The sequence below is a fragment of the Homo sapiens genome, chromosome 9 (genome assembly GCF_000001405.40).
Source record: "Homo sapiens chromosome 9, GRCh38.p14 Primary Assembly".
Taxonomy (NCBI): Eukaryota; Metazoa; Chordata; class Mammalia; order Primates; family Hominidae; genus Homo; species Homo sapiens.
The window spans coordinates 12,603,960-12,892,317 of NC_000009.12; the positions used below are offsets into that span (position 1 = coordinate 12,603,960).

The 288,358-nt window shown below is 35.7% G+C and overlaps 2 protein-coding genes, 1 long non-coding RNA gene and 1 pseudogene across 5 annotated transcripts, besides 14 other annotated features; 2 read left to right on the plus strand and 2 right to left on the minus strand.

Annotated features, from left to right (window-relative positions):
• Positions 32,233-32,377: an enhancer, noted in NCBI's record as "145 bp 9:12636264 sequence used in MPRA reporter constructs". NCBI's record gives its function as "activates a minimal TATA-containing promoter with rs12376903 allelic activity by MPRAs in C283T melanocytes {active_cell/tissue: C283T}" and the evidence as "EXISTENCE:reporter gene assay evidence [ECO:0000049][PMID:36423637]".
• Position 32,305: a transcriptional cis regulatory region, noted in NCBI's record as "rs12376903 or 9:12636264 MPRA-significant variant associated with a GWAS melanoma risk locus at 9p23". NCBI's record gives its function as "allelic transcriptional activity by MPRAs in C283T melanocytes {active_cell/tissue: C283T}" and the evidence as "EXISTENCE:reporter gene assay evidence [ECO:0000049][PMID:36423637]".
• Positions 47,309-47,453: an enhancer, noted in NCBI's record as "145 bp 9:12651340 sequence used in MPRA reporter constructs". NCBI's record gives its function as "activates a minimal TATA-containing promoter with rs1408794 allelic activity by MPRAs in C283T melanocytes {active_cell/tissue: C283T}" and the evidence as "EXISTENCE:reporter gene assay evidence [ECO:0000049][PMID:36423637]".
• Position 47,381: a transcriptional cis regulatory region, noted in NCBI's record as "rs1408794 or 9:12651340 MPRA-significant variant associated with a GWAS melanoma risk locus at 9p23". NCBI's record gives its function as "allelic transcriptional activity by MPRAs in C283T melanocytes {active_cell/tissue: C283T}" and the evidence as "EXISTENCE:reporter gene assay evidence [ECO:0000049][PMID:36423637]".
• Positions 56,510-56,654: an enhancer, noted in NCBI's record as "145 bp 9:12660541 sequence used in MPRA reporter constructs". NCBI's record gives its function as "activates a minimal TATA-containing promoter with rs1575693 allelic activity by MPRAs in C283T melanocytes {active_cell/tissue: C283T}" and the evidence as "EXISTENCE:reporter gene assay evidence [ECO:0000049][PMID:36423637]".
• Position 56,582: a transcriptional cis regulatory region, noted in NCBI's record as "rs1575693 or 9:12660541 MPRA-significant variant associated with a GWAS melanoma risk locus at 9p23". NCBI's record gives its function as "allelic transcriptional activity by MPRAs in C283T melanocytes {active_cell/tissue: C283T}" and the evidence as "EXISTENCE:reporter gene assay evidence [ECO:0000049][PMID:36423637]".
• Positions 67,535-67,679: an enhancer, noted in NCBI's record as "145 bp 9:12671566 sequence used in MPRA reporter constructs". NCBI's record gives its function as "activates a minimal TATA-containing promoter with rs10960749 allelic activity by MPRAs in C283T melanocytes {active_cell/tissue: C283T}" and the evidence as "EXISTENCE:reporter gene assay evidence [ECO:0000049][PMID:36423637]".
• Position 67,607: a transcriptional cis regulatory region, noted in NCBI's record as "rs10960749 or 9:12671566 MPRA-significant variant associated with a GWAS melanoma risk locus at 9p23". NCBI's record gives its function as "allelic transcriptional activity by MPRAs in C283T melanocytes {active_cell/tissue: C283T}" and the evidence as "EXISTENCE:reporter gene assay evidence [ECO:0000049][PMID:36423637]".
• Positions 71,233-71,377: an enhancer, noted in NCBI's record as "145 bp 9:12675264 sequence used in MPRA reporter constructs". NCBI's record gives its function as "activates a minimal TATA-containing promoter with rs10960751 allelic activity by MPRAs in C283T melanocytes and UACC903 melanoma cells {active_cell/tissue: C283T | UACC903}" and the evidence as "EXISTENCE:reporter gene assay evidence [ECO:0000049][PMID:36423637]".
• Positions 71,233-71,397: a biological region, named in NCBI's record as "melanoma risk locus-associated MPRA allelic enhancers 9:12675264 and 9:12675284".
• Positions 71,253-71,397: an enhancer, noted in NCBI's record as "145 bp 9:12675284 sequence used in MPRA reporter constructs". NCBI's record gives its function as "activates a minimal TATA-containing promoter with rs10960752 allelic activity by MPRAs in C283T melanocytes and UACC903 melanoma cells {active_cell/tissue: C283T | UACC903}" and the evidence as "EXISTENCE:reporter gene assay evidence [ECO:0000049][PMID:36423637]".
• Position 71,305: a transcriptional cis regulatory region, noted in NCBI's record as "rs10960751 or 9:12675264 MPRA-significant variant associated with a GWAS melanoma risk locus at 9p23". NCBI's record gives its function as "allelic transcriptional activity by MPRAs in C283T melanocytes and UACC903 melanoma cells {active_cell/tissue: C283T | UACC903}" and the evidence as "EXISTENCE:reporter gene assay evidence [ECO:0000049][PMID:36423637]".
• Position 71,325: a transcriptional cis regulatory region, noted in NCBI's record as "rs10960752 or 9:12675284 MPRA-significant variant associated with a GWAS melanoma risk locus at 9p23". NCBI's record gives its function as "allelic transcriptional activity by MPRAs in C283T melanocytes and UACC903 melanoma cells {active_cell/tissue: C283T | UACC903}" and the evidence as "EXISTENCE:reporter gene assay evidence [ECO:0000049][PMID:36423637]".
• TYRP1 (tyrosinase related protein 1) lies at positions 89,426-106,326 on the plus strand. 2 transcript variants are annotated; one of them, NM_000550.3, is made up of 8 exons: positions 89,426-89,519; positions 89,953-90,422; positions 91,556-91,878; positions 94,492-94,696; positions 98,312-98,479; positions 100,567-100,746; positions 104,038-104,184; positions 105,018-106,326. In NM_000550.3, exons 2-8 carry the CDS (start codon positions 90,038-90,040, stop codon positions 105,221-105,223), a joined length of 1,614 nt encoding a protein of 537 aa, NP_000541.1. In that variant the 5' UTR covers positions 89,426-89,519; positions 89,953-90,037; the 3' UTR covers positions 105,224-106,326. The 2 variants fall into 2 exon arrangements, with proteins under 2 accessions (NP_000541.1, XP_047279797.1); XM_047423841.1 differs by lacking the exons at positions 94,492-94,696; positions 104,038-104,184; positions 105,018-106,326.
• Positions 96,040-210,430, minus strand: LURAP1L-AS1 (LURAP1L antisense RNA 1). The gene is made up of 4 exons (NR_125775.1): positions 210,334-210,430; positions 186,661-186,806; positions 155,593-155,665; positions 96,040-96,667 (listed from the first exon to the last, which is right to left on the minus strand). It is a non-coding gene; the product is annotated as an LURAP1L antisense RNA 1 (long non-coding RNA).
• RN7SL849P (RNA, 7SL, cytoplasmic 849, pseudogene) lies at positions 160,802-161,096 on the minus strand (annotated as a pseudogene).
• On the plus strand, positions 171,061-219,101 carry LURAP1L (leucine rich adaptor protein 1 like). Of its 2 annotated transcripts, none has more exons than NM_203403.2 (2): positions 171,061-172,068; positions 217,427-219,101. In NM_203403.2, the coding sequence occupies exons 1-2, from the start codon at positions 171,757-171,759 to the stop codon at positions 217,799-217,801; spliced, it is 687 nt and encodes a 228-aa protein (NP_981948.1). In that variant the 5' UTR covers positions 171,061-171,756; the 3' UTR covers positions 217,802-219,101. The 2 variants fall into 2 exon arrangements, with proteins under 2 accessions (NP_981948.1, XP_005251500.1); XM_005251443.4 differs by lacking the exon at positions 217,427-219,101 and adding an exon at positions 173,241-173,619.
• Positions 210,043-211,242: an enhancer, noted in NCBI's record as "P300/CBP strongly-dependent group 1 enhancer chr9:12814001-12815200 (GRCh37/hg19 assembly coordinates)". NCBI's record gives its function as "activates an origin of replication core promoter dependent on BRD2, BRD4, P300/CBP, MED14 and CDK7 cofactors, with strong dependence on P300/CBP, by STARR-seq in HCT116 cells {active_cell/tissue: HCT116}" and the evidence as "EXISTENCE:reporter gene assay evidence [ECO:0000049][PMID:35650434]".
• Positions 219,102-288,358: the final 69,257 nt, after the last annotated feature.

Here is a 288,358-nt window from a genome sequence, read left to right on the forward strand (position 1 = left end):
AACTATTTGCAAGGGAATAGCCCATTGCTGCCTAAAATTGGATTTTTTAAAATTTGGGGCTAAAAACAAGTCAAATGTGGTCCAATTCACCTCTCTCTGTCAAGCTCACCTTTGGCCATCTCCACTGAGAAGCCAAGACTCTCAGGTCATCCATAGCCATTTTTGATTCAATTGCTTATACATCTTTTTCCAGAGTGAGTTGTTATTTTCTTCACTTTCAACTGAGAGATAAACTTCAGAGTATTTGATTGTTACTTTCCTGATATTTCTTCTTGGCTGGCTTTGGCTTTGGGGTTCACCCAGTGCAAGTTCATAGAGGTGGTGAGTCATCAAATGCCTGAGTCATTGCAATGCCAATGCCATTTTTATAGTGATGACAGCTCCACTTGGCTTTTTACAGCCCTCTCTTAATTCCATTTCATTCAGCCTCAGAGCCAGACTGCCTTAGGATTGGCAACAAGATGATCCCATCTCATTGATGACCTTAAAGGCCTTCCATTCTCAATGGATAAAGAAGTGCAGATAATTTTAGCAGTGCCTTTGGTGCCTCTATAGGCACATCCACCCACATTTAAATACACGTTTTTATGTTTACCCGTTTATCCCTCTCTGTGAAATATTGCAGCAGCTTAAACATTAGCATACTAATCCAGGCCTGAGGTCTGGGAAAGATTTATGGTAAACATTTTTGGTGCCATTATTCACACTATGTGTGAAGCTGAGTAAGACTTTCTTCTGAATCAGAGTAATACCAGATTCATATCACACTGGCTGCTCTGCTAAAAATCTAACTATTTTAACTTAAGTTATATTTCAATGCAAAAAAAATAGTTCATGCCAATGATGTCAGCATGGCACTTGGAAATATTAATAGCTATAGAGTCAAAGAGAATGATGTTAAAATCCTGGTTCTGTCATTTTCTAACTGTGTGACCTTGAGAAAGGACTTAACCTCATTTAGCCTCAGTTTCCTTTACTATAAAATAACTAATATTGTGAGGATTACATAAAGAAATAAGAGAACAGAAATTAAATGAAGAAATGAATATAAAGCCTGCTGTGCAGTCCATGCTCAATGAAAGAAAACTATTATGATAATGTTCGGTATTAATGACTAGTGATGCACAATAAGATTTAACCTCTTTCAGCCCAGATTGAACAGGAGAAATGTGGAGACATTGTCAGTGATGGACAAAATGTTTAAGCTCATCTATTCTACCTACTTCATCTTACAAAGTAAGAAAGTAAGACATAGAGAGGTTAAGGAGTTTATTCGAGGTCACTTAGTTATATATCTAATGGAAAAGCTAGGGCAAGATCTATTTCTTCTGGCCTAAATTCTATTCTTCAAGTGTAAAGATTTGAGCTTTATGGCTGAATGCCAAGAAGACAGAGTTAGAGCACTTAATAATAAAATAACAAATCTCCATCTCCTGTGTACAGAGGAAAAGTTCAAGAAGTTACAAGAGCAATGAGGCCATAAAAGAAAATAGCTGCCCTTCTGAATCAAAGAGTTCCTCCTTTATGTATTTTACTCCCATGGAGCAGGGAACCACAGATAAGGTGAACTTGGTTTCAGATGTGCCTCATCTTCACATAATATAAGGAGCACAGACCAGATTAAGATTGCACACAATTCTCATCCTGGACATTCCACTTCAATCTTTCTCCAGCTCTAAGGTTTTTCCCACTCCCTCTAGTATCCCCATCTGCTTTTTCTATCATCTATCACCACGTCTTCTTTCCAGCCTTTCTCTACTCTCCCTATTCTGTATTCCCATATTCCCCATCAGACACTGAGAAAAAACTAAAATGTCTTACTAGCTTTTTTTCTTAACATATTCTGCTCCCCTGACACCCTGGTCAGATTGTGAGATCTATACATGTAAATATATTCTCTTTTGATTTTTCCATCTCCATTGTCAAGAAAAGTCCCTAACAATAATACACACTCAATAAAATCATACCTGCTTTCATATGTGCTGCCACAGAGCAAATGAGTAAACCAGATCGACACTCCACTATTTGACACATATCCATCATTTCACATTGCCTTTAGGACAAGTAGCAACATCCTAACGTCTACTACACATTGGGCAGCACTCTGACCTCTTCCTACCTCTCCAACCCCAATTCCCAATACTCACTCTCAGCTCTACAGCCACTATCTTGCTGCCTTGAATGATTAGCCAGTATTTTTCTCACATTGGAAACTTGGCGATGCGATACCTTTACTGGGACACTTTTCACTCTTCATTACACTGTCTCAGAATCATCTTTTGGGTTTCAGCTTAAATAATTTCTCTGTTTGACTCCTTCCTATACACTGAAGTGTCATTTTTTTTTTTAATCTCAACACTTGTTTTTCACTAGACTTTCAAAATAGCAGCATGGTGTCATGTCTCTTTTCTTCCCACAGTTTTTTTATCCAAATGTCTCAATCCTTATTTATCTGGCCCTAGTGGCTTCTCTGGTTGTCCAGTCACTCCTCAAACTCTCCCTTCCTTGATTTCTGATCTGATGCATGGCCCACATTGGTAGCTGTGTATACTCACTTGAATTCTTCCTGAACTTGTACTTTTCTTTTCTTTGTTTTTTTAAATCTAGTTTGAGAGGCAATTCTCAAATTTGCTCATATCCATGATAATATGCTCCTAATAGGGACAATGCAGTGCTTCATACAGCTCAGTTTATTCAATTTAAGGAATCATTTTGTCACTAGTGCACACTTCCAGTCATTCTGCAAGTATCTGCTGACCACCTATGTGATTGTTGCTAGGATAAGCACTATGGAAATAATGATGAGCAAAGGGAAAGGACCTCTGCCTCTCCTTCAGGTGAGCTCAGGCTATTGAAGAAGACAGATACTACTCATCACACCCTATATTTATACACATGTGCATGTGCATGCACACACACACACATACATCTTGTTTAAGAACTATGAAAAAGATTGCAGCATAATTATTAAACCGACGAAGTCTGGATCCAGACTGAGTGGGTTTGAATCCTTGCTCTTGACACCTGTTAGCTGTGTTACTGTAACTGAGTTTTGTAACTTCACTATGATTCAGTTTCCTCATTTATAAAATGGGGCAGATATCGCCAGTTACTTTAGTGGATTGTTATAAAGACTGAGTCAATTAATGTATATGAAACACTTAAAGCAGTGCCTGGCACCGATCATCCCTTTGCAATTCTGTCCTTCCAAATTTCTTAGAGTTATATTTCCTTTTATTTTCTGAAATTATGTAAATAGAATATGGCATTTTTTGTTTTTTATTGTATAATTCTTTTTAAAAATTTAATTCAATTTTATTTTAAGTTCTGAGATAACATGTGCAGGATGTGCAGGTTTGTTACATAAGTAAACATGTGCCATGGTGGTTTGCTGCACCTTTCAACCCATCACCTAGGTATTAAGCCACACAAGCATTAGCTATTTATGCTGATGCTCTCCCTCCAGCAGTGGTTTTTGAAATGGGCTTGTTTGGCGAAAGATAAATTGAGGAATCCTGTATTCGGAGGAGGGGTGATTTTACTACCATAGACTTGGAAACATTTAGTATCCAAAATGCTTAACCTTGTACCCCAAGCCCTCCATCATATTGCCCTTGCATAATTCTTCCTCATATTCCACTGTTCTTGTTTTTAATTGTTGTGCAACAAACCACCCCAACACTTAATGGCTTGGAGTAGCATCCACTGTATTATAGCTCATGATCATGTAGGGTCAGGGATTCTGCTGGGAGTCAGCAGAGTGACTTTGTATTGCCTGGGGCCACTTGGTTGTATTCACCCAATGGCTGGTCTGGTCTGGAGGGTCCAGGATGGTTTTAGTCACATTTCTGTGACCTTACTGGAAATAGCTAGATGCCAGATTCAGCTGGACTCCACAGCCTCTTCATGTAGTCGCAGGGCCTCTCCACATAATTTTTAAATAAGGCATTTTATACGGCAGCTAGCTTCTTCTACCATGTATGTTCCAAGATTCGGGAAGAGAAGCTGCCAATCTTTTAAGGCCTGGTCCAGAAACTGTTACTGGGGTACTTCCACCATATTCTATCCAACTATTCACAGACACAGAATCCTTGCTGTTGCAACCTGTTAGCTGTGTTGCCTTACAGTCAAATTGAAATAGAAGGAGACACAGAATCCATGTCTAAATAGGAGGAGAGACAAAGACTTTGTGGCCATCATTAACCTATCACACTTACCTGCCCGGAGTGGTGCATAAGTAATACTAAACTTGGCTCAATATCTCACATTCTCCTTAGTGCTCGATGCCTCGATGCTTCACGAGGTCCTGACCTTCTCTATGATACCCCTTTTGCCTTTCTTCTTCTGGCTAACTTTAACTCACACTTCAAATTCTAGCTCAGACATCATCAACTCCTGCCCCAAGCCCCTAAATAGACTCCAATTTAATATCATCCTGATTTCATGCCTATCTCACCTCCTGCCATACTTTACTGGGACAATCTGTTGCCTTCACCACCTTGTCAGCTCTGTGGTGGGAAAAAGTATCATGTTTTATTCATTTTTGTATTTCTAGAGTCTAGCACAATACTTGGTGTACCAATGTACCCAGGATGATCTGAATGACTGTCATCACTTTAAATTTTATTGAAAATGTACCAAGATTATTATATGAAATAAATTAATTTTAGTTCAAATGACCAAGGCACTTCAACAGAAATATTTAGTTTTCAAATATTGTTACCAGATTAAATGGTAAAATATTAATTTTTATAAAGATGTGAACAATCTTTTAAAATATTCAATCATGAGACTTTATATATCTTCATTTAATTACAATATCCATTTTTTTTCCTTTTGAGGGTTGAGTTGGCATAGCTAGACTGAGAAATAATTTTTACAAGTTAGACATCACCTAGAAGTCAATAAAAATGATGAAGAGGCTGTCTTGATGCTGACAGAGAAACAGAATTATATATGATCTTTCAAGTATAGAAAATTAATCTACATCTAGCTATAGATGTATTTGATCACAACCCAAAAATTAAAGTACAGGTAAGCTCCAAGGAATTTTCAGCTATTTCTAGGTATAACAAAACAGCTTGCAGAACTGCTCTACATTCAAAATTCTTCAGCCAATCTCCTCTTATACCTTTGATCTTTCTTCTTATTTTCTCAGTTCTCTCTCATTGGTGACAGAAAATATCTTCATGAATATGTATGGCTAAAATGTGTTAACATTTATTGAGCATTACTATATGCTAAGCACTATACTAAATGCTTCACATGAAATATCTCTTTATTAAGATGACTCTGAAAATTACCTGTTATTTATAGTGAGGAAATTCAACTTCAGAGGGTGACTTCTCCAAGGTCACACTGTTTTTAAGTAACAGAAACAAAATCTCTCTAACTCCAAAAATCCTGCTTTGAATCTCTATAAATTACTTCCTAAAGAAATTAAATCACAACATTTAATGAAATCTACATGGCTGCCCTCTAGACATAAATTTCCCTCTCACACTACTGAATAGTCAGTGAATTGAATAGAATATTCTTCATTTTGCTGAAATGAGGAAGACTATGGCAATATCAATTTAGGAACAGAGAGCCAAGATCAGTGTTTGGTATTGGGCATGTTGTGTTTTTAAATAAATGTGGCCTCTACAGAAATTTTAACACAGACTCTGGGACATCTTTGACGATCAACTGGATTCAGCACCAGAATAGGAAACTATTTACTATGCTTGCAAGTGGCATCATTATGACGGACAGGAATCTTTTGCACATGGGTAAATTAACTCTGTATGTGTCTTTCTTGCCAGGTTTTACATGAGGAGGAGGATGATGTCCTGCCCTCTAGGATCTGTTTCTTTGTTTGGCATGTCCACACCTGCCACCTTCTCCAGCAGGTTGTTATTGGGAGGCTGGCCCCTCTTTCCTACTCAAGAGGCTGGGAACTACACTGAATCCCACCCCACCACCATGGTAGCCTGTACCCAATCACTGACTGCTGTGGAGTCACCTCCACGTCAAGGTGGAATATTTACGCCCAAGACCTTTCCTTAGAATCAAATTCCTTCCCTTTCATTTCCTACTCCATTTCATCATGGATTTCTCCTGAGAGCCCTCTCAAAAAATCCCTTGCTCACATACTGCCTTCTCAGGCTCCACTTCTAGGAAACCCAACCCAAAACAACATGGATGAGGGCCATATTGCTTCCAAACTGGGACGAGGTGAAGCTAATGCTCTATTTTGATAGTGTTGCTGCTCTTATTCATGAATCTATTTCATTCAACAAATGCCTTTAATGAGATAATTTGTGCAAGGCCCTAGGTTTCAGGGAAGATAAGCCTTGAGGTGACTATAATTATTTTAGGCTGATAAGCAACATTTAAATTTAAACAGCAATACCTGAATTAAATAAAAATTTCAGGAGTAACAAGGTGATATATTAATTAATTGACAACGAATGGTACAAGCAATACATAGCATGATGCTGAACTATAATCCACACTCCTGGAATCTTATAAGGGCTGTTTCAATAAAGTCAGAAGTAGTGTCATACAAGCATAAAAAATATTTAGCTCAAAGTAAAGGTGATGGAGGGAGAAAGGTTAGAGATAAAGACCTGAATCTAAATCCCATCCAAACACAAGTCCTGTGACTTTGGAATCGTTTTGTTATTCCTCTCTTAGTGTACATTTCTTAATCTGGAGAAAAAAACAGAAAAAGAAAACAACAATTATTTTACCAGAAAGTTTTGAACATTAAATATAAAGCATTCTGAGCAATGCCTGTCTCAATGAATGTCTTCATAATGTCATTAGCTGAAAGGGAATTTAGGTCTGGCACATCTCCAAAATGAATCAATGAGAAAAATGAACGAAAATTTCAATAAACCCTTGGTCAGAAGATATCTACAAGATCATAAAAAGATGTTAATCATACTCCCAATAACCCACCTCAAAACCTTGCAGTAAATTTTGAAACCTGGGAACTCAAGTCTTCGAAGCTTCTCAAAGTTCTTGCCTCTGTTCCTTCTAGGCTTAACTACCACCATCGCTTAGCTCAGATGCAGAACACCTCACACCTGGAATATTGGAAGAACCAAATCACTTTTTCTAAAATGTCACTTTATTCATATAACTCCTTTGACCTAAATGATCTATATGAATATTCAATGCTCCTGGAATAAATTCTAGACTTCTTAGTCTGGTATTCAAGGTTCTTGATGATCTCATGACAATCTACTTTTCCAGCTTCATCTCCTCCTGGCCCTTGATATTAACCCCAAATCTCAGGCCATCTTGTCTTCTCTCTGTCCCTGCACTTGCTCTGATCTTCTTTCTTTGCTCATAAGGAACAGAATATTCTCTCTCAATTGTCATCTCTCTAATTCTTATCAATGCAGCAGTGCCCAATATAAATGGCATCTCTTCCACAAGCTTTTCCGTATCATCCAAAAAGAAGTGACACTTATTTTTGTCTATGCAGTTCACTAATTCACTACGCAATAGCAGTAATTTGACTCCATTGTCACAGTTATTTCTGAATATAACTTTATTGCATGTTTTTGATTTAATTATTCTTAAGGGATAAACATATATTCCTTACATATTTGTATTCATTACTGCAGCTATCACACTATAAGACACATAAAGTGTGGTTGGTTAATATTTATCAAATAATTACATACATATAAAACCTTAGATTTTATTCTTTAGTAGATTTAATCTGTTAATTTCCACATTTGCACAGAAATCTGAAATTTCAGAAAATTGGGTTTTTCTATTTCATTTATGAATTCTGGATATTGATTTATTAATTTAATTACCGGTACAGTAAGATATATAAAGTGGATAATGGGTATTCAACTAATGTTTGTTAAATGAACAAATAAGTAATTGACTGTAAATTAAGGAATGTCTGCCTTCATAAATACCTGGGAGAAAAATATAATGCCATTTCATTCCAAAGTAGTAACTAATATTATTTTGGTTAATTCTATTTTTCCATGTGAAAATAATGCTTTGCGGTGGAAAAAAATTAATTAAAAAAGGAGAACATTGCAATATTAAAATCCATTGACCAATAAAAAGAAACTAACTCTTTAAATGCATACTTATAGTATATTAGACTTTCAAGTCATCATGGAAGAAAAGGTAGTTGTATAATAAGTTTTGGATCAGTTCAAAGCCTGCTCTTTCTTTGAAACATTTTGTTCTAAATAATAGACCCTCAGAGCCAGTTTTATCCTTCAGTATCAAATTTTAAATGTGACTAAGAACAGACTATAACATGACGTTGTCTGCAGACCCCACCGTGTTCTAAGCTGGCCACTCTCATTAGTGTGAGTGCACATGTTGATAAGCCCCAGGGGGCATTTATGTGACACCAAAGAACGTTTCATGACATGCCTTCAGTCAAGATTTTACTCAGGCATTTTGATTCTCTCTCTAGTGCTATTTCCTCTTTTTCTGTAGCTTTTATTTGCACTTGACCCTATGTTTTAGAAAGTGCACACAAGTCAGTATTCCAGACATCCCAGGGACTTGAAGAGCTGATCTAATGTCTGTGTTGCAAGATAAAAAACAGAGGAATTTTGTTGAACCCATAAAAAGGATGACATTTTGCCTGGCCCTGAGCTGTTCTGTTCAAAATTGAAGCTTTTGCAGCTTGCGGCTCCTTGATTTGTGAGCTAGAGAGCATCATATCTTGGCCATTACTGAATCATAAAAGTTCTCTGCCTCTTCCCAGCCCATTTTATTTAAAAGGACAAAGAGAAACCCTTTATCTTATAAAATGCATTTTCTTTTTATTTTCCTTCATTGCCGGAATGTATTCTGTAAGGGTTCAGTGAAAACATATGTAAATGGTAATTTGAAAAGACCATTGAGCTGATACAAGAAAGGGTTATTTGGGTGGTTAGATTGGAATATGAGTCATGGGAATAGGGTACTTTGCAGTACTTTTTTGTGCCATATAATCTTGTGAAAGGCTAGAACCCTGTACATATTAATTATTTTCATCATCTATAAAATGGTAATATAGAGCCACATAACACACCCAGGTCAGGGTCTGGTTTAACCACAAAAGACTGATTGGTTCAAGGTGGAATGAACTGAGCATGAAGGAGAAGGCTTCATTAAGAATTCCTCTACATTTAATATAACTTGGGTAAGAGACAGAGACCCGTGCAATGTTTCTAAACAGCATCTGAAGTAGTGATTTCCCAGCTTAACTGTATCACCTTATAACTAAACCCATCTCTATAGCATAATTATTCCTTTATGTAACAACATGTGTTCAGTGCATTTGATAATCAGTCACTGTCTTGGCTGCTGGAAATCAATAGCATAGTCATCCTTCTTCAAAGAGCTTTCAGTCTATTTATAAAGATTTTCTTATGTCAAACAGATAAGCATTATTTAAATGCTTATAGTAGGCATAGTCTCATTGTTATATAGATAAAAGATAATACAACATCATTTTATGTGAAAAGAATATCAGAAATTTGCACAAAAAATAAGTGTGCCACACAGTTAATTTCTAAAAGCACCATTTTTTGTGAATTTTGTGATGTTTATTGTTTTGTGAGCTTTTTAAAATCCCTAATCCATCATGGTTTATTTTCTCATTCTAAATAAACATTCACTTCTGTACATAATTTTGTATTCTTGTTCTTAAAGTATTCATTGAAACTCTAGAAACTTGTGACCCCACACAGCCTCAGTCCAGCTCTGGTACAACACTGTTATCTGAGATGATCTACACAAAGTCACAACATAGTACCTTGCATGAAATAGGAGGTTAAAGCATGGCAGGGATGATTATTAGCCTAGTTCTTGACTAGTTCTCTCTTTGTCATTCTCTCTAGCCCTGGAAAAGCATTTTTCTACAGAATCAGGGAAAATCACAACATCCATGATTGTCCTTATTAGTTCGAAGAATTGTTTCAGTGCATGACAAAACAATTTTTTTTCAGGAGTGCTATATGAAAATTAGCCTTCTGTTTAATTTTGTACAGTATTTATTAGTTTGTGTAAGAAAGTATGAATCCTGGCCAGGCACGGTGGCTCACGCCTGTAATCCCAGCACTTTGGGAGGCAGAGGCGGGCGGATCGTGATGTCAGGAGATCAAGACCATCCTGAGTAACACGGTGAAACGACGTCTCTACTAAAAACACAAAAAATTAGCCAGGCGTGGTGGCGGACACCTGTAGTCCCAGCTACTCGGGAGGCTGAGGCAGAAGAATGGAGTGAACCCAGGAGGCGGAGCTTGCAGTGAGCCGAGAGTGCGCCACTGCACTCCAGCCTGGGTGACAGACCGAGACTCCATTTCAAAAAAAAAAAAAAAGTATGAATCCTGTAAGAAAACAAATCTAGAAACTCTGAAGCCCCTTGTAAATTGAAAGCACAGTTATAGGCAGATAGAGGTGGAAACAAATATTCTATATAAATGTTTACTCTTCCTCCATTTTGAAATGTCTGTTGGAATAGTGGAGAAAAAATGAGTGTGAATCGAACAGTTCTTTGGTGAAGAAAACTCACAGGTGGTTAATGTTCTCTATAGCGAGATGTCCTCAATAGTAATTTCTCTTTTTCTCTTCTGAAAAAGATGGAGAAAATATTCAGGGTTTCTCAGTGCTTGGAAAGAAAAATACAGCCATCCTTTTCGTTGGCTTCAAATAGTCTAAATAGTGTCAACAAACCCACTGCAGCTGAGTCAGAAGGAAGATAGCCACCTGTGATAAGCAGCCCTGGGTAGCTTTGAAACTGAGCCAGCCCAGAGATTGAGGACAGGCTTCAAGGAAGGACTTTTGACTTCAAGTTAATCACTTGGTGCTGATTGATAAGGGAAAAGGAAAGATCATTAGGCAAAGTTGACCTGTCTGGAAAGCATTTATTTCTTTAAAATGTGCTTTAGAATTGTCCGTCTGTCAAGATGTTTTTATTCAGGTTAATGTTAATATGGCCTTCTATGTTTAATAATTGTGTGGAAAAATTTGGTGCTCAGTGCATTTGGGAAGAATCGGTTTAAGTGAAGCAGAATACAAGAGTGTCATAATAAAGAGTGCTAACTCCAGAGCTAGACTGTCTGCATTGAAAATCCTGACTTCCTAGCTCCATGACCTTAGACAAGCTCCTGAACCTCTGTAAGACTTGGTTTTCTGAACCAAAGAAATTAAATTAATGATAGAATCTATCTCACAAGATTGCTATGAGGATTAAGGAAGATGATCTCTACAAGGATATTAGCCCAATCCCTGGCAGATAGTAAAGGCTTCCTAAAAGCAAATGCCTCATTAAACTTGAAATCATCCATTCCCAGTACCCCTCTAGTATATTGATCTTAGTTTCAAGAAATGTTTGTGTTCCTCACTGTGGAAGTGGCAGTTAATAGGAATTAAAGAATATTAAGAATTTCTTTGTTGGTTTAAGAGTGTGTTTTACCGAAGAAAATCTCAAACAGTCCCTGTAGAGGATGATAACATGTGGACCTTCCCCAAAACAGTTAAACTGGTTTTGTTGCTGGGGAGCTGACAAGAAACAACTGACACAGCTCCACAAAATCGATCTGGTTCTACCTCAAAGAACAGATATCCAGGCAAATGGATTTACTTTATTTATCACAATTCAGAATAGAAGTTATAAACTTTCAGGCTTTTATGAAGTAGTTCCCTGGGGCTGAAGCTTTTTGTTATCTTTTCTTCATGGTACAATAAGGAAAGATGCAGATGGATGGCATCAACAACCAAGCAAAGATGATGAGTGACTATCTTAGAACCACATAACTTCAGTGTCAAGGCGTGTAGAGAATATGTCATAGAGTTAGATACTAAGGGTAATAGCTTGACCTTGGCAAGCTGTGTAAGAATGTATGACATTTTGTTGAATAAAGAGAAACGCATTACAGATAGCTGGAGTTTCCACATATTTGCAAGGGAAAACAGCCAGAGAATATTTTTCAGTTATTTTGTTGTGTTAGTTATCCTTTACCTCCTAAATTAGTTTTTGTCTATCTATTGTCTATTTGTCTATCTATTATCTATTTGTCTATTTATTGTCGATTGTCTATATATTGCCTTATAAACTATGTTTTCAGGGGGTTGGGTGGTTTTGGTTTTGGTTTTGGTTTTGGCACTATCTTTCCTTACCCCTGTTTCAAGATGACAATTTCTAACTCAGTACGAGAAACAAAATTTGGAGTCATTCTTAACAGAACATCCTATATAAATTTAAACAGCATACTGGGAACTTGTGCCAAGGTATCACCACCATCTGGGGAAAAGAGTTCTAAATATCAACTTTTATTTTATTGATCAACAAATACCCACATTTGAAAAGTCTACTCAAAAACTAACATAAGAGCAACATCAACCTGGTAGAGCATGAAGTGATTACTGTCTTCCTCCTGTACATATATAAACAAGTTCCTTAACACTCATCCTCCCAGTGTTTTTTTTTTTTTAAATCACTTTTGTGATTGCCATATAATCTTTTTTCAGTCTTAGGCTCAAAGCCAATTTTCTTCTTGATAAGATGTCAATAGTTAAACCTTTGTCTGGATCTTTCAAGATGCTGAGGTTTTTAGGACACTCTCCTTCCAGGTATTAATCGTCTCCTATTTCTTTGGGTCCAGTCAACTGCAAGAATATTCTTGGCTGCACTGGCTCTTTGCTATGGCAGCCTCTCACACATAGTCCTCTCGTAGTCCATCCTAGTCTATAGCATAGATAGCAATTCTTTCCCAGAAAATATCAAATTAAACTACCTTTCAAGTTGTTAGCACTCCTTTTTTGGGGAGTTGGGGAGTTAGCCAAAATTTAGCACAGTATGTTAGCAGTAAGTAGTTATTGGCAAGTAGTGTGTGCTTAATAAATATAATATTAGATGATGGTTTTAAAATAGCATTCTGAGAATAGACCTCACACTCTCCCAAATCCCCAGTGGATAATCAAAAAATACATAAAATAGAGAAAATATTCAGTATCACTGGAAACTAGGGGAAAAAATGCCAGTATTCCCCATCCCTGATGCTAAGAAAGAGAAGTGTCATCAAGAAGTAGGAGGAATTGACCATGGCTGAAATTTGCTAATAACACCAAAATCACAGGAACTGGAGTTAAGGAAAGTAGAAAAAGACAAATAAGAATTATATCACAAACTAAAACTTGATGTTTGGGAAAACACACACGCACACTCACTAGAAAAGCCAAGCTTCACAAGACAGCTATTCCAAAGAGAAAACTGGCAAATCAGCAGGTTGTGGATACCTGTGGAGAGAAGAAAATTAACTATAGGTAGGCATGTAGAAATACGGTTCCAAACTGTGAATAGAAAAAAATTGAATCGTGATATCGTCAACAATCACAAAGGAAAACGTTCTATTTCTGATATTCCCCTTGCTTCTCCTTCTTATTTCCCTCAAACTGTTGAATGCTATCCTGGTAATATCAAGTCTGATGAACCCATTATCCCAAAGGGAAGAGTTCAGGTGGGACATTATAATAAGAATTGACATTATATATTGAGACCTTAATATGCCAGCCTGTGTTCCAAGCGCATTTATTATCTCACTTAACTGGAAAATGTACTTGTGTTAACTAAAAGATTGGAAAATATAGAAGAATATATCATAAGAATGATTATTGAGAGAACTGAAATGAGAATAAAATATAAATATATATATTTTATACAGAGTACATAAAAATCATCTTTGAAAGATTAAATACATAATTTACCAATTAATAATTAATAATAAGTCTAGCATAAAATCGAAGATAAGTTTTCAAAAATCATAATTTAGGGAAGTGTGGAAGGAAAACTAAACATGCTCAGTATCTCCTTTTGCATAGTAGGATTCAGTTTACATTGTTTCATTTTTCCATTTTTATTTTATTTTTTAGTTTGCTCACTAAGGAAATTTAGATTGAAATGATTATAAGAACAAAGTTTAAAAGAAAACCCATGAAAAGGTAGAAGATAAAGGTAAGACAAGGTAAACATAAAAGACAAAAATATAAATAAAACACAGAAATGAGACGATTTTAATAACTCTGAAGGAGAAATTTATATTAAAAGACAGAGGCTGTTAGACTGATTGAAAAAATTAAAGCACATTTTATTTACAAAGGAAATATATGAAATAAAAACATTACAAATGTAAAATTTTAAAAATTTTAAAAGAATACCAAGATAATTTCTCATTTAAAAGAAAAGGAGGAAAAGCATAGGTTATAGTTGTAAAAACAGAAAAAAACAAACCTCAAGTTAAAAATTAAGTGAACTTAATGGAGCCATTTTCAATTTCTCAAAATACATTCTTCATAACGATAATATCATTATGATTATCTATATTAAAATAGGCATCTCTCTACATATACACACAACTAACATAAGATAGTTTTTAAAAGATAAAATACTTTCAAAAACTATTTTAAGAATTTAAAATAGTTTTAAGGGCAATACAAATGGAAAGGAAAGCAATAGTTATAACCTCTCATACCTCTTATTATGATACTAATTTATAATGATTTCTAATTTACTAAAAAAATGGAACTGAACTTTTAAGTACCTAAGAAACATTAATGAGAATTCATCAAATCAGCCCATAGGGAAAAAAATCAATATGTTCCCCAAAGAACAACCTATGAAGGCTATATTCTCTGACCAAAATTTATTGATATGTGAAATAAATAACATTTTAATAGATAAATCAAAACACAATTTAATTGAAAAAGTAAAACCAGAAAGTCCACATTTCTAAATTATTTTTTTGAAAAAAGTAGAAGCTGTAATTACAGACTACTGAGACATGTAAAAATATTTATCATACATATCAAAATTTATAGTGTGCTGACAAAACTATATGAAGACAAATTGATGGCCATAGATATATTTATTATTAAATAAGAAAAATTGAAATGTCTCACCCAAGGCCCTCCTATAATTCTATTTTACTTCCCTTTTCCACAATTCATACATATAATTGATTCTGTTATTCATGTTAATTATGTTTTATAAAGTTGTGGTGAACACTGAATTAGCAAATGCCAAACAATTGTCCCTAGGGCAAATACTGGGTTACCTTCTTGGGAGTTTCCAATCACAGTATTTTTGTAAGCTGATAAATACATAACCTTGTTTTATGTGTGTTTCTGTTTAAAGACACCTTATTTAACATATAGTGTTGATTCATTAGCATAGAACTTAATTTCAACGGCACTATAACTCACCCCTAAAGGGAGTTCATGCAACATGCATTTTCTCCATAAGGCACATCACAGCCTTTTGAGCTTAGGAACACTAGACAGTACTTTAGCACTACATTTAGGGGTCATTTTAAACAGCAAAATTACCAACGAAAATGCAAAAAAATGTGGCACTAAATAAACTCCAAAAAGGTCAATGGTTTTTAGTATCACAGCTGAAACAAAAAGGCAGAGCATCATTTTGTTTAACGTTAAGCTGGTAATGTATGCAGTAAGAGACTGAATTTTTTTTGCTGCTCTGAGCATGTCCATGAATGACCATGAAAGAACCATGAATATGGATCTTAAAGTTACAAATAAATTTTAGCTTGTAAGCAGATTCATGAATATGGAATCCATGCATAACAAGGATAGACTGTATTTGCATGTTATCTGAAGAAATTTATATGTATTTGAAACTGTATGCTCCATATGTTTCCAACTTTATAATATAAGATATTTCTTGGAAGGATATACTGATGATTTAAGAAAAATAGTCAATATTAATAATATGATTTCAGGAAAAGATAATCTGAGCTTTCTAGTTATAAATTTTTTCAAAAACGCCTTCTGTTAACTAGAGAGTACCCCAATGTAAGTATTAATGGCCAATACTACCTATTAAGGACTGAAAGTTTATGTTCCCTACAAAATTAATATGTTGAAATGTAATTCCCAATGTGATGGTATTTGGAGGTGGAGCCTTTTGGAGGTAATTAGGTAGGTCATGAGGGTAGAGCCCTCTTGAACCAGATTAATATTTTTATAAGAGACAGAGAGCTTTTTTCCTCTTTCTGTCATATGAGAAGATAAGAAGTTGACAGTCTCCAACTGGGAAAAGGACCTGTACCAGAATCAGACCATGCTGGCACCCTGATCTCAGATTTCCAGCCTCCAGGACTGTGAGAAGTAAATTTCTGTTCTTTCTAAGCTTCCCTGTCCACAGTGCCTTGTTCCAGCAGCCTGAAGTAAGGCACTACCTAAAGTATTTAGAGGCCACCTGCCTCTGAGCACAATCAAAAAATAAAGTTAATGCTTCCCTAAAATTACAAAGCAAATCAGGGTATCAATATAATCTAATTCATAGAAGTTAATTCAGGCTCAAGTTTATGTAGATATGACCTGTTTGACAAGAGTAAAATTTAATTATAAAAATTTCCCAGGATTATCTGTCAAATAATCCATCAGAGTTTGGCATATGGAGTTTTTGGAAAAAAATAGATGGCTAAATATTAGAATAAGCCCCTTTTCCAAACCATAATAAAGTTCTGTCTTCGGGATGGCAGTACCATAAAGAGGAGCCAGTTTCATTGTCAATGTGTCTCTCCTTCTAAGAAGGCTTTACTTTTAGAGAATAAACACAAGGCAAGAAAATTTTCTTCCTTAAATCCCTGTAGTTTCTGACACCCCTACCCTCAGTAGCCACATATATACTATCCCTTTTCTCCCAACCCCACTTTAATGACAGTGTTGTCTTTAATTTGCAAGCTAAACTTAATTCAGCACCTATATACATCCTAATTAAGGCAGGAAATGTAATTCTGTCCTTACAACTATTGGGCTCAGAAACTGATTTGATAGCTTAAACTATAACAACAAGGGTGTCTGGGAGAATGAACCAAGTCACTGCCTTCACCTCAGCCCTGATGAATATGCCTCATTTTTATTTCTGGTTTACTTCCTCAGTTTCTGCATATAACTACAGGTTCATTCCAGGACTAATCCTTTGCTCTGGATCTCAGATGTCTGACATCTACATTGCTCTTGCCAGTCACATCTTCCTGAGGGGTACTCTTTTTAGGTCTAGCCACTCTGTGGAATGCTGCCAGTCAGCTGACACCAACTATCACTGCTACTTGAAGGTACCAAATGCCCATTCTATTGACCCATTTGAAATTACAGGGGAAAACAAAGCTGGCCTGACACAAGCCTTTGAACAATAATAAGCTCCCCTCCTCAGGGCCTAGGCCAACAGGTAATTCAGCTCTCTTTTCACATGTCCACTTCTATAATTCTACCTTATTCTCTTTTCCCACTATTCCAGTGTTATAATCCAACTCAACTTCAATTGGCGTACATATTTTAAGCAAGAGGTTGTGGTAAGATGCTGCTTCAGAGACTGAGCAGAGATCAACTATAAGATAGTAGACCTACCAAGAACATTGTCACCATAAACCTGTAGAGATGTTTAATTCAAACTATCCCAAGCCTATGAAATAACAGCAATTACATTTATCCTCCCACCTGGGATACTTAAAGGTTTTACTTGCTGCTTTAAAAAAATGAGTTATTCCAATAAAAAGTGTTTAGTAAGTTCAAAGGATCAATCTCATTATAAAGAAAATGTCAAGCCAATTTGTTAATCCTTTTAAACTAAAAGTCAAAGATTATTTTATAATGAGTTCTTTATTGAAGCAAAATTCATCTCTTTATATTTTCTATGGTCTGCAAATTTCCTTCAATATTTATTTTATTCTTCTGAACAAAGAACTTATAACACATTTCCCCCCAATGACAAATCATTACATTTAGGAAAAGGAAGTGTTGTCTTTCAATTTTACTATTGATTGTTTCTCTCTCCACTTTAAATATATGAGCATATTAGCAGAATTAGGTAAAAAACATCCTCAATTTAATCCTATGAAATAATAATTTGATTTAACTCATATATTTGGAGGATCTTTATTTTCTCTTTATTTTAAACTAAAAGGAATTGTTTCTAATAAGTATGAAGTGATAGCAGGAGAATTCCAAATGTCAAATCTATTTGGTCTTTATTATGTGAATAGATTTTTCCAATGCTTACATTAAACTTAATTTAATAACATTTTCTGCTTCCACTTATAGCATTTTTCTATACTTCAGGTAAATCAATTTTATTTAATCAGCCAAGATCTAAGCTGTCATTTCAAAGGCAAAATTTTCACAACCAAATATCTCTTTCTCTAGCATGGAAGTATTTCTTTCCCAAAGATTTGCTGTTTCTGTTTGACAATTCTAAGCATTAAGAGTGTTCAGATTTATGTCACCCAGCAGACTTCTACAGGGAGAGCCTGAGTTTTCTTTTTTAAGACAAAAACTGAAGTACAAAGAAGATTAACCACTAAGGAAAATGAGAGCTTTTTAAATAGCAGAACTGTTGGCTGAAACACTTTGGGTAGAAGTGTTTGGGTAAAAAATAACATTTTCCCAAGATGCTGTGATATTTTGTGCTAATATTTCACACCTAAGGTGTTGTTTTCTTCATGCAGAGGCAGCAATCGGTTGGAAAATAGACAAAACACAAACTAACACACTTTTTTTTTTTTACTCTTAAGACTTAAGCTAATTTGCTACATAGTGATTAATGCTTTAATCAGGATTCTTGGGTTTGAAAATTAATCATTTCATCAACAGAATGTAGAATTTATATGGATGGAAAAATGCTATAAATCACAAGAAGAAGCACTGGAACGTTTAGACATTCTGAAATTATTAATTTTTCAAAGAAGCCTCTGTCCACCTTTCCTTTGGAGTCTTCTCTGCTAAAGCTCCAATCCATTAATTAGTAGCTACATTGCTCTGAGTAAATTATTTGACTTCTCTAGCCTTTTTGTCTTTATACCTTAAAATGCAATATTAAAATTCATAAAGTGACTCCTCCTCTTGTTAGCAGGAGCAGCACAGTCCTTTGCAAAGGGTCATGAACACAGGGAGGCTTATTCATTAAGAGCCATTATTATAGCAGTATGCCATATAGCCCCAAAGAATCCAGAATGCAGTGCTAGGTTGGGAAAAAGTTCCACCAGAAAGCAGAAGAAGGTAATGGAAAGGGTGGGGAGGCAATACATATATATGTTCTAATCTCCTCTATATGAATAGAATTCCCAGAGCAGGGAGATAAGTCAAATAGGTTGAATTGAAAGTCAAGAGTGAGAATAGAGCTTGAGGCCGATATACTACCAGAATTTCTGGAAAGAAACTTCCTCATGGAGCATCCACACAGAGATATCTCACAATAGGGCAGCTGCAACAAAGTTAATCCAGCAGGGCAGCACAAGTGTATTTTGCCAGAACATCTTGATTTCCTATATAATCTTGAAGCTGTCCACTGGGTTATATGTGCCCTAGAGAAGGATACAAGTAATTAAGATAGCTGATATTGCTTTGTAGTGAAAATATCCATGGAGAGTTGATGAAGTGTTTGTGTGTTTCGGGAGGAAATGGGGTGCATCAAGGACCTTTAACCAAAGATCAGAAAACTTCAGGCTGAGTTACACACAGCGTCAGCAAGACAAAAATGGGCTCCCATTCAATGGATTGTTATGACTCTCCTAAGAAGTGCCAGCTCTGGGTAAACTACCAGCAGGGCTGCAAGAATCCAAATGAATCTTCAAGAACCTCATGAGCAGGTCCCAAGCCCTCTTCTTTCCAACTACTACTGAGCACATAATGTCCCTGGCTTGCCCCTACAAATAGGCCACCAGAAGAGACTGAGAAAGAGAGAGAAGATCCAAAGTACTTCACATTTTCCCCAGAGACTGGGTTCCTAAATAAACTATTTAAATGTTGGGGTTAAACTGAGATAACTTTCCCAAAGAGACATAAATTTAGTTTCCTCCTGACTCCTTCCCATTTTCTAGTAATATGGAAGTTTTATAAAGAAGGGCAAATCAGTTTTAAGAAAATTAAATACATATTTTTGCACTTCTAAATGTAATATCAAAAATTAAGTTGCCCCTATTATTATAGTTCTCTTCCAGTGTGGTTATAACAATTAAATGAAATTAATTAACAAGTAAATGAAACCTGTGGTGTGTAGCATAGCATCTGTGAGTTACATGTCATTCAATTCATGGTAGCTTCTGTAATTATAAGATGTCTAGAAAGGTAGGCTGTCAGGTCAGGCGGGGTGGCTCACACTTGTAATCCTAGCACTTTGCCAGTCCAAGGTGGGCAGATCACTTGAGGTCAGGAGTTCGAGACCAGCCTGGCCAACATGGTGAAACCCCATTTCTATTAAAAATACAAAAATTAGCCAGGCATGGTGGCGCATGCCTGTAGTCCCGGCTACTCAGGATGCTGAGGCAGGAGAATCGCTTGAACTCAGGAGGCGGAGGTTGCAGTGAGCCGAGATGGTGCCACTATACTCCAGCCTGGATGACGGAGCCAGAAAGGTAGGCTGTAAGACCCCTTTGTTTAGACTTCCTTGTACTTTGTAAGGAGCTCATCTCTCCGACCTGACTGTTACATATTTGCAATGTGACTGCCCATGTGCCATGCCTCATGCTTATAGTCCTGCCTATGGACCACATCATGCAATGGCACCGTGCTGGTACAGGAAGAAGTTATATGTAGGAACCTTGATAAAAGAGCCTGGTGGCTATTAAATGGATTACTAAAAGTTGTTTTTAAATATGTTTTTCATGTTGAACTATGAGGGTGATATGAATGGACGTATAACAAAATTGGTAAACTCTCAGAAATTCTCAGGGCCCTAAAGAAGATCACCCTACATCACCACCATCTCAAGCATATCTTCCGCGAGACACAGAAGAAACTTGAGAAGCCACAATGAGCACATATACTGAGCACTGATACTGATGCACTTGGCATGCATCACAGACAACTGTAATTTTTGGTAGACTGATTGATGTGACAGTGTTCATGTTAAACAATGCAGTTATACTTCACATTAGTCCCAGTAGGCAGGTATGACCCATCAGTATTCTCTACGGCAAAAATAAAATGTACCTCTAACCTGTCTCACAACTGCTTCCTGATTCTTCCGTGTTCCACCATGATTCACGAGGGAATGCTGGTGGACCCACCACCTTGAGGGTCCATGGGTGCATAAGAGATGACTGTAATGCATCTCTGGGGAATGATGTGGGAGGCTTATTAGGCAAACCCATTGTGTAAATGTACTGACAATAATTGTTTTTATATTGCAATATAAAGAGTATAACAGAACATAACAGATTTTGTATCCTTGGTTTGTTTTGGAAACTGAAAAACTGCTGCTTGATTTTGTTATTTTAAGTATGCTTTTTGGAAGAATAATTTAAAAGTAGAAAGGGTTTAGACTGTAAAAATGATTGCTTTCTTCCTGTAGTCTGCTTCCTACAACACTCAAAGAATCTGCAAGAAGAGTCACTGTGGCCACAACAAAGCAGGAAAGCCCCCTTAAGCAGATTATAAATACTTTTCATAATTAAGTTATTCTGAAAAGAAGCACCATACTATCTTACCCCTGTTTACTGGAGCTCAGTAACCACATGAATCTGGCCCGGTGGCTGCAAATGTGGCATGCAAAACCTCCCACTAAAGTTTTAAAGTACGCCCTATGTGCTAATAGTCCTATGATTATTAAGTTGGGTTTTCAAATACCTGAACCCAGGAAGAAGCTGTCTTGGGAAGAGAGAATCAAGTACCTAATTTATGCAAAGGACATCTTCCCTTCTAAATTAATTAATTAATTAATTAATGTGACGTATATTTTGTAGCAGATCTACTGGGGCTAATGTAACCCTGATTAGTTTGAGCCAATCAATGCATGGCATTTCCCTGACAACTGTTATGGGTCTAGGAATGGGCAAAACATTTAAGTAGTTTCAGTCAAGCTAAATAGAAGGATTTGCTTGGAGAAGAGAACTTGCTAGAAATGCAAATTTTCAGGTCCTGCTTCAGACCTACTATGATGGGTAGTTTTATGTGTCAACTTGACTAGGCCATGGTACCCAGACATTTGGTCAAACTCCAGTCTAGATATTGCTGTGAAGGTATTTTTTTAATGATTAACATTTAAACAGAAGACTTTGATGAAAACAGATTGCCCTCCATAATGTAGGTGGGCCTGACCCAATCAGTTGATGGCCTTAAGAGAAAAACACTGAGCTCCCCCAAGGAAGAAAAAGTTATGCCTCCAAACTGCCATCGGACTTCAGCTGAAATATCAGCTCTTCCATGGACTTCCAGCATGCCAGTCTTCCCTACACACTTCAGACTTGCTAGCTTCCACAATCTTATGAGCAAATTCCTTAAAATGAGTCTTTCTCTATATATTTACATATATACGGTATCTATCATGCACACATACATCATATTTGCTCTGTTTCTCTAGGGAAACAACTAATAACACTGTTACTAAATTGGAAACTCTGGAGGTGGGGCCCAGAAATCAGTGTTTTAACAAACCAAGCCTTCTAGGAAATTCAGATACACCTAAAGTTTGAGGTCTACTATATTACTTCATCTTTATTGCATCTCATTGACAATTCAGTGGGAGAAGTTTGAAATTATACCTTGGTACATTTGCTAGTATCAATGTAGCTATGATGAAATTGTTTCCCAGAATTCCCTGCATAGATTCAGATTAGTGTAGGCCACAGAGGCCATTTTCATGTAATTTGGAGGGTGGAAGGGGAACAGCAGAATCCTGTTTCACATGCTTTTAAGTTTAGAACAGGGCACGAGGTATTGTTGCAGCTTACCCACGTTGTGGCCTATCTGTTGGACCACCTGCTTGGCCTGAGCAATAGCCAGGCTCATAGAAATTGCATTATCAGATCCTCCTTCTGGTTTTCCAACATCTGGCCCATGTAGAGAGTGGCCAACATATCCTGCAGAGCACTCCTGTGATTGAAACTAGAGGCATGGAGATATTGAGAAATGGAAGCAGCTTCCAGACAGTGTCATGGGTTCTTGCCCATTCCCATAGGTTCTAGTTTGTCCTTGTTTCTTCAACTTCCTTATCCTTCTTCCTTTTGCATGTGCAAACACAACAGTTCCACAAAAAACTGTTTAACCAGCTCCCATAAAGTCAGGCATCTTTAATACATCCCTTAGATCCTATTATATCTCTTTCCAATGGTCTGTTTCTCTGATCAAATCTGACAGATACATAAACAGAACCAGTTACCATTATAGAGACTGTTTTATGTGCAATAAAATAGAAAGACTTATGTATTTTACTTGTAGTAAATTCACACCCTCCATTACCTCAGCTTATGTAGTGTATGTTCTGCCCTTAAATGTTTACAGCACAGCATCTTTTGTCTTCCTTAAAGTCTCTCTTCTGCCCATTTCCTTTTACATTCAGATTTTTTTTCTTGTAGTGCACTACTTTTCTTTTCCCATGCTTTTGTCCATTGTTCTTTGTCCTATTATCTTCAGAGACTGTGAATAATTCTTTCCCTTTCCCTTTATTATGGTGTTTGTTATCCCAAAGATACGGAATTTCCAGTGACCATGACTCCCCTGAGCACTCTCTTTCCTAATAGCATCAATTTATTTTCCCAAGTTTCTTCTACTCTTACCATCTGATCCTCATTTATTTTTATGCCCTTTCTTCTCAATTATGCCACACTTCTATCCTTGTTAAAAAAGATACATTGAGACCACAGAAAAGACCTCAAATATATACAAAGGGATTTAAACATCAATGATTTTATAATTGGTTTATAGTCATTTTAAATGACTGATTTTAAATATTAGTGGAATTTTGCATTTCACTTAAAGAAATTTTAACATGCGTCTGTGTGTGTGTGTGTGTCTGAGTGAGAGAGCGAGACTTGCTGGGGTGCAGTGGCATGAATCTTGGCTCACTGCAATCCCTGCCTTGTGGTCTCAAGTGATACTCCTGCCTCAGCCTTCTGAGTAGCTGGGACTACAGGCATCCACCACCACACCTGGCTAATGTTTTGTACTTTTTTGTAAAGATGCCGTTTCACCATATTGCCCAGGCTGGTCTGAAACTCCAGAGCTCAAGTGATCCACCCACCTCAGCCTCTGAAAGTGCTGGGATTACAGGCGTGAGCCACCGAGCCCAGCCTAACTTTTTATTTCTAATGCATTATCTGGCTTATAATCTAAAATTATTAGTGAATGCCTTTATATTGTTTTTAAAAGTACCTACAGTGTACCTTCTACACTTAGAAATCACTGTATTAGAAAGAAGTTTGCCTATTTAACATGAGTAAGTCAACTGTGGCACAATTCATTTATAATATTTAGCCATTACGGGTGTCTGTAAATTAAGTTCCCAGAATCGCTTTTGTATCATTTTCATAAGCTCTAGTGTTTTCTACATTTTGTAGCCAGTTTTTACTGGTATTGGTAGATGATCTCTTTTATTACATATTGTTCTGAAATACTATTATTCTATAAATTATAGTATACTCTAGCAAAATGTATTATGCTATATATACTATATTATACTATTGTACACTATACCACAAATTAGTTATGTTATAATATAAGACTATATTATGCTATCGTATACTGTACTAAAAATCAAAGTCAGTTTTTTGGCCGAATGACTTAAGGTAATTCATTCCAGTCATTCAGGAAGGCATTAAACTATGTAAATAAGAACTGTCCAATTTTTAATAGTTAGTGTAACCCAATCAGATCATGTACTCAGTTGTATCACATTCATGGCTTTAATTTTAAACATTTTGACAGAATTTTTTAAAACCCAGGTTTAATGGTCATCTTCAATGATAAGAAAACGGAGAGATTTCAGTTACAATAGTGACTCAGTCACTATGTTTGTATGAAAATTAGTCACAGAGATGCTCAAATAACCTTGGTAAATAGTAGATTCAATACTGATTCATAGACATGAATTACAATTTTGACTTTATTATTAAGAATGTGGTTGATTTAAAAAGATCAATGTAAATTGCCTTAAAAATAATTTCTTTGAATCTAAGAATCCATGATATTGTCCACCCTCCACTACACTTGTCATTTCCATAGTGGAGATACACCTCATATTGTGCACACACACACACACACACACACACACACACACAGTAAGTAGTCCTGCTGGGAAATACCTTCCACCATCATTAAAATTCTTTTCACACTGCCACTTGATTTATTTCAGACCTAATTTAATATCTTTCAGAACCCAGATTTATTGGTTCACGTGAATGAATTACAGATTCTGATTAGTTTACTTTTATCTCCAAAAAGCCTATCTATGTCATTTCCAAAAGACTCTTTTTCATATTGTACACAGTCATGTAGAAATGGTATATGTGGTAAGCCATACTTAAATCCCCAGTCAAATAAGGAGGAAAGAAATGGTGCCTCAAGGTCTTGGAATGTCATTATGCGTGCTCAGTAATTCCAAGGACATGTGCTTTTCAATGAATACAAATTACTATGGATAAGAAAAGGCTTATGTAGACTAATTGCTTAAACAAGCAGCAGTTCTGTATTGTTACAGTAGAAAATTTTAATTACAGTGAGAGAAAAAATTGCATAAAGTATTTTGTTATTTATATTTTGCCTGGAAGGTGCTAATTTATTTAAACATAAATAAGCTTATTGAGCCTTCTACTATTTCTATGTGGCTATTTAGGTGTCTGAAACCGTGCTGTGGGTTAGAGGAATTCAGAAAAATAGAAGAAATAATTACATGATACAAGCAAATTCAAAACAAGGTTTTCCCTATTGTCTTGGAATTTCAGCCTAAATCATCAAATGTGAGAACAATGAGTGACTGACACCTTCACCTTTTAAGAGAAGCACTAAACATACTCCCAAAAGACTTACTAAGGTGCGGCCACTCTGCTCTATCAACAAAACTCCTTCCTCATTCAAAATAACACAAGGCTAGAGATTCATTGAGGGAATTGTCTTTGATGACACTGGGAACGTTTAAGACTGTCTGGCATTCTCCCTTTCTTCCTCAAGTGAGCCACAGACAGAATACAGAGTTCTCTGAAGAAGGCAGATTGGAATCTTATGCCCCAGCAGGATATTTGTAGAGAAATTTGTCAACCTGTTCTTTGCTGCCACAAGAGCACAGTGAAAGAATATTTCTGAAAAAAGCTTTCAATATGTCCTTTGGAATTTGTGGAGCATTGAGACTGGTGCTCATGTTTTCCTTTCTCTTGGAGAAGTCAGAAAGCAAAAGGCAGGCTGAAGCAGCATGAATAGGCAGGATGAGGAGACAGGAAAGGAGTAAGGACAGAGTTTGAAGGGGCAGGTAACTGAGTTTTCCTTTAGACTAAAGAAGCCAGACTCTGGTGGTACTAAAAGCACTCTACTACAAAGGCTACATTGGTGGGTACAGTGTCACCACACTTGTGCCTTCAAAGAGAAGCAGTGGAGGGAGAAATGAAGGAGATTAACCAGAAAATATGACACAGTCATCAGAAAATAAACTGTGGCTAGGTGTGGTGGCTCACACCTGTAATCCTAGCACTTAAGGAGGCCAAAATCGGTGGTGGGGTAGATCCCTGGAGCCCAGGAGTTCGAGACCACCCTGGGCAACATGATGAGACTCTTTCTGTACAAAAAAATACAAAAAGTAGCCAGGCCTGGTGGCACGCACCTGTAGTCCCAGCTACTCCAGAAGACTGAGGTGGGAGAATCACCTGTGCTCAGGAGGTTGAGGCTGCAGTGAGCCCAGATTGTGCCACTTTACTCCAGCTTGAGAGACAGAGTGAGATTCTATCTCAAAAAAAAAAAAAAAAACCCAACAATGAATTGTTAGCAGGAAAGAGAGTGGGAGAGTGTTTGCCTAAGAACCCAATAAATGGCACAAAAGAGTCAGCTTGTTGTTTCTGCTACAAGGAAGGAAGAGAAGGTCTAATTACCATAACACCCATCACATAGAGTTTCCTCTAATCACATGGTCCCTTGACTTACAGGATGATGCTTGATAGGCTAGAACCCACCAAAGAATGGTAGATGAGGAAGAACGCAGAGATAACATCAACAACAAAATCAGACCCAGCCTCCCTTCCCATCCCTGCCTACCTATCTCACACCAGGCCTGCTCTGGGGGAGGGGGGAAGGGAGAGATGTGAATTGGATCTGAGATGGAAGTGTGATTAAGTTGGTCCTGGAACTAGATTGAGAAATAGAAGTAGTCAGAGAAGCTGTGGGGTGTGCCTGAAATGCCACCAATTGGAATAGAAGAAGGATCACTGCTCCTGGAAAAAAAGAATCAACAAGGAGGTTATCTGATGCTGCCCCATCAAGTTCAGTTCGTATAATGTCAATTATACCTAAGTATAACCAAAGTTCCCCAGTGCTCATGAAGATGCTGTATAAAACAATTGGCCTTTCATCTCTCATAGGTATCTACAAATACACAACGCAATTTTGAGCATTTTCCTTCACCATATTTAAGTAATGTATACATGAAAACACACATACACACAACCTTTTGACAAGGAATACAAAATTGTGTAGTTTCCAAATTCTTCCAATTATGTACATTAATTATGTGCAGGGTTTTTTTTTTTTTTGTATACGAATTATACCTCAACAAAGCTGGAAAAATTGTGGAGAAATCAGCATTCACACTTCCTGTTATTGTGGTTCACAATCACCTCTAATTTTCCTGAGAGGATAGACAGTTGGATTGATCTGAAAATTTTTCCTGAGAGGATAGACAGTTGGATTGATCTGAAAGAGAAAAGGAAAAAAAGAAATTGAGGAGCCTAGTACAGACCTTAGGCTTTCTTTATTTAAAAATATAATATGATGTAAGTATCAGGTTTTGATAGAGAAAACAAATTATAGAATTAACACTATTGGCTCTTGAGAGTTCTTAATGTGTTCGAGTACTATATTTTACATTTACACAAAAGAAAGACAACACTCATTACCTTAATAATTGTATAATTTTGAGAAAAAAATGTGTAAACAGCCACCAAGACACACACACACACACGTGCACGTGCCCGTGCACACACACACACACACACACACTTTGAGAAGAGTTAAGTTTTTTTAAAAAAAATACGTGTGGTAGCCTAATGATGCAGAGAATCATTACACTAAATGATGCAGAGTAATACATGACTACGACATAGATAAGTTAATCTTTAAACTGAATCCTGAAAGATTAGTAGAAGTCAGCCAAGCATAAAGGGAGCAGAGGGGTTTAGGAATGTGGAGCTCTTTTGAGGTGAGTGAAGAGCATATTTAAAAACACATATCCCAGTAAAAATGGAAATGTGAGTAGCTTGCCCAGTTTCACTGAAACATGGGGTATGTTCAAAGGTTCAAAGAAGGAACAGCAAATTTAAATGGGAGAAATGATCAAGAAGCATGCTTTTTCAAACGTTCAGGGTATGCTTTGAGACAGTGAAAGAGAAGAGCTCAGAAAGCCCTACACTTCAACCAGAGAACTCTGCTTTTATGTTTTACATATAATGCCACCTTCTACATTACGTTTTAATTGAAGTGATCTGCAACTTAAGAAAAACATTAGGATCTATGAATCTTGAACAATAAGAGAAGGTAAATGAATAGACAAAACAAGTAATAATAGAAACAATACCATAAAAAAAGAAGATAAAATATGGTAAGTCATAACCATAAAGGACTTTTAATACTCTTGATCTTCTATGAAACTCTTTTTCCTTGGTGTTTTCTGATTCCTGTCCTCTTATCCCCAAATTGTCTCTTGATATTCTCTTTCTCTGACAACTTTTCTCTAATCCACAACTTAAATATTTGCTCAGAAATTTGTTCTTTTGTGAGCAAAAATGTTTTACTCTATGGTAAATTATCTAGTCTCCATATTTGTCCTCTTCATTAGAGTGGAGGTTCTTTATGAGCAGAAATGTTCTGGTTCACTTTTTTTCCCATTTTCAGGTTACCCTATCCAAGCTGTCTTTGAGAAATGGCATTCACCACTACTATGGCTTAGACTCTTGCTCAGGTTAAATGCCTCCAAGAATGACAAAATGAGATTTAATATTTCTTTCATTTTCCTTTCTGTTGAACGTGTGTGTGTGTGTGTGTGTGTGTGTGTGTGTATATATTTTTTTTTTTTTTTGAAACGGAGTCTTGCTCCGTTGCCCAGGCTGGAGTGTAGTGGCATGATCTGGGCTCACTGCAACCTCCGTTTCCCGGGTTCAAGCGATTCTCCTGCCTCAGACTCCCAAGTAGCTGGGGTTACAGGCGCGGGCTAATTTATTTGTATTTTTAGTACAAACGGGGTTTCACCATGTTGGCCTGGCTAGTGTCAAACTCCTGACCTCAAATGATCCGCCCACCTCAGCCTCCCAAAGTGCTGGGATTACAGGCATGAGTGAACCTGTCTATCTTAATGTCCTATGGCAACCACCAGCTCAAACCCTTTAAAAGTAAACTCATAATCTTTCTTGGTGTTTGCATTGTTTCTCTTCTTTTTTATATTTTCTTAGAGAATACAGACATTTCAGAGATTCTGCACCAAATTTATCTTCCAATTTGGTTCCACTTCTCCAAATTCGTTCATCTCTTGCCTGAACTTCTGAAATAGTGTCCCAGCTCTTCTACAACCAGAATTTCTTTTATCTAGCAATTGACTAATTATGTTTATTTATTCATTCCACGAAGATTAATTGGGCAACTACAGGATTCTAGGAATTCTTTCATGTGCTGGAAAATCAATAATGAATACCTCCAAGCTACTGAAGCATTTCTTTATATGATCACAGTGTAATCTTTGCAAAGCTAATCATGTCAACTCTGTTAAGAACCTGAATCAACTCTGTATTGCAAACAGGCTATGGCTGTGCATGTTATAGAAACCTATTTATGTTAAGGATCCAGTCTATTTTTTAAAAAACCTCTTCTCCAAATTACTCAATTTCTAGCTAACAAAACTTCTGCCCAATCTCCAAGCAATCCTTGTTTTTTTCTGGCCTTTTGTACATGGTCATTTATACTTCTGCTCTTTCCTTCAACTCTGTCTAGGGAATGGCCCAAATTGTAATAACCAGTTTACCATCTTCTCCATAAAAGTAAAATCGGTCAGTTAACCATTTTCTCTGGGTCTTCTTCTGCTTCAGTGCCATCACCAATCATCAAACCCTCTAGATTTTATTTTCTGACTGCACAGCTCAATGCTTTCTTACTGCTAGTAGAAAACAATTCTCTATATACTCCCAAAAACTTACTTTTTTTTAATCTTCCCCATACCTTTTCCTACCCTGCTAATATTCAAATACTACATGCTTATAACAGAATCAAAACATATAAAGACCTAATTTGAATCTTACATTTGGGAAGATTTCTAGAACTATAGACTATTTTACCTTCCTTCTTTTTCAACATAGAATTTCTGAAAGAAAGCAATCCCATATGTTGAACCTATTCAAATTTTAATTATAAGTTAGAAGTAGAATCAGTATTAAATATACAATAAATAAATAATCATTTAGCTGAGTGTGTGACTATTCAGCTCTGTTGCTAAACACATTCTCCTAATTTCTTTAAATAAAGGAAATTTAATGAATGAAATTAAATTGCCCCCATGTAGTGTATACCAGTATTGAATTCATTTGGTCATTCCACAGGTATTCTTTGGATGATTACTATGTGCAAGGCACATTGCTAAGCCAAGGGTATACAGGATTAAATAATAAAAACTCTTTGCTCCTAATATATTCACAGTCTGGTAGAAAATTTAGAAAATAAAATCAGCAAATATAACATAAATTTGTAAGTTCTATGGAAGTCTATATGGCAAACTGTGTAGTCCAGAAACTGAGCTTATAAGAAGGAGGTAGACATGTAGATGGAGAAAAGAATGTTCCACTGAGTAAGGACGGGTGTCTAGCATGTGAAATTACAGAAAAGAATGTAAGTGTCCAAACAGCCCAAGCTAGGTGTGCATGTGAACTTAAATCTGGAGTCCCTCATGAATCGTATGTCTTGAGCTCATGAGTCCATTTTATTGTTGTTTCTCCCACAGTGCATTGAGTAGTAGGTGCTCAGCAAATATTTCTTCAGTGGATTAATAAATAGTTATAAGAACTAATAAGAAGTGACAGTTCTTAAACTATTTGGAAATTCTAATATGTGATACGGACCTACTGTCTGGGACTAAAAATAACAGTGTTTATAAAAATATGTAGTTTTAAATTTGATATATAAGGTTTGCTTGGACACCACAGATTATGACATAAATTTCACAAATGGTGCTGCAACAGAGAATATCAAGATTATTTTACATTCATTGTGAACCAGGAGTTGTTTTTCCTTTTTTTCCAGACAGCATTAGTTAGACAGAACTGATATGGCACAGATGTACACCAGTGCAGAAAAAAATAATTAGTTGGATAAATAAATATATGTTTGTGTAGTGCTATGTGTGTGTGTGTGTGTGTGTGTGTGTGTGTGTATACACACAGATATCTGTATGTGTGTACATATACAGATATCTTTAAATGTAACAACAATAATGTCATTTATTGTAAACCTGATAGAGCAGTAGAGTGATGATGTTGAAGAGCTTGCCACCTCTACAGTTTAGTCTGGAAGCAGTCTTATACTACCAGGCAAAGCTAGCTACGCTCCATATTTTTGTGGACAACTGTGCTACTTTCATTGCTCCACGGTTCTTTAAAACCAAGAAATTCTAAAGAAGCCCACAGGAAAACAGGAAAATGCTTACTATCCCTAGATTGGTTGCTAAGGACGAAGAGTAGAACAGGGTAGAAAGAATACAGATGTTGGGAATCTGTCAGACCCGAGTTAAAACTCTAGATCTAGACTGAGTGACTTTGGGCAAAGTAAAACTCCATTCCTGCATTTCTCCTCAGAAGCCTGAAGAACTCTTACACATCCATAAGATTCAACTTAAGTGACCTCCCTGAAAATCTTAGTGGTTCTAAAATGAAAGTCTTGGCATTTCTCCCACTCTCCATTGCCCACTGCCTCAAAACTGGCTTTCCCAATCAGCAAAAGAACCTACCTTTCACCCAGTTACTCAGGCAACAATGCTGTACATGGGTGCTGCTTTTTCTCTTTTGTTCAGATACCACATCCAATACACTAAGAAGTCCTGCCAGCAATATCGCTGAAATAAATTCTGAATCTGACCACGTCTCATAACCTACCCCACTACTACGTTAGTTCAAATCCCCATCATCGCCTGGACTTTTATAATAACCTCCTATCTCATCTTTCTGCTTCCACTCTGGTCATCTTGCATTTTGTTCTTCATAGGACAGTTAGAAAGTGTACATCTTTTAAAAGTTACATCTTTTAAAGTGTAAACCAGTGTCTCATACCTGTAATCCCAGTACTCTGGGAGGCAGAGGCAGAAGGATTGCTTGAGGACAGGAGTTCAAGACCCTTGCCTGGCAACATATCAAGACGCTTTTTCTACAAAAAATAGAAAAATTATCTGGATATGATGGTGCACACCTGTAGTCCCAGCTACTTAGGAGACTGAGGCAGGAAGACCACTTGAGCCCAGAAGTTCAAGGCTTCAGTGAGCCGTGACTGCATCACTGTATTCCAGAATGGACAACAGAGTGAGACCCTGTCTCAAAAAAAAAAAAAACAAAAAAACAAACCACAGACACACACACACACACACACACACACACACACACACACACATCAGATGATGTCTCTTGCTTACTCAAAATTCTCCAGAGATTTTTCATCCCAATCAGAAAAAAAAAAAAAATTCCTACCAGATCTTGCATGTCCTGCCCTCTGTAAAACTCTCAAAGTTTCCCATGGATCACATCCTCACTCTATCCTCACTGGCTTTCCTGGTGTAACTTGAGCAATGCCAAGCACACCCTAACTGCAGGGCCTTTCCACCACTGTTTCCTCAGATCTCTCCTCAGATCTCCACATGCGCAACACTCAGGTCATGGTTCACAATCTCTTTCTCAGAGAGTCCTTCCTAGACTACCCCCTCAAAGGCAGTCCTCAGAGTAGTCCTCCTTCCTCAACCCTACATCCTGTTACACTGTTAACTCTTCTTATTCCTCCCTAATATTACAATGTATTTATTTATTTATCATATGTCTCCCCTAATGAACAATAAAATCCATGATAGTAGAATTTATGTCTCTTGTTTACTATCTATCGCCAATGCTACTCATAGTGCTTTGTACATGGTAGGTGTTTTATAAATGTTTATTTAATGAATAAGTATCCTCTGAGTTGTTCCCTCATACCCTCTCCAGACACCCACTTTGGTGCTCTCTGTGATATGTGTCCATTGCACCCAGCGCATCTTCTTTTTTCGAGAACTTACAATGAACTTGTTTACTTTTCTATATCCATCACTAGGTTACGTGGTTTTTGGATTCGAAGACCACATCTTTCTTATTCATTATTGTATGCCCGGTGTCGATGCCCAAATCTATTGTATAATAAATGCTCAGTAATATTGTTGAATCAACTAGTGGTTCATCATAATGCCTGTGGCCAATTCAGTACTGAATAAATGGGAGCTATGATAATAATAACAGGTATTCTTATTTTATGCAACTGGAAACTCCTTAACTAGTGCCCGCCTAAAGAGAGGAAAAAACTAATTAAGAAATAAATATAGGTGTGAAAAACAAGCCATTTGTCATTTCTATTTTAATTGTAGAAGGCACAATCAACTTAGTTTAGATTTATCATCCATAAGGTGGTCACTCAGAGGTGAGGAAGATGCCTGCAGTTTATTTCTAGCATGCTGTGAAGTATTTTCCCAGTCAAGGAAAATAACAGGCATTAGTAGCATTGTATTCATTTCTCTTCTCATACCACTGGGCACCAAAAAGAAACATTCTTTTAGTCTAGGGCTATTACAACACACTTACATTCAACACTGGTTTGAATTTAAGCGTGTGTTTATAGAACGCTCTCGACTAAATAGAAAAAAAAAGACAGGTGAATTTCCTTGTGATTGAAAAGCAGTTGCTAAGCCTTTAGGAAAGCTGTCAAGAGATTACACATGATTTTCAAGAGTAGAGATAAGAGATTATCTTAATCCCTAAAAAAGAGCAGAGTCAAGTGACTGTCAAAGAAATGAAGTAAAATCTGAACCATCGGTTCCTCCAACGCAGTATCATTTTGAATTGCTGTTTTAGGTATTCATTGAAAACAATATACTCCTTGGTAAACTATCTGAATTTTGCATTAGGGTATGAAGAATTTGGGGATTTAATTCTTGTACTCTCATGGAAATTTCTAGTAACATAATTTCCTAGAATCCTAGATTCCTGTGTCTGCCCATGCCTCCTGAACAATATAGGTATTCGTTATTAAAATTTGAGGAGCACGAACATTTGGCAGCCTGTTATGTCATTAGAATGTATGTTCAAAAACCCTTTAAGGGTCAAAACCATTTCAATCCAAACGAGGGTAACAGGAATTATTGTGTGTTTATGGTAACAATGAACAGGTGAATGATTTCAGGTCCAGCACCCTCCATTTGCAATTATGACATTTTCTTTCCTATGTGAACACCATCAGAAATCTTTGATTTCTGGCCTCAGACTTCTGAGAATTCTTAGTCACTATCCAGCTTTAGTCATTCAAGAAATTTTCAGAGTGTTTTTCATTTTGAATACATTGGCACACACTCGAAGACTACAAAACAATGTCTTCATGCTAACACCAAAGGATAATTCCTATGAGACCAGCGAGTAGAAGGCAAGTCTTGAATTTGAGACATTTTCTCTAGATCATTTGATCTTTAACATTTCAACTTGAAAATTTGCTTTCAATCTTATTTAAATGTCATGAATTTGGGTGGAATCTTGAAAATATTTAAGTGGTTGATAATGCATTATTTCAATGCAGGTAACACTTTCCAAATAAAGCATTAACTACACCATATGGCAACAGAAATCCTGTGGAAACCACAAAATGTGTGGTTTAGAAATTCATTGATTTCACTGTTTTATTTCTTTTTAGCACATCTCCTTTTCCTCTCCACCCTTTTTTCCAAAGTCTTACCAGTTCACCACATAATCACATGGTTAGTAACTTCAAGCGGTAGTCCACTTGACAGTAAGGTGACAAATGCTTTCAAAATATAATTTGTTTATGTACCTTTCCAAAATGGGTTATTTTGCACACATTTCCAAGAAATAAGTCCAGAATATAGTAGGAGACATTTGATATCTTCAGTATCTATTATTTGATTATCAACAGGCCTTCCTAAAGAATATACGTAAATCTTAAGAAACACATATATGGAATATTTGATGAAACTGTAGTGCACAAGGAATTTGTTAATTACTTCAGCTATTCAAGGGTTCATTTTTTTAGCTATCTGCAGTGTTCCAGGAAAAGATATTCAGATCTTTTATGTATCAATTCATATTCTTGTGCACAGACATACTTGCATATAAAAACAAATATCAAACCTAATTTAAAAAGAAGAAAAGAAGTCTTTTGAATGGTACAATGGTACAATAATAAGATGTGGAAAGTCAGCATTGGTCAGTGTTGTCACATAATGTTATTGTAAATCATGTAAATAAATATAAAATATCTGTTTTGTTGTTGTTTGCCTGTTTTTATTTTCCGGTTTCTGATATAATTAGAAGAAGCTTATTGAAAAAAAATTCTTGAAAACCCTAAAGAGGATAAGAAGGTTGTAACCTGAACATATCAAATCCACTTTCCCCTAAGTTACTACTTTGGAAAGATATTTCCCAGACTATTATTTTCTGAAAGATAATTCCTAAAGCTGTCATTCTTACCTTGGTTTTCCTTTCTCTCTCTCTCTCTCTCTCTCTCTCTCTGTTTCTATCTCTCTCATTGCTAATGGTACTTGGAAGTTAGTTAAAATTCTCAGGGAATAGAAACAATTATTAAATAACTTTAGATACCTGATATGCCTGACATGACCAAATATGCCCTAAATTTATACTTTCTGGGCTCAGATCGAAGTTCAGATCTAAGTTCAAAGCTCTAAACTAGAAGCTTTAGTATTTTTATAGATTCCAAGGGCAAGGCTATGAATTTTTTACTTTTAGATGTATTTTTTTACTGTTTGTAAAAGTCGGATATCATAAATCTGGTAGTTTCAAAAAAGCTGCAGATTTTTCAATAGTGGCCCTTGTATTTCGATTTAAACCAAATGGGACCAAACTTATTACTTCTACTCTGAAAGGTCATTTTTCATCAAGATTGTATTAGAAAATAAATCATTTAAAGCCATCCTTTGGATGGTTCCTTGCATGAATGTCTTAAGAAGAACACGTAATAAGAGCCTCTTTGCAAAGCCAAGCTTATTTGTTAATTCAAAGTGGTCTAAAGCTGCCACCTTCTGGCACTAAGGTGATATTTCAGTAAATTCAGTATGCTGCTGAAGTGCTATGACATTATTACAACAACCCTCACAGTACCTCCATGAATATCAGAAAGAAGTCTGTAAGCACAACAAAGGCAAACTGCCAACATTCTGCATTTATTTGTGTGAAATATTAAAGCACTATTAATAGAAACAGGTTTCAGAAGTAGAACTCTAGGAACCAAGCAAGAATCACAACTTGGTACTTCATCAATGGCCTTCTTTGAGCCTAGTTAACTTAATTCCTTACTGAAGAAGCATAATTTAAACTTCGAAAATACTTATAAATCTAAATCAAAATATTCAGTTATCTTTGTTTACCAAATATTTGAAAGTATAAATTCATATTATTAAAATATTTTAAATGCATTTATCAATGTTTCTGATTATCAAAGGTAAAATGAAGTCTTTTTAATCCTATTGATAATGCAGGACAGATGATAGCTTTTCATTTTGGAATAATCTCTTAGGATAATTAAGGAACAAAGCCCAGAGCCTGAGTAAATGGGTCAACTGTGAAAATCTACCCAGTTCCATGAATGACCACTTTCTTGTTTTTCTGACAAGGCCATTTTCTTCTTCTAATAGTGAAAATAACAGATTAAGAGCTTTATTGTTTTTCCAATTTCCTATCTTTCATATAATGCTTTTCTCTAAGTGAAGGGCAGTAGGGTTAAATATTTAGAATGAATAAACTAGCTCCAAGAAAAGAAACTGGCAACTTCTGTGATGCTGAGTAATTAAACAGACCTACAGAGCCTGCTGGAATTGTAGAACATAAGCAAAGATTAATGAGGCTTGAAAATGTAGAGTCCCATGGTCTCCAAGCAACGTGCAAGGTGTCTCACCTCAGCTTTGTTCACGTTGAACAGCTGCCCATTTTCAAGGCAAGCAAAATTGTATTTGCTCTTGCTTTGATTCAGAAATAGTTTGGTAAAATCTATGACAAAGTATTTAGCTTTTAAAAGTATCCTAAATTACCTTTTTTGTTCCCATCCGTGGTAGCAGACTTTGCTTTCCGCCCTAGACAGCAGATTTTCCATGAGTAGGTGTGGGTATTCTGAGTTCTTTTCCTAGCTTCCATCTTAATCTGGGTGGTCAATGAACAGAATCTTATACAGAGCCCCATTCACTAGGGTGTAACAGTCAAAATAGAAAACAGGTTATGTCTTCATTCTCTTCTCCCACCACTAGGACCAAAGAGAGGTACACTGCTTCTGGTGGTCAGGGAGTTTTGAAGGTTTACAATATCTTTGGTGAAGAAAACAAAGACTGTCATTTAAAAAAAAAAGTTTCTCTCAAATGAGTTCTAAATTCATGGTTGCTGATAATGCCAAATAGTTATTCCAAGAAGACACAGAAAAATTGGTTTAGTCTTATTTTTAGATTAAGGGGGCACAAAATAACTCCATCTGTATCGTCACAGGGGCTTCATTTATTTAATGTATCTTTTTTTGTCATCGGAAGTGGGGGCCTCTTACAGGGACCTCTGAAATGTTTTAGTCCCTTTATATATATATACATTTAAATTAGGATTTTTGTATGTTCAAACTTAGTCTAGGGTTTTGGAATTATCTGTCTCTTTCCCATAAATATTTACTAAACTCAACCACACAAATGTAAAGTTATACAGGCTTTTAGTGCTTTCCTAACGTGGTTAATACTCATATTGAAAATACCATAAATTCTGATTAATGGCAGATACCAACCTATGGACCACATAGTACAAACTCATGAAGAGTAATTGTTTTCTCATGTTATTTCATCTAATTTTAGTGTGTGTTAAGGGTGCCTTCGGAGAGGACTTCACACCCCTACCCCTCGCCATTGTGTATAGACATTTGAAAATTCCTTAACTACATTATCTCTGTGTGTGTGTGTGTGTGTGTGTGTCTCCCCTCCTCTCTTTCTCTCTGAAATCAAGTACAGATTTACCCAGCCAATAAGATTGTATGTTTCATGAAACTGTTAGCAGTCACATATAGTCTGTTGATTTATTATGTATTATGTACAGTATACACTTAATGATATACAGCATGCTCATTTTAAACGTGATCATTCTATGGACATATAGGGGCAAGAATATTGCTTTTGAACTATAAATAATTTCTTTATCAAACATAAGAAGCTAAGCACTTGAAAATAAATGTCCTCCAAATAAAAAGCCTCTTGAATTACTCGTGTTACGGAATGTTGAGACTTCATTCTATGTGGTATTCTCAATCCACCTTTTTAGAGATTTTTTTTTTCCATTAGGAGAGATGACAAAATTCTCTCTCTATCTTTGTGTGTGTCTGTGTGTGTGTTTGTGTGTGTGTGTGTGTGTGTGTGTATGGTAATTAGTTCAGAAACTAAAAATATATATGTAAATAATCACATGATAAATTTACATAAGATAGGTTAGTAAAGGTCATTTAATTTCTTACATTCTTGCTTTTATTCTCTAGAATACCATTTAGTATGCTATACATTTTCTCAGTTCATGTGTTAAACATGCTACTTCAGTTTGCCCATTTAGGAGCAGACTATATTTTATGTTTAAATGAGTAGAAACATTTTAAACACATTTTCATCTAATTTGGTTATCTGGAAGATGTATCTAAGATAAGGAATCCCTTTGAGTTTTAGAAATTTGCAAACATTTATTGACCAAGTACTTCATTAGAAAAACAAGAAAAGTTTCTGAGCAAGCACTTCTAGTGCATGTAAATGTAGTTGCTCATACATGATGTATACTTAGCATTCTGTAAATATATATTCAAAAATTATACACAGAAATGAGAAATGTATAATAGTTGAGAAAATATTATATAATATTTTAGTTATTTTAATTGTTAAGTGACTATTTCAAAAATACTGATTGAGTAAAGTTTTTTTCATTTCAGTTTTTTAAGTTTTTGTAATAGAATAATTCAAATGTCTGAGTTTAAGAATTTATTCTGGTACATAGTTTGACAACTGTCATAATTAGAAAAAGTTATACAGACATGAACAGACAAAAAGCCATCATTGGCTGTTCTTACTTAATTAAGATAGTCATTTATTATTTTTAGAAATAACCTATTTAAAAATTTGCTGTAATATGGCTAGTAAATGGACATCTTTCTTGATATCAATCAGTTGTTCTGAAAAATTACTTATAATAGTTTTTATTTTATATTTTATACAAATATTTGCAAAGTCAAGAAAAACTTTTCATTTGTTTAAACAGATAATAAATTCTATGTTTAAGTGTTTTAATTGTGCACATATGAAAGATTAGTTATAACTTCACGACATTGAACTTAAAATCACCTAAGATCCAAACATTTCCAAGTATCTCTCCTCAAAACTTTCTTTCTGTGGCATAAGTCTTTCCCAGGAAATCATTATCTTTTCATTCATTGTTAACATTTTACATGTAAGTCTGTTTTTAATTTCTGCTAAGATACCATTTTACCAATTGTCATCAAAGACAAAATCAGAAGTTGTATCACTTATTTTTCTAAGCTGTGTATGGTACAAAAGATTTTTATGAAAGCCTTTTTTGTATTACAAAGTGTTTCAAAAGTCTACTATTTAGCAAAGTATAGTGCACTTACTAGAAAACACTTCAACTGCAACATATTGCAGTATGATGCAAGGAAAGGAAAGCATGAGAGTCAGTTCTTCTTGCCCACTCTTCCTCCAGGATTCTGGATGTACTCAACTATGTTATGTGACCATATGACACACTGGCCAATGGGAAGAAGCCAAGGCAACTCAAACAGTAAATATTAGTAATGTTGAATTATGTTTATTTCACCTAAACATCTAATTACATTTATTTCATGTAAATCTAAAGTCTAATATTTCCTTAAAAATCCCAGTAGAACATTTTGCCCACTGAGGAGGAAATCAGATCCTCATAATCAATAAATATTCTGTCTTGCACTCTAAATTTTGAAAATACAACTAACAAGGACATCATTAATGTGTTTTTTTTTTTTTTTTTTGGTACAAGTCCTATGTCTTTAGAGATCTTCAATGATTTACTTTCTAAGACAAACGCTGTATCCCCTTTATAGATCCTGAATCTTTTATGACAAACACTGTGACCTCTTTTAAATGCATGCTGTTAGTTCCCTTTCAAATAGCCCTTTTAGATTTTGCTAATCTCAGAGTCTCGAGTGCATGGTTTGGTTTTGTTTTTTTCTTTACTAAGTGCCATAATCTCAAACTCCACTGTCATTCACTGTGGCCTGCTAACCACAAGGCACATCTTGGAGGATGTCTTAAGTTCTTAAGTGTAGGTGGAAGAACAGTCTGTAAGTGTGATCTGTTAAAAAATAAAAAATAAATAAAATAAAATAAAATAAAATAAAATAAAATAAAAACTAGGTGTGGCAGTTTCACCTCTGGCTGGTGAGCACTCTCCTGCCATCCTGAGCACAGTTCTTATAAACAGGTAAGTCTTGCATTTAAATGATGGGCCTGTGGTATTTTTTCCCCCATGACAACACTATGGTTGCGGGTGCGTTGGGAGTTTCCTCCCTTACTTTGGGATTCACTTTTCTAGAAACTGGTTTAAATAAAGAAACCTTTAAAAATAATATATCTAATTGTGAGTAAAGATTAGTTAAAATAGTCCTTCATTCTCATTAGCTAGGTTACAAGAAAGCTCTTTTAAAAGAATATAATAAAAATTAAAATGTCAATGAGTGGTTCTAAAATCTCAGCCTTGTTCAGTAATTTTGCTATATGCATTTTCCCAGCATGAATGGTGAAAAGGTCATATGTGATTAAAAAAAATCCATCAGAGTGAATATCAGATTTAACACTATAGTAACATGAAGATAAAGATGTATAATTCAGCTGGCAGCCAAGTTTGGTTATTTGATGCTTGCCAACTCCCAGAAACCTTATTTATATTTGGAAGTCCCTACTAAAAGATTCTTCAATGACTTCTATCATCACAACACAAGCATTATTGTACATTTAATGTGATTTTCTGCTGCCTCTTGGAAAAAAATGGAAAGAATTCAAATCAAGAAGTGAAATTATGAGAAAGGTATATAAAATAAAATGGCCAAGCTTTAAAAACTGTTTTTATTGCCCAATAACACTACTAAGAAGACAAGAAAGGTTTAAGTACAATCTATAAGATAGACACATATCAATTATATAAAATGATTACATATTTCAAACAAAAAGAAAACAGACTGTCCTAGAAATTTTTTGTATTTAAAGAGAAAAAATTAGGATCTTCACTGAATGCATTCCACATGCACAATGGACTCGTTCCCCATCACTCAGAATGTGAAGCAAGATGTAATAAGTCCCTGCTTATTCAATCTGTTTCAGGCAAGCATAAACAAGAAAGCAACAAACAGCTAAGGAATTATGGCCAGACTGTATTTTCAGGCTTCTTGAAAATTATTTCACAAAGGACATTAAACATATCACATCCCATAGGAAAAGGAATGGTAGGAATGAGATCTTTGCCCTGTTAATTTCATTTCAAATCTTGTTAAAATTAAAGAGTTAATAAAAGCCTTGGTTTTCAGAACCAAGAAACATCTTAGGGGACATGATATAGCCAAGTTTTATTTCATGATCCCATAATACCCCTCTTGTTGAGTGATTGCCAAGCTGGGGTCAGGTATTATCTTCAGCAGCCTCCGGTGGTTTGCCAAGGCCACATTCACTCAACTTTCAAGAACATTAGGCCTGGGCATACTCCCTCATCTCCTCGATAACATATTTTGGAAAGATATATAAAGTTCAAGGTAATTAAAATAACAAAGAGTAGATTGGCAAGGTACATTTGTTTACTTGTTTTTGTTTTGATTATATACTTGTTCAACTTATAGTAAATTAATTTTCTGAAAATACAAAAAAACTCAAAAAAACCTATATTTTCATGTGTATTCAGCCATATGATAAACTTGTATTTGCTACCCATTGAGAGACTAAGATGGTGCTAGACACTGAAAGACCTAATGAGCAACACATAGTCCCTAACCCAGAGAGTTTTTATTCTAGAATGAGAAACTGACAAGTAAGCAGGGAATTCATAAACATTATAAAGTGTATAATAAAAGACAACTGGGAAATTTAAAAATTTTTTTCAATCAGTTTAGGTTGGGAATGAGGCTAGTAAGAATAGACTTTCTAGTGTAAGTGAGTCTCAGAAGACTTTGCTGAAGGGAATGGAGCAGATGAGAGAAAGAAAGTGTCCCAAATGATACACATTGTTGCTAATGCATCGAACATAGTGCATTGAAGGAATGGGGATGCCAGAGTATTTCAATTTGGCTGGAGGATAGATATTGAGAGGCAAAAAAATAAAACTGAAGAGGTAAGTAAGCACAGGCCCTGAATTGATGTTGTCAAGTTTGCACTTTATCCTGAGAGCAAAGATAAGCCACAACAACTCTCAGTGATGGATATTATTATGTTCATTATAGAAAAAGGAATTTGAGGGAGGCTGAGGCAGGCAGATCACCTGGGGTCAGGAGTTCAAGACCAGCCTGACCAACATGGTGAAACCCTGTCTCTACTAAAAATATAAAAATTAGCCGGGTGTGGTGGTGCGTGCTTGTAATCCCAGTTACTCTGGAGGCCGAGGCAGGAGAGTCGCTTGAACCTGGGAGGTGGAGGTTGCAGTGAGCCGAGATTGCACCATTGCACTCCAGCCTGGGCGACAAGAGTGAAACTCCGTCTCAAAAAAAAAAAAAAAGAAAGAAAGAAAAAAATAACAAATTTGAGATTCAAAGATCATAAAAGATCATATGTGATTTTTGAAGGTAATTTAATGATGTATAAGTTTGGGTTCTGACAAGAAACAGATAGCACACTTGAAGGGTAACTGAGGAGAGTTGAATAAAGGGACTATTGAGGAAGGGACTATTGTTCAGGGTGTAGGGACATCAACAAGGAGTCAAACCAAGTAGGAAGTCCTTATTATTGCTAGGCTTAAAGGGCCAAGGGGAGAGAATAATTATCAAAATGCAGTAAGAAAAAGATGTGTAGAGAAGGCCATGTGACATTCAGTAAAGGGAAGCCTCTTATCCACTGTGCCCAACAGGAAGGGAGCAGGGGCAATAAAATCCTTGATCCCACGTTGCATTGGTTGAATCTAACAAGAAACTAGATGTATTAGTCCGTTTTCCTACTACTATAAAGATACTACCTGAAAGTGGGTCATTTATAAAGGAAAAAGATGTAATTGACTCACAGTTCCACAAGGCTGTGGAGGCTTCAGGAAACTTACAATTACGGGGAAAGGAGAAGCAGGCACCTATTACATGGTGGCAGGTAAGAGAGGTATTGTGTGTGGGAGGAAATGTCAAACATTTATAAAACCATCAGGTCTCGTGAGAACTTACTTAGTATCATGAGAACAGCATGGGGGAAATTGCCCCCATAATCCAATCACCTTCCACCAGGTCCTGCCCTGGACATATGGGAATTATGGGGATTACAATTGGAGATGAGATTTGGGTGAGGACACACAGCCAAACCGTATCACCAGAGGATAAGAGAGCCTTTTGATGCAGTCTGAGGATACAAATCATGGTGGAGAAAGGTGGGGAGAGGATCTAAAGGGGCAAAGAGGACAAGCAGGAAATCAACAGCAAAGCTCAAATTTAAGCATGATCTTCTGTCTCCCAAATCCCAAATCATTAGACATAGTGTAAAAAAAATAAACAAATTATATATTATTATATGTATTTTATTTATATATTATATATATATATAATCAAGCACAATAGTTACTTTTATAGGCCAGTATTCTTTTTCCATTTCTATATAAGTAAAATATATTGGCAGTATGTTAAAATTAATTATTTATTAAAAGAACAGACTTTTAAAATCTAGAATTGTCTGGATAATTAAGAACTGTGGCATAGAATTTGGGCAGTAGAATTTACCTCTATGTTCCCACAAAGAATGCAGTGGTATTAGTGCTGTATGAAATAATAGAAAAGAATAAATGAAAATTCATTTAAAATGCAAATAATTATTAAAATACCTTGAACTTCACAATAAAATATCTAAAATAATTAGGATTCATGCAATTTCACATTCATTTACTTCACTGGTAAACCAACTTACCAGTGTAAAGTGCCTTAAAGAAGAAAAAAAGTTTTATTATTTTTTGTTTCCTTAAAATACTGAAGTATCTTTTGTACTTTCAGTAAATTATGTATTTAATTTCTCATATTCATCTTTGATAAATTTAGCCAAAGTTCTAATTGCACATTTTATTTTCAAAAAAAAAAAAAATACGTAGCCCAATACAATATACTCTAAGAAAATGGAAAGAGGAGAATCATTCTTCATGAAGCATCCTATAGTTATCTTCCAGGAGGAATAACAAAATTGACATACAGAATGTGCATAGAAGCACTTAATGGGAAATAATTTTATTTCTACTGAGGATAAACTAGATTGTTAACATATTCAATTCACCCAACTTCCCCACACCTCCATTTCTTCCTTCAGAATTTGAAGTAGTCAAATTAGATGACCACTCAGATTTATCCAGCTCTGAAATCCTATGATTTCTAGATAATTAAAACAGCCATGTCTGCAATTAATAATACTATACCAATAATACAGGAATGAAGAGCCCTGAGTTCTTCCACTTAGATGCTATTAACAAAAATCAAAACTCTAAGTGAAAATCTATTTGCATGTAAAATAGGGGCAATAATGTAAAATTTCTCATGGAATTATAGGGAGAATTAGATGAAAAATGAATGCACAGTGATTCCAAAAGATAGCTCTGTATAAGAGAAGTAATAAATACCATTCACTCTCTGTGAATCTGTAAGATTGCAATAAACATTCCCTACCCTATTTCTGTAGCTCCTTGCTGATAACAGTTTTTATCTCGCTGAATGCTGCTGCTAGTCCCTCAGGGACTACATTTGCTGAAAAAATTACATGTTTTATGGTTTCTCTCTGTTTGATCAGCATCTTGTTCACTAGAGCAAGAATGAAAAGTATAAACATGGAAATGCTGCTGAGGATAAAATATCAGACTAAAAGAAGCTGCTGTCTTCCTCCCAACTACCTCACCCTTAACTCATTCCAGTGATGTTTTCAAAATGGAGGAGAGTTTACAAATTAGAACTAGTGAAAACCTGTAATAACTTCCTAGGGAAACAAATGTATTTATATTTGAGTCTCATTGTAAGACAGTAATACCCACAGTGGAAGAGGGGTGAGTAATACTGGGAAGCTTCTCCAGGGGAAAATATTTTCAGTTCCATTTTTTTTTCTTTTACCTGCATTTCCCCTAGAGGATCATCATCTGCCCCTTTGCTATAGAACAGGCTGAAAAAATCTTGCTGTATCTGCACTGGTGTGGGAATGAGAGAGAAACCTCAGGTTATACTAATTCCTGCTGGGGTGGCAAGTGAATAAGGGGTGCAGGTATTTCTGATGGCCCTCAGTGGCTCCTTCCACCACCTCTACTCCAGCACACAAATGCAGGTCTCAGTAAACGGTTAAAAAATGGACATTCATCTAAGAGGCAAGGTCTCTAAAGAGAAAGCAAATCAAGACCAATCTCAGATTATACTTCCAGATATTCGCCACTCTGAAGCTCAATTCTTTCCTACTCTTAACTCTGCAGGGGCAGGCAAAGCTAGAACCTAGGTTTCAGCCTTTTGGGAAGGCAATATTAAGTAACGACTATTTACAGGGAAATGTAAGCTCTCAGGGAAAAGCTATAAGATTTCTTACATCAGCAGAGCACAAATATTACAAAAGAAAATAATCATACCAAAAATCATACAAGGGATAAAGCCAAATTTGAGTTCCAAATAAAACAAGAAATTAAAGATACTGAATATTTTCAAAGAGTAACAGAGAATGGTAACATGACTTATGAATAAATGTTTATAAGAAGACAATTGGAAATATATGGTATAAAAACATGTTAATGTGCATAAAGCATCGAAAAGAAGTGTTGAATAACAAACTGAGCACAATGGAAGAATGTATCAATGAGCTGGAAGATCAAATAGTGAAATTTTCCAGGAAGTATTAGGAAGGCATAAAGAGAATATAACGTCAACTTAGGACATAGCCATTTAGACAGGTAAAATAGAAGTGTCAAAATCTGTATAGAGGCAGTCACCAAAATAAAAATAAAGTATAAAGAAGAAATATCTGAAAAAGTATTAACTCAGAAATTTCCAGAATTAAGAAAAATAAAAAAGTAAAATGCCAGGGAGGAGGGAGAAATCCTAAATACTTGTAAGTTGCCAAATAGAATATTTACAAAGAATAAAACCTGAACAAAAATAGTAAAATTTTAAGAATTTCAAAATAGAGAAACGTCTAAACACTTTCAGAAAGAAAGGTAAGGAAAAATAAACAAATTTTCAATACATTTCCAACAGCAATATGGATTGCAAGAAGAAAATGGTGTAAAATCTGCAAGGTACTAAAGGAAAATAACAACAGAGTCAGGATTTTTTGTCTAATTAATGTAGCATTTAAATGCCAGAATAAAATAGACATTCTCAGTTATAAAAGGCTTCAGAATGTTTTCACCAAAAGAACATGTATGAAAACAACCTTAAAATATTTCGGCAAAATAAAGGAATTAATCCCAAAAGATATACTAACAACAAGGATAAATAAATAACTTAGAAGAAAAATGTACCTCATTCTGCATCTGGATCATAGCCAGCTTATAGTAGCCCAACTTACCCTCTTAGGGTTCATTGATCTCTAGGCTTAACTGCACTGCAGTTACTGCTTTGTCAACTAGCCTGATATTACTATGTAATGGGAGTCAATTTAGATCAATAATACTTGGAAAATTTGAGTTACATAGAAATGAATGAAGGGTGTTTACTACATGGGTGATACTCAACAAATGTATTTAACACTTGCAAATTTCACCTTATAAATTTTGATCTGAAAAAATTAATGAAGTATCATCTCTCTAGCTCAATAATAGACACACAGTAGCCATCAGAAAACATCAAGTTCATTTTTTCCCTTCAAATTACCAGTAATATGGGCCTAAGCAAGTGAGAAGCCCACACTGGAGAGCTGCTGAGTCAGATGAGCATGTGCACATTCTAAGAGTACTGTATTGTGTTGATTTTTATCATAAATTATGGTTAAATGCCCCTTCTAGCTATAAGCTGTACTAGAGGCTCTGCTCTAATACTACTCTAGGGTTTCTGCCTCCTTTCTGGTATCTATAAATTTTTGAAAATCCCAAATTTTCCAGTTTATTTAGCTCAACTTTTAGAGGACATACACAGAAACTTATTATTGATATAAAAATGATGTCTTCTGGATAAAATACAGACTTTTTTTTCACAGAACCAAAACAATACATATCAATGATACATAAACATAAATTTACATATGCCCTACTCATGTCAACATTACAAAAAGTGGCAATCATGAACAACCATGTGAATAATTTAGAACATAAAATTTCATTTCAACTATTGCTATTGCTTGAATGTGTCCCTGAAAATTCATGTGTTGGAAACTTAACCCCCAATGCACCAGTGTTGGGAGGTGGGGCCTAATCTCCTCTACCCTCATGAATAGATTAATGCTGCTATAAGAGGGCTTGCAGGAGTGAATTTGCTCTCCTTCACTCTTCTCCCATGTGAGGACACACATGCATCTTCTCTTGCCCTCTGCCTTCCACTCCATGAGGATGCAATAACAAGACCCACACAGGGTGCCGGCACCTTCATCTTGGACTTCTCAGTCTTCATAACTGTGAGAGACCAAATTTCTGTTTCTTATAAATTGTCCAGTCTCAGGTATTCTGTTATAACAGCCCAAATGGACTAAGGCAATATCATGATGGCATACATCTAGTTTCTATTTTTGTTAGTCAATATTTCTTACCTTCAATTTAAAAAAAAACTTCCTATTTTGCTGAAAAGAATTAGAACACTTGGCTTTGGATTTAATCATTATCCCTAGCAATGTTTTAGAGATAGCCAAGTGTTTCACATTTTACAAGCCATACATTTTATGTTTAATTTAATTTTAACATTGATCTGGATTTTAAAATCAGCATTATTAGTCAGAATAATGGGCTTTAGAGGGTAATAAGAAAGAATCATTAAAAAATTGTGAAGGAAATGCTAAGCCATTATTCCGGATCACTGGATGTTTCTTTGCCACTCCCATTGAGTTTGAAATTTTATAGCCTGGAAAAGAGTAGTGAATATGAATTACTGCTAGAGACAAAGCCTAAAGTAAGTTACTGCCTACCCATCAAAAATGATATGACATCTTAAATTTATAGTCAGAGGAAGTTTTCTTTAATCACTTATAATGCTGGTTTTAAAAGATGATATGTATATTTTTAATCATCTATTTTACCACTAGCTGCTAAAGAGACCTTTTATGTTTGTGAAGTGTGCAACCCTCTCTAGAATTTTCTATAGGAGATCTATTCTTAGAACTTTAAATTGTGTGTGTTTTATTATAAATAAATAAATAATAAAGCTTTGTATTTAGAAATAATTTCAAACTTACAAAGAATTTCCAAAAATAGTACAAAGACCATCCATAATCCTTTACCTCAATTCACCCAATGTTAGCATTTTGCCCTATTTGCTTTATAATTTGATCTCTTTCTGTTATATAAAGGAGATGATAAGTCAAATAAGCAACAAGCATCTGAACATTTGCAAAAGTATTGTTTTCTATCAACTTTATCATAAATGATATAAGTCAATGCATCCTCTGGTTTTGTGACAGGTCAGATGCTTCGCTCCAATATCACTCTAGGAACTGTTCCTTTTTCTGCTTCTTACTTCACTCAGTAATCTCCTTTATACAAGTTTTTCTCGTGTATAGAATCAGGCCTTGGATCAGTTATCATATCTTTATAGCTTCCTTTAATCAGAATAGTTTCTTAGCCTTTCTATGTCTTACATGACATTGAATTTTTTTGCTGACTAATCTTTACCATACCTCCTTTCTAAATAGAATGTTCCTCTTTTTGTCTGTCTGATGTTTTCTTATAATTAGATTCAAGTTATGCTTTCCCATCTGGAATACAACATAAATGATGCTGCATCCTTCTCATGGTATTATATGTAAAGGTGCATTAAGTTCATCTGCCCCTATTTGTGGAATTAGTTTTGATTACCTGCACCAAGTGCTCCCTTATTCTTCCACTGTATAGTATTTTTTTATTGCTACTAATAAGGAATCAGTGGGGAAATACTTTAAGACCAAAGAAATATTCAATTCTTCATCAAAATTTCTATCTCAGATTCAACATTTATTATTGATTCTTACCTGATACAATCTTTACTGTAATGATTACAAAAAGGGGATATTCCACCACTTCTGCCATATTTAACAGTCAATACTTGGCATGTTACTATAAACAAGATATTCAATTCTTCCTTCTTTCAATTTCTTTTTAATCTATTTATTATTGATATGGAGTCATAGATCCCTATTTTTTCCAATCCTTTGTCATCCATTACTCTCCTTATTTTGGCACTCAAATTGTCCTTGATTTGGAAAGTAGAAGCCCCTTTAAGGTGACTCCAACGTCTGTGTGACAGAACCCATCATTGTGTTTAGCACTTTCATTTTTAGCACTTTCTTGCTTTCTGGCGTAACGCAATATTCTAGGCTCATCGTCCCTGCCCCAACCCTGTACTCAGTAATATTTCAAGGAGCCCTGATTTCTTTTATTGGAATGAGGTAGTAGAAACCAAGATCTGGGTCCTACATGTGTTTATCAATACCTGGGTGCCTTGTTTGTAAGCCTTTTCAGTGGACAGTTAGGAAACATGGCCTGTTTATACAGCCATGCGTATGTCAACACACATAAATGCATAAACACACACAAATATATACACATATAACTGAACATACATGTATACGTGAATATTTTAGAAATCAACAGTCCATTCTACTTCCTCCTATTCCAACCCATTCCCATGTGTTAATTCTTGGCATCCCCATTTTACATATTTTTCTCTATTTTATAAATTTATTTGCATAAAGCTCACACATTTCTTATCCCAGGTATCCATTTCCTTTGTTTCCCTTTTCTCCTACTTCAGAACCATGTGCCTTGATAGTCTCTTAGTTCTCTGAGCTTCACTGTACTCATTTGTGAAATAGGCATGAAAATAATTCCCACTTTTAGAGATGTTGTGAAGAGTAAATGACACAGAGACTTTAACACAATATCTGATGCGGAAAGAATTTAATAACTGATTAGTCAGAAAAAAAAGAGAAGCTGTATACTCAAAATTCTTGGTGGTAATAGTCGTGATAGTAGTAGCAATAGAATTAAAACTTTCCTTTATTTAAAAAATCAATCTATTCTACTGATTACGTATATACTTAGGCCTGACTTCATAGCATAACAATCCATTTCAAATGTATTCAATTTTAAGTTTATTCAAAAATCACTCACTAAGCTTAATATTTTCTAGGTGTTGGATTTAAACATATAAATAATACACACCACTTGCCTTTGAGTAGTTTATAATAGAATATGCAGATGCAAACAGACGAAATAGTTATGAAGACAAATTACTATAAAGGAAATATGCTGCACAGAAGGATGGGGATCAGGGAGATTGTGTTAGAACTGAAAATAAAGTATTGATTACTATGAGCAGAATCCAGATTGTTTCTATAATACCTATAAAAATAGTTGCTATGGAAAATTAAAGGGCATTTTATAATACAATATTGTTATTTTCCTAATTCTAAAATTCCTCTGAAATTATTGTGTGGAAATATTCTCTAATAATTTTTTCTCCCTCAAGAAAATGTTTCCCCCTTCGTGGCCTAGAAAATAAAATTCTAAATACATTTCCTGGTATTCAACAATTGTCTGCCATTTAACAATCAACTTAGGGTTTACGACTTCCTTTTACGAAATTTATACTTCACTCAAACTGAAAGTGACTATTCTCTTCACAAACTTAAATTTTTCTTGCATCATTTGTTGCTTATTCTGTTCTCTTTTCCCTTTCCTTCCATGTCTCGTATTATTTAAAGTCACTTAAAGTGACTTAGGAGATGAAAGGACATGAATATGCATATCAAAAATAATTTAGTGGAAAAGGCAGACATGGAATGGAAATGAGCATAAGATATCAACAGTTCCCATGCCATTTATTAAAAACTGAGACCAAGAAATCATTTATTTTTATGCCTTAATTTATCAATTTTATGCTTCTTTATTTTCTTGTCTTTCTTCTTTCCTTCTTTCCTTTCTTTTTCTGTTTATTTTTCATTTTACTTTTTTACTCTTCTAAGTATTAATCCAATAAATATTTATTGATTTTACATTGTATACCAGATACTGTTCCACATAATGTTATAGGCAGGAAAATATTCTGGTAAAGAGGTAAAAAAAATCCTTGTGCATATAACTTTTACTCAGTGGGTTTCGTTAATTTCTAGGCAATTGTTTACATACTGAGAGATATGAATAAATAAATAAACAAAACAGTTATATGATATGATGACAGAATATTGTAAGTCCTCCAGAGAAAAAATAATTCCCAATAGGAATGGAAAAGAGTGAATATCTAGAAAAGGTGTGTAGCCACATTCTTTCTGAAGGATGACAGGTGAGAGACCTGAGAATATCCAGGAAAAGGGCGTTTCAGATATGCCAAGGGCTTAACAAGAAGGTCCATCTGGAGTCACTGAAGAAAAGAATGTAGGCCTTGCTAGGCCAATATTCAAATTTGGATTTTCTTCTAGGTGAAATTAGAAGCTATTGGAGAATTTTAGAGAGCCAATGTAATCAGTTAAGTTTTTAATACATAATTCAGGCCATTATTTGGAGAATAGATTGTAGATAAGCAGCATTTTAATAAGCAGGCTCTTTCTGTCATCTGGCAGAAAAGTGATGGTAACATTGACTAGAGTCGATGGCATGGGCATGAACTAGGTTAGTGGGCTAGGAGGTTGCGAGAAGAAATTGAATTTGAGAATATCTGGGATGGTGGTGAATTACAGGATATTTTGAAGCACTGGATCTGAAATTGAGCAAGAAAAGAGTCAAGTGTTAATTTCAAATCTGTTGGTTTGCACCATTTTCTAAATAGAGTACTCAGTAAGTACGTAGTAACTAAATAACTCATTTTCACTCATTGGTAGGAGTGGTGTTAGATTTATTATTAAAATACCAATATGATTTGCAAATAAGTAATACATTTAATTTTGGTAAATGTTTGGAATGCCTTATAAAGTATCATGTCCTGAGATTTTCTTTGAAGCCTACAGAAATATATATATTCCATAAAATGAAAAAGTAGAGTTGGTAATATTAGGGGAAAGTTAGATAATTTTAGAGTAATACTCACAAAGTTATAATTTTAACTGTTTCTTTGTGGGAAAGGTTTTTACTGCTCCAAGTATAGCAAGAAGAAAAGAAATAAACTCTGCCCCTGACCTTCATCTCTATTGTGTTTGGAAGTTGTGTAATATGCTCTCTGAATTTGAATTGTGACAGCCAGCACATAGCTCCCTAGATACCCCTAAAACCAATTAAGAAAAGATTATGCTTCTATTCCTCCAGTATATGCACTCATTGGGAGAACTGATTTTCCCTTTTGCCCCAGTGACATAAAACTTCTCATAGTCCCCAGCCTTTCCTTCTGCTTTTTTGCCTTTACTTCAACTTAGTTTTCATTCTAAACATTATTATCCTCCAAGATTGGCTTCAGTAAGTTTATTCCATACTTTTATAGCAATCTGTGATTAGCTATATTATTGCACAATAGAAGTAGGGTGGAGTGGAGGGAGTTGACTCTCTTGTTGGGGGTACCTCTATGGTTTGCTTCCCTAGTTCCCTGGGCTTGCCCCTTGCAGCCTCTCCTAATATGGCCACTAGGAGAGTTGAATCAATTCTAAAATGTCGGCAAAGGTCCAGATTACTCTGCAAGGCAAAGAAGGCCTGCACATATGAGACCTCGGTCCATTTGCCCTCACATTTACAGAAAACGTCCCATTACAGAAAAAGTCCAATACTGCAGAATGGTATTGAAATTCATGCTTTCTTCCTGAAGCCATGCTTCTTTTCTGTGCCTCAAGGTTCTTGGCACTAAGTTGGCAACCAAGGAAACGACAAGAGCATTTTCAACACATATTTATATACAGATACCAAGGCACACTTTCCTTTTGTCTGTGCCACTCTTAACCTTCCATTTTATACTTTTGATGACTAAGCCAAATTCTCATTCAACCCAGTAGTATTATCTCTGTGGTTTGCAACAATACCCTTAACAGTGTATATAAAAAAGAGATAGGAATCATTACAGCCACAAAAGAAAGGATGATAGGAACAACTAGGTCCTAGTGATGACATCCTAATGGGTGGTCGAGAACTAAAGTTATTCCAGGGGTCTTTGGATAACACCAAGTTGTAGCCTCAGCCAGATACACTCCCTTGCCCCAGAACTTCCTTCCAACCCCACCCAATGGCTAGATCTCCATGAAGGGAAACTGGATTGGAACAAAGGCAACATTCCCAACACCCAGGGTTGATGGGGGATTCACAGTGTCCTCCCTAGTGACCCCATGCCTTAAGTCTGGCAGCCATGCTAGTCACTTTTAAATGACTGACAGAGGGCTGGCATTTATTTATTTATTTATTCATTTTTTACTACTGTGGAGTTTAGGGGCTCTAAAAAAAAGAACAAAGAGCAAGTCCACTTTTACTCACTCTTTGCAGATCCTGGACGAGCCCTGTGAAATGTTACGGAATCCTTGGAGTGTTGTTTTTCCAGCTAGAAACCACTGTGGGCAGTGGCACCTTTGCCCCCGTTTTGCTCAGGCCCTCTGGGCTCATTTTGCCTACTCGGCTTGGCAGCCTGCACTGGCCTCACTCTCCCAGCCTGGATCCCATGCTTTCCAAGGGCAAGCAGAGTGGTGAGGGGTGTGTGAGCAAGCAAACATGAGTTCTGGCCACTGCTTACAGCCAGGCATGATGGCTGCAATGGGACAGGCAGCTCCAGGCACAGACAGAGGTGCCAGTTCCCTGTGAGTCCTTGCTCTCCTGTTGTCTCTTCAGCTCTCAGCAGAGGGGAGACCCCGGGGTGGGTAGCTACTTTCTGCAGCTTGCTGTCCCGTCATCTCCTCAGCTCTCAGTAGAGAGGAGAGCCTTTGGTGGGTAGGTCTTCTCTGCAGCCTGTCATCCTGTCATCTCCTCAAGTCTGACTGAATCTGGAGCTTATATGGGCCTCAGAGGGGAGGAGGTGTGCGCTGATAGGTCCAGGGCAGGCATAAGCAGGCTTGGAGAAAACACCACAAGTTTCCACTCTGGTCTGTGGGACCAACAACCCAGCTTCCAGGTTTCAGGCCCTCCCCAGCTTAAAGGTGGGGCTCCACCAGGCACCCGCCCTCTTCTGCCAAGGAGCCTGTCTGCTTCCTGATGCCCTTAATGACACCCAGGCCGTTTATGCCAAAGGGTGGGTCAGGCCAGCGCCAAGCTGCCCTCAACACCCCCGCCTTGGCCTCCCTCTCGTGTTTGTTGCCACCCAAATCTGGAGGGGGCTGAGGCAGCAGGGGCTGGAGTGTCAGTGCTGCCCTGAGCATACACCAGCCTGTCCAGGCTGCAACAGCGCCTGGGGTCAGCCCCAATCTTGCTCTGAGATCAGAGCAGGTGCTGGGAGTTGGGAGAGGCCCAACAGCGGGAGCAGGCACTTCCAAGCCTGTAGGGGCAGCCTGGGCCTTCCAGGGCCCCTGATCATGCAGAGGTCCCTGGGTCCACAACCACAGCTGGGTGGCTGCAGTTGTGCCCAGCAGGGTGGGGCTCCTGACTGCTCCGGGCCCCCAAGAGTACTGGGATACCTGACTCTGCAGCTCCAGCTGGGTGGCTGCATCTGTGCCGGGGGAGTGTGAAGTTCCCTCCCTGTCAGCTCTGAAGGGGGCAGGGCTTCCCCCTGTCCCTGGCTCCCGCTGGCTCCATGGAATGCACAACCCCAGCCATGCCTTCCCCACTGCAGCTGGTGTCATGGCAGCTTCTGCTCTAGATGGACCACTGCTGCCATCAGTACTACCTGTGAAGTCCCAGTGGTGGTGGCCACACTAGGATTGCACTAGGTCAGACCTGATGCTAATGCAGCACTGGGCCTTACCCAAGTGGGGTGCAGTGCTTGTGTCACCCCACTGCAAGCCCAAGGTGACTCAGCAAGGAGAGGCAGACTCCATTTGTTGGGAAGAAAGTAAGGGAAGAGAACAAGTCCGTACCTGGCAATTCAGAGAATTCTTCTGGATTTTATCCAAGAACACCAACACACTACCTCTATGACTGCGAGAACCACCGCATTAGTGGCATTGGGGTGCCGCCTAATGTAGATACAGTTTAGGTGGCAGCACCCAAGTTCTTTTAAATACCTGAAATCCTTTCCAAACAAGCCCCGACTGTGAAGACTATAAGAAATACCTAACTACTCAATGCCCAGACACTGATAACATCTACAGGCATCAAGGCCATCCAGGAAAACATGACATCATTAAACGAACTAAATAAGGTGCCAAGGATCAATCCTGGAGAAAGAGAGATATGTGAGCTTTCAGGCAGAGATTTCAAAAGAATTGTTCTGAGAAAACTCAAAGAAATTTGAGCTAACACAGAGAAGAAATTAATAATTCTATCAGATAAATTTAACAGAGATTGGAATAATTTAAAGGATTCAATCAGAAATTCTGGAGCCAAAAATGCAATTGGCATATTGAAGAATGCATCAGAGTCTTACAATAGCAGAATCGATTAAGTGGAAGAAAGAATTAATGAGCTTAAAGACAGATTATTTGAAAATACAAAGTCAGAGCAGACAAAAGAAAAAAAGAGTTTAAAAAATGAAACATGACTACACAATCAAGAAAATTGCCTCAAAAGAACAAATCTAAGAGCTACTGGCCTTGGAGAGGAGGTAGAGAAAAAGACAGGGGAAGAAAATTTATTCAAGGGAATAGTAACAGATAAATTACCAAACCTAGAGGATTACATCAAAATCCAAGTACAAAAAGGTTATAGAATACCAAAGAGATTTAACCCTAACAAGACTACCTCATGGCATTTAATGATCAAACTTGAAAATGTTGAGAGGATCCTAAAGCAGCAAGAGGAAAGAAACAACATACAAAGGAACTCCAATATGTCTGGCAACAGACTTTTCAGTGGAAACCTCATAGTCCAGAAAAGAGTGGTATGACATATTTAATGTACAGAAGGAAAAATAGCCTTTAGCATAAATAGTGTATTTGGTGAAAATGTCTTTCAAACAGGAAGGAGAAATAAAGACCTTCCCAGACAATCAAAAGCTGAGGTATTTCACCAACAGCAGGCCTGCTCTACAAGAAATCCTAAAGGTAGTTCTTCAATCTGAAAGAAAAGGATGTTAAAAAGAAAGAAAAAATCATGTGTAGGTACAAAATTCATTGGTAATAGTAAGCACACAGTAAAACAGGATACTATAACACTGTAACTGTGGTGTGTAAACTACTCTTACCTAAGTAGGAAGACTATAAGATGAACCAATCAAATATAATAACAACTTTTCAAAACATACACAGTAAAATAGAAACAACAAAAAATTAAAAAGAAGAAGAACAAATTTAAAGTGTAAAGTTTTTAATTAGCTTTCTTTTTGCTTGTTATTTTGTTTGGTTATGCAAGTAGTGTTAAGTAGCTACCAGCCTAAAATGATGCCTTGTAAAATGGTATTTGCAAGTCTCATGGTATTCTCAAATCAAAAAACATACAATGGATACACACTCACAAAAACAACAACCAAAAAAAACCCCAAAATCCCAAGTAATTAAATCATTTCACCAGAGAAAATCACCTTCACTGAAAGAAAAAAGGGAAGGCAGGACAGAGAGAAGAGAAGATGAGAAAAACAACCAGAAAACAAAATGGCAGGAGAAAGTCCTTACTTATCAATAATAATATTGAATGGAAATGAACTAAACTCACCAACAAAAATATATAGAGTCGCTGAATAAATTAAAAAAAACAAGACCCAATGATCTGTTGCCTACAAAAATGCATTTCACCTATAAAGTTACACATAGACTGAAAAAGAAATAGAAAAAGATATTCCATGCCAATGGAAACCAAAAAAGAGCAAGGATTTCTATACATATGTCAGAAAAAAATAGATTTCAAGACAAAAACTGTAAGAAGAGACAAGAAAGGTCATTATATAATGATAAAGGGGTCAATTCAGCAAGATGATATAACAATTGTAAATATATGTGCCCAACACCGGAGCACCTAGATATATAAAACAAATATTATTAAAGCTAAAGAAAGAGACAGACCTCAATACAATAATAGCTGGATATTTCAACATCCCACTTTCAGCATTAGGATGATGCCTTAGACAGAAAATCAACATAGAAATATCAGACTTAATCTGTACTGTAGACCAAATGGACTTAATAGATATTTACAGAACATTTCACCCAATGGTTGCATAATACATATTCTTCTCCTCAGTACATGGATTATTCTCAAGGATAGACCATATGTTAGGTAACAAAATAAGACTTAAAATATTCAAAAAATTTGAAATAATATCAAGCATCTTCTCTGATCATGTGGAATAAAACTAGAAACCAATAACAAGAGCAATTTTGGAAATTATGCAAACATTTGGATTTTAACAATATGCTCATGAATGACCAGTAGGTCAATGAAGAAATTAAGAAGGAAACTGAAAATATTATTGAAACAAATTATAATGAAAACACTACAGACCAAAACCTATGGGATATAGTAAAAACAGTACTAAGAGAGAAATATTTAGCTTATAGCTAAAAATATATCAAAAAAGAAGAAATAATTCGAATAAATAACCCAGAGATACAGCTTGAGGAATTAGAAAATCAAGAGCAAACTGAAACTAAAATTAGTAGAAGAAAATAAATAATAAAGATTATTATTATAAAGATAAATGAAATTGAGATGAAGATAGCAATACAAAAGATCAATGAAACAAAAAATTGGTTTCTTTGACAAGATAAATTAAACTGACAAACCATTATCCAGAGTAATTAAGAAAAAAAAAGAGAGAAGACCTGAATAAATAAAATCAGAGATTAAAAAAAGGGAGACATAACAACAAATACCACAGAAATTTAAAGGATCATTAGTGGCTATCATGAGCAACTAAATTGAAATGAATTGTAAAATCTGAAAGAAATGGATAAATTCCTAGACACATTCAATCTATCAATATTGAACCGTGAAAAAACCCAAAACTTGAACAGATTAAAAAAAGGTAATGAGATCAAAGCTATAATGAAAAGTCTCCTACTAAAGAAAAGCCTGAAACCTGATGGCTTTACTGTTGAATTGTATCAAACATTTAAAGAGAAACTAATATGTATTCTACTCAAACTATTCCAAAAAATAGAGAAGAGAATACTTCCAAACTATTTCTATGAGGCCATTGTTACCCTAATACCAAAACCAAAGACACATTACAAAAAACTACAGGGCAATATTACTGATGAATGTTGATGCAAATATTAACAAAATACTAGCAAATTAAATTAAACAACACATTAAAAAGATTATTCATCATGACCATGTGGGGTTTTTCCCAGGGATGCGGGATGATTCGACATATACAATTTAATCAATGTGATACATCATATCAAAAGAATGAAGGACAAAAGTAATATGATCATTTCAATTCACACTGAAAAATCATTCAACAAAATTAAATATCCCTTCATGATAAAAACACTTAAGAAACAGGGTATAGAAGAAACATAACATAATAAAGGCCATCTGACATACTCATAGCTAGTATCATATTGAATAGGTAAAAACTGATGGCCTTCCTTCTAAGATCTAGAATATGGCAAGAACGCCCACTGTCATCACTGTTATTCAACATAGTACTGGATGTCCAAGCTACAGTAATCAGACAAGAGAAAGAAATAAAGAACATCCAAATTGAAAAGAAAAAGTCAAATTATTCTTCTTTGCAAATGATATGATCTTACATTTGAAAAAATCTAAAGTTTTCACCAAAAGACTATCAGAACTGATAAATTCAGTAAAGTTTCAGGATACAAAATAAACCTACAAAAATCAGAAGTATTTCTATATCACAGCAGTCAACAACCTAAAAAGAATTTAAGAAAGTAATCCCATTTACAATATCTACAAATAAAATAAAATGCCTGAAAAGTAACCAAAGAAGTGAAAGCTCACTACAATAAAATCTCTAAAACATTGATGCAATAAATAGAAGAAGACACACACAAAAATTGAAAGGTATCCAATGTCCACAGATTGGAAAAATCAATATTGTTAAAACATCCATGTTACACAGTGCAATCGACATTCAGTGCAATCCCTATCAAAATACTAATAACATTCTTCACAGAAACAAAAAAAAATCTTAAAATTTAGATGGAATCACAAAAGACCCAGAATAGCCAAAGTTATCCTTCCCAAAATGAACAAAACTGGAACACTCATTACTTGAGTGTAAATTATACTACAGAGCTCTAGTAACCAAAAGAGTATGGTGCTGGCACAAAAACAGACAGCAGTGGAACAGAATTGAGATCCCAGAAATAAATCCATGCGTCTACAGTTAGCTGATTTTTGACAAAAGTGCCAAGAATATACATTGAGAAAGGACAGTCTCTTCAATAAATAGTGCTGGGAAAACTAATATCCATATGCAGAAGAATGAAACTAGACCCCTGTCACTCACCACATGCAAAAATCAAATCAAAATGAATTAAAGACTTAAACCTATGACCTCAATCTATGAAACTACTAAAGGAAAACTTTGGAGAAACTCTGTAGGACATTGGAATGCGTAATGATTTCTAATACCTCACAAGCACAGGCAACCAAAGCAAAAATGGACATATGGACACATCAAGTTAAAAACCTTCTGCATAGCAAAGGAAAAACTCAACAAAGTGAAGAGACAGCCCACAGAATGGAGCTCCCCATCTGACAAGGGATTAATAACCAGAATATGTAAGGAACTCAAAAAACTCTACAGCAAAAAAAATCTAATAATCTGATTTTTAAATGGCAAAAGATTTGTATAAACATTTGTCAAAAGAAGACATCCAAATGGCAAACCAGCATATAAAAAGGTGCTCAACATCACTGATCATCAGAGAAAGGCAAATCAAAACTACTATGAGATATCATCTCACTCCTGTTATAATATTTTTTTACCCAAAAGTCAGGCGATAAATGCTGGCAAGGATATGGAGAAAAGGGAATCCTTTTACATTACTGGTGGGACCACTGCTACTTGTATACTTGTACGTTGTTAGTACAACCACTATGGAGAACAGTTTGGAGGGTCCTCAAAAAACTAAAAATTGAGCTACCATATGACCCAGCAATTCCACTGCTAGGTATATGCCCCAAAGGAAGAAAAACAGTATATATTAAGAGATGTCTTCACTCCTATGTTTGTTGCAGCACTGTTTGCAATACCTAAAATTTTGAAGCAATCTAAGTGTTCATCAAAAGATGAATGGATAAAGAAAATGTGGTACATATACACAATGCAGTACTATTTAGCCATTAAAAAGAATGTGATCCAGTTATTTGCAACAACATGGTTAGAACTTGAATCATTATGTGAAGTGAAATAAGCCAGGCACAGAAAGACAAACATCACGTATTCTCATTTATTCGTGGGATCTATAAATCAAAACAATTGAACTCATGAACATAAAGTAGAAGGATGGTTACCAGAGGCTGAGAAGAATAGTGAGAAGCTGGGAATTAGGGGGTGAGAATGGTTAACGGGTACAAAAAATAGTTAGAAATAATGAATAAGACCTAGTATTTGCAAACACAAGGTAATTATAGTCTAAAATAATTTGATTCCACATTTTAAAAAGAGTATAATTGGATTATTTGTAAACAAAGGGTAAATGCTTGAGAAGATGGATACACCATTTACCCTGATGTGATTATTACATATTGCATACCTGTGCCAAAATATCTCATGTAACCCATAAGTATGTACAATTATTATGTACCCACAAAAATTAAAAATTAATAAAAAAGATCCATTTGCACAAGCAAAAAATGCATAATAAATGTAAAGTTCGTTTAGCATTAAAAAGTACATCATTGATTTCATAAATGTAATTACTTATTAGGTAACAATAACAAATAATACAACTTCTGCTAAATAAAACATGGTTGAATTTCAAAAATATATGTTTGTTAGGCAAAAGAGTACAGAACACTCTCTCTCTCTCTCTCTTTTTTTTTTTTTTTTTTTGAGATAGTCTCGCTCTGTTCCCCAGGCTGGAGTGAAGCGGCATGATCTCGGCTCATTGCAACCTCCGCCTCCCAGGTTCAAAGGATCCTTCTGCCTCAGCCTCCCAAGCAGCTGGGATTACAGGCATGCGCCACCACACCCGGCTATTTATTATTATTATTATTATTACTATTATTATTATTATTATTTGTATTTGTATTTTTATAGAGGTGGGGTTTCACCATGTTGGCCAGGCTGGTCTTGAACTCCTGACCTCAAGTAATCCTCCCACCTCGGCCTCCGGAAGTGCTAGGATTACAAGCGTGAGCCACCACGCCTGGTCCAGAATGCTCTCAAGGTGGAAAAGCATTTTAACTAGAAACAGACATGTGGGAACCTTTGGGATGCTGGAAATATTCTGTATATTACTCTCATAGTTGTTACATGAGTGACTAGATATGGAAAAACTCATCAAGTTGTACACTTAACATCTAGGAATTTTACTATTCTAAAATTTTGTATTTCAATTTTAAAAATCCTGTGAATGGGTTGGTAGAAGAAGACAATTCATCCCTTTGAGCCATGACTGTATTACACAGACTGTCTTAATTGCACTTTCATCCTGTATTGCCAATATTAAATCGTATGCATATTTTCAACTCTTTATTATTTATCTTAGAAGAACAGAGCACCAGATCCTAAGATTCTATTATAGTATCCTCAGTATCTAACTCATTGCCTGGCATGAAATCTACATAAACAACAAACGTAAAAGGTGATTGTGAGGAATACATATTATAGATTTGGATAATAATCCAGAAAGATACAATCCCAAATGCCATAATTCCAAATGTTGAAATCCTGAATCATCAAAATTTCTAATGTTAAAAATTCCTAAAGTCTAAAACTCTTTTGTCTGAAATCCCTAACATCTAAATTTCTGAAAATAACACCACAAGGTACTTGCATCATGTTACGCGCAATTATTACTTTGTTATTGCCTTTGTGTAGAAGAAAATTATTTTCAGTTGAATCTCCAAACTAGATAATGACAAATCTGGAATTCGATACAATCAAGGCTTCTAAAAGTGAATTTTAAGGTGTTACCAATAAAGTTCGACTTTGCCATTCAGCCCAAGGCATTTGGCTGAAAATTCAGACGAGTGGATTGGCCACATGATACAGCAACCACAAAAACTTCACCTTGCCAGCATTGGCAATACTTCTAGCTGATGACATTTCAGGAACTTTTAATGAATTGAAGCTGCATATGCCTGAAGCCCCTGCAGCCACTGACCGGTTAGAAAATAATTATGCAAATAGTAAGATAAGAAGAAAATTATGTAAGTGTGTTACTGTTTTATCACCAGTATTGTTTTCACCAAACTTGTGGTCTGTATATGAATGCATGCAGAATGGATTTCCTTGTGCTACAAACAACATAGAAACATGGCACAGAAGATGGGAAAATGCAATAAGGAATGCCCATGTTGGTATGTGGGGGGAATCATGGAATAATTGCTAAAAGAGCAGCGCCACATAGTGTATGAATGTGAAAGTGTTACCGAAAAGAGGTTCCAATTCAGACCCCAAGAGAGGGCCCTTGGATCTCACACAAGAAACAATTCAGAGTGAGTTCAAAGAGTAAAGTGAAAGCAGGTTTATTAAGAAAGTAAAGGAATGAAAGAATGGCTACTTCATAGACAGAGCAGCCCCAAGGGCTGCTGGTTGCCCATTTTTAATGGGTATTTCTTGATGGTATGCTAAACAAGGGGTGGTTTATTCATGCCTCCCCTTTTTAGACCATGTGGGGTAACTTCCTGACGTTGCCATGGCACCTGTAAACTATTATGGCACTGGTGGGAGTGTAGCAATGAGGACGACTAGGGGTCACTCTCGTGGTCATCTTGGTTTTGGTGGGTTTTAGCTGGCTTCTTTACTGCAACCAGTTTTATCAGCAAGATCTTTATGACCTATATTTTATGCTGACCTCCTATCTCATCTTGTGACTTAGAATGCCTTAACCTTCTTGGGAACGCAGCCCAGCAGGTCTTAGCCTTATTTTACCCAGCTCCTATTCAAGATAGGGTTGCTCTGGTTCACATGCCTCTGACAAAAGTATTCTCTAAGCAGAGCGATGTTCTAAAAGAAAAAAAAGCAATTATTCATCTGGATGCAAGACTTCAAAATACAGTTAATGATCATGAAAATTGCCAGCTCGTATGGCCTATCTCCATGCAATTGCCCATAATCTATATACCGTAATACACATTTTCATATGTCAAATTTTTAATTTCTTAGTTTTTCTTTTTTTAGTTTTTTTTTCACTATTTTAAATTGTCAGCATTTTTTTTCCTAATTCTTTATGCTCTATATGTTATCTTCACATAATTTCCAATACTGGAGGTATAAATTGTCTAAAGACTTTTAGAGAATTATAATTAGTTTTATGCATGTTTGGCAAATGTGACAATGAAATTGCATTATCACAACACTGACTTTGTGTGTAAGCATTGTGCACATACGCAAAAACGAAACTCTCTCAGTACATGAAGAGACGTGCTTTTTGTGAAAGACAAAATTCCTTGAGATCTTGGCTCTTAGGGTGACTGGTGCAATTGTGATGCAGTAGTGACCCATTGTGGTTTTTGACTAATCTCATCAAAGGACTTAGGTTGTCCTTCTAGGTACCTCAGATGACTGCAGTTATAAAGCTGGGTGCACACAATTACTAACCACAGTAATATGCATTTATACATTTTGCTTTTTGACCAATTTTTTATTAATATAGTTTATCCACTCATAACTGTTATGTTATCTGTTGTTAGCCTACCTAGATGTTTACGCTTACAAAAATATGTATGTTGTATTGCCTATTTTATTGTATAAAGTGGCCCATGATGTGTTCCATCATGTTTTTATGTTTCTCAAACAAATTTCCTTTTAAAAATGTAAATAAATACATCTTTAAAATTTTTATTTCTTCAGAATTATATTTTTTGAATTTTGATGTGTCAGGATTTTAACATTCAGGATTACGGCATCAGGGTTGTGTCTTTCAGGATTGTGACTGGCTTTTAAACATTAAAATATATGAACATATATAACCTACTACAGTGCCAAGAAACAGTATATTTTTCATAAATACTACTTTCCTTCCCTTTATAGCAATATAACTTAATTTTGTGCTTAATTTGCAGGATTTATGCCAAGCTGCTTTTTATAATTCTGTAGCAAAAATATGTGAAATGCACTGTGGTGTGTATTCTGTCAATAATATGGGTTTCCTTTAAGGTATAGTTGAAAGAATATGACAGAACTACTGGGTCAGTTGCCAAACAGCAAAAGTTTAAACAATATTGAGCTTCCATTAAAGGTGAGCAATGCAATATCTGGGGTAAAACACTAGATTTTCCACCACACGTTTTAAAATATATATGGTTAAAAAAATAGCTAAAATATATAAAAATAAATACTTCCAAACAATTCAGGAATGGTGGAAGTCTAATTCAGTTAGACAATGTTATCATTTTGAGTGAATTTTCTAGTAAAAGACTAATGTTCTCAAGCCAACACTGAGTCTTATCTGTTTCTATTATGATTACTTCTAGGCTATGTAGCATTAAAAAAAAGTCTTCTTCACATGGATCTGGGGCAAGGGAAGGTTGCCTCCAAAAGAGATAGGCAACTGGCATTGAAAGCAGGGGAAACAGAGGAGTACAAGAGGTCTCATATTTTCCAATCAGAAGTAACCGGCATAATTCCAATATGAGCCTTAAACAGTAATTCATAGAGACAGACAAAATTACCAGCATCAATTTCTCATTAAACTGCTGCTCACATGAGCAACTATATAAAGTGTGTTTCTACAGTGAGTAGCAGCAGGAATATATGCATTTTATGATGGGAAATTATTTTTCTCATGAGTGACTGGAGAGGTCAGCTAATCAAACATAAATTAATACAGTTGATGAAAGAGTTGAGGGTCTTACAATTGTTCTGTGAGACAATGGATTATCCCCAATGGCTTAACCATCTACTAACATAATACTATATTATTAGGTTACTTTTTGATACTATACAGTATATTTTATAAGAGTAATCTAGTCTTTTAAAAAAACTAAAAAGGAAACCTTGAAAGATATCGCACAGAAGGATCTTAAAACAACCACAAAACTTACTTAAATTATCCACATAATTCCACTAACTCTCACGTTTACATTGACTAGGATATGTGTGTACATGTATCTTGAAGTCAAAGACAATTTATGTCATGTAAGAATGCAAAGGTGAATCCTGTGTTTAGACACATTTCCACATGGTTCCCCCTACTGCAATAAGTTACAAGTAAATGTTTTGTTTTACAAAAAAACAAGGATAAACGTAACAAAAAAAAATTGTGTAGAAAAGTTATTGCTAGCCCCCTAAAAAATAAAATGGTAAAATATTTTCAAAGATAGCACTAAGTTAAAAAGAAAATTTTTTACATTGACAAACATATGCGTTTCTTCACTTGCAACGATTGGAACACCCTATCTACAGTAGAATCTATGGAGCCTGCAAATACCTTAAGAGAATTTTCAAAGGGTATACCCTCTCTAGCCAACCACAATTCGAAAGGGGAAAAAGTGGGAACCTTCTCAACAGATGGGGTGGCATAATGTGGCGGGGACTGGGGATTTGCATGAATATGAATTACAAATAGCACAGATAACATGGCATTCAAAAGCTGTTAGAAATCTTGAATGTCAAAGTCATTTAGCTGACATTTGGAGGGACATAATTACCTTAAGAACATGGAAATGGGTTGGTCTAAATTGCATGGACAGAGAATCTGAGGACACACAATAGCATTGCTTTGGCAATAATTGTGACAAGTGGGCATGGCCAAGTAAGCCAAGAATGGCACACATTAATGCAGTGACATTTTTTTCAATGTGTGCTGCCCTTTCAGAAATATGCATATAAGGCCTAAAGAACCTCTGACCCATTATAAAATAACAGGAGACAAAATAATAAATAAATAAATAAAACAAGCTACCATAAGCCCTATCACTGGAAGTCTAAAGGAAAGTGTTCATTCACATTTCATACACAGACTTTTACATATTTCAAACATTTAAACTGTGTTTAACAATGCTAGACCTCAAAGTTTCATCATTTGTCACAAGTTTACTTGCAATTTACTGAATGATACCTAGATTATTTGCATTGAAAAGACCAACAGTTTCTGATTTTAGAATGTGATGCTGTTAATTAAATTTTCTATGTATATTAACATAAATTGTCAACCCAAAATTTCATACGTAGTTAAAAATTATAAATTTTTCCATCAATTTCTTATTTATTAAGATGTATTTTAAAAGGCGTTTAAAATGTAAGGTACTGTGAAATTGTTGGGAAATATACCAAACATAGTACACACAATAACAGGTCAGATCACATTTACCTGGAGTAATTCGCCACATGTGGTAGAGACATTTTAAAAAGCATATTTTACTCCCTAATTTTTGTCCTTGCTGTGAGGCCTTCCATATCAAGCCTGCTATTAAAGGACACTGCAAGAAATACTCCACTAATGTTTCTTTAGATAATCACATATCGTTTCTAAAATACTGATTAAAATTCAGCACTAGTGATGGCAATGAACACTTTAATATCTACCCACTGAAAGGAAATTCGTGAACCCTAATTAATATTTCATTTTCAAAAGTGAACGAAGCACTTGATTTCTTTAATAGATCAATATCTCAGGCTATAATAACATTTGGAGCCCCAGCAAGCAGACTTCAATTTATACTTCAAATTTACCTCAACTCTCATGCTAGCCTTGATGAACCCAAGACTGGCTGATCATTATTTCTTCCTATCTGTAAATAGCATCTGTGGTCTATTCCACAGCATTTAACACTTATTCTCTCCAGCACTGTTTCCTACTTTCTTATATGCATCAATCTCTTCTCTTTAGTGGAAATATATAAACTATTTATGAAAAGATTAGTATGATATTAGGAATGGAATAATTAATGATAGAATTTATTGATAGATTAGAAAAACATGGATTACGTGTTATAATGAAAACGAGAAGCATCAATTGCTTATTTTATGTTAGAAACTGTCCTGAAATCTGGAATAAAAAGAAAAATCACATGTAGTCCTTTCTATAAAGGAGATCACAGGATGTGGAGTAGTCAGGATTCTAGATACACGAATATGTAGACAGAAATCATAGTGATTGACAGATACATATGATGATAATTACTATAATAGAAAAACAGTATTTTAGGAAGTAATGTGGAAGACCCAAGGAGCTAATGAAAGGAATAAAACCACTCATCATAGAGAAGCCTATTTATTAATTGTAAACTGTTGCAAGGTCAAGTTTTAAGAATCATTCAAAATCACACAAAATTAAATTTGAAAGAATAAACACACGACATTTGAAAAAAGGATGAGAATAAAAACCAGTGTTAGGTTATTTCTAACTTGATCTAAGTTGAACATAATATTGAATTCATTATAAGATATTTGTAAGGTATTCTGGCCTAAAAAAATTTATTATGAAATACAGTAATCAAAATCAAAACTGGTTCATCCACTTAATGAATGAATATTGACCATGTGCTCCGAGCCAGACAATGTGCTAAGTTGTTGAGAGAGAAAAGTGAACAAGAGAGACATGGTCCTGTCCTCATAGCACTTACAGTATTTCCTTTTGAACAGTGTTGTATTTATTATATTTAGCTCAATATAAATCTAAAATTTTGAACGATTATATTTATACTTTCCTGGCACTAAACATGCATGTGTATTGCAGGAAAATGTATAAAATAGAAACATGGTTTAGGAAACTGTAAAACTATCACTTCAATACTTAATACTTTTATTTTTCTGTACACCTTATTACTTAAATGTAAATAACAGATTTTTAAAACCTGAGATCTCATTCCATATAAAATCTGTATCATGTTTTCATGTAGCTTGATGTTTTAACTATTCTTACATCAATCTTCACAAGCATAATTATTAATATTTTCATATTCTCCCAATTCATTTAACAAATAGTTATTCAAGGCATACTCTGTCCATTCTAGATTCAGCTGATAGAGCTGAGATTAGGGCAGACGAAGTCACTTGCTCTCAGGGAACTTGCAGTGGCTCTTATGGTTTTACCATAATTAATTCACTATTTTTGAAACTATGTTTATTATTTATCACTAGCATGAAAAAATGCAATGGAAGTCTTATATAATTATGTGACATATACTTGATTATGTTATATGTACTTGACAACTGAATATAGTGTCCTTGAAATAAGTCATTTTATGTGCAGTTTAATGTTTTTGATATATACTGCAAAATTACTTTTAAGAAGAATTTTATAAATATTCACATGCCTGTCTGCTCTGTATGAAGGTGGACAGCATTACACACTGAAGGCTTTATTTTTTTAAAGGCTTTACCAATGTTGCAGTCAAAAAGTAACATCTAAAATTATCTTTATTGATTATGAGATTGCATAGATTTTCTTAAATTCATTGGTAAACTCTATTTATTCAACCTGTCTTTGCAAAAATTTTTCCTATTAGTCAATTGATAGTATCTCTCATGGATTTGTAAGTGCAATTTGTGTGCTTTTGTCTGTAATTTTTATAAATAATTTCCCTTTAATAAAAAGGCTTTGTATTGGAAAAGTGTTTGCCTATTTATGTCAAATATTCACCTCTTTTTTAATATTTACATTTTACATGAACTATTTTAATCTACTTTTCTTATCAATATAATAAACAAAATAAATATCTAACTTGATTTTCTTCTATATTGTTACCATCAACGCAGGAGCAGCATCAAAAACTTATCTCTAATGTTACTGTAGATATATATATATTTTTTCTATTTCCTGTCTCATTGCATTAGGTAGAACTTCTAAAACAATGTTCATAGTAGCGGTTATCCATGCTGGCCTCATCTTAATTTTAATAAAAATTACTGAAATGTTTCACTTTTAACTACAGTGGTAGCTGTTGACTTAAATATGCAGTTTTTACTGAAGTTAAAGAAAAATTCTGTTCTAAGCTCGAGTATATTTTTACCAAAAACAGGTATTAGATTTTCCTAAATGTCTTTTTAAGCATTTACTAAGAACTCCACAATACCTCTTACTTTTACTTATTGATAGAATATATTAATCATTTTCCTAAAATTAAATTCCCATTTGCATATACTAAATGAATTATTTATTAAAATTTATGTAGTTCAATATGCTGCTGGAATTTATTTGCTGCTATTTTATTTTGGATGTTTTTGTACCTATATTCCTACATGAGATGGTTCTGTAGTTTTGTTTTTAAGTGCTATCTGTATGTGCTTTTGGGATTAGGGTTTTCAGAGTTTTATGAAATACATTTGGAAGAATTTAGCATTTTCCTGTGATCTACTGCAATTTAAAATGCTAATGGTCTTCATTGATCCTAATTACTGTGTGAACTTAAGTGCATCTTGCCATTTATAGATGGAAAATGTCTGAAACTATTTGTTATAATAGTGAAATTCTATGTGGCCTAGTTCCATGGTAGATAGAAAAGAATTGGGAGTAGGATTAACCTAATTTTTCTTACACATTCCTAAGAATCTTAAAGGCTATCAGAGTACTGAGATTTGTCATCAAATTGAGACGCAAAACATTATTTTGTATGGCACAGAGCTCAGTCTCAGAAAACTACGCTTACTGCAGTCATATATTTACGTAAAATTTTTTATTTACATTGAATAGAAGGTTTATCTGTAATGTATACCCAAACAGACATCAAATAAGACATAATTAACACAGTGTAGATTTTACACCTGCCTTTCCCTGCCAACATAATATTTGTTTTTATTATTTTATGTTTTTTTGTCACTGTCCTCAACATTGTAACACTTCCAGTCTAGAGTTATATACAGTGAATTTATTTTTCAGTTTTAAAAATAATGGTTTTACCATATTCGTTTTAAACAACTAATATGGGTTGTATATCTTATAGTTGTTCCTCAGCATTAATTAATCTCCAGAAGTTAAGGCTGTGAATATATAATTAATGAACAATGTGAAGGTGAGATGTCATTTAAGCAGTTGGCAGATTGTCTTTAAAATTAATAATCTGTTTCTCCAACTGTTTGCACTTATTTCAAGGTGCTACTTTCTTCTTGATGCCTTTTTTTCACTTTTTTCCTGTTTTATTGATATGTAATCTTTTGCACATTTATGAGGTGTACATGAGTGTTTGGTACATGCATAGAATATACAATGATCAAGCCAGGGTATCTAGGGTATCGATCACCTTGAGTGTTTATCATTTTTAAATGTTGGCATCATTTCAAGTCATCTGTTGCAGTTACTTTAAAATACACATAATATTGCTGCTAAGTATAGTACCCTAGTCTGCTGTCAAACATTAAAACGTATTTCTTTTAATTAACTGTATGTTTGTATCCATAACTAATGATCATCCCTAGTCTCTCCCACCCACCCTTCCCAGTCTCTGGTATTTATCATTCTATTCTCTATGTCCATGAGATCAAGTCACATGTGGAGGATAAAAAACTTAGTGACTTTAAGTCTTAAGTAACTATTCATGGGATAGGCTCTGATTGCGTGCCTGGCTATGGCATAAAAAACTTAATTAGAAAAGAGGAGACATGGTGCTCTTAAATTTATGAGAATACATTTTCAAAGTTTAAACTGGTGACTTTCAAACTTCTGAGGAAAGGAAAATACTGCCTTCTTTGTATCGAAAGTCATGGGTTGCTCGTACATATGCGTACGTACATGACTGATGTCACTTGGCTCAATGAACAATGCTAAGTTATCAAGCATCCATGAGAACTGCATTTGTGGAATTCATTCAGTTATTTTCGTTCGTATATATTTCTTTGGCATTTTCTCCAATTCTTAAAAAGTAGAATAGTTTTAATTTTCTTACATTGGAACTTCTCTAACTTGGTCAACATGATTAATTCCTTTTATGTCTTTTGAACCTCAGTTTCTTTATACGTAAAGAGGTTCAGCTGGATTAGATGTTCTCTGAGATCTGACCCCTGTGCAACATACTACAATTTGTAGTTAGAAGATATTGGCACTGCAGATCTCATTAAGGACCTGAATAAGACTTCAAGTTTATGTATTTGCCTGCATTTATATAGATATATATTTTACATAACTAATTCATTTAAAATCTCTATGAGTTTATTCATATGGAAAATAACAATAGTAAAAAAGACTACCTTCATAGAGTTGTGAGGAAATTAAATAACATTTATAAGCACTTTCACAGTACCCAGCCCATGATGAGTGCTCAATAAATGTTGTTATATTAATTTTTATTCTTCCTTGGCATCAGTGGCAATGTTTCTAATCAAGTACTAATATCATTAAGGGCAGTGTATTCTATCTTTTTTTAAAAAAGAAACTACAGTCATAATCTGAATCATTATTTTTTAGTTAAATTGTATTCATCTGTCATACAATTTCTCATGTGCACAATTTTCAGAAACATTTTAATGTTTCTGAACAATTCCTTATTTTAATCTCTACATCTTTATAGTAAAAATGTTAAGCATTGTGTGACCAATTTTGAATAAGTCATTTTGATACTCATGATTTTGTCTCGTAATAGCTAAAATAATGAGTGCTGAATTAGTTAAGTGGTTTTTCAGTGGGTTGATAGATTATTTAATGAGTTGGCATTAAGCAAACAATGTCCATATAGATAAGAAATTCTGTAAAATGCTCTAACTTTAGCTATTAAAATTATGTCAAATTTTCGAATAAAGAGATAGTGGCATGCAAATCAAATTCACAGGTATCACAGAGCTGGATATAAATAGCAGGAAATTAATAGATTAGAATAATAAGGCACCTCATCATGCTATAAAAATTGACAACATTTAGCAACTAAAATATAAAAGGGAATAATCAAACACCAAAATCAGAAATATAAGGTAAAACAAGTTGATACAAGAGATCTCTCTAATCAACTGCATGAGTAAAGAATTAAGGATTAAATTTACCATAATCTCAATGGATGAGGAAGCTGTCAAAAAATACAACACAAGCTTAGGCTTTAGGTTAGTTGAAAAATATGCTATAGAAGAATGATGCTGGAATTCCCATATTATTCTTTGCTGGGAAGAACACATTTGAAGAATGGGATACACTTCTGGGTACTTCAATTTCAATACAACATTAACCAGTGGGAGAATGTTGGATGAATATCAACAGAATAGGAATATATCTGGAAATGGAATGATTTAAAAGCAGTGTGTGTGTGTGTGTGTGTGTGTGTGTGTGTGTGTGTACACATATACATATGTTTGTATATGTATTAATTACAAAATTACCATGGAGAAGAAAAATTAGAGTAACTGGATTGGGAAAGGTGACAGCCACAGTGTTGTCACAGTTGGGGCTGTTCTTATCATTTGTGATGCTATACATGACGTGATGGAGCAGAAGTCACTGAAAGGCTAAATGTGCTTGTATGGCAGAACATTAAAAGCTGCCCATAAAATGAGAAAAAAAAATCCCTGCTTCATTGCCTGGACCTGATGGGCTCAAATATTAGCTGGAGAACTATATAAGTAACTAATTTTTTAAAGAGTGCCTTGGAGATATTGTTGAGGACATTGTGAAATACAGTGTTTTTGTCCCAATATGAAGCCCCTTCAGAGAAATTTCTTTATTATTGTAGACAAGAAAGTTTTGATCTCCCATCAGGGGAACTTTTTGTTTTAATGGACAATAAAAAGTCTATAACATTATATTTCCCTTTTTACTTCTATTGTTTGAAAACAGAATTCACTCAGTCAGCGATTCAGTGAATATTTATCATATTTATTTATTATATTTTCCTATTATATTTCACAGACTATTCTAGGTACTGGCAATGCAATAGTGAAAATGATAGGTAAGGAACTTTCTCTGTGGAACATCCATTCTTGTGGGCATGGAGGGTGGAAAGAAAGATATAAAATAAGTAATGAAACACATGGGCAAAATATTTTCAGTAGAGAGAGATTTACAAAGATAATTAAATAAGTCAACATGATTGAAAGAATATACCATTTAAAGTAGGCATTAGTTGGGCGCGATGGCTCACGTCTGTAATCGCAGCACTTTGGGAGGCCGAGGCGGGTGGATCACCTGAAGTCAGGAGGTTGACTCCAGCCTGACCAATATGATGAAACCTCATCTCTACTAAAATTACAAAAATTAGCCAGGCGTGGTGGCGGGCACCTGTAGTCCCAGCTAGCTACTCGGGAGGCTGAAACAGGAGAATTCCTTGTACCCGGGAGGTGGAGGTTGCAGTGAGCCCAGATTGAGCCATTGCACTCCAGCCTGGGAGACAGAAAGAGACTCCATCTCAAATAAAATAAAATAAAATAAAATAAAATAAAATAAAATAAAATAAAATAAAATAAATAAAATAAAATAAAATAAAATAAAATAAAATAAAAAGTACGTATTAGAGTTGAGTCCTGACTAATTCAGACAACTGCCAAAGCTCAATATCAGAGCTTTAAAGCAAAGGGAACAGCAAGTACAAATGTCCTCAGGAAGGCAAGAACCTTGGCTGTTGGAAAATAGGAGAAGGAGGCTACAAAAGTGATTGGAGCTTGGTGAATAAACAGGGAGATCAGAGAGATGGGCAGGAATCAAGTGTGGGCCCCACTCATTAGGATTTTACTCCATGTGTAAAGGGAAGCCATTAGAGTATCTTTAACAGGGGACAGCATGATCTGTTTCTTAACTTTAAAATGATCAATCATTCTATAATACTGTGAACTCTTTAGAAGCCTATGATTTTCATATATGAGCATATGCATTCTTAGTTTCCCACATCTTAATCTTCTGATTTCTTTACTGTCTAGTCTTGTCAATTTATTATTTAAATATCAACATTTAGTGTTTATCTATATTCTTGAAAGCTGATTCAAATCTTATAAAAGAATGATGGACCATAAATCTTAAATTAAATGAATTATGATTTGTTGACATTTTTGATAAGGATTGACTTAAAAGGCAGAAACTTGGATTTTAAAAACCCTTTGAGCCTGATACTCTAAAGGTCTATTGTATCTAGCTTCATAAGGATACACTGACTTTTCTTTCTTGCCAGTAAATCAAACAGAATCTCTTCAGTTGGCTTCGGCTTTCAGAAACACAGTCTTTTTTAGGTTATTCCTACTGTTAGGGTGAAGATTCCCAAAGCCTGGTTGACTCAAATTAGAGAGAAGAAAGAAACAAAGAAAGAACAAACAAAACTATTATTTCAATAATATGTCAGACATTTAACAAATAATTGCTGTCTAAAAGCATCATCTTCTAAAAATTATCTGAACATTCTGGTAGCAAGTTACTGAGAAATAGCAAACATTGCTTCTCCAGTTTTCTTAATATCAAATTCCTTTTTATAAGAAATGTTATTGAGTTAAGAAGAAAATGTAAAATATGTATATAAAGATTTATATTATGACAAATTAATGGAGAAAGCCAAAAGAATACAGACTGCTTTTACAAGTGAGGAGCAGAAGGAATAAAACTGTCAATAGCTAAGACAATGAATGTAAAATCCTGATGCCCACAAGCTTCAGAGGAAATTAACTGCAATTTTGTGATTTCCACCCTCAGTGTCTGATTATATGACATACCAATATCTGTGGCTCTTTGAATGTTTCTCATTTTGGAATCTTCAAGGGACCTTCTGTAAATGGGCCAACCATGGTTTCCCACTAAAGATTAGAGAGAATTTAATTCTCCACAAACGCAGCTGCAGAAACTGCCTACTGTAACCTTAAGACCAGTTTTACGCAGTAGACACGGATATAACTTGCTGCAACTCTAGGACTAGTTTTACATAATGCCTGCTTCCAAAACCTTATTGGTGCCCATGAACTTTCTTTTAAAACAATATATAACATATTCCTTTCTGATAAAACTTCCAAACTCCTCTTTTTCCTTTGGACGTACTGAAGACCATTTCGTGTGTGTGTATGCTACAAATTGTGATTCTGTGATTTCCAACATAAAATGTTAACTTTAGATATTTATCTCTACATATTATTTTGACCTTGACATTGTGAACTAAGGAAGTTGGGTCAAGGAAAATCAAGTATTGCTTCTTTCTATAGTGGGAATGAAAAAAAAATAAAAAGAAATTAATTATCTGTGTTACAAATGATAGATGAAGGATATAATTTTAAATTCAATGTAAAGGCACACTCTATCATAAACAGATTTTGTAGTAAATTCCACCTCTACGCAAAAACCTTCCTGACCTAGTTAAAAAATAAAGTTTCAATCCCTCTCCTTAGCCTCTGTGTTTCCTTCCATCCCTGTGTTTCCTTCAAATCGCATATCACAACTTGTAATGTTTTTAATGTATATTTCTGTTTATTTAAATGTCAGGGTTTGGGATTTATATTTTTACTTGTTTCTCTCTCTCTCTCTGTGTGTGTGTGTGTGTATGTGTGTGTGTGCATGTATGTGTGTGTCTGCGCGTGTGCACGCGCATGTGTGTTTATCCTGATTCTTCAACTAGAATGCAAGCTTCTTGCAACCAGGGCCACTTTTGCATTGTACATATTTGTATTCCCTTTTTATTGTATTCACGGTGCCTGGCACATAGATGATCAATAATTTGTTACAGAAAATAATGATCCTATATCACTAATCAAAATCAATCATTCCATGCTCTATATTCTCATTGCTTTGGTTGTTTACCTCTCTTTTAGCAATTAATATTATGTGCCACTTTTTAATGATTTGAGCTCCTTGAGAGTAGGGACACATCTCATTCACCTTTGTGTGCTATTACATTAGCCAGTGCCATCCCCACAGATAGAGTTATTAAATGATAGCTGAAATGACAATAGAAGCTGCAGAAAGCTGCTTCCATTGCTTCTCTGCAACAAAGACAGAATTATTTGGCCAGACGTTGAGATGCTTAACTACTGAAAGGCTGGATCTCAATCTCAAAACTTTGGGTTTATTCCAGGATCATATGAGTTACAAAGAAGAAAAAAAAAAGAGAGAAAGGAATGCAAACTATTTCTGCCTGAAGGCATAATCTTACCCTAAAAGTCGTATGAAAATTCCAGCAGCAAGTCACTGACAAATCACAAGCATTGTTGTCTGTTTTCCTAATTATATATTTCAAACACTATGTATTAGGAGACAAAGAAATGGGAAAATAACCTAATTCTGGTGTATGTTTCTAACTTCTGTAAAGTTGGGAAAACAATTAAACTGAGGAGCGTAAAAATAGTTTAAATCCTTTTCCACTTCAAAGAAACAAAAAGGAACCTTGGCTTTCTCCTATAAGGTTTTCGATCTGGGACAGATAAAAATATAATGTTAATTTTTTAACAACTCAACAGAATGCAGCATCCTTAAGAATGAATGCGATGAATTGGTGCAAGTCCTACATGGCAGATAAAGGGGCCCTGTGGTTTGCCTACTGCTATCACATACTGACTTAAACCAATGGTGGCAGCAGCTGGTTCTTTGCACTTCAGTTAAGGAGCAATGAGTATATCAGTTCTTTTCATATCAAATTATCCACATTCTTTGTTTGAGAATAACCTGCAAATGTAATAAGCAATGTCCTTTTTAACTTTCAATGTAAAAAAATTACATTGCTCTTCAACATATAGAATAAACTATGAATATGTCGTCATAGACACAGTGTGTGCCTTAAAACAGGGTTAGCTTTTTTCGAAAATAAAAATGCAGGATTACTGAATAAATTTGACTATCTATAAACAACAAAAAAAGTATGTTTTTCATGCAACATACTTACACTAAAAATTACTTGTTGTTTATCTGAAATTCACATTTACTTAGGAGTCCTGATTATATCTGGCAACCCTATCCTAAGTTTAAATTTCACCTTCACTACCAGCTACGCTTTGTTAGTTATTTAATCTCTCTGAGCCTGGAAAATTAGAGTGAACATATCTATATCTTTCATGGGCTTTTTTTTTCTCTATGCTTTTACTGTGGTAAAACACATGTAATATAAATTGTACTATCTTAAGCATTTTTAGATGTACGGTTCAGTGACATTAAGTAAATTCATACTGTTGTGCAACCATCAATACCATCCATCTCCAGAACTGTTTTCCTTCTTGCAAAACTGAAACTCTATACCCATTAAACAATAAATACCCATTTTCCCTTTATACTCAATCCCTGGCAACTTCCATTCTACTTTATATCATTATTTTTTTGACTACTGTCAGTACCTCACATAAGTGGTATCATACAGTATTTGTCTTTTGTGACTCACTTACTTCACTTAGCATAATGTCTTCAAGCTGCATCCACCATTCATCTGTTAATGGACACTTGGGTTGCTTCTACATTTTAACTATGAGTAATGCTATGAACATGGTTATATAAATACCTCTTCAAGAGCCTTCTTGCAATTCTTTTGGGTATATACTCAGAGGTGGAACTTCTAGATCATGTGGTAATTCTATTTTAAATTTTTTGAGAAACCACCATATATGTTTCCACAGCAGTTGTACCATTTTACCTCCCCGTCAACAATGTACAAGGATTCCAGATTTTCCAGGTCCTTGCCAACCTTTATTATTTTCTGTTATTTTGATAGCGGTCATACTAATGGGTGTGACATAGTATCTCATTGTATTTTTGGTTTACGTTTCCCTAATGATTAGTAATGTTGAGCATTTTTTCATGTACTTATTGATATTGGTAAGTCTTATTTTGGAGAACTAGATATTCAAATCCTTTGCCTATTTTTTAATTGGGTTAATTTTGTTTTTGAGTTTTAGAATTTCTATACATATCTTGACATTAATTCCTTATCAGATATATGATTTGCAAATATTTTCTCCCATTTTGTGTATCAAGGGTAATGCTGGCCTCACAAAATGAGTTCAGCAGTGTTCTCTCCTCTTTAAATTTTTTGGAGAAGCTTGAGAAAGATTTATGTTAGTTCCTCTTTAAATGTTTATTAGAATTCATCTGTGAAGCCATCAAGTCCAGGGCTTTTCTTTGTCAGAAGATTTTTTATTACTGATTCAATCTCTTTACTAATTGCAGGCTTATTCAGATTTTCTATTGGTTCATAGTTTCGCCTTGGTAGGCTTTGTGTTTCTAGGAATTTGTCCTCTTTATGTTATCCAATTTGTTGGCATACAATTGGTTGTCATATTCTCTTACAATTCTTTTTATTTTTGTAGAATGGTAATAATGTCTCACTTTAATTTCTGATTTTAGTAATTGAGTCTTTTTTTTCCTTAGGTCATCTAGCTAATGTTTAGTCAATTTTGTTGATTTTTTTGAGGAACAACTTTTTGTTTCATTGATTTTCTCTGTTATTTTTCTATTCTGTATTTTTTAAATCTGTGCTCTAATCTTTATTTTTTCTTCCTTCAGTCAGCTTTGGGTTTAATTTTGGTTTGGGGGTAATTTTTCCTTTCTTTAATTCTATCAATTTTTGCTTTATATATTTTGGCAATCTGCTTTTAGACATGTAAATATTTACAGTTGTTATATCCCTTTGTGGTATTGAAACTTTTGTTTATATATATTTAATTCTATCCATTTTTGCTTTATAGATTTTGACAGTCTGCTTTTAGGCATGTATTTACACTTGTTATATCCCTTTGTGGTATTGAAACTTTTGTTTTTATTATATATATATGTACAAAACATATATATATATATATATATATATATATATATATATATATATATATATAATGTTTTTTGTCTCGTAACATTTTTGCATTTAAAGTCTATTTTGTCTGATATTAAGATAGGCAGCCCTGATCTCTTTTGGTTACTATTTGCTAATAATTTTATTAAGGATCTGGTGTATGTAATAGTCACTTTACTCTTGCTGCTTTCAAAATTCTTTGTCTTTGTCTTTCAACAGTTTAGCTATAATGTATCTCAGTGTCAGTCTCTTTGAGTTTATTCTACTTACTTTGTTGAGCTCCTTGGATATGGACATTTATGTCTTTAATCAATTTGGGGAAGTTTTTAGTTATTATTTCTTTAAATATTCTCTCTGTTCATTTTTCTCTTCTTCTGGAGCACCAGCAATGTGTATGCTGGTCCACCCAATGGTGTCACACAGGTCACTCAGGCTGTGATAGCTTTTTTCCAATCTTTTGTTCTTTCTGTTTTTCGGACAATAATTCCCACCATCCTATCTTCAAGTTCACTAACTCTTTCTTCTGCCTGCTCAAATTTGTCTTTGAATTCCTGTAGTAAATTTTTTTATGTCAGTTATTGAAATTTCCTGTTTCAGAATTTATTTTTAGTTTATTCTTAGATAGTCCATCTCTTTATTGATATTTCCATTGTGTCTATACATCATTTTCTTTACTTTCTCCATATCTTGTTTAGTTCTTTGAGCATTTTTAAGACAGTTGTTTTAAAGTCTTTGTCTAGGATATCTGTTATCACATTGTTTTCAAGGATTATTTCTGTTGGTTTATTATTATTTTTTCTTTGAATGAAAGAAAATTTCTGTTTGTTTGTATGCCTTGTGATTGTTGTTGTTGAACACTGGGCATTTGAGCTAATAGTGATAGCTCTGAGAATAAAATACTCCCCTTGTTCCAGAGTTTTCTGTTTTTCGTTTTTGTTTTTGGTTTTGTTTTTGGTTTTGTTTTTGGTTTGGTTTGGTTTGGTTTGGTTTGGTTTGGTTTGGTTTGGTTTGGTTTGGTTTTGAGAGAGGTTCTCACTCTGTCACACAGGCTGGAGTGCAGTGACATGATCATGGCTAACTGCAACCTCTACCTCCCAGACTCAAGCAATCCTCCCACCTCAACCTCCTGAGTAACTAGGAACACAGGCACTCGCCACGACACCCGGCTAATTTTTTTGTATTTTTGGTCAAGATGGGGTTTTGTCATGTTGCCCAGGCTGGTCTTGAACTCCTGAGCTCAAGCCATCGACCACCTACGTGTTCCAAACTGCCGGGATAACAGGTGTGAGCCACTGCACCCTGCCTTTTGTTTTTGTTTTTGATTATTGTAGGCTTTCTCTATGCTAAGGATCAACCTGACATAAAAAAGTAAGCTCTTCTTAGATCTTTTCTGAGTTTGTTCCTTCCCCTGAGCATGAGTGATGACTTTCTAGTTTCCTCTATATATGCAGTTGCTCTTGAGTTTCCAATATTCAATGTCTTATTTCCAAAATGGTAAAAAAAGATAAAAATAAAGGGGAAGGAGGTGCTGATGATTTAAATCCCCTGGAAGTCACTTCACCAGGGGGAGAGGGGCAGTAGTCACCACATCTTTGTCTTCACCTCTGTGATCATAAGCAACAATCAGTGATCAGAACACAGATCCCCAATATTTGGAGGATAAGGTCCTCTTTGTCCACCCTGACTCCCACAGGATGCGTGCAAACTGATCTAGGAACGTGTGCATGGCTTCCGCTGTGCTAAGAGCTGTAATTGACCAAAAGTAACTTCAATTCACCTTCCAAGTCCTCCTCCGGAGGATACAAGCCATCAATAGACTCTAGAGTTCTGAAATGTTTATATCAGACAGGCTCTGCCAGTACAGTTGTTACCTAGGAGAGGAGACAGATTTCTGGTATTTCCTACTCCACTATCTATCTTCCCTGAATTGCATTTTTGAGATAATTGAGACATTACTGTGTTTCCTGGCATAGATGTCAGATCTGAAGTAAACCTAAACATACCTTTTAATATAAACACACATTATCAGTCAAGATAAAGTTAAATAGATATTATGCTGACAATGCCCAAATCTAAATCTAATATAAAACCAGTTTATTTTTCATATATGTGGCATTGGTTGGGATTCTATGCAATGGCTCAATAATCCAGATTGCTTGGGTCTTGAAGCCCTAAAATTTCAGCATGGGACATTCTCTGTAATTGTCAGGCACAAGCGAGAAAGGCATAAAAGTTATCTCACTAAATACTTGAGACTCAAAGTGATATACTTCACTTTTCCATACAGCCTGCAGACAAAACCCATCATATAGCTCTGCCTAGCTACAAGGGGATGGCAAAATATAATCCCATATATCTGAAAGGAGAGAAGAACCAGATATGGGTAAGCACTACAAGTTTTTACCACAATATTTATTATGAAAATTAGAAACAATTATAGAGTTAAATAAGTACTCAGTGGTATAACCTCCTTCCTAATGTAGAAATCTCTTCCAAGATGTCACCAGCGCTTTAACTAACTTTTGTTCAAATGCCTCTACTGTCATGGAACTCACAGCCTCATTATTAAATATTTTCTTCTTTGTTGTAATTGTTGAACTAAAATCTTCCTTCTGATAATTCACAAGATTTGCTTTACCCTGTGACTGTCACTTTCAATGTTTGCACTTTATTAAAAAAGAAAAACAACTGTAGAAAATGAGGTGCAAATTAAGACGACATATTTATTTTTAAAATGAAGAAAAACCAAGTACTTGATGAAAGAATAGATCACTTTTAAGAGCTAAGAATGCTTAGGAAAAGTCACAAGATATAATCAGTCAGTTAGAGTTTTCTTTTAATTTTTTTAGACTACAAATTATTCTTCAGAAGATGAGGATGGATGTGCAATAGGGCTTATTGTCTTTTTGCTTTTCATTTTTATTGTTGTGTGTATATAACACCTTCCTTATGAAAAAATAAGTTTTATGCAGCAAATTTCTGAATAAAAACAAAGGAAAGTTTAATACCTTAGGTAAATTTTAAGCTATCTTTTTTAATCTATTAGCCAGATACAAGTATTTTGTGTAAAATATTATATTTCAAAAAATGATAAACTGTGCTGATGGGAGTGACTAATGTTTAAAGGCCAAATTTTTTTATTCAGTGATTAAAATAATAATGGGAATATCTAATATATACCTTCCATGAACAGAGAACATAAAGTATTTTGTAACTGGAAGATTATGCTTCATCTATTCACAATAAGAGTTTGCTTTCCATTTGAACTTTCTTATTGATTAATACCTGGATTTAATTTTCTCTCTCACCAGCTTCCTATTTTGTTTGTTTAAATTTTTCATGCATATTGGCAGACTATCATTGAACAAATCAGAAAGAATATAGTGCTCCATTTTTATTGGCCTACTTATAATTCTGCATACGAAAATAGCTTAATGGTTGAGCTCATTTCAAAAAAGGACCAGATGCAGTGGTTCACACCTGTAATCCTAGCACTTTGGGAGGCCAACGTGGGCAGATCACTTGAGGTCAGGAGTTTGAGACCAGTCTAGTCAACATGGTGAAACCCCGTCTCTACTAAAAATTCAAAAATTAGCCACGCGTGGTGGTGGGTGTTTGTAATCCCAGCTACTCAGGAGTCTGAGGCAGGAGAATCGCTTGAATCTGGGAGATAGAGGTTGCACTGAGCCAAGATAGCACCACTGGACTTCAGCCTGAGTGACAAAGCAAGACTGTGTTTCAAATATATATCAATATGGGAAAAGATTTCATAATGACCACTGACTAAAAGGAGACTCAGTAAGTCCCCAAAATATAACAACATAATTAGACAAGGAGTTTGATATTAAATATCATAGGCTACTTTGTCTATAATTGTTAATACAAGATGTCAACACAGTTCAAAAATGAAATATATATTGTATGAATCAATTTCTCATCTCCTTAGACATGTTTGACTGCTTTTTATAATTATCTCTCTGTCCCTCCACCCTCCTTTAGTCTTCCTGTTTATTTTAAATGATATAATAACACAATCACAGCAGTTGTAACGTTGTGGAAATAGTGCTAGAAATGGGACTAAGACGACCTGTTCAGTCTCAGCTTGCTTATTTAATGGTACACAAATTTGAGCAGATCATTTTAGTTTTTTGAACCTCCATGAATAAAGATACCTACCTCATAGAATTGTATGAGGATTAAATATGAGATGTGTTGAAATTTGCCCCAGTGCTGTCAGTACTTCTTGAGTTCCCATCCCTTTATGATGTCCACAGAGACAAAAGGTCTCAGACAAAAAGCTAGAATTATGAAACAAGTGAAAGTCAAATATAATAATTGAAAAAAATCTATAGGCCTTTGAAAGTTATAAATACAGAATAAATAGTGCTAATGGATCATTTTCTAATTTTTAGAAAAGGCCTTTTTCCCTATAGAGTTTATATCAGTGCATTTTTACAATTGTACTGAAGAATTTTTATAAATATTTTACAAAATAAAGAAATCGCTGTTGACAAAGCATTTGTGGACCTCAAGAGATTCTGGATGCTGTGTGTGATAGATGTGAATAAACAGACATGCCAACACCAACATTTACAATAAAGAGCATGCCAGCCTATGCTATCAGTGGCCTCTCTTTCTCAATATGACCCATGGGAATACAAACACATATTTTTCTGCCGCTTTTCTGAATGGGTATGCATTTCTGCATGAAGACTACTACTTCCTACCCACTCCCTCATACTGGACATTCTAGGTCCCTGGGCTTCCTGTTTAGTGGAGGGTTACTAAGAGATGTTAATTGACAATCAAGTGCAGAAATTCTTTTATATTACTAATAGTATAACCCTGTAACCCTATTCCGTGACTCTGCAATGAAAAGGGAGGATGCTATAGCACCCCCAAATAAAAGCCTTAAGTAATCAAACTCACACAGTTATAGACATAACTTATTTTAATTATCTGCTTAATTTAAATTTAAGTGATATTTGTTAACCATACAGAGTCCATGGGGTAACAGTGATTGGGAGTGCCTCCTCTAGTCCATCATCTTGTGCCTGAGCAAGGTTACTGCACTTGGAACCTCATCCTCCTGGCTTGGCTTCCACAGTCACATTACAGCAATCCTCCACACCGCTCTCACGGTGCTCTCTATCCCTCTTCCAGCACCTCAGTGCTACCAAATTCTTCATTCCCTCCTCTTGTGATGTAACTTCTAACATCCCGTCTCATGGCAGATTATTAGAGTGCGTAAGGAGGAAACAGAGGTAAATTTTGGTTCTGATGAAGAGGTAGAAGGGGTCAGGAGGTTTCCATCATTGTCTGTCTTCTGCAAGGTTATCTAAAAAGTGAAGAGACATCCTTAAAGTGAGTATTGACCAAATGTCAGTTGTCTCTTCAGACTTCCTATGGTTTAAAAATAAATGAAAAGAAAAAAGCTCTGTTTTCTTACCTAAATTTGAGTTATATTACCAAAGGCCCCTTAGGTAATGGGGCCTTTATACGTTCCAGAGTAAGTAGCATATGGTGTGTGCATGCATGTTTCTCTCTCTCTCTCTCTCTCTCATTCTGTGTGTGTGTGTGTGTGTGTGTGTGTGTGTGTGTGTGTGTCAGTGGAGAGAGAGAGAGACGAAGAAAAGGGAGGAGTGATAATCCTTCTAAACGTATACAAGTTGCTTGTGAGAAAAATAGCAGTAATCATAACACACCAAGTCCCTTACTGCTGGTAATGCTTTTCATGTGTCTCTCCAGATTGCCTAATTTTAACTTCTTAAATGTCTCATCTCCTCCTCTATACCCTGGAAAATTATAATATGCTGATTCAATTTAAAAAAGTTATTTGAAATGTAGCCAAACTCATTTGATCTTCCTCAATTCATCACTGCATATGGGTTTCATCCCATTTTATTAGTAAATTTGACACTGATTATGATAAATCCATCCAGTGCCACACATCTCCATCTGCAAATTTCAAGGTTTAATTTTAAACTTTTTAGGGTAAGAGGTTTTTAAAATATTTTCAACCTGTAGGATTTCCAAGACCTTATTTCTAAATGTTTCAATATGACCAATCTTATACATGTGATTTTATATTTCTATATCAGATATAAAAAAGATTTAGATTATTTAGGCTTTCAGTTAGTTCTTTTTATACATGAAGCTACTTTTACGAGCAAGATGAAGGGGAAGTGAGATAGTGGCAGTTGCTGTCTTTTGGATGACAGGCCAATTTACTTCTTGCTTCTAAAGGAAGTAGGCTTTACCCTTTAAACCTCCCCCATCATATGTTCTTGCATGTACTGTTTCCTTTCATCAGTAAGTTCTCCTGATCTTCTCTGTCTCTCCCTCTCTCTCTATCTCTCTCTCTGTTTGACTGTTTCTCTGACATTACCCAAAGATAACTGTTTTTTTTTTCTGGTCTCAGAATTATTCGATGTCCTTTAGTAGTGAGGTCAGCTTCCACAAATGCCTAATTAAAAAAAATTTTCCTTAAAATAGGCAAGAGGAGGAGGAGTTGAATTCCAAACACCTGGAGTCTCCTTTGATTAGCAGTATTTAATTTCTGATAGTACCCAATTTATGGCATTTTAGTGAAGACAATTCTAAAAGTTAACAGAGAAGTCAGGCCAATCTTTCCGATAGGATGACACACTCCTTTGTAAATCTTTAAATGCTTTTCATTGCATTATTTGTGAGTAGGGACCAGCAGTGTTCCTAAATAGGAAGTGTGTTTTTTGCCAACAGTAAGTCCCATAGATCTCTGGTTTTCCTGTTTAGTGGAGGGTTACTAAGAGAGAGTACTTAATTTCTCACAGTTGGAAATTTTCCTGGTTTCTCTAGACCATGTAATTCTTCAAAATGTTATAGGGTAGACCAAGTTCTGAATTTTACCTGTGCTTTTGATTAGGCTTCAGTTTGTTTTACAGATTATTGTATTTCTTGTCTCCTTCTGTGCTTTTTCCACAGTGCAGGCAGTAATCACAATATCCTTCATAGAGTGTACTACCTTGCCCTTAAGGATGTTAGAAACGCATGGTATCGATTCCCATTGTGCATTTAGATAATAGCAATACAAGCACAGAATATTATCTTGGCACCATAGAAGCTCTACAATCCCCAAGTGTCAGTAGTACATTTTCTTCAAACGTTAGCAACCTCAATCCCTGGCAAGAAAAAAAACAGATTATGCAATCTATAATGATCTTACTCTTCAGCAAAATTCTATTTTTTTGTGTTCGTTATTAGAAATTTCCACAGACATATTTTAGCAGTCATATTTCTGCCTGCCCAGCTAGAGTAAGCTCAGTGAGGAAGGGGGTCTGTTGCTACTCTTCTTTAATGATGGAAACACTGAGGAGTATATGAGGAATTTTACCCATTAGATGTGTGAGGCTAAGAGATCTTTGATCATGCCACTGCTCTCCAGCCTGGGCGACAGAGTGAGACCCTGTCCCAAAAAAAAAAAAAAATGATATGTCCACTCATTAAAAACTTCTGTCAGACCACTCTTTTTTATAAATTTTTAAATTTTTTAATGATCTAACAAGCTTTATTTTTATCATTGTTAAAAAAATCCTTCTTTTGAGTAACACAATCACAAAGTAAAGAATGTTATCATTGATTTAACCAGTAAAAAAACAATACTTAACAATAAAATTTTTCAAACATGGCTCCAGGCCATCCAGATGACTTAGTTATCCTCCTTTGATGCCCTTCTCTTCTTCGAATGAATCACAATGAGGCAGAAAAATTTTCATGGGTGCAGAGTAGGTGTATATATTTATGGAGTATGTGAGATATTTTGATACAGGCATACAACATGAAATAAGCACATCATGGAGAATGGGGTATTCATACCCTCAAGCATTTATCCTTTGAGTTACAAACAATCCAATAACACTTTTTAAGTTATTTAAAAATATACAGTTATGATTGACTATAGTCACCCTATTGTGCTATCAAACAGTAGGTCTTATTCATTCTTGCTAATTTTTTTGTACCTATTGACTATCCCTACTTCCCTACTCCCCTCAGACACCCACTACCTTTCCCAGCCTCCATTCTTCTACTCTTTATGTCCATAAGTTCAATTGTTTTGAGGTTTAGATTCCACAAATAAGTGAGAATAAGTGATGTTTGTCTTTCTGTGCCTGGCTTATTTCACTTAACAGAATGTCTAGTTCCATCCATGTTGGTGCAAATGACTGGATCTCATTGTTTTACTGCATTTTGCATATGTACCATATTTTCTTAATCCATTCATCTATTGATGAACACTTAGGTTGCTTCCAAATTTTAGCTTTGTAAACAGTGCTGCAATAAACATAGGAGTGCAGATATCTCTTCAATATATTGATTTCCTTTCTTTTGGGTATATATCTAGCAGTGGGATTGCTGGATCATATAGTAGCTCAATTTTTAGTTTTTTGAGGAAACTCCAAACTTTGCTCCATAGTGGTTGTACTAATTTACATTACTACCAACGCTGTATGAGGGTTTCCTTTTCTCCACATCCTTGTCAACATTTCTTATTGCCTGAATTTTGGACATAAGCCATTTTAATTGGGGTAAGAGGGTATCTCACAATAGTTTTGATTTGTACTTCTCTAATGATCAATAATGTTGAGTATCTTTTCATAAGTCTGTTTGCCATTTGTATGTCTTCTTTTGATAAATGTCTGCTCAAATATTTTGCCCATTTTTTTATTGGATTATTAATTTTTTTCTATAGAATTTTTTGAGCTTCTCATATATTCTGGATATTAATCCCTTGTCAAATGGGTAGTTTACAAATATCTTATCCCATTCTGTGGGTTGTCTCTTCACTTCATTGATTGTACTCTTTGCTGTGCAGAAGATTTTTAACTAGATGTGATCCCATTTGTTCATTTTTGCTTTGGCTACCTGTGCTTGTGTGGTATTGCTCAAGAAATCTTTGTCAAGACCAATGTCCTCAAGATTTTCCTCAATGTTTCTTCATTGTAGTTTCATAGTTTGAGGTCTCAGATTTAAATATTTAATCAAATCATTTTTTATTTGATTTTTGTATATGGAACGAGATAGGGACCTAGTTTCATTCTTTTGCATATGGGTATGTAGTTTGCCAGCACCATTTATTAAAAAGACTGTCTTTTCCCCAGTGTATGTTCTTGGTATCTTGGTGAAAAATGTCTTTACTGTAGGTGTGTGATTTTGTTTTTGGGTTCTCCTGTTCCATTGCTCTATGTGTCTGTTTTTAGGCCAGTACCATGCTGTTTTTGCTACTATCACTCCGTAGTATAATTTGAAGTAAAGTAATATGATTCCTCCAGTTTTGTTATTTTTGCTTAGGATAACTTTGCCTCTTCAAGGTTTGGTGTTCCATATAAATTTTAGGATTTTCTTTCTGTTTCTGTGAAGAATGTCTTTGGTATTTTGATAGGAATTGCATTGAATCTGTAGATTGCTTTAGGTAATACGGACTTTTTAACAATCTTGATTCTCCCAATCCATGAACATATAATATTTTTCCATTATTTGGTGTCTTCTTCAATTTCTTTCATCAATGTTTTGTAGTTATCATTATAGAGACCTTTCATTCATTGGTTAATTCCTAGGTATTTAATTTTATGTGTGGCTATTGTAAATGGGATTACTTTTTTATTTCTTTTTCACATTTTTCACTGTTGGTATATGGAAACTTTGCTGATTTTGGTATGCTGATTTTGTATCCTGCAACTTTACTGAATTTGTTTGTCAGCTCTAATAGTTTTTTAGAGGAGTCTTTAGGTTTTATTCAAATATAAGATCTTATCATCAGCAAACAAGGATAATTTGACTTCTTCATTTCCAATTTGGATGCTCTTTATACCTTCTCTTGCCTGGTTGCTCTAGCAAGGTAATATGTTGAATAACAGTTGAATAACAGAATAAAAAAAAATCTCTGCAAAGTAAACAAATCTCACTAGTTTATCTGACTTGTATTCCAAATTAGTGCTTCTGGCCTTTTCTTAAAACTTTAAGCATCACAAGGAAATCAGTTGGAAGGGAATCATGTGCTGATCAAGTCCTTAAAGGGCAGAAATATTCACTGAAGTGAAAAGGATTAGTAAAGGGTGGAAAAAAAGACCAGCCCCCCGCCTAGTTTGGGTGAGCAGATTTGGGATTAATTATCAGGCAGCAATCCACATGCACTTAACAGTTCTGACGTGAGAGGACAAGAAACACAAGCAAATATAAAACATTCAATTCTAAGAGAAGTTCATCAGAGACATCCTTCAGGATTGTGAGGTACTGGAAAGAAGTCCTATGGGGAGTGGGTGGACACGTGCCAAAACTCCATTAGTGTAAGGGACTTTAAATCACAGAAATTAACTTGCTGGAAATCTGTTCCCAATTCTTCCTTCAGCTCCAAGGTTAAATTAAATGTAATTAATGATGGTGACCTGCTAATTCATGCTTTTGATAACTGATATCTAGTATGTATATATATATAAACAAAATGACGAGGACAGGGAATTTAATTATTTGGGTATCACACATGCAGGTGTTATATATGCCAAATTTTAAAGGTAAAATTTGTGTGAAATGTCACACTTTTATTATTTGTGTGAAATGTCATTTTACATATGGGTTCCATTTTGAAAGTGGTTTGGGAAGGGGGCATACCATTTTAAGTACCAAGAAAAACTTGCATAATCTCATTTTACTTTCTCTTTTTCAGCTGGATTTTCCTCTACGTGCTTCAGTCTTCTCTACACAAAGAGCTGCAAACCAGGTCTTTGTTTTGCACTCTTATTTCAAGCAGAATGAGTGCTCCTAAACTCCTCTCTCTGGGCTGTATCTTCTTCCCCTTGCTACTTTTTCAGCAGGCCCGGGCTCAATTCCCAAGACAGTGTGCCACTGTTGAGGCTTTGAGAAGTGGTATGTGTTGCCCAGACCTGTCCCCTGTGTCTGGGCCTGGGACAGACCGCTGTGGCTCATCATCAGGGAGGGGCAGATGTGAGGCAGTGACTGCAGACTCCCGGCCCCACAGCCCTCAGTATCCCCATGATGGCAGAGATGATCGGGAGGTCTGGCCCTTGCGCTTCTTCAATAGGACATGTCACTGCAACGGCAATTTCTCAGGACACAACTGTGGGACGTGCCGTCCTGGCTGGAGAGGAGCTGCCTGTGACCAGAGGGTTCTCATAGGTAAGTGGAGATATGAATGAGTTCATAAGTCCTGCATGAGACTCAAGGCTCTTAATAAAATCTTAAATCATTTGAGCTGGAGGAATACCTGGAAATCATATAGCTCAACCCTCTCTTTTCATAGTTGAGGAAACTGAGGCTTAGAAAGGTTAAGAAACTTGTTTAATGTAAAGGGTTGGAGTTGAAGCTCAGAACTTCTGATCAATATTTTATTCTGAAACATTTATTGAGCAACCACTATATCCTAGGAACTGTGTTAGGTATTATGACTAGTCAATTCAGTAACTCCTTCAGGTAAACATGTTAATTGTCATAGATGAGGTTCAGAAAGTTCAAATCCACACAGGTGATATTTAGTAAACCTGGAATTCATGCTGAGATCTACCTAGCCCTTATATTTTAGTTCTGCAACTACCCCTGCTGACCCTTAAAGAAGTTTCCCACCATGATGATCAAATTCAGCATTTGAGATGAAGAGTTTGGCCTGCAGACTAAATAGCATTAAATAACAAAGCACTAAACAGTAACAGCCAACAATATTTGATTGTGTTCTATGTGCGAGATAGTAGACTAAGGGTTTAAATGAACATGTATTGAGTCCTTACTATGAGTTAGGCCTTGGGCTAATTGCTTTTTATGTGTGTGGTCTTTGAACTTTCAATTCTGTAAAGCAAGTATTATTTTTATCCACATTTTAATGATTAAAAAAAAACTAAGACTTGGAAAAATGTGCCCAAAGTCATAGAATAATTCTCTGGTCTTAACTACTATGTTATATCACCTAATTTTCAAAGATTTATAATGTTAAAAAGACAGAAAATTCCAACAAAAATGCCAACAGTGGGCAGAAATCAACATGACAAGGTCACAGAAACATAAAATCCATAGGTAAGATTAAAGAAAGGTAATATAAATCATGCAGTAAATTGGAGAGAGAAAAGGGAAGAAAGAGAGAGAAAGCAGGCTTGAAGAAAGGGTTTTAGTTAAGGATATTTTTAAAAGTGTAAAATAATTTAAAACACATTTGAACAGATGGATAAATGGGTCGTGGTGTGTTACAAGATGATTATGCTCTTTCTCTACCCATCCCCGCAAGGCAGATGTTTTCATGCTTGAATTTTGTATCCCTAAAGTCAGGAGAAATCTTCTGGACTTAAGTAAAGAAGAAAAGAACCACTTTGTCCGGGCCCTGGATATGGCAAAGCGCACAACTCACCCTTTATTTGTCATTGCCACCAGGAGATCAGAAGAAATACTGGGGCCAGATGGCAACACGCCACAATTTGAGAACATTTCCATTTATAACTACTTTGTTTGGACACACTATTACTCAGTCAAAAAGACTTTCCTTGGGGTAGGACAGGAAAGCTTTGGTGAAGTGGATTTCTCTCATGAGGGACCAGCTTTTCTCACATGGCACAGGTACCACCTCCTGCGTCTGGAGAAAGACATGCAGGTATGTAAGAAGCATTTCAGTTTGCAGACTCTTTACAGACAAGATGCCTTGTTTGTAAGTGATTTTAATTCACTAGTTTTCAGAATCATCAGAACATTTGATGAAAAAGCAATTTTATGTTACTAACCTGTCTTTGGCATTTCGTTTTCTCCTTATTTTGGTTACTTGTTAATTAATCTTTATCTTGGTGAAGTGAAAATAAAGCAAAATCAATAATGAGCAAAATGAGACATTTGCAGGAATGAATTAAAAGTTTAAAAATATTTTGCAGTTTCATTGAAAACATGACTTTCATAAAGCTTGAAACAGAAGAATCTCATTTGCATGTCTTCCTTCTCTACTAAATATAAGCAGATTCCTCCTCCTGGTCAAGTGATGTGGGTTAGAGACTTCTCAATCTTTCCAGTCCTAAATGTATATCTCATCATTCCAGCGATGATTCCCTCCAACATGGTATAGGGTTTAAATCATGAAAAATAATTCCTTTCAATTTAGACTCTCATATTTTCATTGAACTATATTTTTCCACGTTCCCTACCCTTTGAGTCTTACAGAAGAAACCTATTAAAATATCACATCACTATATAAGAGGACAGATATTTTAATTTGCTTGGCTATAGTAATCACTTTACTATGTATATTTATATCAAAGCACCATGTTGTACACCTAAAATATGTAAAATTTGAAAAAAAGTTGAAAAATATCAAAATAATTATATCAGTCAGGCAATATTTTTAGTGAAAAGACATTGGCTTTTTATTTGGCACAAAGTGAACCTCAACTCAAGCAGTTATTTCATGCTTATTTTCTAAGCAGATAAGCTTCAAACATATTAAAGTATCTAGTTACGTAGATTCTTTACTCTTATTTCTTTTACCAACTGCTCTGTTCCTTGAGAAAAATATGGAAATTTTAAAATAAAAGTTTAAGTTGTTAGATCTCAACTAGGAAATCCACAAAGTAAACCTGTTTTCTATGTGAAATAACAGCAATGAATCTCCCCCTTCAAGTTAAGATATAAAAATTAAGCTAAAAATATCTGAAGAAGGGAAAGGCGTTTAGATTCATTTATTAATTTGCAGAATGCTGTGCCAGCATTATTCCGAGAAAAAATAAATGGTTAGAAGAGAGAGAATTAATGCACTAACATACAGGATAAAATATTCTTTTGAAAGTACACTATCCATTTGCAGTTTGAGAGTGATTAAATGAATTCATCTGATACTCTGAACGTCATATTTTATAGCTCTGATTGCAAGTAAGACATTTAGTAGATTATAGATAAATCTGTCATTTGTAATTGACTGCAGATCTTCATGCCTTCAAGTCATTTTCTCATGGGCACACCAAAATGAAAGGGCAGGTGGAAAGTATCTAAAAGCTTCAATTTTGCCTGTGTAAACTTCAACCTCTATGACTTACATTTTAAAGACCCAACAGCACAAGGGATGCAACAAATTAGAATTTAAATGTAATTCGTGGTTGAAATGCCACATGAATATGCTCTGGCTCCCAAATGTCAGTTGCTGAACCACAAACCGATTCTTAATGATCCCTTGGAAGCTGTCACTAATTTTTGTGAACCACAATGATGGCTTCTAAAGGAGGACTACAAACCCCTGGAGACCAATAACTGGGGATAACTTGGAAAGCTTTTGGCTCTCTAAAACACCCAAGGATAAGAAAATGCTTCCTAGGAAGGGATTTAAAGTGAAAAAGTAGAAATATACTGAGTGCTTGAGAGATAAGATAAAACAATTGCAATCCCTACATTTAAATCCCATACCATAAATAGAACTTCTCAAGGCACCAAAGAAATGAGAAATAACAAGGAAATGTATGTTTTAAAGAACCGAATGAAATAAGCATGTGATCTTGAGGCCAGCATTTTTAAAAATGTGAGATCAGCTTTGAATGGAAACTAGGTCTCTGATCTAAAAAACAATGGGCAGAAAGATTTACTCTGCTTCTGTTTAGCATTTTTATCAGTATAAATTTAGGCAGAAGCCTGAGTCTTAAAAGTTTAGATTCTAAGGCAGGGTTCCCTAAATAAAACACCTTCCGTGCTCAGTGTGAAAGAGTCCATTGGCCTGTTGCCAAACCAGAATCTAAATGCCTAGTCATTCAAATTAAATTTAAAAACAGAAGCAAAACAAAAATTAGCACTCCACAAAACATATTTTAAGGCTGGATCTGGCTCCAGACTAAGAGTTAATGATGCTTGAATTAAAGATAGGAAAATGGAAGAAGGTGGAAATGCCAAGAAGTGGATGTTGTTATTGATAACTTTTTTGTATAACCAATATAAATGTAATTATCTGCCTAAAAAAGAAAAAGAAGACCCTTTATCCCTTTAAATCATTTTCAGAAATGTCTGCATAATGAGTTGAGTTTCATTCCCTCTAATGCCTAAATGACACCTTGTAATAAATTACCAGCTTTGTTAAATAAGGTTTTAACTCCTCTGGGCCCCTCAGACACCGTTGATATACTAACCAGTACCTTATTGTCTGAAGAGAGCTAATAGAAATAGACTGTCAGAGAGTAGACCAAACAGAAATGAATAATTGTAAACAGAAGCAGAGAGTATTAATGTGGTTTCTGTGATCTAGGAAATGTTGCAAGAGCCTTCTTTCTCCCTTCCTTACTGGAATTTTGCAACGGGGAAAAATGTCTGTGATATCTGCACGGATGACTTGATGGGATCCAGAAGCAACTTTGATTCCACTCTAATAAGCCCAAACTCTGTCTTTTCTCAATGGCGAGTGGTCTGTGACTCCTTGGAAGATTATGATACCCTGGGAACACTTTGTAACAGTAAGTTCCAAATGATAGCTTGGAGTCAGAATTTCTTTTTAGATAAAGAGATTAAATATGTTGCCTGAAAGGCCCTTCATTCTACTAGAGAATTCAGACTAAAATCTACTTTTATTATAGAGTAACAGTGTACCAGGCATTCATTAAACACCTAGAATGTTCAAGGTACTCTAGAAGTTGCTCCAGGGGAAACAGAAAGTGCCTACACATTTTTACACTGCCTTTCTTGAGTAGTTTGGTCAATATCTTGCTAACTTTCTTATTTTGGAAATGTCTAGTTGTATAAACTAATCCTCTTAGTTTTCTTAGCACTACTTAGAAGTCATGTGTCTTGTGTTGGAATTTCACAGAAAATGTTTCCTAAGAAAATGTGAAAAATAGGCAAAAAGTTGGAAATGCCCTGGGAAGAAAAAAAAGAAAAGAAGCAAACCAAATGTATGCTTGCAGTTATAAAGTTAGAAAACAAAAGCTGATATGGGGGATAGTTTTCAGAAAAGGAGTATATTGTACTGATGTCTGCCCCCTAGCTGCTTTCCAGCTCTTCCAAAGTGAACACAGTAAGAGTACGCCTAATCAGTTGTCCCAGCATCCTTTCTCCAGTGATCTGAATGCCACCACTGTCACAGGTCAAGTTTCTGCCACATGTAGATCTCTTCCTGAGCTTTCTGTTCTCCTCCTTGGATCATATTATTATTTGTGCCTGTGGTAGTAACACAAGGTTTAATTATTAGACACCCCCTACCTCATCTTATTTTTCTTCTTCAGGCATGTATGGCTCTTTTGATTGTTCTTCCATATAAAAATAAGAGTTATGTGAATTTGTTTTCTTATTATAATCACCACATACTTATTCTACATGTATTATTTTATGCATCAAGTATTATTTTATGAACTTAAATAAGAAATACTCTAAATAAATCAGCAGGAATTAGATACATATTTTCACCATTAGATTATTTAGCAATGTATAGGAATAAGAGAAGTGATAATATATGAAAATTTCCTCTGTAGAAGTTTAAAACTTAGAATAAATTTGTATTTGTTTGGTATGCTGAATGCATGATCCCACCTTGTGGCAGAGAACTGAAATTGAGGATCAGGATGTCTGCAGATGCCAAAATGTTTATACTCTTTGTGACCAGGCCATTGTATTTTGGCCTGAGAGTTTTCTAGACATTTCCCAATCACCCTGATGATTGGATACCAAAATAAAACACAGTTTAAATGAGTGAATGCAATCATAGCACAGGAGGGGGAAGAAAGAGGAAGAGATTTTCTTTTCATCATAATTTTTCTTGTCAATTAATATAACAAGTCTCCTAACTCAGACACATAGTCTCATGACAAATTGAAGAATATTTATTTTAGGTTAAAATATTTTTAAGATTATCCCTTGTCTCACTGCAAGAGATAAATGGCAGACATTTTATTTATAAGGCAAAGGAAAGGGAAAAACTATCATTTTATTGAACATATATTATGTATCTGATATAGTATGAAATGCATTGATATAGTATCCTATTTAGTCTTCATAACAATTCTCTCTTCTATTACTGTTCTTCTTTAATGATCTTGTCCATTTCTGTAGTTCCATTCGTCATCTTTTACTGGAGACCCACACGTTTCCACCTTTAGATAAAACCTTCTTTCTTTAAATATTCCATACCCATGTCTTCACATGCTTGTTGCATAGTATTTCTCCAATATTCAAAATTAATGCGCCAAACTTGGTGGATTGAAAATAGTTAATATTTTATTGCAGCTAACGTTCTTCCAGCCACCAAAATACCATCTTTGAATCAACATAGAAAAACACTGTTCTTTATTCACAGTACTTCTCAAATATATTTTCTTCTTCAGACATGGGCAACTTTCCATTTATTTTTATGTGGAAATTCCACAGGACTTTGGTCCATAGGATGTTAGGTGCAATGGCAGAGTTTGTCCATATGCAAACAAATTTAAGAATCACTGGAATAAAAAACAAACTGGTTTATTTTTTATATAAACTAGTTTCTTTACTGTCAGCATTTTCTACAATGGAACTCTGTGAGGGCAAATTAGAATGTAATGTTTTGAAACTCAAGTAATTAATATTTGTTTCTTGGGATTTATTGATAGCTTCCTGAGCAGTAATCCCCAAAACATCAGCTTGAATTGATAGTCTAGCTAGTGATGGTGAAAGTTTTGGGTGATAATGTACACTCAATAAATAGTTTCCAATCCCACCTGAGGCATATGTTTTAGTTACATATTATTTAAATTTCATTATGCTAACTTAACAGGTTCTGATTATTACGTTAATTATAAAGCATAGAACATGGGAGGCTTTCTGAATGAAGGAAAAGGAATATGAGTTGAAGTTGTAAAATTATCTCTCACCAGCTTAGTGGATTGTTTTGCTTGTCCCTTTACGGTACATATATTCCTTTCTGGAGACCACTGGGACAGAATGATGCAAAATTTTCCTAACCAATCACCTCTCCTCCCACCCATCTAAGGTTTTGACTTCTCTCCACTTCCTAATAAATCACACATAACTTTCTTATCTTGATACTTGATTTTTTTTTCACAATATAGCTCTGGTCTAGCTTCTTTTCTTTCCTACAGTCCACTACTATCCTGGCACATACTCCAGGCAAACTATTTCCCAAACAGGCCCTCCCCCTTTTTTTGTTTATTTTACAGCTAACATGATCTTTTCCATATAATGACAGGCACCAAACAACTCTTCAGCACCTATTCAATGCCAGGTACTGTGCCAAGTCTGTGGGATACAAAGTTTTTTTTTGTTACAGATAGGGGGTGTTATAGACAGAAGAAAGTGTATCATCTCTTGCCATTTCCTCTGCCTAAAATGTTTGTCTTGTAAAATTTATTTCACCTAAGAAAATTTTTCTTAATCCTATGGGGCTTTGTGTAAATCTCTCTTCTTTATAAAGCCTTTCTGGAGATCTGACTGGGCAGGATCTCTCTCTCTCTTTCCCTGCTCCCTCCCACCATCTCTCTTCTTTAAGGCTCCTATCATATTATCTATCCCTAGTATCACAGTTCTTTGTTTGTTACTGCCCTTCACAAAGTTTCATTATTTCTCACATTAATTGCTGAAAAAGTTGAAAAATGTGTGTTGGTTGACATATGTATCACTTTCCAAAGAAATGTAAGGGTTTTTTTTTCCTTATTTCTCTGAAGGTTTAAATAGACAGCATTTGCATACAAAATATCACATATATGTGACATAAAGATTTTAGTGTAGAACTAGATTTATGAGATTATTTTGGCAAAATTCAATTTTCCATGGAATTTTCATTTTAATACATTCTTGTGGAAGAAGCATATATTGATTTAACAAATATCAACACCTGTATCTGTTAGTGTGATTCTTTTTTTTCCTTCAGATACTTTTATGTATCTCATATCTACTTGATTCAAAGAAATGGGACATGGTAACTTAGATTTTCTCATTTTAATGCTACCAAGTATGCATTTTTAAATTTTCTTTTCTACCAAGGAAAACCTATATTTCATATTCATGCTATGTATAAAGTTTTAAAGAGCGACAATAAGAACTCCAAACATTGTGTAAATGTTTCCACATCCCATTTTTTTCTGCAGGCACCGAGGATGGGCCAATTAGGAGAAATCCAGCTGGAAATGTGGCCAGACCAATGGTGCAACGTCTTCCTGAACCACAGGATGTCGCTCAGTGCTTGGAAGTTGGTTTATTTGACACGCCTCCTTTTTATTCCAACTCTACAAACAGTTTCCGAAACACAGTGGAAGGCAAGTAAATGAAATCAGTATTTTTAAAAGATCTAGTTATCAGAGAAAACTGAATTATTCAAAAGCAAGTTTCTTTGAGAAGGCTTTGAATAGTATATTAATCCTGTGTGTTTATGTGAATGAGATTTTCTATTATGATACACCTGCTTGAAAAAGGAACTTTCTTAAAAAGAAGAGTCAACCATGAAGCTCTTTTCATTATAGGTGAAGCCCTTGGAAATCATGCTCTAATTTCTTAAACACCCAAAAACTTTTTAAATTCAAATTTCTGGTAGCTAGCTGGCCAATATGTAACTATATCAAGGTCTCTAGCATTGGCAAACAATATTCAAGACTTTGACAGTGTATTAAATTAGTTTAGTTTTTTTTTTAAATAGAGTAATAAAAAAAATTCCAAACAATTAGTTGACACTGAGTAAAGCCTTGCTTGCGCATATGTTTTATTTAGGTCCGTATTAACCTGTAACTTTTTTCAAAGGTCTGTACAAATTCAAATTAGCATCTACTGATGCTTAACTTGGTTTTCCTTATTTCACACAAAGTATTTTAAAGCTGAGGAAAGTGAGGTATAAACAGGTAAAATTACTATCACAAGATATTCAGCTAGTTACTAACAGAGCGTAGGTTCAAATTCAAGTTTTCAAAATCCAGTGTCTTTGTATAATAAATTTTGATACCTCCAAATGATGCTTGATATATATATATATTTAAAGTCTTCAAAAGAATATAATTACTTTTATCTTATAAACTTGTTATTGTTAAATTTTTACCTTCAATATAGCATTGTCCATGTCTAATGCATCCCATCTCCCCAAAAAATGCAAATACATTTCTCTGCCCTATGATCAGAGATACTTGGTATACAAATCTAATAATTATTTTTAATTCTCTCACCTTTTAGTCTCAAAATTATATGCCATATTAACCTATTTTTGATCATTTTAATAACTACCTGAATGCACTGATTTGAATATGATTCAATAAAAAAAATCACTATATTTTGGCTAATCTGTAAACTAAGGCCATCAGCACTGATGTTTTAAAAAATGTACAGATTGTGTCTTCTTAATGCCCAATCAGAAGACAATTATACTTATTTCCTGACAAAATGTATAAAAAGACGAGTGTCAAGCCACGTTCCATATATATCACAGACAATCTTTAAATGTTTTTGAGTCAAATAACAATGGAATAGATGCTTGAAAAAATGCATAGGTGGCTAAATAAGTGGCTACAACTATACAATTCATCTTAGATGAAGAGAGAACTGGTTAACATATTTTAAATTCTGATTTCATTTTATAATGCACAACAATTCCCTGATCTCAACCCTCTGGTCCTTCAACCCAATTAGACAGCCTACATTATAGACCCTCCATTTTTATTTATGACCTGTCTTATACCAATCCTTGTTTTCTCCCTTATATATGGAATATATATATATATGTGTGTGTGTGTGTGTGTGTGTGTGTATATATGTGTGTGTATATGTATATATGGAATTGAGATATTTATCAAAAGCTGTATAAATGTTTTGACAGTAGGTTTTCCCGATGTTTAAAACTAGCACAAAGATGGAAAGAAAGCCCTGAGGAATTGTAGCTTCCCCACAAAAAATAGTTTTCCAAAAATAAACGTGCTAACAGTCATTCAAAAATAAGGTAGGAGGCTGAAGTAACATCTGGCAACTTAAGTTCCAAGACAACCAGAGCATTCTTCTCCCAATTGTGTCAGCAGTTTTTAGCAGAAACTGGAGATTTTCACTATCTTTATTCCCATGTAGAACAATGTCTGCCTTGTCAAATAGAGTGTCTATATATTTTGACTGGTATCCTTTGCAGGTCATTATTTTTAACCTGGAGGCTACATTTAGAATGTCATGCCACTAGCATAAAACCAGCCTAGCTCTGGGTATAGCAAACAAATGTCATCAACCATAGGTACAGAGAAGCAGTGCTGTTATATTAAGGCAAAAATTGGCCTGACGAGCCTTGAAAAAATTGTTTCCCAATATAATCATTGCTATTACCTGGAAAAGTGAAATATTTGCAATAGTTTTACTATTCTCCTCCTTACCATGTGTCTAGGTTACAGTGACCCCACGGGAAAGTATGACCCTGCTGTTCGAAGTCTTCACAATTTGGCTCATCTATTCCTGAATGGAACAGGGGGACAAACCCATTTGTCTCCAAATGATCCTATTTTTGTCCTCCTGCACACCTTCACAGATGCAGTCTTTGATGAATGGCTGAGGAGATACAATGCTGGTAAGACATTTTCATATGCCTTTTGCATGCTCAGCTGGGCGGATTGTTTAGATGGCATAGTTATCAGTTCAAGCTGAGCACTCAGCGCATAAAAACACTTTCAAAATAAGGATAGCATAGCTGTAATATCAAGTCACTTCCAGACATTCAATTCTACTTTGAAAATGCAGGCAAGAAGTCTCTCCAAATAGTTATTATAGGATGATATTTTTAACCATTTGCTGGGACTAACCAAATCATCTCTCCTAATTTTTGCTACGAAAAAATGGCTACTATGTTTCACAAATTGTTCTTACCCTCATCTTCCAACATAAATTCTCATTACTTTTAAATATAAATGAGGAAAACCTTATAGAGCTCTTCTTTGATATCCCAAAAGACTAAAAATTTTATACCCATAATCCACAGTTCTTATTTTTATTACTTAATGGCCCCTCACAAATAGAAATTGTGTTCCACTTGAAAAGTTAATGTTGGCTTTTATATCACACTATAGGAAATCTCTTTTAAGTTCATTTCAATGCATTCTTTAAAATACTATTTAAAAGGCCTCTTTCTCTGCCTTCCTATGCAGCTGAGAGGCTAGCATTATTTTTCAAACAATAAAAGTGCTTCCACTGGTTAAAACATCGCAAATTTTCATAGGTTGAAAGCATTCTAAATTTTGGCTTTTGTGCCTTTAGCTCATAACGCACATAAACCTGATATTGTAGCTTAACTACCTATTGATTTATGTATCCATTAGGCATGCTTTCATTTCTATGTGTGTATGTGTGCAATAACGTCCTCTAATCCAACCTAATTAGGACCATTAATTGATGAAATTGATGAAAATAGTTTGTTCCATCAAAAATTATTTAAGAAACAACTTACACATAAGCCTGTAATCGCAGCACTTTGGGAAGCCGAGATGTGGGGATCACTTGAGCCCAAGAGTTTGAGACCAGCCTGGTCAACATGGTGAAACCCCGTCTCTACTAAAAATACAAAAATTAGCCAGGCATGGTCATGGGCACCTGTAATCCCACCTACTGGGGAGGCTGAGGCAGGAGAATCACTTGACCCTAGGAGGTAGAGGTTGCAGTTAGCCAAGATCACACCACTGCACTCTAGCCTGGCTGACAGAGACAGAGTTAGTTTTCAATCAGTTATGAATTCAGTTATTGCAGTTTCATCTCATTTTCATGTGTATTTATATACATAATGACAACCATAAATCTATAATTTACACTGTCAGCTTTTTTAAAAGTGAAACAATAAATGAGTGACTTTTGAAATACAATATGAGGGCAAATATTTTAGCCATACACCTTTAACAAATCTTTCCAAAATGTTCAATTTACATACTATAAAAACAACATCCTTCTCTTTGTTTTACAGTCATGATGACCACTTTATGTTTGTTTAACTAGATTACTTTTATTACAGTAATGAGTAAACTCAAATTAATAGGTTTAGGAATTAACAAAACCAGCTTTTGTTAAACATGCACTTCTGGGAACTACATGGCAATGTTCAAGTTGTATTTATTCAGTTATTCACAATGCCGTGGGTGTTAGTAAACTTTTTAGAGGAAATGGAGACTATTCAGTAACCTGGCAAGTCTCTTAAGTGGAGTTTTCTTTCACCTATGAAAGAAAGGAAAGATATTCCTTCACCTTGTGTATCTTGGCTGAAAATATAATTATTTCACATTGATAGCAAGTTGTTAAAGGTTCTCCAGATTTTAACTTAAAGGTCATTGATGAACCAGAAAAATACCTTTTGAACATTTTTTTCTGACATTTTCTTTGTTTGCAATATGTGTAGCATAAGGTTTCTCAGTAACTTGAATTGTAGTGGGAAGAGAAATACCGTAAATAAAAAATAGGAAACTACCCTGCAGCACATTTCTGATAAAATGTGGCCATAAAATTATAGGATAGGTCAATGTAAACACTTGCAAACTGCATGAAAGCTAAGCTGAAACAATTAGCCTCCTTCTTAAATATTCCTTGTACCTGCAAATACGTTTTAGAAATCAGTGTCATAAAACAACTGTGAAGAAGAGAAAGAAAAATTAGAAAGATTAAAAAAATTTATAAAACTGTCTGTAAAGCAAGAGTCTTGTTTAAAATAAGTCTAGGAGTGGAGGGATGGAATTCTTTTTCAAAATGATTGAAAGGTTTTTACAAATATAGAAAGCTCTTTACAAATTGCAGAATAATAGAATTATTAGGCTTGGAAAGGAACAAAAATTACACTTTACAGATAAAGAAAAGTGGAGTCATTCAAATATTAATGTCCATTACAGGTTCCTTTCATTAGACATGAAATAGTACAATTGAGAGCATCCAAACTCTAGTTACTACCATGTTAATTTCTATTTACTAACATTTCTGATCTATATACACATTCAATTCAATTCCTTCTCTTTTATTTCAACTGAGAATTATATGAATTAAGTTTTAAATATAGCAGCCCAGAAGTTCAGTGTATTTTCAGAAGAAGCAGTTTATACGTTTCCAAGAGTGATCACTACTTTACTTTTTGAGCTGTGAGAGAAATGAAGTAATCACACGTACACTTAAGTCTTTTCATATATATTATTTTCAAATCTACTATTTCCTGGTCAGTATTCAAGGTACCAGAAATACGATGCTATACAAAATTCACCAACAAATTTTCTTCCTGAAACTTTTCTTCCTGTTGATAAAATTGACAATAACCATATGTAAATACATATACAGCATGTTAGATGGTGGAAGTCTCTATAGACAAATAAAATCAGGAAATAGGATAGGCAGTACTGTGTAGATATATGGAAGAAGAATGTCCTAAGACAAAGGAACAGGGAGCCAACTGTGGCTGGAGTAGAGTGGGGTCTGGGGAGAGAGTGGTGAGAGATAGTAAGGTCAAAGGGATAACAGGAGGCAGAGCTGTATGCCACAGCAAATTACAGGTTTATGTTTTCTTTGGCTTTGAAAAATACATTTAATGAATTTTATTCAAATTGCTTTATGTAATTTTTAAAAATTATTCAAGATCACCATAGGTGATGAAATACTAAAACTCCCCTGCTTTTAAACTCTCTTTTTTATTAAGTGGTATATTGGTACTGTATTCAAAGCATTTTCTGTTTTATGTAATTTCTCATCCTGCTGTAGTGAAACTTCATATCTTTATTCAGTGTAAAATAAGAATAAAATTTTTTCAGGTTCTCCTTGAATATTGGATGCCTTTAGAACTCAATAATGATAGGAATATTAATTTTATTATGTTTATTAATACGTTGTCTTTGGAATAATTTAGATATATCCACATTTCCATTGGAAAATGCCCCTATTGGACATAATAGACAATACAACATGGTGCCATTCTGGCCCCCAGTCACCAACACAGAAATGTTTGTTACTGCTCCAGACAACCTGGGATACACTTATGAAATTCAATGGCCAAGTGAGTGTTGAAAGTGTATTTTTACTGTGATAATTTCCAAAAGCAAATGTGTTATCTTTCAAGTAGAGTAATCACGGTATTCTGAAGCTATGTTTTCCATTTGGACTTGGAAACTTTCATTTGTACTTTTATTTGAGGATAAGGGAAGGAATTTGATATTTGTTGAGAGTCCACACTAAGCTGATATTGATCTTATTGTACAGCACCCTATCTCATTTAATCCTCACAATGCTTTGGGGTGAGTATGAAAATCTTCATTTCACAAATAAGGAAGCTGAGGCTTAAATAGGTTAACTGTTACAGATTCACATTTCTAATGAGGGAAGAGAATGAGTTTGAGCTTAGGCCCATGGAATATGCCCCAATTTTTCTACTATACCATATTGCCTGCATTTATCTATCTTAAAGGAAAAGGGAGTGAGATACTCTTAGGTATTTTTCTGAGATTTTGAAGTTCAAAAGTTTTTTGTTTAAATCTTTTCCCCAACAAAGGCAGTAGGGCATAGTGGAAAAGTACAAGACTTATATTCTAAAATATCCGGGCTCCAAAGCCAACTTTATTGCTTACCAACCAAGTGACCTGGGTAAGTGACTCAGACTCATTGAGTCATCATTCTCTCACTTTCACAAAATGAAATGGAAATAACAATGACTATCCCAATAGGGTCCACTCATTAAAAGAAATCAGGAAGTGGCTTCAAGGCCATGTGGCCAATGTAAATTAAATATGAGGATTTCTGTTAAAATAGACATTTCTAAATTTCATCTGTCCACTTTTTGGTGATAACTATTTTAATATTTGTCTTTTTATTTTTATCTTCCTTTCCAAATAGGTCGGGAGTTTAGTGTACCTGAGATAATTGCCATAGCAGTAGTTGGCGCTTTGTTACTGGTTGCACTCATTTTTGGGACTGCTTCTTATCTGATTCGTGCCAGACGCAGTATGGATGAAGCTAACCAGCCTCTCCTCACTGATCAGTATCAATGCTATGCTGAAGAATATGAAAAACTCCAGAATCCTAATCAGTCTGTGGTCTAACAAATGCCCTACTCTCTTATGCATTAGTATCACAAAACCACCTGGTTGAATATAATAGATTGAGTTATTAACTGTATTTTCTTTCACTTTATTACCTTCTTTCTAATACAAGCATATGTTAGCATTAAAGTTCTAGGCATACTTTTCAAAGCTGGGAAGACCCTTTCAGAATCTTTTCAATGGGTTTTAATTTTCAGTTCTATTTAAAATGGTGAATGACACTAAACTCCATGATATTTAAGGATAGTGTGAAGATCTTTGGCATGATTTAAAGGTTGAGTATGTGAAGATATAAGTAAGTGAACTACCATGCTTTGTTTACGTGTAAAGGAAAATAATGTTTGATAGTAAATGTCCACTTAAAATACATGAATGGGCATTTCTAAAATGTTAAAACATAAACACATTTCCATTCATGGATATTTGTCAACAGATTTAAAGAAAACCACAGTTATTAATTAAAGAAAATTAATTATGTGTAGTTATAAACCAATGAAATTTTGATTAACCTTTTCAAATTAATGTTCCAGTTTGAAGACCAATCAAATATATTATTTAGTCAACATATACTATTTAGTCTCAGGTTCAAGGCTACAACAAAAATCACCATCTTTGTCAAACTTTGGAGAGGGAAAATCTTCACTTTCTTAAGCAACAATGGATATTGCCTGTGTTTGCCACTGTGTTTCCCTGCCTCTCAATTCGCTGAAAAAGGAACTACCTATCCTTACATTTCACCTACTAATGTCTCTTCTAACATCTTAGAGGTCCATGGAGAAGGCATATGGAGAACATGTTTTATACTGCTCTATAAATAGTATTCCAATCACTGTGCTTAATTTAAATAGCATTATCTTATCATTTATCAGCCTTTTATGTATTTTCCAAGTAAAATATTAACATATTATTTCATTGGTCTTCTTTTTTATCTGGTTCTATATGAATGCTATTTTTTCCCTTCTCTTCTAACATGAAATATATTTTCTCTTTTTGATCTTGTGCTATGAAACAATCTTCCAAAGAACTGTATAAGGTGGTCATAAGTGAATATTTTAATTAAAATTGGTAAAAATAAATAATAACAGTAATAATCATGCACTATAGAAAATGGCTAAACTGAGATTCTAAATTCTACAAACAGAAACAAGTTTAAGTTATGTATCCCTGATTGGTTACTGGGTTTTCCTATATTCAAAAATATTAAGGCTATATATACACAAGATAAACAAATAAAATATATCAAAGAGCATGCATATAACAATAGGATGTTTTACACTAGCATTATTCAATTTATTCTCTTGGAATACATTGCGATTTGTTAAAATACAGTATACTCACAGCTTTTCAAAGAAATTACTGTGTAATGTAAGATGCCTTTTTATATAGAACATCAATGAAACTAAATACTTCACTTTATATTTTTGTAGACTTACTAATTACTCATTTCAGAAACATTTATTAAGCACATACTAGATATCAAGTATTTCAAGGCACTATAGATTTAGAGAGAAGAAAATAAGAATTGTAAAATTGAGAAGGTCATGTTTGACTTGTACTTCAAGGACTGCCAATGGATTTACCAAATATAGAAGCAGAGAAGGGAATTTTATTCAAAAGTGACAGCATGGACAAGGGCACAGAAGTTTAAAAGAGCATGGAACTTTTTAAAATATAAAATAGGTCAGTGTGATTACAGTATAGTTTTTATGGAGGGGAGTAAAAAGATAAATTGGAAATAAAACCAGAGTGTCCTATATGCAATTCTTAATACTTGGAATTAATTCCATGGGAAATAGGAAACAGGGAGAGTCATAATCAAGCTGTATATTTATAAATATAGTAGTGATGGTGCTGTTCACAAATAACGTTGATGAGAAATAATTTGGAATGGTTAAAAGCAAAGAAACTCATTAATATGGAATAGATTGTGGGAGAGAGGAGAAAGCCTTGTTTCAAAGCATTAATTCTAAATAATCATAATTATAAGATAAAGTTGTACACATCTATAAATAAATAAATACAGCTTATATTATAAATACTATATAATATTGAAATTATAAGTATAATATAAATATAGCTTTAAGTAAATCATTACAAAAATGTCAGTTAACAATGGAAGACTGTGAGAGAGAGGATTAAAACAAGAGCAAAACAGAAAACTATTAACAAAATGGCAGTTAGTAAGTCCTCAGCAATCAGTAATTATTTTAATGTAAATGGCTTAATATCCCAAATAAGAATGCTTAAAGTAGCTGAGTGAATCAAAAAACATGATCCAGTGACTTGCTGTCTATAAGAGACTCACTTTAGATTTAAAAATACATATAGGCTGGAAGTAAAGAGATGGAAAAGGATATTATGAAAATGGTAAAAAGAAAAAAAAAAGAAAGCAGGGGAGGCTATCCTATCAGACAAAATAGACAAAGTCAAAAACTTCCTCTAGAGGTGAAGTTCATTATATAATAATAAAAGGGTCAATTTAACAAGATATAACAATTGTAAATATATACATATTCAATATCAGAGCACTTAAATATACAAAGCAAATGTTGATAGATCTGAAAGGAGAAATTGATATCAATACAATACTAGTAGTAGAATCTAATATTCCACTTTCAATAATGTATAAAACATCCAGGTAGGAGATCTATAAAGAAAGAGAGTACTTGAACAACACTGTACACCAGTTGGACTTTAGGGACATATACATTACATACCACTCAACAGCAGCAGAATATTCTTATACTTCAGCAACATGTTCTTCTCAAACACAGGTGGAACATACTCCAGGATAAATTACATCAGACCTCAAAACAAGTCCCCCCAACATTAAAAAGATAAAAGTCATTTCAAAGATCTTTTAAGATCACAATTGAGTAAAATTAGAAATCAATAGTGCAAGAAAGTGGGAAATTCACAATGACGAAAAAACAATACACTCTTAAATAACCATTGGGTCAATTAGGAAATCATAGAGGAATTTAAATTATATCTCAAGGCAAGTGAAAACAAAAACACAACATATCAAAACTTACAAGATCCAGCAAAAGTACTAAAAAGGAATTTTGTAGCAATAAATGCCTACGTTGAAATCTAAGGATCTCAAATGAACAACCTAGCTTATACCTCAAAGAACTAGAAAAAGAACAACAAACTAAGCCCAAAGTTAGCAGAAAGAAATAAATAATGAAAATTAGAGTAGAAATAAGTACAGAATAATAAAACAAGAGAAAATTCAGAAAATTAAGGGTTTTTTTTAAAAAAATAAAAAAATGGACAAACCCTTAGCTAAACTAAGAAGAGGAGAGGACTCAAAATCAGAAATGATAGAGGAAGCATTAAAATGTGTTCCTAAGAAACAAAAGGATCAGAAGAAACTTTTATAAACAATTATATGCCAACAATTGGATAACTTATAAGAAATGGATAAATTCCTAGAAACATACAACATACTAAGACTGATTTCAGAAGAAACAGAAAGCCTGAACATAACAATAACAAACAAGAAAACTGTTGCATAAGCACCCATTTCTTGTTGCATAAGCACCCATTGCATGTGAGTGCTGCAAATTGATCTAAGCTTTATAGTCTAAGTGGAGTCCATTAAAATATCTGACTGTCCTACGCGTGAAAAATAAAAAGCTATTACTTTTTTGGCCCTCAGTTATATCTTGTCTTCATGTCCAGAAGCAGATTTCACACATAGTGCTTACTTACAAGTCCACATAATTTTAAAACATGAGAAGATAAGTTTGGGGCTATTAAAATACTGTTCCAGGGTTCGTTTATAAGACATTTGTTTGGAGCTAAGTCCATGAATATCCAATAATGCTATGTATTTTTCCTTTGCTATAGCCTGCTCAAAATTTTCACAACCAACTGATCAATGGAAGATCAAGTTGAGCAGAGAGCTAATATGAATGTGAAAACATAAATTTAAAAAATGTATCTATAAACCAAGAACAGAGTCTGATATGAAATAGACAAACTTTAATAAGGAAAAATGCAAAATCCGGTAGTTAAAAAGCATGATGGCAAAACTGAAGGGTAGAAGGAGGCAGGAGTTTTTGCAAAATAACCAGGGAATTTTAATTTCAAATTAAATATAAGCCAATAGTGCAATGCAACCGATAAAGGGAAAAATCAAATACAACTGATCAAGTTGGAAAACAGTGAGCTATTGGGCTTCATTAATCCACAAAAGGAAATATGTGGTAAAGTTGGAATCACACCTGGCCTATTTATACAACTTTCAGGCCACACATTAAGGGGAACATTGGCAAACTGATCTTCTGCCTGGATGTTTTATCCATTATTAAAAGGGGAATATTGAAGTCTACCACTATTATTGTATTGCTGTCAATTTCTCCATTCAGATATGTCAATATTTGCTTTATATATTTAAATGCTCTAATATTGAATATGTATATACTTATAATTGTTATATCTTCTTACTGAATTGATCATTTTATCATATAATAACCTTTATCTCTAGAGACAATTTTCAATTTTAAGTCTGTTTTGCCTGACATAAATATAGCCATTTCTGCTTTCTTTTTGTTACCATTTTGGAATATCTTTTTCTATCTTGTCACTTTCAGCCTATGTGTATCTTTACATCTAAAGTGAGTTTCTTGTAGATAGCAAGTCACTGGATCTTGTTTTCTTCATAATTCAGTCTTGACGTATTGTTATATTAGTTCATTTTCACAGTGCTATAAAGAAATACCCAAGACTAGGTAATTTATAAAGGAAAGAAGTTTAATTGACTCACAGTTCCGTATGGCTGTGCTGGGGGAGGTCAAGTAACTTACAATCATGGCAGAAAGCAACGGAGAAGTAAGTACCTTCTTCACAAGGCAGCGGGAAAGATAAAACGAAGGGAGAAGAGCCTCTTATAAAAATCTCCAGATCTCCTGAGAACTCACTCACTATCAAGAGAAAAGCCTGGGGGAAATCACCCTTATGATCTAATCACCTCTTACCTAGTCCCTGCCGTGACAAGTGTGGATTACAGTCAGAGATGAGATTTGGGTGGGGACACAGAGCCAAACCATACTGCTTGTATATTTATAAGAATTCATCAATTTCTTCTATATTATCCAATTTTTGGCACATAATTGTAAATAAAAGTCCCTTATGATCTTTTATATTTCTGAGGCTTCTATTACAGTTATTTTTGTCCCTATTCATCAAGGACTGAGGCCCCTACAAATCCCCTCAATTCTCCTGCATTTAAGTGAGTGTTCTTAAAGAAACCTTTGTTCCCAAAAGATTTTTAAAAACCATATTTACTGTAATATTATCAAGATATTACACTAGGAGCCATACTTTACCCATGTTTTCTTTGGTTTGTTGGTTCCTAATTTATAACTATGGGGTAGTAAATGTGGTATGGAATTTTAGCAAAGTAGAAATTAAGCCAAATTCATTTATCCTTCAGCACAGCATATTTCTCAAAAGTTTCCTATGGAAACTTTCTTATAAAGATGGAATAAATCTGAGTATTGTCCAGTCTGGCTCTTTCATTATTCAGATGAATAAATTGCATTACATGGAGGTGAACAGATTCGTACAAGACAATACAGCTAATAAGAACTTACTTTCATATTCCTCCAGAAATCATTTCATTTGGTAAGAGGGAATACAGGATAATGCAGAAATTATAGGATATGGCAAGGATATAACAGCACAAAACACTAAGAAGATGTGGTTGTCTCATAATCATGAAGATCAGAATAACGAGGCTACTTAACATTGTTTCACCAATTTCTAGTGCAGTGTACAGTAAATTTTTACAAGGGGGAAGAATGAACAGACCCATTTTACTGAAATATTTCATACATATACGAAATTGAAAGATAAATGAGACACAATACAGTTATAAGGAAGATGGGAAGATGAGATTGATAAGTTCCTAGATAAATAAATATTGTTGACTGAACCTATAGAATTAATACAGGATTAATTAAGTATTAATATCTATTAGAAATTTTTGCAGAGATAACTTAAGCCTCAAAAAAGGTTGGAAATATGTAATTATGTACATAAGGTATCACACGACATGCTCTCAAAAAGTAAATAATTTGAATTTTGATTTGAATAAGATATGCATTAATTGTATAATTATTTTCTTAGTACATTTTGAAAGTTTTGGGAAAACAGAGCCAAATCTTTGTATAGTTCCCTATCCTTATCCTAGTGGAATGTCTTGCATGTAATAAGCTTTGGATAAATACTTATTAAAAACACTAATAACGGTTTGAAGAGAAGAATGACGTCAATGCAAATAAAGGATAATAATTATGATCTCAGGGCAAAGAGGAGGATTAGAAAATCAAAATTTTTAAAAAACTGATTATCTAGAGAGCAATATTCTGGGAATGCAAATGTTTCTATTGTTGAAAAAATGTACCCTATAATCAAGAAAAGTAGGTCAATAGTTCCTATGGCCTTAAAGAATTCTACAGTCTTACGATTTTATTCTCTATTATTCCATGCTTAAATAGTCTAATCTATTGATTTGTCTGCTTTTTATAACAGGAAAAGAGAAAAAAAACACATTCACGAATATTCTGCAAAATAAACACACCATTATTCACTAATAAATTGTCTTTCTCTTATACCTGGGGATGCCAGTAATATACACCTTTACTTTAGGACCTATCTTGTAGCCCTGAATGATTTGTCTGTTAAAGGTTCTAAATTTCACCATTGTTAGAGAAGAAAGATTCAAACCTGAGCTAGCTTAAATAATGTCTGCAACTCACCAAAAAAATTCTTATCTATTGGAAATGACCTAACATAAAGTAAGAAATGATCGAACACAAACTACATTTTATGTCAAGTGAAGGAGACAGAAGAATGTAAAAGTTATATCTCCATAGGAGGTGTGTGGAATGTAAAATATCTTGTGTGTGGGCAGTAAATACCTTGGAGGTGTGTGGACAGTAAAATACCTTGTCGAAAGGATATATTCAGTTCTATTAGATTAGAGGAATTCATCCAAAAAGGATTATAAAACACCAAACAAATTAAAAAGTGGGATAATTATTAATTCTAGGGAAACAGCCATTTGTTTCAGAAAAGAAAGTCATTGTAGTGTACTATGTAGTATGCTGTAAACAACAAAATTTCCATCTAAATAGTAAAAGAAATTGATTAAATAATAACAAAAATATGATATAACTAAATTGAAAAATGTAAGCAAGGATGAAGTAAAATATGTTGGTGAGCAAGGCTATGATAAAAGCTGAGTCCTCATCATCCAAGGTAGAATATCAAAACTTACTGTCTCTAAATTTTTTAAAAAGATAAAAATACATTTAAAAACAGAGGCAAAATTAGAAGAAATAATTTGAAGAGCTGAAAAAGTTGTATGAAAAAGTGTCATCTGTGTATAGGAAAGGCTGGGGCAGGAGACCTTGATCATTCTTTATCAGCCTTGACTTTTTTAAATAAAAATTTTTAAAAAGCAGGTGATGCTTCTGGAAACCTCGGTGAAGAATGATTTATTTCAGAATGTATAACACTAAAGCAGAAGTTCATTCTTAATGTGTTCTCCTATTATATAGAAGTATTTAGACTTCTAATCTGGGGAAAAGAGAAAAAAGGACATGGCTTTCAAATAGAAACTTAGCAAAATGAGTAAGAAGAGTCATTAAGCACTTTGATTAAATAAGTAAATTACACATGGAAATACACTCTGGCATTCTTTTTTATTTATGCTCCAAAATATAGGCTTCTGGCATGTTGTAAAATGTATTTCTCCATTGTTATTTCTTTCTGGTCTTCAGATTTACTCAGACTTTTGCCACTATATCTGCTAAAAACTGAATAGAATATTACCACAAGATGGCACCTTTGAACATATTTCAAAATGTTGATTATGAACATCAAATGCCTCCAACTGAAATGAACAGTGAAGACACCTGTTATTCCTTTTCTGGTTTTAAAAAACGTTCATGTGATTCTTGAAAGCAGAAGAAATGAAATTTTCATTTGAGTAGAAATGGGTTTGTGTGATTAATAATCTCCACATGGCTGAAATTTCCAACTAAATAACAATGACAAAAATGTATCTTCTTTATCGACTAAAACTCTCTTGTATACATTATCCCCCTTCATCATGATCACTGATCATAAAGCCCTTCCGGGCCACAAAATGAAGAGTGAGTGGCATATCACCCAAATGGTTCCACGTACAATAGATGATTATGCCAGGACCAAAGACATTGATAATTTCTGACAAGGGTGAAAGGGCTAGCCAGCTCTGGGAATCGTCTGCATTCAGCTGCTGAGAATACAAATACTGAAATCACAGTTAACTGTGTACATGTACACTTAAAGATTTCAAAACTAGCCTGAGAAGCCTAAAAAAATTATTTTAACTTACCTTGAAAAAATTATAATTTAGAGAAAAATTGCAAGAATAAAATAAATTCCCATGGACACTGCACCTAGATTTAACAATTGTCAGTATTTTGCACATTTGCTTTTTTACTCTATCTCCATGCATGCCTATGTGCGTATCATTATTATGAACATTTTTCCTGAACAAAATTGAAAGTAAATAGCAGATATTATGACCTTTTATCCCTGTTTTAGTATGTGCCTCCTAAGAGCAATGGCATTCCCTTACATAATCACAATACAACTGTCAGGAAATTTAAAATGGATGCAATACTATGTTCTAATATATAGCCCATATTCAAATTTTCCAGTTGTTTCAGTAGTATCCTTTGGAGTGATTTTTTAAAATAACAAACTCAACATTTTGAAGAAGAAATTAAAAAATGGCACATAAAAATATAAACAACATAAGGGAAACTTAAAGAGTAGAAGAAAAGGCCAAGAGAGGACATTCTATCAAATTTCCTTTAGGGGAAATAAGTCAACATCTGTTTGTGATAGGCAACATGATAAGACTAATTCTATATTCAAACAGCCCTAGTTTGGCTTCCTGTCTCTTCCATTTATTAGCAATGTGTCCTTGAGCAAGTTGCATTACTTCTCTAAGCCTGTTTTCTTTATCTGTAAAATAAAGGCGGTTCTTACAAAATAGTGATTTTTAGAACATCAGAAGTGATAATGGTAAGTATATCTCCCAATACCTAAAATGTAGTACTTGCTTAACAAATTTTAACTTTTATTCCTAGAATAATGAAAACTTAACTCTTTCCAGCTACCTCCTTAAAAAAATGATTTGGAAAAAAAGAATTTATCTCTTGGTTCCCAAGTTAAATCTCTTGGTTCGTGATACCATGTTGCACACGGGTTTCCATCTGAACACTCTCATCCCACTGCCATTGAAGGGCATGTCACAGCTAATTATCTGTCATCACGCCCTGTTGCATAGGCAGTACCTTGCCTGCTGCTGCTGGGACCTCAGTGCTGTCTGTTGATTCATTTGCATTGCCTCCTGAGTGTCTCTGCTGTGTATGGATCACACAGAATGAAGCTCAGGGGCCAACTGGCAGGCCCATCTGAATTGTGGAACATATCTAAGTCCCCTCCTCATTACTTAGTGAGTAATGTGGGGGATGTTCCCTGGTTCACACACCCTGGCAGTGTAAATGGTCATCTGCTGCCTCATCTGCTTCTCCGCGTCTGGGGTGCAGGACCAGATCGGCTGAGGAACTTTGCTAGCACTTATGCAAATAGCTGTGGGAGCTCCTGGGTTTGGCAACATTCCTTTCAGTAGCCTCATTTGTGGCTGCGCCGTCTGCCTCTTTTGTGCTTTCACAGCTTTGTGAGGCAAGCTCAAAATAGATCTCTCCCATACTCAAGTTGTATTTATGTCCCTTTACCATGGAAAGATTGAAACCCTTCCCAATACGTTTAGTGCTCCCTGTTCGGTGTCTGAGTGACTGTGATGTTTCAATTTAAACTCTAAAAGAACATGTATTTGAGGCAAAATCAGACTATGCATATCTAGTTCTGATTCCCCAAATTAGACTTAAAATATATAAATAAATTCTTACAGCATGTGTAGACATAGAACAAGTCCCAAACTGTTAGGCATATATGTATAATACCATAATTTTGTTCCAATACAAACTTCATTCTTTCAAATAAACTGCATAATATATACTTGTAAAAAAATCTGCCTTCAATTTATTTTAAAAAATTATCTTCAAACTACTGACTTCAGAAAGTAGCTGTGGCCATTCAGAACAGGGCATTACTGAGTGACAAGGATACTGTTTAATCTTGGTATGAATTCTTATTTCATTAAAGGATGAGGTTTCTTAATTTTTCCTTCTCTTTCCTCCATATTACTCTATACCTTTTACTATGAGATACTCCTATAGAAACTAAATTTAAAGTCTACCTAGAAAAGAAAAAAAAAAAAAAAAGCATTGTAAATAAGCCCCAGCCATGAGAGTTTTATCTATCTACAAGCGGCTGTAAGAACCACTGGAAATAAATGATACCTAAAGCTGTTTTCCTCTAGGTGTCAGTATACTCCCAGAACTTTTAAAGCTTAGATTTAATGAAAAAAGTAGGAGCACAGTAAAATAAATGTTTACTGCTAGTCCATACTATTTATACATTTGAAAGATTTTTTTTGAAAACTGAACTAAATTTGCCACTATGAATGTTCATCTGCAGATGACAGAATAGATTTTGTACTAGAAAGAACAAGATATGGCTATGATATATTTCTACAAACACACATTGTTTTTTCCATCTTTTTTTGGCATTGGAAAGCCCTATCATTCATTATTGGCTATCATAAGTTACCTTGTCCTGTGGACAGACATTAACATTCTAAAATTTCAATAAACTTTGTAGATAATTATTGATACCCATTACAATAATTGGGCTCAATTTAAAATGCTCATTGGCAGGAAGTCTTGCATTATACCTTTATCACCAATGGCGTAGATTTGTTTAATTAGACTAACACAGAATTTTTAAAATAACACAAGATACAAATATGTTAATGAGTGTGTGACTGACATTTATCATAACATGTATTCTATTAAAACACTGTCATCCACATTCCTCCAGTCATAGAGAATCCTTCTCTATTTTCTCTCCAAATTAAGTTTCCTGAGGAGGCTGTGTATCAACTGGATGACTCCCAGTGATCAAACCAGGAAAGTAATAGTGACACGCCTGCACCGATAGTTTCAGTGTATTTAAGAAATTCATTACGCCCTATTTTGTAATTTTTCTCCAAGCTTTATTTTGAAAACTGTCAAAGCCCCAGAAATCTGAAAAAGCAAAGCAAAACAATGAAGACTTGTATAGACTATTTATTTCAACAGTTGTGAATATTTTGTGACATCATATTTCTCTAAATAAATACCTTGACATGTAATTTAAGCAAAACATGTTTCTGAGGAGATCATATAAATTATTGTTAATCAAAATCTCAGGTAATGTAAATAGCTCTGTCAGTTTTCCATGAAGCCCTCAATCCAATTCTTATATGACACACAAGGAATGTATGGATAGATGTATGTGTCTAAATTCCTGCTGGTATGATTGTAGTCCTCAAAAAACGCTGGAGATCTGGATCAGGTAGATAATCACATACAGAGCAATCAGGAAGCAAAGCCAAGTTGATAGGATCTTTGAGATCCTTTTCAGAGCTCCTACTTCAAAGCCAGCACAATCCCTACCCTCCGAAGAGCCAATCAGTGCACTTTACGTCTCATATCTCTACCATTACTCTGTTACCTGAGCAAAGTCTGAAAACCACCACTGGAAAATTCAGAAATATAATTCTAATGACCTCACAGATAAACCTCTCCAATTATGGCAAAATCAGGTACCTCTCTGATCACAGACAGGAACTTAGAAATAACTAAAAACTAAAAAAAAAAAAAAAAAAAAAAATTACCATGATGGAAGTGACTCTGCCAACTATAATGGATGAATATTTATTCATTTCTTAGTTTGGATGGGTGACAAATTATTAGCCTTTCTTAGGCACCAACTCTTAGTCTACTCAAGTTTCTTCCATAACCTTATGACTAACCTAACTGATCATGTCACTCTCATAGTTCAAGATTAAATTTCATCTATCAGTGTTCTCCAGAGAATAAGGTTGGGACAGTGTCAACTTTTTTTGAGACTTTATTTTGTACTTTGTCAAAACATTAAATAATTTTAATTCTGCTTAAGTAAATTTTTTTTAAGAATATCTTTGAAGATCTCTAGTGAAATTATTTTATAAGTTCAAAGTACTGTTTTAGTTTTATATTTGCTACTGTAACAAATTACAACAAACCTAGTGGCCTAAAACAAGACAAATTTATTTTTTTCACTTCTGAAAGCTGTTTTTACAAAGTCACCGGGCTGACACCCATGCATGGTCAGGCCTGTACTGTCTCGGGAGGTCTTTTTCTTTGCCTTTTCTAGCTTCTACAGAAAGTGTCATACCTTGCATTCCTTGGTTCATGGCCCTTTCTCTATCTCCAAAGCCAGTAGGATCATATCTTCTCTGACTCTGCTTACATGTCCTTATGTCACATGGCCTTCTTTGCCTCTGTCAAATCTCCCTCCATCTTTACTTTATGCGAAAATTTGTGATTGCATTTAGGACCCACCCACCAAATAATCCAGGATAATCTCTTCCTTTGAAAGTCCCTAATTTAATCACATCTTCGAGGTCCACTTTATCACATAAGGTAACATTCACAGGTTCCAGGTATTAGGACCTGAACATCTTCGGGGGTCATTTTTGAGCTTACCATAAATACTCTCTTTGTGTGCCCATTTTGAGAAATTGGCTCAGTTATTACCAATAGATAAAAATGAGGCCAGTTCCAAATTCTTCATTTTTCTTCATTAAACTGCTGTGAAAAGTTTATTCTTAGACAGTTTTCTGGCAATGATAGAAGACACTGAATCAAGACTGTAAAACTGACTGAAGAATTCTGCTTTTACCTCATAAATCTTCCCCCAAATTTCCTGCTCTCCAATTATTTTTCCTCCTCTTTACATGGAATCTTTTTATGCTATATTTCTACTTAGAATACTTCTATGATAGACATTTTGGTTTCACCAATTAGCAGAGAATTTCAAATTCCTCCTCTAAACCTAGTTTGTTTATTGGTTTGCTTTCCTTTTCTTTACATGTTCATGTAATTAAGATGGCTTTAGTAGTCACAGCTTGCACAAGAAAGGTTGACTCACCTGCCCGTGTGAAAACATCTTTCAGATTTAAGAAGAGTCCCAAGGGAGCATCCCGAGTTTATTGCTCTTTGCAGGCTATAAGCTCTCCTTAAGTGATCTCAACCATTTTCATACTTTTAATTACCTTCCCTAGGCTAATAATTCCTGAATCTCTATATTTAGCCTTAGACACTGCCATGAGCTTCAATTTCACATATTTAATTGCTGGCTAGAGAAATCCATTTGACTAGCTCTCGAGACTTTCAAATTCCAAATACCCAAAATGAAACTATTTCTTTTCCCTATAAAACATGCCTCATCCCTCCTCAGCTAAAAGTGCTACCATCTATGAGACACTTCAGGAGAAACCAGGCAGTCAATTTGGATTCCTCCTTTCTCTTTAATCTGCCAGTTGGCCACCCCACCTTTATAATGAATATACAACATGTCTGCTCATGAATCTTCAACAAATATTTTTCAAGTCTCTTCTCTCTCGAATTTTTCACCACTGCCTAGCTAGACCTCTGCAACCCTTTAAAAAGGCCTACAACATTTTCATTTCCTGAAACTTTCAGTATGTTAACATACTGAAAAAAAATGCTAAGTTAGTTATCACTGTATATATATTAAATACTAAACTGAATGAACTAATGGTTTCAATGCAAGTAAAATGGTGCTATTCATGAGAAAATTATAGGGCTTATAAAAAATTCAGACTGCGTTACGGGAAATATGACTAATATTGAAATACAAGTTTAAAATTGTTTGATAATATGTTCTTTCAAAACTGTCAGTGTTTGTCTGAGATTGAATGCATACTTTCACTTGAAGATAATATTAGATGTCTATATTTGAGAGTCTCTGAATGTGAGTCCAATACCACACGGCCTTTCTGTAACTTCCTCTGTCCTGCCTCTCCTTCACTGATAGAACTGAAGCCTGATCCACCATAGTTTTCTCACTGCCTCCAAACAATGCTCCTCTCTTCCAAGGCTTGATTTACTAAATCTTAACTATCTCCCTGCCTCACTTAACAGAGTAAAGGACAATCTCAACATGGTATTTTATGCCTTCTGGGACCAGTCTGTGATAATTTGGCAAGCTCATCTTCTGTCTCTTCCTCTTCCCAAATTTTAAGTTCTAAGCCTATGAAATGTTTGCTTCTCTGAAAGACCCATACGTCTTCATACTTCCAGGCTATTGTTCATGCTGTTCCCGCTAGTCTACTGTTTATCCACCTAACTACTTCTCAGTAGTCCACCAGGCAAGAGTCATTCACTCCACATAAACTTCCCTCATGACCTTGCTGGGTGCAGTCCTTTGCAATGCAATTTGTCCAAGGCGTATCCTTGACAGTTTCCACACCTTCATGCTTGTGATATTGTGTTCTTGGTGGGCAGAAACCATGTCTTACTTATTTTTGTGACCAGATACCCTGCAGATGATCTAAGACAGGATGGAAGCAAATTGATATTTATCAAATTGAACAAAACTGAGTGAACTTGGAAGGCACTGATTTCACAACTTCTAACTTCCACAAGGTGGCAATATTTTATTCTCAATAGAGAGCAAATCACAAAAATAGGAACTTAATGCAAGGATGGTGTTCAGTATAGATATATAGGTATGTCATTATTTTAGAATATATATATATCGAATATATATATAATAATATATTGAACTCCAGTCACGTGTATGTGCCTGTGTAGAGTGAAGCTGTTCTCCCAGCTACCCATTTATACTAGTGCAAACTGTCAGCGGACAAGTTGATATTTCCTTTACAATCTTTACAAAAACATAGTTGAAAAAATATTAAATTAGTGGGCAGTGGTTAGAGTAGATCTTCCTAAATAAAAGGGACCTTGTACCCTTTTCATCCATAGTGTTATCACCCAAAGATTTTCAAAAGTAGATGTGACACTGAACTTCAATTCTTGGTATTAGTTGGGCGTGGCGGTAGTAGTAGTCCCAGCTCTTGAAAGGCTGAGGTAGGAAGAACAGCCTGGGTCAGAGTGAGATGCTGTCTCTAAAAATTTTTAATTAAAGAAAAATGTGAATTCTGATCGTTGGGATAATTCAAGTATATTCCCAACTAGTGAGACAGGAGGATGGAAAAATTTGGGGGGTTTATGAGCAAGGAGTTCTTGCCCAGTACAATATGAACCCTCTGACATTCACTGCCTACAGTATGAAAACTTGATAATAATGCTTGTCTTTAAACTATGTTGTGAAGGATTGGACATTATGCAATTTATAATACATTTAAAGTATCCAGCACAAAGAAGAAACTGAGAATCTGGTGACAATAATAACTATTAGAGACAGTAGGAGGGGTCAAGAAATGGGAATTTCATCTGGTCTTAAAGTTTAAATATTTTAAGCTGCTTTTTTTTTTACTTCAATAGACTACTTGGGTTTGGATCTGTTTCCCCCACGTTTTGATGTATGTCACCTAAGCCTCATTTTTCTCAGCTATAAAATAAACCTCTAGCAATCCATATTAGGTAGCCATAGATGAAACAAGAAACCTGCGTGTGTGTGTGGTGTGTATGTGTGTGTGCGTGTGTGTGTGTGTGTATTTAAATAAAAACATGACTACGTAGAAAAGTATCCCTTTTTAATATTCCTTAGTATTCACCTTGTCCAGTTGGTTGCTGGCTAGTCTAGCTAGCAGACTGCTTACCACTTCTATGGTTGGAACACAAAAGCATAGGGAATTGAATATCTGAACAAATAAATATCTCCCCCAATAAGTAATTAATTCCTAAAATTCCACAGTTAAAGATTCATTCTTTTGATTTAAAACCTTTGACACCTGGTAAACACATGCTTAGGCAGGTGACTCTTGAAGTCTTATTTGCATCTAAGTATGAGTGATCTTACTAGAATCCGTCCCCTTAAACAGATTTTGAAAAGAGGAGGGTGGAGGAAGTATAAAACCTCCAAAAACCTTGAGGGGGATGGATAGGGGTTTGGGGGTACACTAAGTCCATCTTTTTTTTTTTTTTTTGAGATGGAGTCTCGCTCTGTCACCCAGGCTGGAGTGCAGTGGCGCGATCTCGGCTCACTGCAAGCTCCGCCTCCCGGGTTCACGCCGTTCTCCTGCCTCAGCCTCCCCAGTAGCTGGGACTACAGGCGCCCACCACCATGCCCGGCTAATTTGTTGTATTTTTAGTAGAGACGGGGTTTCACCGTGGTCTCGATCTCTTGATCTCGTGACCCGCCCGCCTTGGCCTCCCAAAGTGCTGGGATTACAGGCGTGAGCCACCGCGCCCGGCCTCCATCATTTTATATATACCTCTCAATCATGCTGAAGTTCATTTCTAAGTACATTTATTCTAATGTTATAGATAAAATGGAGCTCAGAGAGGCCAAGTAACATCAAGTAGCAGAGATTTTATTCAGAGGGAAATATGTATGCCCAAATTATATAAAGTCATGCACCACATAAGAACGTTTTGGTCAATGACAGATGGCATATACCATGATGGCCCCACATGATTATAATAGAACTGAAAAATTCCTATGGCCTAGTGACATCATAGACCTCTTAAGGTCTTAGTACAACACATTATTCACGTGTTTGTGGTGATACTTGTGTAAACAAATCTACTGTGCTGCCAGCCATATAAAAATATAGCACATATAATTATATACAGTATATAATACTTGACGATAATAAACAACTATGTTATTGGTTTATGTATTGATTATACTATACTTTTTGTCATTATTTTGGAAGGTACTCCTACTTATATAAAAAAAAGGTTAACAGCAAAACAGCCTCAGAAGAAGGCAGTGTTATCATAGGAGGTGACTAACAGCTCCATATGTGTTATTGCCCTAAAGAACTTCCAGTGGGACAAGATATGGAGGTAGAAGGCAGTGATATTGATGATCCTGACCCTGTGTGCCTAGGCTAATGTGTGTGTTTGTGTCTTAGGTTTTAACACAAAAGCTTAAAAGTAAAAAAAAAAAAAAACTTAAATATTTTAAAAATAGTAAAAGTTTTATAGAATAAGGATAAAAGGAAAAAAGATGTTTGTGCTTTTATAAAAATATTTGTGTCTTAAGATAAATATTATTACAAAAGTCTAAATAATTTTTAAAAATTGAAAAATTAATTAATTAAAGTTATAGTTAGCTAAGGTTAATTTACTATTGAGAAATAAATTTTTTTTAAATTTCGTGTAGCCTAAGCATACAATATTTAGAAAGTCTACAGTAGCATACAGTAATATACTAAGACTTCACATTCACTTCACATTCACCAGTCACTCACTCAGAGCAACTTTTAGTCCTGTAAGGCTTCATTCATGCTAAGTGCCTTTACAGGTGTACTGTTTTACAAATATTTTATACTGTATTTTTACTGTGCGTTTTCTATGTTTAAATACACAGCTGCCTACAGTATTCAGTAGAGTAACGTGCAATACAGGTCTGTAGCGTAGGAGCACTTGGCTTTATCATATAGCTTAGGTGTATAGTAGACTAGACCCTCTAGATTTGTGTAAGTACAGTCTATGATATTCACTTGATGACAAAATTGCCTAAAGATGCATTTCTCAGAACATATTCTCATCATTAAATGATACATAATGTAGTTCCAAAGTTCATACTATGAGACCAAGGTAATACTGACTTTATCAGCACAGTTCTGTGTTAGATACTCTGCCACTCCCATTTCACATTTCCACAAGGCTGACAGGTTATGGATAATTAAAGGAAAGAAATTGTTTAACTAGGAAATCCTTGTTAAAATGGCAACCCTGGGCTCATACCTGTAATCCAAGCACTTTACAAGGCCGAGGTGGGAGGATCACTTGAGCCCAGCAGTTGACGGCCAGCCTGGGCAACATAGTGAGACCCCATTTCAAAAAAAAAAATGGCAACCCCAACTTTACAGCTCTTATGCATACATCTAGATTTCTCCACCTTATCATTCCACACATATAAATACGTTTAATATATGTAAGAAACGTGAATGTGTTTTAAATTCTAGCCTATCTTTTGGTAGTTATGAGTGTTCATAGAACATACCACAAGTAGTAGTTACTTTCTGAAATTTTCTTCCAACAAAAGTTATTTCACTTGTTATCCCAGCTGTTTTCTTTCCTCACTAACAGCAACTAAAATTTTAGGTAATGTTGTGGAGAAAGCTAAAATGATACTATAGTTTCTTTCTTTACAAAATTAAATATGGAAATTGAAAACGACCTCTGTTAATAGTTTCCAAAATTTCACTGTCCCAGCTTGACATAACTACTAGCATTTTTCAAAAGCGATGGCTCTATCATGAGGTTTTCAGCATTTTTGTCACTGTCTTGACAGATGGTAAAGTGCATTTCTACTAGCAAAAAGGACAGAAGAAAAGACATCAAAATTTTTAGTAAGCAAATAATGTTTCTTAGTGCAATGCCAGGCCAGATCTCATAAATCATCTTTAAAAATCAGCCACTTTGCTGAAATTCTACAATGACGCAGGACCTGTTCAGTCATCATGATCCCTAACACTCTTTTCTTATTTGTCTACAAATATGGTTTTCTAAATTGCTTTCTTTAGTCAACTAATCAAATAGACTATCAAACCCCTTTCTTAAGTAAAGAATTTATAGAATGTGGCAAGGGTTTTATTTATTTGTTTATTGCTTCAATTCGTTCAACAAATAATATATTACAAGCTTACTGGGCATAAGGTACTAGGAGTTTACAAATATATGTAAGGCGTGGGTCTTGGTCCCTAAAAATGTATTATATAGGAAACTTGAATATAAAAAACAACTCATGTTTAATAAACAAGTCCCCAAATAACCTTGTTGTGTTGAGCCCCACCAAGTCATATTAAGAGTCAAATGTCTACAGGGACCAGTAGGTAATAGAAATGAATGAAATGCATCGGGAAACACCCTTTTAAAAGGGCAGCTACCACTCAACCTAAGCTAATTGTTATTATCCAAACATTTGTATGGGAGAAAAAATATATCTTCCTTCTACCCATCTTAGTTTCATTGCCTGGCACTCCTGTAACAAAACAAAACAAAAAGAAAAAAAAACAGATATACAAGATAAAAGGATAATTTACTTAATATAAGTTTTACATGACACAGGAGGCTTCACAAGAAAACAAAGACCTGAGGAAATTATTAAGCCTGTGTGTTTTTATTCTAGATTTGATGAAGAGTGGACAGTAGTGGAGAGATATGGTAGGGTGAACGGTATGAGCTCTATTACGTGAAGGAACTGTGGGAAACTTAGCAAGGCCTGCTTATTTGGATCCTTCTGAGTGTTCCATCCTCTTGAGATAAAGATGTTTTTTTCCCTCCAGGTATAGGAGGGCATCTTTCACATGAGGGTCTTAAGACCTGCTTAAGAAAGACGGGTGGGGAGAAAATCAGAGACCTTCCTGTTTTTGCCATTTTCTCAAACTTCTTCAGGTTAAAATGTTCAATATGTCAAAGTGCCAAATTTTGGGGTAACGTGTCCTGGACCTCGTCACATGCAGGTCCAAGATTGTCAGGTTTTCTTATTTTTCAAAAGAAAATTCATATTTTTATGTGGAAACCTCCCAATATTTTATTAGCATCACCTGAAGATATTTGTAAATACCATGTAAGCTTTAAAAAACATACAAAAACAAAAGAACAAGAACAAAAATATCAGCTTGTAAATCTATATAGTCTCAAAAGAGAAAGAAATCATATCTGACCAGCATGACCTAGAAAGGCTGGATGCAAAACACAATATTTTAGTTGTGTCTTAAAAAGCTGAAAAAGTTTTCAAAGGATGGTGAGAAAACTAAGAACTTTAAAAGGAGACAAAATTTGAAGAAAGAGAAGGCAGCTGGAAAATCTATTTAGAATTCAGAGAGGTGTTTTTATTAAAAAAATACATCTTTAGAAGTCTCTATGTAGAAATACTCTAAGTGTCTGTTGACGGACAAATGGATAAAGAAAATGTGTGTGTACATATACATAATGGAACACTATTCAACCATAAAAAGCAGAGCCTACCACTTGTGACAACATGGATGAACCTGGAGGATGCGAGGTTGAGTGAAGTGAGCCAAACACAGAAGGACAAATACTGTATGATCTCACTTATATGTGGAGTCTAAAAAAGTGAAACTAATGGAAGCAGAGAGCACAAGGCTGACTGTCAAGAGCCCGGAGGGAGGAAGAAATAAGGAGATATTGGTCAAAAGGCACAAACTTTCAGTTATGAGACAAATAAGCTCTGGGAATCTAATGTATAGCACAGTGACTACAGTTAATAGTGTTGTATTGTATACAAAGAGAGCAGTTCTCACCACAACACAAAAATGGTGACTATGCAAGATGAGGAATATGTTAATTAACTTCATTATAGTAATCGTTTCACAATGTATACATATATCAAATATATACACCTAAATATATGCCATTTTATTTGTCAATTAAATCTCCATAAAGCTGGGGAAAAAAGAATTCTTTATGAGGTAATCATAATGATCTATTGATCCTTTAAAAATTAATGATGAAGATACAATAGTGCATTAAGATTTCATCATTTTGAAAGAGATGTTTTTTCTTTTTGTTAAAAAACGAAGTGAGTTTAATCGAGAAAATAAAGCTAAGCCAAGATAAGAAAATGTTATTTGTTATCCCGTCACCTAAATACAACTGCTAAAATTTTGTTAAATAAAAATAATAGCAAAAATGTACTGCATATTTACTATATTCCAGACACTGTACTACTGCTTTTCCAGTCTTCGCATAATTTTTAAGTATAAATATATATTGTGAGTAAAAATAGATTATAGTACATATATTGTTTTTTAAATTACTTTTTACACAAAAATAGTATGAATATAATTCTATGACATTATAGTTTCTTCTACAGTGTCACCCTTATCTCCTTCTTACTATGCCATTGTAGTTGCAATTATATAACCGTTTCTCTTGGTGGGTATCTAGAATGTTTGTAGTATTTCCCTCTGTAAAGTATCAGCTTTGATGGATTCAACCAAAAGAAAAAGAAGAGCCAACTCAAACCACTTAAACAGTATTGAGTGGCTTGTTAAGATTAACATAACTGATTAAAATCCAGAGGTAGGGCACTGGTTAGCTGTGATTCAATTAGAGCTCAGTCTCCACTTCTCTGAAATTCTCTTGGCCCTACTCTTCTCAAAGGGTTTGCTTAGTCCTTTGGCTGGTGAGAAAAAAAAAATGATACCATCAGTTCTGAGCCTCACATTCAAACACAGCAACATTCAGAGGAAGAGACACTGCCTCTTCTAGTGCCCCCAGCAAATGCCCTCTTAATCCTCATATATTCATTTCTGAACCATTTCCTGTGATTGGAGAAAAGCTCTCAATGGGTAAGTGTAGGTCATTGTTTCTCAATAAATGACTGGAGAAAGGGGAATTTCCTAAGGCCAATAAGGCTCAGCTTTAGGACTGGGAGCAGGAAAATGTTAGCCCTGAATCAATATGGGTGACACAAATAAACGAATGTAAATGAAAAATCCTTGGAAAGGAGATAATTGGATAAGCAATCAATGGTTTTCATTACAATAAATAACAATATAACAAACACTATTAGAAAAAGAAAGATGAAGAGACCATGAGGTTGTCTACAGTCATTATTACCTTAGGATTTATTCCTAGAAGAAGAATAAATTGCTGGAGTAAAGGAGATATTTTAAAATGTAAAGTTGTGTGTGTTTTGTTTTATTTTGTTTATGCAGTGCCAAATTGTCAACCAGAATTGCTTCACCAATTTATACTTTTTTCAGCAGTCTGAGTTCCAGGAAAGAAAGGTCTATTTGGCTGACACAAAAGTGTAAGTGGTGTAAGTGGTTGATACTTGATAAGACTAGAAACAATCTTGGACTGAACAGTGGATATCCTTAACTGCCATAATGAAGGATTTTGACTTTAGTAAGAATTTAACTATTTAACTATTTTTTTACTTGAAATGCTACCTTTCCTAAAAGGGATTTTAAAGGGCTTAGAGTGAAAGAAATATATATATAATAAGATTAATTAAATATGAATATAGGCAAATGAGAAGCCAAATTTGAAAAAATATTTGCAAAAGACATATCTGATAAAGAACTGTTATCCAAAATATTTCAAGAACTCCTAAAACTCAACAATAAAAAATGAACAACCGTATTGAAAAATAGTCAATAGACCTGAACAGACACCTCACCAAAGAGGATGTGCAGAAGGCAAGTAATCGTCATTAGGGAAATGGAAATTAAAACAACAATGAGACGCCACTACACACCTATTAGAATGGCCAGATCCAAAACACTGACAACACCAAATGCTAATGGGATGTGGAACAATAGATACAATCATTCATTGCAAAATGGTACAGCCACTTTGGAAGAGAGTCTGCTGGTTTTTTACGAAGTTAAACATAATCTTACCATACAATCCTGCATTTTACTCCTAAGTATTTACCCACTAAAATAAACTGAGGCTTACACAAAACCTACATGTGGATGTGGATGTTTATAGCAGATTTATTCAAAATTGCCAAAACTTGGAAAAAGTCCTTTAGTAGGTGAATGGATAAACTGTGGTACACCCAAACAATGGAATATTATTCAGCAATGAAAAGAAATGAGCTATCAAGCCATAAAAAAGATATGGAGGATGCCAGATACAGTGGCGCATGCTGCACTAGGTTAGCATGAATAGGGTGACCTCCCTACGGGGAGCACAGGACTATCAAGTTGTCTAAGGAGGGGTGATCTGGACAAGCTCAGAGGCAGAACGGTTCAAACCTCCTATGTTGATCAGTAGTGGGATTGCATCTATGAATGACAGCTTCACTCTAGCCTTGGTAACATAGCAAGACCCCAACTCTGAAAAAAAAAATGGTGGAAATTTAAGTGCATATTACTAAGTGAAAGAAGCCAATCTAAAACTACTGTTTTCTGTATTATTCCCACTATATTACATTCAGGAGAACACAAAATTATAAGGACAGTAAAAAGATCAGTGGCTGCAAAGGATATAGGGAACAGAGAGATACACAGACAAAGCACAGAGGATTTTTAGGCAGTGAAACTATTCTGTATGATACTATAATGGTTGATACGTGTCATTACATGTTTGTTGAAACCCATGGAATACACAATGCCAAGAGTTAACCTAATGCAAACTATGAACTTTGGGTGATAATGATGCACCAATGTAGGTTTATTGATTGTAATACATGTACAGTCTGCAGTGGGGAATGTCAGTAGTAGGGAAGTTTGTGCATGTGTGAGGACAGGGAGTATATGGAAGCTCTCTACTTTTCTCTAAATGTTGCTGTAAACCTAAAACTGCTCTAAGAAATAAAGCATATATATATATATATATATATGTGTGTGTGTGTGTGTGTGTGTGTGTGTGTGTGTGCGCGCGCGCGTGTGTGTGTGTGTGTATATATATATACACACATATATATGAGGGTTTTTTTTGAAAAAGGAGTTTATGTGCTTTAGAAAAAGATTAATCCTACATTGTTGTTCAGAAATAACGGAAAGTAAATGAAACTCGCAGAAAGAAATGGGTAGAAAGCTACTGTAATTGTCTAGATAAGGATTCATAACATTTTAAATTAGGATGTCATCAGTAGACTACAATAGAATACCCATGGGAAATAGAAGAAACAATCAGATTTGCCCACTGACTAAATGCTGACCTGTTTGGGGCAAGGTCCCATTGAATGATCATGAAACTTGAGGAAAACCGGATCCAACTCCATAATTCTCGAGTGATGAAGAGTCACTTTAAGCTGATCTTTGTTTACCTTTTCAGTTTCATCTTCTATAACTTCTCAAGCATCTGTTTTTACTCAAGCATCCCTCTAAACAATACCATATTCTTTCATGCCTCTGTACCCTTGCACAATCTTTTCCCTAAGACTGAACAATCTTGCCCTGACAGAGCAGGTTAAAATATCAGCTTGGCCATTTATTGGCTGAATAACCTTGGACAAGTTAATTCCCATTTTGAATTTCACTTTTTTATTTATAAAATCGAAGCAACAACATAAAAATACACACCTCACAGGTTTCCCAAGGCTATTAATAGAGATAAAATGAAATACCAATCAGAGGGCCAGGAACATAGTCAATGCACAACAATATTATTTTTGCTTTTCCACTCACCTCTAGTAACCTCGTTTACTCTCTATCCAGCTCCCCTTAAATCCTGTTCTCATGAAAAGACCTGATAAAGTGATTTCTACAAATGCGTAAATAACTGATAACCCACAAAGTGTTTTTTTTGACTTATTTACCAGGTTGCATAGAATTTAAGTCCCCTAAATTCCATAACTATGGAATTTAAGCGTCAGGTGATGACTGCAGAAGGTACTCTCTCTTGCAGGGATTTCTCGTTCTCCTTGAATTTTCTCTACCCACTGTGTCCTCGTCCTCCAAAACTGACAGAACAAGCAAGCCTCTACTTCCTTACTACCCCCAAGCATCAAGCTCTTGCTGTCCTCATGATCGTACTGCACATTGTGTATACCTCCTTTATAGCAGGAATCAAACTATATTTCTGTTGTATGTATCTTCTTCCCCACCAGCCTGTGAGTTACTTGAAGAAAGGACATAGTTTTCCAAATTTGCAACCTAGGACCTTAAAAGAAACATGGAAAACCATAGATAATAAATAAACATTTATCAAATGAATGATACATAAATTAATGATGGCAAAACAGCAGGTATTTTACTAATTTAATACAAAAGAATTCTGGCCCTTTTTTTCTGGAGGCCATATCTGTGAACATAAATATTTGGGGACTATATTGAGATTGCCACAGATAAGTTCTGAACTATTTCATGGTTTCTTGTCAAGAGAAGGCATGGTCGTTTTTCTCTCCCCACCCATATTAGACCTCCACTGTGACCTTGAAATGCAAGGATTAGAGGGTGGTGCAGCTTGCAAAGAACCAAGTGACACCTAACTTTCCCTTTTTTATTATTTTCACTTCTAAAGAACTACCCTGATACTGTCAAGTCTCCTTCAGAAAAATGAGCTTTGTTGCACTATGTCACATGAATAGTATAGAAGACTGACAATGGCTCCCAAAGATATATTCCCCCTAATCCCAGGCATCTGTGAATTGTACCTTATTTGGTAAAAGGATTTTCCAGAGGTAATTAAGTCAAGGACGTTGAGATGAGAAGAGTATCCTGCATTCTCTGGGTAGGCTCTAACTGACATTACAAGTGTCCTTATAAGCAAAAGGCAGCAGGAGACTAGACACATATATACAGAGGAGAAGGCAATGTGAACACAGAGGTAAAGATCTGAGTGATGTGGCCACAAACCAAGGGATGTCTGCAGCCACCACACGGTGAAAGGCATGGAATGAATTCTGTCCCAGAACCTCCAGAGGGAGCACATCCTGTCAACAGCTTGATTTCTGATGCTGGCCTCCTTAATTGTGAGAGAATAAATTTCTCTTGTTTTAAGCTACCAAGTTTGGGATAATTTGTTATAGCAGCCACAGGAAACTAATCCAAATAGGAATTTATCTGAGTCAGGCAAGCCATCAATGATCTGAGTGACTTCAGAAATTACCAGCTTCCCAGTATTTCTCTTTTCCTACCCTTTCTCTGTTCAGTTATCCTTTTTCTCAATATTTGTTTCTCCTCTACTCCCTATAGTTCTCTATCACATCATTTTCACTTACTCTTAGTTGGTGTTATGTCACACTTTTAGCCTGCCATTATTCCTCACGTAATTGATTCCACAGCATGGAATTGCTCTTTTCATTCTTTCTGTGTTGTGCTGCCTCAAGCTGCCAGCTCATTTTATTATTTCCAGTTCAGAATCCTAAAGAGATGAAAATAATTGGCCCAGCATACAATAGATTACTTTGGATTTGTTTCTCTTGCATCAGATCTACAGCTCCAGTCCAATAAGCTAGAGTTTGAGACTCTTGGTAGCATTATGGCTGCCTATGTCTGGTCCTTTCATAAGAATCCCATGAATGTGTAATTCTCCTTAAATATGACTGTAGGTGTGGCCCTGCGTGACAGCCTCTTTCCATGCTTTTTACATTCAGAAAGTTACAAACAGACTAAGGGGAGAATAAGCCAGCCACTGTCAGCACCATGACTTTACAATACACTGCTGCTAAAGCTAAATGTAAATTTTGTGGACTTATTCTATCATAATGAGGTTTACTTTCCCAGACTTTCGGGCAACAATTTTACATGTGTATCACTGCAGCAATTTTGACTGTAAAATATCATTGCTTCAGCTAATCTGTTCTTAACACATTTGAATGTTCAGGAAAAGAAAACCGACATGTCTAGTCAGTTTACAAATAGACTTAACTGTGTACACATGAAAGGCTCAAAGTTATTGTGAGAGTTGAATGGTTAAACGTCTGTTGCTAGCTACATTCATCATGGCCTTACATTGTTATGACTGCATGAGGTCATTTTATTAGATGGAACAAGCAGCAAACCAATCTGGGTCAGGACAGGATAAGAGATACTAAGGGTTTTTCCTTTCTCAAGATATTCTAGGTAAAATTGCATTCAGGATGCAGGAAGGTACAAAAATACTTCTAGGGGATTTCCTAAATGCGGTTATTGAGAACCAATTTTAATTTAAAAAGCAGCAGCATTTGGCGTAGAAGGAGGGGAACAACAGGATATAATGTTGTGCACAAAAGCACATGCACAATTAGTAGTGGTAAATAAGGGCATGAGACAAAGACCATTGTTCCACCTTCCCAATTCCATCTGCTTGCACTCAGAAGCTTGTATGAAAAGCTTTACATGTGATACCTGTAGGCAAGGAAACAAAGACAATGAAACAAGGATGGAAAATTTAAGATGACTTACAATTTCATTGCCCCAATATCTTGGTCATATTCCCAAACCTGCCCATTTAATCACCAGCTCTTTTGATATTTAGTCACATGTTTTCCTGTGCTGCCTTGTTACTGTTTAAATTTTTAATTAAAAAATCATGTTTTAAAAGGACTGCAAGAACTACAGCAAATTATATTTTTTAATCTTTCAGTGTAAGAATGAATGACAAGAAATTACACCACATGACCAGGTTATTTTGGTGAACTATTCATGGATTGCTTTCAGAAAAGTATTAACTTTTCCCTTCTATATTTATTCTTTTAAACTAAGATAATACATTATTCAAATTCACTTATTTTGTTTTTCCAATGTGAGTATGATCTGCATTAGCCTTAGGTAGATGGTCTCATTCCCAGGTTGAATGTTTTACGTGCTGCAGCATAGCTGCATCTCCACGTATAGAGACAAGCTCTCTGCAGCCCTGGAACCTCAGAACTTACAGCAGCTGATCTGATCTCCCAGCCTCCTCTTTAAGAGAATAAAATTATACACCTACCTCCCAAGGAGCTTTCCTCTAGACAACGTGGCACTTTCAAGGTGAAGACTAAGAATTGGAGATTCCTGTAGAACTTCCATTAAAACTCTCCATCTAACATCTGTTTTCCTGTTTTGTTTTGTTTTCTTTTTTTTTTTATTTGAGGCAGGGTCTCACTCTGTCACCTAGGCTGGAGTGCAGTGGCACAATCACAACTTACTGAAGTCTTGACATCCCAAGGTCTAGCGATCCTCCTGCCTCAGCCTCCAGAATAGCTGAGTCTATAGGTGCCACCACAGCTGGCTAATTTTTGAATTTTTTTGTAGAGAAAGGGTTTCACCATGCTGTCCAGGCTGGTCTTGAACTCCTGGTCTCAAGTGATTCCCTCACTTTGGCCACCCAAAGTGCTGGAATTTCAGACTTGAACCAGGGCACCCAGCCTCAAATCTGTTTTCTTATCTAAAAAAAATCGCTCCTACCTGGTGACTGGTTCAGCAATGCCCTCACTCAGGTGAGTCCTGATACTTTCATGTATCAAATTATGATTCAGGTACCTTATAATTATAGCTTAGATTAGTACACTAATGGTTTCACTCATCTGGGTGACAAGGCACCTAGAAGTCATAGATATTTTAGCAAATATCCCCGGAAGATTTATATATGTTTAAATAACAAACACATTGCTTTATTCTAAATGAGTAGTAATCTCCCACTGGATATGTGGTGACAGACAGAAAAACTTTCAAAAAAAACTTACAGAATAAAAATTCAAAGTTAAGGAAAATCTATCCATTTAATATGTTATTTCCCTGAGAATAAGAAAAGGCTATCATCATGGAATTTTATTTCAGGCATGGAACCCATATATTGCATCCAAACACAGTTTGTGAGTGACTACAAGCCAATAAATATAGCATCTCACAAGGAGTAACAAGGGCAGAAAGTGTGGCGTCTGTGAGATTAACTGAGAAATTACAGAAGAGAGAGTTGTCCTTTGTCTGTAAGGATACTGACTTCAGGAATACGTGCTATCTTATAACACAGTTGTTTCTCAGCCTCAAAGTTAGACCAACAATCTATTATCCACCAGGGAGCCTAGCTCTGTTTAGCTTTAGCAAAATGAGGCTCGCAGCCATTACACAATGGTATCAATGCAGAAAACGTGTAATTTGAAGTTCACAGAAACTTTTATGTCTAAAGACACAAAGTCCCTTCAGTTGAGCTCATCTTCAGCCTTAGAGCTTGACTGGATTTTGAAGGAAACAAATCAGTTTGATAATTCTGATCATGCATTTCTAGAATTGTCTTCATATTCATGTGATGAAGTGCTTTACTCTCCATTAATGAGCTCACTTCTTAATGAGTCTAGCCTCCCTTTCCCTCAGAGCTCCTCTAGGAATCTTAGCCATGTGGTTAAGCAGTAACATCTGCTACCCATTTTTAGATCCTCTTAATGGGACTTTTTCAGCGCTTAACAATAGAATAAGGTCATTTCATATGTAGCCTCAGTCTTCCAAAGATTGTTTAAGGGTATTTTTGAACTATTTATTTGTTTAAAAAAAAAAGCTGTAGTTTTTCCTCAGATTTAGATATGGGATGAATGGGGAATGCTGTGAATCAAATTTGGGATAATTTTATCTTCTTGTCAGGGAATAGCTTCATGTTTTATCTTCTCACAAAATCTATAATGAGAGAGCTGTTTAGTTCAAGTCTGGTATAGGTCATTAATTACTACTATCACAGGGAGGATTTTTTCATCCAAGTCCAACTTGTTGGAAAACTGTTTTTTTCACAGGTCACTGCCCTGACTCTGGCCTCCCTGGACTCATACATGCCTGGATATGGAGAGCCTGTGCTCCACGTGATGTCTGCTACTGGGCTTGCAATGTTTCCTCCAAGTATGGTGTGCAGACATCTGCATCAGAATCACTTGTGAGTGCCTGTTATAAAGTATTGGATTGCAACCCAATTCTACTGAATTACAGTCTTACAGGTAATGCCCAAGAGTCTGCGTTTTACACATTCTCCAAGTAAATCTTGTAAGCATTTCTTTGGAAACAACTGAGGAAGAAGTAGAATAATGATATTACAACCCAGAGATAATATCAGTTATCTAAATGTGGTATCTACCTGTCCTTAGGAAACCAACTTGCTCTGAAAATAAATTAAAAGGGAGAGGGTTTTATATTTCTTTCTGTTGATTTAGAAACCCTCTAACTTAATGAAATCCACTTCTTCATAGTAGATTTAACCATAGCAGATGAATAGTGGTTCATCTGGGTTTTAGGATTTTTATATTCCCACTTAAAATTGACTTCGATTTGACTTTGCAGCAAAAAATCTATGAAAGCATTTAATGTCCAGCTATATCATAAAATCTGTTGTGTAACAGAATAGCCAATAGGAACATCTGGGAACCAAACTTTATTACCAGTCAAGCTTTAAGCTTGTTGCCATTGGCATCAAGGAACCAGTTTTATGCTGCTCCAGGAGACTACAAGAAAAATGTTAAGTAGAAGGGATGCCTTAGTGGTGACATATACATCTGTGCATGTTTTATAGCTCTCAGTACAATTACTTGATTACTTGTGGGGAGTTTCACCACCTTTGCTTAACAATCATTTTTCTTGTGTGGTCATTTTCATGTTAATATGCAGCTGGTTAAATATTTCTTTAAGTACCAGTAAAAAATAAATACTTAATGCAGCCAGATTATAGCCTGGATAAATGCAGAGAGAGAGGGTGGGAGGGAGTGAGAAACAGAATGAATGAACTAGACCACTCACTTGACACTAGTCTTAGGAATCTGGTCTCTGATTCCATTTTCAACAGGATGGTAACTGAGGGAAACAAAAAGTGCACTGGACTGTAAGTTAATTCTGCTCTCCTACTATCTATGTGATTGTATGAATATTTTACATTTCAAACCTCTTCTTTCCTTTTCTATAATATAAAGGAATTAAACTAAAGGGGCCCCCAAATGTATTTAATTTCTTAATACTAGTTTGAAATATAGAAAATGTTATCCAATTTAATTTTAAAGTAAAATATATCATAAGTTAATTAATTTAGTTTAAATTTATTTGCTAAAATATGGATAAGTGGTTCAGACTTTTATGGATGAGAACATATTAAATAAAACATGAATCATGTGATAATATTTTAATTTTTACTATCTATTGATTTTTCCAAAAATCAAAATGTATTAGAAATTCAGAAACACACGAATTTTTATTTTATTAATCATAGCAGTATCTACACTATCTTGAAAAATAGCAACTATGAACATAAAATAGAACTAATTCAATGTAAAAGCAATTCTTAGTTTGTATAAAGATTCTTGGATTCTTTGCAATAACTTCAAAAACAACTCCAAAATATTTGGGAACTACCAAAAATAAAGAATGAAGAGATAAACTTGAGCATCCTCTAAGTGGAAGCTAGATTTTATTCATCTACACAAGATATAAAAAAGTGAGAAACAGTTTAAACCTGACAGTCAAGGAACTCTTTTTGAGGATGTGATATTTTATCCTGAAACCTAAAAGAACAGAAAGAACTTGGTATACAAAGCTGGGGGAAAGAACATTCCAGAGAGACAGTATGTCATGTAAGTCTCTACAGGTAGACTACACTGTCTTTGTAGCTGCAGGAGTGAGAGGGGATGACTTTAGAGAGATAGACAAGAGCTGTAAGGCAAAGTCTTACAATTTGTCACCAAGAGTATGGATTAAAACAAAGCACAAGGAGAAAATTGTGAACGATTTTAAACCAGCCATATAATGCAGCTACATTTTGAGAAAAATCACCTTTGCTGCTGTATAAGTAATGGATTGGGATGGGGAAAGGCAGGGTAAATAAAAAGACCAGTAAAGAGACTCCTGCAGTATTCCAAGTAAAACATGACGATGGTCTGAACTAAAGGTGAAGACAACAGAGATAAAAAAGAAATGGAAGAATGTGATAACTTTTGGATTTAACAAGGCTTGATGATGGTTTGAATTCTTAAACAAATTGGGCAACCAGAAATTACTCTATTTTTCTGGTTTGTTTTCCTGGGTGGGTGATACCTCTTCTGAAATGTGGAAGATTGTGGATGAGGAAACAATTGGGGTGAGGGAAAACCCACTAATTATGATTTTCAGGTTTAAGGCATTCTAAAGATCTGTAAGTTCCTATTAATTTGGGCATGTCAGTCATTTAGTGAAAACCTTATTCCCACAGTTTGTCAGCGAAACCTTCAATCTTAACTATTCATACTTGCCTGATTCTTATCCTTCCACTTGCAGCTTATATTTCCAGTGGGGACTTGTGTCAGCCCTGGCCCTTGAGGCAGTGTGCTGGAATGAGGAGTGGCAAGAGCCTGCTTATTAACTAGTCATGACAATATCCACCCACGCTGTGACTTCATTTCTGCTTCCTTGGAAGGGATGGTGAGTGGGTGGGTATGGCTCTAGGGCTGTCTGCCTAAGAAATGTAAAGCTAAACTATTATTCTAAACCTGAAAAATGCAGCAGGTAGTATTTTTCATATTTTTATTATGAAAATGTTCAATATACAACAAAGTTGAATCATCTTCTTTACACACCACCTAGATGCTATCACTAATATTTTAGCAAAGTTTTTTTTTCTTTATTTCTTCTAAAAAAATCGGAATACATATGCAGAACGTGCAGGTTTGTTACATAGGTATACGTGTGTCATGGCGGTTTGCTGCACCTATTGATGCATCCTCTAAGTTCCTGCCCCTCATCCCCCAACCCTCAACAGGTCCTGGTGTGTGTTGCTCTCCTCGTTGTGTCCATGAGTTAGTTCTCAATGTTCAGCTCCCACTTATGAGTGAGAACATGCAATGTTTGGTTTTCTGTTCCTGTGTTAGTTTGCTGAGGATGATGGCTTCCAGATTCATTGATGTCCCTGCAAAGAGCATGATCTTATTCCTTTTTATGGCTGCATAGTATTCCAGGGTGTATATGTACCACATCTTCTTTACCCAGTCTATCATTGATGGGCATTTGGGTTGGTTCCACGTATATGCTATTTTAAATAGTGTTGCAATAAACATAAATGTGTATATGTCTTTATAGTAGAATGATTTCTATTCCTTTGGGTATATACCCAGTAATGGGATTGCTGGGTCAAATAGTATTTCCAGTTCTAGATCCTTGAGGAATTGCCACACTGTCTACCACAATGGTTGAACTAATTTACATTCCCACCAACACTGTAAAAGCGTTCCCTTTTCTCCACAGCTTTGCCAGCATCTATTGTTTCCTGACTTTTTAATAATCACCATTCTGACTGGTGTGAGATGGTATCTCATTGTGGTTTTGATTTGCATTTCTCTGATGATCAATGATGTTGAGCTTTTTTTCATATGTTTGTTGGCCAGTAAATGGCTTCATTTGAGAAGTGTCTGTTCATATCCTTTGCCCGCTTTTTGATAGGGTTGTTTGTTTTTTTCTTGTAAATATGTTTAAGTTCCCTTTATTAAATATTAGACCTTTGTCAAATGGGTAGACTGCAAAAATTTTCTCCCACTCTGTAGGTTGCCTGTTCACTCTGATGGTAGTTTCTTTTGCTGTGCAGAAGCTCCTTAGTTTAATTAGATGTCATTTATCAATTTTGGCTTTTGTTGCAATTGCTTTTGCCATTTTTGTCATGAAGTCATTGCCCATGCCTATGTCCTGAATAGTATTGCCTAGGTTTTCTTCTAGGGTTTTTATGGTTTTGGGTTTTACATTTAAGTCTTTAATCCATCTTGAGTTAATTTTTGTATAAGACGTAAGGAAGGGGTCCAGTTTCAGATTTCTGCATATGGCTAGCCAGTTTTCCCAGCACCATTTACCGAATAGGAGATCATTTCCCCATTGCTTGTTTTTGTCAGGTTTGTCAAAGATGAGATGGTTGTAGATGTGTGGTGTTATTTATGAGGTCTCTGTTCTGCTCTGTTGGTCTATATGTCTGTTTTGGTACCAGTACCATGCTGTTTCGGTTACGGTAGCCCTGTAGTGTAGTTTCAAGTCAGGTAGCATGATGCCTCCAGCTTTCTTCTTTTTTGCTTAGGATTGTCTTCTTCTTTGATTCCATATGAAATTTAAAATAGTTTTTTTCTAATTCTGTGAAAAATATCAATGATAGCTTGATGGGAACAGCACTGAATCTATAAATTACTTTGGGCAGTATGGCCATTTTCATGATATTGATTCTTCCTATCCATGAGCATGGAATGTTTTTCCATTTGTTTGTGTCCTCTCTCATTTCCTTGAGCAGTGGTTTATAGTTCTCCTTGAAGACGTCCTTCACATCCCTTGTTAGCTGTATTCCTAGATATTTTATTCTCTTTGTAGCAATTGTGAATGGGAGTTCACTCATGATTTGGCTCTCTGCTTGCCTATTGTCAGTGTAAATGAATGCTTGTGATTTTTGCACATCGATTTTGTATCCCAACACTTTGCTGAAGTTGCTTATCAGTTCAAGAAGATTTTTGGCTGAAATGATGGAATTTTCTAAATATAAAATCATGTCGTCTGCAAAAAGAGACAACTGGACTTCCTCTCTTCCTATTTGAATACTCTTTATTTCTTTCTCTTGCCTGATTACCCTCGCCAGAACTTCCAATACTATGTTGAATAGAAGTGGTGAGAGAGGAGGACATGCTTGTCTTGTACCGGTTTTCAAAGGGAATGCTTCCAACTTTTTGCCTATTCAATATGATACTGGCTGTGGATTTGTCAGAAATAGCTTATTATTTTGAGATATTTTCTATCAATATCTAGTTTATTGAGAGTTTTTAACATGAAGAGATGTTGAATTTTATCAAAGGCCTTTTCTGCATCTGTTGAGATAATCATGTGGTTTTTGTCTTTGGTTCTGTTTATGCGATTGATTACATTTATTGATTTGCGTATGTTGAAACAGCCTTGCATCCCAGAGATTAATCTGATTTGATCATGGTGGATCAGTTTTTTGATGTGCTGCTGGATTCAGTTTGCCAGTATTTTATTGAGGACTTTCACATCAATGTTCATCAGGGATGTTGGCCTGAAGTTTTCTTATTTTGTTGTGTCTCTTCCCAGTTTTTTGGTACAAGATGATGCTGGCTTCATAAAATGAGTTAGGGAGGAGTCCCTCCTTTTCAGTTGTTTGGAGTAGTTTCAGAAGGAAAGGTAGAAGCTCCTCTCTGTATTTCTGGTAGAATTTGGCGGTGAATCCATCTGGTAATGGGCTGTTTTGGGTTGTTAGGCTATTAATTACTGCCTCAATTTCAGAGCTTGTTATTGGTCTATTCAGGGATTTGACTGCTCTCTGGTTTAGTCTTGGTAGGGTGTATGCATCCAGGAATTCATCCATTTCTTCTTGATTTTCTAGTTTATTTACTTAGAGGTGTTTATAGTGTTCTCTGATGATAGTTTGTATCTCTGTGGGGTCAGTGGTGGTGTCCCTTTTATCATTTTTTATTGTGTCTATTTGATTCTTCTCTTTCTTCTTCTTTAATAGTCTAGCTAACAGTCTATTTTGTTAAGTTTTTCAAACAAACATCTCCTGGTTTGTTGATTTTTTTGGAGGGCTTTTCATGTCTCTATCTCCTTCAATTCTTCTCTGATCTTGTCTGTGGACTGCATAAACAGAACCAAAGACAAAAACCACATGATTATCTCAATAGATGCAGAAAAGGCCTTTGACAAAATTCAACATCTCGTCATGTTAAAAACTCTCAATAAACTGGTATATATAGAACATATCTCAGAATAATAAGCTATTTCTGACAAATCCACAGCCAAGCTATTTCTTGTCTTCTGATAGCTTTTGGATTACTTTGCTCTTGCCCCTCTTTCTCTCTCTCTCTTTTTTTTTTTTATTGAGAAAGAGTCTCTGTTGACCAGGCTGAAGTGCAGTGGCATGATCTTGGCTCACTGCAACCTCTGCCTCCCAACTTCCACACCCGATTACTTTTGTATTTTTAGTACAGATGGGGTTTCACCACATTGGCTACGCTGTTCTCAAACTCCTGACCTCAGGTGATCCACCTGCCTCAGCTTCCCAAAAGTGCTTGGATTACAGGCATGAGCCACTGCGCCCGGCCTCTCTAGCTCTTTTATTTGTGATGTTAGGGTGTCGATTTGAGATATTTCTAGCTTTCTAATGTGGGCATTTAGTGTTATAAATTTCCCTCTTAACACTGTTTCAGCTGTGTCCGCAAAATTCTGGTATGTTGTCTATTTGTTATTGGTTTCAAAGAATTTGTTGATTTCTGCTTTAATTTCATTATTTACCCAGGAGTCATTCAGGAGCAAGTTGTTCAATTTCCATGAAATTGTGTGGTTTTGAGTGAGCTTCTTAATCTTGAGTTTTAATTTGATTGCACTGTGGTCTGAGACTGTTTGTTATGATTTCAGTTCTTTTGCATTTGCTGAGGAGTGTTTTACTTCCAATTATGTGGTTGATTTTAGAATAAGTGCCATGTCACACTGAGAAGAATGTATATTCTGTTGATCTGAGGTTGAGAGTTCTGTAGATGTCTACTAGGTCCACTTGATCCAGAACTGAGTTCAATTCCTGAATATCCTTGTTAATTTTCTGTCTTGTTGATCTGTCTAATACTGACTGTGGGATGCTAAAGTCTCCCACTATTATTGTGTGGGAGTCTAAGTCTTGTTTTCGTTCTCTAAGAACTTCTTTGATGAATCTGGATGCATATATATTGAATCTGATGTATTGGGTGCATATATATTCAGAATAGTTAGCTCTTCTTGTTGAATTGTTCCTTTTACCATTGTGTAATGGCCTACTTTCTCTTTTTTGATCTTTGTTGGTTTAAAGTCTGTTTTGTCAAAGACTAGCATTTCAACCCCTGCTTTTTTTTTTTTTTTTTTTTTTTTTTTGCTTTCCATTTGCTTGGTAAGTTTTCCTCCATCCCTTTATTTTGAGCCTGTGTGTCTTTGCATGTAAGATGGGTCTCCTGTATACAGCGCACAGATGGGTCTTGACTCCTTATCCAATTTGCCAGTCTGTGTCTTTTAATTGAGGCATTTAACCCATTTACATATAAGGAGAGTATTGTTATATGTGAATTTGATTCTGTCATCATGATGCTATTTTATTATTTTGCACACTACTTGATGCAGTTTCTTCATAGTGTCATTGGTCTTTATATTTTGATGTGTTTTTGCAGTGGCTAGTACTGATTTTTCCTTTCCATATTTAGTGCTTCTTTCAGGAGCTCTTGTGGGGCAGGCCTGGTGGTTACAAAATCCCTCAGCATTTGCTTGTCTGGAAAGGATTTTATTTATCCTTCACTTATGAAGCTTAGTTTGGCTGGATATGAAATTCTGGGTTGAAAATCCTTTTCCTTAAGACTATTGAATATTAGCCCCCTATATCTTCTGGCTTGTAGAGTTTCTGCTGAGAGGCTTGCTGTTAGTCTGATGGACTTCCCTTTGTATGTGACCTGGCCTTTCTCTATGGCTGCCCTTAACAGTTTTTCCTTCATTTCAACCTTGGAGAATCTGATGATTATGTGTCTTGAGGTTGATTTTCTCATGAAGTATCTCAATGGTATTCTCTGTATTTCCTGAATTTGCATGTTAGCCTCTCTTGCTATGTTGGGGAAGTTCTGCTGGATAATATCCTGAAGTATGTTTTCCAGTTTGTTTCCATTTTCCCCGTCTCCTTCTGGTACACCAATCATTTGTAGGTTCAGTCTTTTTATGAAGTCCCATATTTCTTGGCGGCTTTGTTCATTCCTTTTCATTCTTTCATCTCTATTTTTGTCTGTATGTCTTATTTCAGTAAGGTGGTCTTCAAACTCTGATATGCTTTCTTTGACTTGGTCAATTCAGCATTGATACTTATGTATGCTTCATGAAGTTCCTGTGCTGTGTTTTTCAGCTCCATCGGGTCATTTATGTTCCTCTCTAAACTGTTTATTCTAGTTAGCAATTCTTCTAGCCTTTTATCAAGTTTCTTTGCTTCTTTGCATTTGGGTATACATGCTTCTTTGCATTGGGGTAGACATGCTCCCTTAGCTCAGTGTAGTTTTTATTACCCATCTTCTGAAGCCTACTTCTGTCAATTTGTCCATCTGATTCTCTGACCAGTTCTGCACCCTTGAAGGAGAGACATTGCAATCGTTTGGAGGAGACAAGGCACTCTGGGCCTTTTGAGTTTTTGGCATTTTTTTGATGATTCTTTCTCATCTTCATGAGTTTGTCTAGTTTTGGTCTTTGAGGCTGCTGACCCTTGGATGGGATTTTTGTGGGGGCCTTTTTGTTGTTGTGGCTGTTGTTGTTACTTTCTGTTTGTTTTTCTTTCAGTAGTTAGGGCTCTCTTTTGTAGGGCTGCTGCAGTTTGCTGAGGGTTCACTTCAGGCCCTATTCATCTGATTTTTCTCCTGTGCCCAGAGATGTCACTCAAGGCGGTGCCTCCCTTGGCTGGGGGAAGGGGGTTTCCCTTCCCCGTGTGGCTCTCAGGTGGGCCTTCTCTCCATGAGTCACGCCAGCCTTCTAGTCAATTTTGACGAGAGAACCTGGATACCTTGGTTGCTGGTGAAGGATTCACATGCTTATTATGTTTTTTCGTTTTTTTTTTTCTATGGGAGCCTCCAAACGTCGCTGCTTCTAGTCGGCCCTCTTCGGGAGGTGTTTTATGTGTATATCCATTTATTTATTCCTCCATCCATCCAGTAATTCATCTTCTTTGATGCATTTTAAAGTAAATTGTGGACTTCAGCATACTTCCTACTAGAGACTTCAGCATGCATAACATTAAATAAAACGAATATCTGTCCATCTTTTTTCTTTTGATGAAAAAATTATTTTCATAATATAAAATTCTTATGTGTACATTCACTGAATGCTGACAAATGTATACATCTGTGTAACTCAAATCTTTGTCAAAATATAGACTATTAACATTACTGCAGAAATATTCCTCATACTCTCTCCCATTCAATCTCTACTTTCACCTTCCCAGAGGCAACCACCATTCAGATTTTTTCCATTCTAGAACTTCATGTAATTGAATTCATACAATTTGTACACTTATGTGACTGATTTCTTTAGCTCTTTATGGTTATTGCTTTTGATGATACAAGTAATCTTTGATTACCACCGAATCAAAAAAATCCCTCCAAGTTTTCCTCTAAAAGCTCTATAATTTTAGCTATAGAATCATATATATATAGTTCATTTTGAATTAATTTTTGTGTATGAAGCGAAAGTCAAGATTCTTTTCTGTAATATGAATATCCAGTTATGCAGTATCATTTGTTGAAAAGACTTCTCCTTTTCAAGCGAGCAACTACCTTTCCACTATGTATTGCTTACCTTGAATTGTACTACTTAAAAATACCTTTTATTCATTTGCATATTTTATATCCTTATTTATTTTTAAGAGAATTGTAAAATGAGCAGTTTTTTAGTTAGTCAGTTCTATAAAACCTGCCTTATCCTCTCCAGCAGAAGCGAGTCATAATTGACCAGTTGAATCTGGCCTATGTTGTCATTTCCCTATAATGGACAAAGGATGTTTATTACACAGAATACAACAGCATTATACACTCTGATGAGTCAGAGATCCAGGAAAATTATGATTTAGTGTTAATTCACATGATACTTTCTTTAGTGCTGCTTACTAGCTGTAGTTTATGGCTCAATTCTTACCACTCCCTGAAAGTTACTCTGCCCTCAACAATTCTGAAGAACTTATTCCCAGAAAAGCAGGTTTCTCTCACCTCCAGATATTTGTACATGCTCTTATCTTTGCCCGTAATGCCTCTATCCTGATTTCAGAGCAATTCCTTTTACACCAAAGGAAACCTTTCTCAATCCCCCATCAGTGTTAAATAGTCCCCCCTAGCTTCCCCTATGGCTTCTTGGCATTAGATATATTTATCCATATTCCTCGAATTATTCTTCCTACGTTTCTCTCTCCTCCCCACACATAGCCTCCTTAACATAAGCCTGAAAAGCATAAATCTATTCTATCTTTCTTTGCACCCCTGTAAATTATGACAACCACAACAAGAGTAGATTTGCTGAATGAAAGAATTTGAATTTTCTGAGGTAGTTTAAATTTCAAGTCTCTTCTACCTTATCAATTAGTATATTTATATTTACAAGATCGCACAGATTGATCACTTAGTCTGGGAATTTTAGGCATCTTTTTATACCATAAACTGGGGAAAAACATCTCCCTTAAAAGAATTTTAAAAAGACATTTGTAAATGTACCTAGTGCATATTCTCAAGTTTCCTTATACATGGATATCGAACTAATGATTGTAGAAACACATTTCAAGTACATATTCTCAAAGAACTGTGTTAAATGTAGCCTATTCTTTTCCAAATGTTGTTTTCTCCTGGTATACTATTTGAGATTCTGAAGATAAAACATACAAATAAGTAGATGGAGTCCCAATTTTGCTATTTATCAGCTGTGTGAAAGTATCAGTGAGGACAGTTGGGGTGATGTTGCAATAACAGAGAAGCTGAAAAATCACAGTGGTCTCACTCCCACAACAAGACTAATCATAAGTCAGCTGCAACCCTATTTCTTGTTGCCATCACTCTGGGAATCAGGCTAGTGAAGAAGCCTGTATTTAAAATATTGCCAGTCATCAAGACAAAGGAAAAAGAGACATGGAGAACCACACTGTTAACTCTTGAAGCTTCTTCCTGGGAATGCTGCATGTCACTTCTATTCACATTTCTGATAGCCACCTCTGAGTTCATCAGGGCAGGATACATAATCCTCATGCAGAGAAGGAAGTTGAAATAGTGTGTTTCACAAAAGCAATTTAGTCTACCAAGTAAATAATCTTGGGGAAAACATGTATTCTGTGTTAGTTTCCTCATCGATAAAATGACAATAATGCAATGATGATAGTAACTACTTCACAGGGTTATGTGGATTAGCAGAGATAATGAATTCAAAATACTTAGTATAGTACCTGACATGTAATTATTACTCAGTAAGTGTTAGTTTAAAAAATAAAAGGGGAGGAATCTCAGTTTCTGTATCTGTCAAATAAGTAATAGACTAATTGATACCCATAATATCTGGGACTTCAGCCAGGTGGTTAGAACAACTAGAGATTACTAGAATGGCTCAATTGTGGACATAGGTCTTGAATCTCTATTTTTCTCCATGTGGAGTCTTTTGGGGTTGAAAATATCCAAAACGACTCCCTCACTCACAGGTTCATTCCCTGAGCTGGGATAGCTGTAACTTCTGGGGGCTGGCCAACATGGCTCTCTAGCCACACATGGTGGGCCCAAGGTAGCCTTACTTCTTATATAGCAGCTGGCTACGCTCAGAACAGACATTTCAAGAGAGAGTATTCTAAAAGGCCCAGAAAGATGTTATAAGGCTTCTTAAGACATAGCCTGAGTTCCAGAACCTCAGTCTCACTGCATACCATTAGGCAAGCATATCACTAAGGCCATTAGGGTTCTTATCTCTTTACTAAAGTTGAGTGAAGAACTTGAGTGGGTGTTGTTAGGGGAATACATATTGTAGTAACTGTGTGGTGGTTTATTTATTTTTTGTTTATTTATTTTGTATTCCTTGTGCTTACTTTTCATCTATATATCTTCTTTAGTGAAGTGTCCATTCAGATTTCTGGCCCATTGTTGAACTGAGCTGTTTGTTTTCTTATTTTGAGTTTTGAGATGTTTTAAAATGTATAGTTTAAATAGAAGTCCTTTGTCAAGTATATGATTTACAATTATTTTTTCCAGTCTGTAGTTATCTTTTCACTCTCTTTGCAGCACTTTTGTAGAGCAAAAGTTTTTACTACTGATAAAGTCCAGTTTGCCAAGATATGTTTTCTTTTTCTAGATCATGGTTTGGCATTATATCTAAGAAAATTACTTAACTCGAGGTCACAAAGATTTTCTGCTATGTTTTCTTCTAAACGTTTTGAAGTTACATTTTAAAGTTAGCTCTCTAAACCATTTTGAGTTAATTTTTGCATAAAGTGTGAGACAGAGGTTATGCTTCCTTTTTTTTTTTTTTTTGTATAGGATGTCCAATTGTTCCATACTATTTGTTGACAAGACTATCCATTTTTCCATTGAATTGCCTTCATGCCTTTGTCAAAAATCAATTGCCCATATTGGGTATATTTTTGGACTCTAATCTATTCATTGATTTATATGTCTATCTCTTTCCTAATGTCACACTATTTTTATTACTGTAGCTTTATAGTAAGTTTTAAAATAAGATAGTTTGGATTCTCTAACTTTGTTTTTCTTTTACAAAATGGTTTTGGCCATTCTAATTCTTTTTGCCTTTCCTTATAAATTTTAGAATCAGTTATTTAAATATGCAAAAAATTATTTTGGTATTTTGATTTGAATTGCAACTAATCTATAAATCTACCCGGGAAGAATTGGTAGCTTAACTGTGTTGAGTATTCCAATCCATGAGACCTGTATATCTCTCCATCTATTCAGGTGTTTTTTGTTTCTTTTTTTAAGTCAGAATTTTGTACTTTTTTGTGTACAGATCCTGTACATTCTATTAGATTTATACTTAAGTATTTCACTATTTGGTGCTACCATAAAAGATATTTTATTGCAGCTGTTCATTGTTTATTGCAAGTAAAAAGAAATATGATTGATTTTTATATACTGACCTTGTATAACAGGAACTTTTTAGACTCACTTATTAGTTCTAAAAGTTTTTGTGTAGATTCCTTTGGATTTTCTAGGGAGACCATCATGTCATCTGAAAATAGGAATAATTTCATTTTTCCCTTTCTTATGTGTAAATTTCTGATTTTTTCTTGCCATATTGTACTGTCCAAGACTTCTGGTTGAATAAACATGAAGAGAGTGGATATCCTTCCTTGTTCACAGTCTTAGGAGTAAAGAGTTTGGCCTTTCATCATTAAGTATAATGTTGATTAAAGGTAGATGCTATTTATCAGTTTAAGAAAGTCCTCTTCATTTTCCTGGTTTCTTCAGAGATTTTACCATAAATACATAATACATTTTATTAAGTACTATTTCTGCATGAATAGTTATAATCATCTGATTTACCTTTTTAATCCATTATGATGACAACTTTTATGAATAGTTTTTTAAGGCTTATTTGTTTAAGTAGAGACAAGGTCTCGCTATGTTCCCCAGGCTGGTGTCGAACTCCTGGGCTCAAGGGAGGCTCCAGCCTCAGCCTCCCAAAGTGCTGGGATTGCAGGCATGAGCCACCATGCTCAGCCTGTTTTTTAAATGCTGAACTATCTTGCATCTCAAGATAAATTTCACTTGGTTGTTATGTATTGTTCTTTTTATATAAGTCTAGATTTGATTTGCTAATATTTTGTTGAGGATTTTTGTGTCTATGTCCATGAGGGAAACTGGTCTCTAGATTTCTTTCCCTGTACTGCCTTTTTACATAAAGGTAATTCTGCCCTCATAAAATAAATTTGGAAGTACTCTTTCTTTAATTTCCTGGAAGATATTATATAGAATTGGTGTGATTTCTTCTTTTAAAATATTCAATACAATTCACCAGTGAAATCATTTGGGATTAGAGATCTCTGTTTTGGAAGATGTTAAACTATTAATTCAACTTCTATAATAGGCATAGATCTATAAAGTGAGAGTGAGTTTGGTATCTTGTGGCTTTCAAGAAAATGACCAAATTTATGTTGTTGAATTTATATACTTAGAGTTCTTCTTGGTTTTCCTTTATCAGCCTTTTAATGTCTGTAGTGATACATCATCTTTCACTGCTGATAGTAATAATTTTGTCTTTTCTCTTTTTTTACCTGGTCATTCCAGCTGTATGTTTATCAACTTTATTAGTCTCTTCTAGAAAAAAAGCTTTTGATTTCATTGATTTTTGTCTCTATTTTGTTATTTTTTCTATTTAATTGATTTTGGACCTTATGTTTTTTTCTGATTTTTTTGGGTTAGTGTTGCTTTTCATCTGCTAGTTTCTTAAGTAGATACTTACCTTGTTGATTTAAGACTTTTCTTCTTTTCTAATGTAATCATTTAATGCTATAAATGTCCCTCTGAATGCTGTTTTAGCTCCATTACATACAATTTTATATGTTATATTTACATTTTAGTTCAGGTCAAAATATTTCCTAATTTTCTTTGAGGCTGTCTCTTAGATCTCATGGATTATTTAGAAGAATATTTTAACTTACACCTATTTGAGAATTTTGCAGATAGCTTTTTGTTATTGATTTCCAGTTTAATTATATTAGTGTCAGAGACTATATTTCATATGAATTCAATTTTTAAACATTTGTTAGGTTTTATTTTTTGACCCAGACCTGGCCTATCTTGGTTAGCGTTTCATGGTCACTCAACAGGAAATTAAAATCTACAGTTGTTTGGCAGAGCGTCCTATTAATGTCATTACATCCAACTGGCTGCTGGTTTTATTCAGTTCTTTATACTGGCTTTCCTTCTGTCAGCATGTTTCATCAATTACTAAGAGAAAAGTATTGAAGTCTTCACAGCCATAATTGTAGATTTGCTTATTTCTTGTTTCAGTTCTCAGTTTTTGCTTCATGTGCTTTGAAGTTTTGTTATTAAGAACATACACATTCAAAATCATTAGGTGTTTTTTGTGAATTAACTTTTATTGTTATGTAATGCCCTTTTTTATTCTTGAAAATTTTCCTTGCCCTGAAGCCTACCTTTTCTTATATGAATATGCTCTTCCAGCTTTCTTTTGATTAGAGTTTGAGTTGCATATCTCTCTTCAACCTTTTATTTTATTTGTTTTTTTGAGACAGCTTCTTATTCTGTTACCCAGGCTGGAGTGCAGTGACATGATCTCGGCTCATTCTAGCTTTGCTCTCTCATGTTCAGGTGATCCCGCCACCTCAGCTTCCCAAGTAGTTGGAACTACAGGCACACACCACCATGCCTGACTAATTTTTGTATTTTGTGTGGAGATGGGGTCTCGCCATGTTGTCCAGACTGGTTTCTAATTCCTAGGCTCAAGCGATCCACCCATCTTGGTCTCCCAGAGTGCTGGGATTGCAGGCATGAGCTAAGGCGCTCAGCATCCTTTTATATTTTAAACCTATGTAACCTGTTTAAATCTAACAGAGATAATTGATTTGTTGTTGTTGTTTTAGCAGGCTGATTAGATTCTCCACATATTTTTGATTCACATTCCGTGGACTATGATTCCAATGTTAGTTCACTATCCAAAGTGTTTGCAATACAATTTACATCTTTCTTGTGTGCCTGCCACCCAGTGACCAGTCTGGGACTTAGACTGTAGTCTACCCCAAAGTTCAGTTGTCAAAGCTTTTGATACACTGTTTAGCATCAGACCTACCCTGGCTCTTGGATGAGCCCAGGAATTCATACACATTTCATGAGATTGTTTCCTCAAGCTGCTTCTCTTCTGGATCTCTCCAGCACTCCCCAGCACTCAGGGGCCCTCTTTTCTGGGCTTCTGGCTAGACAGCCTGGGCTTTCACTGTTCTGCTCTACTGAACACTTCCCATGACTCAACTGGCCTGCAGGGCCAAATGGCAAGAGGATAAAGAGGGGGAAAAAGTAACAGTTTCTCCGCGTTCTTTTTGGATCATAGGTCCTCTGGTCAGAGAGTAGAATCCCCCTCCCTTAGAGCTTTACGCATTTGCTCACAGCTGACACCATCATTGCCCCATACAACCCCAAATGGTGCAAAAATCAGAGCTCAGCAACTGGTGCTTGTTTGGAGGCAGGGGTGGTATAAAAAGAAAAGAACAAAATGAAATGAAACCAAAAACACAATGTTTTATTCCCCAGTCTCTCTGTCCTTAGGAGCTCCTTTTTTCATTTCTTAGACAATACAAAGAGGTTTCTTTGGAACATTTAGGGCTTTTACCTAGTACATAGTTCCCGATTTGGGCTTCGTTTAAAGTTCAAACAAGAAATATTGAAAAACAAAATTAAGCAAACAAGACAAAATAACGAACTAACCATGAGATCATTTATACGGTGTATTATTTTCTTTCCTAATCTGCCTATTACCACCTGGGTCTGAGTTCTCAGAAGCATTCTGTTTAGGTTTTCAGTTGTATGCAGTGGGGAAGAAGAAGTTAAATATGCTTGCTCTATCTTATCTTGAGCTGCAGAGTATCATATCAAAAGCAATTTGAAAGTGTAAAGTTTCGTTGTTCCTTGCAGGTTTTCATATATTTTGTTTTGACATGACATTAATTCCAAATATGAAACTGCTCGAGTTGCATAAATACAAAATAAATATATATTTTTTATTATTTTGATAAAATGTATCTCAACATTTATTTAACAAATAGGATTCCTAACTCTACTTATTTGAATCTATGTTTAACTATTTGGATTTAACATACATATTTGTATTGGAAGGAGGGGAGAAGACTGAGCTCATTATCAAGATTATGATTACTTTATATATTTTAGGGACTAGATTTATGTTTCTGAAAATCATATTCACCTAAATTTTAACAGCATTTAAAGTCAACTCATGTGCCTAATATGGATTAGAATACACATATTTACTCAGCTGGATGAGTATAATATCAGCACTGGCAGTTTAGGATTGGGGATAACAGATTAACTTTAGTCTGTTTATCACAAAGCACAAGGGTTGTGTATCTAGACAGTATTCCCTCTTTGTAACAGCTACTTATACACAAGCAAAGACATAACTAATGAATTATGTAGATCATATGAAGCTCAATTCATGACATCTGAAGTAAAACATTATATACAATTCAAAGTTTATAAAAGAATCTCAAATTTGTTCCAAAAACAGGAGAAAATATTCAACAAACCCCATAGCAGAATTTTGGGAGAAGTGTTAAACCTCTCTCCCTATAGGCTCAAATGACTTTTTCAGATTTTGTGGAAACATTTTATTGAATGTTTTTATAAGAAAGTTAAACGTATTACATACAGTCTTTATTGTGTGTCTGAAAGAATACTAGCTAAGCACTCTTCAACAATTAGAAATGAAATCAACAAATTACATTTTCCATGGCATTTGTCTATTCTGAACCTCTTTTTTTTAGCCTGGGTCCTTAAAAAACTAGAGTAGTCACTGATAAGCTTTGGCAGTTATAAATCTATGGAAATTTTAGGCCCATTTTTGTACAATTTTAAAAAGTTTGATAACGGGTTGATAGGTGCAGCAAATCACCATGACACACATATATCTATGTAACAAACCTGCATGTTCTGCACATGTATTCTGGAACTTAAAATAAAATTAATTTTTAAAAAACTGTTCATGTTGTACCATTTTTAATTTTTTTGTTAATGAGGGTTCCCTAGAATTATCAAGTTCATATAACAGACATCCAAAGAATATTAAGAACTTCCTGTCCAGAGACAACATAGAATGGAAGCATGAACACAAACAAGGAGTCTTCATTTATTTTCCTGCTTCCATCTATTCATGTAGCTTTGGACAAGTTACTTTCCTAGGTTTTCATTTTTTTTTTGGAATCCCTGAGAATTTCATAATATGGGTTCTGTAACTTTAACTATATTCAGTGTCCTCTTTCCAAACTGGGACCTATAGCCTACCCTTTCGACCTAACTTTCGGCAATACTTCCAATTTCTTTGTTTATTTTTCTTTTGAATCCTACCAAAGTAACAAAACATCAACCTAACCATCCTTGCTCTTCACTTCAACTTCAGTTCTACTGAGGCTGTTAGGAAGTCACCAAAGTTTTATATCTGTGCTTCATGATTTCCCACTAAATTCCACTATGGTGGTTAATACCGAGTGTCAACTTGATTGGATTGAAGGATGCAAAGTATTGATCCTGGGTGTGTCTGCGAAGGTGTTGCCAAAGGAGATTAACATTTGAGTCAGTGGGCTGAGAAAGGAAGACCCACCCTCAGTCTGGATGGGCACCATCTAATCAGCTGCAGGCGTAGCCAGTATATAAAGCAGGCAGAAAAATGTGAAAAGCTTAGACCGGCATAGCCTCCCAGCTTACATCTTTCTCCCGAGCTGGATGCTTCCTGCCCTTGAACATTGGACTCCAAGTTCTTCACCTTTGGACTCAGACTGGCTTCCTTGGTCCTCAGCTTTCAGACGGCCTATTGTGGGGCCTTGTGATCACATGAGTTAATACTACTTAGTAAACTCCCATATATTTATATATATATATATATATATATATATATATATATATATATATATATATATATATACACCAGCTAATACATCTACCCTCAAGGCCTCTTAGGGATGTATTGGGTGCTTCCCTAGTCAGCTCCCTTTTCCGTTCCTCATGATGAAACTCTTTTCCTTTCCTCATGATGAAACTCTCCAACATCTCCAATAGAACAGACTGGAGACTTCTAGTGACTTTTGCCTGACAATGCCTTATTCTCACTTTCCGAAATCCAGTTCATCAGAGGAAATGTAAGTGGACATCCCATTGGCTAATCTCTCACCTTTTTCATAGCCATGAACTATGTTATTTTTCATGCACACTATACCTAAAAACCCATCATCTGAATATCAGAACTGGTCCTAAATTGGATGCTTCAGTGGGAGATTTGTCTTCAGTTGCCTGCTATACTCACATTCCACTTGCAGCACCTTTTTCTGTCCTCTCAGCACTTTGCTCAAACTATTTAACTAGCCAGAATCCCTAGGCTTTCCAGTTCTCTTCTATAAGACAAGAAATTAATTTAGGACAAATGAAAGCATACTCAACTGCTAAAGTCACCCTCTTCAGGGAGCATTTGCATTTTGAAATAAGCTTGACAAAACAGGTTTCTTCTTTGTTAGAGAATGAGTCCTCTATTTGGATTTTCTAGTATACTGACTTACAAAAAGAGGGATAAGTATGAGGTAGAGGCACCCCTAAAATAAAAAAGCATCTCTTCTTCTAATGTAAAGGATCGAAAGTGAGAATATGTTGTTTCGTTTGATTCTGTGGGGGTTAGATTTTGTGTGATTGTATGAGAAAGATAATTTGTATGTTTTGTTGTCCACCATATTCTAAGGTTTAAAATACTTATAAAATCAGATGGAGAAATGAGTAACAGGAAATTATTATATTATCTAAATGCATCTCTGATTTACTTACTAAACTGCATAAAAACTCATCACATGCAGTGCACAGTAATAATACTGTATAATAATGATCTGTAGTGATTCACCAAACACTTTCTATTCCTCAGTCATGAATAGTCTTAAAAGTACAGAGAAAAATCCATTTCATCCCCAATAGCTATTATAACTAACTACATATTAGTGTTATGTGTTTTTACTTAAACTGTAGAAAATTATTATACAACATATTTTATATAGAACAATAACCTCACAAAAATTTCTAAGAAAAAGGGATTTCGTGGCTATATAAGTTTAGGAAGAGCTGTAAACTATATAACCTCTTGGAGATTTAAAATGCACTTGACCCTATAAAAGGCTTTGATTTGCTCTACAGTAAAGAAATCTAACTTTTTTGGTAAAACTTTCCCCAAATTGATTAGACCACTGAACTCTCCATTTCACATAATGCCCTTAACATTCTGAACCAGTATACTTCATAACATATTTTGGGAAACATTCTGGTAGACTCTTGTCCATTGGGAGGGATATATTCTGGAGCTCTCATAAATCCCCAAATTCATGAATATCACTGTAGCATATAATTTCTGTCATAAAATACACAAATGTTGATCCTTATTGCAACAGTCACTGAAACACTTTGCTGAATTGTTTTCCCTGTCTCTGTGAGCAGTACATGGTAGACTCATTCATGTCATAAAGTCCAAATACCTTCACTGAATTAGGCACTAAACTCTTCATTTACCCCAAACTTCATTGGTTAAAACCTGCTATTTCCTTGACTTCTTTATTTTTCCTTTACTTGTACTACAAGGATTAGCAAAGGAGAGTTCTGAGGACAATTTCTCTCTCTTTCTCTCTCTCTCATAAACACAGGCATGCACACACCACACGCACACACGCAAACACACACACACACAGAGTTTTGTTTTGTTTTTTTTGTTTTGCATTGTATTCTTTGGGGCAAGAGGGTAAATTGTGATGCAAGCTCTCAAGGCACTACACGTATATAAGTGGAAGTAATATATAAACATGTATATATTATGAACATATATGCACACACATATATAACATATATACATATATATGAAATCAAACTTTCTGTTTAACCCATAATGATATACCAATAAAACAGGAATTTTGGGAAATGCTGGTGTCATATTGGAAAAGATTTTAGAGTCAAAAGAACTGGGTGTACTCTAGGCACCTTAAGCAAGTTACTTTATCTCTTTAGGATGTATAGTCCTCATCTGCTAAACAGGATTACAAGAGTTTGACAACTAGCCGAGATAAGGTATGTAAAGTGTCTGGCACCTAGGAAAATATCAAAAGGTAGTAATAATTATATAAGGAACAGCATCATATCTGAAATGAAGTCTATAAAGATTTCATGCATGCCCACCTGTATAGACATCAAGGCTAATAGCATGTTTGATTTTATCAACACCGTTTGCGAGCTAGTTCAGATTTAAGTAGTATGAAAAATTCAATAAACATCTCTTCCAGCCCTAAATAAAGAGGATGATACTCCGTAACCGAAATTCTGAAAGTAAATAGAGAATAACATCTTAGAACCAGTGCTCTTCTCAGTGTAGAGGCCAACAGCACACTAATTTTACATGCTTCTCCGTATCGTGCGTCATCTTCTGGAATTAGCAATCTTTTTCTTTGAAAACATAGCTGGATGCCAACTTTCTACTTATTCCTATTTAGGTCAATGCTCGGTAAGTATTTTTTTAGTAAAGAAATTAACATTAGATGAAATTATTGATAGTCCAAAGAGCAGAGATTTATAGCACTGACAACAGACAAAAGAAATGATAGTCATCTGCTTACTTTTCCACATAGAAGTTATTCTTTTTTTCTTCTCATATCCTCTATTTGACCGCTCAAATACTCTCCATCTTGCCTGAAACAAAAAAAGATGTGAATATAACATAATAGTAGAAAACTTTCATGTTCGATCCCCCTTTGTTCTACTTCCCTGTGTTGTGGCAGTGAAATTGGACAGAATCTCTATGAGGCAATGTGTCACAAATGGCAGGAATACAATACTTAATACACCACCATCTCTCTCTGACTTATAGACACAAACACACACACACACACACAAAGAAACCCATGGTATAGTAGATAGTGTTTCATGTGACTGATACCAAACAAAACACAAACAATGACTGGATTATTGCAACAACAGAGTCCATGCCATGGTTTCTGGGAACCTTTGGCAGCTATCTGCAATTTTAAGTGCTTGTTTTGCTAACTTTATGTTAGCAGGACTGTGAGCTTCAAGATGTGTGCCTTGTCCATTTAAAGAAGTTCCACTCATTCTGTGTGCTTCTCACCACATGAAAATAAAGCCAGAGCAAACAAATAATGCTCAGGGCTGAGTCACTTCACAAACCTCACTCGAAAAGAGTCTAGAAGGTCTTCTCACTTTCCCTGTATGGTATGGTAAAACCATAATATTAAGCTTGTGCAGGTCACCCTTTTTAAGATTAATTATTGTAGAAATCCTAATTTTGGAGGGGTATAGGGTAGGTTTTATTTGCTGTCATCTTGTCTGTTATAGACAAAACATTGATATGAAAGAAGAGGTCATCTTTCTTAAACAAGGTTAGGTAAAATTAATTCGTCCCTCCTAACAATCCTGTGATATAGATAGTATTAGCTTTCTAACATAGAAAATGAAAATTTGATCCAGCAGTTAAGCAACATGTGCCAAACCCTCAGGAGAACCTAGATTGTAGAGCAGGTACTCTAAAACCCAACTTAAATCTTCCTAATTTACACCTTTGTATGCCTTTTACTGCATTCATGAGCATGGTTCAGAAAATGTTTAGGAAACACCTTTGCCTAAGAAATATTTAATGAGGGCAAACAGTACAACTAAGAATAGTGTTATTGCTGGCAGCTTCCACTAAATCTATGCGTACAGTATAAGAAGGTAAAAAAATCAGTGAACATTTTTGAAGGATGATAGTTGTATTTAAAAAGCAAATCGTAATCTTCTCTCACAAACACCTCCAAAGGTGCTTAATGAAAAACGAGAAGGTGTGAATGTTATGATCTCAGCTCACACTGAGGATTCTTGTAACTATAATGAAAAATCCTTGATAGATTATTTAATCTATTTAAGTATTGGTTTTCTAATACAAAATCAGAATTGCACAACTTGGGTGACTGGTAAAAAGAATGAGTAACTCGGTGGTGATACACTTAAGTTCACAATATTATTGCCTGTAAATTTCCTGTGAATACACAATCAACTGACAATCCTTTATTGCCCATATCAGTTCTAGATATGGTAAGAGATCAAAACAAACATATGACACACATCATCCTGGAGGAGCCTACAGGAATTTGGTGAGACAGAATTTACAGACATAAAGAATTAAAATGCACTAGAAGATAATAAAGAATCAAATTTTATGAAACATCTTGCTCTATCTATCCACTATTGTTATCCACATTTTTCCCCAAAAAACAACTAAAGTTTACCCTGTGAAGCCTTTTTTTGAATTTTCTAGCTTATAGATTCCTCTCTTAGGCACTGTCTATTTAAATCACATCTTTATCAATTAGTATATATCTTTGCCTTTTTAATTAAAAAAAAATATACAACCTACTTCTCCGATTAGTTTATAAGTCTCTTGCTCAAGGTCCATATATTATTCCTTCTCATATCTTCAAAGCCAGATGCTTTGTTTTGCACAATGAAGGTACTACTCATTTTTTCCAGATTATCATAAAAATGATGACAATTGTTAATGAAGTATGAATTCACAGAACAAAGCAGAACAAAGCAACCACAAAGACAACAGCTGGTACCACTGAATTCACTTTACTGTGAGATCCAGCAGCGTGATAATTATGTCATTTTCATGTTTTATCTCTTGTTTTTGTCCTAACATGATGCCTGACACATATTAGATATGTCAATTTTTGACAAAGGAAGAAGAGTAGAAAGGGAGAGAGAATTGAAGGAAGGGAGAAATGAATCTGGGTATTAACAAATGGACTGGAATATAAGACAAGGTGCGAATTCTAGGCAAGAGGAACATTATCAACAAAGGACAGGTGGTTGATATTGACAGTGTGTGAGTATGTATGTGTTTGTGATGTTATGTGGAGGCCATTCCAACTGGAACAAAAAATTTATTTTATTATGGACATTATGTTGAACAGATGAGACATGCTTTATGCTGTGGAAGCCATACTGTGAAAATTAGAATAAATAATTCAAAATTGGAGCTAGAGGCAACAAAGCCATTACAGATTCTTAAGATGATGAAAAGTATTTGTATTTGTTTTAAATTACTTAGAAAGAGCATCTTGCAAGTTAGGTGAGAAAACTACATTCAGATCAAAATGTGATCATGGAGTGATAAACTAGAACTACAGCAGGATTGCCAAAATAGAAAAAAAATTACTGAAAGAAAATCAGTGGGGTTTGATGATTAACTGAATGTAATAGTAAAAGAGATAGAGACATCCTAAATATTAGCAAATCTCTAGATGGTGGGAGAGGTGGAACTCACAAATTGTGGGGCCCATACATTAAAATAAGGAAGTATGAAAAATAGTTGGTTTGAGGAAAGTTATAAATTTAATTTTGGATATGGTGATTTTATAGAGTGGTGCATAATTCAAAGGGATGTACTGTGGATTTTAAAAATAAAGGGATAGACAGAATGAAAAGCCAGGGAATTGGGAGTCACATGAGGTAGTAGAAAGGACCCCATATTAGAGACAAAATTACAAAGCCACAAGTTCTGTTCAGAGCAATGGAGAAGGTGTTTAGGGCTTGAATTATTATTTTCTTTAAGTCACTTAACATCTCTGAGTATTTATGTTTCTTTTTTTTTTAATTTTTTTTTTTTTTTTTTTTTTTTTTTGAGACAGAATCTTGCTCTGTTGCCCAGGCTGGAGTACAGTGGCGCAATCTCCGCTCACTGCCACCTCTGCCTCCTGGGTTCACGCCATTCTTCTGCCTCAGCCTCTTGAGTAGCTGGGACCACAGGCACATGCCACCACACCCGGCTAGTTTTTTTGTATTTTTAGTAGAGACGGGGTTTCACCGTGTTAGCCAGGATGGTCTTGATCTCCTGACCTCATGATCCGCCTGCCTTGGCCTCCCAAAGTGCTGGGATTACAGGCGTAAGCCACCGCACCCGGCCTGAGTATTTATGTTTCTTAAAATATTAAAAGATCACATTAGTTTCTGCTATTATTATCACATTATGAGGATAAAATAAAATGGTGATTATTAGAATTCTTGGAAATTGTCAAATCTTATGTAAGTCAAATTTAGAGATCAGAGGCAGAGGTATGATCTATATAGAGTTGGATTATCTGCTTTTCCTAGTAACTTACAGAGGAATATTACTCTCCCACATCTACTTTGAAAGCAATAGAAGATAGCAAAACTATGGAAAACAAAGAAATTATTTTCTGAAAAAACAAATCCTAGGACTGGTTGAGTTTTCTTCTGTCAAGCAAACACTTTTATTTTCTTAATTATAAAATAAAAACAAGACACCCCTACTCACTTATCAAATTTGTTTTACAGGCTTCAGCAAAGGGACCTGAACAGGTGCAAAAACAGAGACCCTGAGTAGGTAGAAGAGAGAGGCAGTGGTGCTGGTGACAAGGCTATATGGCCCTCTGAAAGCACCGATCTACAAAGAACTAGACCACATAGAGACTTGATCACTGGGGATTTTGACTAGAAAGGGGAGAAAGCATTTAATAATTATTAAGCACATGAACTCTGGATTCAGACAGAGGGGTGTTTATCCTCAGATAAACCACAACTTCTAGCTGTGTAGCAATGGGATATTTACTGGTGAGCTAAGCCACTAATTATAATATGGAGACATAAGACAACCTACCTCCTGGTGGTGTTGTGAAGATATGAGATACAGAGTAAGTACTCAATATGCACTAGTTGACATTATTATAAGGAAATAGAATTAAATCTGCATTGACCAGCATGATGAGGACATCACTCTTTTCTACTTGAAGTTGTTAAATATAAGAATAAAGAAAGGGATAAGAGAGAAAAGGGCAAGAAAGGAAGAAAGGAAGAGAGGGAATGCAGCAAGGATGGGTAAATAAAGAAGGGGAAATGGGATAAAAATGAGAAAGAACGAAGAGGCAAATAATGGAAAAGTTTGAAAAGAGCAATGGTAAAAGAAAACAGGGAAATAATGATTTAAATTAATACTTATAGTTTCAGATTTCTATATATTTTTCCTTGGCCATTATAATAGAAGCAGGACAAAATAAAATATAACTGGGAATGAAATTGGATACAAATTTTACAGGAAAATTCATGGGAAGCAGAAGAAAAAGGGAGAAAAGAGCCTTGGTGTTGGACCTATGAGAATTGATTGCAAGTGTAAAATATGACTTCATCTAGTTCTTTTCAGGGCCTTCTTTTTTCATATCTCTGTCACTATTTAAAAATATTTCTTAAATAATGTACAATGCAAGCCTTCTTAGTCAAATATGCCTTGGCCTTTATACACTACTTTAAACAAAGTACACTTACATAATTAGGAACGGTGCTATAATACAAAGCAAAGGTATTATATTACACCAGGAAACTTCAGTTCTATAAAACAGAGGTTATATTTTAGCAAACTAGCAAATCTTTTTTTAATCCCTATTCATACACAATTCAGAATGATGTAATGCCAGGTTATACATCAACTAAACTATTCTTTTAAGGCATCTCTGACCCAAATGCCTGTGGAATCTGTCTGGAGTTGATAGTATGCTGAAGAAATGAATAAACTCTGTGCTTGATCTTCTATAGATTACCACAGTTCTCATACAAGAACCAAAAATAACTCAATATAAGATACTCACATTATGCTTAGAAAATGAATATTAGTAAATGATGCAAGCTCATTGAGTTAGGACTTAATGCAGTTTTCTTGTGAATTGAGGTATCCTTCATATAGTCGGAGATTTACAGATTTGGTAACCAAGAGACTTTTTTTTTTTTTTTTTTTTTAGAGACAAGGGCATTTTTTTCAGAGACAAGGACTTGCTATGTTGCCTATGCTGAAGTGTCCTGCTATTCACAGGAGGCGTGATCCCACTACTTAGCACAGGAGGTTCGACCTCTTCCATTTCCCACCTGGTCCAGTGTACCGCCCTTTGGGCAACCTGGTGGTTTTCTGCTCCTAGAAGGTCACATTATTGATGCCAAACTTAGTGCAGACACCAGATCAGCATAGCATACTACAGCTCAGAACTCCTGGACTCAAACAATCCTCCTACCTCAGCCTCCCCAGTAGTTTGGACTATAGGCAGACACCTGCCTTTGCAAACTTTCAATCTGTAAGATGTGTACATTTAAGGTTGGCCACAGACAAAATTGTATAGTACCTGCAGTTGTATTCCATGGCTCATTACATCTCAAGCTCCTCTCCTACTCACACACCCAGACATACATACACAAGAACTCTATCTCCTTCTACACAGGACTCCCAATCAAGTCCCTACTCTATAGTTTTGGTTTTGGCCCTTCCCATGATACTATCTTCTATCTCATTCTCCCTCCAGCCAGTGATTTGCTAACTAAGATGGCATGACACAAACCAGGCAAAGAGTTCCTGAATATTCATGAATTGAATTTCTTTCTAGTTACCATATTTGCAATTGAAGGGGAAAGTTAACAAAAACAAAGTGCAATGGTAATACTGTGGGGGAGATAATATTGCTAGATTATTTATTAAAAATACAGAGTTTTCATTATTTAATAAAAGTAACATGTACTCTACTTTTGATTATTTTAGTCCACATAGTTATACTATGCATTTGGCAATCATCTTGCACAATTCCTAGAGTTACCCTTTGTTCTCTATTTAAGTTATTCCGAAATCAAATAATGTGCCAGAACAGGTAGCTCAATTAACTATGGGAGAGATATAAAGCAGATTTGTCTTGAAGTACCCAGAGAATGACCATATTATGGGTACTTTATAGAGTTAGGTATTTTATATTTAGTATACATTTAATATTAACAAAGGGTATATAGAAAACTCTTTATAATTATAATACAGAGTTGTTGGGTAATGATATTTTTACTTGTTAAACACTCAGGATTCCCCTTCAAAAATACACTAGTTAATTTACTTCTTCAAGGTTAGAAAAAAAAACCACACCTGTTAAAAAGTCACATATAAGCATTAAACAATAAAGACTTTCCTTTATCGCAAAGGAGTTATAACAATCTATTTACAAATAATACACATTTGTCTTTTCAGCATTCTATTATTCTCCTAAATCATCTCTAGCACAAAACCAAAACTTAAAGAGAGACAGATGTGTGTTTCTGCTCCAATTTATACACAGCTGTCAAATGAGATGGGTTACCATTGTAACAGAGTGATCATTTCTGTATGCATAAAACTGACAGATGTTTACCTCTATCAGAAAGTCTCTCTCTCTCTCTTTCTCTCTCTCTCTGTCTGCCCCCCACCGTCTCTTCCCCACTCCCTCCCCTTTTATTCCCTCCCTCTCTCTTTTTGAGACCATATCTTTTGCTACAGCACCTTAGATACTTATTGCCATATCTTCTGAACTGACCCTTTAAGATCCAGTCTTTACTCATAAACTCAAAACAAATATGAAGTGCTCTCTACTAGAGCATAATGAAATTTAAATAGAACTTAGCATGTTCTTAAAACAAGCTTTGAAGTATTTGAACAACCAAAGCCAAAGTTTATTATAGAATTGAGGGTCAGCCACTGCAAAATCAGCTACAGCACATGGTTGAGTATAGGAAAATCACCAAAGACAGAAGGAGTTGAGCAATTGCACTTTCAGCTGCCTTTTGTCTTCCGGAATGGCAGGGTGTCTGGGACTCCAGCCCTCCCCTGTGAATTTGCCAAGCCCTTGGCATTTGCCACATGAGACTGACAAGGAGCAGTCTCTGTGATCAAAAGGTCATAAACCCCTCTTTCCAGCTGCTTTTTGCACAAACTTTCATACAGCACCCTTTCATGCATGTGTTGCCTTCCCATCTTCACCTTTATTTTGGAGCCATGACCTTGTGAACCAAAGAATGAATTCCCACATCTTTTCAGTCTGGGCTCCACCAAATGGCAGAATCAGTCTCAAATATAGGTCCTGTTTTAGAGGAAGGTGTGATAGTTCATAAAAAATCAGAGACGGAGAATGGGAATAGCCTTCTAGAACATACTAATGTCCTCTAATGAGTAATTGTAAATGAATTTTCCAAGAAAACATGTATCTCCTTTTTTCTTTTTTTCCTTTTTTTCATCTATCTTTGACCTCTACCACACTTGGAATATGAGTTATCCAAAATCATCATCAGTAGTAACACGATTTTGTCCTCTCAACAATGCAATCATGTGCTGCATAACATTTCATTCAAGAACAAACCATATATAGTATGCTGGGCCCATAAAATTATAATGGAAGGGCCAGGCACGGTGGCTCATGCCTGTAATCCCAGCACTTTGGGAGGCCGAGGCAGGCAGATCACCCAAGGAGTTTCAGACCAGCCTGATCAACATGGAGAAGCCCTATCTCTACTAGAAATACAAAATTAGCCAGGCTTGGTGGTGCATGCCTGTAATCCCAGCTACTGGGGAGGCTGAGGCAGGAGAATCGCTTGAACCCAGGAGGCAGAGGTTGTGGTGAGCCGAGATCGCACCATTGCACTCCAGCGTGGGCAACAAGAACGAAACTCCGTCTGAAAAAAAATATATATATATAATGGAAGGTGAAAAATTCTTATCCTAGTAACATTGTAGCTATCCTAATGAAGTGGCACAATGCATTACTTTTTCTATATTTAGATATGTTTAGATACAAACATATCTTTATGTTGTACGTATCTGTATGTTTTATGTTGTAATTGTATGCAGTGATGTAAAGTAGCCTGTCATTTTTAATACTTTTTTTGTGATTAAGTAAGTTTGTATTTATTCTTTGCAGTGACTTTAAGTGTTCTTGGCTGTTCTTGGCTGTAAATATACAAACATATATTTAGATATGTTTAGATACATTGTTTTACAGTTGCTGACAGTATTCAGTATAGGAACTTGATGTACAGTTTTGTAGCCTAGGAGCAATAGGCCATCTCACATACCCTAAGTGTGCAGTAGGCTATCCAATCTATGTATGCATAAGTACACTCTATGATGTTTGCACAGCAACTAAATCACCTGATGATGCATTTGTCAGAATATATTCCTGCCGTTAAGCGAAATGTGACTATCTATGTTCAGAAGTAGAACTCTTAATAGTTTTGAAAGAGGACTAATGCCGATTTGTGGGTAATAGAAAAAATGTGGGTTTACAAATAAAATATATTTATTTTATTTTATTTTGTAGAGATGAGGGTTCTCACTATGTTGCCTAGGCTGGTCTCAAACTCGTGGGCTCAAATGATTCTTCGGCCTCAGCCTCCCAAAATGCTGGGATTACAGGTGTGAGCCAGCATGCCCAGCAAAGAATAAAATATAATTTAGAACAAATCTCAGCTTTCTCACTTGACACCAGTGGAAGATTGTATGAGTGATTTCACCTCTTGGAACTTCAGAGGCATCTTATTAGAGAGTTTCATCACATTCATTTTCCTGGGTTCTTATGAGAATTAAGCAGTACAAAATAGTGCTCAATACAACCTTTCATAAAATTGTGCTCAATACATAGCAGCTTCCCTTGTAGCCAGTACTTTTTCAGTTTCTCCCACATTATTTTATCATAGTGATTTATGCTACTCTGATGTGCAAGTGTTTTCTGATTATAAAAAAGGCCCCTGTTGATTTATCAAGTGAATATGACCAGTAACTATCTTTCTTAATATTTTCAGGACCTAATTACAGTATTTATCTTTTATATAAGATGCATATACTCAATATGTCTCATGATCACAAAGTATTCTCATTGAATCATGCATACTTCTGAAAGAAAATCACATACATACACACACGCAGAGAACGAGGCTAGTTAATAGCTTAAGAAGGCTAATTTTCAAATGTAGAGTAATGCTCTTAAGCTGTAAGACTAGGATCTACAGTTCTAATATGGAGGGTTCTTGAGTTTTAACTACCAAATAATGTCAGCTAATTCATGTATGTCTTTGCATAGAATTTTTGTGTTCTTTTTAAAATGGAAAAATGCATAAAAATTTTTATTCCTCGTTCTCTTTCTTCCAGGCCTTCTGAAAAGAAGTTCTACTCATCCTTCCAAGCCTATAGAACCAAGGATAAGGAGAAGCTAGGAGCCTAAAATATAGAAAAGAAATGATATATTCACAAGACGCTGTCAGAAAAGCATACTGATCACAAAATCATGACATTCGAGAGGGAATTTTATAGCATGTGCCGAATCCTGAGGTCAAAACCATAGTGGAATAACATAGCTCCCTCTAAACCTCTTAGACACCATCCTCTGTGTGAGTAGTCCTCACTGCTTTTTTTCTACATTCAATAGGGTTACAGTTTCAATTGCATAGCCTCTGTGTTACATTTACGATAACAATACTTCAAAAAAATCTGTTACATCCTTTTGAAATCAAAGTTCAGAGGATTGCTTCTAAGCTAGGACATAGAAATGGAGTATTTCTTTAGGACTTTTTATCTTTATTTTACTGATTATACTATAATTGTGGGGGCCATCTCAAATACAATTTTAAACATCATCAATGTATTTGGTGAAAGATATCAAAGGTGGGTTGTAAGAATTATGTCTATGATTATGCCACTGGATGGCAAAATACGGATGTATCTGTCATTAGTTTTCTAGCCCATAAAATCACACTTTTTAAAAAAGGCTAACAGCGGTTATTACCTAATTTATAAGTAATCGTATGGAGTGATGTAAAGTAGCCTGTCGTTTTTAATACTTTTTTTGTGATTAAGTAAGTTTGCGTCTATTCTTTGCAGTGACTTTAAGTGTTCTTGGCTGGTTTTTGTTGTTTTTGTTGTTGTTGTTGTTTTTAATGGAGTCTTGCTCTGTCACCAGGCTGGAGTGCAGTGGCACGATCTTGGCTCACTGCAAGCTCCGCCTCCCGGGTTCAAGCAATTCTCCTGCCTCAGCCTCCCAAGTAGCTGGGACTACAGGTGTGTGCCACCACGCCCAGCTAATTTTTGTATTTTTAGTAGAGACGGGGTTTCACCATGTTGGTCAGGATGGTCTCGATCTCTTGACTTTGTGATCAGCCTGCCTCAGCCTCTTAAAGTGCTGGGATTACAGGTGTCAGTCACCGCACCTGGTCCTTGGCCACCTTTATACCTCTGCCAAATAAAAAGAAAAGTATGAAACAAAAAGAAGATTCCAGTTATCTCATATTATTCACAGCCTCATGTCTAAACTACACCTCCAAGACCCCACATCACTCTATAGTGTTATGATTTGAAGTCTGTCTCCCACAAAAGATATCCTGAAATCCTGACCCTATGGTACCTCAGAATGTAACCTTATATGGGGAATGGGGTTGTTGCAGTTATAATTTGCTAAATTAATTCAATATGGTGGGTGTGCGTGTAAGAAGACAGAAATTTAGACACAGACACAGAGGTAAAATAGCCATGTAAAGACAGAGGCAGCGATTGGAGATATGCGAGCACAAGCCAAGGAATGCTGGGCCTCCCAGAAGCTGGAAGAGGCAAGGAGGAATCCTTCCCTAGAGGCTTTGGAGGGAGCATGGACCTGCCCACATCTTGATTTTGGACTTCTAACCTACAGAACTATAAGACACTAAATTGCTGTTGCATGGTACTTTGTTATGGCAACCCTAGGAAACTAACATACACGTTTCACAAGTTCACTATTCTTCCTGCTTTCTGACCTTGGGACTCATATTCCTAATTATGGCTTTGCCTAACCCTTAGACTTAAAACTGCACTACGTTTTCTGGCTTTGTGTTTTTATTTTCTTTCTTAACTATAATTAATGATCGCCCTCCAATGATTTTATGAAACACAGGTGTCCTGGTGCCAACCAATCCCAGTTTGCAGGAGACAATTGTTAAATTTTTGAGAATTTTGCAAGCTGGTTGCTAAACACAGCCATTTTTTTTTAAAAATTACATTGTATAAGTTTTAATATAGGAAAACAAAAACAAAGGTAATAAATGATTAAAACTCATCACTTCCTAATTACTTAAATACATTTTACTACTCTCTGTGCTTACTACTCTTGATGCTTTTAAGGTTATTTACATGTGTTTTACCTGTATAGTGGAAACATTATGTAATGATGAACTAATTCCCATCCTTTCCCAACTCACATCTCACATTGGTAGCTTGATATCAGCCATAATGAGAGTATTTACACCATGAATGTTGCTAAAAGCTACAAATCAGTTATTTTTATATTTTCAGAGAGTTGGTTATAAACATAAACCAGCACAGCATTGAAATGCTATAAAGTCCATTCTATAGGCCAAATTGGGATGGCTGTAGAGGAACAGAAAAAAGTTAGCTGGAGAGATCTCTTTTCTTGGCCCTGCATTGTACCTTTCAGCAGGAAGTTAGAGCTCAGGATAGCAAGAAAAAGCAAATAAAGGATGCTATTACAAATAATGAAGGCAGAGAGATTTGACCGGGATTGTGAAGAGGGGATAAGGAAGACTTAGATCCTGGTGACCTACTTTTAGTATTGTCTGCTAAATCCTCAGGGAAGTGTTTAGCTCTGATTATAAATATTAATTAGATTTCAATCAGAGACTATTTAAAGGGTCTGTACACCTTAGAGAGAGACATTTCAGATAGATTGATTGTTAGAAATATATACAGATATAGTAATATATATAGCATTTTCATGTACAAGTGGTTCAAGTTGGTAATAAGTAGATGATTTCACATAGTAAAACAGACCCAAGCCAGCTACAAAATTATAGGTAAATTAAATGACTCTATAAATAAGCATGATAAAACCTTAGTAACTTTAGCAGATATATAATTCCACTGTATATGGATAGGGTCAACATTCTTTAGCTTTGCTATAACATCTTCCTTGTTATGCATATAAACTGAACAAAAATATTTGTAGAAGCAGCAGCTCTACACATTTAAAAACAAACAATGAAAGAACCTGATACTTATTAAATAGTGACTTCCTAAAATTCTTAGGCATAATTTGAGGCTGTTGGCTGCTTGACATTATTCTGCACTGTGGGGAGTGGAGTCTCAGGTAAGAGACCCTGTCCTAGCCCTTGAGCTCTGTGACAGCAAGAGTTGGGAATGCTGCAAACTTGCAATCAGTGCCAGAAAGAAGGTGGAAGGTGTTTCTTCTTTTAACCACAATGCCAGCAACAGATTAAGGAGTGGTGTTACCCACACTACATGAAGCGTTGTTGAGTCTACTCTTGCTGTGAGTATTGTGTCTCAAATCAGGAAATGTTCTAAGTGTGGAATGTGTGAAGCGTGCATCACATCAGTCTGTTGTGACTGAGGCATTCTTTCAAAACCTGTCATCTGAGTCCAACAATGTTCCTATTTAATTAGCCACTAGTTTTTCTTTCTTTTTAATGATAAATAAGAGGCTCCCTTTCCTTCTCCGTGTACACAACATAGCTAGGGAAGAAACTCAGTCTCTTAAAGTCCTGCATAGTTTAACATTCATTCTTAGATTCTTTATGCATTTTGAATAGAAAAAAAAGGCAAATCCAGCTCATACATATGGTGGTCTTAAAAGGAAGCATATAATGAAGTATAAAAAATTACATCACAAATAAAAACAATACAATAACCATTTTTACAATTTTACTCTGCAATGTATTATTAGACTTGGAGAAACACTGCGAGTTTAGGTGGTTGTTGGCATGGCAAATGCTACTAATCAAAGAAACAGAGGTAGTTGGAGATGGACCAGAAAAGTAGGAGCAATGAGGGAGTGCTACTAAGAGTGATATGACTCAAGAATTTTTCCCTCTGTCTTTCTTAGTTCTCCCTATGTTCCCTCTCCCAGTTGTTGCTGAATTCACTGCTACCCCCAACCCCCATCCTGGACTCATTACTGCAAAGTCTTCTCAACTGATTCCCCAACTCAAGATGTAATTAGCTTCTCAGGCTAAGAGCAATTGGTAAAACATCTCACACATTTTTGTCCTTGTTGTTTGTGGGCATTTTTGTATGTTTATTGTTTTTATTTTTGTTTTTGTTTTTTGAGGCAGTTTCTCACTCTGTCTCAAAGACTAAAGGGCAGTGGCTTGATAATAGCTTACTGCAACCCCGAACCCCTGGACTCAAGCAATCTTCTGGCCTCACTCCCTCACCCCTAACCCCTTAGCTAAGACTACAAGTGCATGCCACCATGCTTGGCTAATTTTTAAATTTTTTGAAGAGGTGGGGTCTCGCTATATTGCCCAGGCTGACTCAGTTTCTTGAGAATCTTGAAAACAAACAAACAAAACACATGCTCAAGAACCAAAGTAAAAAAAAAAAGTTTTCAAATAGTTTGAGTAAGAAATGTCCTCAGATTAAACCACATAAAGCAGTTATGGTAGCATTAACAACAATCTATTATAGATCCATAAACATTCAATGATTTTAATATATTCTGAAAACTAGCTAAAGCATCATTCAAAATGTCTTCATTTTAAACTAAAATGTCAATAGGCATTTAACCGAAAAAAAATTTAAAGCTTGACATACTAAGCTTTCCTTCAAAAGTTTACATTTTTTTATATTTCACTGGAACAAAGTTACTTTGCATATACATCACACTTTTACTCTCAGAGGAGTTTCTCCTGCAGACTTCTTTAAAAAACTATATACATATATACATACATATACGTATATATTAAATTATCCTCAGCCTCAAATACTGATTTTGCAGTCTGTGATTCATAGCAGAAGAGGTGTCCCATTTTTCTATATTGACACACGATAATTTGACATTTGTTTTTTACTGACCAATTTCTAGCTAGATATTTCATCTATAAACTGCACTTAGCCAGCCTTATGCTGAACTTTGTAAGGGTTTTGTAATAATAAACTGTTCTTGACTGAAACACAAGCCTTTCATAATTACATGCCACAGTGCAATTCTTATGCAACGAGCTTGTGTTTTTCCAAATTTAGGACCAAGCATGTAGTTTTATCAGTTAGCTGGGATTTGGTCTTGTTTTCCCTTGATTCTGTAAGTGGTAGTTCTAACTTTGAAATGGGTCATCTAACTTATAACTATTTTCTTCATTTCTTTTTAAAAGGGAGAAATAGCATGCAAATTTCTGGCATGTTGATAGAAAGTTCAGCATTTTTTCCCTGACATGAAATATTTCATTTAGAATGCGTATGTTTCCTCTACGTATAAGGTTTCCTAGAGTCAGATATGATAAAAACAAACTCTGAGATGTATATACCTATGTTCCTACAAGTGTAAAACCTGAATGATGTCTCTGGAAATGGAGCCTCGGAGTGACCAGGAACACAAATACTTATATGTCACAGAAATAGAGGGGCACATACTTTGAAATATTTCAATGGAAATCAAAAATTGTAGTTTACTGGATTGAAATTAGTATCCTCTACTTAAACATTTTTGACACAAACTCAATGCTGATTCAGATCTGTAATCCATGTAGCTCATAATAACTTACTTGGTAGAAGTATTTCAGATTAATGAATTGTACAATTGTACAAATTAATAAATTGTACAATTGTTCAACTATACAATTAATTGTACAATTTGTATAGTTGAAAAAATCTATAAATTAATTTATAGATAAATTATCAAAGAAGACAACATTTTAAATAGTTATTCCCAATATTTTTTCTTCCATAATTAAAATAAAAGTAAGTATCTCAGCAATTGCTTGTTCTTAAAATTTCACTGCTATCTCAGCAGTCATGTAAGTTATTCTGGCTATTTAATTTTTCACTTTTGTTTGCATACTGTAACAGTTGGTAGGATAATTAATTTTGATTGTACATTTCCATTGAACTTTTGATGAAATTGTTTCACTCTTTTTATTAGAATAAAATTATTAGGAAAGTCTTCTAAAGAGAGGTTTTCTGTTTGTTTTTCCTTTGAGGAAGGTAGAGAGATGGGAAACGAAGACACCAAATATAAAGTCATTCCTCTATCTCTCATTTTAAAACCTGTTTTAAAGGTTGTAGCTAGTCAGGAAAACTGAAAAATCAACTGGTATTCCTAACTAAAGCAGGGCTTTGAAACTCTGCTACTAGCGACAGGGTTGGGAAAATTCCGGTTGCTCTTCTTGTCTGTGATATACGGTAGAAGGGTTGGTCCTGGTTTGGTCCACCTGCCAGCGGAGTTTAAAGTTTCCGAGGCTCAGAGGAACACAATGACTTGGATCAAACAGCCTAAATGGGAAGAAGGACATTTTTGCTGCATCAAGGAAGCCGTTAAACTCCTGCTAAGCTAACTAGCTCTTTTTTATGGGTCCATGCACACGACCGAACTCCTCTTTCACTGACCAGAGATTATTTCTGACAACCCAGGATATCCCGAAAGCTTGGAGGCATATGGCTGGAAAATGAAACGACCCAGGACATCGTTTCTGGCTGCATCATTATTTTGTGTCGCGTAGTACCAGATGGGCAGTCAGTGAGCGGCGCAGGGATGTGAACGGACGGTTTTATAATGTGAAAATTTTCCCTTGGTAAAGCTAAAACAGATTTAATTTCCCTCTCTTTTCTTTCACTACTTCCCCCTCTTTATTCCCCCTCTGTCTGCAATATCAGTGAACTCAACTTTGCAGTGAGGTGGCCAAAAAGAGAGAGAATGAGGAGATCTTGATCATCTTAGTGTCGGAGGAGTCGCAGCGGACTGGGAACTGCAGCTGCGACCCCCCGCGTCCTGTGCGGATTTCAGGGCTGATACCGCATAGGCGGTTATGGAAAGGACGGTACACCGGAGCGGCGGAGGATAGAGACCCTGGCCCCCGGAGAGGTCTGCTGATTTCGCAGCAGCCTTCGAAGCCGTGGCTGCCTTTCATCTGCTGCGTTTTATTACTATTATCGCCGTTCCGGAAAAGTCATGGAAGACAGCCCGCTGCCAGACCTCAGAGACATCGAGCTGAAGCTGGGGCGCAAAGTACCCGAGAGTCTAGTGCGCTCTCTCCGTGGGGAGGAGCCGGTTCCCAGGGAAAGGGACAGGGACCCCTGCGGGGGGAGCGGTGGTGGTGGCGGCGGCGGCGGCGGCTGCAGTAGCAGCAGCAGCTACTGCAGCTTCCCTCCCTCCTTGTCGTCCTCCTCTTCGTCCTCCCCAACCTCTGGCTCCCCACGAGGTAGCCACTCTAGCGCCCTGGAGAGGCTAGAAACCAAGCTTCACCTCCTCAGGCAAGAGATGGTGAGTGTGGTGCGCCAGCCGCGGGGGCTGGGACCTGGGCTGGGCCAAAAGATGGGGCGATCTGAGAATGGGGCTGGGAGAGAGGACGGCAGGGGCTGCAGAGCGGAGCGCTGGGCGCGTGGGAAATGCTGGGTGGAGGAATGAGCAGGGGGCGCTCATCCGGAGGCAGCTGCTGCGAGGCTTGTTTACCGCGGACTTTGCTCGGTCACGGTTTGCAAAGACAGCACAGTCGGCTGGCTCCACTCTGTGTACTTTCGGACAACGCGACTCACTGCGCCGGGCTCTATTTAGCTGCCAGCCCGTAGCCTCTTAGGCACCAGCCCGTTGAGAGTTTGCAGTTATTGCACCCATCTAAGGCCTGCTGTGCGCTGTTAACACTTCGGGTAGGTTCAAAAGGTGGCTCAGTCCAATGCACTTACTGCAAAAATACTTCCTGGTTTGCCGGGAGGTGGCGTGGCAGGGTCCTTGCAGCCTTTCCTCCTAGCTCACCCTTCCACCAGTACCGCTCCGCCCTCCTGCCCTCCCTTCTTGGTGCAGCAGCCGCAGCTGTTCCAAGGCCACTGTCGAGCAGATTCTCCACAGCTGGTTCTGAAAACAATGGCCTACTCGTCCTTGATGTACTTATGAATAGCTTGTTTCACTATTTTGATCCCAGGGAGCAGGTGATCCCCAGGCCCAGGGATCTGCTAAGGACCATCTCCCACCCTTCTCCCTCAAGTCTCAATCTGCAGTTGTTTTCCCTGCTGTTTGCAAACGTTTGCCTGAGCATAGGACAATGAGATAAGTACAAGGTCTAGGAATACTCATTCTGGAAGTATTTAGACTAAGACACTATTTACTTGCCATGAGCTCTTGGGCACGTCACTTCACTTCTGTAGACCTCTGTGAATTTGATGAGCTGGTTAGAGAAAATGATCCCTCCCTAAGTCCTTTGAAAAAAACGACCACAAAGCAACAGCATTTTCTACTAGCTTGGAGATAAGGAAAGTTGCAACAGTGGGCCTCAAAAAGAGAAAATAATTTCATTAAATTAACTTCACAGTTGCTTTTGATTTGCTTCAAAGTAGGCTAGGAGATTTCTATCACTCCGACAGGAATGCTGGAAATTATTTCTATCATTCTATCGTTTAGTTATTATAGAGTTCTATCATTTAGTGATTGTTATTTTTTAGGTTGGACAAAAATTTAAGGACAACCCTTAGGTACATAATGGAGAAGCTGGAAAGTGGAAGTCATCTTGATGAGTTTGCAAAATAGATGAAAAGATAAAATGGAAAAGATGACAAACCAACAGGTCAGGGGATGCCTGATACCGTATCACAAAGATCAGACATACGTGTGGAGACTAACAGGTAAAACTATTTTCCACAAGAAAATTTCTTGTACAAGGAATTAAGAATGTTGCTAACTCTGCAAATTAAGGACTTAATATGAGGGACGAAGACATCAAGGAGATGAGGAAATTTTATTCCTAACCATGTCTTCTGTAATTTTACCCATGGAATGTTAATATATTCACTTAATCTAATAAATAAATCTTGTTGAAACATATTTTCTTTCTCAGTAGCTCACTGATAGCACATCAAAGATAATACTGTCATTTTGCTGGACACTCAGACACAATTTAGAGTATTTATATATAACTTGAAAACAGTAACATTTCCAAAAACCGATGAACCCCACCCTGTCCCAAGGAATGATTGGTATGTATGTGAAGATCATTTTCTGACAAAAATAATTACGTTCCACTTAGGATGCACAACCATGTTGTCCTGTAGAGAAGTCACAAGTTTTGTGAGAATTTTTAAACTGATGATGTTTATTTCCATGGTAACGTGAGTATACATTTTACCTTCTATTGTAGTGATGAATCACAATTAGTTTTTTTTTATAGGTTGGTGGAAAAGTAATTGCTGTTTTGCCATTGCTTTTAATGGCAACCACAACTACTTTTGCACCAACCTAATATTTATTAAGACTTTACTTTTTTGAGACACAATTTCTGAAACTGGGATTTATGTTGAGAGTCTCTAAGGTCCCTGATAATTTGTCGCATTTGTTGTTGTTTTTTGGAGAATATTTCATCACTACTCAAATGATGGTCCTCTGGTCTGGTGGAAGCTTCGTAAGCTTTGAAGCCAGATAAACCAGGGTTTCAGACAAGTCTAGAGCAAGTCAGGATATCAATAAGACCCAATAGGATGTAGGGCTGCCTGTCTAGGGAGACATTTAGCTTATCTTCCCCGGCAAAAAGGCTTGTCCCGCTCTCTGTGGCCCTCATTCTAGTCATGGCTTTTTCACTCACTAGTGTGTGGCACTGAACAAGTTATAGAACCACTTTGAGACTCAGCTTTCTTGTTAACATAGGAATAAGAGCATCTCCATTAAGGCATTTTAAGAATTCAGTGAAATAATATAAGAAAAACAACTATTACATAGATATTCAAAAACAGTAAGGATGCTGGCAGTAATGAGCATTACATCAATGACATGGGTTCCGTTGATCTTACAAAAGCAGCCCTACATGGATAATGTGGATTTGGGACTGATGAAGGCCTAGATATCTTCTCCACCAGACTGACTCTATCATGTCATCTCCCATGTCATCAGATACTCTCTGTAGAGACGATGTTTCCAAACAAACTAACGCACAAAATATGTGTAGGTTTCCCTAGCTTCAGTTCAACTGGAAATCTTGATTTTTATTTTAAATTTAACTTTTATTAAACACATGCTATGTGCTAAGCATGCTGCTGATTGAAGTAGCATGTATGAAAGAATTGTAGAGCCTAATGTCAGGTAGTCCAGGAAATCTGAGGAACTTAAACCAATACAGTAGCCCACCTTATCCATGGGAGATATGTTCCAAGACCTCCAATGGATGCTTGAAACTGTGGATAGTACCAAAGCCTATATAGACTGTTTAGTCCTATGCGTACGTACCTATTGTAAAGTTTAATTTATAAATCAGTCACAGTAAGAGATTAACAATAATAACTAACAATAAAATAAAACAGTGTATTGCTATGTGAATGTCTCTCTCTCTCTTTCTCTCTCATTCTCTCTCTCTCAAAATACTATAATATTTTCAGACTGCAGTTGACTGTAGGTAACTAAAAGCAAAGCCATAGATAAGGGTGTACTACTACATTTGGTTACTTTGGTGAGACTTTACTATGTGTAAGACACGGTGCTAGTTAAACATTTTATATGTATTATCCCGTTGAAATCTTATAATCTTTTTTTTTTTTTTTTTTTTTTTTTTGAGACGGAGTCTCGCCCTATCGCCCAGGCTGGAATGCAGTGGAGCGATCTCGGCTCACTGCAAGCTCCGCCTCCCAGGTTCAGGCCATTCTCCTGCCTCAGCCTCCCAAGTAGCTGGGACTACAGGCACCTGCAACCACGCCCGGCTAATTTTTTGTATTTTTAGTAGAGACAGGGTTTCACCGTGTTAGCTAGGATGGTCTCTATCTCCTGACCTCGTGATCCGCCACGGCCTCTCAAAGTGCTGGGATTACAGGCGTGAGCCACCGTGTACGGCCGAAACTTTATAATCTTTTAACTAAATGTAATTGTCACCATAATCTTATAGACAAAGCATTGAGGTTTATTGAGCTAATGCTGAAGGTAGTAAGTGGAGGAGCCAGGATGAGGTCAGAATCTGAGATTTTAACCATGCCTATGCTGTCACTTCTTACACTTTAGAATACCTCCATGCTCATGTGGACACCTAGGAACAAATGAATATTTCTATTCTTCTCCCAGAATTTCAAAACATTAAACATGTTAAACTGTATTTTTGTTTACCATAAGCCTTCCCAGGAGGAACAAGCACTAAACACAGTCTCTGGCTTAGGATTTGGATGAACATATTCAAAAGCCATCTGCTTCCCAGCAATCATAATCATACCCTTTCCTTTTGGCCACTATCACCAAGATCTCCAGTAGTACTTCCTCTCAGTCCACAAGAACTGCCATGAGCAGTTAAAGGTTCTCCTGACACGACCAGTTCAAGTTTTAGAGCTCAATAATATTCATGATGTAGGAGTATCAAGAGCTTTTCATTGGTAGCATTTTAGTTCCCCAAGAGATTCTGTTCAGGATAAAACTTAGACCTTAGGTAACTCCCTAGAAAGAACTAGAAACTTGGAATCCTGACACCATCTTGTGTTCATTTAAGCAGTACTTTCAAATTGCTGTTTTTCCAACAGGAACTCAGTTATCCTCTTCTTCTCAAATGATATCAGTTGCACAGCACTGTGTGGTGACTTGCCAGGTGTGTGGTTGAAAACACATCCATCTGAATTGTGCTCATGTAAACTGCACTCATAGAATTCACAAGGAAAAAAAACAAGGTTATATTTCAAAAGTCTCGATCTTAGACCTCTAAATTAAACCTGAATTATTCATTTTCTTAAAAAGGGGCTAAACACTGTGGTGGATGTTGAGATATAACTAGGACAGTATTATTTCATTTTACAGATAAGGAAACTATGGCTTACAGAGATTAATTAACTATGATTCCCAGCCTGTTATTCAAACAAGAACCACTGTGAGCCTGGCTATCTGCTTGATCCAAAGTAATCCCAAACTATACTATATACTATATGCACTACGAAATGTGCCCATTTACTGTGAACGAACATTTTTATAGTAATTTCATCACATATCTACCAATGGATCTTTTGGCATTCCTTTAAAAATATTGTTTCTTTTTTTTAAAAAAAATAAATGTTTCTCATTGTAAAACTTCCAATAATACAGTAATAAATTGTATAAATAAGAAGAAAAGTTCACTTAATCTTACTCCTCCCCATTTTACTCTATACTCCAGAGGAAATACTTCTGACATTTTGTTTGTTTGTTTAATCCATGAGCTCAGCCATTTATCATATCTTTGTGTTACAAACATTCCAAATATACTCTTTTAGTTATTATTATTATTATTAGTTTTATTATTTGAGATGGAGTTTCGCTCTTGTTGCCCAGGCTGGAGTGCAATGGCTCAATCTCAGCTCACCGCAACCTCTGCCTCCTAGGTTCAAGCGATTCTCCTGCCTCAGCCTCCCGAGTAGCTGGGATTACAGGCATGTGCCACTACGCCCGACTAATTTTGTATTTTTAGTAGAGATGGGGTTTCTCCACGTTGGTCAGGCTGGTCTGGAACTCCTGACCTCAGGTGATCTGCCTGCCTCGGCCTCCTAAAGTGCTGGGATTACAGGTGTGAGCCACTGTGCCCGGCCCCTTTTAGTTATTTTTAAATGTACAATAAATTATTGTTGACTGTAGTCACCCTGTTGTACTACCAAACGTTAGCTCTTATTACTTCTTTCTAACTATATTAATGTATCCATTAACCATTCCACTTCCCCCCAGCTCGCTACCCCTTCCCAGCCTCTGGTAACCATCATTCTACTTCCTAGCTCCATGAGTTCAACTGTTTTCATTTTTAGCTCCCACGAATAAGTGAGACCACGCCAAGTTTGTCTTTCTGTGCCTGACTTATTTCACTTGTCACGAAATCCTCCACTTCCATCCATGTTGTTGCAAATGACAGATTCTAATTCTTTTCTTCTGGCTGATTAGTACTCTATTGTGCGTACGTACAACATTTTCTTTATCCGTTTGTCTCTTGATGGACACAGGTTGCTTGTAAATCTTAGCTATTGTGAATAGTGCTGCAATAGACACAGGAGTGAAGATATCTATTTGATATATTGATTTCCTTTCTCCTGAGTATATACCTAGTAGTGGGATTGCTGGATTATATATTAGTTCTAATTTTATTTTTTTAAGGAATCTCGAAACTGTTCTCCATAGTGGCTATGCTAATGTACATTCCCACCAACAGTGTACAAGGGTTCCCTTTTGTCCATATCCTCACCGGCATTAATTATTGTTTGTTGTTTGGATAAAAGCCATTATAACTGGGGTGAGATAATATTTCATTGTAGTTTTGATTTGCATTTCTCTGGTGATCAATTATGTTGAGCACTTTTGAATATACCTGATTGTCATTTGGATGTCTTTTGAGAAATGTCTATTCAGATCTTTTGTCTATTTTTTAATCAGATTATTAGACATTTTTCCTACTGAGTTGTTTGAGCTACTTATGTATTCTGCCAGTTAATTCCTTGTCAGATGGGTAGTTTGCAAATATTTTCTCCCATTTCATGGGTTGTCTCTCCACTTTGTTGGTTGTTTCCTTTGCTGTGCAGAAGTTTTTAACTTGATGTGATCCCATTTTTCCATTTTTGCTTCGGTTGCCTATGCTTATGGGATATTCCTCAAGAAGTCCTTGTCCAGAGCAATGTTATAGAGAGTTTCCCCAATGTCTTCTTTTGGTACTTTTATGTTTTAGATGTAAGTCTTTGATTAGATTTTGTATATGGCAAGAGATAGGGGTCTAGTTTCATTCTTCTGCATATGGATATGTAGTTTTGGCAGTACCATTTATTGAAGAGACTATCTTTTCTCCAGTGTATGTTCTTGGCATCTTTGTGAAAAATGAGTTCACTGTAGGTATGTGAATTTGTTTGTCAGTTCTCCATTTTGTTCCATTGCTCAGTGTGTCTGTTTTTATGCCAGTATCATGCTGTTTTGGTTACTATAACTCTGTAGTATAATTTGAAGTCAGTTTTGTTCTTTTTGCTCTGGATGACTTTGGCTATTCAGGTTCTTTTCTGATCCCATATAAATTTTAGGATCTTTTTTCTATTTCTGTGAGGAATGTTACTGGTATTTTGATAAGGATTACATTGAATCTGTAGATTGCTTTGAGTAGTATGAACATTTAAAAAATGTTGATCTTCCAATCCATGAACATGGAATATCTTTTCATCTTTTTGTGTCTTATTCAATTTCTTGCATCGGTATTTTATAGTATTCATTGTAGAGATCTTTTACTTCTTTAGTTAAATCCTAGGTATTTAATTTTATTTGCAGTTATTTTAAATGGGATTACTTCTTGATTGCTTTTTCAGATTGTTTGCCGTTGGCATATAGAAATGCTACTGATTTTTATGTTAATTTTGTATCCTACAACTTTACTCAACTTATCAGTTCTAATGATTTCTTGGTGGAGTCTTCAGGTTTTTCCATATGTAAGATTATATCATTTGCAAATAAGAATAATTTGACTTTTTTTCTTCCCAATTTGGATGCCCTTTATTTCTTTTTCTTGTCTGATTGCTCTATCTAGGACTTCCAGTACTATGCTGATAAACAGTGATGAAGTGGGCATCCTCCTTATTTCCAGACCTTAGAGGAAAGCCTTTCAGTTTTCCCTCTTTCAGTATGATACCAGCTGTAGGTCTGTTTATATGGCTTTTATTGTGCAGTGGTAGATTCTTTCTATACCCAGTTTTTTGAGTTTTTATCATAAAGAGATGCCAAATTTTATCAAATGCTTTTCCAGTATCAACTGAAATTATCATATGGTTTATTCCTTCATTCTATTGATATGATGTATCACATTGGTGGATTTGCATATGTTGAACAGTCCTTGCATCCCTGGGATAAATTCCACTTGGTCATGATGAATGATTATCTTAATGTGTTGTTGAATTAGGTTCACTATTATTTTGTTTTGGATTTTTGCATCAATGTTTATCAGTGATATTGGCCTATACTTTCTCTTTTTTTGATACGTCTTTGCTTGATTTTGATATCAGGGTAATACTGGCCTAATAGACTGAGTTTAGAAGTATTCTCTCCTCTGTTTTTTGGAATAGTTTGGGTAGGATTGTTCTTCTTTAAATGTTTGGTAAAATTCAGCAATGAAGCTATGAGGTCCTGGGCTTTTTTTTTTTTTTTAATAATTTTGCATGCTTCATTCTTTTTTATTCTTTTATTTTGTCTCCCTCACTGTATATTTTCAATTAGCATGTCTTCAAGCTCACTAATTCTTTCTTCTCCTTGATCAGTTCTGTTGAGAGACTCGAATGCATTCTTCAGTATGTCAATTCAATTGTTTAGCTCCAGAATTTCAGCTTGATTTTTAAAAATTATTTCAATCTAATTTACATTTCATTTTACATTTTCATTATGGATAGGATTCTGAATTCTTTCTCTCTGTTATCTTGATTTGTTTAGCTTCCCAAACCAGCTATTTTGAGTTATCTGTCTGAGAGGTCACATATCTCTGTCACTCTGGGATTGGTTACTGGTGCCCTTATTTAGTTCATTTGGTGAGGTCATGTTTTCCTAAATGATCTTGATGCTTTTGAGTGTTCATCAATGTCTGGGTGTTGACAAGTGAGGTATTTATTGTAGTCTTCATAGTCTGGGCTTGCTTGTACCTGCCCTTCTTGGGAAGGCTTTAAAGAAGTATTTAAAGAAAATTGAGTGTTCAGATCTAAGTATTTGCCTATTGCAGCCATATCTGCCCAAGCCCAATAATAGTATGACTCTTGCAGACTAACAGAGGTAGCACTTTGGTGGTGTGGGGTACTATATGACAGAATTCCCTGGATTACCAAATAGAGACTCTTGTTCTCTTACTTTACCCCAAACAAACAAGTTTCTCTCTGTGCTGAGCTTCCTAGAATTGGAGGAGGGGTGACACGAGCACCTCTGTGGCCACCACTACTGCAACTGTGCTGAGTCAGACCTAAAGCCAACACAGTACTTGATGTCACCCGAGGCCTGTGGCAACTATTGCCTGGTCACCACTGATGTTTATTTAAGGCCCAAGGGCTCTTTAGTCAGCAGGTGGTGAATCATTCTAAACTTGTATTTTTCCCTTCAAGGTGGTGAGTTCCCTTCTGGCCCAGGGTGGGTGTAGAAATGCTGTCTGGGAGGGAGGGTCTGGAGTCGGGAACTTTAGGAATCTAGAATCTACTTGGTGCTTTATTTTACTTGGTAAAGCTACTTGGTAGCTGAGCTGATACCCAAATTCTGAGTCAAAGTCTTTTTTACTCTCCTCTCTTATTTCCTCAAGCAGAAGGAGTTTCTCCTCATGGCCACCACTGCCCTAGGCCCATGGCAAGTACTGCCTGGCTACCACTGATGTTTACTCAAGGCCCAAGGGCTCTTTTTCACCTTATGGTGAATCTTGCCAGGCCTGGTTATCTCCCTTCAGGGCAGCGGGTTCCCTTCTGGCCCAGGGTGTGTCTAGAAACGTCTGTTGTCCGGGAGCTAGGGCCTGGCATGGGGGCTTCAGGACTCTGCTTGGTGTTTTATTTTACTATGGCTGAGGTAGTATTTAAGTTACAAGGCAAAAGTCCTCTTTACTCTCCCCTCTTTTCAAACAGAAGGTGTCTCTGCCAAAACTGCGAGCTGCACTGTCTGGGGCTGGGGGAGGGGGTGACACAAGCACTCCCTCGGCTGGCCCAGCTGATGTCTCACTAGGTCCTGTACACCCTAAGTCTACTGGCTCTGAGCCCAGCACAGTACCAGAACTTGCCTGGGAACTTTCCTCCTTGAAAGGCCTAGGCTACCTTTCAAGTTTATTTATGACCCCAGAGCACTTTAGCCTGCAGTGTTGATGCTAGTCAGAACTCAAATTCTGACTTCTGGCATAGAAAATTCCCCTCTAGCTAGGTCCAATCTGAATGCTTCCAGTGTGGGAGCTAGCTGAATTCTGCCCTGTATTGCTTTGCACTGTGACAGTTAGCACTGAGTTCCAATGCAAAGTCCCATAATCACTGTATTCTCCCTCCCTCAAGCACACAGATATTCTTCTCTCTCTGCAGTGCTGCACTGCTAGGAGATGGAGGAGGGGCTGTGTAAGCAATACAAGAGTCTTTTCTGCCCTCTTCAGTGCCTTCTTCCTTGATATGATGTTAAAACCGGGTACTATGATTGTTCACCTGATACTTGGTTCTTATGAAGGTACTTTCTTGTTTAGATAGTTGTTCAACTTGATGTTTCTGTGGGGGTGACAATTGCTGGAGGGTTCTATTCAGCCGTCTTGCTCCACTTCTCTCAGATCTTTTTTCATGTCTTTGCCTGCATATATTTGCATTTTATATACAGACATAATGTTGATATGTTTGGATATCATTTTTCTTATTTTACATAATATTTTTTATATTACCTGGCATTTATTAGATGATTACAATATGACACACAGTATTTCAAACACTTTTCAAGTATTATGTCATTTCATTCTCATGCCTCACCCACTTATGAGGTAGACACTATGGAGTGTTAGATAATATAAGCAAATTACTGACAGAGCTTAAGAAATTCTTATCTAGTCAAATTTTATCTTATTCTGTCACTTCTCCTATACAAACCCCAACTAGTTGCTAATTATATAGAAAAGGTAATTACTTCATTTTTTATAAGTGATTATTCAAACACTTAATAGTTCTTTTCTAAAGCAGCTTCTGTTTACAGAGATCTGACTTAATCAGAACATTGCATTCTTCAATATGAAAAAATTAAAAGCCTTCAAACTGGACTGAACTTCAATTACACATCATTTTTAATGTAATTCAGTGATTGTTTTTCTGAGAATAATATTAATGAACCCTCTAAAATTAGATTAAATGGCTAACATGTATATATATGACATATATATATATATATATATATATATATATATATAAACCCTTGTGCCTTAAGTCTGTATAGCTCAAAATCATCTTAGATTTACTTATGGTAAAAATCTTCTTAAATTTGCTCATCTGGGATGCTCATGATAACAAAACAGATTCTGTTCTTAGAGATCAGACATCATCAGAATATTTGATTCCTCAACTGAAGACATAATATCTCTCAAATAGGCTCTTATGAAAGAGTGATGTGTAAAACTAGAACTATAATATATAACTAATGTGACCTCTCTTTGCTGGCCCACACCATGGAAAGTTAAATGATTGGGAAGGCATAGAATCAGGGCAAGAGTGAGATAAGAATTTACTTGTCTCCTGATACAATTGGACCCATCATTTCATTTGGCAGTTTCAGATTTTTCTCTATTTTTGGTGAGCAGAATAAAGTTGTTATGTTTATACCCACCTTAGTAAATTCACAAAAAGATTTTGACACAAGCATCTGTAACAGTGAACTGTTACATCTCATTATTAAAATGATACATATTATTGCTAAAACATGCAAAGAGTACAAAAGTATTTAAAGTAGAGGATAAAAGTTCTTCACATTCCTCTTTCCAATTCCTATTCCCTAGAGATGATTCTATGATGTCTTGTGTACCTTCCTGGAAATGTTCTAAATGCATACAACCATACCTAGTTTTATCTATACCTTAGCTGTAATGATAGACATATAATTGTGTAGGTTTAAATTTTAAAATTGAAATTCTGAGAAGTTCATGACGCAGCCATTTGTATAGGTATATATATATGTATATGTATATATATGCACTTGGCTTCAAAGCACAACTTAAAATGCTGTGACTTTGAATAGATTGTTGGCAAAGGACACCATTCAGAGAGAGTTAGTCTATTAGTATAAAAAAATTGCAGCTGATGAGGCAAAAAGACAGAGTCAGTAATCTCCAGAAACAGGCAAGAGCATCATAGGACCATAGCATAGAAAGAAACTTGAGAGGTTATCCAGACAAATTCTCTACTCTCATCCTAGCCAGTTGATCATCAACCTTTGGTTGAACTTCTTCATCAATGAGCACTTCTCTGGCTCTCAAAGCACACCATTTCATTTTCAGATACTTCTATTCAGTATATTTGTTAATTGGCATTCCAGTTGTTCCTCAAAAGACAATTCCATAATCATTCACCATGGGACAAAAAATACTTCACCGCGTGTGCCTGAAAGTCATACGTTCATAATTTATGATGGAAGCTTTGTTGAGTATTAAAAACATAGAAAGCTCAGCCAGACGCAGTGGTTCACGCCTGTAATCCCAGCACTTTGGGGGTTGAGGCAGGTAGATCACTAGAAGTCAGGAATTCAAGACCAACCTGGCCAACATGGTGAAACCCCGTCTCTGCTAAAAATACAAAAATTAGCCGGGTGTGGTGGTAGGTGCCTGTAATCTCAGCTACTCAGGAGGCTGAAGCAGGAGAATTGCATGAACCCAGGAGGCAGAGGTTGCAATGAACCAACGTGGCACCAATGCTTTCCAGCCTTGGTGACAGAGCGAAACAAAAAAGAAAGAAAGAATGAAGGAAGGAAGGAAAGAAAGAGAAAGAAGAAAGAAAGAAAGAAAGAAAGAAAGAAAGAAAGAAAGAAAGAAAAGAAAAGAAAAGAAAAGCTCAATGTGTTTCTCATAGGTTTGTATGTATATGACTAAAATAAAAGACTTTCAAGTGTTTGTTGCAAAATGAAAAAAGAATGATGATGCCTTGCCTTGGCAAGGATGGAGATAAATGGGCACTCTTCTGCACTACTGCTAGAAGTATACATTCAAAAACACCTTTAAAGTTAAACTGACACTATATTTTTAAAAAAAGAAAAATAAAAAATATACTCCTTAATTTGGCAATTCTGGTGCCAGTAACAATGTGGAAATTTATCCTATAGAAATAATAATAAATCGGTACAAAAATGTAGTTAGTGTATACATTCGGTATAATGTATAATTAAGAAAACTGCAATGACCTAAATGGCCAATAATGGCAAATATGTTATTTATGTGAATATGATAGAAATTTATGTAGCTATTAAAATTATGTTGTAAATTTATTTATGGAACAGAGAGAATGGTTATTATGGATGTATAAAGCATAGAACAAAAAGCTCGAATGAAATACCCTATAATGTTAACAGTGATATCATTGAATGATAAGGGTAGGGTTATAGGTTACTTTCTTTTTCTTAAGCTCCTGTATTTTGTCCAGTTTCTCTATACTAATTACATATTACAGTTTGGTAAGAAAAACTATTTTGAGGTCAGGAGTTCAAGACCAGCCTGGGCAACAAAGCGAGACCCTATATCTATATATATATATATATTTTTAATAAGCTGAGTGCAGTGGCATTTGCCTTAGTCCCAGCTTCTCAGGAGGCAGGGTCAGGAGGATCTCTGGAGCCCAGTAGTCCAAGATCACAGTGAGCCATGATTGCACCACTGCATTCCAGGTTAGATGCTGACAGAGTGAGAGTGAGATCCTGCCTCCCCCAGCACCCCCCCAAAAAAAAAAGAAAAGAAAAGAAAAAATATTGATAGATAAATAGATACAATAAAAATTAAAATGTTGGGCTTTGGAATAAGGTAGAGTATAATTCAAGGAACCACAACTCTGTGTTTTTCTAGAGATGTGCTTTTAAGCACTTAATTTAAATAATGAGATGATATATGTAAAGTAGCTGAGATTCTGTCTGCTAAATAGTAACTTACTAAGCATTAGTGTTTTTGCTCTTCACGTTTGATTAGTGGTTTATCTCTTTGGCTCAGGAAAAGATGAGACCAGAATTTTTTCTACCCTTTCTCTTTCTTCCTTTTATCCTATTTCATAGAAGGGTGAATGACAATATACAAATAACTTGTTTTCCTGAACATGCTACATCGGAGTCCCTAAATTTGGTATTGAGCGCCCCTACACAGATGCAGCACCTGGAGTGATTAGTGCCCAAGTAAGATTTAGCCATTTAAGGTTCAGAATGTCCTCTCTTTATAGAATCAGGTGAATTAATAACCAATTGACTCTATGATTTTAGTCATATTGGCTAATGCTATATGGACAGGTCTATCATAGGAAGGCAAGGGAGTTGACAACTACTTTAAGAAATATTTACAAACCATTCTACAGTTTCTTCATAGGGCATATGGGAGCCTGATGCTTCTTACCAGAAATAGGTGAATAAAATAGGACTCAGATAGATGTTCATATAGGTTTTTAGAAAAGAAATAGTCTTTGCCCAGAGAGCAGAAAAGATTACAAATAAATTAAGACTACAGATAAAGCCCTTTTTAGGATTATGCAGGAACCATGGACAAGAATCTGAGACCATACTTTAGTCTTATACAATTTTTTAATTGTGACGACAAAATTGTATTGCAAATAAATAATAATACACAAGAAGCCACCAAGTATAACTTAATTTTATCACTTAGATTGGTGATTTTAGTCACACTGTAAAACTTAATGACTTATGGTAAAGTAAATTTTATGCATTGACAAAAATCTTTCTGCAGTTAAGTCATGTTATTTTAAAAAAATATTTTTAAGTCTCTGGGGCTAAAGATTTCCAAAGAGTGAAAGTCTGTGGACAAAATTCTCTATACATGACTTCATCTGTCACTTTCCTATTGTGCCAAATTTTAGGCTCCCTCTCTTATCTTGGTTAATAATATTGCTCACTATCTTTTTCTCCTGCAGCATAATCACCTTAGGACAGAGCTGTGACTAATCAATGCTTATATGTCCTTAATGCCTGGCCAATTATTGAGGGACTAAGCATTTATTTAATTACTGAATTAAAGTATTCCTTAATCCTGCTTCTATTTTTTTGTGTTTGGACTACACTAGCAACATTTGCTTTTTTGTAGTGGATCATAGAAACCCAATGCCTCCTCTGCATCTCACCAGCCAAACTCAGTCATCTGGAACTTAGGTTCCTGGTTAAAGAAAGACTAAAATATATTTCCCCTGTCTATTACTGTAGCGATTCACTAAAAAGAAAAAAATAAAGAAAATAAAAGAAAAGGAGATTTACTACCTGCTTTGAAATGCTGCAGGAGAATTTCTCGTTGGTTGCAGGACCTGCTCTTTCCTCAGATATTGTCACTCTCAGGAACCATTGTTCTCAGAGTTGTCGGAAGAGTAGAGAAATGAAAGGCAGTAGTTTTTTTTTTTTTTTCATCCCTAAGTGCACAAAGAATATGTACATGTTAGTTTTTGGCATCTTCTTTTACTATACTAAATGAGGTTTTGAAGTTTTAGGATTAGAAGAAAGAACTTACAAGGAAAAAAACATTATTTGTAGCATTGTATATTACACATATTGACAAATGGTAAAGTCTGTGTGGTTTTAACTGAAAATAAATAGACATTTAATTCGGTAGCCTAATTTATTACCTAAGTAGCATCAATCACTAGGGCATTAATTCCCTGACTATCCTTGGCACAGCCCTCAGTATAGACTTGGCAACTTCTGATTGAAATGTGACTTGGGCACATTGTCCCTGAGGTGTCTGAAGCAGTTGCTAGCAAGCTTATAGTGAGCATCGTATCAGCAGTGTTCACATAAGTAAGATGGATGAATGGAATGAGGAAGAGTAGGTTTCTTGAGTGTTCATTATAGGATTCCAGAATTATAATGAATTTTAAGGAATCGACCTGTTTTTCTCTTTGTGATTTGAAAACAGATCCAAAATATGAAAAATGGCTACCACATATTCTAGTGTTGCAACAAAACCAGCAGCTGTGTGGGTTTCCCCCTAAAATTTTTTGTCTCTACGTGAACCTTTTAAATACCCATTTTCCCAAAGGCATCCATTTTACCACCTTGCAAGAAGCTACAGTACATACAATATTGTTGGTTTAATCTCAGTATTTTTTATTTATATCATCCAGAGGAGGATTTCCTACTAAGTGGCAGGCATTTTAAAATTTTTGTTTTGAAATAATTCCAGACTTTACGTAAAAATTGCAAAAGAGTACCAAAAGTTGCTATATATCCCTTATCCACATTCCCCCAGATGTAAACATTTTATATTGACCTTTCTCATTCTCCCCCGCCCTCCTCTCTCTCTCCTTCTCTCTCTCTCCTGCCCTCCTCCCTTCTTTTTACACACACACACACACACACACACTTTTTCTTAAACATTTTTCAACTTTCTTAAGAAATTTGCACATGATATCACTGTTCCTCAAAATAATTCAGTGATCATTCCCCTCCTCCAAAAGAACAGTTGTGGGGCATAAATGTTGTCCTTCGTCCATCGTGTGTACACTGTTGTCACACAATTAATGCCACAATTAATGACTTATGTCACTTTATTTCTGCTGACTTCAGACCTGTCCTAGGAATATTTTTCGACAGAGCTCTGCAAGTGGTCACCTCCCTTAAATCAGAAACATACCTGAGGCCAGTATTCAGGTAGATAATACAAGTGGGTCTGCCTAAAGCATAGGAGGGTTGATTAGAAGAACATGCCTTTAATTTCTCACCTTTCTATTGGATTAATGCCAGAAATTCAGTTCTCACAAATCATCTTTTCAGCCAGAGCTTCTGACCCATATGAAAATATAAAATAGTAGCTGGGAGGTTTGGGACTATACATGGTATTTAGTAAATATATTTTGAATGTTAGATGAAGTAACAAAACAATTGCCTTGCAATAGCTGTATGGAAGCAAGAATTCTGAGAACCAGTTTTGTTAGAAGAGGAAAGTGAGAATGAAAGACACAGGAAAAATAAATAATTTCTTAGCACTTTTGTCTAAAAAAAAAGATTTCTCCTGTGAGACATTATTTTGCATTGTACATATTTTGCATAGTGTACAAAGCACTTTGATGTGTGCCACATCTTCTCTCCTCAGTCCTGAAGTTATGAGGATACAATGATTAAATAATGAATGTAACATTTGCAGCATACATTTAAATACAATATTTGCAGCATATATTTGCTAGGATAGAGTATTTGTCCAATAAATGTGTCTATTAATAATGGCCTTCTCCCTGATGTTATAGTTGCTTTGTCAAGGAAGTGAAGAATCAAACTATGCTATCACTATTATCATAAACGACATTAGATTTACTTTTTTAAAATTCATACAAACTCTTTTTGGGGATTATATTTAGTAGTGAAATCCACATATTAAATTGACTCTTGAAAAATATCCACTTGTTTTTTCTTGAATCTGGCTATGATTCGTGTTTTTCAGGAATCCTGACCCTGACAACCCTGAGAAGTGAAACAGAATTTTACCATTTATATTTGTGCTTCTTTTTAAATTTGATTTTGTGTTTGCTTTGTAATGTAGTACTAGTTCCAATTATTCCTTATTTGGAAGTTTCTAAAAATTAGTTTGAAGATGCCGGAATAATTATGTGAGAAGAAACTTAGAATAACTAAGAGATTTATGGTCTCTATATATGTGTTTTTGTCAGTCTGGAAAAACGAACTAGAACATAAGAAGGACGATTTTGGTAGTCACTGGGCCCATGCTGATTAACCCAGATTGCATGTCACCTTAGTAGGGGTCAAACTTATAATGATTTAGAAGTAGATCTTGAAATTTCCCCTACTCTGTCTCATCCCCCTCCCTCCAATTATCATCCTTCAGTAGCCTGAGAAATTATAAAATAAAGTTACCACCCTGTCTACCAATGTGCATTCTGCTTCAGGGCAATCTTATACCACAGAGAAATGAAATCTAGATTTTCTATACCAATATGTTTAATATAAAACAACCATTTTCTTAGATGTCTGTTTTGATATGATTTAGGTTATCACTTAATGAAGGTGATACTTATCAGTGTACTTATATTTGTTGTCCATGACTTAACCTTATAGAATTAGACCGATGCATGTCCTGTCTTTCCTGCTAGGCATTTTTTGGACTTGTTTGGTTACTCAACAGCCGTGTTTCTTTTATTGCCCTCCTTTCCAACAATGTTACAATTTACATATACAAGTGGGATTATAAGAGACTAATTTTGTAAAAGGTGGAACACATATTCAGTGAAGCAATTGACTATTTCCACTCGAAGTTGAAATCTTATGGGGATTCATACATGATATGATCAAAAATTTTGAGAAGATCTTAATGACCATTGTGCATTATGATAAAGACAGTGAAAAGCTGCTTCAAATGGTATCCCATCTAGTCATAGTACAAAGAAATCTCTTTATTGAACGGTAGCTTTACTTAGTACCAAAGACGGAAAACCACCATGCTTTGAAGAGTGGCGCCTGCACAAAATGGAACTGCTCAAACATTTTGATTTAATTAATAAATAAAATGAGCTCAAAATATGGTCATTAGTAGTCAATAAATAAATAACAAGGCTTAATTCAAAAAATGGATGCCGCTTTCTGTGTTAGAGGCTTTTAAATAATTATAGCACAAACTTGTTATTGGCATTAATAAACAAGCCTGTTGAAATGATTATTGTTAGAGTCAAAACCATTAACCATTAATTAAGCCTCCTAGGAGTAATATCAGATGTCCACATTGTTGAGTTTAAAACGGAGATACAGAGACTGAGTGATTCGCAGTGGACAAAAACAAAGCCAGCTTTCCCCCTTCCTAAACTGGTTGTTCCGAGTGCCATGCAGCAGCCAATATAAACAGAGAAAATGTATTTCCATGTATACTTTAATTCCAAAAGTCCAAACATCATTACTGAGAATGCTCAGTAATTTCATAACATTAAATGTTGGGTCATTTTTGTTTGCTTTCTGTCTTAAGACAAATGGATTCTATTTGGATTGCACCCAATTCTGTTACTTTTTTTAAATATCATTAAGTTGATTTTGTGTCAACAAGATCAAATAACTTGAAAAACTTACCCTCTACATGAAAAATCCCCAATGTCCTTTTGTAAACAAAACTTGGAGTTACTCAAGTGCATTAACTCTTCTGAGAACAAATAAAATGAGTTAAGTATATGCTGAGAATGTCAGATTGGTTCATACACTTGGAAATGAATTTAACAAGAATCATTTGCCATCTCTATGACCATACACATGAAATTAATTTTGCCTCAGCCAAAAATCTTGTTTGCTACAATTAAACACTGATGATGCAAATCTATAGTAAACATACATATTTCCAAATCCTCACTCTTTGTTGAGCAACTGAGACAGATGGAAACTCTCAGCTGCACACCATTTAACAACATAAATGTCCACACTTTGGACATTACTCCCCATCTCTGCTTGTAGAAGTGTTTGTGTGAGAGGCATCAAGTGACTAAAGATATGTTTTTAGGCATCAACTATATTCAATTCTTGTGATAAGCCCCAAAGTAATACAGATGATGTGGAAGATATGTATTTCACGTTACTTAACTAATCATCAGGTAGGTAAAGTATGAGGTTGCTACTAAAAGATTTTAACCTCCATGGTATAGAAAACTCTTGTTTAATCTCAGAGGTCCCATGGTCTGTAATAAAATATAATTTTGATATGAAAGAAATTATATCATAGTCATTTAATGCTATGCTGGGGAAGCTGGTCAATTGCTTATCAATTTACAACCCAAGCCCCATCTCAGTTTCTCAGACTTGCCCTGTGCATTCTTGCCCCTTAACATTTGTAGATGATGTTGCTTTTGCCTGGATCTTTCTTCCTGTCCCACCCCTATTTCCTACACTTTTTGTAGTTAACTCTAACTTGTTATCCTTCAGGTCACACCACTGATTATTGTATATATCTTAGTAGACTATCAGTTCTTTCGTGGCTAGAACCAGGTCCAGTTCATTCCATCTTTAATGTTTAGCCGAGTGTAAGAGGTCAGTATTGGAGGAATACATTAATAATGTATTAATAATAAATTAATTATCTAGAAGTTTCTTTCTTCAAGAAATTCCTTCTAGAAAAATCTTCCTTCGAGAAAGTGATTAGAGAAATAGGATAGCTGTAGGTAGTGGTAATAAGGTAGTGATAAGCATGGATTGCCTAGGAAACCACAGCGAGATTGATTGAGACAGTTGTGATGGTTATGTTGGAGTTAATGAGAACAAGACTGAAAAGGTAAAATCAGCCTAATTAATAAAGAATACTGAATGCCAAGCTAAGAAGTTTGAACACGGTTTGAAAGGCAACACGACCACTTGTAGTTGTTATGTTAGGGAAGTGATACAATGAAAGTCGTCTTGTATTTTGGCACACTTACTCTATTTTTTTCTTACAATTGTCTTCTTGGGTACCAAACGGTCTCCATGTGTTTTTTATATCATGGGATCATTAAGGGATGTTGTACTTTTGGAATAGTCATAAACAAGAAAGCACACTGTTGATTACTGAGGAATGAACATACACAGTAAAATTAAAAATGACAAAAATATTTTTGGAACAAGAATAGGAAGAAAGTGAGAAGATTCTACTAGTATAAGATAAATAAATATTTTTAAAAGTTTGTTTTCTTCCTATCAGGTATAATTCTACAATTACACAGATTTTTATGGTTTCATAGTATCCTCTCAATAAATTAATCATGAATGCTTGTGACCTTTATTACTGTATTGATGTTTCCTAAACAAAGATTTAAATGTTTTAATCATCCAAATAACATTTATCTATGATTTCCCATTTATATAATTCTGTATGTTCATAATGGTTTCATTTTATAATTAAAGATCTTTTCTGTTGAAACGTAATGTACACTCCTGATAAATATTTTAAAGTACATAAAATATAAAGAAGAGTGACCAAAAAAACACCATTGCATTATCCAGAGGCCATTTTTGTTACCATTTTTAAAAAATTTTATTCAAGCATTTATCTTCTGTAATTTTTTGCATTGTTGAAATTATAATTTATAACTTGTATCTTTTTTGTAGTGCCTCCTTCTTTGCTTAACATTGTGTTATAAACCCTTTCCTGTGTTATTTTTCTAAACTTCATTTGTATTTCCTGGAAAATATTCTATTTTATGTGCATTTCTCTAATATTGGATATTTAACTTGTTTCTTATACTTTTGTTGTGATATGCTTTTCCACATTGCAGGTTATTTCTGTGATAATTTATAAGCTGGAGGAATATACCTCATTCCTTTTACGATAAAATTTTGCAATTCTTGATTTATTTTTCTTTTGCCAACTGAATATTCTAATAGTTTTTTTTAAAAAAGAGTGCATAAATGCTGTATTTACTGAGCTCTCACATAGAGGCAAAGAAGCAGATTAAGCATGTGAACTTCAGAGCCAAGTAAATCTAGGCCTGAATCCCAGCCCCTTCACTTTCTAGTTGTATGACTTGAGTAAGTTACTTGAGTAACTTGCTTGGGTAAGTTATCTTCAAATTGCAGTTTGAAGATAATCATTTCTACCATTTAAGGTTTGAGTAAGATTAGGTGGGGGTGGGGGGAAGTATTTAAAGTACCTGTCATTGTACCTGGCACTTGTGCTTTATTAAAGGCTAGAAGTTATTGTTTATGCTATTATTATCACTGGGGTTCTTTCTTGTCACTATGAAAGTCAACATGGGTTAAAAATTTCTGCATGGGATTACCAAACAAAAGCAATAAGAAAAACAACATACACATTATCAACAACCAAAACCCCCACTACCTCTGAAATGCATTGCTACCAGGACTCTTGCTATTTCTGTGATCCACCAAGAGCTTTACTTATGGAAACTATACTTATTTCCTAGAATGCAGTACATCACCACCCACTGCTCCTTACCCTACTTCCTGAGCAGGGAACTCTAATAACTACAAAACCAGCCTAGAAAGATACTACTGCTATGGTTGAAGAGTGACAATAGGAATCACACTGCGATTACTTTATAAAAGCAGCACACACAAAATGTTAGGAGGTACCAATGCCAAGTTTTAGCTGTCTAAAAACTTATATTTCTGAATCAGATGATAGACACTGGAGAAGAAAAAAACAGACCTTTTTACAACTTTGGGTATAGGATAGGTATTATACTATATGGATTGTATTTTTAAACCTGTATCTACCAGGATTTTCATTATTATCAGAAAATTATCTCAAATTCTAGTAATAGTTTGAGCAAAAGTTTGAGCTTTTATTATTGTAACTTTGTTTTTTTATCTGTATTATAACTTAGGAAAAGCTTTTGGATTTTATTTTAACTTCAGAAAGTTCTCTAAGGATTTTATTTAAGAATTACATACTTGCTTTAATAGAGAAATATCAAATAAACCCAACAGAGCTTTTTTAACAAATTCATATCCAAGGGAAAACATATAATTTGACATTCTCTTTGCTAATTATAGGGCAAACAGTTATATCCAATAAAATCCAGCTATTATTTAGTTTCACGTGTATTTGAACATAAATTCATTTTGTTTGTTTTCTTTTTTATCTTCTGAGTTTATGAATTATATTTATGGAACCAACTTCAAATAGATAATGAAATTTTCCCTAAAAATGAACGGTAATTTAGATGCTAGTTCATGGGGCAAGCATTTGATCTTAAGATATCTCTGCAGTGTTTTATGGGTATTGAATCAAAGTTTTAACATAAGCATCATTTTTATTTCTAGTTTACAATAAAAGCATGTATAATTTAGTATAAAATTGTAAATGCTTCATAGGTAAAATTTTAAGTGTAATATTAGGATAGGGCAGCATCTGAGCAAGAATAATAAAACTTGGTATTACAAAGCTGGGCGTCTGGACATGTCCTGATGAGCTCATCATGTGCCATCTGCTTCAATAATTCTGGCCACCAGCAAACATATTTTGCCAGTGAGTACTGTACAATCCTACCTATAGTTGGTTGACTCCTTTTTTATGAATATTTCTACCTGGCTATGGACAACACTATGACATGAAACATACTAGCAAACTACAAGTTGTATATTTTAATAGCACATTTTAAAACTGAAGGACAATTAGGAGTCAATTAAGTCTGCATTGCCTAGATTGTTTCCTTCTTCATTCTTTTCACCTTTTGTAGTAAGAACTGAGAAAAGTAAACCAAGCTATTCCCAGTAGCTTTCCTTAAATGTGGTGACCCATCTGTTGCCATATGCTAGGCATCTGCTTTTATCACCCTCATTTGTGGTCCTTCAAAGCTAGAAGTGATGAATTAACATCAAATTTATGCTAATCTGTGGTAGGAGAGAACAGCTATTTGCAAACTATTTAATCTGGCCATAGTCATTATCAGATATAAGGAATACAGGACAATAGGAATAGAAATCAGAAATATTTTTTTGAATTAGTGCATGACTTTTAGGTAACTGTAGCACCTCTATGGTTGTATTTCTGTATCAGCAAAATGTGCGAGTGACCCTTGCTTGCAAATATTTGTTGATTTTACACCCAAGTGACTACAATATCCAATATAATAGGGTAGAATCATTCATGAATGCTCATGCAGGTCAGTCTCTGTTTAACTTCAGTTGTAGAATTGCTTCTTTCTTGAAAGATTATTCTTTTTTTAATCCAGTCCTAAACTGTCATCAGAAAATGTTCATAGAATATGAAAGGCCAATTCTACACTGACCAGACCATAATAAAAATATTTTCCTATTATTTAGTATTGCGGAAAAAAGGGAATTAGAATCAGAACATCAAGATATTTGTCCCATTTCTAGCACTAAGTGGTGATACAATTTTGGCCAAGTCATCAAGCTTGTGTCCACATATGTATCATAGAACGCAGTACTCTGACTCCAAAATTAACTATGGTTTCTTTTAGCACTAGAAATCTCTGATTCCTCTGTCTGTCTTTAGGGTATATTTTCACTGTGGCTTGGAAATCATAACTTATGCATTTATCGACACAGTTTTCAATGCACATATGTAATTTTTCAGAGTAATACATATAATATCAGTGATATTTACATTGAAATAACTTTTTTAAAATAAAAATTAGGTAATGTGTATTGGGCAGGTTTTGTATGCTAAAACCATATATAAATAATCATTTTGAACAAGAGAACAACCAGATCATTACTGAAAACAAATTGTCAGTTTAATTAACCTACTTAATTACATTATATTTCAACATCCTTGAATGTGGAAGACATTTTAAAAAATTAGGCCGGGTGTGGTGGCTCACGCCTGTAATCCCAGCACTTTGGGAGGCCGAGGTGGATGGATCACGAGGTCAGGAGATCGAGACCACTGTGGCTAACATGGTGAAACCTCATCTCTACTAAAAATACAAAAATTAGCCAGGTGGCAGGCGTCTGTAGCCCCAGCTACTTGGGAGGCTGAGGCAGGAGAATGGCGTGAACCTGGGAGGCGGAGCTTGCAGTGAGCTGAGATCGTGCCACTGCACTCCAGCCTGGGCGACAGAGCGAGACTCCGTCTCAAAAAAAAAAAAAAAAAAGCCATTTTATGATATATATTCTATGTATTTATTTACACAGCATAATGTTTTGATATACATAGGGAAATGGTTACTGGTTACTACAGTCAGATGAATTAACATATATATTATCTCACATAGTTAACTTTTACATTCTCTTTTTGGGGTAGTAGCACCTAAAACCTACTCTCAGTAAATTTTCAGAATGCAATACAATATTATTAACTATAGTCCTCATGCTGTGCATTAGATTCCTAGAACTATTTATCCAACAGAGCTGCAACTTTGTACCCTTTGACCTATTTATGTCAATTTAAAAGTAGAGGAGATAACTAAATTTTATTAAGCACTGTCTAGTGAAGCTTTATGCTACATGCATATGTTATCTTATTCAGTTTTCCCAACTGCATTGCCTTGTCATGTACATAATGTATACCACTTTTTGGATTAGAAAATTGGTATAGAGAAAATGTTAAGTAACATATCCAACTGACAAAAATCCAAGAGTTAATTAGTAGAAGAATAACATATCAACCCCAGTCATCTGAGATCCAAAATCCAAATCATGTCTTTTTATAGGGTGTCCAACTGACTGGGATACCATTTACTACACTGTCTTCATTATATCAGGAAGTTCATAGGGGTTTAGCAAAACAACAAAACAAAAAAAAAACAAAAAACATATTGAATCAAAAAGAAAAAATCTCTTACTCATTTGTTGAATTTAAATTTCTGAGCAAGAATCATTCAAGAATATCTGAATATTTGAAAATCTAGTAATTTCCACAATAGAAAAGAAATAATGTCTGTATGATAGTATCTCTTAATGAGCTCAAATCATCACCTTCTGCCGTGATTCTAAGTTTCCTGAGGCCTCCTCAGAAGCTGAGCAGATGCCAGCATCATGCTTCCTATATAGCCTTCAGAACCATGAGCTGAACAAAACTCTTTTAAATAAATTACCCCGTCTCAGGTATTTCTTTATAGTAATGTGAGAACAGACTAATACACTTAGTAACCGGCAGCACAGCAGTGAGTTAAAGCTCCTGTCAAGTGCTTCTGTTTAGGATAATGTGGCGAGTTTTTTATGGAATGAACTGTCACAGCATTTCTCAGGGTTATACTTGCTCAACTGAAAGATCTATTTAATTTTGACTAGGCATAATGTTAATTATGATACCTAGGTATAAAAGCAATTGAAAATATTTAGGGCTTTTACATAAGGATAAAGATAAAAATTATTACCTTTGGTGCAAAAATAATTTCCCAGTGAGTTGTATAAGCAGAGAATGTGGCCTCTTAATTGTAGCAATTATATTGCAATTTCACATGGCACCATTCATCCAAGAGCATCCAACCTCTCCACAAGCTATAACTAATGGAGCTTAGCCGCATCTCTCCAAAGAAGCCTAGCATTAGGATATTATGTTAAATGTGGTTAAGTATATTAAAGATGGCTAAAGCTGTTAAGAAACTCGCTCATGGTGAAGTTGTGAATGAGGAATTAGAGAAGTACATCTTAGGAATCCATACCCCAGTTCCTTATTATGGAGCTCCAGGCTATGTATATATGTAGTATGTACATATATGCATGTAAGTGTGTATTTTCTAAAGGGAAACATGATTCTCAAACCATCTATTACTTTAATAAGTTTTTATTAGATCAATTTCATTAAACTGCTGTAAGACTACAATTTAAAAAGAAAATATTGCTTTAAAAACATTTTTAAATGGACAAATGATAAATTTAAAACAGTATGTTTAGGAATTAAACTTGGGAATGAGTTTTATTGCATCTGAAAGTCATGTGACAAACTTCTTTTATATTCATTCTTTTTAAAGGGCATAAACACAGACTTCAGGGAAATTTAAGAATGTTCCAAAAAGGGAGAATAACTCAAAACACAAGAGGAAGAACATATTTGTCATGGGAATTTTAACAACTGTAATACTGGGTTTATAGGGAGGAAATAGGAGATCAAGCCCTCTGAGTTTTTCTGGGTCATATATTTGAAAAGCACTTCATTTCCTCTGATTGAAAAATGGAAAGCATCCATGATTCACATATACAAATTAACTCTTTCTGAATTCCCAGTCCATTTCCTTCTGAGAGTGAATCTGTCACTCTGGATTCAGGAGAATGAAATGGTTGTTTGAGTACTAGAAGAGTTAGCCTCCATTCCAGAAGGAGATATACATAATAAAGTTGGCCTGGTGTCAGTCTAAGCTGTAGTTTTATCTAATTTCCCTACACAGCCCAAATTAATTTTTCTGTAACTTCCTTTGTTGTTATTAGTACATTTTACCCACACTAAAGAATAGGCCTGAGATGCTAATAAAGCCTCTAAGCTATTTTGAGGGCAGCTCAAAATCAGTGATATGGTTTGGATCTGTGTCCCCACCCAAGTCTCATGTTCTGTATTCATCCCCAGTGGTGGAGGTTGGGCCTGGTGGGAGGGGATAGAATCATGGTGGTGATTCCTCATGGTTTCACATCACTCTCCTTGATGCTGTCATTGGATTAGTGAGTTCTCCTGAGATCTGGTCTTTAAAAGTATGTGACACATCCCCCACTCTCTTCCTTCTGCTCTGGCCACGTGAAATGCTAGCTCTCCTTTTGCCTTCCTCCATGACAGAAAGTTTCCTGAGGCCTCTCCAGAAGCTGAGCAGATACCAGCTTCAGCTTCCTGTGCAGCCTTCGGAACCATGATCCAATTAAACCACTTTTCTTTACAAATTACCCAGTCCCTGGAATTTCTTTATAGCAACATGAGAGCAGACTAATGCACTCAGTAACCTGCAGCACAGAAGTGGGTTAAAACTCCTGTCAAGTGCCTCTGTTTAGGATAATGTGTTGAGCTTGTCTATGGAATGAACTGTCACGGCATCTCTCGGGGTTATCTTTGCTCAATATTCCAGATCCTCCATGAATGCCTCCAAATTACCTTTCCGCTTTTCCTCTACCAACACCTGCTCCCCTGGTTGTCTTGTCACTTTATTAGCACAAAATGAACATTTTCATCTCTGAGCCTTTGCTTATTTCTCTCATTCCAGATTCAAACTGGAATGTCCTTCTTGGCATGGATCACCCATACCCATCTGACTGACAGATGTCTTCTTTTCCTAAGAAAAATGAATCCATACTTACTCTCTGCTGCATTACCACATACTGTCTGTACCTGTTCTTCCTCTCTCATCGATTTCTTCATTCAGCATATGTTTATTGCTTTTCCATGTGCCACTTTAGAAACTAGGATTATTGGGTAGGATAGAACCACTGCACTGGAAGTGTTCATGCTTACCACCTCTTTGTCACTTGTCTTTATATTTCATTGTCACTAATGTGTTTGTTTTTCCTATATCTTGAAAAATTTCCTATCACTTCTAACATGCTGTATCAGAGAACCAAGACATTTTCAGGCTGAAAGGAATTTTGAAGATGATCCTCAATATTCTTATCTAACAGACAGGAGAATGGGGACATGGGAAGATTAGATACTTGTTATAGTACAGGTTAAGTTACTGGTGGAACCAAGACTAAAACCAAAGTTTTAGCTTTCTTCGCTATTCCCACTAAATGATACTGCCAATGGGTAGTTAAGTCACAGGACATCATAGGTGTAAATAAATACAAAACACCTGTTATCTCTGTTTTAAATATCTTTTTAAGTTATTTCTGCTGGAAAAGGATCAGTGTACATATAAACATGATAAATTACATCACATTCAAAGGAGAGCAAACTCTCACATGTCCAGGTAAAATTGTCTACATTAATTAGAGTAAAATTCTAGGAGAATACTAAATTAGAAAAGGAAATTGATATTTTAGGCAAGTGTGTCTTAATAAATGTAACATCATTTAAACTAGATCAAACACTTTAATTGTTCAAAACAGTAGCATGCCAAAGGACAACTTAAACACTTTAATTTCTACAGACTAGAGATAAAGCATAAAAATTTAGTCATTGATATCCTGTGGTGCCAGAGATATCATTAAGGTATTTGTGGAAAATAAAATGTAAACAGCTACATGAAATTATTAGCCCTGCATCATCACAATATTCAATACTTGGTATATGCTGAATTGCATACCATCTGAGACAGAAACCTATTAAAAATAAAGAGCAAATCTATTATTTCCTCATAGAATTCATTGTGATTCACACTGAAAAGACAAAGTTTATTTAATCATATTTGCATTAAATTATGTATTTAATAAATTCAGTGTATGATTTTTTTCCTGTGCAATAGGGTGGCTTTTATTCTCATTAATCAATGACAAGAAGTGGATAAATAATGACTAAAAAGGAGTTGAAGGCTTAGGGACACATATTTGATGGAAACTTTTGTCACAGCAGAATCATAGTTTTAAGCTCTTTTGTATCATCTGCATAGTCTATACCGTATTGGCCCCATCTACATTTGCATCAGTTCTAATAAGATTTTTGTATGTGGCTCTGTTATTTTGTTATCTGATTTTTTTTTTTTTTTTGAGACAAAGTCTCGCTGTGTCAGCCAGGCTGGAGTGCAGTGGCATGGTCTCGGCTCACTGCAACCTCTGCCTCCCAGGTTCGTGATTCTCTTACCTAAGGCTTCCCAGTAGGTGGGATTACAGGTATGCACCACCACTCCTGGCTAATTTTTGTGTTTTTAGTCGAAATGGAGTTTCACTATGTTGGCCAGGCTGGTCTCGAATTCCTGACCTGAGGTGATCCGCTTGCCTCGGCCTCCAAAAGTATTCGGATTACAGGTGTGAGCCACCATGCCTGGTCCTCTGTTATTTGATTCTATCAAAAAAATTTTTTTTTAAATAGTAAAAATATAGAAATATAAAACAAGCATATGCTTAACGTTTATTTGGCTCAATGAAGGAAATCATCAGGATGAAAAGATGGTTAAAGGAAGAAACAGAAGTCAAATAATTCATTAGGAAAGGTAGTCCGAGTTAAATTAACCAGGAAGTACCTTTTTTTCTTTTTTCATACTTGTCAGGTTGGGACTCTGGCGACTCACTACCTAAATCCAGCCCACCTGTTTTTGTAAATACTTTTATTGGAACACAAACATGCTCATTCATTTACCGTGACCACCCATATAAGCCATAAGTTGTAACCAAATTTAAGATTAACTAATGTCTTCATTAGAAAAGAAATATAAATTAAAAAAATTAAGTTAAATGATGTTTATTTTTCGTAATGACAAAACAAGGAAAATTTTGTAAACTAAAATTACCAAACCAATATATATCTAAAGATTCATCTTGATTCTTACATACTAACAATGCTTCTGAGGCAGCATTTTTATCTGGAAATTTATTTTTCCTTAAAAGACTAGAACATTCATTATATTAGAGATCAGTTTCTTTATTTTATGAGAATTCTGGGACTATTAAATTTGTACAAGTATTTAATAGACTCTAATATTAGAAAAAGCTGTTTTTACTGAAGACACATTGTAATTTAATTTATTGGTATATCCTAGAAGAAAAGACTTCATATTCTTATTATGATAAATAGTTATATGCATATATGAATACTAAATATGGTAAATAGTGGTGAAAGGTTTTTTTCTCAGTTAAATACACAACCACCTACAGGACTTGAAATTCAGTTCCACAACCTCAAGCAAAAGACACACAGTCTCAATGGTTATTCTCCTTTTCAGTGAAAAATGAATGTTTTCTTTATGGATTTAAGCAGACAAATAGACACACAAAAAATATGGAACAACTAACCATATTCTCTGTCTTCTACCACTCAACAAAGAATATATTCTCATCATCCTAATATAGGTTACCAAGTGATCTTGTCATAAAACCAGATTGCTAATTATTGTCATTCCAAAGGGGGAACATTTTATAGATTATGTGACCTCTACTCACCTAGTTATTCAGTACCTACTAGTCTCTGGAATCGGCTGTTTTATACACCTGTTTTATACATGAGGGTTCTCTTGATTACATAATTAAGCCCAACCTTGTGATCCAGTAGCAGTTGTGAAAATGGACATAATCCTAGACAATAAGTTAAACAAATGTGGAACTTCCTGGCCAAGATCAGGAGCGACAATGAAACAAACCAGAAAAAAAGAAAAGAAAAGAAAAACAGAATCAGAAGACAAATCTGACAGTCCGAAAGGGAAAATTCTATTGCTGTTTGTGATTCACCCCAGGAGTTTCTTGGGCAACTCTGCTTAACTAGCTCTAGCAGGTGAACACACTATGCACCTTTAGGGCAACCTTCAAATCTGTCAAAATATAATTTTTTTAAAAAGTTGAAAACATGACTCTTACACAAATATAGAGGGAACATTTGTCAAAGATTGATTTAGCTTATTTAATGAGAGAACCAGCAAGATGGTACAGCTGGTTCAAGAGAACTAGATGAGTAGGCTGTGTAGGTTGTATAGGTTGTATATTTTCTCAGGAAAATCATATGAATTCGTTTTCTAGTATACATATTAAATTATCAAACATCCAGTAGGAAAATAAAACTATAACCTTTGAGATTATCTTTTTTTTTTTCTTTTCTGGGTAGAAGCAATTTGCATTTCTTCAAGACACAAATCTACCAGTCAATTTACAGCTTCATAATGCTGGGTCAATTCAGTAGTAAACAGTAGGTCACACAAAACTATAACCACATAGATAATTAAATAATGCTTTGATGGCTTCTTGGGCTATGCTCCATTTTATCATGGAAGAGACATTCAAACTTTGCTTTATTTTCAAATGTTGGATAATTGTCTAAAACAATTTTATGTTTTACTTTTAGAAGTCTATAAATATTCTCAAGGAATTTTGAAAATTTTGAAAATTTTTGGTAAAAGTGGATTATACTAATTTACTTTTTTATTTTTTCTAGTAGGCCTAGAAAAAAAATAAGGTGTTGAGATTTCCATTTCTAGATTGTAATGTTCTTCATTTGAGGTGACAGTGTTGTCGCTATGCTCTACCAGGGTCTAGGAGAATGTCATGTACATACAGTCTCTCAATAACTGTTAATAGCCTCTTTTTGCCCCTCAGTTAGTTCTTTTGCCACTATTCAACTATATCACTCTACTCTTCTGAACAACTAAAGTCTTTTAAAAATGAGTCTAAACCATCGCGCCACTGCACTCCAGCCTGGGCGACAGAGCCAGACTCCGTCTCAAAAAAAAAAAAAAAAAAAAAAAAATGAGACTAAACCATCTTGGCTAACACGGCGAAGCCCTGTCTCTACTAAAATATATATATATATATATATATATTAGCCGGGCGTGGTGGCAGGCGCCTGTAGTCCCAGCTACTCGGGAGCTGAAGCAGGAGAATGGCATGAACCCGGGAGGCGCAGCTTGCAGTGAGCTGAGATCGTGCCACTGCACTCCAGCCTGGGCGACAGAGCGAGACTCCATCTCAAAAACTAACTAACTGACTAACTAACTAACTAAATAAATAAAATGAGACTGAAAAAGAGAATTGGCCAGGGTAATCTGATGTATTACGAGTAAACTTTGGAAGAGATTATCTGTTTCTCACAGCATGAAATATAAAGACCCTTTCCAGGCAACACAGTTTGAAGGAGAGACTAGAGACTATGTAGTTAACTAAACTTCAGTCTGATTCTGGCTCTGCCACTTAAAATCTGCAAGAATATGATGCCTTAGTCCTCTGAGTCTCATTTTCCTTCACCTGCATAGTGAAATTAATCTGTAACTTTATATTTAAGGTGGGTTTCTAGTAGACAAGTTATAATTGGGTCTTGTTTGTTTATCCACTTTGACAGTCTTTGTCTTTTAATTGATGTATTTAGACTATTCACATTTAAAGTGATTGATATAGTTGGATTAATAGCGATCATATTTGTACATATTTTCTATTTCTTTCCTTTGTTTGCTCATTCATTCTTACTTTTTTCTTTCTCTCTTTTCTTTGCTTTTTTGTCTTCCACTTCTCTGGTTTTAATTAGGCAATTTATATGATTCTACTTTTTCTTCTCTTGGCATATTAATTATACTTCTTTTTTAAGTACGATTTTTAGTGGTTGCCCTAGAGTTTTTAGAATATGTTTACAACCAATCTAAGTGCACTTTTAAGTAATATTATACCACATCATGGTAGTACAAGTACTATATAAAACAGTATTCCCAATTCTTCTCTCTTGTCTCTTATAAAATGACTATCATTCATTTCATTCACAAATAAGCTATAATCACTGAATGCATTGTCATTGTTATTTTGAACAAACTGTTCTGTTAGATCAATAAATAATAAGAAAAATTTAATATTTTACCTTCTTTTTTTCTTTCCTAATGCTCTTCCATTTTTTTTAATACAGATCTGAGTTTCTGCCGATATATTTTTCTTCTCTCTGAAGAACTTTTTAAAATATTACTTGCAAGGCAAGTCTACTGGTGACAAATTTTCTCCATTTTTGTTGGTCTCAGAAAGTCTTTAGTATTTACTACTTCACTTTAAAAAATTGTGGCAAAATATATATAACATAAAATATACTATTTTAACCACTTTTAAGTGTATAGTTCAGTGGCATTAAGTACATTCACATTGTTGTACCACTATCACCACCATCCACCCCCAGAACTTTTTTATTTTTCCCAAACTTCTTCACTTTTGAAGGATAATTCTGTTGGATACAGAATTTTAGGTTAGTAGTCTTTTTTTTTAAGACGGGATAAATATTTTACTCCACACTCTTCTTGCTTATATGGTTTCTGAGTATAAGTTTGGTGTAAATCTTATACTTGTGCAACTGTAGGTAAGGTGTTCTTTTTCCTCTAGCTTTTAAAAAAGATTTTCTATAATTCGAATATAATATGCCTAGATATAGGTTTTTTGGTATTTATCCTCCTAGATGTTCTCTGAGTTTTGCAGATCTGTAGCTTTGTGTCTGTCATTCATTTTGGGACATTCTCAGTAATTGTTGCTTTAAATGTTGCTTCTGTTCCTTTTTCTCTCCTCCTTCCAGTATTCCCATTATACATGTGTTATTCTGTGTCAGTCCATTTGCATTGCTATAAAGGAATACCTGAGACTGGTTAATGTATAAAGAAAACAGATTCATTTTGGCCCATGGTTCTGCAGGCTGTACAGGAAGCAAGGTGCCACCATCTACTTCTGGTTAGGTCCTCAGGAAGCTTACAATCATGGCAGAAGGAAAGGGCAGCTAGCATATCACATGCTGAGAGAGGGAAAGTGACGAGATACCACATTCTTTTAAACAACCAGGACTCACATGAACGTAGAATGATAACTCATTCATTATCATGAGGAGGGCACTAAGCCATCCCTGATGCATCTGCCCCCATGACCGAAACACCTCCTACCAGGCCCCACCTCTAGCATTGGGGATCACATTTCAACATGAAATTTGGAGGGGGCAGAACATCTAAACTGTATCATATACCTTTTCTAATAGCCCACAGTTCTTAGATACTCTGTTCTGACTTTTTATTTCTTTTTTCTTTTTGCATTTCAGTTTGGGGAGTTTCTGTGGACTCATCTTTAAGCTCACTGATTCTTTCCTCAGCTATGTCCAATCTACTTATGAGCCCATCAAAGGCATTATTTATGTTACAGTGTTTTTGATTTCTTGCATTTTCATTTGTTTCCTTCTTTGCACTTTCATCTCTCTGCTTTTATTACTCACTTGTTCTTGCACTGTCCACTTTTTCCATTAGAACCATTGGCGTATTAATCATAGTTGTTTTAAATTCCTTGTCTGATAGTTCCCAAATCTGTGCCACACTTGAGTCTGGTTCTGATGCTTGCTTTGTCTCTTCAGACTTTGTTTTTGCCTTTTAGAGTGGCTTGTAATTCTTTGTTGAAGGCTGGATATGATATAAAAGGAACTGTGATAGATAGGTCTTTAGTGCAAGGTTTTATATTTATGTGACTAGGAGTTAGATTCTGCTTACTATTTGCTGTAGCTATAGTGTCAGAGACTAAAATTTCCTCTAGTATCCTTGCTTTTGTCTACTCTATTGTCTTTGGGTTTCCTTTGGCACTCTTTAAATATGGTCAGAGGCCTGCAGTTCTTTTTGCTGTAATCCCCTGTTATTATACAATAGCCTTATTGATGTGGTCGCAAGGTGTGGGAGAAGAGGAAGTGTTCTCCTGTCCATAATTAAGTCTCAGTCTTTTAGCGAGCCTGAGTTGGATATTTTGTTGATCAGGCTTTGGTAAAACTCCAGCCTGTTAGGTTCTGGTAAAATAGATTCCCTTAGGGACAAGCTTTTTTAAGGAGATCAGAGAGGTCTGGATGTATTTCAGAGCTTTCCTCTCCCTGCCAGAAGCACAGGGGATATTGAGAACCTGGTAGGTTTCCTGGAGGTAAAACTCATGAAAGTGCGGGGTGCCCCTGAGACTGGGTCCCTTTGGATTTTTTAACTCACAAGCTAGTCCACACTAACCTTCCAGCAATTCACCAATGACAGTTAGTGTTCCTACAGAAAGCTAAGGCCTTCTGCTTCCAGTTTTCTGTTCCTGTTAAGCTATGATTCTCTGTATCCATGTGTCTGTCTTCCAGGGCTGCAATTTAGCCAATGACCTCAGTTTTCTGATGAACCTAAGCATAGTTGTTGATTTCCAGTTTGTTCAGCTTTTTTTCTTGTTATGAAGATGGGAGTGATGACTTCTTAGCCCTTCACATATCAGACTGGAACCATAATGAGAATAATAATCAGCTTATTCACCGATTTGTTTTAAGAATGGCACTATATTTATTAGATAAATTAATATTTAAGGCATCTAGCTAAGTACAGGGTACATAGGAAGCATTTGATAAATGGCAGATACTATTATTAATATTCCTAAAGCCATTTTAAAAAGCTAAGAATGAATAAATCACTAGATTGGAAAGTTAATGTATTATCAGTGAATGTTGGAATATGTCAGGTGTCTCTTATTGGATGCTCTTCAGATCACCACTTACAGCTAGTGAAACTCTCCCATCTGGAGAGTCCCACCCAAAAGTTTCCAAATGAAAATATTTAGTCAGTGTTTAGACACCACATGAAAAACAAAACAAAACAAAACTGATCTTAAGCATCATAAAGTATTTCAAATATTACCAAATTATCATTAGCAGGTGAAAATAAATATTTGCAGCAAAATATCTGAGTCTTCATTATATTTCCTATGCAAAGGGCCATTGTACAGGTCTTTTATAAAAAAAATGTTAACCTGTGAAAAAGAATTAACTCCTAGAAGGAAACTCAATAAACCTAAGTAACTTTTATTACCATCCTAATCACCTCCTCTTTTTCTCCTACTGAGGCCAACTCAAAGCACATTTTGAAATTAAATGAGGAATTCTGAAAAGCAAGATTGCAACTTAATAAAGTTGTCAATATTGAAAATTTAGTAGTTTCAGTTTAGTTAATCTCGCTGCATTTTAAGCTCTTTAAATTATATCTGAATGTTATTATCTAAGTTTAGTCTATTATCTTATCAATGTATACCCTACTTTCATGACCCTCAGGTTATAGGGGATATAATTTATAAGTGAAATATGTTGAAAGCATCATTTTTGTCATTAATTATCAAACATAAATCATCTGTCATTTCTCCTTCAGGGTAAGAAATCAATTTCTCTTAGGGGAAAGAAAAGCTGTCCTCCTGTAGATGCGAATGGCTCTTTCAATAATCACCTTCAGTTTCCTTGAACATTTTTTGTTTTTGTTAACAAGTATTTAACTACTTACTCTATTTGTTCCTTTTATTCAAACTACAAAGCAATGTACTGGTAAAGTATCATGCCACAGACAGTGATTCAGCGTCTATCAACAAAATTATCCACAAGTGGAAAGATCTCTAGGACCTTGCTAAAGTGTGGTCTATATACCAACAGCATTGGTGTATTAGTTATTCAAGCTGCATAACAAATATCCCAAATCTTAACAACTTAAAACAGCAAACATGTATTATCTCACAGTTCTATATTAGGGAGTCTGGGCACAGATCAAGTGAAGGCCCCTGGATCGGGGTCTCTCACAAATCTGCCATCAAGGTGCCTTGATGAGGCTGCAGTCATCTCAAGGCTCGATCCAGGGAGGATCCACTTCCCAGCTCAATCACATGGCCAGTAGCAGTCGACAGGTCTATGTCCTTGCTAGCTGTTGTCCAGAGATCTCAGTTCCTTACTTTATGCATCTCACAAGGGGCAGTTCACAGCATTGTAGATGGCTTCATTCAGAGCAAGCATTTGAGAGAGTGTGCCCAAGGCAGAAGCCACAATCTTTTTGTAACCTTTTCTCAGAAATGACACCTCATCATTTTTGCCATAGTCTATTATTTAGAAATAAGTCAATAGGCCCATCCGATACCAGGATAGGGAACTACGTAAGGATGTAGATACCAGAAGAGGGTGGTTATTGGGAGATATCTTTGAGACTGCCTACCACAATTGGTAACAACTGGGAACTTGTTAGAAGTACAGAATCATAAAACTGGTGAGCAAAATTTAAATTTTAACAAGATTTGATCCATAGGTACATTCAAGGTTGAAGATCTCTGCTCTAGGAGCAGCGCCCATCCATTTTATTCTGTTGCAGAGATTGCTTCCTCACTTATTTTTACTCACTCTCTGTTGCCTTTGTAAGAAATACAGAGATCACTTTTCTTTTCAAGTCAGTTCTCCCCTACAAAAAATTTTACAAAGTAAGTTTACTAAAGCACTACTGGGCTGCACATAGCGTGTAGGAAATAGAATTGGGAGAATGAAGAAGAAATATGGGGCATAAGATCCACGGCAAACAGATTTAATTATAGTATCAAGAAATTACTAAAAGAGAAGATAAAGCATTTGAGTAGAAAAGATGTCAGGAATCATGTAAAAATAGAGATTACAGTCCTATCTCCTCAACAATCTTCAAATGCATTGCTGAACAACTCTGCATTATAAAGCCTACTGTTTATAACAGTGGCCTCTTATTTTAGAAATATAGCCATCAAAAATTATTATAATACAAAAGCATAAATGTTCAACTGAGTTTAGATACCTGGCTTATTCCCTTTTTCAGTATATTTCATGTCTCAACAATGCTGAGTCATTTATATTCAGTTTTTGAAATCTTTCCAGAAAAGACACTAAAAACTTTGGTATAAATATTTTACATCTATCTCAAATTTTATTCAATGGAAAAGATAAGATTACCTTCAGATTTTAATTACGTCTAGAAAAATAAAAGCCCTAAGGGGTAAAATGCAAGTCTCTAATCTGCTTATTACAAAATGCAATCAATTAAGTAAAGCCTTCATTCCGTACCTCCTCAATGGTACACTGAAGCTAATATCTACTGAGATGTGTGAGCTTTTTGTTAAATTTTCAGGAGTTTTGTGAACTAGTTGCCAATCACAGACATTATTAAAATTTAAAGTATTTATATAAACCTACTAGTTAAGTATTTATATAAACCTATAATTTAAAACAAAGGTAATAAATACTCAAAATTCATGGCATCCTAATTATTTTACTACATTTTACTTTCATGATTTTTTGAGGTTTTTAAAACATCTATTTTATTCACAGGGTGAAAATACCGTATATGCTCTAGTACCGAGTATCTCTTATCAATCCCATGTTTATGTTTAAGGACATTCTATAGACAGATTCAAATTGGCCATGTAGGAGTATTTATGCTACAGAAATTTAAAAACACTATAAAGCAGAACTTGATTTTTATTTTATTGGTTGTCTAGACTTAAGTGATAGAGAAAATTTTAATACTGCAGATTGAAATTGAAATTTGTGGCATGTCCCTAGTTATTACATTTCCAATAGTGCCAAAAAAAGGAAATATTCTCCATGTATTTGAAAACTGTTATTCAATTCAGTGAAGAAATTGCTGACATCATTGATGAACCAGTAAAATTCCAACATAACCCATGCTGAGGCTGAAACAAATTTCAGTTTAATTAATATAGTTTTCACTAAGTGAAAAATAATTTAACAGTGGATCACATATCAGGTGTAACAATAACAATTATTGAGGAATGAATTATCAATTGAGATTAACTGTATTTGTGACATTTTGTTTGAACTGCGTCCATAGTTTGCTATACATACAACAGTTCAGCAAGAATAAATAAAACATTCTCTGAAATCAGTTGGTTATATGGAATTGACAATAAAAAGTGCTGTATATTTTATTATTATCTGTCAAGTGTGTGTTATACATCTTCTATATCAGCACAATTTGTATTATATTTTGTAGTATATATGCATGCATGTGTGTGTGTGCATGTTTATTTTTCCCAGGAAGCTGCTTGTTAAACATTTACTGGCACACTACCCTGTGTCCTTCCCTTACAATGTAACTGTGGCCACTACAGATCACGGAGGAGCACATTAACATGCCCTGGTCTACCATGTGAAAAGAATATCTTAAGTTCTAAATTGAAAAGACACACATGCACAATACTTACTATAAATTAGTGGAAACACTTCTCTGGTCTGTGTTCAATGTGAAAAACTTCTCTGCTGTGAATATGGGGAGTCCATGTTTTCATTAGATCATTCTAAATGAATCTCGGCTCAGGTGATTTATAGCCGATTGCATCAGCCTAAATTACTCTTTGCACATTCATGTTGAAAATATTCAGGGAAACAGTTTTCACTGTATTAGATTATGGAAAAGGAATTGACATCACAGGCATCTAAGTATCAATTGGACCTAGAATCTGATGAAATCATACTGAAAAGCTGCATGTATTACTTTGGCAATCAGATGACTCACCAGCAGAAACTGTACAGATCTCACGAGCAGGCCTGGTGGCCGGAATTTATGCTTATGATTCACAGGAGTCACATGTGCTCCTTTCAAATACACCAGATACAGCTTTCTACTTTATCAAAACAACATCAATCAGTCCACTGTGCTGATGACAGTATTTTTATGTATGTAATTTAGTCCTTGGGGAAATTACTTTTCTATAACGTTCTGGGAAAAGAGTGAACTGTTTCAGTTATTGTTCAGTTCCACATATAAACAACAAAAATGGAGGAAGACAAAGCTGACTGATGTGAAAGGGAATCCTCTGTTGCCCAGTTAGAAACAAATTTTGTTGTAAATTTTGAACTGACTGAGAAAGTGAAAGAAAGCTTTGGTGGAAGGAACAGCACTGACTTTTGCATAATTGTAGGCTTTTCACCTGAAGCATTCCAAACCAAAAACAGTGAGTGGAAATGTTGTACAGTGTCTTCTCAGGCTGCAAAAAGATGATAATATTTTTATGGATCTTCTGAGAAAACAGAGGAGTGATTTATAAGTATAGATATTGAAAACACTGCTGGAAATTTTAAGGATGGGTAGGCAGAAAATCTTCTGTGATCATCAAATTGAGGATGTCCTGAATTTGGAGAGAGGGCAAATTTGAACACAAGGAGCTTATGCAAAAGGAACAAGCAAACAAACTGGAATAAATTGCTGGAAAAACAATACTCCAAGTGCTTTTAAACAGCTCTTCAGTTTATATAGACTTTTAAAAATATATTCTAAAATAAATGTGGATAGAAAAGAGGCCCTGACAGAACTAAACTCTCTTCCACCAACTACAAATCAGAGAGAACGATGATTAGTTTCTCCTAATGAGAAACTAGGGTTAGAGCATCACATTAAAAAGCAAGTCTAATCTTTCTTCCTTCAATGTATGTGACTATGGACTTGCAAAGAAGTCCTTCTTCCTTCTAATTCATATTACAGCTTGCAGGATGGTTGGGATTTACATCTTGAATATTGTGGATTTTACCATACAAATGTATAACTAGGAGGTGGCCTGCTTTTATCTGACTAGTTGACATTCATAAATAAAAGGGTAACAATAATGGAGGAGGGCTTTATGAGAAACCTGAGTATATGATGCTATCCAAGGCTCCAGAAAGGCAAAAAATGTCCCTATTTGGAAGATATATTCAGCAGCTCATGTGCACATTTCAGTTAATATATAGACATATTAAAGATGATATGCACGTTTGTCTTGGAGTGGAATACAAAAATGATTTTTATTCAAACCCAAATGGTGAGAGCAAAAATTATTATGACAAAATTTCTGATAAAGTACCTCAAATTAACATCAAACCCAAACTTCTAGCCTTAGCCATGAGTTTTTACCAGCTACATCTTTTGCTGGAGTTACTGAGCAGCAGAATTGATTCTTCTGTCTCCTCTATAGCCTGAATAATTTTCTCATAACGTAAACAATTTCGTAATCAAATGGCCACAGGAATGGCAAAATATCAGAGAATATGTCGAAATGGAAGGAAATCCTGGGATTATCTGATCTGTAGACTCTTCCTATTAAATTAAACATTAAATGCCTGAAATGTTATAAGACGTTATTAAATATCTGAAACGAAATCTCAGTATGAAAAGCAGATATGTTAGGTGGATGCCTCAGTTGAATTCAGTCTTCTTATTGGGTAAGATTAGTCTTTGTTCACAGAACTACTTTACCACCTTCACTGAGTCCCATGGTTCACTGCAGCTCGGAATGAAATCTCCTGATTTTTCTTCATGTATAAGGAAACTGAGGTCCTGTATGCCAAGCCACTTTCCCCAAAGGTCAAATAGGAAGATAGTGGCAGTGGCAGATTGGAGTCAGTACCATGTTCCTCATACAACACCACAAAGAAGTCAACTTGGTTAGCAACCAAAACTCCGACTGCATTTTTTTCTTAGATTCCATTGTGCCAATGCATAACCTTTGTATTCTTTCAATTTTTAAATGGCACTCTAGAAGAAAAAAAGATATCTGGGAAAGTTTGCTGTTAAGAATATTTTCTCCTTCAAGATTCCTCATTTCAAGTTCTACCATAGACTCAGTTCATCACCTGTCAAAAAAATGACATGAAATCTCAACATTCTCCCTAAAATACAGAGACCTGTGACATCATAATCCTGAAGCCTGAGAGACTAAGTAGGAAGCTGAACCATATGACATAAACTGTAAGGACCAGAGTAGAGGAGGGGAAGTGAAGAGGAAAAGAGGAAAGGACATCCACATCTCTTTGGACCTTTGGACCGATCAGTCTAAACCTTATTTTTGTCGTTGTTGTTTTTTGGTACATGTCCTGGTTGTTTGTTCCCTTTGTTCAGTTCATTTTGCCAAGTGTTTACAGAACACCCATGCTGTGCTAGTATCGGTTATCACCTCTGAACAAATAGAATAATGTTTGGAGTGTGACTTACACCTTGAAGTCCACTTCCTTTTAGAGATACTATCTCATATTCTGTAAATTTAAGCTAGGAATAACCTCACACCAGTTACTCGGTGTTTGAATCTGGAGAAGGAATAGAAGGCATTATCTGCTGGGAACGCTTCAATATTGAAATGTTCTTTCCCGAAGCTACTTTTTTTTTCCCTCTCAAGTCACATATTACTGACCCACAGCAAAACCCGAGATTCCAACAGACAATCCAATCTGAAGCAAAGTTTCTTATTCAGATGTTGGACAGGTACTAATTCAGCACCTACTTGTGTGAGATACTCTTCCAGGTTTTGGCATAGAGTGGTGACCAGGAAAGATCAAGACCCAAGCACTCTGTGGTGCTTCCATGCTCATGGGGGGAAGAGAAAATAATAAGTAAATCCATTAGAAAGATTATGATTTCAACTAGTCATAAATATGATGAAGGAAATATACATGGAAATGTAATATTAATCAAGGCATGGGTATTGCATATTATGATTGATCAGGAATCAGTTTCTCCTAGGAGGTGACATTTAAACTCAGACCTTTAGGAGATCTCAACTCTCAGTATCCTCAGAGTCAAGTTGAGGGACCTTATAAGACTCCAACAGAAGGAACCACACAGTTTCATGCTGCAAGGGCAAGGCTACTCTATTTTTAATTGATGGCTAGACTTCATTAAGACTGAAATGAATAACAGTGAGGAAAGGCGGGGCAGCTACTAGAGACAGAAGAGTCATTGTGATTTAGTTGTTTGGTGAATTGCTCATACTTTCAAGGGTCATCGGTAGCATAACTGCACCTTGGTGCTTGGAGAAAGCAGAGTGCAGCAGCTGGGCCAGCCCAGGACTCTCTGTGCCTGGAGCTCCTGGTAATGGACCTGCCAGCGTGTGAACTGACGTGCCCAGCGCTCCCACGGTGGGAAGCTGTTTACTCTCTCCCGGGAGGACACAGGGTTAGACATAGTTGAATCTATAATCATTATCAACCAGATCAACACGTTCTAACTGACTTGCTTGTGTCGTTTTTTTCCCCAACAGTAGTTCAATGGCCTGTGAATGTTTTGCTTCCACTAAAAAAAAAAAAAAAAAAGATTTTCTTATTTAAATAAGTCATTTCATGGTCAAAGGAAGCTTTTGTTACTTCATAGTCCACTCCTCTTTTCTTCTTACTGCTTAATAAAACTGAAAAACTTGTACTTGATGCAGCCACTGTGTAAGTCAGAGAAAAATTGCTGACAAAAAATGTATTCTAAGTATGTTTTAACCCCTGGTGGCATAGTTGTTAGGAACGTGTATTACTACTGTCTTAAGAGCTAAACTTTCACAGTTCCTAAAATTATGGCTATTTCCAAAAATCAACCAATTATGACTATTTCCAAAAATCAAGCAATGCTTAGTACAGACCTTAAGATAAGGAAGAAATGTGAGACATGGCTTCTTTCTTTAAGGAGCTCACAGCCTAGTTGAAATTGCTAAAAGACAATCATTGGCAGTATATGACAGTACAAAGTTAAGCTATGTTAGGAGATAAGCTAACAGGACGGTAGTGGTGAAGCAGGCCAGCAGAGGAGGCTGGAGCCCTCAAGTAGTGCTTGACGAGAGAAGTATGACTTGAAGAATGGGGAGTATTTGGAGAGGAAGAGAGTGAAGTTTTTCAAGAATGGGGAATGACAGAGGAGCATGCCCAGAGCTGGGAATGGGCTGGAACATTTTCATGGGAGAGGGTGGAGATGTGAATAAATGCAGCCGTGATTTATTTGGGTGGCTATTGGGAAATGGTCAGATTGATATTCTGCCATGGCTTATAAGGGGCCAGCATGTTTTATCAGCTACAGATGCCTGCTGAATGATTTTGCAAAAGTTTGACTCATATTGATTTTTCTGGGCTGCTCAGTGGACCTAGGCAAATTGTTGGTGATTTATAAATGTTTGTTATATTACTTGTAACTTGACCATTGTCTTCCTGGCTCATAGGGTGTGCGGAGGAATTTAAACATAAAGACTGTCAGAAACCTCCTTCCTCAACATAAAGTCATTGCAAGGTTATTGAGACACCCCAACAAATAGAGGGGCTTCTCAAGGCTAAGTTCACATCCTTCTGTTCATGAACGTCTCAGTGAAAAGTAATTTTCTTTGTTACTTCCTGTGCAATTTATTTTTAGTGCTTTGTTCAGAGAAGATGAAGTGACTCAAGTCACTTCAGTATTCCAGCAAAATTAATGGATTTTAAATTGTACTTTATGTTTTTTGTATTCATAGATATATTTTTATTCTTTTGAAACCTGTACAATCTTGCATCTCTTGCAGTTATTAATGGAAATTCCATCTCTCCTAATGTTTATTCATCATGTTCCCTCAATCCAAAGTTCCTCTTCAGTTATGGATTAACTCCTCATACAGAAATATTTTTACAATACAAATGAATACTTTTGAGGACAATTCGCTCTTTTCTTCCTTACAGTTTGAGTCATCCAAGAATGAATGTCTGATAATTCCAGAAACTGACATAAATCTGAATTAGCTCTGGATCCTAAAGAAAGAATTAGCATGACCCAGACTTTTGGGTTAGTAACCCAACTGGAGGGACAGAAATCGGTTTTTAAACCATAGAGAAGGCCGGACATGGTGACTCACGCTTGTAATCTCAGCACTTTGGGAGGCTGAGGAGGGCAGATCACGAGGTCAGGAGTTCAAGACCAGCCTGGCCAGCATGGTGAAACCCTGTCTCCACTAAAAATACTAAAAATTAGCTGGACATGGTGTTGCGTGCCTGTAATCCCAGCTACTCAGGAGGCTGAGGCAGGAGAATAATTTGAACCCAGGAGGCGGAGGTTGCAGTGAGCCAAGATTGAGCCACTGCACTCCCGCCTGGGCAATAGAGTGAGACTGTCTCAAAAAACAAACAAGCAAACAAACCATAGAGAATGTGACTAGGACCTCTAGTGGCCAAACATGGTCCTGCCAGGCTCTGTACTCGAGCCATATCTCTTCTGTTCCAACAGAACAATCATGGGAGTTCTTACAGCACCACCTCCCCAAACACCACCTCTTGATATTAGCAAATGTTTACAGTAAACTGTGGGACCTGCAAAGAGACCCTGCTTTGTGGCTGTGGAGATAGATATCCCTGAAGTAACTTAGAGCTATCAGAAGGACCACACACCTGCCGGGAGCAGTGGCTCACGCCTGTAATCCCAGCACTTTGGGAGGCCGAGGCGGGCGGATCACGCGGTCAAGAGTTTGAGACCATCCTGGCCAACATGGTGAAACTCCGTCTCTACTAAAAATACAAAAATTAGCCGGGCGTGGTGGCGGGGGCCTGTAGTCCCAGCTACTCGGGAGGCTGAGGCAGGAGAATGGCGTGAACTCAGGAGGCGGAGCTTGCAGTGAGCCGAGATTCCGCCACTGCACTCCAGCCTGGACGACAGATCGAGACTCCGTCCCCCCCCCCCCCCCAAAAAAAAAAAAGGACCACACACCTAGAAGGCACATAAGGGAATTCTCAGACCTTCCCAACATCTGGTATCCCACTTTTGATTGGGGTGCCCCTGATATATCTGAAACAAATAGTCAGATATACAGAAATATTTGTACACTTCGTCTCATAAATTGGATCAGCCTAGTGTATCACCCATCCTTTGGATTCAGGGAATATTAGAGCAATTTGGTTCTTAAAAGCAAAAGCATTATTCAGCACTGTCTATGTTGATATAGTCATAAAGAATACAGGTCTTTTTTGTACTCTTAACTCTTTTCTATAGATTTATCTTTCTTCATGTGTAAAATGAAGACAAAAATAATAATACCTGTCATACAGTGTTATTAGATTTTGCTAATGAATGCTGAACTTTTATGATGGTGCTTGGCACATTATCACTCCATAATCAGAGGCTTTTAGAGGCTTCTACGATGCTGAGGATGACTCCTTAATTTGTTCACCTTCCTTTTCTCCCCACGACTCAGGACCCACGTATATACGCCAACGTAAACATTAATAAACTTAATCTGGCCAAAGAGAAAATAAATTTTGTAGTAGAGAACCTGCCATTCAGTATGATATGTTCAGGCCACTTGGTTAGGGTCAGGGATGCAGCAGGGGTTTTATTGTGCCTTTTGGAGCCTGATGCATCTGGCAGGAAGTGAGTTTTTTTTATTATAACTCCTACCATCAGTCAGCAATTATCAAAAAGTTCCTGACAACCAGTCCACTTATATTTTATTCTGTGAATTTAAAATTCTGAACTGCAGCAGACAGTCCCCAGATGAATTTGAGGCCTTTCGAGAGTGTAAAATGGCTGGAATATCTTTCTTCTCTCTTTGTCCATAGGTTAACCTCAGAGCCACAGACGTCAGGCTCATGCGCCAGTTGCTTGTAATCAATGAGAGCATCGAGTCCATCAAGTGGATGATCGAAGAAAAAGCCACCATTACCAGCAGAGGCAGCAGCCTCAGTGGCAGCCTGTGCAGTTTGTTGGAGAGTCAGAGCACCTCCTTACGTGGCAGCTACAACAGCCTACACGATGGCAGTGATGGGCTGGATGGCATTTCCGTGGGAAGTTATCTGGACACGTTGGCGGATGATGTCCCAGGCCATCAGACCCCTTCAGACTTGGACCAATTCAGTGACAGCTCCCTCATAGAGGACTCACAGGCACTACACAAGCGTCCTAAATTGGATTCTGAATACTACTGCTTTGGCTAGTGACAGTTTTTTGCATGGGACTGGTGTGCAATGAACTTGTATTTATCCTTCTTCTCCGCTGCTATATTTTTGGTGTGATTTTTATTTTAATAAGATGACCTTTTTAAAAGAAGCTGATTTTGAAACTGCTTAATGGTATTGCTGTTGCTCCTAATACTTCTCATCTGAGCTGATTTATTTTTCTCTGTTACATCTCTATTTTTTATTTATTACAATGATTTTCTCCCTTCTTTTACAGTAGCACAAACAAAGTAGGGGGAAAAGAATAAGCAATAATTATGTTTTTGCTTTTGTTTTCAGAGCAATGGGTCAGGGATTACAAGAAAAACTTTGCTAAATTTTACAATAAACCAAAGTCTGATAACAGTTAATGTTGCTGCTTGCGTCCTTAAATGACTTAAGGTTTCATCTTCCAGAAGATATTGAGATATATTACTGTTTGCATATCAGGTTGAACAAAATGCTTGGAACAAAATTAAGCATTATTTCTAGACCACAACATTCTAGTGTATAATCAACCATACTGTTAGTCACACACGCCCACATGACAATCATCTGAAAGTCCCCAACTATACACATTCTGTTCAACCAACTCACCCTTGTGTTGGTACTTTAGATTAACATTTTGTCATCAGTGATTCTAACTCAAATCATATGTTTATTTGTGTAATAAAATGTATTATTCTCCCAAATTTCAAGGAATAATTGAGATTAAGTATGGAGGCCATTCAAGGCAAAAATGTCCTAAATTTAATTGCATTTTGAGATTTTGTTGGCATTTACTTGTATGTATTTTGTGATTCTGATAGGATGTATAAATACTTAGATGCATACAAGCCGATGGATAGAAAGACAGATAAATATCCCGATAGCCTACTATCAGCATCCTACTACTGCTTCCCTAAAGCAGAATTGTTATTCATTTAAGAAGTCTAATATGATATACATTCATCCTAGTATAAATAAATAATCTCTAAGTTTTCTGAAATGGAATATTTAACGCACATAGACAGTGGATATTTACTTTAAATATAATGTTATTAATCCTCTGCATTTCTTTTATCTTGATAACTCCTAGTGAGGGAATCTAATTAAGATTTCATGCTGTTCTTTGTAATGATAAATGTTTCCGGACTAAACACTCTATAATACAAATCAAAAAATCTTCCTTCTTATAACTGAGAAATGTTTCACCCAAATTTCCTTTGTTATTATATATTTACTACACATGTTGAATTTATTATTGTTTATTTCCAAGGCATGTATTATTCAATTTCTAATTAAAATATATCAGGGCTTATATTTTGCACTGATCTTTTCCCATAAGTCGCTTGATATAATCCTCATCACAACAATCTCATAATGTGAGGACTGTCATCATCCTATGTTTGAGGAAATTGAGGCACATAGAAGGTAGGCCACTGAGACAAGTCTCCCAGTAAGTGTCAAAGCCAGGATTTAAACTTGCATCTGTCTTATTCCTAACAATAACACTCAATAACCTCTTTGGTAATTATTGATGTTAAATAATAAAATGGGAATGAGAAAGCAAATGTAAGCTCATAACAAAAATTAAAAATGTAACCAACCAATTTCAAACAGAAGATAATGAAATATGTAACCATATGTCCACAACCTTGCAAGGAGAATATCCTCAACTACAAAGAAGTGGCAGGCTGCAAGAGTGTGAGGCATCAAAGGCAAATTCTAACTTCTTTAAAACCTACCCTTTGCCTTGAACAAGCCATGCACATGAAAGGCCATTTCTGTTCTCAGATCAGTTTCAGATCGTGAATACAATCTGGTAAATTTCTGTTACATTCTTCTCGTGCAACCCGCTTCCCCTGCTATATGGCCACCCCATGCCCTCTATAAATTTTCCCTCTGGAGAAAGGAAATGCAAAAAGCACAAGAGTATAATGTGGGAGAAGTGTCTGGAATAGTTTTCATTTATATATTGTATTTTAAGGAAACTATAATGAACATTGGCAGAACACTTGAGAATGTTTTTGGCTTTATGAGTTTCAATATTTTATATGCTTTACATTAATTCCAATATTTTTTGCAAGATAGCAAATAAAGATTCCACCATTTACATATATGGAATCACATGTAAGCCAACAATTTTTTAATAATTGATTTTACTAAAAGGAAGGCAATAAACATTTAAGCAACACTAACTGTTAACATATTCATTGGTCTCAAGAGAGTGAGTGCATAGGAGTGCACCATTTTTAACTGAAGAATCCCCATAACTAATCTCTGACCTGGACCATTTGATATTTGATCTCTGTCAGCACCAGAAGGAAAAGGGGTAAAAAGTTATAGTATTTTTTAAACTATTCTGCCTACACTGAGTTGTGTCTTCCCAGAGAAGATGGAATTTTCCTGAGTTACATTAATCTCTCAATTTTTATGGACTTGTTAGTCTTTTAATGGATGGAAAATAATTAGATGTAAGGAATTTAGACAAGTTAAAACTAGTACATTTTTGGAGTTTTGCAAATAAAGGAACTCTAGAAGACCAACCTAGGAGTCTTAACTAAACTTCAAGGAAACAATGTTTATACTACCAGCCAGCCCCAAAGTACATAGTGTAAAGTTTTAAGTATTCGTCAATGTTTGGAAATGCAAAAAACATTATTTACTGTGGGTGGACTATAAAGGTACTTGGAGCCCACAAATAATTGCATTCAGGCATTTGTTTCCACAACTTCATAAAAACACATACACTTTGGGAGGCCGAGGTGGGCGGATCACAAGGTCAGGAGATCAAGACCATCCTGGCTAACACAGTGAAACCCCGTCTCTACTAAAAATACAAAAAAAATTAGCCAGGTGTGGTGGCAGGCTCCTGTAGTCCCAGCTACTTGGGAGGCTGAGGCAGGAGAATGGTGTGAACCCGGGAGGTGGAGCTTGCAGTGAGCCGAGATCAGGCCACTGCACTCCAGCCTGGGCAACAGAGTGAGACTCCGTCTCAAAAAAAAAAACACACAAAAAAGAAACACAATCACCTCCATGATGACAAAATAAATATTTTTTTATTTTGTTTTGTTTTGTTGAGACAAGGTATCGCTGTGTCACCAGGAAGAATACAGTGGCACCATCATGGCTCACTACAGCCTCCAACTCCAGGGTTCAAGCAATCCTTCTGCCTCAGCCTCTAGAGTAGCTGGGACCACAAGCATGCACCAACATACCTGGTTAATTTTTTATTTTTTGTAAAGATGGGGTTTCACTATGTTGCTGAGGCTGGTCTCAAACTCCTGGACTCAAGTAATCCTTCCACCTCTGCCTCCCAAACTGCTGGGATTACAGGCATGAGCCGTCCTGACAACCAACAAATGATTATTAAGCCTAGCATAGTGGCACATGCCTGTTGTCTCAGCTACTCAGGAAGCTGAGATGGAAGGATTACTTGGGCCCAGGAGTCTGAGTCCACCCTGAGCAACAAAGCAAGACCCTGTCTCTAATAAAAATAAATACACATTAAATAAAGGAAAACAAAATAAATGATTATTTCAAGCTCCTCATCTTACTGATCTCACAGCAGTTGACATATTTGATCACTCCTTTTTGAAAGAATGTCTTCATTTTTCTTCCAAGACAAGACTTTCCCTTCATTCCCCAATGCCTGCATGTTTGCAGACTCCACTGCTGGTTTCTCTTCATTTTTTCTGACCTCCAAAGGCAAGAGTGTACTTGGGCTCAATTCTCTTCCAAAATTTCTCCCCTGGGGAATCTATTCGGTTTCACAGTTTTGAATGCCATCTATGTGCTGAGATTTCTAAATGTATGTGTCTAGCCCCAATCTGTCCCCTGTACTCCAGCCTCCCATGTCCACCTGCCCCTGCAGCATCTCTATTTGATGTCTGACAAGCATCTCAATCCTAACATATCCAAAACGGAAATTTTGCTCATTTTGAAATCCTTGCCAGTGTAGTAAATGGTGCCTCCACTCATCAATTTTTCAGTTCAAAACCTTGAAGTCATTCTTAACTATTCTCTTTCCATTACACAACATCCGTATCATATGAGTTACATGTTAGAAATATATCCAGAATGCTACAGATTCTCACCATCAACACCAATGCTATCACTCTAATTCAAGCACCATCGCTTCTCCCTGAAACTACTGCAATAGCCTTGTCTTGTTTCCTTCCTCCCATCCCTACCTTCCTACCGTCCGTGTTCAACACAGCAGAGTAATCTTCTAAGGCACAAGTCAGATTTTACCAGCCCCTATTCAACCCCGTAATGAATTTCCATCCTCTTCAGGGTTTAGTCCAAATGTTTACTGTGGAATACCAAACCCTGTGCAATCTGTCATCCTTCTGCCTGACCTCATCTAGTACAACTCCCCTCCTTTCTCACTGTGAAGCCTCATTTGCCTGCTTGTTAGTTCTTACAAATCTCAAAATCCAAGCATGTTCCTACCTCAGAATCTTTGCATTTCTCATTTCCTCTTTCTGAAATATTCTCCTAAATATGTGTAAGTCTTGATACCCTAGTTCTTTGTGTTCTCCAATCAACTGGCCGCTTGTCTGAGAGGACTTCTCCCAGAGTCTCCTGGCACTGTTTATCTTCCTTAGTCTGGCTTATTTTTCTTCCTAACCCTTATCAGCACCTAACATTTTGGGGTGCACTCTCTGCCTCCCCACACTAGAATGAAAGGTCTGTGAGAGAAATAACTTTATTTTGTTCACCGCCATATCCCTCAGAACCCAGAAGAGTATCTGTCACATAGTAGATACCAAGTAAATCTTTTTTGCCTAAAACAATTATTACACACATTAAAACAATTATTACACATTTGCTGAGTGCCTTTTAGGTGCCAGGCAATAACTGTGCTAGGTCCTGGTGTTAGGAAGATGAGGAAGGTATGAAACCTGTCCTCTGAGAGCTCATCTGTTTAGTATGTTTCTCTGATTGGAAGAATAATGGTCTCCACTCTCACCCCAAATATGTCCGTTTCCTAATCTCTTGAACCTGTTAAATGGCAAAAGGGACATTGCAGATGTGATTGAGTTAAGGATCTTGAGATGGAAAGATGACCCTGGATTATCTGGGTGGGCCTTATGAGAGAGAAGTAGGAGAGTCAGAGTAAAAAAGTGAGAGAGAATGGAAGAGAAGTGAAGAAGTGCAAAATGATATATTGCTGGCTATGAGGGTAGAAGAAGAGGCCAGAGCCAAGGAATGCAAGCAGGGAAGTTTCTATTTCTCAGCATGAACTTCTATATCAATCTTATGCTATTTCTATGTAATCACTGTTATCGTTGTTCAAATATTTAGCAGAGAATTCCTATTAAACACTAAAACTCAAATATTCTCACCTATCATTGAGGATTATTTTTATGTAACCCAAGGCCTGGTTGGGTCAAATCAGAGCTCTGGGACTGTTTCACATCTACCTGTATTTGTTTGCTAGTTACATTCCAAATATCGTCCAAGTTTGCATTCTTTCAAGTCATTAACACTGTCTGCAGGGTCTGTTTTCCAATATGGGAGGAAAAACTGTCAGAGGCTGCATTATTTCATTCTTTATTAATGAAGGATCCTGTACCAATAGGGAAATGTATGCTTTCTTGAAGTTTTAGATTATTCTCAGAGTAATTTACTACAATTATTTTGACATCAGCCAAATCCACCTATAAATCAAATATACTTCTAGCTAGCAACTCCGCATTTTTTCACTCTCATGCAAAGGAAGATTCCTTACTCTTTTATTGCTGATGCATTCCAGCTTCTTGTCACTTGGCCTTCTGCTAAAAGCAAATTTTTTGTGATTTTTATGCAAAAGTATTAGTGAAGACTCCCTCAATCAATCCCTGAAAATTTTGTTCATTACAAAATAATGGACTGAGATGATTATATATGTATATTCTGCTAAACCCTCAAAATTCTAGTTTTTTTTTTAAATTCAAAGATTACATGCTGTTAGGTGTGGAAGGGCTGCTAGAGGACATGTGGAATAGTACAAATAAGGAAAATGAGGCATTCTTGGGCAACTTGTACCTTTGATAGACAATATGGCCACATTGTGCGTCTAAATTAAGCTTCAGTAAATTAAGCTTCAGAAAATCATCAGATCCACACTTGCATTATGGAATGAGTGGCTCAAGATGTTTTCATGCAAAACAAAAATAATTTATTTTAGTTTAAATACAAGTGATGCAATATAAAAGGGAAAATAACAACATTTAAGAAGTAAAATGGCATAATCATTAACTTGCAATTAAGGAATAATATAAACCATCAAGGCTTAGGGTTCAGGGTATCTCTGTTTTACCTCCTCATGACTGTGTTTGAATTAAGTAACTTTGGAATAAGTAACTTTGCTTCTTTGTGCCTCAGTTTTCTCATTTGTAAAATGGACACAATGAAATCTGCCTCATAAAATTGATGGAGAATTAATTAATATTTAGAAAGTGCTTGAAATATAACCTAGCACACAGAAACACTTAATACATTATGTTATTATCATTATAATAAATAATCAAGTAATCTGTTTTATAGCTAAGAAGGAAGAAATTAAGACTAGCTCATCATAGTGCATATAATTTAAGTATATATACTATTGTGTGACCAATCCAATAACTTCTCAATCTCTCTGGAAAATATCTTCCATAAAGTCTGCAGAAATAAAATAGTTACATTCATAGCCCCCTAGTTGCTAGCCATGGCCATAGGACAAAGTTTTGCCCAATAAACTATAAGCAGAAATCTGAGAGAGGTTTCTGGAAAACCTTTGCTGACTTTGAGCTGTCTATATAAACCATTCTTAAACTAACAATATTTTGAGATTTTCACATCCGTATTTCCTATGGCAGTTGTAAACTCTTGCAGGAAAAGAATGTTTAAAGTGCAACTTGCATTTTAGTACTGTTAACACACAGTGCTAGCAGTGAATTAAACAAACGAAATACAGTTGTTTTTATTCCATCCTCAGTGTTACCTTAATACAGCTAATTGATATGGAGATGTTTTTTAAAAAGCAAAACAAGTTTTCACCTTTACAGTACATGCTTTAGAATAATAGGTCTTCAGAATGATCACACGATGCTAAATTCAGCTTGTTTTCTTTAATTTACTTTCTGGAAACCTACGAAGGTGCATAGAGAATTCTTTAGACATGGAGACTTTGTAAAGCATTGTTAATTTGCCCTCTCAAATTTCACTTGGAGCTATGTTTTAAAAAGAGGAAATAAATATTTATGTAATGTGTCACTTTCTTCTTTTAGATCACTTACAAATATAACAGCAGTTAAATGATAATGTCTTATTTGATAGATTTATTATAAATACAAAAACAAAGCCAATATTATTAGGAATAGAGTTTAAAATGGAGCTATACCTGACCTACTTTTTCCTACTAGGTTTGTCAAATCAATCAGCGAGAAAATAATAGGTGACAAAATGATGGCTGGATATAGTATTTATGGTATACATATCATTTATCATAGAGATTATTTTGATTGAATAGATGTTCAAAATAATTTATCAAAAATCTGTCATGATTCTATCTTATTCCAAATTTGTACTACTGATAGAACTTTAAAATACTAAAATCCTTGCAGATTTCATTGGCACGGTTCTAGGCAAAAATATCTGCCAGCATTCAGAGTGAAAGTCCTCATCAAATTGAGGGCTAAGTCTCCCACTTGAGTTCATGACAGGCACAATGTGAATACTCCCAAATCTCAAGACCAGCAGATCTATGAAAATGGCTGAAATCTCATGTAGTGTGTTCCAAGATGGCTGACTAATTAGAAAAAGTGAAAACCTTGAGCCTTTCAGAGAATTTGCAAAGTTAGACAAGTTGGGTCCATTAAACACTATTTTGAAAAAATGAAAATATTACAGTAAAAATGTTATTCTTTTTCTATTTGAGTTTTCTATTTTGTTGAGGAACATATATGAACTCACAGGTCTTGAAAGTCTTAAGAATTCAAGTCTGAGGTTTTGCTCTGGAACGGGGACCAGAAAAACGAACGACATGCAGTTTTCACCACAAGTTTTTTATAATTTTTATCATCACATCTGATATGTGATCCACTGTTATCTTAGGAGTGCTATGAAGAAATCCAAATTGCCAATTGCTGGTGTTGCCATCATTTGGTAGCTTGGAATGATTTGGTTTCATTTAAAGTTGAACAATTCAATTTTATATTAACACTGTGATCCATTCTTTCTTTTAGTGATGCAAATATTTCCACATTCTTCCATTCCAGCTTTGTGTTTCTAATTAAGAAAGTCTACTCTACTTCATATTTCACATATTAGGTTCGTGCAAAAGTAGTTGTGTTTTTGGGATGTGAATTTGAAATCATTATCATAACTAGGCTCAAACACATATTTATTAATCAAAATAGGAACCATTACAATCAACAGATTTTTGCCAATGAGAAATAAGTTTGTTTACTTCTGGAGCATAAAAATCCATGCTTTGAGATTCGACGAACTCTTGGAAAGCATTTTCTGCATCCTGCTGGTTGTGGAAGCATTTTCCCTGCAAAAAGTTGTCGAGATGTTTGAGAAGTGGTAGTCGGTTGGTGAGAGGTCTGGTATGTATGGTGGATGAGGCAAAATTCATAGCTCAATTCGTTCCACTTTTGAAGTGTTGGTTGTGTGACTTGTGAGCGGGTGTTGTCATTAAGAAGAATCAGGGCCCTTTTTGTTGAACCATACCAGCTGCAGGTGTTGCAGTTGTTGGTGAATCTCATTGATTTGCTGAGCATACATCTCAGATGGAATGGTTTCACCAGGATTCAGAAAGCTGTAGTGGATCAGACTGGCAGCAGACCACCAAACGGTTACCATGACCTTTTTTGGGTGCAAATTTGGCTTTGGGAAGTGCTTTGGAGCTTCTTTTCAGTCCAACCACTGAGATGGTCGTTGCTGGTTGTTGTATAAAATCTATTAAAATCATTGCATGTCACAATCAGATCAAGAAATAATTCGTCCTTGTTGCATAGAATAAGAGAAGGCATTTCAAAACAATGATTTTTTGGATTTTCACTCAGCTCATGAAGCACCCACTTATCGAGTTTTTTCACCTTTCCAATTCACTTCAAATGCCACGTGACCATAGAATGGTCGACGTTGAGTTCTTTGGCAACTTCTCATGTAGTTGTAAGAGGATCAGCTTCGATGAATGCTTTCAATGGGTCATTGTCAATTTCCGACGGCCGGTCACTGTGCTCCTCATCTTCAAGGCCTTCGTCTCCTTTGTGAAACTTCTTGAACCACACTGTATGTTCGTTAGCAGTTTCTGGGCCAAATGCGTTGTTGATGTTGCAAGTTGTCTCTGCTGCTTTATGACCCATTTTGAACTCAAATAAGAAAATCGCTCTAATTTGCTTTTTGTCTAACATAATTTCCATAGTTTAAAATAAACAGCAAGTAATAAGTAATTAGCAAAACAAACATAAACTGAGAAATGCCCATTAAAATTATGTATAACATAATCACATTTATTTAAGAATGTATTCCAATATCAAACAGCAAATTCCAACAATGTAAAAACAGCAATTACTTTTGCACTCACCTAATAGATTCATTTGGAAGCAAGGACTACAAAATATTTTTAATGTAAAATGTTTATTTAGTGACACTTATTCTGTAGTTCTATACTCTAACGTAATCCCTTTAAGGACTTTCTATTGCAGAATCATCTTCTTACCTTAGAGGTCAAGCCTAAAACTTTATCTGCCCAGTATCAGCTTTTTGCAATGTAAGATCACTCTTCCTTCTCAGTGAGAGGGGCAAAAAGACTAGAAATGTCATAAAGATTTAAGAAATGAACCAGATAACCAAATCTTTACTAAAGATTCTATTAGTAACAAACATTAATAATAAAGGCAATGGTACAAAAAGTTATGCAAAACCACAAATCATGCTCAACAGCCAATAAGATCTTTCAGAGGCCAGAAAGATCATCAGAAAAAGGTCACATTGGTGAGGACATGAGAATACAAAGATAAAAGTGTGTAACCTTGATAAAGGAACGCAGGGAAAGAAGTCTAAGTTCAAATGGAGAAAAAGAGTAAACTCTTATCTACTAACGTCAGGCAGTTCTAAAGACCAGCAGAGGTATGGCTCATGAGCAGGTCAAGCTAGATTAATGAGCCAGGGAAAGGCAAATACCCACTGTTGCCACCATGAACGTTAATCTCCCTATTTTCTGAGTATGCTCTGAGAATACTATATTAATATCATCACTTTTTCTTCTCCATGCTCAAGAATGTCTTTCTCTCAGTTCTCTATCATCCAAATCCATTTATCTTTGAAGATGTATCTTCTCCAGATAGCAGTCAGCTTTTCTCTAAACCTATAATATTCATTGATTGTACTATATGCTTTGGTACTTAAGAATTTACTCTTATATGATCTGAGGATGTGTGTGTGAGTTTACTCTCAAATTGCTTATAAATAAGTTTTAGTTTCTCATTGTCTGTAATATGATATATCTCATAATATTCACTGTCAGTATATGCCCAACAGATATTTCTAGAATTAAATTAATTGAATTTATTAAGACCTACCAACAAATAAAAGTAACTTCCCTGCCATCAAAAACAATAGAAAAAAGTATTCATACCATATGATTATTGTTATTTATTTATTACTATTTTTAAATTGTATTATAATATATATTACCATTATTTAAAATGTTTAAGTTAGCATAAAAACTATTATTTAAATTGCTTTTGCTATATGTAAAAAATATGAGAGCAAAAATAAAAGGTAGCAAACAAAAACATTAGTAAGTTGTATATTATTTTGACTAGAAAAGCCAACTACCAAATTAAAATGTTTAACAAAAGCATTAATAAAATGAATAAATAGATGAATATTTTTAAAAATCTGTAGTTTCATTGTATGCCATCATCATTTGAGAGACGTGACAGGATCCCATTCACAATAAGATAAAAATACATAAAATATTTAAGAGTAATTGCAAAAATAAATGATTTTTACCTACCTGAAAAAAAATAGACCTTTCAGAAATATATAATATAAAATTTGGAAAAAATCAAATATATTGTAAGAAGTTAAATTTTTCTCATTAATTTATATTTAAGGAAAGTAAATAAGAAAGTAAAAGAGATTGTTGTAGAAGAGAAAAGGAATAAATAAATCAATTTTGAATTTCATCTGGCTAGAAGACCAAGCAAAAATATGACAGTATCTATTCAGCAAAGGAAGAATAAAGAAAAATTTCCTATCTGATAATAAATGCTTTTAGAGCTATAATAATTAAAACAATGTGTTGCTGGAACAAAAATAGATCTCTTAGAATAGATTATATTTTTTATATATTATATATAAAGGTTATATATAATATATAAATATTTAATGTTTAAGAAGTATCTGAAAACAAGAAGGAAAATAGTTTTTTCAACAGTATTGAGATAATGTGTTAGAAATTTAAAGACAAAATCTATTTTTGTTGTTGTTGTTTGTTTGTTTGTTTTTTGATGGAGTCTTGCTCTGTCACCAGGCTGGAGTGCAGTGGTGCAATCTCAGCTCACTGCCACCTCCGCCTCCCAGGTTCAAGCAATTCTCCTGCCTCAGCCTCCTGAGTAGCTGGTACTACAGGCACACGCCACCACGCCCAGATAATTTTTGTATTTTTAGTAGAGACGGGGTTTCACCATGTTGGCCAGGATGGACTCAATCTCTTGACCTTGTGATTTGCCCACCTTGGCCTCCCTAAGTGTTGGGATTACAGGCGTGAGCCACCAAGCCCAGCCAAAAATCTGTTTTAGACTCACAATTTACGTGATAAACCAAAATAAATCCCATGTGTATTAAATTGTTAGTTTTTTAAATAACTAAAGAAAACTAGAGAAGACATTTAGTTTTAAATATACTGAGATAAAAATCAGTTATTAACACAATGAAAATTTTTATATGTAAAAAAGTTAAAACTATGAAATTTAGTAAAAAAGACAAGTATGTTGAGGAAAATAATTGCAGCAAATAGAATAACATAATGAATGTAATTGGTAAAAAATAATCAAAGTGCTGGGATTACAGGGATGAGCCACTGTGCCTGGCTAACAAAGTCTGTTTTACAATCAAGTATTGAATATCTCATGTAACTTATTAAATACTGTACTGAAAGTGAAAGACAGAATGGGTACTAGATATATGCTTTCAACTGAATGTGCATCACTTTCACATCATCACAAACTCAAAACTAATGTCAAACTATTGTAAGTTGGGTATTGTCTGTACGTTATTTAATTTTATTTTTATGGATTGGATTTGATGGATTAAGTTTTAGATTGTTTATTATTGGAAATATCAGATTTCCCTTATTATAATTGTGAAGTTCATATGCTCTATTGAGAATTTCTTTAGACTCATAGTCTACTGTACTGGGTTTAAATCTGAAGATTCCAATTATGAGCTATATGATTATCTGCCAACATGTTTTCTCATGCATCGAGCTGAAAATTTATCTTTCAAGGCTGGGTGAGCGGTACATCAGACAACATTACTATAAAACGTTCCACAAATATTAGGGAACATATCTCCTGCCTCACTTATGAAATGGTTCTGCAGTCCTCCCCAGAAGGCAGCTTTACAGGGAAGCGCTTATCAATTACGTGTTATTGTTTCATGATGGTGATTTTTTTCATGATTCATCCGAAAGATTTGCAAATGAAATATTCCATAAAGCAAGACAACCTTGAAAATGCCATAGTTTCAGAAAAGCTGGATAAGATAATCAGCTGTTATTGAAACTAAGCTTGATGTGATTTGGTATCATGCTCTGAGCTTGTCACTAAGAATATCTGATCTCTACCCATAAACAAACTGTTTAAAAACTAGTTAAAAGCTATCAGCACTAAGAATGATTGAATTTATTTAACTTAGTGCTGAATATACTGTAGATACTAAACAACTACGTACTATACGACCAATACCGGAAAAATATTCCATTAACTAGTCATTTTCTAGAAAACCTTTCAATGTTGTTTGACTAGTTTTAAATCAAATTCATAATTTGATTTTGTATAACTTGATTTTGGAATAATGCTTTTTGTTTCTCAGACTTGCCCAATTACTTTTTGATTTGCGCATTATCCATGTGTGGCTCTGCTTGTTTTTATAAATAAACTCTGAGTAAAATGGCTCTCACTGAAATTGCACTCATTTGAGAATGCGTATGTCCATGTGTTTATGGATACTGGCTTTCTTCTCTTAGCTTGACTTACCAAATTAACTGCCACTTGTTATTTATGTTAGAATTTAATCTGAATTAAATTCTCACAAAAGAAATAAAAACCTCATTTTAACATGAAGAGTTTGGTAGAATCCCTTGAATAAGGAAGAGAAAAATATGTTTATATACTGATAAATGAGGCTGTAGGTGGTTTTATGAAATGGTGTGGTTTTATGAATTAAAATGTTACCCTATTTTAAGATTTCTGACAAAACATGGGATCTATAATTATTCACTCAACAAACATATTTATGATGAGCTCTAACAGAGGTGGGTGCTTTGTTGGAGTTAAAGTTTTAAAAAGAAAAATGGCAGAATCTGATTTAAAAATTTTCATAGTTGCACAAACAAGCAAAGTAAGTGCAATAGTGACTGTGGCAGAAATCACAATAATTTTTTTTAAAACCAGATATTGACATTCCCCCAATCTTCTAAGAAGTATCATTTGTAAGCAAAGTCTGATTAAGCGGTTACTGTTTTTCTAAGAAGGGTCATGACAGTCTGTTCATAATCAGTAAACCCAAAGAGGCATTGACAAGCTTTAAGGTTGAGATATAAGTACCTTATCTTACCTCTGAAATATGTAAGAATTGGCAAGAAGGTTGGAGGACTTAGGGCAATGATGGAAGGGAAGAGTTAGAAAAGAAAAACCAAATTACAATGCAATAGAGAAATGTGGAGAAAGATTGAGAGATGAAGAAGCTGTTATGAACACTGCATCATTAGTTGGTAAAGCAAAGAGAAAATTTAAGTCAGACTACTCGGAAATATGGTAGGGTTATATATATATGGTACAGTACCTCCACTGGGATATTAAGAATCTTTCAGTAAAGATGAAGGTTGCTCTTCAATGCTTCTTTAGAATGATTTGTGTGTTTTTCCAGATGCATCCGCATTTGAGATTGAACTTAAGTTTAGCTGAGTGGATCAAGATGGCCCACATTTGTTTGGAAGTTATGTTTGAAGTGTTATGAGAAAAGAGAGGAAAGAGTTGCTTATTCAGTAAATGGATAAGTGGAATGAAGAAAAGACTTCAAATGCAGTCTTTCGGCTGGGTGTGGTGGCTCACACCCATAATCCTAGCACTTAGGGAGGTCAAGTCAGGCAGATCACTTGAGGCCAGGAATTTGAGATCAGCCTGGCCAACATGATGAAAATTCGCCTCTACTAAAAATACAAAAATTAGCCAGGTGTGGTGGTACATGCCTGTAGTCCCAGCTACTTAGGAGGCTGAGGCATGAGAATCGCTTGAACCAAGGAGGTGGATGTTACAGTGTGCCAAGATTGTGCTACTGCACTTCAGGCTGGGCTACAGAGCAAGACCCTGTGTGTGTGTGTGTGTGTGTATACAGAGAGTCTTTCAACAAAACTTAAAGATATCAAAAAAAAGGGATGAATATGTGTAAAGGCAAGAGTTTCCTGTTTAAAGCTACTAAATAAAATTGGGGATATCAGACATTATGAGTCTAACGATGAGATGCAATAGGAAATGAACGATATCACCTAAATTTTGGTACCTACAGAAGCAGGAACCATTGTATTCTCATCAAACATCTGAGCTAACTACTGTGGTTTTATAAATATATGAGGGATAAAAGGGCAAGTGAGGATACAAGAAAATGCGAACACTCAAAATCAAGATAAATACATTCCACAGGACAAATGTGCAGGTTCTCCAAATAAGGGAAGAAGAGAGAACTGTCAAATGAAAAAAAAAGTTAAGACACCATAGCTAAATACAATATGTAGACCTTGTTGGAGCTAAATTGAAGCAAATCAACAGGAAAATAGCTTTCTTTGAGAAAAGTTAAAAATCTGAATATACAAATACACTCTGGGTATCAGATATTATTAAAGTATTAATGTTAATTCAGTTAGGTGTAAACATAGAGAGAATTTTGAAATTTTTTATCAGAAATACATACTAATGCATGAAATAACATGACTACAATTTACTTTAAAATACCATAGTTAAAAATGTAGGAGGTGGAAAATAAAAATAAAATTAGTCAATGTTGATCTTTTTTGAAACTGGGTAATGAATAGGTTTATGGGTGCTTACTGTACAATTTTCCCTTTTGTATCGTTCTTAAATTTTTGATAATAAAAAGTGAAAACTAAAGAAAATGGAGAAAAAGTTTCCCTGCTCCTTTTTACTTCTCTGGAATCACAGTTCCAGAACTTCCATTTGGTTCTTCTTCATGTGTTCCATTTCTCTGCTAATATTTTCTATCTTTTCATTTACAGTGAACTTATTATCTTTTACATTTTTGAACACCAAATGAGTAGCTGCTTTAAAATTCTTCGACAATTCCAACATCTGGGTTATCTCAGAGTTGGTTTCCGTTATTTGGGTTTTTTTCTAGAAAATAGTTTACATTTTCTAATTCTTTATATGCCAAGTAATTTTGAATTTAATGCTGGATTTTGTCAATGTTATGTTGTAAAGATTCTAGATTCTGTTATATTCCTCTGAAGAATGCTGATTTCTTAGTTTTACCAGACAATTAATATAGTTGGAGTCCAAAAGTAAATTTTGCCTTTGGGCTGCTCAAATGTCATTTTATTTAGTCTTTTATTCTTAGCTGGATTTTGTCCTGTGTCTGGTACAGACAAAGTCATGGGCAAAATTTTAGGCAGTATTTGGAAGTCCTCCTCTCTGATTCTCCCTCCTTCTTAGAATCCCACCTCATTTTCAGTAACTACGGTTGCCTTAAACTCTGTTCTCTGGCTCTTCAGTCCTGAAAGTCTGCAGGTAGAGTTACAGCTAACTCAAGGAATCAACTTCAGTGGGCTTTTAGACTAAATGTTATAAAAACAGCAAAATCACCATATGCCATTTCCTTCTCCCTATTGTCAACTTACCTCTAAAATCTACCTGTTTTTATTTACTCTCCAGTTCTTCACATCATTTTAAATGTTTTTGTCCAAGATCTACTGTTGTGATTCTTGGGAAGGTTGGGTTTGGTCAGAACATTACTTGGCATACTACACACAAAAATCAAATGGTAGAAGCATAAGGATATTTAAAAATATGAGTATAAACAAACCCTAGAAGAATAAGAAAACAAAATAAGTTGAAAGATCATGGTAATGGCAAAAAAAAAATGAATGTGAAAAGAAAGGTAAATGTACAAATTACAAATAACAAATATCCCATTTGTTATAGACATGACATTAGTGCTAAAAATAACACAGTCAGTATTTTAGGGGTGCTAATAAATACATGAATTAGTGGATGGGAATGTTGTAGAGTAGTTGACGATAAATTTGATAAAATGGGTTAGTATCGAATTTTGATGAGCTTCGTGTGATATGCTGGTATCTGAATTTTTTCCTTATAGAAAGATAAGGAGCCCAATAGGCAATGGAAAAAAAAGCTATTCATGTAATTAGAGTTCCTTGGGAGAAGATTTGCAGAGGCCTCAAAAATTATGTAATTTTAAATTATGAAATGTAAATAGAAACAGAAAGTGAAATTTATATCCAAAAGCAAATTAATAAAATTTTGCAGACAATTCAAAAGTTATTGCTTCATGTTCCATGTTTATTTTTTTAAGCAAACAAAGAAAAAAAATGCATCCCTAACACATTGGTCCTATCTATCAAGAGTAAGCCTGAGAATAAATTGCCATTTTTGTAAGAAACTTTGCTCATTTTAAAAATAAAACTAAATGTTACTTAGATATTACAAGTATGACTTTCTTAAGATATTAATAGTTTTGGAATTGCTATAGCAACAGTGGGCTGCAAACATCCTCCCACAGAACAAGGAGGCATTCCACAAATGGCTAGGAAAGAAAAAAGTGACCAATTTTATATCAGTCATTTTACTTAGAGGATTATTAATTTAATTTATTCTTTCAACAAACCAACATTTGGTTTCATTGATTTTCTCTATTATTTATACATTTGCTATTCCACTGATTTCTTCCTTACATTTATTATTCATTTTTTCTACTTAGTTTCAATTTAATTTGCTCTTTTTAAAATAGTGTTCTAACAAGAAAGTTTAGATCATTAATATTATATCTTTCTTCTTTAGCTTTAGCTTCATCACACACATTTTGATATATTATACTTTTATTATAATTCAGTAACTTATATTTTCTCACTTATCTTATGATTTCTTTTTGACCCATTAGTTACCTAGAAGTACGCTATTAAATTTCCAAATATTTAGGCTTTTTCTAGTTTTTTAGTACTGTTAATTTCTAATTTAATTCAGCTATGGTCAGAGAACTATGAAGACTTCTTTTATGGCCCAGAGGTGGTTTCTTTTGGTGACTTTTTCATATGTCCTTTAAAATAATGAGAATCTTATACTGGTTGGATACAGTGTTCTCTACATAGAAATGGGGTTACAGTTTGATAGTGTTATTCAGATCTTCTCTATCTTTTCAAATTTTTATCTAGGCTTTGTATTGATTATAGATAGAGTTAAAAAAAAATTCCAGCTAAAGTTGTGGAGTTGTCTATGTCTTCCTTAAGTTCTATTAGCTTTTGCTTCATGTAATTTGAAGCACTCTTATTAGGTGCCTGTGTTTGTAACCGTCTTATGTTCCTGAAGTATTAACCCTTTTACCACTACAAAATGTCATTCTTTGTCACTATCACTGCTCCTTTTTCTCAATTTCTATGTTTTCTGATATGAATAGAACCCTTTGGCTTTATTATGTCCAGTACTTGTAAGGTACATCTTTGCCCATCCTTTTAGTTTCAAGTGATTTGGGTATATGTGTTTAAAGTGCCTCTTGTAGGTAGCATACAATTGCTTCTTGCTATATTTTATAAAGTTTTAAAATTTCTGCCTTATACTTGAAGTGTTTAGTTGATTTATATCTGATGTAGTTATTGATATGATTGTTTCAGATATGATATTTTGTTATTGTATTATATTTATCAGTTTTCTCTGCAGCTTCTTTCCTGTCTTCTCTGTGTTAATCAACTTTTTAAAAAATCCATCATTTCAGTTCCTTTATTGGCTTTCTAGCTACATCTCTGTTGAGGGAATTACAATATGTATCTGCTGTGGTCTAAATGTTTGTGTCCCCTCAAAATTCACATGATGAAATTCTAACCCCCAAAGAGATGGTATTAAGTGGTGGGGCAACTGGAAAATTATTCGATCATGAGAGCAGAGTCCTGATAAATGGTAATAGCACCCATGCAAAAGAGGCATGAGGCAGCTTGTTTGCTCCCATCATGTGACGATACTGCAAGAAGGCACAATCTATGAGAAAACAGGCTCTCTTTATATAAGACACCAAATATGCCTATACTTTGATCTTGGAGTTCCCAGTCTACAGAACTGTGAGAAGCAAATTTTTGTTGTTATAAGCCACCCAGTCTATGAAATTTTGTTACAGTGGCCTGAATGGACTAAGAAAGTATCTTTAATATCACAATGTTATAGCTAATATTTAATAATATAAGGTGGTGTATAGGAAGCTTGCAACAGTAAATCAATTTTTGCTCCACTCATTATTTTTCCATTTTTATTGCATCATACACACAAACACACACTGACTATAATAACACCTGGGGGCTTTCTCCTCAAAGAAATTCTTACAGAACTTTATGTACTGGCCGGGTGTGGTGGCTCACACCTGTAATCCCAACACTTTGGGAGACCAAGGCAGAAGGATTGCTTGAGCTCAGGAGTTTCAGACCAGCCTCAGCAACATGGCAAAACCCCATCTCTACAAAGAAAATAAGAAACAATAAAAATTAGCCAGGCGTGGTGGCACACATCTGCATTCCCAGCTACTCAGGAGGCTGAGGTTGGAGAGTCACTTGAGCCTGGGAGGTGGAGGTTGCAGTGAGCCGAGATTGTGCTACTCCCGTCCAGCCTGGGTGATGGAACCAGACCCTATCTCAAAAACAAAAAACAAAACAAAAAAAGAAAAAAGAATGTTATGTAGTTCAGGATGTTTGTTGATGATGAATTTTCTCAAATGTTGCTCAATTCAAGTTTTCCTTTTTTTTTTATTTTTGACAAATTATTTTGCCAGATACAAAACTCCTAAGATATATATTACATATGTGTATGTATATATATGTACATATGTTTTTCTATCACTTAAAATACATTATTTCAATGTCCCATGTCTTCTATCGTTTTCAATAAGAAATCAAACAATAGTTGTAATGTGTTGCCTTTTTTCCTTTACCTGTTTCCAAAATTTTCTCATCTTGCTTTCAGCAATTTGACTTTGATGGGTGTACGAGTGGTTATACTGATTGATGTTTGCTGGTATTATTTAATCTGTAGGTTAACATTTTCAGTCATATATGAGAGGTTTTCAGCTATTATTCAAATAATTTTTACCACTTTCTGTTTTCCCTGTCCTAAAGACACTGCAATTACATGCATATTGAACTGTTTGATATCGTCACACAAGTCTCCAAGGCTCTGTTCATTTCCCATCAATCCTTTATCTCTCTGTGCTTTGAATTGAGTAATTGCTATTGAAATATTTTCATGTTCACTGATTCTTATAACTTGTATATCTAATTCACTTTTTGATCCTATCTAGTAAATTCTTCATTTCAGATATTACACATTTCTGCTCTAGGAACTCCATTTTTAATAGTTTTCATTTTTTCCATTGGAATTTTCTAACATTGTATTCATTAAGATGATTTTTTAAATTCTCTCAACATAGTCTTATTTAAAATTAAATATAATATCTTTAAAATTCTCTCAACATAGTCCAAATTTTTTGGATGTGTTGAAAGTAGCTGCTTTGAAACTTTCTTCTGTTAAATACAATATTTGTTACCAGTCTGAGTTTATTCCTATTCACTGCTATTTAATTCTCCTGAGTTTGGATCACAATTTTCTGGTTCTTTCTGTATTCAGTGATATTTAGATAATGCTTTGTAGCAACTCTGGAATCTTTTGCCTTTTTTGAGCTTTTTTTTTTTTTTCTTAGTAAGCAATTAACTTGCCTAGACTCAAATGGTATCTCTTCCGTTGTATATTGTAGTTCTGTAGCTGACATATCTGCTTCGATTTCTGTTCACTTTTCAACTTAGTTCTCTGGCGGTTTCTCCAGGGTCTGCAATATTTAGCACTCGGTCCAGTATTTGGGCAAATTTTATACTAGATTTGGGGGCTCACCTTCTCTGTGGATTTTTTTCTGGGAAATCTTTCTTACATTTTTAGCTTCTCAGCCAGCCTTGGCCTATGTGCTTTGACATCTCAAATTAGCATGGCTTCAGCTAACTACCACTTGACCTACACATAGACTGAGAAATGCACTTAATGAAGTAGAAAACAAAAAAACTGTCATTTGGTCCAGCAATCTCTTTCAGAGTTAAGTTCCCCTCTCGTCCCTGCCTTTTTATTCCCAGTACCTTTGATTATCACCTAGATTGTAAAGGTGAGCAGTCAGATAGAGATTTCTGTGGAAATTATACCCTGACCAACAGGGTCTCGCCTCTTGGTTCTCTTGTTTCCAAGATTCCCCAATTTCCTAGCTTATCTTTCAATATCGATCTCTGTTCTTTACTTCCCTGAGCCAAGACAGTAAGGCGGAAGTGTTCTTCCGTTGTAACAATGTTCTATAGAGTAAATGTTTGTGTCCTCCCAAAATTCATATGCTGTGGCCAGTTGTAGTGACTCATGCCTGTAATCCCAGCACTTTGGGAGGCCAAGGCAGGTGGATACTTGAGCCAAGGAGTTTGAGACCAGCCTGGGCAACCTAGCAAAACCCCATTTCTATAGAAAAAAAAAAAAAGAAAAATCCAATATTCATATGTTGAAACGTAATCCCCAATGTGATGGTATTCCCAGGCGAGGCCTTTGGAGGTGATTAGGTTACAAAGGCAGAGACCTCATGAACAGAATTATTGCCATTACAAAAGAAGCTCGAGAGAGCGCCTTTGCCTCCTTTAACTATATGAGGTTACAGTGAAAAGACAACCACCTACCAACCAGGAAGCATTCCCTTACCAGACACCTAATCTGTAGGCTCATTGATCTTGAACTTCTCAGCCTCTAGAATTGTGAGAAATACATTTCCATTGTTTATAAGCCACTCAGCTACAATAGTTCGTTACAGCAGCCCAAATGGAGTAAGGCACCAATGGGAGTAAAGAAGTGCTCTTAGGCAAGAAAGTCACACACAATCTTTACTTCTTTGAATTTTAGGTTTTTAAAGGTATGTTCTCTTCCAGTTTCTGAATGATTTTTAATTCTTTCCCATACCTTTAAGGAGTTGTATTTAATATTTTCTCCATACTCTCATTTCTCTTCAGATTGCATAAATATTTCACCTTGAAATATTTTGACCATATTTTGTAATTGTTATATATGGAAGAGTTTGCATAATCAAATCTCTTCACCACCATTACCAACAGTTGTCCAAGCCGGAGTGTCTTAATACAAGACACCAAGAGAGTCCATGTGTTGGCTTACAGAGGGGTAGACTAGTGAATACTGTAATTGATAAAAAAAATTGTGCATGGATATGAATATATGCATTATTGTGAGGAGAGCGATCATTACTTTTCTCAGATTCTCAATGAAGTATGTGACACACAGAAAGATTAAGAACCACTTCTTTACCAAGAATTAGACTCTAACTATGCTTTTACGTTTTATTATAATCGTGTAACTAAAGTAACTTTCATCTTAGTTATTCCTCTGTAGATAATTCAAGTTGATTTAAAACTATTTTTAAATGACCAATTTTACTAAAAGTTTAAATCAAAGAAAAAAGTACGTAACTGCTCCCAAGGTAGCAATCTCTCCTTATTGCTGATGACCTGAGTGCCAGAACACATACGCTTTTATTCTTCTGTTCCAAGTATGGGTATGAAAAAAGCCACAGAAGTTTGGATTCTGCATCCCAGTCTCCTACTCTGTTCCAGGAAATGGACAAGGTTCTCTATAAAAAGTTGTGTGAACCTCCTTTACGTGCATCATGACATAGTGGTAATGAAATTTAAACAGTGCTAGCTGACTCCTGGCCTTGAATGCATCCGGCTTAATTTAATTCACCAGAGTGGAATGGAGTAGACTCAAAGTTTCCCTCAAAGATTGTACACAAACATTCATTTTAATCTCCTTAAATAAGACTGTTCCATTCCATTTTAAGATGATAGAATAAGCCCGGTTTAGAACTAGCTAAACAGACAACTCAAATTGAATCCATATTATTTATGTAACTGGACTTTAAAGGGTTTACTTCATTAAAAACAGGCAAATGAGTGTGTTGGTTCTTTATTTTCAACTGTCAGGAACTGTAACATAAATTGTGAATTAGAGCTGTATTTTCTGTTATACTGTAGAATTTCTGATTATTTTTGTTAGTTTTTATTTTATAATTGTGAACACGTACTTTCCAATACTACTCTTCAACCTAGTGCAGTATTTGCGAAATAGAAAAAAAGAACAGATGACCACACTGTGATAATTATATAGTATGTGCTGTATTAGCAAAGACAAGGAATTATGGCATCACATTAAAGAGATAGATAAGAATATTAGGGATACTATCTAGTGAAGAGATGACTCGCTGAGATTATTCTTACATAACTAGAAATGGATGGTAAAGCATTTATTCTGGCATTATTAGGAATAGGTGATAGGTCTTGTTAGAATCAATTTGAACAAGAAAACATGTCAGTTTGAGTGAAATGAGAGGCATTAAATGTGATTAAATCCTGAGATACACGTGGTGGGAAATGAGGTTGAAGGATTTGTCTATGAGAAGATTATGAAAAGTCTTGCAAACTAATGGGGATCCATGATCATTAAGAATTTTAGATACAGAAACAATAAATAGTAAAAGAAAAATTAGAGTCTCATCTTTCGTACAATTTCATGATTGTCTTCTTTATTGAACAGAAGAGGATCATGCAATCTATAGCTGAAAATGCCACTGTTAACAAATTTGTGAGCAATGTGAAAGAGAAAACTTGAGCAATCAAATAGTTATTTCATATTTCACGTGCAACTCTTGGGTATGTTTTTTCACATTAACCAAGTGGCTCAAATATATATATAATATCCTTACTTACATCACCTCAGTTCCTTTAACTCTTATCCTCAAGTGGACTTTATTTCATGGAAGAGTACTGTTATAATAAAAGCCAGAAGAGACTCTAGATGTTGCCTGGAGAAGAAGAGAAGATTAAAGAAACCATGTAAAGTCTTTACTAAGATGAAATTAGTGTCAGGATAATGTGTCCTACTTCAACCAAGCTAAAACCCTAACTTCAGCCTTCTCAGTTCTTTGCCTTTCAGGAATATCAGGGAACTGCTACTGAAATAACAAACTACACCAGTCACAGAAAAGAGTGATGTCAGTTTTCTGGAGAAGTGAAGATGTCTGGATATAAGATTGGATAGACATTTATTAGAAAGAATCCCTCCAAGAAGGCTGAAGCTAAAAATATAAAACTTATGCTAACACTAAGAAGTCTAAGAAAGTGGTATGCATGATGTTCTGGTGAAAGTATATAAGAAGGACATTCCTATTTTTAAGAAGTGAAATCTACACTTGAATTACTGTGTAATTGATTTACTGTGTAATTTACTATGTAAAAAGAAAGTGTTGCTTTTTAGTAATTTTATACACACACACACACACACACACACACACACACACACACACACACACACACACACCAGGCTTCTCAGGCTGACAGTGACTATATTTCTTTTCTTCTCTCAGTAATTATATTACATAATTACTGAATTATATTAATATATGTATATAATTCTATTCTATAATTATATATGTATATAATTCTAATTCTAATTATATACACATATATAAGGTATAATTATATGTAATTATACTTTTTAATAATTCTATAATTGTATATGCAAATAATTTTAATTATATACACATATATAAAGTGTAATCATATGTAATTATACTTTTTAGTAATTATGTGTATACACATATGTGTGTATAAATGTATAATTATATATCTATATATTATTATATATTAATATCTATATATTATATAGATATATACACTGTATTTTTGTCCTTTTTCTATAATCAACAAAAGACAGAGTAACAGACCAATATAGAAAATAGGGCACATTTTAATTGGATGGCACAAACATATGACAAATGGACTCTTCTTCTGTGAATTCTAGAGAACACTTAGAGTCAGTACTGTTGAACTCCCCCAGTTTGCCTTATTAGGAGTGAAGTTGGCACTTCATTTTATAATCATTGCCTTATGCTCCTTTCCACAAGTATCACAATTGCACAGACTCATGACGCTTGCAATGGTTTAATTTTGGGGAAAAAACAGTGCCATTCGTCATCTTTTAGTTTCACATGGTTCCATTGGTTCCAGTCACTGAGAAAAGTAAACGAGAAATATAGTCGCTGTCAGCCTAAGAAGCCTCGTATATAATGCCATAAACAGACAAATGGATTTGGGCAGAATGTAACCAGTTGGTAAAAAGAACAAAATAGACTCTACCTTAACATTAATTTATAAGTGTTCCTTTTCCCTTCCTTTAATGTATTATTTTTGCATGCTGTATGTTTGTCTGTGTATAGGTGTGCCAACTCTTAGCAAAAAATCTGCTTCAGGGATATTACTGAAGTAAAGTATGTTTAACTGTTTAACAGACAATTGCCATAAATATTTATTGTAATGTATTTCTCACCAGGATGATTACAATATTAGATGGCTACTACTTATAATCAATGTAATGTCCATACCTTCTACCAAAAAGCCAATTGTGATAACATACTGAGGACAACTTTCCAGTTTTGGTCAGAGGTACAGAATTACACAATCACTAGCAATCAACAAGAAGAAAAGGTTATCCCCTTTTTGAATTATATAGGAGATAATACATGAATAAATTGTTACAATGTGAAAATTATTTAATCCTAAAGTCAATACATTGGGTCTTCCTTCCAAAAACATTTTCTACTGAAAACAAACAACGGTCATATAAATGTACATAACAAGCTTGGCAGCCATTTGCCTCTTTAAAATCAAGAATCTTTAAATATTTTTACCCTTTGACCAAATAATTCCAGTAAGTGAATGTTTCTGTAGAAACAGCTTTATGTGGGGAAAAACATATATTCCCAGAGGTGTTCATTAGAGTGCTATTTATAATAGAAAGAAATCTGGAATAACCAAGAAGCCCTAAAAAAGTTGCAATTATGTACATTTTGCTACAAACTATTATATTAAAATTGCAATTATTTTATAATAATATTTTAAGTGGAATACATATTAGCTCATAAATTTAAATTAAAAGTTAAATTTAAATAGTTAAAAAACTCACCCACATATGTACCAGGATACCAACACAAGAATGCTTAAAAGAGTCCCAAACCGAAAAGATCTCAAATGTCCATAAATGGTAGAATGAATAAATAGTGGAATATATAGACAAGGGAACCTTATTAAAAAGCATAAGTTAACTATGTACAAATGAACAAAATAGATGAAGCCTATTAATATTACATTGGGCAAAAGAAGTCACAAAATACATATAGTAAGATTCAAGGATATAAAGTTAAACAATAAACAATGTTACTTAGAGAAGCATGTATAAACAGTAAAAGTTCAGATTAATAAATAAAAGGAAAGACATGATTATTACAAAGTCAAGATAGTGATTACCTCCAAGGAAGAACAAGGGGGATATGATTAAGAAAGTACAGATCACATACAGGCTTCTAGAATGCTCACAGTGTCCTATTTCTTGACCTTCATGGTGGTTGTAGAGATAATTCTGTTTAAGTTAATCATTACATGAACTGGGACTTGAAGAATAGATAGAACTAACACATGTAATGATGAGATGGAAGGAATTTCCAGAGTTTGAAACAGTGTGACTAAAGGGAAATGTATTAGTCCATTCTCATGCTGCTATAAAGAATCAACTGAGACTGAGTAATTTATAAAGAAAAGAGGATTAATTGACTCACAGTTCTGCAGGGCTGGGGAGGCCTCAGGAAACTTACAATCATGGCAGAAGGGGAAACAAACACATCCTTCTTCACATGGCGGAAGGAAGGAGAATTATAAGCCCAGAGAAGGGGGAAGCCCTTTATAAAACCATCAGATCTCATGAGAACTTACTCATTATCACGAGAATAGCATGGAGTAAACCGCCCCCATGATTCCATTACCTCCCACTGGGTCCCTCCCACCACATGTGGGGATTATGGGAACTATTATTCGAGATAAGATTTGGGTGGGGACACAGCAAAACCATATCAGGAAATATGTAGGGAAACACAATAGACAAGTTTGGCTGTGTCAGTGAGTATACAAAGAAAAATAAAGGGAAATTAAACTGAAATAGGACGGCATAAAAAGTCCCTGCACATGAAGCAAATCGGTTACGACAGTAGGAGTTATGTAGTGATATTATAAATGATTCATTGACCTGGACTATTCCTTTGCTTCTGATTTTTCTATATTTCCCTGAAACCTCAGTATCACTCTAATACCCTGAACCATTGAGACACAGAACAGGCAAGGTTGTAACAGCCTTGTCAATCCCTTCCTTCCAAGACTGACAGGAGTTTAACATACCCACTTTCCAACACCATGTAGTTTTAAATCCACCAACACTTATTTGTCCTGGTCTCTAAGACTGAAATACTGTTTTGGTTCTTATATGCCGTTATTTTTTGTTTAGTTCCTATTCTAGAGGAAGCGCTAATGTGGTTGAGCCTTTCAAGTCACAACTACATAAATTCAGATTCCCTCCCTCCATGCTTCATCTGCCTCATGGGAACATCATTACCGCACTTGGAATTCAGTGCAGAATACAGTTTGCCTTTGGATGATATATGTGCTTATCTCTCTGATAGCTCCTGCTATCTAGGCCTGTTCTCCTGTTAATGTGTGCCTAGTGTCTCCTCCTCCATAAGCATGCCTGTTAGAAGCGTAGAAAAGTTCCCCGATTTATTGAGTCTCCTTTTCCAACTTTCAGAATAAAAATGATATGTGTTCAACAAATAACGGGAATGAAAATCAACCGCTACATATGTAAAAAAATTGAAACCATCACACAAGAAGGGGAACATCACACACTGGGGCCTGTCGTGGGGAGGGGGGAGGGGGGAAGGGGGAGGGATAGCATTAGGAGATATACCTAATGTAAATGACGAGTTAATGGGTGCAGCACACCAACATGGCACATGTATACATATGTAACAAACCTGCATGTTGTACACAGGTACCCTAGAACTTAAAGTATAATAAAAAAAAGAAAAAAAAGAATAAAATAAAAAAAATTGAAACCATCACGTCAGCTTGCTATTTTACATTAAATATGTTTACATCATTATTTCTAGAAGTAATGGAAAAACAATAAATATAAATTGTAATTATCAAAAGTAATATTTTAAAACCCAGAAGTCTATTTTTCAGGAGAAATGAAATCACACTTGCCTAAATATTTAATACAAATTGTGTTTGAAATGTACTCTTGCAGTATAATTCCTTGATAAGAAATAAGAAAAATTCAAGCGATTTCTAATGACCCTATACTGTTCTTATATTCACAAGTAGAGATAACTCATGGACATCATTTTCCTTTCCCTTAAGAATAAAGAGCACTTTGTTTTTGCATATTTTTAAAATAATATTTTCCCAGTAAAACAATCATAAAAGAGGGTGGTGCAAAGCAATTAAATAGCTTTGGTTATAAATTCTTCCTTTAGAGACTATGATTTGTAGTGATACATCTGGTTTCACAAATAGTGCTTATAATAACATTGCACTACTGATTTTTTTCTATGTAAATATTTGTTCCAATCCAATTTATCCTGAGTTACTCCCACTGAAGCAGCTCTCATAGTATGCCTGAGAAACCAGTTTTTTTAATGTCTTCTGTTCTCTAGTTTCTTGACTGTTGCATGAGCCAGGGTGCAAACCAAGGGATTTGTCAGCTCTCAATTATTGTCCATCCTGTGCTGCATGTTATTAAGCACAATGTTTTTCCTTAGGCCATTTTCTGGTAAAATTGTAAATCAATTCCAATTTTTGAATGGGCATATAAAAGAATATCTACCTTTATTTACTTATGTGTTACTATTAGGCAAATCCCTTTGACAGCAAATAACTGGCAGTTACTCAGGCTAGATCAAGCAGGAAAAAAAAAAAGAAAGAAATTCAGGAGTCCTCTGAGAAAGACAGAAAAACCATCAGGAACCTTAGTGGAATTCTCTCAACTTTCTTACTTTCTGTAAACCTCTTTGTGAAGATTGCCTTTCTCTGCTTTCAAGTCCACATAGGAGAATATGGTTTCCCATGCTTCTGAGTTATTAAGTTCCAAACACACATGAAATACAATTTACTGTTTCCCAGTCTCTGTTCTCATTTTTTTTTTTTTTTTTTTTGAGAAAGGGGTTGCTCCAATCCCATCCTGGTGTTCAAGTCTTGCCTTTACCAGGGGTCAGACCAAACATGGTAGCTGAAGGGGGTGACAGATGTTTCTATGATATATCTGGAGCCCTTAAGTGTGTCCACCGCAATCTATCTCATCCAAAACTAGCATTCTTGCTTCTTGAAATATATCTCTTCACTCTTATTACTATATACCTCTTCAATTTGATTTGAGGCCTAGAGCCTGAGAAGTCTACACCGATATATTTTGTAATAATTAGTACCTTTAAAAGAAAACACAAAAGACTTCCTGATCTACTTTGATTCAGTTCCCTCAGGTAACTTTGACACGTACAATGTGTAGCTATTCAAGACTGCTGCTTCAATTTTCCTACACAGACTCACTAAGCAGGTAGACAATTTGAAGTAAATACAGGAATATATGTTATGAGGAAGAAGCTGTGTGGGTATTAGGATAAAACAATGTGCAATTCATTCCTCTTATTAAAGAGCCATTTCCCCTTCAGGCAAATTATTTCACTAACATATGATAATGAAGGACTTCAGTCAGGCCTTTTTGACAAATTGGACATGTTGTTGGACAGGTGCCACTGTCTTGGAAATAACACAAAGCTTTTCTAGCAGAACTTTCTCACAAAGCAACCTGGGGAGAGAACACACAATTCCATCACTCCCAGATTATCTGATGTGAAACTTCGGAGGCATTCCTTATGGGATGAAAGAGACAAGAAGGCATTTGGGTAGTAAAGGAAAACTAAGACTTTCAGAGAAGAACAAAAAAGATGAATGTAATTAATGATAAAAGATATTAACAAGACTTACACTACAGAAAACAGAAATATTATCCTCTTAACCTCTTTTATTCTGTTGGTTGTATAAAAATCTATAGCTCAGAAGCAGTAAGTTTGGAAAGATGAAGTGACATACTCAATATAGCAAAGTACTACTACTGAAAAAGCTCAATTTTATATATATTACTTTAAAAGTTGGCACTTATTTAACAAACAAAACATATTTGATGGGATTAAAATTATTATGTCACACGGGCAACAGAATGAATTTTAGAAAATCATCTTCTTTGCTACAAAGAATTACAAAATTACAATGAAACATCTGTCAGCAAAGTATTCATTTATAACATCGTTTGGAAGATGGGTAATTGATGGCAGTATGACAAACTGGAAGCCAAGTATCTGTGGAATTTTACCAATGAGGAGAAAAATATTATAGAACCACAATACTTTTTAAAAGAGAGAGAAGGGAAAAGAGAGGGAGAAGGAGCTGAGGAAAGCAAGAAAAGAAGGAAAAGAGGGAAGTGGGGAGAAAGGAATGGAGGGAGAGATGGAAGTAAGAAACAAAAAAGAAGTAATGGTGAGAATCGTGCATTATTGCTTTGAGAAGTCCCACAACCAATATCAATTTGGCAGATTCTCCCTTTACGCTGTCCCATTTTATAAGACTTTATGGCTTTAATTACGTTAGGGACAGAAGTGCAATAAAAGAGCAGTGTGAGTTTCTAAAAACACAGACTCCAGTCATTCCTGTGAGACCCTTGTCAGGATTTTGGAATAGAGAAAATGACTACTTTATGAAAAGTATTCGCTAAGGAGAGCCCATTTGTTGCTTTGATTATTATAACCAGCATTTACATTGTACCAAACAGTATCAAGGTGCTAAACCATAAAATGAGCAGTGCATAATATGTGTTTTGCCAGTAGTGCAGTCTCAAATAGCATATCTAATTCAGATTAAATTTTACCTGTTCTTTTATCCTAAATTTCTATCCACTCTAATCATTGGGGTATGAGATGCTGACGTTTCAGTCCATAGGATTTTCATCAAAGGTAATGTTAGAATATCTTAATGTCCAGAATAAGGAAGCCAATTCCCTTTCCCTTTAAAGCCTCACTCCAGGACAATTTAGGGAGAACGGACTCAGCTACACTCTGGCACAAAGAACTACTTCTCAGTGAAATGATGGTAAAATGAGAGGTTTGGACAAAAACATTTTATCTTTCTCCTGTGTGATGTTATTATTGCTGGGAAGCCACATTTGATCCAATCTTCTCTAACTCTGAAAAACACTCTGCCACAAACACTGCATTATCTTCCTACCTGACCTGAACTTTTTTAGAGCAGCATTCCTGTTCTAGGTATATTACTATTCCAGTTACAAATTAACTGCCCAATTTTCCTCATATGTAAATTATTTTGCATATGGAAAATGGTTTCTGAAAGACCACTGGTATTTGCGGCAACTGGTTTCTGGATTAGGAGTTCTTTGTGAGTGGGGGCTATGTCTTGTGTTACTGTATCTTCAGCTCCTAGCACAACACTTGGAACAGAGTAAGAGCTCAATAAATAATGGAGGAACAAGTGGACTCCAAATGAAGCATCATATAGAAAGAGGAGACCCTCATTGCTCTCCCATTAGAGAGTGACACCACATAGGAAGATAAAATTCAATTTGCATTGAGTTTTCAGTATCTATTTCAGCCACAGACCAAGATCACAAGAAGACAGCACATGTACAAAGATACCTGATACCAAAAGCTCAAGAGTAAAGCCTGGGTTAAAGATGAAGCAAAGGTTGACAAGGCATTCAAAACTAAGCTTGATTGTTGTGACAATATAGTAATAATGAAGGAGGAGCAACTTAACTGCTGACAACTGGGAAATGTTTCAGTGGATCTGAGCACATCAATGAAATAAAATAGTATACATCCATGGGAAATGTTAGCTTCAAAGAGTCTTTAATGGCATGATGTATCAAATACCTCGTGGAGCATTGCAGATGCTATTGACCTATTAACCTTGCCTTTCGGTTGGTCTAGCTGTGCTGCTGACTGAGTCACATAAGTTTAAGCTGACAGAGCCAATACAGAGCTTCTTCCTTCTGCCCAAGCCTTCGCTGTTGACATTGAGATGTGGCTCACCACTGACACACATGCAGAGAAGTTAATAACCTGCACCGCAAACTACAGACCTGTGGGAAAGAGTAGCTGGTGAATAAATTCTTTCCTTTTCCCCCCATGATTGACAATCCTATGATATAGACTGTAAGCCTTCTTAGAGAATGTTTCCATGAAACTGAGCTCTCAGTTGTGCTTAGCAGCAGTTAAATTGAAAATATTTATATTAGTTTTCCCTCCTTCGCTGTTTCATTCACCCTTTTTCTTATTCCTACTCCCTGAAATTGCACTCCCTAATGAAATAATAGCACGTACGGCTTTGCCTCAAATTCTTCTTTCTGCAGAAACTAGGTAAAACATTTAGACTGATCCTAGAAAGAAGACGTTCAGGCCAGGATTTGGGGACTGAAATATCCAGTTTTTGAACGGCACCAAGCACTTTGGTCACTCACTAGAGTTATATTACTCTCCTGCTACCTACTATATTACTTGTGGAGTCTTAGATAATCTTTAATGGAACATCAAACTGGCACATTAACTTGATGATATCCTACTTATTTGAGTTGGTGAGCAGGAATGACAAATACATGATATGCTTTAGTAAGATATATGTATGTTAGAGGATTACAAATAGACTCCATGAATCCTCAGGAGTCTGCCACATTTGTAAAGCTTTTCTGGGTCCAGTGGCCCAGGGTCTATTGAGTAAAGAATGTGGTTGCACCTTAAATCTCATACCAAGAAGAAAAAGACAAAGCAGTTATATACTGTTTAAATTTAGGAGGCCACATATATTACTTGTGCTGAAACCCATTTATTTGGAGACTTAAAAGACTACTAATTTTGAATGGTAGTCTGAGTAAAAGAGAAATCTATAGCAAGTCCAGACTGCTGTAGGGAATGTTGGTCTTGCCATTTGAACCATAGACTGGTTAATAAAGTGGATGTCGATGGTGAATAAGTGTGCTGTGTGGAGTCTCTGTCAAACCCTAATGAAAGATGCACAGTGTAGACCCCTAGGATTTTGGAACAAAACCTTCTTGACAAAATGTACTCTCTGCTTCATAGTTCCTAAGTACCTGGACATTCATAGAGTCTAAATGAGTAATTGTGGTTTACAAAGTGACTATGCAACTGAAACTGCCCATCATAAACTAAGATTTATCAGATCTGGGTCAAAGTACAGGGTATGTTGCACTATGAACAGGTTTTAGGTTCTATGATACAAATTGTATTTTGGGGATCGGGCCTGAGCAGTTTCAGAGAGCATAAGTAACAGGTGATTGGATTCTTGTATCAATTACCCTTATCACACTGACAACTTGACTTCAACTGACACTGGTGGCCATATGGGAATTTTGTTTTGTTTTGTATTGTATTGTTTCTGTAGATGGAAACTCAGTATGTCGCGTGGCTGGACTCAAACTCCTGGGTTCAAAAGATCCAATCACCTCAGCCTCCTAAGTAGCTGGGAACTACAGGTTAATGCTACCACACCTGACTTGGATGGGCAATTTTTATAATTAACAGTATCAGAGAAGAAATGAACCTGAGTCTGGTTCATGGATGAATTGGCACAATATGTTAGTGCTGAAAATTAAATTGCTACCATGTTGAAACCTTGTGGAAGGTGGTGCTAAGAAACCATGCTGAGCTGTGAGCCATCAGGTTTTAGATGAGCCGGTGTGTATGTGAAGGGAGAAGTGGTTGGAGGCCGAACTAGAAGCAAAGACTTCCAGGCAGTGACAAAGGTTTTGGATTGTTGGTAAAGGGCCAGGAAGGAAAAAATATTGAGAAATTGATACAAGAAAATATGAGAATACCAGGAGCTCTGAGTTGTGCAAAATGTTTACTATATTACACCCAAGAGGGACTTCAGGTTTTCTCAGCCCCAACTGCCTCTTGTTCCAGCTGCCACTGTGGTGCAGATGTGTGTGTTCCGACGAACCTTAGGTAGGTGCAAGCTGACAGTTTCGTGCCTATACTTGCCCCTTCCACCTCCTATTTGGGACTTTCCTGTTGAAGCCAAGGCTTAAGATACAATCAGACCCCACTGTGCCCCATTTTGTACCTAAGCACACACAATGCAGAAATGTGGGAGAATGTATATCCTGTGGTGAACTGGCGAGCAAAAGTGCAGCCACTGTATAAATGTTCTTCTTTTTTTCCCAGAGATGAAATGTGCTAATATAGGGGTTATGAAATTTCCTAGAGGATGGGCCCCAAGACCATGTAATCTTATTGTCAGCCAGCTTAATATCGTGTCTCTGTATTAGCGTTTTCCCTTCCTTGCTTTTATTTCCTTTGCCCCCTAGATTATAATACAAGCTAAAGTCCCAGGCTCTTCTTTCTGAAAAACCTATGGTAAGGCACATGGGAAAATCATCATGGTATAAAGTTATGTGAAAAAAAACAAGATACGAAATTCTATATTAGAATGATTCCAGTTTTATATAATTGATGTCTAGAAAGAAGTATTAAGAATAATATATTGAAAGTTAGAGCATTGACAAGTATTACTACAGGGAAGCAGGACTAAAAATATTTACTTATTTATTTATTTTTACATTCTCTGGTTCCCAAATTTCTTACAGTGAACATGCGTGCTTTCAAAACCTGAAAAAAATTTCTATGGGAGAAACTGTCAGTAGATTTCTGCAACAAAAAGGGCATAGTCATGGTAAGGTACACAGCAAACCAAATGTCATGGGAAACAAGTATGGAAATCAAAACCAAGAAAATCCAAGGTCAAAATGTCAGAAGCTAACCAAGGGATAAGGCTAAGGGATAAGAGAAGATAAGGAGTTTGGTCCTGTATAGTTTACAGTGGCTGTCTTATTTGGAGGACTGGGTCCCTTCTGATATATTGCCTGTTGCATGAAACCTACCATCTGGGTGAACACCTAACAGAGGTATGGTATGATAAATATATGTTCTAATTAAAAATTAGACAGTACCTGTGACTGTAAGTGGAGGACAATCATGTAGGCTATGGAACAGAATATTTAAAATCTGAAAAAGTCTCAGAAAGTATAGACTACAGAAGAAACTAATTTTATTAAGGGAAATTATAGGTATAATTAGATGAAACATAGTATTACAGTAATATCTGTTACAGGACCACAACTTAGGAAGGCAAATGCATTTAAAAAAAAAGTTCAAGATTTGGGGATACAAGGAACTAGGACATGGGTAAAACTGTTCTTGTTGGGCATAAGAACAAGGAACTTGCTTGTTGCTTAGAGAAGGGGGTGGGTTGTGAGGGGTTAGGTGGCAGAGATAAGATGAGAATGAGTGAGGGGGCAGATGGATGAAGGCAGGAAGTATTAAATGATTCTTTCTTTTAATCTACAAGTCTTCGATCAAGTTTTCAGAACCCTGTAATTCTCTGTGGGACTTTTAGAACAATGAAAAAGAGCTGGGTTAAGGAACCAGCTGAGTTTGTTGCAAAGCACTGAAAGATGCAGGAATGCAGAAGGAGAGAGAGTAGAGATTCGCAAAGATGAAAGAGGGCCTGTGGGCTGTCACAGGAGGTAGGGCTGGGGCTAGAGACAAGCATACCAAGATCTCTGGGTCTATTAACTTCATGGGGGATGGGGGCTGGTTGCAGAACTCATGACAGGAAGGTCATGCAAAGCCAAAGTAAGTTTGGGATACGCAGGGGTCAGGACGAGGAAAATCAGCCTGCGTTAATAGTCAGGAAACAACATAAGAAAACTAGGTCTCAGAAAAGATGCTGCCTTATGAGAAATAAGGTTACTTATTTCTCCTCATGTTTCCTGTCACCCCCTGCCAGATTTGTAAAGTAGAGCCAAAAATGTACAGCAGCCATCTCAGAAGAATTTCCTACCACAATTTATTTTAAAAAATAAAGCTAGCCTGGGTACAGTGGCTGATGCCTGTAATCCCAGCACTTTTGGAAGCCAAGACAAGCGGCTCACCTGAGGTCAGGAGTTCAAGACCAGCCTCACCAAAATGGCAAAACCACATCTCAACTAAACACACAAAAAATAGCCGAGTGTAGTGGTGTGTACCTGTATTCCCAGCTACTTGGGAGGCTGAGGCAGGAGAATCGCTTGAACTTGGGAGGCAGAGGCTGCAGTGAGCCGAAATGTCACCACTGCACTCCAGCCTGGGTGACAGAGTGAGACCCTGTCTCAAAAAAGGGAAGGAAGGAAGGAAGGAAGGAAGGAAGGCAGGCACCAGTAAATGAAGTTAAGCAAGTCATTATAACTTGGAAGTTTATTAAAATTTATCAAATTTAAATAATAAACACTAGGTGAAAGAGATGATAATTTTACCCACAAAATCAGATAAGACCACAGAATCTTTATATTTCTACTTTTTACATTCCGTCAGTGATGTCAATTTGACTAATCCAAAAGATGAAATAATTCTAGAGGAAGAAAAGAGACATGGTGATGTTTGTTAGACACACAGCTAATAGGGATAAGGAGAAAGGGACTGAGAAAAATAAGAAGCATGGCCAAGCACGGTGACTCATGCCTGTAATCTCAGCACTTAGGGAGACCAAGGTGGGTGGATCATTTAAGATTAGGAGTTCGAGACCAGCCTGGCCAACATGGTGAAACCTTGTCTCTGCTAAAAATACAAAAATTAGCCGGGCGTGGTAATGCACAGCTATAGTCCCAGCTACTTGGGAGGCTAATGTGGGAGAATTGCTTGAACCTGGGAGGTGGCAGTTTCAGTGAACCGAGATCGTGCCACTGCACTCCATCCAGCCTGGGCGACAGAGCAAGACTCCATCTCAAAAAAAAAAAAAAAAAAGACACCAGATCAAATTAAAGAGGAGCAGGGCCAGCTTCCCAGATATGTGACAGGTCCAGTCGTACAGGGCCCCACACTTAGAAAGATTCCAGGTTTGGCTATAGGCCCTACTATCAGGGTCTTGAAACTCTTAGTAATTTGTTAATAAGGGGTCTCCACTTTCATTTTCCACTGGGCCCCACAAGTTATATAGTCAGTCCCAAGGCTGAGTTCAAATGGAAAGGAACAAATTTTTTTTAAATTTCTGTTAAAATTAAAGAAATTGGAAGTCATATGAGCATTACACAGCAGTTGCTTGATGAATATGTGAAATATTCAGTTGAAAGGGATGGGTAGAAACTAGGCAGTACAGATTATTAGACCCTGTTTCATTGTCATTAACCTCATGCAAAGTGGGGCCTCTTTGTGGCATCCCCTTGAGTTCTCTAGGCCCTATGGCATGGAGAAAAGCTAAACAAATATGCAAGTTTGATAAGGGGAATAAACGTCAACACTCACATTGGAAAAGTACACAAGAATGTGCAGGCATCGAGAGGTGATGCTTTGACCCAAATGATGAGGCCTGGGACACCTATAGGACACTGGAATCCGCCACTTGGAGGAGAATAGGAGAGGGAGGAACCACACAATAAATTGAAGTGCCTTTACACCCTGTAATACTAATAAATTAAAATGCCAAAAATCCAACCTGAAATAAATCTACCTCATGCAAATTTTCCTTGAAAATGTGATTATGTGAGAGTATTTTATTCTAGGCACTATGCTAGACTCTGGAAATTTAGTGGTAAAATAGACAGACCATGGTGTCTATTTTTTTTTAATTTTTAATTTTTTTAGAGATAGGGTTTTGTTCTGTTGCCTAGGCTGGAGTGCAGTGGTGTGCTCATAGCTCACTCTACCTTCTAAGTCCTGGGCTCAAGTACTCCTCCCCTTTCAGCTACCCGGGTAGCTAGGACTATAGATGTACATTATCATGCTTAGCTTTTTTAAAAGAAATTGTATAGATACTAGATTTCACTGTGTTGTCCAGGCTTGTCTCAAACTCCTGGGCTCAAGTGTTCCTCCCACCTCAGCCTCCCAAAGTGCTGGGATTACAAGTGTGAGCCGCCATGCCTGGCCATGGTGCCAGTTCTAAGACAGTCTACAGCCTAGCAAGTCAAGGCACATGAGTAACAGTATTGTTAATATTATGCTTTGAAGAAAATACAATGTTATGAAAATTTACACGTTAGAAGCCTAACCTAATATGAAGGAGAGGATTCAGAGCCTTGCTGAAGAAATAGCATTTAATTTAACATTTGCATGAATAGGGGTCAGCCGTGTTCGGAGTAAAGGATCTTAAAGGAACATTTTAGGCATATGAGCACTATAGTGTTATGGAAAATTACATGAGGTCTACAGTCCCCAGGGCAGAGAATTTTGCTTTTCTTTTGTTCTCCACTGTGCCCTACCATCTAAGACAGTGCTGGGCACACAGTAGATGCTCAATAAGTATTTATTGGATGAATGAATTAATGAATCATATGTTCTAGGAAAGCACTAAAGTTTGAAAAACTCTAAACCAAAGGGGTCATGATAGAAACAACCCTACAAGGAGTAAACAGACTGTAGGAAATAACAAGTAGAAGTGAAAATAAATTCAGAAAATTGTGTAGAAGGCATCACTACTCAAGGTCTGAATCAGCTTGAATCATTCCTTTTCGGAATCTCAATCCTGAGTCCAGGAGGATGGCAATCCTCCGGCCATACATAAAGGAAGTCTACGGTTTAAAAAGTTGCATAACCTACACATATTTTATGCAACTCTAAGTAATGAAAAACCCTTTATAGAAACCCGCTCAACTTTAGTAATTCCATCTACCTTTGAGTAAACTTTATCATGCATTGCCTATGAGTAGTTAAGGCTTAGATAGAAATGCTTCTCTTTCATTTTTGTTTTTTTTTGTTTTTCGGTCTAAGATAGGCTGACCACTGATCAAGATGAGGGTTTTTATTGCCTAATTCTTAAATCAGTTTACTGGATTGTTTGACTTGGCCAGAAATATAAAGCTTAACACAGACTCACTGTGGTGTGTGATTCAGGACTTGCCTCCCTTTTCTTTTCTATGATTCCATTGTCTCTACCACAGAGTTGCCACACCCAAAGAGTCAATTTCCTGCAAGAGTGACTTCAGTCCTTGCAGTAGAAAGAAAAAGAAAATTGGAACCTTACTTAAATTATTGTTTGCTCTTTCAGACTTTATAATCACCTAAAAGAGAACTTTCTCTTTTCACTGGCTAATCTTTCTGTCTCTACATGAACACAGTATAATTGAAAATATTTGTTAATTAGTATGCTTTGCTTTTCACATGTAATAAATCACAAAAACCAGTAGGATCTATTTAAAAATCACAATATCTTTTAATCATTTCCTTGATGAAGCCCATTATATGTATAATGAATAGAGCAAAAGCTCTTAAAGGCAATAATTATGTCTTACACAGTTTTTAACTATTTTAAATTCATTTCAATATGCCTAGTACACATCTATTTCCTATTTACAGCCCATTTTCTCATTAAACTATTATTAAAATATATTTTTATTTATCATTTATGTTGTACCAGACTTGAACAATCACATTTACATTACCATTATCTCATTGATTAAAGAAGTCAATACATATAAAGTTTTAAAAACAGTGCTGGGCACAGAGTAAGCACTGAATAAATGTTGGCTACTGTTTTCTCATTTAATCTTGACACCTCTAACAGTATCTGACAAGGTAGGTCTTATTATCCCATACCACACATGAGGATACAGTGCTTGGTGAGATAAAGTATCAGGTGACTTGCCCACAGTGATCCAGGTTCATACCCTCTCATGCAACCACTTCTCATTGTACATGATTTTAGAATATTCTTGGAATACACAAAAACCTGAACCTAGTTCAGAATTGTGGCATAATGTAGAGTCCATGTGGGTAGAAGACTATTGATTCTTTTTCTGTGGAGAAGTGAAGTAGACCAGCAGAGTAAGGAGCATGGGATGCAAAGGCTGCTGTAAAGGCAAAGAAGAATCCAGCCTTTTGTGTATGTGGCCTGTCCCACAGCATAAACCACCTGAGAGGGCTTATTCCTCCAGCACATGTACATTGCGCTGGCTCTGTACAAGGAGCTGTATTGGCACTGGGCAATCAGGCAACAGCAAGTAAGTCAGAAGCAATAACTATGCTCATGAAGCTAACAGACTAATAGTAAAATATTATCCAAGACAAACAGATAAAATAACTGCAAAGTGTGATAAATACTATGAAGAAAGCAAACAGGATTCTGGGATAGAGACTTGGTTACAACTTTAGCTGTTCAGGAAGCAGTCTTTGTAGTTTTCCTATTTTCAAATTAACTATTAAAATATAATCAATGATACTCACAGCCACTAAACATACATCATAAATAAGTGGAGATTGTCCCTTGAGTTCAAAAATATTTTAAAATTATTATTAAAAATCCATTAATTCTGCCCAGGTGCAGTGGCTCACACATGTACTCCCAGCACTTTGGGAGGCTGAGGTGGGTGGATCACTTGAACTCAGGAGTTACAGACCAGCCTGGCCAACATGGTGAAACCCTGTCTCCACTAAAAATACAAAAATTAGCTGGGTGTGGTGGTGCACACCTGTAATCCCAGCTACTCAGGAGGCTGGGTCAGGAGAATCTGAATGATTAAAAACCAAAAACCATATAATCTTAATGGAGTCAGAAAAAAATCCATAAAATGTGACATCTCTACATGACAAAAACTCAGCAATATTTTAACAAGTTCTCTTAACCAAAGGATATTCACAGAACTATCTAGAATAGCAGTCCTCCCACTTTAATTTGCATGAGAATCACCTGGAGGGTTTATTGAAACACTGATTGCTGGGACCCTCCTCTTTTCCCCAGAGTTTCTAATTCAGTAGGTCTGGGGTGATGCTCAAGCCTTTCCATTACTAACAAATTCCCAGGTGATACTGATACTGCTGGTCCAGAGCAATTCTTTGCGAACTATTGACTCAAACTCTTAATTGTAAAGTATTAATATGCAAGAATTTATGTTGAGGTCAGGATCAAAATAAGAATTTCCACTTCTATTTTATCACTCCTAGACCCCTAGACCCTATATCAATGAAGATAAATGTAAGAATGTTCAATATAGTAATGACAGCAATAGCAAACAAAATGAAATAATTTGTTTCCTTCAAAGAGGTATGGATAAGTTGTGGAAAAATTATATCATGAACAATCTACAACTATCCACTAAATATCTGTACTAACATAGACATATGTTGTTAAGTGGAAAATATCAAACTGCAAAATGAGGACATTTGTGAAGGTTTTGAAAACCTATAAATTAAGGCAACATAGTTAATACAACACATTTAAGGTAACAAAGCTATGGCGATCGGGGCTAGAAGGCTACCCATTAACTTTGGAATAGTGGTACCATTCAGGAGATGAGAGGGGAAACAGAGCTCCCTTCTGAAATCCCAGTACAGCTCCTTACAAAGTTTGCATATTCAACCAGTTCACCATGAATGCATGTCAGTGAAGGCTCATGCAGATAAATAAATAATGTTTTCTCCTTTATGATGATGGTGATTTGACAAACTTTTTGAAAGATCTCAACTGTTTTCTCTGAAAAGTTTCTTTGGGAAAATGTGATGAAGCAGAACCATGCCATAACCACTAATGTTGGCAAGTTGCCTTGATTAAAATTGTTACCATATTGTGATAAACTTCTGGTAGTTGTGTTCATCCAATTGCAAGAAAATGTTATTCCCTTAAAGGAAATATTTGGTTTCACCAGCCTATAAACCTGTATTAGTTATTCTAAGTCACTGGTTCAAACTGAAACCTAGTACCTGGTTCATAATAATCAACTGCAGATAAATCAGTTGACTCACCATCATTTGGCTGTCCTCTGTAAGAGGCACCATTAATATTAAAATACTCAGTAGCACCTGCTTAACATGTTTTCCTTCATACGAGATTTCCAGTTTCTTTGTAAGTTTGCCAAGTGTTTTCAAATGAGCCCCCTGGGAAAATGACCTATCAGTAATTTTTTTTCTGCATTTTCTCAGGCTGATAGGAGAGCAGCTCTTTGATCATGTTGAGGGTTGCGCTTCTTAGCTTTCTAAGAACAGAGAAACCTTATGCTTGTGCAGCTAGGCAGAGCTTTGTGCCAGCCCTGGATATTTTTATGTCTTACATAAACCTAAAAGCTAAACCCATGGACCGCAGTTTGGAGGAATAGAGAGTGTCTCAATATTTTAACTAAAATTATGCTAAGCTCTTCTTTTCAATTTTATCTTTTGAAATGCCAGTAATTTGCTCTTTTTCATTATTTTTTCCTCAACTAAATCCTCTTCCTTTCCTACCCAATTCCTCCTCTCACACCCTGTCTCAAACTAACAGAAAATGATTATAGTTCTTTCACAGATAAATATTTTGTTTCCATGATCTGTAATAACATCTGATAATATATGAGTAATTATTTTCAATAAACTAAAATAAAAGTAATCTTTCTTTTTCTTTCTATCTTGAAGTAGTGGGAGGAAAAATACTATTTGGAAGCGTCATGCCCTAAAATAGTGGAAAGCTTTAGAGGGATGGGTTTCACATCAGGAAATCTAGGGAGGAAAAATCTCTTCCTCTGGGATGGTGTTAGGTTTCTTTTTCCAGAGAGGGCAAAAGTTCCACTAATTAAGATAAAAGCAAAACCCAGATGCCTGTAACAGCAGTAAAGTTCATTTCATTTTCTCTTAGGCCAGAAAAGAAATCTGCCAAATTAACTCTAAATTTTATTTGGTCAGATTTAATTTTCTGATTGAATTTCCCTCTCTTTTCAGTATCTTTGCATTTAGAAATAAAGCATGTTCAATTTGTAAAAAAATGTTTGTTTAATTGTTTGACTCTGGTTCTTCATAATTTCATTGTGAATTGGTTTCCCTACCTGCAAAGTGTGGCTGTTTTTACCATAGAGACTGCTTATAAAGCTCATCTCCTGGGAGGACAAGAGCTGGTTTAGGAGTTTTAGGAGGTAACTGAAATGTGATCATCAGGATGAAAGGACAGTGAGCTCTGTGGGATTTGGGATAAGCAAGTATACTCACAAAAGCATTTTTATTTCTTAAAAAAAAATTATTAATGTGCCAGACAAACAACACATCTTTGACAGCACCTGAATAATAGTTTGCAGCCCCCTTAGTAATAAAAGAATGAGCTCTGGTTTGAGACCACCTGAAAGCTGGAAATTAATTCAAAGTGCAGGTTTGACCTAGTACTCAAGTAATTTAGGAAAGTTAGTTACATTCTTTAAGTCTCTATTTCCCCAGTTGATAACATTGTACCATAATGTTTCCACATTGAAGCACAATTATAATAATAGCAAATCCCCCCTATGGTGCTTGTAAAATGAACAATATCATGCACACAAATATGCTTTACACAGAGTTTGGCATATCCTATTTCCTCGATAAATGTTATTTGTTATCATCATCTCATGAGAACTTTTTTGTACACAACAATGTCCTATACAGAGTTAAAGAGTGTTTGGTTTGTTTTACTATATTTAGCTGCATAATATTTAAATAATAAATTACAAATAGCAAATCAAATAAAAAGTTTAGATAAGTCAATCACTTCCAGAGTGGAGTTGGAGAGACAGTATTTTAACTGATAATAATTTTACATGCAGATAAATGTTGATTGCAATTTTTTTTACTTTTTAAAAAGTTATTATACTTTAAGTTCTGGGATACATGTGCAGAATGTGCAGGTTTGTTACATAGGTATACATATGCCATGGTGGTTTTCTGCACTCATCAACCAGTCATCCACATTAGGTATTTCTCCTAATGCTATCCCTCCCCAGCCTCCCACCTGCTGACAGGCCCCAGTGTGCGATGTTCCCCTCCCTGTGTCCATGTGTTCTCATTGTTCAGCTCCCACTTTTGAGTAAGAACATGCAGTGTTTGGTTTTCTGTTCCTGTGTTAGGTTGCTGAGAATGATGGTTTCCAGCTTCATGCATGTCCCTGCAAAGGAAATGAACCAATCCTTTTTTATGGCTGCATAGTATTTCATGGTGTATATGTGCCACATTTTCTTTACCCAGTCTATCATTGATGGGCATTTTGGTTGGTTCCAAGACTTTTCGATTGTGAATAGTGCTGCAATAAACATACGTGTGCATGTGTCTTTATAGTAGAATGACTTATAATCCTTTGGGTATATGCCCAGTAATGGGATTGCTGGGTCAAATGGTATTTCCGGTTCTAGATCCTTGAGGAATCACCATACTGTCTTCCACAATCATTTAACTAATTTACATTCCCACCAACAGTGTAAAAGCATTCCTATTTCTCCACATCCTCTCCAGCATCTGTTGTTTCCTGACTTTTTAATGATCGCCATTCTAACTGGCGTAAGATGGTATCTCTTTGTGGTTTTGATTTCCATTTCTCTAATGACCAGTGATGACAAGCTTTTTTTCATGTTTATTGGCCACATAAATGTCTTGTTTTGAGAAATGTCTGTTCATATCCTTCGCTCACTTTTTGATGAGGTGATTTGTTTTTTTTTCCTTGTAAATTTGTTTAAGTTCCTTGTAGATTGTGGATATTAGCCCTTTGTCAGATGGATAGATTGCAACAATTGTCTCTCATTCTGTAGGTTGCCTGTTCACTCTGATGGTAGTTTCTTTTGCCGTGCAGAAGCTCTTTAGTTTAATTAGATCCCATTTGTCAATTTTGGCCTTTGTTGCCATTGCTTTTGGTGTTTTAATCATGAAAACTTGCCCATGCCTCTGTCCTGAATGGTATTGCCTAGGTTTTCTTCCGGGGTTTTTATGGTTTTAGGTCTTAACGTTTAAGTCTTTAATCCATCTTGAGTTAATTTTTGTGTAAGGTGTAAGGAAGGGGTCCAGTTTCAGTTTTCTGCAGATGGGTAGCCAGTTTTCCCAACACCATTTATTAAAAAGGGAATCCTTTCTCCATTGCTTGTTTTTGTCAGGTTTGCCAAAGACCAGATGGTTGTAGATATGTGGTATTATTTCTGAGGACTCTGCTCTGTTCAATTGGTCTATATGTCTATCTGGGTACCAGTACCATGCTGTATGGTTACTGCAGCCTTGTTAGTATAGTTTGAAGTCAGGTAACGTGATGCCTCCAGCCTTGATCATTTTGCAGAGGATTATCTTAGCTATACAAGCTCTTTTTTAGTTCCGTAAGAAATTTAAAGTAGTTTTTTTCTAATTCTGTGAAGAAACTCAATGGTAGCTTGATGGGGATAGCATTGAATCTATAAATTACTTTTGGCGAAATGGCCATTTTCACAATACTGATTCTTCCTTTCCATGTGCATGGAATGTTTTTCCATTTGTTTGTGTCCTCTCTTACTTCCTTGAGCAGTGGTTTATAGTGCTCCTTGAAGAGGTCTTTCACATCCCTTGTAAGTTGTATTCCTAGGTGTTTTATTCCCTTTGAAGCAATTGGGAATGGGAGTTCACTCATGATTTCGCTCTCTGTTTGTCTATTATTGGTGTATAGCAATGTTTGTGATTTCTGCACATTGGTTTTTTACCCTGAGACTTTGCTGAATTTGCTTATCAGCTTAAGGAGATTTGGGGCTGAGACAATGGGGTTTTCCAAATATACAATCATGTCATCTGCAAACAGAGACAATTTGACTTCCTCTCTTATGATTAGAATACCCTTTATTTCTTTCTATTGCCTAATTTCCCTGGCCAGAACTTCCAACACTACGTTGAATAGGAGTGGTGAGAGAGGGCATCCTTGTCTTGTGCTGGTTTTCAAAGGGAATGCTTCCAGCTTTTGCCCATTCAGTGTGATATTGGCTGTGGGTTTGTCATAAATAGCTCTTATTATTTTGAGATACATTCCATTGATATCTAGTTTATTGAGAGTTTTTAGCATGAAGTGGTGTTGAATTTTATCAAAGGCCTTTTCTGCATCTATTGAGATAATCATGTAGTTTTTGTCATTGGTTCTGTTTATGTGATGGATTACGTTTATTGATTTGCATATGTTGAAACAGCCTTGCATCCCAGGGATGAAGCCGACCTGATCATGGTGGATAAGCTTTCTGATGTGCTGCTGGGTTTGGTTTGCCAGTATTCTATTGATGATTTTCGTATCGATGTTCATCAGGGTTATTGGCCTGAAATTTTCTTTTTTTGTTGTATCTTTGACAGGTTTTGGTATCAGGATGATGCTGGCCTCATAAAATGAGTTAGAGAGGAGTCTCTCTTTTTCTATTGTTTGGAATAGTTTCAGAAGGAATCCTAGCAGCTCCTCTTTGTACCTCGGGTAGAATTCTGCTGTGAATGTCTGGTCCTGGGCCTTTTTTGGTTGGTAGGCTATTAATTACTGTCTTAATTTCAGAACTTGTTATTGGTCTATTCAGGGATTTGACTTCTTCCCGGTTTAGTCTTTGGAGGGTGTATGTGTCTAGAAATTCATCCATTTCTTCTAGATTTCCTAGTTTATTTGCATAGAGGTGTTTATAGTATTCTCTGATGGTAATGTGTATTTTTGTGGGATCAGTGATGATATCCCCTTTATCATTTTTTATTGTGTCTATTTGATTCTTCTCTCTTTTCTTCTTTATTAGTCTAGCTAGCAGTCTATCTATTTTGCTAATCTTTTCAAAAAACCAGCTCCTGGATTCATTGTTTTTTTTTGAAGGGTTTTTTGTGTCTCTATCTCATTCATTTCTGCTCTGATCTTAGTTATTTCTTGTCTTCTGCTAGCTTTTGAATTTGTTTGCTCTTGTTTCTCTAGTTCTTTTAATTGTGATGTTACGGTGTCAATTTTAGATCTTTCCCACTTTCTCCTGTGGACATTTAGTGCTATAAATTTCCCTCTAAACACTGCTTTAGCTGTGACCCAGAGATTCTGGTAAATTGCATCTTTATTCTCATTGGTTTCAAATAACTTGTTTATTTCTGCCTTAATTTCGTTATTTACCCAGGAGCGGTTTGTTCAGTTTCCATGTCGTTGTGCAGTTTTGAGTGAGTTACTTAATCCTGAGTTCTGATTTGATTGCACTGTGGTCTGAGAGACTGTTTGTTATGATTTCTGTTCTTTTGCATTTGCTGAGGAATCTTTTATTTCCAATTATGTGGTCAATTTTAGAATAAGTGCAATGTGGCGTTGAGAAGAATGCACATTCTATTAATTTGGGGTGGAGAGTTCTCTAGATGTCTATTAGGTCCACTTGGTCCAGAGCTGAGTTCAAATCCTGAATATCCTTTTTAATTTTCTGTCTTGTTGATCTGTCTAATATTGACAGTGGAGTGTTAAAGTGTCCCATTATTATTGTGTGGGCGTCCAAGTCTCTTTGTATTTCCCTAAGAACTTGCTTTATGAATCTGAGTGCTCCTGTAATGGGTGCATATATATTTAGGATAGTTAGCTCTTCTTGTTGCATTGATCCCTTTACCATTATGCAATGCCCTTCTTTGTCTTTTTTATCTTTGTTGGTTTAAAGTCTGTTTTATCAGAGACTACAAGTGCAACCCCTGCTTTATTTTGCTTAGCACGTATTCCTCTATCTCTTTATTTTGAGCCTATGTGTGTCTTTGCACGTGAGATGGATCTCCTGAATACAACACACCGATAGGTCTTGACTCTTTATCTAATTTGCCAGTCTGTGTCTTTTAATTGGGGCATTTAGCCCATTTACATTTAAGGTTAATATCGTTATGTGTGAATTTGATCCCGTCATTATGATGCTAGCTGGTTATTTTGATGCAGTTAGTTGATGCAGTTTCTTCAGAGTGTCGATGGTCTTTACAATTTGGTATGTGTTTGCAGTGACTGGTACTGTTTTTTCCTTTCCATATTTAGTGTTTCCTTCAGGAGCTCTTGTAAAGCAGGCCTGGTGGTGACAAAATCTCTCAGCATTTGCTTCTCTGTAAAGGATTTTATTTCTCCTTTGGTTATGAAGCTTAGTTTGGCTGGATATGAAATTCTGAGTTGAAAATTCTTTTCTTAAGAATGTTGAATATTGGCCCCTACTCTCCTCTGGCTTGTAGGGGTTCCTGCACAGAGAGCCGCTGTTAGTCTGATGGGCTTCCCTTTGTGGGTAACCTGACCTTTCTCTCTGGCTGCCCTTAACATTTTTTCCTCATTTCAACCTTGGTGAATCTGACGATTATATGTCTTGGGGTTGCTCTTCTCGAGGGGTATCTTTGTGTTGTTCTCTTTAATTTCTGAATTTGTATGTTGGCCTGTCTTGCTAGGTTGGGGAAGTTCTCCTGGATAATATCTTGAAGAGTGTTTTCCAACATGGTTCCATTCTCCCCATCACTTTCAGGTAAACCAATGGAACGTAGGTTTGGTCTTTTCACATACACCCATATTTCTTGGGGGCTTTGTTCCTTTTCACTCTTTTTTCTCTAATCTTGTCTTTTCACTTTATTTCATTATGTTGATCTTCAATCTCTGATATCCTTTCTTCTACTTGATCAATTCAGCATTGATACTTGTGTATGTTTCACGAAGTTCTTGTGCTGTGTTTTTTAGCTACATCAGGTCATTTATGTTCTTCTCTAAACTGGTTATTCTAGTTAGTAATTCCTCTAACCTTTTTTCAAGGTTCTTAGCTTCCTTGCATTGGGTTAGAACACGCTCATTTAGCTCGGAGGAGTTTGTTATTACCCACCTTCTGATTGCATTATTGAATGAAATATATCCTTGTTCTTGTGAATTTTATCAATGGAAAAGTATTCCATTGTAGCACAAATAATCTCAAAATTGTAATAGAAATATTCATGTGGATTCACATGGATTAACTTGTATAAAATATAAATAACTCAGTTTGAATATTGGCCATCTCTGCATTTTCGTGTTGTATGTTTTATGGTTTTTAAATTTTCCTTTTTTTTTTTCTATTTTTGGATCAGGGTTTCATTCTGTTGCCCAGCCTGCAATACAGTGGCACCATCATGGCTCACTGCAGCCTTACATCCCTGAGACTACAAGTCTCCTGAGTAGCTGGGACTACAAGCGCATGTCACCACGTTTGTATTTTTTGTAGAGACAGAGTTTCACCATGTTGTCCAGGCTACTCTCGAACTCCTGTGCTCAAGTGATCCACCCGCCTCAGCCTCCCAAAGTGCTAGGATTACAGGAGTAAGCCACTGCACCTGGCCAGTTTTTAAATTTCCAATGGCAATAAAAGTAGATCTAAATAGCAGAATCTTTTTGTACACTTCAGATAGTAAAGAAGAAAATATTGGGCAAAATCCATCAAAAAGCCATGAGAACTACAAAGCCATTATGTTTTCTTTTGAAATATATCTTACACACAGAAGTGTACAAAAGAATATATAATAACATGGAGAATAAGACTACGGTTGACCCTTGACAAAGTGGGGGTTAGGGACACAAACCTCTACACAGCCAAATGTCTGCATATAACTTTTGACTTCCAAAAACTTAACTACTAATAGCCTACTGTTGACCAGAACAGTAATTGACTGTAACATAATCAATTAACACTTATTTTGTATGTTATATATTAGTATTGTATTCCTATAATAAAGTAAGCTAGAGAAAGAAAAGTTAAGAAAATCATTTATATTTTTATATAGTTTATATATAATATGATTTTTATAAATTAATATTAATTTAAATTATAATTTATATTATATGTTATAATTACAAATTAAAATTTTATATTTTTTTAAATAAAGAAGAAAAAATATGTATACTATTCATTAGGTGGAAGTGGATCATCATAAACGTCTTCATCCTCATCATCTTCACATTTATTAGGTGGAAGAAGAGGAGGTAAAGGAGAAATTGGTTTTGCTGTCTCGGGTGGCAGAGGCAGAAGAGGTAGAAGAGGTGGAAAGAGAGGCAGGAGAAGCAGGCACACTTGATGTAACTTTTATTGAAAAATATTTGGGCCTGGTGTGGTGGCTCACACGTGTAATTACAACAATTTGGGAGGCCGAAGTAGGCAGATCACTTGAGGATGGAGTCTGAGACCAACCCAGGCAACATGCCAAAAGCCCGTCTGTACTGAAAATACAGAAGTAGCTTGGCATGGTAATGCACACATGTAGTCCCAGCTACACGGCAGGCTGAGGTGGGAGGATCACTTGAACCCAGGAGGCAGAGATTGTAGTGACCCAAGATCGTGTCACTGGACTCCAGCCTTGGTGATAGAGAAAAACTCTGTCTCAAAAAAAATTAAAAATTAAAAAAAAAGAAAAAAGAAAAGGAAAAAATTGGGGTATAAGTGGACCCATGCAGTTTAACCCTGTGTTGTTCAAGTGTTAGCTGCAAAGCAAGCACCTCTGTAGCCACCATCAAAACATCTATATTATAGGAATTACCTATAAAAAGTAAATAGGAAATTATACATGAGAGCGCTTTGTCATAATCAGTTATTCACAGCTAAGACATTTTTCAAAACAACTTTCCTCATTTTTTATTAATGGATAATACTATAAACATTTTGCATGGCTAAAATCTATATGTAAAGTACCTAAAACAATAGAAGCCATATTGGTAAGCCCTTAATAAATGTAATATATTACTATCATTTAATACATTAATGGTATTTTGATAACAATTACACTTTTCAAAGATATTTAACTCTGATTCTATATTCTATGTAAAAAAAAAAGATAGTACAAGTTCACAATTCCAATATTCAAGGGAAGTGAGGTAGAAATAAAAGAAATATAATTCCAGAAAATAACGTTATTAGGATTAAAAGTTACTCTAGACAACTATCTTACACATACTCCAAATATTTCATTTCTCAGTTGGGTGAAATAGACAAAAATGTTATTGTGGGATGTTCTTAGAACCTCAAGGCATTCCTTGTTCTCCTGACAGGATAAAATCAGGCTAATCAGAACCCCATAGACAGCTTTTGAAGAGAAAATAGGATTCAAAAGAAGTAAATATAGTAATGTTTTTATATGAATCCCAGATGTGATTAGCACAAGCTTTCTTTACTTTTTCCTTTAAGCCACAGCCCCACTGGCAGTGACTTTAGGTAAGGGAGTCTGTACCAGATTACACAATTTAAGAACTAAATGTATGAGCAGGGAGAATTCTGGCCTGGCCTCTAAGATTTGTTCAACCAGATTGGTTTGGGGAGAGCGATAGTTACTGACATGGTAGTTACGAACATGGCAGACAGTCAGGGAGGCAGTATGGATGCTAGTAAAGAAAATCAGGTTTGGAATCTTGTAAAAATTAACAAACTACATTATAATCCTACTACTTTTCATGTGAGCCATTGTGAATAATATTTATTCACTTCTAAAATGGGGTCGTTAGTAGGCCTGAGTACCTTACTGGTACACAGCAAAGAACAATGGTATAAAAGATAGCTTTGTAAAATAGAAAGGGCCTGACACATTAGGGGACAAAGAAGGATTATGTGATAGCTAAAACCACCTGGACAAAGATGCTGCCTGGCAGCAAAATGGCTTTGCAGAACACCTAGTTTAGGAGGGTTTTATAAATACAAAACTATGTGTAAAATATAGAAGATAGTTTCAGGGAAAGAAAGATAAATAGAACTGGTTATTTTACTCTAAGTTCTGGGGCAAAAATCAATGTCCTTTTCAAAGTGACCTATTCCAAATGTCTCCTGATCTGATTATCCAGTGAAATGCTGATATTGATGTGCCTTGGTAATTTACTTAGTGCTCAAAATAAAAATGCCCATTGTTCTCATCGATGATGAAAATAAGGCCTTTAGTACAAAACAAAGAGCCACGAGCCCTTTACTGTTAAGATGAGTTTACCTCTTGATTGTGAACTGATTGTCTTTCAGTGGTATTGAAATGGAGTTGAACAGACTTTCATTTATTTTAGAAATGTATGCAAAGTAATTGTGGGGAATCAGTAGACTGGTTAAATGAGGCCAGAAAGAAAGTTTCTAATTGAAAAGAATACAAAATTATATTCATGTGTAAAGATAAATATTAATATGTAGATGATATAGGATACTCTAATACTATAATTGTGATGCATAAACCATGTTTAATTCTGGTATAGAAGTCCAACACAAAAGTTAAAAAATAACTATAACTATAAGCATATGTTAATGGTACACAATACAAAAAGGTGCAATTTGTGATGGCAAACACATAAAGTGTGGGGGGAGGACAGAAGTAAAAGTGTAGAGATTTTATATGTAATTAAAGTTACATTATCAGCTTAAAATACATTGTTATAACTGTAAGGTGCTTTATGTAAGCCCCATGGTAACTACAAAGAAAATACCTCTAGAAGATGTAAAAAAGAAAATGAGAAAGGAATCATAGCATGCCACTACAAAAGAAAATAGGCTGGATGCAGTGGTTCACACTTGTTATCCTGCCATTTTGGAAGGTTGAGGTGGGAGGATCGCCTGAGCCCAGGAGTTTGAGACCTGCCTGGACAACGTGGTAAGCGCTGGTCTCTACAAAAAATAAAATAATGATCAATTAAGCACAAAGGAAGACAGCAAGAAAATAAAAGAGGGTCAAAAGAACTACAGGCTGACAGGAAAAAATTAACAAAATGGCAATAATAAGTCCTTCCCTATCAATAACTACTGTATTTTTGTTTGTTTTGGGGGTTTTCTTGAGGGGGTTGTTTGTTTTTTGAGGCAGTCTCGCTCTGTCACCCAGGCTGGAAATACAGTGGTGTGATGTTGGTTCACTGCAACCTCCACCTCCCAGGCTCAAGCTATCCTCCCACCTCAGCCTCTTGAGTAGCCGGGACCACAGGCATGTACCACCATTTTTTTTTTTTTTTTGGTATTTTTAGTACAGTCAGGGATATAAATCATTCTGTTACAAAGATACACGCACATGTATGTTCACTGCAGCATTATTCATAATAGCAAAGACATGGAATCAACCCAAATGCCTATCAATGATAGACTGGATAAAGAAAATGTGGTACATATACACCATAGAATGCTATGCAGCCGTAAAAATGAATGAGATCGTGTCCTTTGCATGGACATAGATAGAGGTGGAAGCCATTATCCTCAGCAAACTAATGCAGGAACAGAAAACCAAGCACCGCATGTTCTCACTTATAAGTGGGAGCTGATTAATGAGAACATGTGGACACAGGGAGGGGAAGAACACATACTGGGGCCTTGTGGTGGGGGATGCAGGGGGAGAGAGAGCATCAGGAAAAATAACTAATGTATGCTGGGCTTAATACCTAGGTGATGGGTTGATAGGTGCAGCAAACCACTGTGACAAACATTTACCTATGTAACAAACCTGCACATTCTGCACATGTATCCCAGAACTTACAATAAAATATTTAAAAAATTGTTTTAAAAAATAAAAAAAAAAGAAAAGAAAAAAACTCTGAATAACCAAAACAATCTTGAGAAAGAAGAATACAGCTGGAGGGCCTCATACTTTCTAATTTCAAAACACTTTCCAAAACTACAGTAATTAATACATGATGGTACTGGCATAAAGACAGATGTACACACCAATGGAACACAACAGCGAGTCCAGAAACAAGCCCACACATGAAAGGACAACTGATCTTCTAAAAGGGTGCATAGAATGCACAATGGGGAATGTATAGTCTCCTCAACAAATGGCGTCCAGGAAATTAGACATCCAAATGCAAAAGGCAAAATTATCCCAGCTGTCTTCTTGGAAAACATAACCAAAAAAAAAAAAAAGAAAGGAACGTTCTAACATGCAACAAAATGCCAATAATAAGTCCTTCCCTATCAATAACAACTGTAGCTTTGTTTGTTTGGGGGATTTTTTTGGAGGGGGTTGTTTTGTTTTTTGAGGCAGGGTCTCACTCTGTCACCCAGGCCGGAATACAGTGGTGTGATGTTGGTTCACTCTAACCTCTGTGAGGATTGTGCACTAGAATCTACCTGCAAACAAATAATATTAGAACTTTATATTTTACCACACAGAAAAATAAACTCAAAATGGACTAAATATTTAAACATAAGACCTGAAACTATGAAACTCATAGAAGAAAACAGAGAGGAACCTTCATTACATTGGTCTTGGCAATGCTTTCATGGGTACAAAACCAAAAGCACTGACAACAAAAGCAAAAATAGGATAGTGGGACTACAACAAACTAAAAGCCTTTGCACAGGAAAGGAAACAATCAACAGTTGAAAAGGCAACTTACAGAACAGGAGAATATTTGCAAACTATATATCTGATAAGGACTTAAGATCCAAAATATATAAATAACTGCTTATAATTCAATAGCAAAGAGGTGAATCATCTGATTTAAAATGGATGAAGGAACTGAAAAGATATTTCTACAAAGAGAGCACATAAATGGCCAACAGCTATGTGAAAAAATGCCTAATATCTTAATCATCAGGGAAATGCAAATCAAAACCACAATAAGACATCACCTCACACTTTTTAGGATGGCCATTACAAAAAGAAAAAGGAAAAGAACAAATTTTTGCTGCCTTGGAAAAATTGAAACCCTTGGATGCTGTTGGTGGAAATGTGCAACAGTGCAGCTGTTGTGGAAAACAATAGAAAGCTTCCTCAAAAAATTAAATGTAACTACCATATGATCTAGAAATCCCACTTCTGGATATTTATCCAAAATAATTAAAAATAGTATCTTAAAGAGATATTTGACACTCATATTCATTGCAGCATTATTCACAATGGCCAAAATGTGGAAGCAACCCAACTGTTCACTGATGCATGAATGGATTAAACAAAATGTGATGTATATATGTACCATGGAATATTATTAAGCCTTTAAAAGGAAAATTCTGTTCTATGCTGCATCATGAATGAACCTGGAAGACATTATGCTAAGTGAAATAAGCCAGTCATGAAAGAACTAATACTGAATTATTCTACTTATATGAGGTACCCAAAACAGTCAAATTCATCATATCAGAGAGTGGAATGGTGATTGCCGAGGGCTGAAGCAAGTGGGAAATGAGGAGTTGCTTTTCAGTGGGCATTAAAATTTCAATCATGCAAGATGAAGTTCTAGAGATCCCCTGTACCACACTGTACCTGTAGTTAACAACACTGTACTGTGCACTTAACACTTGTTAAAAGGGTAAATTTCATGTTATTTTTTTTACCATAATAGTTTTTAAAAAAGATTAATGGTGCTCTCTTTTCCACTGTTAGTTTCTAAGACAGTATCTCTTTCTTTCCAGTGTCTCATTACGGTTTTGCCTTACTTTACTTTATAATTGTTGATTGAGTACTCTGAGTATATTGTATCTCTATCTCCTATGTTACCTAGTATAGTGCTTTGAGCACAGAAGACACTCAATGAATACTTGTTGAATAAATTCATTTATGCATTAGTAAAGAACAACTCTATTAAGACTTTCCAAATGTTACAGATTACCTAATTTGTGGTATTTGCTTAAAAGACTGATTTGTGCAACTATGGAAAGCTGTTCACTAGGAATTCAAGGAAGATAGCATGATTACTGATAAAAAATAGTTGGGAAAAACTTAATGAAAGTTGTTGGTCTTCATTCATACATACGTCAGACATGTTGAGGAACTACTTGGCACCATGAAAATGAAGACAGGCTCACAGTCTAATGAGTAGCCAGACATATAAAATGAAGTAAGTGCAAAAAGAAGTCAATATAAATATTCATAGTTACAGCAAGATTAGAGGAACTAAAACTATCAATACCTTAGGAGGTTGCCTAAAGCTTTATATCTAAAATGAATTTTTAATAAACTATATATACTCATGGGGTTAGAGAAGGGCCTTCTGGACAGAAGGAACAATGTGTACAAAGATGAGAAAACATGAAAAACCCTGGCTAATTAGGGAATTTGTAAAAACTTCAAAAGATGTGGAGTATAGAATATAAGCAGGAAAGTATCAGAGAACATGCGGTATTCAGATTCTGAAGGAGTTTAAGGTCCAATTAAGCAATTTAGGGGAAACAGATGCACAAAGACTCATGTCAGAGCTACTCCCATTTCCTTTCTAATCCCGACTAAATCCAAGACTAACAATAACCACCACTACCACAGCAACAAATCCTGCTAATAGTATATACAGCTATGTGCTGCATAATGACAGACAACATATGGGATGGTAGTACCAAAAGATTATAGTAGAGCTAAAAATTACTATCTTCTAGTGAAGTCACAGCCATCATAGTGTCATAGAGCAAGACATTACTTAGATGTTTGTGCTGATAATGCCAGTGTAAACAAACCTACTGTACTGCTAATTGTATAAAAGTATAGCACATATAATCATGTACGGTACATAATACTTGATAATGACAATAAGTGACTATATTACTGGTTTATGTATTTGCTATACTTTTTATTGTTATTTTGGAGTGTACTCCTTCTGCTTATTTTTTTAAGTCAAAAACAGCCTCAGGCAGGTCCTTCAGGAGGTATTCTAGAGGAAGATACTGTTATCATAGTAGATGACAGCCCCATGCATGTTATTGCCCCTGAAAACCTTCCAGTGGGACAAGATGTGGAGGTAGAAGACAGTGATACTGATGATCCCGACCCTGTGTGCTTAGGCTAATGTGTGTGTTTGTGTCTTAGTTTTCAATTAAAAAGCCTAAAAACTAAAAAGAAATAAAAACGTAAAAAATAGAAAAATCTTGTAGAATAAGGATATAATGAAAGAAAATATTTTTGTACAACTGTAGAATGTGTTGTGTTTTAAGCTAAGTATTATTATAAAAGAGTCAAAAACTTTTTGTCTTTTGTACCTTATTTTTACTGTAACTTTTCTATGCTTAGATACACAAATACTTCCCATTGTGTTACAACTGGCTCTGGCTACAATATTCAATACAGTAACATGCTGTACAGATTTGTAGCCTAGGAGCAATAGGTTGTATCACACAGGTTTATGGAAACACACTTTATGACGTTCACACAATGGTGAAATCGGCCCTTTTCTCAGAATGTATCCCTGTTGTTAAGAGATGCATGACTGTACATTGTGTAGATCAATGTATGTGAAAATTATACTCATTTGTTAAGTTCCAGAATATGTGTTTGATTTCCCCAAGCAGAAATAATCTCTCCTCTTTTTGTGTTTCCTCACAGTTTTTTACATTTGACTTTTTACTCTACATATGGATGAATTGTACTATATCATCTACTACTTTTTTTAGCCCTTTGCTTATCTCTGTATCTACAGTGAAGGCTGGGTTAATTGAATGACACAGACTAGAATTGAAGTAAAGCATTTTTTTCTAGTAAATTCTACAATCTTTGGTCCTTATTGTATAAATGTGGTCATAGAAAAGATACCTTTCTCACTATGGTTAACCTACATTAAAAAAAACTAAGAAGGAGCACCGTGTTTAGTTACTGACACCTAATCCTTTGTTTTTCTTAGACTTAGGTCAGCAGAAATATGAAGCCTGGTAAGACTGCCTGTATTTCCAGGTTTTGTAACCCTGGTTTATTCATCAAACTATTGTGAACTTTGGCCCAATCATGTTCTTTTGCAGCCTGTATATTTGTTTATCATTCACTTGCATAGAAAAGATACCACCTATTGTAAAGAATCTGTTTGTAGAAATTGTAGAACATGAAAGGAGGCTGGTTAGTCAATACGCGTATTTTGTGTTTCCCTATATAATGACCAATTGATTTGTTTCAGGGTAATCTCAGCTCTAACTGCTAATCCAGAAAGGAAGTGCCTAATCTTTACAGAACTACTGGAGTAAAAGGGTATGTTTTTCTTTGCTTATCACAGGTTTAATTATAGGATAAAACAGCAAAGTGTGTACCAAAGCAACCAAAGGACTTAGTGTGAAAAAAAAAATTCTAAGAGTTTAAATGCTAAGAGTTCAAATGCAATACTACGTAAAATAAATCACAAGTCAGGCTTCAGACAGAATGCGGACATCAGGAAAAATGGGTAAAATATTTACCTTTGTATACTAGAATCTCTATTTCCCTATTTGTAATTACTGCACCCTGCACTCCCTATTAGAGATACTTATGTTAATTTACCCTGCCCTAGTTAAAAGCCATTTGAAGATTCTTTGAGTGCTACATTCAAAAGGAAATACATTCTATTATTGAAAATCTATATAGCTAAGGATATTCCATTTCATAGTTAGATATTTGTGGTAAGCCCTTGATCATCATACATATCATTTTTGGGCCATTATTTGATTAGGTATACAAAAATAATAATTTAGTTCCTAGAGGAATTAATATGACTTTTTAAAGTATTCATAACTAAAAATAGGTCTTAAACTCTGGAAAAATTTGATCAACAAATAAAGCCAGTGTCATCATTCTTGATTTCTTGATGCACTTGAGAGGGCATCAAGTTGAATTTGAAGACCACTTACCTGTGTGATTCAGAGAAGCGGCAGTACCATGGGAGAGGGGGATGTTTCAATAAAGGGTTCTAGATTACACAACTGCAAAGTGTTTAAAAGGATAGTCTTTCTTAAATCTCTGAAGCTTGCCTATTTATCTGTGATAAATTATATGAATTTATCTAAGTGGATATCTTTTGAAAAATAATATGCTTCTATCACCCTTTTGCTGCCAGGAAACTCAATGTAATTTATCCTTTAATAGTGTACACTGTACATCAGACTAAAGGTAAAGTTAACTCTCCTCTGTTTCAGTGTTTTCATATATATATATAGATATATATATATTTCTGATTTCTTTTTTAAAATTCATTATTTTATATATATAGTAATTACAGTATAAGGTGATTTAAAGACATAAACTGCATGTATTACAAAGCAAAAGAATAAAAAATACTGAATTATAATTCATTGCCTTAAAATATTCTTGTTTAATCACTTGGATAAAGATGTAACTGTGTAATTTATTACATAAATATTTTGAGAGATTTGAGATTCCTTGCCCTTTCATTTTACCTTTTTTATGTTTATATGAGAAATAGCTTAGTTATAAAATTTTTTTTCACAGAGGACTTAATTCTCTTCTAATGATTTTTCTGTTGCACAAGTTTTAGAAACAAATGATAAGAGCAGGGATGTAAATGAGGCTAGGAGTTGAAACTAAGTGAGTGCAAAGAATCAATGACTCTCAGTTTTGTAGCTTAAAAGGCTAATGGAAATTGATGCCACCCAACTAAGATACAGACTACAGAAGTGGTAATAAGTTTGAAGAGAAATATAATGAGCTCTCATTTCTACCACACATCTGTGAATATTAAAAAGGAACTTTGGCACTTTTATTCTTTTTTGTAATGTTGCCATTACTTATTTCCTTTCCTATTAATAGATCAACAATAGATCATTGTTGATACCATGTACTTAAAGCAAATTAAAAAAAAAAAAAAAACAGAAAATCTGTGTCTGTGTTAATTCACTGAACCCTACCATAAATGTACCTCCTCCGAACTCTAGATGGAAGACACATTTCAAGGGTGAGGTTTCCAATGCTAATCTAGAAAAACAGACCTCAGTTTAGGGGAAGCACATGACACCTTACAATTTAGATCATCCCCTCTGGTTGAAATGTAAAATATAATGTAACATGTCTCATAGCCAGAGGGTAAACAGGCTTGGATTACCAGTGCATTATTTGGCTGCCCTCATCAGAAACATAAACTGTCTCCACAAGTTTAAGATAAAACAGGAGAGGCCTGATCATTTGACTTAAACAAAACTATCGTTAAGTATAACTGCTATCTTCCTTCCTTATATGGCTCACAACTCCTTGTCAAGCCCAGCTGGAGACTGTATCTAAAAGGATTACATTTGAGTTTTCTGAGGCTGCCCTTGTCTCTTACACACACTCACTAATCTGACCATCTTGTTTTTATTAAAGCTATGTGATAAAAAAAATCACATAAAATCTGTAAACGCCAACTAGACATGGAGAAATTCTGCCAGGAGCAGTACCACCCTGAGACAAGTCCTGAAAGGTAATAACACTGTGGTATTTGGCTGCCTGTTAATAATATTTCATGGAAGTTTCCACAACCAAGAAGAAATAGATAAATCCAAAGGATTTTTGCAGCCTTTTATTTACCTTTTTCCCCCCATGTGAAAATACAAAGGAAAAGGCACATAATACAGTCCTTTAAAAAACCCTTGGAGATTATTTCTACCAAGATAGCCAAACACATGTGAATATTAAAAATTAACTTTGAACTTTTATTGTTTATTGTAATATTGCCATTACTTATTTTCTTCCCCATTAATATGTTATAGCCCACCCATTCTGTGAACCAACCCAGAAAAAAAAAATCTACTCTAGGCAAACCACGTGCGCTTATCTAACAATACAAGCAAGGATAAAAGATTCAGACAAAACTCCCACTAAAACATGAAACTGTTAAAAATCATAAAACTTGTGAAAGTTTTGTGTGTATGTGTGTGTGTGTTTATGTGTATCAACAAAATACATCTGCTTTAAAAATTTCTCCTGGATTCACAGTAAACATTCATAATTCCAAAAAAAGAAGCATTCCCATTTGCATTGCTTAATGAAGACAAAAATATATTTTTTATTTCAGAAACCTGTATGTAGATCAACTATACACTAACAAAGTTATTCGTTAAGATTAAAGGAAAATAGGTTATTTAGTTTTTGTTATAATGATAATTGCTTCAAATGTTTCTTATCTAATTAGTTAATTAATTATTGAGTATCTGTTATATTTCAGGCCTGTATTGAAGAAAATTATTATAAGTGTAAAAATATATTTATAAACATATATAATGAATATAAGTGTAAATGTATATTACTATAAATATTAAAATGTAAAAAAATGAAACAGAAGGGTTAAAAACAAACATTCCAAAAATAATGTCCTGCTTCACCTACAACTTTTGATATTTAAGATTCACAGGCCATAGCCAGGCGTGGTGGCGGGCGCCTGTAGTCCCAGCTACTCGGAAGGCTGAGGCAGGAGAATGGCGTGAACCCAGGAGGCGGAGCTTTCAGTGAGCTGAGATGGCACCACTGCACTCCAGCCTGGGCGACAGAGCAAGACTCCGTCTCTTAAAATAAAATTAAAAAAAAGATTCACAGGCCAAATATGATTTTCAGAGGAAAGTTTCTCTGTGCAGTGAAGCTGAGAAGGGAAGTTGAAGAATTCTGTTAAAAGTGACTCAGATAATTAGAATGCACCTCATCTGTGGTCTTTCCAAATTTTTTATTTGAAAAAATCTCAAAACAAAAACAAGGCAAATACTATTGATTTGGCCTCTTTCTCTACATATAGACTGGGTCTGGTGCCACTCTGACACACAAAAAAATCAATTTTAATTACTTCTATGAACTGGATTCCTCACTGGAGCACAACAGTGTTTACAACGAGTTGAACAGCTCCATCTCTCCCAATCTCCACTCTGGTTCTTTAATTTGGAGTTTTGCACAGCCTCTTATGGTATCACCAGCTGCAGTCAAGAAGGGGCTATTTGGAGGTCAACATGGAAAAGAGACCGCAGCTTGAGTGGGAATTTGTGGAGTTTTACACAATGTCAACCCACCCTTTCCCTGTGGAATAGGAATTGTTGGCAAAGTAAACATTCTTTCATAGTCAGAATAATCTCAGCTTTCTTCTTGGAAAGTATACAAAAAAGAAAAGGAACATTCTAGCATGCAACCATGAGGAATGTGTATTAGGATCCCGTTCAGAGGAATCAAAGCCTGTATCTTGAATCAGTACTACTGAATGCCTTCCTACATCTGTATAAACTAGTACTTAGAAAACCCTATTCTTCATTTTTGTCTAGCAATATTTGAAAGCCTATGACATTCTCTGCAGTATATTAAATAGCCAGTGAAAAGCAAGGATGAATGGAATGTTCCAAAGTTATCCAGCAAATTCATCCTAAGAAAATAAACAGTTTAAATAATTCAAGTAAAGAAACATTCCATTGCCACTCTTTTTTCTCATTAACAAGTTTATTTTGACTGCATTATTCTAACACCTATTGTATCAGGGTCAGAATATATGAAAATATACTGTACTGATTTATATTTTTACTATAAATAATAAAATGTAATATAAAGTTTGTTTTCCTGTGTTGGGAAACTCATTTTGGGAGTTATTTTAATGAATGATGTACTCTTACATCCTCTTAATTTAGAAACCAAACAAGTTCAATCACCTCAGAAGTTGTGTCAATATGTTTGTTTTAAAATTAAAAAAACAAAAACTTTGTTAAGCTACGCTTGTTTTAAAAATTAAAAAAAAAAAAAGTTGTGCCAAGTAAGGTGAGAAATAGTGCTGAGGAATTCTGAGGATTCACAAATCCTTAAATGGTTTGAACACTTGCCTATTACAATTACTTTTATCTCTCTAAACTGCTACCTATCATTCAAGCAAGTCTAGAAAGAATTTAGATAAAACTTTCCTGGGATGATCATTTCTTATTTGTATGCTGTAAGTTGCAGGATACGACAAGATTTTGGCACTGAGATATATGTGTCACAGCTGAGTTTTGTATTCCATAATGATAATTTTCACTGCATGCAAATGAAGCTAAATTTTGCATTTTGCATTAGTTGCACAGAAAGCTCATCCCTTTAAAAATATAGGAGTTGTTGGCTTGTAGTTTTCTTCAGGAATGGGAATAATGTGATGAAAACAAGGATCAGATACCCTAAGCTCATCACTGAAAGGTATCTGGTTTGCTCTGCAGTGCATCACCCATAGGTCAAGAGAAAAGAGATTTTCCTCATCCATGTCTACCTTTCCCTTTCTTCTCTGACAATATCTTTTTCACCATCTCACCTAATGCAACACAGCACTGACAGATATTCCAGGACACCCAGCCTGCACAGGGAAAGTATTAAGATATATAATTAAGAAATATTACAAAATATGTATTATACTACTAATTTCCTCATCTTTTCCCTTCTCATACCCATAGTTCACCCAGCCGAAGTCCTTCTAAATGCAATTCAATACTCTGCGGTTTAAAACTTTCCTATGGCTGTAAACTAGTTCAACCATTGTGGAAGTCAGTGTGGCAATTCCTCAGGGATCTAGAACTGGAAATACCATTTGACCCAGCCATCCCATTACTGGGTGTATACCCAAAGGACTATAAATCATGCTGCTATAAAGACACATGCACACGTATGTTTATTGCGGCATTATTCACAATAGCAAAGACTTGGAACCAACCCAAATGTCCAACAATGATAGACTGGATTAAGAAAATGTGGCACATATACACCATGGAATACTATGCAGCCATAAAAATTGATGAGTTCATGTCCTTTGTAGGGACATGGATGAAATTGGAAATCATCATTCTCAGTAAACTATCGCAAGAACAAAAAACCAAACACCACATATTCTCACTCATAGGTGGGAACTGAACAATGAGATCACATGGACACAGGAAGGGGAATATCACACTCTGGGGACTGTTGTGGGGTGGGGGGAGGGGGGAGGGATAGCATCGGGAGATATACCTAATGCTAGATGACGAGTTAGTGGGTGCAGCGCACCAGCATGGCACATGTATTCATATGTAACTAACCTGCACAATGTGCACATGTACCCTAAAACTTAAAGTATAATTAAAAAAAAAAACAAACTTTCCTATGGCAACACATTAACTATGAGACACATACAAATCCATTGCAGAGCAAACAAACCGAACCATTACCTGGTTGCTTCTTATATTCTCTATCTTTCACTTTGTAATCTAGAAATGCCAGATTACTATAGTTCTCTAATGCAACCATGATGAATTATGCACACTGTTGTCCAAAATAATTCCTCTGCTTGCAATCTTACAAACCTTGACTTTGTTGACTCATGCTTGAGACTTAGCTCATACTTATATCTTCCAGAAAGCGGCCTATAACCCCTGAATTCCTAAGTCTTCACCGTGGACCTTTCATGTTAATCCCATAGCACCCTCTGCTGTCTTCCATTATAGCATGTATCATAGTGCTTTTTTCCATCTTTCCTTCTTATTGAACTGGAATTGTGAACTCCTCAATGTCAAGGACAAATGTATTGACCAGTATTTTATTCATCTCTCTGCTGTACTCCTCTTTCCACCTTTTGGATGGGAACAGGTGGACAGAGAGAGACAGAGTAAAGCAGAGACAAAGATACCAGAAATATCGAGAGAGGAAACAGTGACTAAGGGAACTCTAGAGCAGAACTACTTGCTTAAAGTAAGTCCCATTACCTAAGATTGTGTGGGTGTGTCTCTGTTGCTTGCAATCTGAAAGAATAGAATGAACATAACACTCAATAAATGTTCATGGGCTTGTCTGATAGTAGTGGGTTATCACAGCATATTAACATTAGTGTCGCTGAAGTCAGTATACAACCCCATCACTGATAAATTTGATTGGTTTAAAAGAAATTAAAATAAACAAATAAATAAATGTTCATGGGATAGCTTTCTGGTAAGCAACAAATATCCTTTTTACTTCTATCACATGCTCTGTTTCTTCACTCTAATCATTTTTTTTTCCCATTGGGAATGTCTGTTCCAATTATCTATGCCCATTCAGACCGAACTCTTTAAGCTTGAGTAAAATCCCATTGTCTCGAGGAAGCCTTCTCCAATTACTCCAGGAAACATTATTTTTATCATGTCTGAAACCCTAGAATACTGACTCTTATTCTCATCATTCATAAATATTTTAGGACTTCCTTTCCTTCATGTTTATTTAATCTCAAAAAGTGCTGTCTGATTAAACATATTGATAATTGTGTTGTGGTTGATTCCCATATTTGGTATTGACGATAAATGAAAATAATGATTAATTGAATGTTTTTCTCTTTTTCTGGTTTTCCTTTCAGTTAAAATATTTGTAGACCTATAATTTTAAAAGTTCAGATGTTTAACCTTGAATGTATTTAGACTTTTGTTTAATCTTCCATGTGTTATTATGAAAAACTAGTATTTCTAGTTTCTGTTCAATTTGCCACAACTTCTCTAGGTGACCTTGGGCAAAATTATTTCCTCTTTGGATTTTAGTTTTCTCCCTGTAAAATGAAGCAATAGATGGTAGAGTAATCTTTCCAAATGTCAGTGTTCAATGTCTGTAAACCCATAATTTCTTGCTTTATTTGGTATTAAAGAGTAGTAGTAAATGATTAAATCATGTACCTGAAGGTCATTGAACACATGTGGCAAATATGAGTGTCAGTCTATAACTCAAATGCACAAGAAATATGTTCATTTTCTGTAATGGTGTATAATTGAATAATTCCTATTTTGTGCTTTATTCTCTCTGGATGGCAGTAACCTACTCCTAGTCAATTTGGGGATTCCTTCCTTATTTTTTCCAAGATGTCCCTGTGGTCAGGAGTTTACAGAATGCCCAAGCAACAAGAGTAGGGCAGGGATTAAGTACTCAGTGATAGTTGTCCACAGTGGTATTTGCTGAAGTACCAGTCTTAGTCCATGTTATGTTGTTATAAAGGAATACCTGCGGCTGGGTAATTTATAAAGAAACAAATCTTTATCTGGCCCATGATTCTGATAGTTGGGAAGTCCAAGATTGAACATCTGCCTCTGGTGAGGGCCTCAGGCTGCTTCCATGAATGAAAGAAGATGAAGGTGAACCAGCATGTGCAGAGATCACATGGCAGGAGAGAAGGAAAGAGAGAGGGGAAGATGCCAGGGTCTTTTCAACAACCAGCTCTCCCAAGAACTAACAAAACGAACATCCCAAGGAAGGGCTTTAATCTATTCATGAGGAATCACCTCCCTGACCCAAACACCTCTCATTAGGCCCCACCCACAACATTGGGGGTCAAATTTCAACATGATGATTTGGAGAAGACAAAGATCTAAACCACAGTAACACCCAATCCTGCTACACTGGTCCACATAGGTTTTCTAAGTCATTCATTCTTCAGTCCTGTCTGTAACGCACCTTAAAGGCCAGGACCTTTCTCCATATGTCAAAACAGAAACATTCTGCTGTTCCCATAAATGCTCTGGACGCCAAGAAACTCTACAAATCTATTTCAAGATCCATCTGTCTAAGCACACACATAATCATCTTTTTTTTTACTAGGTTTCTACCTCTTCACTGGAGCACTCTCCCTAGGGAAGAAGTAGCTCATTTCCTTTCCTCCAAATCTACCAACACCATTGTCTTTGCTCCTATAAGTATCATCACTCCTCCTATTAAATGTGTGAACTCTTCTTGCTCCTATCTAAAGCTATCCCCTAAGTTTGCAGTAGAACAGGAATATAATATTTGATTTCATACCAACTCTCTCTTGCATCATCTATGTTCCCCTCTTGAATTGATCGTTCCCATCAGCATAAAAATATGCTATAATATCTTCCATTTACACACACACACAATCTTCCCTGATCCCATTTAACCCATCAAGCAATGACCTTTTATTTCACACTTCTTTTTATGAGTATAACTAAAATGATTTATTGACATGACTATCTCCATTTTCCCCTCCTACTTTCTTTTTTAACTCCCCTTAATCAAAGCTTTTCCATCATGTTCATTCAAAACAGCTTATGTCATAGTCTCCAATAATTTTCATTCCAGCAGCAAATCCAGTGGCCAGCTTTCAATCATCTAATTAGACTTCTCATCAGCATTTGAGGGGTGAGGGAGTGAAGCAAGATGGCAGAATAGAAGCCTACAATATTCCCACTCACTGCAGGAAAACACAATTTTTTTTTTTTTTTTTTTTTTTTTTGAGACGGAGTCTTGCTCTGTCGCCCAGGCTGGAGTGCAGTGGTGCGGTCTTGGCTCACTGCAAGCTCCACCTCCCGGGTTCATGCCATTCTCCTCCCTCAGCCTCCCAATTAGCTGGGACTATAGGCACCCGCCACCATGCCCGGCTAATTTTTTTTTGTATTTTTTAGTAGAGACGGGGTTCACCTTGTTAGCCAGGATGGTCTCGATCTCCTGACCTTGTGATCTGCCTGCCTTGGCCTCCCAAAGTGCTGAGATTACAGACTTGAGCCACCGTGCCTGGCCAGGAACACCCAATTTTAACAACTAACATTGTACAGACTCTCACCATCACAAGAACCAAAAATCAGGTGAGCAATCACAGTACCTGGTCTTAACTTCATACTCCTGAAGCAGGCATTGATAGGGTTGGAGAGACAGTCTTGAATTACTAAAGTCACCCCTACACCATCCCCAGCAGAGGCTATGTACACAGAGAGTCTGTGCACTTGGGAAAGGGAGAGCATAATTACTGGGGGACTTTACATTGAACTCAGTGCGGCTATTACAGTAGAGAGCAAAGCCTTGCTGGGCTCATCCAATGTCCACACACAAAGGAAGCATTTGGACCAGACCTAGCCAGAGGGGAATTGCCCATCCCAGTGATCAGAACTTGAGTTTCTTGATAAGCCTCACCTCCACTGGCCAAAGTGCTCTGGGGTTCTAGGTAGTCTTGAAAGGAAGCCTAGGACACAAGGACTGCAATTCCTAGGCAACTCCTAGTGTTGGGTGGGGCTCAGAGGCAGAGAAGTAGGGTGTCATGTGACCTAGGAAGACAATACCTGGGGTAGCTAAGGAGGTGCTTGCTCCACGCCTCCCCCAAACCAAGGCAGTACAGCATGCAGCAACAAAAATGTCTCCTTCTTTCTGTGTAAGAAAAGAGGAGTAGAAATGAAAGATTTTGTCTTGCATCTTGATACCAGCTCAGCCATGGTAGAATAGGGTACCAGGCAGAGTCATGTGGCCCTGACTCCAGACCCTAGCTGATGGACCACATTTCTAGGCCACATTTCTGGGCCAAAGGGAAGCTGCTGCCCTGAAGAGAAGGACTCAGTCCCGGCAGGATTTATTACCTGATAACTAAAGAGCCCTTGGGCCCTAAGTAACCAGCAATGATACCCAAGTAGTACACGATGGACCTTGGGCTCTGAGACATGTTCACTATAGGTGTAACCCAGCACATTCCCAGGTACAATGGGTACAGTGAAACATTCCTTCTGTTTGAGAAAAGCAGAGGGAAAGGTACAGGGGACCTTGTCTTGCACCTTAGGTATCAACTCAGCCACGCTGGGGGTAGAGCAACAAGCAGTCACTTGGCATCCCCAAGTCCAGGCCTAGGCTCTTGGACAACATTTCTAGACCTACCCTTGGCCAGAGGAGAGCCCACTTCCCTGAAGAGTGAGTCCCGTATTTGGCAACATTCACCACAAGCTGACTGAAAAGCCCTTAGATTTTAAGTGAACTTCAGCAGTGGCTTAGTGGAATCTCCCATGGGCTGGTGCAGGGGTGACCACAGGGAGAGGTTTCTCTGCCTGTGAATAGAGGAGGAAAGAGCAGGAAGGACTTTGTATTATGGTTTCAGTGTCAGCTTAGCAGAAGTAGAATAGAACATCAGATAAATTTCTCAGGTGTTTTACTCCAATCCCTGGCTCCTAGAAAGCATCTCTAGATGTGGCCAGCACTTGGGGAAACTCACTTATCTGAAGCCCTAGGGCCTTGAGTGAACATAGGCGGTAGATAGGTCATGTTTAAAGTGGGTCTTGGGCAAGACCCAGTACTGTGTTGGCTTCAGATATGATCCAGTGCAATCCCAGTGGTTGTGGCCACAAGGGTGCTTGCATCATCACACTCCCAGTTCCAGGTGGCTCAACACAGAAAGAGAGACTCTGTTTGTTTGGGAGCAAGTAAGGGAAAAGAACAAGAATCTCTGCCTGGTAATCCAGAGAGTTCTTCCAGATCTTATCCAAGACCACAAAGGTGCTACCTTTATAAGTCTGCAAAAACCACCATGTTATTGGGGGGGGCTGAAGTCCCTTTGAATACCTGGAAAGCCTTCTCAAGAAGGACAGACACAAATAAGCACAGACTGTGATGACTACAATAAATACCAGCTCTTCAAGGCCCAGACACTGATGAACACCTGCAAGTATTAAGACTACCCACAAAAACATGACCTCACCAAACAAACTAAATAAGGCACCAGGGACTAATCCTGGAGAAACAGATATACGTCCTTTCAAACAGACAATTCAAAATAGCTTTTTTGAGGAAACTCAAAGAAATTCAAGATAACACAGAGAAGGAATTCAGAATTCTATCAGATAAATTTAGCAAAGAGATTGAATTAATTAAAAAGAATCAAGCAGAAATTCTAGAGTTGAAAAATGCAATTGCATCCTGAATAAGGCATCAGAGGCTCTTAATAGCAGAATTGATCAAGTGCAAGAAAGAACTAGTAAGCTTAAAGACAGGGCATTTGAAAATACACAGAGGAGACAAAAGAAAAAAGGATAAATAAGGATGAAGCTTGCCTACAAGATCTAGAAAATAGCATCAAAGGGGCAAATATAATAGTTATTGGCCATAAAGAAGAGACAGAGAAAGAGATATGGATAGAAAGTTTATTCAAAGGGATAATAACAGAAATTCCCAAACCTAGAAAAAGATATCAACATTCAAGTACAGGAAGGTTATAGAACAACAAGCAGATTTAACCCAAAGAAGACTACCTCAAGGCATTTAATAATCATATTCCCAAAGGTCATGGATAAAAAATGATTTTAAAAGTGGAAAGAGAAAAGAAACAATATACATTGGCGCTCCAATACATCTGGGATCAGACTTTTCAGTGGAAACCTTACAGGCCAGAAGAGAGTGGAATGACATATTTAAAGTGCTAAGGGAAAGTACTTTTACCCTAGAAGAGTATATCCAACAAAAATTTCCTTTAAATATAAAGGAAAAATAAAGACCTTTCCAGACAAACAAAAGCTGAGGGATATCATCAACATCAGACCTGTCCTAAAAGAAATGCTTAAAGTAAGTTCTTCAATCTGAAAAAAAGGAATGTTAATGAGCAAGGAACAGTCATCTGAAAGTACAAAACTCACTGCTAATAGTAAGCACACAGAAAATCCCAGAACAGTATGACACTGTAATTGTGGTGTATAAACTACTCTTATTTTAAGTAGAAAGGCTAAATGATGGGCAGGGGGTGGTGGCTCATGCCTGTAATTCCAGCACTTTGGGAGGCCTAGGTGGGTGGATCACGAGGTCAAGAGATCAAGACAATCCTGGCCAACATGGTGAAACCCAGTCTCCACAAAAAATACAAACATTAGCTGGGCATGGTAGCACATGCCTATAGTCCCAGCTACTTGTGAGGCTAAGGCAAGAGAATTGCTTGGACCCGGGAGGCAGAGGTTGCAGTGAGCTGAGATCATGCCACTGCATTCCACATTCCAGCCTGGTAACACAGCAAGACTCCAAAAAAAAAAAAAAAAAAAAGAAAACACTAAATGATCAAGCAATCAAAAGTAATTAATAATAACAACTTTTCAAGACATAGACAGTATAATAAGACATAAAGAGAAACAACAAAGTTAAAAAGCAGGGATGCAAAGTTAAAGTGTAGAGTTTTTATTAATTTTCTTTTTGTGTGTTTGTTTTTGCAATCAGTGTTAAGTTGTCATCAGTTTAAAATAATGGGTTATAAGATAGTATTCACAAGCCTCGTGGTAACCTTATATCAAAAAACATACAACAGATACATAAAAAATAGAAAGCAAGAAATTAAATCACAACACCAAAGAAAATCACCTTCACTAAAAGGAAGGCAGGAAGAAAGGGAAGAAGGAAGATAAGACTGTGTAACAATCAGAAAACAAATAACAAAATAACAGGAGTTAGTTCCTACTTATCAATAGTAACATTTAATGAAAATGGACTAAACACTCCAATAAAGACATAGAGTGGCTGAATGGATGAAAAAACAAGACCCAGTGATTTGTTGCCTACAAGAAAGACACCATGTATAAAGATGTACATAGAAATGGAAATAAAGGGATGGAAAAAGATATTCTGTGCCAATAGAAACAACAACAACAAAAAGCAGGAATAGCTAATATTATATGAGATAAAGTAGAATTCAAGACAAAAACTGTAAGAAGCGACAAAGAAGTCAATATATAATCATAAAGGGGTCAATTTAGGAAGAGGATTTAATGATTGTAAATATATGTACACCCAAAACAGGAGCACTCAGATATATAAAGCAAATATTATTAGAGCCATAAACAGAGATAGACCTCAATACAGTAACAGCTATGGACTTCAACACCCAACTTTCAGCATTGGACAGATCTCCCAGGCAGAAAATCAACAAAGAAAAATATATAACATACCTGTACTATAGAATAAATGGACCTAATAAATATTTATAGAACATTTCACCCCACGGCTGTAGACTACACATTCTTCTCAGCACATGGATCATTCTCAAGGATAGAACATATGTTAGGTCACAAAACAGAAAAC

Excerpts from the sequence above, each read along its gene's own strand:
- TYRP1 (NM_000550.3), top strand. The coding sequence starts at position 90,038 with ATGAGTGCTCCTAAACTCCTCTCTCTGGGCTGTATCTTCTTCCCCTTG. Across the intron at positions 100,747-104,037 it reads GCTGAGGAGATACAATGCTG|ATATATCCACATTTCCATTG; the intron begins GTAAGACATTTT and ends GGAATAATTTAG. Across the intron at positions 104,185-105,017 it reads TTATGAAATTCAATGGCCAA|GTCGGGAGTTTAGTGTACCT; the intron begins GTGAGTGTTGAA and ends CTTTCCAAATAG.
- LURAP1L (NM_203403.2), top strand. The coding sequence starts at position 171,757 with ATGGAAGACAGCCCGCTGCCAGACCTCAGAGACATCGAGCTGAAGCTG. Across the intron at positions 172,069-217,426 it reads ACCTCCTCAGGCAAGAGATG|GTTAACCTCAGAGCCACAGA; the intron begins GTGAGTGTGGTG and ends CTTTGTCCATAG.